Below are 207,691 nucleotides of genomic sequence, written 5' to 3'. Positions count from 1 at the left end.
GCAACAGCAGAGAGGCTGATACCCCCGCACTGCTAACATCCCCAGACAAGGGCAGGTGATGGAGGCTGGAGGTCTTGGCCACATTGGGGCCCAGTCCTGTTTGTATCAGTGTTTTTTGCTTGACAGGTTTACATCTTGTTAAATGGCTAAGAGATATTATAAGCATGTGACTGACCCATGTCATTGCAGATGGACACTTCTAAGCAACCCATTTGACAGTCTAGTTAGTCCATGAAATAATTGTTTGTTCTTTATAGAGATACTTTTGACATATGGTGGGACTACAAGAAGAAACAGAGATAAGAGCAGACCCTCAGTGGAACTTTTTAAGGCCTTGAAACTCTCCACAGGATGGGGTGGAGGGCAGCAGGTACGCGAGGAACAGCTCTGGGTCACCTGTGGGGAAGGGCATTGCCTGCACGGGGAGTCAGTTACGGAGGGGAACTGGTCTTGCCTGGGGAGAAGGGCACAAGTCCTGCTTGGGGCAGAGCTGTTGGGTGGACAAGCCCTGGTCTGCACTGTGGGGGAGAGGTGGCAGTAAATCTGCGTCTCCCTAAATATGTCCCTTGGTGCACTCCTGCATCACATGGTTTGTTCACACTTCCAGTCCTAAAAAATAGCTTTATGCGTTGAATTAAAATTTGGTAGGTAAGCAATGGAGCCTTTTGCTTTTTGGATGTGTTCTTTCTATAAGAGCTTTGAAATATGAGTAATTTGGGGGTTTTAACGCAGAAATTTTGTGTTTCTGCTTGGTGGTCATTGAAGTTTTGTTTGGTCAAGAATGCACAAAGATCCATAAAATTGGCAAAAGCCTACATGAGACGACAGATGAGTATACCAGTGGGACAAAGATTAACATAGCGACCTGGGCTCAAGAGATTTGGAGCTGAAGAACCCAATCCTGGCACCTCAGTACTGTGGCTGGAGCAGCCTGGACCTGGGTGCTCATGGTCCACCCACCTCTCCACCCTGCAGTTTGAGAGATGTTTTCTATTGAGTTGATAAAAGAAACACAAGCAGAATCCCCTGGCTGTGGAATAGATTCAATCAGTCTCAGTCCATTAGTTTAAATAATCAATAGCTGTAAGTGCCATAATGCTGTCTCCTACTTCATCACGAAAGCTGAGAAGTTACAGAAGGCCATGTGTAATTACGGGCACTCTCTCCATTAAGTTTAGGAAAATTAAACGGTCACCATTCGGCCATCTTGACAGGTTACTGCTCTCAGTAAACCTGGTGCATCCAGCTTAAATAGAGCTGATCAAAGGAAGAATAAAGCATATTTTTATCAAGGCTTTTTGTGCCATTAGCATGTTAATAGAGCACCCAGGAGCTTAGTATGTGCTTTGGATGGCACAGCTGCATCTCCCTGGCTGAAAGAGGGTCCTCTTCTCTTTGTGGTACTGACGTGAGCTGCACGGGCCTGAAACAGAGATATCTGTCTGTTTTTGAGGATTGCCAAACATCACCCTCCCTTGTTTGCCCTGGGTTGAAAAAATCCATGAGGCAAAGCGCACTAAATTACACCAGGGTCAAAGAATGAAAAAAACCTTATTCCCAGCTTTTCTGTCTTGTTCCCATGCGATGCAATCTCTCTCTGGAAACAGGTGACTGCAAAGCTTTATATCAAACTACTTGTAAAACTGCTGTGTAGGGTAGATAAAACTTTTAAGAGTGCTGGGGAAGTTTTAGATGTCTGAGTTTTGGAGGGTCCCAACTAAGGGCAAGTTGGCTCTTCACACTGTGCTGAGTCCCTCCCAAATCCTGACCATGATGTCAGAAGCAAGAGTGGGGACGGCAGTGCAACAACTCATTAAACACCTGTGATACCCGCAGCTGAGACCCTCTCCTTGCCTTGCCAGTGCAGCCACAGTCCCCTTGTCTTGCTTAAATCATGGCTAGGCCTGGCTTTTCCCCAGCTCAGCCCAGGTGTCCCAGCACTAGCAAAGCCATCCCCTGTTTTGTCCAAACCACAGGGTGCCTCCATCACCAACGTGGGACAACCCGGTATCAACACACTAGACCAGGACCACAGACCCCCGGGGTGTGATGGAAGGTTATAAACCACCTCGATCTGTAGGAGGATGAGCACAAAACCAAGAGCAAAGCACTGGCTACCTAAAACACTGTTTACAGGGTAACTGTGATGACTCACAAAATCATTTATAAATATTTCAAGCATGAAAATTTGCATTGCATCTCCGCATTCTGTAAATGTTCTAGGGTTTTTGAGCGAATTATTTTTCAACCTTAATTATAGCATCATTTATTTCTTTTCAGTGGCTACAAGCATCCTCCAAATTAACGGTACATTCCTATTAATGTTCCATTTCTGATGTGACAAAATGGTACATTCATCCCAAAATACAACTAGGCCAATGAACCAAAAAATAGGTGATTAACAGAAGCCCAATTCCTGGAATAAATCAAAGATTTGATGTAGAGGTTCTCGTCTCCCCAGCGAGTGTCTTAATCCCTGGTTTATACGCTTATCTGCAGTGCATTTCTTTCTGCCGAATGCTTTCATTTTTGCACAAAAGGAAAACAAAAGGCAATTAAGTCCATGTGGAACAAACCCAAAGGTTTTGCAAAATGAAGTTCTTGTTTTCTGGCCTTAAGGTCGTTTACTTTGGGAGGAGGCTGCCGTACTTTGGTCTGCGGTGAGACTGCACCCGAGGTGCTGCTGCACCACTGAGAGAAGGATGCTTGGTGGTCTCTGACTATCCCCATCCCCAAAAATCCTTCTTTTCTAAGCCATCAACAAAAACAGGGTGAAAGGATAACAACAATTGGACCATGTTACTGGCTCAGGCACAGACTGAGATCAAGTCAAAACTGGTGCTTTCATCTCATGTGTGACCGAACCCAGCAATTCCACCTTGTCTCTTGTTGCCTGACTGGATGGATTCCTTCCATCAGGAAAGATAAATACAAAATTTTCCTTAATTTTTTCCTTTATGCTGCAGCTGCGCATCATGTAGCACAGCCTGTGGGTGATGCAAAGCCATGGTGCAAACACCACAGGGCTCCATCCCCTGCCTAAACACCCCCAGCCTGTTCTCCTAATTACTAAGAAACAGCAACGAGAAGCCTTTGAGAAGCTCCTGCTAGCTGAAGTGTGTGAAAACAGGGCCAGTGCTTGGGGTTTATTTCCTATATCCACCCGGCTATTGGTCATTCAGGTGTTTCTCCAAGCCCCAGCTTGCACTGACAGGCATCAGTGGATTTCCAGCTCATTTTGCCTGGAGATGGCCATGGTAACTGGGACGATCAGTTAGAGACAATAAGAGTATTTTACACATATATGCTGAAGACAGAAGCTGAAGAAATATCACCTCTAGGAGTTTTAAGCTCTGCAGATATTTCAGTCTTAATCATAGCAACACCTGGAGCCCCACAAACCTGTGCAACAAGGTGGAGGGACTGAAGGTTGTCCCCACTGTACAGAAACACAGACGAAGGTGGTGGCCGTGTGTAGTGCTGAGGTGAGGCTGGATGTACCTTGGGTTTGTCTTAGTCCTTACCTGCTGTGTTACCCTTCCTGTGGTGTGTGCTTTCATTTTCACTTCTTCCCGGGAATTTTGAGTTTTGACTCATTGTTAGCCAGATTTGGTTGGCTTTTTTTCCTCAGGGGGATTTGGTTTGGTTTGGTTTGGTTTTTGTTAGCGTGTCACAGCTGGGAGGGGACAGTGGTGGCTGTTCTTATGCTTTTTATAAAACGTATCTCTGACTTGTCCCTGCTTCCCATCTACCACGCCAGACATGGCCACCCTCTGTCCTGCAGCGCTCAGTCTGCTGTGTGCATTCTTCAGGAAAAATTAGGTAAGGGAGGCATAAACTCTTGTACTCAGCTGGATCAGAGGGTTCCTGTGAAATCTGCTGCCCTACATCTAGTCAGAAGTGAAGAGACCCACAACAACTGCTCCTGCCCCATTTTCCTGAGGGTGGGTCATGCCTTGGGGAAAAAGCTGTAGAGTGTTGGAAAAAAAGCTGCGTTTTCTGTGCGTGCTGGGATGAGTCTGGACACATCACGGTCTGCTTGAATTTTTAATTGACAGACAGTGCTGGACTAGCAGGCACCCCCAAAATAGCAGTGCCCTTTGTGGAGGTCATGCCTGGGTGCTCGTGAAGCTCTAGTCAGGATGAGACATTGTGCGTAACAGAAGGTGACTGGAACAGGGCATAAGATCAGGGTGTGTTGTTTGCAGGCTGAAAGAGTGGGGAAAAAGCATAAAAAAAACCCATCCCCAGCTGCCCTGATGATTTTGGCGTGTTTCCATGTTTTATTCACTCTGGCTGTGCAGATGTTTGCCTCTGGAAAGCCAGAGCTGGACCACTTTTGCCTTTTCCTGCCTGGAGGTGGGATGCTGCAGCTTTAACCCCGTGTTACCAGGAACCGTCCCACAGCCTGGGGATACAACCACAGGTTTCCCTCCTCTGCACTCTGAACGGCACAGTGAGTAAAGTCCATCCACTACAGCAAGATGGTGCATTTTTTTCAACTCTGTCTTTGACGTAACTGCTGCGATTTGATGAATTTCAGTTTGCTTTGCATTTTTGTGTACCCTACCCATCCTTGCATATCCTAACCCAAAAGAAATTCCCCACTGCCCTCCCCTTTGCAATTCCCCCAGAATCTGGATGTGGCTGCAACAGGGAAACAAGCATCTGTACCAGGAGGTGAACGCCTGTCACTGAAATCAGGGCCAAATCCTGAAGTCCTTTACTTACTTGCCCTTTTGTCACCATTAACTTCACCAGGGGTTTGACAAAGCAGAGATAAATTGAAACCCAAGTAAAACACTGACTATAAGCCACAGAGCAGCCTCATTTCAGGACAGAGATTGCAAAGAGGATTCCTGCTCAATAAAAACATGAATACACACACATATATATAAGGAAACTCAGAGGCTTTTGTCTGTGAGAAGATGAGAGGTGAATAGGGATCAAAATAACAAGATGGCAATGTAGCTTTCTAATAAAACCCTGATACCTTTTAGAGTAACTGGTCCCAGGCTTATTTATTTAGGAAAATAGCTGGGAGTTTAAATAACTTGCAATATAAAGCCTGCACAAAGGAGAGAGTGGGCAGGCTGAGTCGGATGTGTCGGTATCTTGCAGGAGGATATGATGCTTGAAAGAAGCGGTGACACATGGAAACTGCCTACAATGGCACCAGCTGGATTGAGACGAGAGATAGAAATGGTATTAAAAAAAAACTTATTACAAGCAACAGTTGTAGGCCTGCAGGGCAGAAAGGGAAGGGAGAGCATTGCGATAGATAAGAGGGGTGAGTGAAAAGGCAAGGGCACCACTCTGGGAATGGCAATTACTTGGGCTGCGACAGCAGAAGGAGCTCAAAGGATGCGATCGGGAACCACGGGTGGCTGTGGCAGCACCGAGCCACCTCCTTCCAGGTCCAGTCCATACCAGGCTGCCTGCAGACACCCCTCGCAGCCCCTTCCCCCACTCCTCACATTCCAGAAACTTCCTTTTCAGACTGACTTCTTCACGTCTGGCTTCAGTGCAAATGAAGACATCTTCACTTTAAAGGTTGAGGAAACAACAAGCATTTCTTTGGGAATGACTTTTCGCTTTTAGGGAGGTTTCAGGATGGGCTTTTCGGCTTTTTCTGCAGGGAGGAGCTTACCAGTCAAGGCTCCCCTTGGCTCCAAGTTAAGTTGTAATTAAAAGAAGTATGACAGCACTATCCATTAAAATCTCTTGTAGATTTTCACTTGAGCGATGTTATAGTACTACATCGTGGGCTTTCGCATGATCCATGTACCTAGTGCTAGCAAGGAAGCAGTGGTTTTGTACTGATATTTCACCGTGAAATTCCACATTTGCAACTCTTTTTTGGCAGCAGGTGGTAAGCTCAGCTCTGAAACTAATATACTCGTTCAAAATGTAGTATAAATTAAAGCACGGCCGTGCTCACAGCCAAGCTACAGCGTGGCCATACGAGGCCCTGGCGGGTCACAGACCATCTCGCTTTTGAGCCTGAGTAGCAGCATCCAGGGGTCCAGTTGCATGTGACAGTGGTTGGCCATAACATCTGGAATTAAAAAAAATACTGAGATCAGTTTTGCAAAAGTTTCAGCCTGTTTCTGTGGTCCTTGATGCAGTTTGTGTTGTGGTTATGAGTTACACGGTACCATTAAAACTTACCCTGCTGTGTGTGCTTGCTCAAAGTCAAGGGCTCATGTAGCAAGCAGCCCTCCATGCCCATCCATCCAGCTTGCAGGAGTATTTGATCTTTATTTTCCTTATTCCTCCACCTTTGACCCATTGTTAGGCCTGGGAGAGAGCGACTGAAATAGAAACGGTGTGGCCAAGCGTCTCGTCCCATGTGTGTCCAAAGCTGGAGCAAGTCTGGGGCCGCGCGGTTTCCCTGAGAAAGTGGATTTTGCTGAGCCGGGTTCCCACGCGGGCGGTCTGGATGTTCGCTGGCCCTCTGTTACCAACGAATGTATTTTCATCAGTAACCTGTGAGAACATATCATCATAATGAAGTTGAAAGGACAAAGACTCGGGTGTTGGAATAAAAAAAGGCAAAGAAAAAAAGACAAAGGCAATTGGCTGGTATGGAGGGGTTGGGGTGCAAATCGTCATGTTCAGGACACCTTTCTCTGTCCCAGGAAGCAGAAACTCTCCAGAAAGACTTATGGATCATTTTAGATGCTCAGTATAGGTAGGTTACTACAGTGATTCAGTGCCCAAAATGGTGCGTAGGCTCAGGGCTGTACAGACATCAGGTACTGACAGCTGCCATCAGGCCCAGGATCCCAGAGACTTAAAGATAACGAAACGGATTTTGTCAAAAGGATATTCTTGGCAGGTCAGAATAATTTAAAAGCTGGGGTTTGGTATGAATGCCGGCTTACAAATATCTGAAGTGTTCCTAATACATGGTTTTACAGTGGTCTTAACGTGAGCATTTTGACTATGAGAGCCGTCCACGGCTGCTGCCATCAGAGGGGAGCAAGTGTGTCTAAGCCGTTTCCAAAGCTTATCATAAGTTCCCACAGGAAGAGATATGAATGGCACGAAAATATTACACTTGAAGCAGAGAGATTTAGGAGGCAGGCGAAGCACACCGAGGAGCTGCGAGCGGAATATGCAGTTGTCAGAGGACGCTGCGGCGGTGCCGTCAAAGCAAGGCGGCTGCCGCGCTCCCGCGTTGACGTGTCGGAGCCCGAGTGACAGACACATCAGTGCCATGTGCTCGGGGGGGTGACGGCTTCCCAAAGAAGAAAGCCCTTCTAATTTCGGTTGATTGCTTTTCAAATGCGGCTCGTTCAGATCCTCTTCGTAGCAGAAGCTCATTAGGGAACAGCTAGAGGGGGAGGTGAGGGGAAATTAATAACACGGAAGGTTGCAAGTGGATGTTCTGCAGATATCAGAAAGACAGTGATCTTCTGAGCCAGGAATATTTGTTTCGGAATAAATAACAGACTGTTGCTGTTACAAGTGAAAATGATTTAAAACACGAGCAGGAGCTAAGAGCTGCATGTCTTCTGTATTGCTTCGTGCCTTTATCATCAAGCTGCAGCCTAATAAGGTGGGTTTGAAGCTCCACTGAGTACCAGGGGTGGCCCCATGTGACACACGCTGAAAAAAAATGTTCAAAATGGTATTTTTCATTTATAGGTAGTTGAGTATTTTGTCAGTTCTGTCCTTGTATGACTGCAACTTGAAAAGAGAAAATAATTATTCCTATAAATGGGTAAAATGCCCTAAAATTGGGGTATTTTTAATAATGAGTGAATGGTTGTTGCTTGTTAAAACCCATACCTGCCTAGAAAACTTATCAGCAGCAAAAGTGGCAAAGAAGTGGCAACTTTTCTTCCCTGGCATAATTCTGCTTTCCCCTGACATCAATAACCCGAGCCAGGTCTTTGCTGAGCCCTTCACGCTTCTCCAGCACAGGAACTAGTTTCTTGGCAGAGATTGAAGTCCCAAGGGAAAAATGAGCTGGATGCTGCTCAGGGGCTCTCGTGTCTGCTCCGTCGCTGCCTCGTGGCTTTGCAGGACGAGAGCTGTTCACTCCGGGTCATTTCTGGCAGCATCACTTTCTACCAGCCCTTTCTGGTAAGGGGTGCCAGTTGGTGAAGTTGTTCACCATCCTTTACCATCTCCAAACCCAATAATGAAACCCCAAACACAATAATGAAATCCCTTGCCAACATTTTTAAAATTTCTTTCTGAGATAAACTGAATTAAGAATTTCATTTTCAAATTACTTACTGAAATACTCTAAGAATTTTTCTTTTTTCAGCACTGATTTGTGTCACTAATTACAAGCCAGAAGTTTGGAGTGGTGCATAATGAGATATTTCAAAAACAATCTTTGATTCATTTAACTTCGGGAGGAGGGAAATAGCAAAATTATTTTAACAAATGCAGACATTTGTAAAAATTATAGTCCGTTCCTCAGAAGTACTTGGGAAGATAAAGCAACATGCTTGTTGAATGAGTCCTCAGCAGCAGGTTCGGGTTCAGCCTGTTGCAGTCGCTCAGTGTATTACCATGACAAAAACGAAAGTACATTCAGGTGTTAGTTAATTTTTGCTGGTTTAAAGCAGGGAAGTGCCTGCAGGGATGAACCAGTTGTGGTGTTTTGAGGCTGGCCGTGCCGGAGAGGGGCTGGGGAGCTGCACCCCTGTTGCGAAGAGTGGTGGCAGCCCGGAATGTGAAAGGCTCAATTTTAAGGTGATGACACCTATGCTGGGTCTGAGGAGGAAGAGCAAAACCTCACCCAAATCGGATGGGGAGTTCTTGGGGTGCAGCCCTGGGGAGCGCATCCCACCCGGGGCTGCTGTACCTGCCAGCCCCCCAAAGGCTGTGTTGAGGTTGGGGGCTGTGCAGACATGGACCCCTCCAGGTGAGGCAGAGACACGCTGTGCTGCAGCCCCAGACACCCCGCTTTGTGAGGGCTGCAGCTCATGAGCTGCAGGAGGGAGGCGGCAGCCGTGGCCTTGTGTCCGTCCCCTCTCCCCCTCCAAGGGACGTCTGCACCCGGGGCTGTGTGTATGTGCATGCAAAGCTTTGGAAATTTCCATTTTAATAAAAGCAACCTTGGAGGAGCATGAGCAATAACCTGTCTGCTCTTTGGCACTGACAGTTCGGTTGTCCTGTAAAATGAGATTTTGCTACCCCAGCGCAGCAATCTTGTTATCAACTCCAGCTTACATTGGCGTGCTTTATTAGAAGACAGGAGAAATAATTCTTTAGACATTAAGCGACGTCTAGCTTCTGCTTTTATCGGGCTGGCTGAGTGTGATTAAATCAGATCCAGAGGTGAGCCAAGTAAACTCCTGGGTCTCTGGACTCAGATATTGGGTCCATCTACACATGCTTTGAATTCTGGTGGCAGGATAGAGATTGGGTCTTTCCTGGCCAGCCTTTCCAACTCCTGCTGCCTCTTGAAATTCCAGTTTACTATATCTGACCTATGTATTTTTGGCTCTCGGGTTTTATTAAGGCAGGGGGGACATTACACACGGATCCATCCTCTGCCTGTTCCCAAGCTCAGTTTGCTCAGCTGTGACTCCAGGCTTTGGTCCCTGCTCCAAAAGTGACAGATCTTCACCCAAGCGACAGGGGCTGCAGCCATGCACAAAAACGACGGGCTATTTCGCCGCTCCTGTCCCTTCCAAGGTAAAATCAGCATAACACAGCTTCATGCCTTGTGATCTTCTGTCTCCACATGTAACCACCACTGGTTTGTGCCCATCTGTTTCGTTAATTTAGGTAGCACTTTCCATCTCTGGAGGTATCAATTGATGAAGCAGTTATCACAGGTCCTCTGAATCTTCAGCTGATATTTCAGTGCTGCTGTTCCATTCCCACTTCGGCTGTGGGACCAATGAGGCTGTTGGAGCTTGTGGATCAGCACAACATATGGGAAATAGAATCATAGAATCATTTTGGTTGGAAGAGACCCTTAAGATCTTTGAGTCCAACCATAACCTAACTCTGGCACTAAACTATGTCCCTACTAAGAGCCTCATCTACATGTCTTTTAAACCCCTCCAGGGATAGTGACTCCACCACTGCCCTGGGCAGCCTGTTCCAGTGTTTTCACAACCCTTTCTGTGAAAATCCTGCTGCTTGGCCACCCCAGGAGCATGTGGCAGGACATGTCCCCTGCACCTCCTTTTCAGTGACGGCTGGCTCCCAGCATGGCTCCCAGCACTGCTGGGAGAAGAAATTATAGTGATTCCTTTGGACCTGGACTGTAACTTTTAACTTCTTTCTCCTCCCTCCCAGAGTACGAATTTTCAGCCCAAACGCACACACATGTATTCCAGAGAAGGAAATAATCTGCAGATGTGGACTGTTCCCAGCTTGTGCCTTGCTTAAGGGTCCAGTCACAACTAGTCAGATCTTTGCAAGGTTTCTGTGTGGACTTGTTTTACTCACAATTTGTATTTTAATATTATACCACATCACTGTTGACCAAGCAGCTACAGAATTGTGAATTGTCCCCTGAGTTGTCATGACAGGCATATAGATAAGGTTCTTCAGGACATGGTTTAGTGCCAGAGTTAGGTTATGGTTTGACTTGAGGATCTTAGCGGTCTCTTCCAACCAAAATGATTCTGTGATTCTATGGCAGAGATGTTCAGTGCACAATAGCTATTATTTCCCAAATATTGATGCTGTCAAGGCTCGTGGGATTTCCTTTCAACAACTCAGCCTCTTGCCACCCCGGACAGTCCTGTACGTAGGAGGTCGCATGGCAAAATGGCACAGCGAGGTGATTTTTGTTTTCTTAATATTGATGTTAAGCAGCGTAAAACCACACTAATGAACAAAACCATAGGTCTGCTGGAGGGCTCCGTGACCAGCTTCTCTGCAGGATTTCATTTTGCAGAGTGATGCCAGCCCCATCCTGGCTCCTGCCCTTCTCTGCCGGGCTCAGCACAGCCCTGCCCGGGGCACGGGGCTGCAGCACATCATGCAGACACCCTTGGGAAGGGAGGGTGCTGGGGCAGGGAAGGGAAGGTCTGGGCAATGGTGCAGCACCCTTCCTCCCAAATTACCCCGTGCCACATCAAACTGAAATGGCTGAAATTTGGCTTAAAGCTCACAGAATGTGTCACTGGGGGAAATTAAAGAAGGAAATTAACAGCAACATCTTTTATTTTCATAAAGCACTTAAAAGCACCAGATGCATGTAATTTTTGTTTTTGGCTCTCTAAACTTAGACTTCCCTATTAAATGGCAACTGGCACTTGGAAAACTCATTTTTAGTGGATTGCAGAGGGAGAAAAACCACGGGCCAGATGCGCCGAGTTTATTTTCTTTCAACCAACTTGCATAGCTCTAGTGCTGCCAATTAACGCAGATTTCCAGGACTGCAAAGAAGACCAGTAAAACGCCGCTGACCTTGCTGTTCAGCTGTGTTTGAACAGTGCTGCTTGTCACCGCTATGGAGCCAGCACAGGGCTTTGCGCGGCTGCTGCTGCAGCGGGGTTTGCGCCCGCAGCCAGTGCTGCCAAATGAGCATTAGCTGGGACTTGCAAGTGGAGAGAATGTGGCTCGGTTTGTGGCTGGCTGACAGAGTAGCTGCTGTTTCATTTTCCTTAAAATGCCACTTGCAAATAAAGTCATGATCGCCGATTTGAAACGGCAAAAACACTTGTGGGGCTGCTGGTCCCTCCTGCGTGGCCTTGGCACCTCTCTTTGCCGAGGGACCAGCCAAAGGTACTGAAACACCGTGGCCCCACAGCTCTTGGCTCAGTCCTTCGCTCCGAGAGGTTTGGAAATGGTGCTGTGTTTGGAGAGAAAAAAAATGCAGTGGGTGTTTCCCTTCCCACACAGTCATCGTTCTAGCTGAACTGTTTTAACTGTTGATAGGAAATCTTTATGTCAGTAAACTTTCAGCTACATGTTGAACAACAGTTGTTCTTCCTGTAACCGTGCCTCTGAAAGCATGATTATTAATATTACTAGTGTTATTTTGTATGAATTTTGCAATGTGAACTGTTAATTTCTCCATTAATTGTTCGTTTGTCCAACTAAGTCCAGAAGGAAAACTTCTCATTTAAATTAAAAATACTCCTTCTCACTTAACATAATGGAACAATAACTAATTTAAGGCACACAGAGGGCAAATATTTTACCAGTGCTCTGAACACCAAAACTCAGCGTGATAGCAGACATGGGTCAGTGCTTGTGTTCGCTGGGATAAAACTGCTTCTAGCAGGGCTGTGGAGGGTGCACACAACTTGGAAAATGCTTCTGATTGCTTAAGCCCTGGAAAGTAAGGGATAAGCAAAATCTCAGCTGCTGGTGAGAAAACAAAGTAAAAAGCAAAGTAATCTATACCACTATAGGGAAACTAAATGATACTGTACATCGCCATATGCCACACACTGAGATAATTATTTCCAATTTGTCAAGAGCTGCATTTATTACATACCAGTGGCAGCGCTTTGTTTTTCACCCGGCTCTAATTAACACCTGAGCAGAGCTCTGTGTGTAAACGCTCCCAGGGGTTTGGTGGCCGTGCCAGGTGTGTCCTTGGGGACAGCAGGTAGGACCACACAGAGGCTGGACACGGCGGGCAGGGTTTAAGCTGTCCCCTCAGCCTCTGCAGACAGCTGGTTGTGATCTCTTCTGCTCCGTTCCCAGGCAGCAAAACCTCCTCGGTGCTGCCACGTCGCAGCCCCGGGGGTGGGACGGCAGCAGAAGGTGTCTGGCCGGGATCGCATCCCGAGCATCGTCAGCCGTGGGAGCCCGGGAGGCACAGAGCGCTCGCACGTAAGTACGGCCGCCTGCGAGAGAAGCAGGGGAGACAAATTGCATTGAACTCCTCCAGGAGGGATCCCTGCTTTGCTGGCGTTCAGCGACAAGACGTAATCCTGTGCTAACAAGCTCCTGCCTCAAACAGCTTACAGCTGGGGGCACGCTCACTTTGTTTTCTGGCTTCACGGGGAAGGTTTAAAGGGTTTTATGGGGAGTTTAAAGCAGGTTTAAGTCTGCTGGCGCAGGCGCAAACCAGGGGTGGATCAAGCAACTGCAGAGTAAACACAGAGTACGTTTTCAAGACTCCTCAATCTTTTTAGACAGCTATGTATGAATTTGGATTATCACTGAAGGAAACATGCCCAAGTGAACATAATTATCCAAAAGTTTCTGTCAATCAGCCTGATTCAGAAAAAATCCTTCTCTTTACTCGTTTTTAAAATTAACTGGCTGCAATTCAAGCTGCAAAATACATAATGGAATAAATGGGGCAAATTCAAACAGCCAAAAGCGTAATGAAATAAATGAGACAAATTCCTTGAACTGCACCTAACACAAAAATGAATCTCAGCTGCTCATTAGAGACTGACGAGCAGAGGATGTCAGCAAATTAAATCACAGGAAGTAGAGGGAGGCATAGAAAAAAGGTCAGTTATTTGAATCTCTTCTTATTAACTGCAAAATAGTTTTTTCAAGATTGAAGGTAGCAAACTATGTTAGTGACAAATTGCTCTTTATGCACTTAAAGTAAGAAGGGAAGAGTAGGGTAGAGCACAGGAATGGGTAAACTATGTATCACTTTATTTTTGGGGTGGGTTAGCAGTAATTCTCACCTGATGCACATCCAGGTGTTTGCTTTCTTACATTCTCTGCAAAAATTTATACTTGTTTTCCCCAGGTTAATACGTATTTTTTTGGGGATGTGAGTGTCCCCATGCCACTCTGACCAGCTCTCATGGGCATCAAAGAACCCAGCAAAGTTTTTAAAGCTCTCCCATGTACTTGTTACCAGGCCCTTTTCATCATCATTGTTGTTTAACATACTTGGTTTAGGTGTTTTTTCCCCTGAAAGCATCCTTGCTGTCTGTGGCGCTAAGGAACAAACAGCGTACTGAAAGCCAGGTCTGCCTGACAGTGGTGTGGGTGGAAAATCACACCTTGGGTCCTGCTTCGGAGGTTGCTGCTGGACTTTGGGACTGCCTCAAGGACAGCAATTAACAGGTGTTGCTAATTGGCCTAACAACTCCAGTAGCAGCACAAGAAGTGCATCACCACCAACCTTCACCATCCATTCTCTTGTGGGAACCTTTGGGATGTGTGCAGGTGTGGCCCATGGGGTGCAAAACCAAAACATGTCACAACCTGGATATTTTATTTGGCATGAACAGCAAAGGAAGGTGGGCAAAGCCGAGTAGCTCACGTTATCATTGCAAAAAGGAGCAGGAGAAGAAGGAGGAGGAGCTGGGGAACTGCAGCTGCTCAGCATGATGCTGTCCCTAGAAATCATCCTTTGAAAAAGAGTGAGCACCAGAAAGAGAATTAGGGGATGGCAATGTGGAGATGTAAGGGAGAAATCGTGCCAAGCCCATCTTTGTACTGGTGCTGCAACTGCTCCAGCGTACAGGGGAGAAGGAGGCTTTAGGGTTGGCACCATCTTGTGTGACATAAGCAAATGAAGAAGATGTGGCTTTGATGAGACAGCTGTTGGGTGGCTGGAAAACTGTTTGCACAGTTAGAAAAGTTATCAGCAGTTCACTGCCAGAAAGGGAGGCCATGACAAGCAGGAACCTGAGGCTGATACTCTTTTGGGCTTCCAAAGGATTTGAGGAAGGGATGAGACTGTTGTTATTCCACGTGCAGCTGGGACGGACTGGGAGCACCACAGAGGACAGAATTAGAATTCAAAGAGACAAGAGAAGTGTGGAAAAAGCCCATGGTTCGTATTTCAGTGGTCACACTGGTGAGTGAAGGGAAAGTACGTGGGGCCTCAGTGGGGTGAGGGAAGCCGTCCCAGATGTGCTGGCAGCTGGGGGACATCAGCGGGTGGGAAGTTTCGTCCTCAGCTGCTGCACTTCAACAAAAGGTCTTGGCTGGAGACAGTCCAAAGGGAGCAATAAAAATAACGAGAGGTGGCTGGGACATAACGCCTGCGAGAAAGACTGAATGTAAGAAATGTCCCTTGAGCCCAGGGACCCACGAGAAGGAAGGGGAGCTCTTTCACCTTGTTAGAACAAGACAAGACAGACTTAAACTGCAGTTTAGGAGGGGGTGAAAGCATCTTTGTGCACTTCTCAAGGTACAGCACATTTCCCAGCAGCATGCTCTGCCACCCCACTCCCAACTGTGTAAGCTGGGTTTAGCACAACATCCATTCCAGTAACTCACGTGGCTTTTGTGAATTAACTACTTAGCCCACGGGAATCATACCATTATCTTCAGAGGAAGTAGGAAAATAAAGAGTGCATTTATACGGTTTTACTGTTTTCACCCCACCATCAGCATTCTCTTAAAGAACATCAAAAGCTTAAGAAAACAGAGACATCTGCCAGCATCTCTGGAGATGTGTGTTGTACTTTTTTCTAATCCAGACCAAGTCTTCAGAGCCTCTCCATGCCTTCAAGAAATAGGGAATTTTTCTTTTATTTAAGAACCATCTAAAGACCCTTTTACTGGGTTTTAACAGAGCCCTGTGTCAGCAGAGTTAAAAAATGCTCGCATTTTCTCTGCGCAAATTAAGGATGATATGTTACCCTTCACTGCTCAAACCTGATTTGCAGCTTCTATCGCCAAATTGCATAATATTTTTTCAAGTGCTCTAAGGTGCAGTAGCAGGGTCAAGGGCAAGGAGCAAAGTCCATGTACATGCTTGCTTTTCCCTCTCTGCTGTTTGTTACTCATTCTCTAGGTCTGAAATAAGAGCCTCGGGGAGCAACCCGTCCCCTCCTGCAGCCTTCTGACCGCCAGCATGGCCTCACCCATGAGGAGCTTGCTCACCAACCCCACCAGATACCTCCAGGCTTTCCGCCTCTTCCTCGCAAATTCGACGGAGCACCAGTGCATGCGGGAGTTCATGGAGCGGCAGCTGCCGGCGGTGATCGCCAGGTGACAGGGAGGTGGCCACATGGAGCTGAAGGACAGCCTGGTGGCACCATCCTGCGGTGGGGATGGGCTCGGGGGGCTGCCTGCCAGAGGCAGATTGCCGTTCCCTGCCGGCCGTCCTGTCTGTAGGTGTCCGATAGGGCTTGGCTGCAGATTTCATTTATATACGCTGCTGAACGGCTTTGGGACAGAGCCTGCCTCGCAAGGAGCAGATAAGGCTGAGTTGTTTCCTGGCGTGCTCGCCCCACATCAGCTCTAAAATGCAGTAACAGATAGTACATTTCAACATGCAGGTTGACTGAAAGCATCTTTTTAAATGCAATCTGTTCAGGTAATATTTAGGCTGTCTCTAGTTTGTGTAAATAATGCTCCTGCTTTGCCTGCCAGGGTGTGTTTTGTGCTGGACTCCTGGCTTTGCAGGCTGGCTCGGGCAGCTGGGGACAAATGCTGGTTCTAGGGAAACCCTTTTCCCAGCCCAGGGCTTTATGACTCTGCCAAAGCCTCGCTAAGGGATTTTAATCACATGACACTCTCTCTTTTTCCTCTCCATTTTGCAAAATGTAAAACTTCTGCAAATAATATTTAAGCTGCTGGTCTAGACTCAGAGAAGTCTCTAGTCCTTGAAGCACAGACATGGAGAAGGCGTGTACGTGCTGCTGCTTGTATGCACTTGTAATAAAAACAGAAGTCCTCTCCAAATTGCCAAAATGCCTGGAACAGGAGTCCCCAACAAGCAGAGTTCTGAATCTGGTCCCTCCTGCCAGCTTGCAGGCATGCCTGTACACGTACACATTGCATTTGATTTCGTCCTACAGATTTTAGTCCTCATGGGGTCTCAGGTGCCTAACAAAGTGGATGTAACCCTCTCTACTAGGCAGCTTTCCCAAAATGTATCAATAATGTTTTTCAGTATTGGAAACGAGAAGCCTACAATCAATATTCTAAGTGTTGGTGGTGGAGCAGGTATGCTATAGACTTCAGTACTGCTTTTACCTTTCTTTTTGATGAATAGATTACATTTACAAAAAGGGGCAGAGCAGGAAATAAGACTTTTCTTGAAAGCTCAGCTGCAGGGACAGATGGCATTAGGTGGTGTGTGGCCACACACCTAAAAACAACTCGTGCCTCCCCATCCCGATTCTTGCATGTCCTCCTTGAAAAACCTCCTTGTGCAACATTGCTCCTTAAGGCCAGAGAAAGGCTTGAACTGCCCCATAGTGTTTCTATGCAAAAAAGAAGTGCCACAGTGCCTGTATTCCTCAGAATATGTGATTTTTGCTTGCATTGCACTTATTTTACTCTGTAGCTATTTACTGGTGTGGTAACTTCCCGTCAGTGCTGCCTCCTGCCTGACGGCCTCGGCTGATCTCTGTCCTGTCTGTATGTCCTCACTGGCCATCCTCAATGCACAAGCGCCTCCTGGAGCTCCTGCCCCCCGAAACATTGGAGCTGAACTTAAGGTCCAGAGAAATCACAAGAAATAGGTCTCTTATCTGAAGTTCACTGGGTAGAAAAACAAGACCAGTAACAAGTGGCACCTCATTAAATCCTTGCTTAAGTTCTTGCTTAATTAAAGCCTACGTTTTCTAATTCTGCTCTGCCCATTAAGTCATCAAACTTGAATTTCATAAGAATGGTTAATTTAGTTCAAATGCTTTAGTCATACCATCTCCAAAGACTAATCTCAGCTTTGTCAATCTCTCTTAATAAGTAAAAATAATTGTATGTAAATGATGGCTGTTAGTTATGAAACAGTACGACAGAGTAGGAACATTGCTTCCCAAACAAGGGAAACCAGTCTTCTACCCCAAAAAATGTTTTTAACGGGAAGACTCTGCTTAGTGAGGTGCTTAGCTCCCTAACCAGGGACTTAGCATGATGGGTATTCAGTTTCATGATGTAAAAAAACCCCTACGCCACCAAAACCCTGCTCCTTGTGGGCCCTTAGGAGGTCAGGAGGCAGCAAATCCCCGCATCCCCCAGCCGACCCTGCTGATGTGGGAGGGCAGGGATGGAGCTGCTGCCCCAGCCCGTCTGCCCCCGGCCGCTCAGGGAAGGAAAACATTCCACTTTTCCACCTCGAGAGGCAAGCAAACCATTTAACGTAGCATCATTTCCCATTACACCCACCCATCGACAGCGCCTGCCTTTGCCCGCAGCCTCTGCCTTATTAAGTTCACACTCCAGCGCGCAGCACTCTGTACCTTTAAAAACCATAAAAGCCATCAACGCTGCTATAAAGTAGCAACTGTGCTATAAACTATCCCGTTACGTAAAATGTTTAATTAGAAACTTAATGGCGAACATAGTGGTAGCCTTTAAAAGGTAATTGTGTTGGAGAGTTTAAATAATTTGGATAGCCTAATTGCCAAATTGTTGATAATGCAAGCTGCTGCAGATCTGACTGTAAAATGCCTCAGGACACTTGTTTGCATATAAAAGAGCTAACCGAAGTCAATTAAGGCTGTGGATTAAATTATGAATCAAAAGGGTGGTTTTTTTAATGGTTAAAAACAATACAAGGGTGGTTTGGCCATAGTAGGGTGGAAGGGAATATATTAACTTATCTGCATATGGAAACACAAAATCTGATGGTTTTTTTAATCAGGACACGCACAGCCTTTTCAAAGGGCTAATCCGTTTTACAGAAAGTTGGTAACACAACCAAAAATCAAAAATATTGCAGTAGTTCATTCAAAATTCTGTGTTCACAGATTTTGCCACATCAGTGTACAGATGACTGACTTTGCTCTGATTTTTCACTGAAATGCAGTGTTTGCAGTGACAGCAAAGATACAGCTATTTCTGCTCCTTCAGAAATTCAGTCTTCCTCCCTCTAAGAATATGCTTGCACAGATGCCATGTAAATGTTGGTGTTATTAGTTGTCTTAAGAAAGACACGTAAGTCTGAAAACGTTGTACTCTGCCTCACTTAATTTACTCTTCTATTATTTTTTCTACCTAAAATTCATTCAAGCACAACAAGCAGAAGTGAGCCCTAAGAAACCTAAGCAAACCAGAGTGATGTTGTCCTTGTCCCCATGCCTCCATCAGGAGCATCTTCTCCCTGAGCTTTCTATACTGTGGATGAGGAAAGGTGGCCAAGAGCAATGGCAGCTCTTTCTAAATTTTAAAATGTTGGATCTATTGGTACTACCATTGATAGAATAATTGCATCTAGCCTGAACAGTATGCAGAGAGAGCTGTTTCTCACAAAGTACAGTCAGCTCTGGAGTGTTCTGTAAACAGATGAACATTAGTGGTACGTGCATTACTCATCCTGCTTGGGGAAAAAGTCACAGTAAAGACAAACAGACAGGAATGCTGTTTCTGATTCCAGCATAAACACACATTCTCTTCTCCCTCACCTGCGTGACCTGGTTACAAGTGAGACACTTGGCTGAAAATGCTCTTACTGACTCCAAAGAAATTCTGCCGGGTTGGCTGGTGGCTTGAGACCATCAGACCTGGTGCCATCGGGTTCGTTTAGGATCTTCCCTGGGAGGTTTGATCATGTTCAGAAAATACGAGGTCAAGCCACAGGCGTGACTGTGTCTGTTTTTCCCTTGGCACTGGTGGTGGCAGAGAGGAGGAATGAAGACAGTTGGGACTGATATTTAATGTTTTCTTGAATCCTAGAGCTAAACCCTCAGTGGCAATCTGCTGAGAATACAAAGAAGCGACGTGTACCTCCGTGGTACATTTTCTATATGTGAATGGCAGGCATCAGTCTTCAAAACTGGGGATATGATGGTGGTGGAGATAACTTTTACCTGAGCTTTGTTTCCATCTTGAGTTTTATGTTGTCTGCTTCCCTAGGTGAGATTGACCTGCTGATCCTCTCAAAAATACAAGCCAGCTATCCAGGGGTCACCATCAACAATGATGTGATAGAGCCAAGTGCTGACCAAATCTCCAAGTACAAAGGTATTTTTACATTAAATAAATTAAATTTACATTAAGTACGCTAAATGCATTAAAGAGTTGAATGCTGGATGACACCATATTCAAATGCTTTCTTGTCAAAATTGGTTCTTTAAAAAAGTAATGATTTTATGCTTTTTTGCCATCATTGCTTTTCAACAATGTTCCATCTTTCGTTGAAATCTTGGTTTCTCACACTGCAAAGAACTCTGTGTGGCAAACGCCTTGGACTAGACAGACTTTAAAAGCTAAGCAAGGTGGGAACTAGTGGGTGACTGTATGGGAATAGAGTAAAAGCTCCACATTTCAGAAAGCTTTTCTCCCTCAGCTTGCACTGAATCAGGATCCTTCCTCAACATCAAAGGGAAAATTTTAGTGTCTCATGGTAATTTTCGCATCTCTTAAAAATCGTTTCCAAATAACAAATGGCTAAACCTCACAGTATTGCTCTAAATTAGTTACCATACTTTGAATTGGAAAACATACAAAGGAAAACAAGATGGATAGGAAAGATTTTTGCTGTGTGCTCCACAGCTTAGAGCTTTGTTTCCTTCCACTAGCCCAAAGGTCTGGGCGATATTCATGAAAGCAAGCCAAGTATTGAGTGTTAGCAGGGGTGCTTTGGTCAAACTGCTCTATGAAGGGATATTAAATATCAGTCCACAGTTTGATTATCACTGGATTAACACCTACCAGGCTTTACCTTAGCAGGTAATTATGGTCTGGTATGGAGGTGACACCAGCCCCACCGTTCGGGCTGTGAGCTGAGTGGAGGTGGCAGTAATGAATGAACCTCGTCAGCAGTCTGCCTTGTTGGAAATGCTCCAAAGCGTAGTAAATACCAGGCTGCAAAACCACACTGTAAATCTCCAGCTTCTTCTCTTGCTCAAGTCCTTAAAAATGAAGCATTCCCAGGATGACGCAGCTTGTGTAAGTCGAAGGGAAAAAAGAAATAGTAACAATCCCTCTCTCCCTGCAGTGAGGGAGTTCAGAGTCACTGGGAACACCAAAGTCTCCCAGGAAATACATTATTTTTTTATATCTATCTCTGTATTACATGGACTTGATCTTTGAAAAGATGGTTAGTGCAGAATCGCAGAAGCTTTTACATTGTTCAAGGCTAAGTTGGTGAAGGATGGGCAAAAGAGCATCTGCTTTGTTTATAGCTGCTTTGTTTACAAGACAGTTTGGGCACTTGCACATTGCATTTCTGTCCTGTCTGGGCCATGGATCATGGGCAATGTGGGACTGGATTTTCTCTGAATCTTCCTAGTGGTCCCACAACCTACCACCAATTAACTGGCAGCCCTATTCTACTGCAGTGAGTTTCTTTCCAAGAAAAATTAAGGAAAATATAAGACATTGTCCTTATTTTAAGTTTCATGCTGAACTATAAATGAAATATTCATCTGAATTTCTTTCTTTAAACTTTCTTGTTTAGTAATTAATCATGTCCCCAGTAGGTATCATTAATTAGGTTTCTGAGCCTTAAGATTTTCCGAGGAGAACTGGGAACATTATCTGCGCCTCTGAGGATTCAGTCGTTATGTTTTCTGCTTAACCAGATAGATACTTTCTCCTTGGGAAGGAGAAGCCAAGAGAAACTTCATCCTGGGAAGTGCAGTGATGACAAACTGAGGTTTCTCTTAGGCTGCGTTGTACAACGGAAGCTCATCTCAAAGTCCCATGGCCAGGCTGGGGCTTTCCTTCATTCCTGGTCCATGTCCAGGTGGTCTCTTGGTGACCACATTTGGAGTGTTAGTGGCCCCACATCTGAGCTGCGTTGTCATTGCCTGCACGGCACAACTCCAGCTTTGGTGGCACCCACCAAGGGCACACAACCAGCTTCTGACCCAAACAACCATCGGGGTTGAAATCAGGAGAAAATGGAGGAAAACTTTTCAAGGTGGTTAAGGTTATGCATTTTGACTTCAGATGAATCTTTGGGCAGAAACTTCCCATAATCAGAATGAGTTTGCCTTGTCTGAAATTTTGACTTTAAAAGCCCACCCTGGCAAGCAATTCAGTTTTCTTCCCAATGCCACCTCACAGCTTGTCTAGCAATTGAATTGAACCAGACTTGCACAAGATTATTAGTGATGGTGGTATGAACTGCGGCTGAATAAAGCCTGAGTTTAAAACAGCAAATTAAATCTGAACTGTAAGTGCTGGGGCCAGTGGTTGATAAATGGAAGCAAACAGAGCAGCATCCAAAAGGGGTGGACCCATTTCCAGTCATAACAGAGAGCAGATAAGCATTGATGGAGCATTTCTCATCTGTCTGAGAGGGACATGTCCTGATCAGAGCCCAAAATGAGTAACATTGTGATGAGTGGTGTAAAGGCACTGGCCCTAGCAAATCATGTTGTTTTGAACATGTGTTCTGTAGCTAAGGCTCAGCCTGCCTTTGGGCCATTTAAGTTTTAAATTTATGTTAACTCCAGTGAAGCACAGGAATGGCATCGGGGTAGCTTTGCCCTGGAGCCATCCCAAGCACCAGGCAGGAGCACAGTGAGAAGAGCTCCATATGCCAGCAGATGGACATTAGTATTCCGGCGTCCCCTAAATGATGAAATTGTCTCTCAGTTTTGCTCCCATAAAAAAAGCAGAGAAATGCAGTGATGAGCCAGGCCCTCGGTATAACTTATTCCTTGAAACCACTTCTTCAGCTTTCTGCTTTCTTCAGTTGCTGAATGTGCATTGTATCAAGGTGAATACATGCCACACGTCACTCTTTGTACTAGTCTTTGCTTTAAAACACTATTATCCCTTTTACCTGAAGCAGTGGGCCGAAACTGTGGGCTCTTGAAAAAATCGTTTGAACATAACAGAAGCCAAATGTCAAGAGATGTGTCCTTGCTCACAGAGCAAAGCTCCTTCCCTCTCCCACCATCCCATGACACGGTCCCAGAGTGAGCCATTTGCTTTCCTCTGCCCTTGAGCTTTTAATTTTGCTTCTCTTCAAAATAAAACCCCCTTTGATCCATCCTTGAGTTCTGTGTGTATTTGTTCACTCTCTGTAAAACCCTTTACCATGGCCTGGCTTTGGCTCAGCCACATGGGTGTTGTGTGGAATCTGAGTGAATGGACCATCAGCTCTTCTCCCATTCAGCATGAATGTGCTGCTCGTAGCCTCGGGACTCTGTATCCCAGCCAACACAATCACAGAATAGTTTGGGTTGGAAGGGACCTTCGGAGGTCATCTAGTTCATCCCCCCTGCAATGAGCAGGGACATCTTCACCCAGATCAGGTTGCTTGTGTTTTAATTCAGTTTGAGCCAGTCATGTGGAAGAGTTCCTTTTTTGTTGTTGTTTTGTTGGGTTTTTTATTTGTTTGTTTTTTGTTGTTGTTTGTCTTAATCAGGTAAAGATTAGAGGAGCACAAATGAGGGTGCAAAGAGAAAAGCATCAGAACAGCTTAAGACTTCATCCTGCAAAGACCTTTACAGTCCCCTTTCCACATACAGGCTTGAGGTTTTAAATATTCCACTGCTGTGTTAAACTGGTACCAAAACCTCTATACCTAAACATGACTTTTGGATATATTAAAGCTCTGAATGGAAATCGGTCCTATATTTGTGATTGAGATAACTCTGTCCTACCTTTTGTATTCCAGAGCATGTGGCAGAGACATCAGGCCTCGAGAACGTAAAGTTTACCTGGCATGAGGAGACATCTCATGAATATGAAAGTCGAATGAATGCAGAAAAGAAGTCTAAAAAATGGGACTTCGTTCACATGATCCAGGTAAAAGTCTCTGCAAAGTAAGTGTTGTCAAAGACTTGGCTGTTAAAAGTATGCATGAAGTATGTGACCTCATTATCCACTCTAAGGGGAAGAAAGGCGAGTTTATTTCCCTGTAATTTAGAGTACTTAAGCATAAGTGAACTGCAAAAAAAGAAAGATGAGTTACAGCAAAGCAGCTTTGAGCACAGTAGTCCTATTAACCAGGCTGTGGGTGGCAGTCAACTAAAAATACATTTTAACTCGAGTTTTCAAAGCTGCTTGTCCTCTCTGTGAAATTTCCTTTGTATTTCCAAGTTTACTGAAGCCATTACAAGCCATCTTCACTGCTAAGAAAGGCAAATCTCTTCATCTCAGGTTAATGAATGAACATGAGCTTGGTCCTGGGAGAGCTGGAGAGCAGACCAGGCAGTGACAGCCCTGAGCTTGCCCAGCATTGCACTAACGTGTCTTGTCATCCTCTTGCTCTTCTCTCAAGCTTGGTTTCTTTTACCTAGTGGTAACAGTTACAATATGCACCAGGAGCGCACGGTATCTCTGTAAGCATCTCTGCTCTCTCCAGATGCTGTATTATGTGAAAGACGTCCCAGCAACTATCCGGTATTTCCACAGCCTCCTGGAAGCACAGGGGAAGCTCCTCATCATCCTGGTGTCAGGTGAGAGCTGCTCCTCCAGCACTGCTCCGTTGGGCAAGAGCCATGAGGATTCAGATTGGATATTAGGAAACATTTCTTCATGGAGAGGGTTGTGAAGCATTGGAACAGGCTGCCCAGGGAGGTGGTGGAGTCACCATCCCTGGAAGTGTTTAAAAGACATAGAGATGAGGTTCTTAAGGACATGGTTTAGTGCCAGGCTTAGGTTATGGTTTTACTCTAAGATCTTAAGGGTCTCTTCCAACCAAAATGATTTTATGATTCTATGACCTTCTGGGTTCCTGTGAGCTCAACACAAGCCAGCTAAAAACCAGTGCACATTTTTGTTTGCAACATCCTATATCATAAATAGAGGCAAACTGGAGGACTAATACATGGTGTCCACTCGTTCATGTCCATTGAAATCTGCGCATTTTCTACATCTGTGGAGCTCCGTGCTGCAGGCTATAAAACTGAAGGCTTTGTGAGCCAGCAAACCCATGCCATGGGCATAAAACATCCTTCTCTCACCCTCTGCCCTTGCCCATCCTTACAGCCTGGCCAGTGGTGGCCCAAAGCGGGCAAAAGCGTCTGGCCCATGGCTCTCACTCGCAAAAGCTCCTTCAGCCTCTGCTATTTCATGTAAAAGGCTTTTCAGGCTTGGCACTGCATTGTCTCCATCCTGGAGACCTCCAGCATTAAGCAAACAGCTACGACAGGGCCCAGCTGTGCTGTACAGCAGGTGTTAGAGCACATATGGTTTATTTTCTTCTCAAACTGCCCATTTCCTTAATATCATCATTTTGGGTGGAAAACAGCATTCTTTAGGTAGCTTCAGATCTCCAAGAGATTCTCTGTGGTCAGTCCAGCAGGAAAATGAGGGAGCAGAGTAAATGACAACCTTTTCATACCATGAGCAAGGTATTCTAGAGATACTGCAATCCTGGGGTCTGATTTGATTCTCAAAGCCTGTAATTTGCCTCACAAGCTATGGAAACATCTCATAGTTTCACCAGGGTTTTTAGATTTTTAGGTGTTCAGAAGTTTCAGCTTAATTTTATTGATTTTGGCCATGTCTGTTAACTGTATTATGTTTGATGTGTTTGTGTTCATGAAATGTCTGCAAAGTAGCACTGCTCTGACCCAAATTTATTCAAACTATTACTATCCAAAGTGGTTTTAGAGTGTTCCAGTTTACTACAAGAAAACCATATTTATAATAACCTGACTTCTGTTCTTCTTTGACTGAACAAGAATAGATGATAATATCAAACTATTGATGATTACCTGCACATAGTTAACTGGAACTCTTCTCAGATTTTGCTTAATATGCCCCTTTTGATAGTCAAGAAAAGTGAATACAGGGAGCAATGTGTGTCTATTCGAAATCAGTTTAGTTAAAAATCTGAATTCATGAGATGGCCTCTTTGGGCCAGGCTACTGTGTGTTTTCTGATGGAGCAGAATAGAGAAGAAATTGCTGGGGCCAGCAAGAAAATGGGAGAGAGGAATAGGGCTCAGATAAAAGGGGAGGGAAAACCTTGGGGGAAAGAAGATAGAGAGAGGGAAAGGAAGAAGTGCAATGAAAATGAACATTGAAGCAAAAAGAGGTACTGGAAGAGAAGCAGAACAAAGCTCATTTCAAGAACTGGAGGTAACGTCATCTCCAACACAAACACATTAGGATGTGTTTATTAAAAACCAGTGTGGGAATAGGATTGATAGGAGGGGGCTTGGTCAGTTGGTGAAGGCTGCAATCCCTCCTGCTCCATCCCTGCCGGGAGAGCAGGCGAGTTGCAAGAGCTATGCGGTGTTATTCTGAACACATTTTAAAAAATCTGTTTACATCGCCTTGAAAACAAAAGTAGTGCCATATGCTGAGCCTATTGAGAGCTATTATAATAATGCTGCGTTCAGGTAGTGTATAATTGCTCAGCTCAGAGATGGCACTGAGTCACACAACACTGACACCAGCAAATTTTCTGCAATTAGTGCTCCGCATTCAATTTCCACCAGGTGAAAGAAAATATTGTAGCCTCTCTTCTAAACACCAAACTGTTTGGCTATAAATAACTGTTTGCAGATAAAGCATTTGCAAAACCGCCGAGCAACTGGTTTTAGTAGTTATGGAGATTTATAGTTGTAACTCTCAAGAGCTGCTCATTAGGCTCCAAGTTATTTTCTTCCCATCCAGTCATTCTGGGTGATCCTTTTATAAATGATTTATAGAAGAAATGTGAAACCACAGATCCAGGGTGAGGAAAAATAAAGATGTGAAGACATATCTGGGGAGTTTTCAGCTTACCCAGCTAGTTTTCTTTGTAAAACATCCCTTGAGAAGAGCTGTGTGCAGAAGTCTGGGCTTGGCATGGGCTCAGTTCTGGAGGGGATGCAGTGCTACAGGAGCCTGTGCCTTCCTCATCCTTCATCTTTGCACACCCAAAAAACCCTTCTAGGTACCACTGGGGAAGTCTGCTTGGGGCAAGGGACAGCCCTCTTGTCACCCATGCCCAACAGCACATGAGCACGGTGGCAGCAAAGGCTGGAGTCCAGGAGGGTGGTGCAGCTACATCCTGGGCTCTCTCCATCCCACCCTCTTCTCCACCACACATCCAGCTACACAACAACATGACTGTGGTTTTGCATCCCACATATATCACACAGCAGAGAGATAGTTTCCTGGTAACAAGTGTTTCAATGAAACTTATATGTAGCTTGACCATGAAATATAATAATCAGGTGAAGCAGTACAAGGGGATTTGATCTTCCCTGAAAGATATTACCTATGTGCACAAAGGAAAGGGGTGCTGGAGCTCCAGTTTCAGTAACACGTCCATCCCCTCCTGCAGCCCCCAGCCCTGAGGCACAGAAGCAGGGAGGCAGCTGTCTACACCACATCCCAGGACATACATCCCAGATCTGGAAAAAACCCCACTCACAACAAGGACAACTGCTAAAAACTCCCCCAGAGAACCAATAATTTCTTCAAATAGTATTTTACCTTATTTCCAAGCATTTTTCTGGTGGTTTATCTCACAGAAACAAGTGCCTGGGACCCACTGTGGAAGAAGTATGGGAGTTCCCTCCCTTTAAATGATCTCTGCTCTTATGTTTCCTCTGCTGACATCAAAAGGATACTGGATTCAGCTGGGCTGAAGTACCAGGTGTACGAGCTCCCATCCCACATGGACATAACGAGCTGCTTTATTGAAGGGAACGAGGATGGGGAGCTGTTGCTGGATTTCCTGACAGAAACTTCTGAGTTTTCTAAAACTGCTCCTCCTGAATTAAAGCATCAAGTAATGGAGGAGTTAAAGAAGCCTGGATGCAGTGAAAAAAGAGATGGGAAGGTGCTTTTTAATAACAATCTGAGTGTAATAGTGATTGAGCCATGAGTTAACTGCTTCTTGATCCAAAGCAAATAGTCAGATACAAGTTAACAGCTGAAACATGTTTTTATACTTTATAAATGGCTTCGTTTACTTCTGTATTGATATATAATTTTTGGAGCCTGCTAAGAAATCAATATTAGTATCTTTTTATAAGTGAGCCTTAATACCCAATTAATTCTGCATTAATCTATGAATGTGTAACTCATTAAGCAGTTAACTGTGCTTTATCATATGGATATTGTATAATCAGATGTAACTTGGACTGTCAATGCAAACACTGCAAAAACCTGACCATTTCCTAAGAAATAATCAAGAACTATATGTGGTTTCATCGTCTTCGTTTAAAAACTCTCTACAGACCAAATAAGCAAATTACAGCTTCTCGGTGCAGCTGGCAAGAGTGGAGGCTCAGAATGACTGAGTGGCTGCTCAGTGGGATTTCCTGAGCTTGCTGTGACTTCAAGATTCCACACTTCCAGTTATTGTGAGAGTGGCCTCACACCTTCTGCATGTGCGATGGTCCTGCCTCTACAGCCATCTCCATTTAACCGCACTGCTCCCCTTTTCCTGTGTTTTTACTCGATTTTTATGATACTGCATCTGCAGAGCGATTTGTGGAGCAGGTCCATACTAGCATTGCAAGAGCAAAGTGATTGAAGATGGTTGAGGCACAGCAGTGGTAACAACCACCCTGCAGAGGTGGAATTCCCTAGTGAGCCCTGGCGCAAAGCCTGTGTGAGGAACCAGCTCCTGCTTTCTGATGTTGTTAGTTAATTTTTGATGTTGTTATTATTAGTTAACTGCACAAACCTCCTGGCTGCGGCGTTTCACTAGCCTGGCAGTAAGTGCTATGCATGGCTTGTGAGCTTTGTAATGGCAAAGATGGAAAAATAAACTCTGATGCCAAACTGACAGGTTTCAGTGGGATTTGTTTCATTTTCAACGGAGTCACGTCAGGTAAATCTGTCCAAAATACAGTATAGGATGTTCAGCAAGAAGGTGTGGGGCTGTCTCCACTCCGGTAGCTGATACATTTGTTTTGCTAAATGATTTTATGGGTTTAAGAAGTGCTATTCTCTCTACAAGTCACAATGCATGGTGGAATACAATATAGTCACTTGAATGAATTTAATAGTCTGGATACCCAGTTTACCCAGTGAGACAGGTGTGATTTCTGCCATTGAAATAATTTGATTCACTGTTGAAATCGTTTGCTTTAGGTAATGCTTTGGCTGCAAGAAATTATGTTCTATTTTTGCATATACATTTCTGATACAATATAGATACAATATAGAAGTGATTTACAGAAGACCATATTGGGCATTAATAGCTGTTTATATTAATTTTAGGGCGAATTATTTGAAACATACATTTCTCCTAATGTTAAAATATTAATTCCAGTGTATTTTAGAATATTTCCATGATATTTCTCAGTTGTTGAACAGACCAAAATCTATTACTGCTTTCACACAGTGCTACATGCAGATTCCTGCATTAGAAGATCTCAGTATATTTGTGAGCTGCTATGGTGACATGCCAAAGGAAAAGAAAATCTCTCATTAGGACAGACTGCTGCATGCATTTCTAATGGGAAATGAATTAAACTTACAATTATTTTTGTACCTCTTTGGTGCTGTCAGTGACCTCTTCTAAATGGTGCATGTGAAGGAGGTGACCACTGAATATTGTCGCATGAACCCTGTCAGAATTAACCTGTCTTCGGGAGCAACAGAAATGCCAGAACAAAAAACAAAACAAAACTAAACACCCCAAATCCAACAAAACCCAGCAGCAAGGTGCACACGCATCTCCTGTTATTTTCTGGTTTAGCAGAGGTAAGAAATAGAAGGAGAAAAAGCCTGTTAGAGTTTTGGAAGGAGGTTTGTTCTGAAAATAGGGGAGAGAGCAGGAAAGATGAGGAACAGCAGAGATGGTCTGGGGAGATGAAGGGGGGATCTGCCCACGCACCCCAAGGGGATTCAGGTTGAACGCAAGTGAGAGCTCCTTCCCTCTTTAAGCAGAAAGGGAGAGGCTGGGCAGAGGCAGCGCTTGCTGGGTGTGTGGAGTTGCACAGGGTCCTGTTTAAAAGCAGAATTCACCAGTGGAAAAGGCACTTTCACCCCAAGCTGGAGAAGAAAACTCTAAAAGAAGGCCCACCAGGGCAGTCCTCCGGCATTGCTTTTGCTTCTGAGGAGAGTTTCATTAAAAACTGGTGGAAAAAAAATGCAGTAAACTCCATTCTGTATATACAGCTGCTTCCATGAAGAGGCTTGAGGGAAACTGAGTCAAAAGAGCATCCTCAAGGGGTAAAGTATTTTTGATTTTGAATTTGTAATGCGCATTTCTAAGAAGAACTGAAAGTATTATTTAGTAGGAAATGAGTGTGGGGAAGCACATTTCATGCTCATTTGACCATAAAAACGGAAGGAGTTATTGTAAATCTCTCAAACAACTTCCTAATAGCCTGAAAAGCCACATTTTCATGTCAGAATTGTCCTTAATTGTATAGTGAGATACTGCTATACCACAGAGTGTTTGGGGAGTGCAGCCTGTCCACGGACTGTTCTTTATATGGTACTTTTGAGCCTATGTGTGTTCTTTCCACACTGAATTGATTGTTCTCCTCTCATAAAGTCTGCCTTACCTCAACCAGCAGAGTTCTAGCCCAAAAGCAGGTGTGGTGTCCAGACCAGCCTTGCTCTTTGCAAACCCCCAGGTTGATGTGTGAGCCAACAGGACGAGTCCCCCTGACTTGCACCCCTAGAAAGTGAGTTTATAGGCTTTATACAGAGATCTGCTGAGAGCAATGGTCTTAAACCAGTATGACTTTGATTGATTGAAACAAGATGGATGTCAGGCTACCTGTATTAAAAATATACCAGAAACAATTCTGCAGGCTCTTCGTGCATGGATGCCCCTTTCTGGCTAAGGATGTTACTGATACGTAGGGTAAGCATTTTACAGAAATGTGAGTGGGTGAATGCAGTCCTTAATATCGCATCTATACGTTCATCAGAGATGGTTCTGAAAAATATTTTAAATTGGGAAGTGTCCTTTTTTTCATTTCGTTGGCACATAAAGCCAGAATATACAGATTATATTACAGGTAGAGGAGAAAAAAGCTGGAGGGAGGCAGGGAGGAGGAGGAACAACTCTCCTTTGAAACAGCAGGCAAACACCCGGGCCTGTGTCCCTCTGATAAGTACGAATGAGCTTGTGATTCTGATGCTGCATCTAGTGATTATTTCCCTAAGTAATTCCCACGGGAAGTTGCAGTGCAGGGAATGGAACAGTCTGTGGATCAGGCGTGGCTTGGGAGCGATGCCACACGGGAAGGCTGGGGGACAGCAAAAATGGGGGAGGAAAAGGCTGACCCCCTCCAAATAAGCTTCGTCTTCACGTATATCCCCCCCTCCATGCATCAAACACATCTGCCTGAGAAGCTTCAGGGCTGCTACTTTAAATCATACGTATAAAAATATTCTCACTGCTCGGTTAATTACAACAGCAAATTGAACAAATGCACTTACGGCTCGGTTGCTGTCGCCATTTCTACATCGGTGTAATTCATGCTTGCAGCCCATGATAGGATTTTTTAATGTCATTACACAGTAGGGCAAAGTCTTCATTTTTAATAAAAATACAAATGTTAAAATGAAATGGATTAATATCTAATTTTACATCTTCATTTACATGATGTGCAAAATTATCTTAAATATTTGTTATGGATGGAGTGGCTTTCCACCAATTTAGGTTTTTTTTCATACGGGAGAACGTTAGCATAAATTGTAGCATAAATCATTGCCTTGTAGAGTACCAGAAGGCGCATATAAAAACCCATATCTTTACTGCACATATTTCCCATTAACCATAATCTATTAGTAATTGAAGTTCATTACTAATTCTTGTAGACTTTATTGCTATCATGCTGCATGACATAGTGAACCTGGCTTGCATAACAAGAAGTCCTTGCTGGGAAATATCCTATTAACAATGACAGTGCATTTGTCATTGTGATAATAAATCCAAAGCTGCCTGTAGATTATAAATTATTGCGGAGCCATTTCCACTGTTGTAGTTTAAAAGTTTTGTCAGCACTTCCATTTTAAACCCTGCTTTACAGGCAGTTATAACTTGACCATAAAAATCTGCAGGGAGCTGAATCTCGGCTGACAAGGTCTCAGTCCGAGAGTGCGTTTCTTGCCCCAGTAAGATTTGTATTTCATCCATATGAAAATCTTACAAGGAAAAGCTGTGTTTATGGCAGATTTTTTTCTGCTGCATTTGCATGGATTCTAATTGAAAAAATCAAGCCATTTGACAAGCAATTTGTCCATAATCTTTCTAAATATTATGGTAAAATTTAAAAATATATCAAGACTAAAAGATAGAAGCCAAGCTGAGCTGAGTGTTCACTGGTTTAGCAGCTGAAAAAGCCTCAGTCCTTATCTCCCGATGCCATGGACTTTGGGGAGGCATTGGTCAAATCCTGCTTCTCTTCAAAGGAGAAACTAAAGAGAGATGCTGCTACCCACATGCCTTGCAAAGGTGTTTTGAGGCTTAATTACTAACGCTGAAATTCTGGCATCCACTCAAGTCATCCTTCATCGTGTCTATGCAATTCTTTGAGCTCGATATAGGTTTTAAGTGTTATTAAAAGAAATTGCCATAGAGTTGAACTTTAAGTGTTAATTATGACTTGAGATATAAATGACATCAGGTCAAATCTTTCTCAATTTAACTCCGTAATTGACTTCAGCTCATTACACCAAGGGATATCTATCTAGCTGAATGCATCTGTCTATCATATTTCTCCAGTGCCTATAGCAATCCATCCAATTAGCTGGACGGAACCATTACGCCTCGACTGCTCCTAAATAGTGTAGGATGAAACCTTCACCCCCTGAAATCACCAGCAAAACTTTCCCTCCCACCAGCAAGGTCAAGTTTTCACAGCATCCTGCAGTACATGCTCTGTCTTGAAGTTCTGCTCATGTTTTCATGGGGTGGATTATGGATTTTGCAGTAAATATAATAATCATCTTTACACATCAGTAGTGTCTTCTATCTCAAAATGTCCCAAATCACTTTAAAATCTTGATATGCAAAATGACTTCACTTACTGCTGAGGTGTAGCGATCTCCTGGGTGAAATTCAGCAGCTGTTGGATGGTTCACAGCCCCATTTCATGGTGATTTACGGCAGGACAAGGAGGAGGAGGCGGCTGTCGGCAGTGTAAGTGGCGACGCTGAGGAGCAGAAAGCAATTACCCAGGCTGGCATTGAGCCCGGGGCATGGACGCCAAAATCGCCACCAGCTCACTGCCTCCCCTCTCCGTTGGCAGCAGAGTGGTGGGACATTGGGCTGGGACGTGGCGCTGGCTCAGGATGGAGCTCAGTGCCCACCACCACCCTGGCACATCCAGCAGCTCACACTGGTGCTGATACAAAGGGTGTTAACTATCAATCCATGGGCTTGACACCAGCTTTTGTGTCGCAGTGTTCCAGTGCTCCTTCCTGCTAGTGGCAATGGGGAGCTCTCCTACAACTCACAAACTCAGCCTTCTTAGCTTGTACCTCCCAACCCCCTGCATTCACATCTTCCCAATTTGTCTGCACATCAAGAGGCACTTCACTACCAGCCTTTGCTACCCAGCAGAGTTCATGGGGAAGGCAGAGATGGATCCGGTGTGTGTAAAGGGAAAGAAGATACCTTCCCCTTTTGCTGTAAAGGGGTATTTCTCTTTCCACTTGCAGGTGGATATGAATGGTACCTAAAAGAGACGCATGAAGGTGTGGGTCCAAGACGGTACTGGTGTGATTCAGGATGGTGCTTTTATTCAAGAGTAGTGATCTGTTCTAAATAAGCACTGGAAAAAGATATTACGGCATATTGCTGGTTTCTTACTCAGTTTTGTGTACACTATCTATATTATGAAGTCTCTAGCCAAAAAAACCAACACAAAAATAACAAAAGTAATGATTCTCTGAAATCCCTAAATCTAAGCCACATCATCCTTTCCCGCTTTGACATCCCTAAACATAAACCATGTGATAGTTTCCCACTCAACAGACTAGAAGGACCTAATATCTTTGAGACTCTTCATGCTATAAATACATTTTGATATTTTTATACCAGTGATTTTGCAGAGGTGTCGATGAGGTATTTATTTTGATGAAGGTAAACAGGATATTTGCCAGCAGATGTAATTTCTTTGTTTTCTTAAAGAAAATGAAATGACATTATTTGGATGCTGTTTCAAGGATCTGGTGTGTTACAATGGTTCCTGGCGGAGATGAATTAGTGGCCAGAGTATAGGTCATCTTGCCAAAAATGAATAGCAATGCAATTTATCATCTGCTTCTGTAATTTATCTCACGACCATGTATTAGATTAGATAAAGACAGAAAGACACGTGAATTGGATGGACTGGACTAATTCTGAAAACTTAGACCTGCTTTTATTGAGGCTGACAGGAGGATTTCTGTTGCCTGCATTGCAATCAGAATTTGGCTTCACATATTTAATTTGCTTTGAAGTATGATCTTGTCCAGCAATGAGAAAAAAGATAACTCAACATTAAAGAGTTTGTTGATCCTGCCTGCTATTTGGTATTCAATACAAATTTGTTCCAGCATATTTTTCATATTAAACCATTTAAAATTTTTAAGTGTAAAAAACACGTAGAAGCTTTAAAATAACGGTAATAAGCAGCTGTGAAACCACTGCAAACAGTCATTATGTGCTACACCGTTTTCAAAGCAACAATCCAATAGTTTATTTTGTCCCCTTTCAACAAAATCCATACTTCAAACCCCACTTTTCATACCAAATCGGTCTGTCTGTAAGACAAACAGTCTGCAGCTCAGAGCGTTTACCTACACACAGCAAAAAGATGTGCTACACTGCCTTCCAATTCGGTAATATCACCAGCTACCTTCTTTAGGCTTGTTGCGAACCAGTGATTGATATCTGCTCTTCTGCATTGCTTTCCTCTCATATCTCTTTGTCCTGCTGCTATAATCGATCACAGATTTTTCCATCAGGCTTCATGTCAGATTAGGATAGTGAATATGACTTGCTTAGAACAAACTGCTTCAGAGCTCACTGAGTCAAGTTCAGGAGTCAAACCACTCTAAAAATGAGTGTTTTGAGCTTGTCCATGAATGCGACACAATAGTAGGGATTCAGAAGATGCTTTTATGGTAAGGATTTGGGATTGCTCCTCTCTATGAAGCCTGTCGCAATCAAATCTACATCTGCGGGGTTGGTATTTTAAGTGAGGAGCAAAGCCCAAGTTGTCACTTTGCTGATTCAGGAAGAAATTTCTGCTCAGATGTCAATGGATGTGTCTGGTAGGATTTGCACACACATTCTGTCTGGGATTCAAGTTGCAGTCACACTTGGCTTTTGCGTTTGGTGCTTTATGTGTGCTGTCAGGAACGGGAAGGAATGAAAACCCAACAACCTTCTCTGCTCTGCATAGAAATACATTTTAAAGCTTCACAGTGACTAGTCTTCCTAGGAGAAATACTAGGAGAAATAAACTATCAATTTCTTACTTTAAAAGCTCTTTTGGGGATTACTGCTTGTTTTTATAGTGCCTGGCACAATGGAGTCTTCATCTTGGTTGGTGGTTTTTAGGTGCATCTATTGTATGAATAACAAATTATTTTTCTTTTTTCTTTTTTTTTTTTTTTCATGTGAGGGAAGGAGCATTATTTATGGCAGAGGACTGCAAGGATTTGATCAAAATTCAGATCAGTGATTGCAGATGAGTTTGCTGACAGCAATTGCCTCCCCCATGGCTGCTGTTGCTCAGGTCTGTAAAGCCCAAAGAGGGAGGTGGCTCTTCCCATGGCAGCTGGGTGACCTCTGGGACCTCTACTCAGCCTTTTCATGCGTTCAAGACAAGACAACAACGTCGTGGACAAGAAGAGTTTTGAAGGGGAACATCCAGTGTCCAGTGCAGGAGGTCCCTGAGCTGAAGTAGGTGGAAAAATATTGAAGAAAACTATTCTATGTGCTTGCCCTCTATATATAAGATGTATAGGATACTCTTCCCTAGGTCCCCACCTGCAACCACAACTAGAGAAACACAAACAATCATGCTAGTCCAACCATTTAGAGCTTGTTATAGCCCAAGCTGAAAGGACCATCACTGCAGAAACTATACAAGAAATCATGGCACAGAAGTATTTGTACCTTGCTTGCACAGCCCATGGGAGCATGAACCCTGACATTCTGCATTTAATCCCAGGGAAGACACAGGCGGTGGTGTGTTACTGTAATATTTCCAAGCAAATTCTGAGTAAAAGGCTTTTTGCTATACGTGTACATAAAACAGGTTCTCTCAGGTTTTGCAATGTGAGAGTAGATGCTAAAGCTTACTGAAATTACAGCTTTCTGGAAAACAAAACCCAAGAAAACTTGAGAGTTAGCAGTGACAGAATATTTCCATCAGAAGCTATTACTGGGAGTGGGATCTTATTTTGAGATAAGTGAGTTGAACTGCTGCTCAGCTGGACATACTGCAGGGACAGAAGGCAAATTATGAAACAAATAGTCAAGTACCTATGGGCTGCTGTAATACTGTAATGCTGTAATAGTATGGAGGATAAAAAAATACATTTGGAAAAAACCCAAAAAATCGCAAAAGCTTTTACTGTGCTGAAGGCAGGGTCTCTGCAGCACGAACTTCGCAGTATTTCTGGTTCCTCAGGTCTGGTCCTGGCTACTCCCCCTCTCGCTTTGCAGAGGCTTTGAGGCTGTGCCCTGAGGCAGAAAGCAGGGCCTGCTGGAAGGCAAAGGACCACAGCAGAGAAATTTGGGGTTTCTTACCTTGCAGGTGAACCTCAGGCCACCCAGCTGAACAGTTGATTTAAACCCACACGGCAGGAAATGTTAACCCAGATGACTAAGGGAAACCTCATTCTGGCATGATTTATAGAGAGGGTACAACTGCCCTGTAACCAAGCAAGGGACACAGATGCCGTGGTTTACTGTTCAAATGGCTTATCGATGTGTAAGGTCGTTCATCACACATTGCTTTAGACTCCCAGGCCAATACGTATAAAAGCCTGTCGCACAACAAGCGCAGCCTTTTTGGCTCCCATCTGCCCACAGCAGCCTTTCCAATGTTGCTAATTATGTCCCTGCACATTACTGTATTGGCTACAACTTGCCTCCAAACTACGGCTGTACTGATGTGCCCTGAGGGTGGATTGTGTTAACGAACAAAAAAGACACAAGGTCTCTGTTTAAGAGCCTGTTTCAAAGCCCAGAAGTTATAAGCTCGACCTCTGGACAACCACACTTCCATTTGGAAGGCAGAGCTGCTCCAAGACTGCCTTATTTGTTTCACTTTGTTTGCTATAATTCAGTTTCTCATGTCTTCCATGGCAGCATGCTCGCATTAGCAATGCATGGAAGGGCTCAATTTCTTTTACAATCAAAAAAGAAAGATAAAAAGTAGACACACTGAGAAGACGAGATAAGCTACAGAGGGACCCCAAGAGAAGCAGAGCTGCTCTGAGCCCGGGCTGCGCTGCAGGAGAGGCTGAGATCTCCAGCTCTTCCCAGAAAAGGTGTGAGCGGGGAAGTGGCACTTCCTGGAAAAGCTTCCTCTCAAATGTTATGAAAAGCATGGAAATCAATTAAAACAACTTTAAAATAGGAAGGTCTTTTCCTTCTTTTTTTTTTTTTTTCTTTTTCTTCCCAGAGCACACTTCTGCACTCCCAAGGCTCTCACTGACCTACATAGAGGAACATGTCTGGCCTAATGTGCAGACAAAAGCTATTCTGTTTATTAATCAAGGACATGTGCTATGGCAGCGCTGGGCAGCCCAAGCCCTTGGAGGAGCCCAGGGGCTCAGGCTGTAGCTCCCAGCACCAAGGTGCCCCGGGGCCATGCCAGGAGTCCTGAGGACAGCAGGCAGAGCCGCTGGCACCCGTTCAGGGCAAGGCTGAACAGAGGAGTTAAGCCCCCACCATTTTTAGGGTGTAGACTTTTATTCCAGTCGTTAGGCATCTTCGTACCTAGGAGTCAAACTGGAGGAAGATGATGCAGCCTCACCTTGAGTGTATCTACTTCACAGGGGAGAAACCCCTTCCTTGTGTTCTCCATGTGATTTGGAGGAGGTTGGTGAGTCAAATCCTCCCACAGCGATGTCCTCACCACTGACATGGATTATTTACATGCAATGCAGTAGTGCTCAGGGAACACATACTGGGGACACACAACACTGGTCTCACCAGCATCTACCATGCCAAACAGCCTGATTTTAAGATACTTTATTAGAAGAAACAGATCACTCCTGTTTAGATACAAGATCTCAATCACCTAATGCTTTTCGGTCGTGAACCTCATGCTGTGAGCTGCTGCTCTGAGGCTCTAGCAGTGCATGCTCACTTGCATGCAGAGAAAACAGATGCGGTGTCCTTGTGAGGATTTGAAGCTTGAGCTGGACCTTGTCACTGTTTTAACCTTCTAACAGGTAAATCAACAGGCAAGGAGGGTGCATAGATAGGAAGGGGGGAGAGGGCTGTGACACCCAGCCAGTGCCAGGTAGTGATGGACACCCAACCCCTTATCCCTCTTCCAAACAATGGGCAAGACTACCAAAAGCAATTCTAACCTCAGAGCAATCGGTAGCTGCAGGAGTACAATGAGATGGCTGCAATCCATGTAAAAAGAAGCAGCCTTTGCCCTCTGAGTGCCACACCACTGCTGAAGGTGTTGTAGGCTCACAGCCATGGCGAATTTTAAAGATGGGGTTGGAGAAGGACGCAGGTGCGGCAGACCTTCAAAAAACTGCTTAAGATACCTGGAAAGGAAATTTGGTAAGTGCTCTTCTTAAAAAATCCAATTGTACTGAGACTGTTAACATAAATGGAGTAGGGAATAGGATATTGTGTAATGGAGTTTTTAATTACAATTCCTTTTGCTTTTGTAAAAAACATTAAAAAGTCATGATGTGACCAACGACTCAAGACTACAAAGCAATTCCAATATTATTTTTATACTCACTTTTGCTCTTTGTTAATTTATAGCTAGTGAAAAAACATAAACAAAACCCATCTTTTCATTTACATCTGACGCTATAAAAGCGGTAATTTTTGAAAGGTTACCTAGAGTCAGAGCCAAGCTTTGATTTCTGTCATTAGCATATTTAAGTCTAGCTTAGGAAAGGTTTCTTCCCTGAAACACACATTTTGTTAAAAGCTGTTTAGTGCCCATAACCATTCTGCTGATCTTCTCAAAATATGTTCTCCTCGCAGGCCAGAGCTTACCTGCGCATATGAAATGAGCTCAGCTTAATGTTGTGTTAAAAGAGTTTGGTCTCTGGAGCAGTCACTCTTCTCAATAACATGTAATCATATGCCATCTATTTAGTTTTCCTTTAACTTGCCCCATACAAGCAATGAATCCAGTTTAATTAAATGCTCTTTTAAACAGCGAAATGATGCTGGTTTGTATTTTAAAAAGTCTATATGCCACAGGGCACCCTCAAGACACAGAATCCTAATAAAGAGGATGTAAGATGTACAGCTAATAATACAGAGCAAGTTTGACATTTGCAGGGTAATTTAGTGAACCAAGTGCTTCTTTGCAGGCTTCACGTGGGAGCGCAGTGGCTGCAGTACCATTTAATAGGAGATGAAGAGCCATGTTTGCAATAATGCTAATAAACAGCTAAGCTGAAAATTAGACTAGCATGTGGCAAAGGGATGATGTGCATGTACAACAAACGCTGCTCAGCGTCGGGATGAAGGTTGTCAGCTGGTGCTGGAAGCTGGCACAGCCTGGGGTGGCCAGGCAAGGCTTGGTCCCCTGTACCCCATGAGTCCCCGGCTGCAGGGCGAGGGGTGGAAAAACCCACATTAACACTAAGGGATGGTAATGGGGTTTAGGAAATGGGCACTGCAGGTACCCCTAACAGAGCTTACAATAGCCCCAAGGTCCTGGTGACCAGGGGAATGGCTTTAAGTTCCACAAGTGCTTACTTGACATGCCCATAAGGGGTGAGAACAGACATTGGCCAAGCATCCCCTTTTAGTTTTACTTTTGTCTGATAATCCAAATCTGGTCTAACCCTGGCCAGTAAGTAATTTAACTCTTCTATTTTCAAGGGCTTCATAAGGCAGGAGAGGAAAATGAGGCAGAAATCAGTGGCAAATGTGCATTTTTCTCCTTTAGAAGAATCAAGACCTTTAATAAAGTATTAGGGCAATGAAGAAATAAACACCGAAAGTGCCTCACATTACTAAAATGAAAGTGCTTGCTAATATATGCAGTGCACCTGGAAATGCCCATTCAAGTAATTACAAAAGGGAAAAACACCAGCGAAACAGGCAAGCATGAAGACAATAGCTATTAGAAACAATATTAAATTAAGCACACCTTTTGAGATGTACAAATTCACTGATTAAATTGTGCATTACAAACTCTGCCTTGACTTCACTTAGCTGGAGCCCTGGAGTGAACCTGCAAAATTTGAAAACAGCCTCTTGGTTTGTATTGAGCTGCAGCCAGGGCTGTTCCTAACTTTGCTCAGTCGTGGGATTTTTAAAAGATGCAAAAAATAACCTCTTTTTCTTTTTTATTCAGATTCCAGCTGGCAGAAGGCATCACACTCCCCCAGTCTGAGCAAAACAAGGGCAGAAAAAGGGCACTGCATGCAGCATTAAGCTTGGCAAATGACAATAAAGCCCATCAAACCAGCAGGCACCTTCTCATTGACCAAACAGTTCTTCAGTGTGGCCACCCACTAGCTTTTGGGTGAATTTGGCCACGCTACTCTCTCTTTGCACCAAGGATGAGGAGCCCTGTGCTCCCCTGGGGAGCTCCTTCCCACCTAGCTATAGGGCAGGACGGTTTCTTACTCTATATTTTGGTTAAGGTGCCTTTTGCCATGGGGCAGACCCCATAGGGATGAGCCCCCTGTGATTCCTGCCCCTCGGATTCTCCCAGCCCAGGGACAGCTTATGGTTCAGAGCTCGCTCTGTTAAGGTGCTCAAAACCATGTGGATGTTTGTGCGTCTCTAAAGAACGGGTGGATTTGAGACCAAGATACTACCTTACTGATGACAAATCTGTATCTTCTTACAGAGACATGAGAAATGAGTGAGGACAGGGTTACTAATACATTTATTGGAGTGGATGGTTGTTTATAACGACTTTCCAACCATTGATGAGATTTCCAGGGCTAATGGAAACTCTCCCACTTGCTCCTGTTCTCCGAGTGATGTTCTAAAATTGAGTGTGGAAGCCAGCACCCACTTCCAATTGATTTTGTGTCCTTAAACATTAAAAACTGTGTGCAGCTTCCATAGAGTTCTTTCTACTGGGAAGTGGGCTATTGCCCACCAGAGATCCTGGGTTGCTGCTAAAACTGTGGATTGGCTGGAAGAGGGGTAAAATTATTAGAAAACTGTTTTCTAGCTAAGACTTCCTCGTAACAACACATGCACATAACCTGTGTTCCTTCCTCTTCCAAAGCTTAGGAGATAGGCAGCTTTGTTTAATTTTTCAGCTTTCTGCTTTATTTAGTGGGAAGAGCTGAATGGAGATCACTCATTTCTGCTTCTATCCACTTGCTTCTCCCTGGGCAATGAGGTGCTTCTGCTTTATTTGCTCTTAGGGAATCTCCTAATATCCTTCCTTCCCTCGTTCCCTCAAGGATTTCAAGTGAGCTAGAAGAAAATAGGACCTTTGAGAAGTCTTTGCTTCCAGGAAAGCAGAAGGTGAGGGTTTCTTCCCTGTTTCTTAGTTCATTCCCTCCACACGAACAATCTGGAGGCAATCTGCATGGTGCAGATGGAAATTCCCGTTCTGGCTGTTGAAGGGCAGTGGGGAGGCAGCGGGCTCCTGCACAGTTGCAGACTGAAGGGCTCGTACCTGATGCTGATCACAGTGTGGGCTCTCCAGAGACATTTTTTGGGAATATGTATATGTAAATGAGGCTTTCCCAAACACCAAGGGAGGTCTGTGAGAAGTGAACTCACAATGGCTCCATCCCTGTCATACCTAATTAGCAGGTCTCTGTGGCCTGAAGCTGTCAGGAGACCAGGAGACAACTGGTGTCACACAGATCCTTTCCTCTCCATAAGCCCATTGAGGTCCCCTAGACCTCTCACACGCCTTTGCGAGTCACATTTCCATTAGCTGTACCAAAAAATGAGAGCACTGATGGGCTGCTGAGTAAATAACAGCTAGACAGCAAATGGTGGGACCAACCACCTTGAATGGTGAAGAGTGTCAGCTGCTTTGCTCAAATGTCCTGGATACAAACGGAAAAACTGTCTGACTGAGGGGCAAAGCCTCCTGTTCCTGCAGGGAGCACATTCAAGAGGACAGCTTTTGTGCAACAATTCAGACTTTGTAATTAAGGCTGGAATAACCCATAGAGAGACACATAACGTATTAAACACCTTCTGCATATCAGGAAGCACAAACTAGTTGTTGCAAATGGAGTCTCATGCCTCAGACCATGTGGTCACTCTGCTCCTTGCTGTGCCACCATACGTACGATGTGGTCACTCTGCTCCTCACTGTGCCACCATGCATTCGATGTGGTCACTCTGCTCCTCACTGTGCCACCATACGTACGATGTGGTCACTCTGCTCCTCGCTGTGCCACCGTGCATTCGTTGTGGTCACTCTGCTCCTCACTGTGCCACCATACGTACGATGTGGTCACTCTGCTCCTCGCTGTGCCACCGTGCATTCGATGTGGTCACTCTGCTCCTCACTGTGCCACCATACATTCAATGTGGTCACTCTGCTCCTCGCTGTGCCACCATGCATTCGGGAATGCAGCAGGACAGCGGTCGGGATGCTGGCGTGGGCAGGGAGCAGCAGTGAAAACGATGCTGGTCAGAGAGAGCCCTGCTCAACGTGCTTTCTCAGTCAGCATTTGTGGACTTGGTTCAGCTACTCAATTTGTGAGACACAGAGCAGCCAAAATAACCCTGTGAAAAATAAACAGCTGAGAACAGATGAAAATAGAGCTAATAATACAGTCATTAGGAAGAAAGCCAAAGCACAAATTGCAGTGTCTAGTATGAAAGGAGAAGCCAGAGAAGGGAAATGTCTGTACGTACCCTGTGCTGCATAGGGGACACAAATCTGGCCCCAAATAGCAGCTGTCTGTAGCAAAGGGACGGTTTGTCACTGGATGTCACCAGGGCAGGATGGTGCTTGAGTGCTGGGCAGATTGTTCATGGCCCTGCTGGGTGGGTAACAGCTCAGCAAGGTACAGTGGCAGGCATAGCAGGACCATGTCACACCATAGATTTGTGTCACATGGGAAGAAAGGAGCACCACCTCGCTTTTACAGATGTGCAAGACACACCTGCATGGAGGTCATTTGCTGGCACCAAGGTGGGTCATGATTAAGATAGCCACAACCTGACATTTCAAACCAGCAAACCGATAGTCCCGGATGGTCCAGCAATGGAAAACCATTTCCAGTCCTTGGATGGGCATCAATAACTGCAGCACAGGGTGTGTGGCTGCCTTGTCCTGTCCTGTGGAGGCCGCGCTCCCGCAAGCGGAGATTAACCTTAGTGCGTCTTACGAGGCAGGCAGGATACCAGAAGTGGTTAACATCAGCAGAGTAGTTTGAGATATTTTACTGCCATTTGCTTGATAGCCAGTGTTTCTGATCCATCTAAGGTCAGACAGTGTTATTTCGTTTTACCCTCAGGTGGAAGCTAATGAAAATGCGGCTTCTCGACTTGCCATTCACAGCACCTATCTGAAGTTGCTCAAAGAGGCAGTGCAACTGTATGTCCTTAGACAGAGAACTTCAAGGGCCTTTTTGTGCTGAGTGCTCTTGAGTTTAGACCCACCTCCACTTAGAAACGGGAGGAAAGTCCTTCCAGAGAGCAAAAAGATGGCAATTAAATATATACTTGTTTATATAATAGCCTTCTGCCCAAGATGATCTAGGCTATTTTTCTTCATATGAGTATTTTTGCTATGATAAAAATGCTGTAGAGCAAACGATGCAAGCCCACACTTTAGAAGTATTGGGATGATTTCTCCCCACTCTTCTTGCCGTCAGCTTTCTCAGGTGGTTCCTGACCAGCCTGTTACATTCTTAAAATGAGAAAAAAAGAGCATATCCTGATTTCTTCATCACATGCTACATAATGGTTGTTAATTCCATCAATATCTCTCTGTGCCTCTAGGGAAATATAGTCTAGGCCAATTTTTGGCATCTCTCTTTCCTCATCCCCCATGTACACCAAGGCAAAGGGTTTATTTAGTGGTGTGGGAATGTCCACTACTTCAGTGATTTTAGCCTGCTTTGTTCTCCTATTGCTGGAGGAAGAACGTTAAAGAATTTTTTGGTTTCTTTTTTCTTTTTTTTTAAGGAACATCATGAACCTCAAAAATTAAACTTTTCGCTGAATAATTTTTATTCCCAGCTAACACCTACAATTGCACAGGAAGAAACATAAGATATATTTACACTCACTTATTTTCTTTGTTCCCTTAACGTTGTCAGAATTTCAACATATATAATGAATTTTCCTCTTTAGCTGAGGCATTTATATGGCCTCTGCCAGAAATTTCTTAGCTTCTCACAAAAGTTCAGGCTAGAGAAATAATTTTCGCTGCATAATATAGGTGGGAGATCAAGATGCAGAGACTTGAACCAGACTTTAAAGTTCATTGTGGTGTCTAAAGCTGAGAGTTAAAACTAAACGGCGGGTTCAGCAGCTCTCATTTTGTGAAAACAAGAGGAGTCAGTAACTATTTTGTAATCTTTCAGTGCCTGAATGTCTTCAAACTCTGTCCCTCACTGGTGTGCCCACGTTCACCCATGAAGTCTGTGCAGGTTGAACCTGCACTCCCAGCTCTGGCCCAAAGAGCAACCCCTGCCCACATCCAATGGTGATGCAAACTTAGTTAAGCATCGAGAAATGTGTCCAGAAAAGCACAAAAGAGTGATGAGGGTAATTAAATAGATGTTGTGAGGATGGTGTCGTGTCACGGTGTTGCCCATGCAGGCATGGTCCATCTTTCCCAAGGTGGTACAAATGGCTCTTCCAAATAGATGCTCCAGATGAGGTGAATCAAGGAAGAAAGATTTCCCTCTTTCCTCTTCATTCCTTGCACAATGCAGAGCAGAAGATAAGTATGCCAAACCATTTCTTTTCTTACAGCTTTATTGCCAGCCTTCGGGGTGCCTCATTCTGGACCTGCTGCAATCCAATCTGCTCTTGCTAATACTTCTAATATAATATTTATAACCGCCCAGGTTGAACCAAAGGCTACTTGCACTGACAGATGCCACAAGCTGTATCTCTTCTTTCCATTTTATTGTTTGGTAGCTTCTGGCAAAGAGGGAGAGGATCTGGTAATGAGATGTTCCTTCTCTGCTGTACATGCACAGGAACACTTTGCTGTCATGCCCATTTTTCATGTGGGAGTAATCAAGTTGTGGCCAGTTGGTTATCAGTGGGTTATGGAAGGATATGTGATTGTGGTGGATATGTTTCTGATTTAATTACTGAGCTGTAAATGCATATCAGCTTCCACACTTGTAGTTTTGGGGATTTGCACATGGGCAAACTCAGCTGCAACTCTGCAGACAGAGGGATCTTATTCTGTAACCGGGGCGTAAAGTCTGTAACTAAAGATAATGAGTTCTGCAAGACTATAAAAAGGTGTGGAGCTATTCTGCAGATAAAGCATCTCTTTGCTACAGCAGAGGACTGAGGAAAATTCTGCAGGGAACAATCTTCTCCTGGCAGATGGTTGGACAAGGAGACCTGCTCAACATTTGCCATGTCTAGTTTTTATGATTTATACAGCATCACCCCTTGGAAAAGCAATTCTGAGAGACATTATCATTTTATGATAATCCACTGTGCTTGAAAGAGAAATATATATATATATATATATATATGTATGCTTATCACCTATGGTTGGAGATAATCAACTTCAACTCAAGTTTTGTTTCAGCTTTTCAACTTTGTTGGCTAGACCAACATGGAGGTTTTTGTTCGATGGCTGATTAAGCAAATTTCCATGGGAGTAATAGTGATTTTGGAGGAGAGGTGAGAATGGTTGGAGGGAAGAAAGGAGGGGAGATGAAGATGATCAGGCATCCTGGGCCCTGCACTGCACAAGAGCTAAGCTCAGTTTCTGGTGAGGACCAGACTGAAATGTGAATATGTGTTGACCAAAGAGCTCATGATGGAGACAGATGACTTTGAAATTAGCAATTAGTTTTAAATCAAACTAGCAATTCATTTGAAACCACAGTCTAAACAGAAGAAAGCAATTAAGTCAGTAAAGGCAAAAAAGCTGTGGAAAAAAATAATATACCAACTTCATTTATGTTTACAGCTGCACTCCGTCCCCTACCCTTGATCTCTCTGTATAAACAGAGTGTGGAAAAAAGGCTCAGAGATTTCCAAGTGCTGGGTACAAGCAGAGTGTAGAAACCTTTTTGTTGTTTTTAGTCTCTCTTGATAAATGTCCATGGCTGTGATATAGTGTACACTGATAACTCCTACTTCATACTATTGCTCTTTCCTGGAAAGGAGCTGTGCTCCTCTAAACACACTATTTTATTTAAGGCAAACAACATCCAGAGAGCTGGATGCCTGCATCTTGTGCAGATTTAATCTAAAACCACAGGGGAAAAAAAAAAAAGTATTCTGAATGCAAAGCAGACAGCAATTACCCTGACACTTCCTTCTTTCAGCAATGAACTGCAGCTGTATTTGCTCTTGGGCAGGGGAACTGTTTTCCCTTAAGCCATTGGGAGAGGAGGCTTCATATCCCAGAATTTCATTGCCTGGAGGAATCCCCATGGCACATAAATCTGGGTGTGAATTGCTTGAGTCCTCTGCTGGAAAAAAGCACTCAACTTATTCTTGCTGGTCTTGGCCACAGCTGTCCAGGATAATTTACATTGCCTGGAAACCACAAAAAAGAGCTTATGTCCAACTGATTTTGCTCAACTGTTATTTCCAAAGGCCCCAGCCTCAGCAGTCCTCAAGAGGTCTCTCCCACTCTAATTTCTTAATACATGTAAAACAAAACAGAAGAAAAACAGGGCAGAGGGTTCATGCAGTTAAGCTCTAGATTGACTTCATCCAACTTAATGCTTTTTAATCACTCCTTGAACAAAAGATTTAGTCTTCATAATCCTCCTTTTGCTCAATTTGCTGTTCCTTACTTTATGAAATCTACTATTTATTTGGTTTCCCTGATTCCCACCCCCTGGATGAGTTTTCAGGAGAAAATGGTTAATATCACAGGGAAAATTACTTTCAAGAATGAAATAAGCTACAAATTACAATGCCAGCTTTTCTTTTAAGGCTCTTCATTGGAAAGATGCACCCAAAACCACATGGAGCCCTTTCCACTGCGTAATCATCTGGGCTGCTAACGTACCAATCTGAGCTGCTCACAAAAACTTCCCACCCATCTCCAGGAGCAAGCACGCTGATCTCAAGGCTAATGGAAATCCTGGAAGACTGAGATTTGTCTGCAGTGATCAAGACGCTTGCAAATAAATTCCTATCAGAGACTCTGCTTCTAGCAACACTGCCATCCCTCTTTTTCCAAATATTTGTACCTATTTTTGTCTACATATACTTTAACTTGATGGAAACTGCGGAATGCAGTGGGCACAGCGGCCGTGCCTCTCCAGGGCACCGAGATCCGCTGCAGGAGCCCCTGGCTGCTGGGGACAATGGGTTTTCAGTGGCTTCTCCTCACGGCTCCATCAGACAGGGGAGAATTACTCTGCCCTGACAAACAAGTTTTTCTTTCCTTTCCAAACATTTATCTCTGATTCATTGGGCCTTCAGGTCTGTTTAGGAGGAAGTAATTCAACCTCAGTATCGCAGCAGCAAAGAAATACACTGATGTGGGCAGCAGTGCGTTAGGCAGGAAAGCCAGACCCGCAAATCACTGTTTCCCATCACCCAAATCGTGCTCTACCCTGGATTTCAACTGGTCTGTTTTGAACAAAACCCTCCAGACCTTTTTGCAAAGCCCAGAGGTATCTGCGCTCACACCTTTCCTCATTTCCACAATATCTATCTCAGATGTGCTGTAGAACTTGTTATGGCAGAACATTTGCAAAATAAAAAATTAAATGCACTTTATCCTTCTTACAGTCTATAAAGCTAAAAAAGTATCTCATCTTCCATCAGCTCCTCTTTAAAAATAAGTCAAATCAATTAAATATCACTTTTAAGACATTACAAACTATTATATACTTGAAAACATATTTATTCTCCAAGTTGATCATAAATAAATGTAAGTGCAAATTAATCTAAAGTACTCTGTGCAATTTTATCTTTCAATTAAACAAATTCTATGAAGCTCCTTAAGAAAACTTATGGCTGTGTTTCCTACTGTTCCATAAGGTCAGACAGATGTGATCAAAAATACATAATGTGTCAGATATATGCAAAATTCTCTTGCCATTGTTTTTCTTTATGAGAAACAAAGAATATTCCTTAAACAGTGTGAAGGAGAAGAGACCATACACCCAGATTCAAACTGTATCTGTATTATTTTGGAAAACGGGAACATGATTTCCTCTGAATAACAGACACAGAGCCCCAGGCACTTTATATGTTCAAAAATTAAACTTACAACTGGCATACATCTGGCAGTGATCCTGTACACTAAATCCATTTGGTTGGCCAGATGGCCTGAGACTTGCAGCTTTTTAATCTCACACACAAAGCACTTTAGGCTGGAAAAAACAATAAATACAACATAATACAGCATCATGACAAAAAGCCTCATCTATTGGTTTTGGAGCTATAGGTGTGGAAAAATATGGCTAAAGAAGTATTGTTTTCACGATTTACTTCCTAAAATGTGTCATATTCTGTGACTGCATCCTCTTTTCCTCCATTTCTTATACCTAACTGATCCTCAGCGAAGGGTGAGTGATTCCTTGGGTACAAGGTTGGATGCTGGAGGCAGAGGATGGCACGATCTGCCACAACTCCTGTCTGATGAGGAAGAGCAGGACTGCAAGATCTTAATATCTCTTTTATTCCTGCCCTCTTTGGGACAATCATCTTACGTGGTCTTTATGCATTAAGGGCAGAGGCAGTTTTAAAAAGTGAATTTTTCTACTGTCAGTATCTTCAAACAGCCAAGTCTTAGAACAAACGGTTCATTCGCTTTGCTCTGAATGCGCGTTTCTTTTTCTCAAATACTTTTCTGTATGTTATTAGTGAAATCTCTCCCTCCCATTGACCTCAGCAGGAGCTGCAGTCTTTTTCGTCTATGCTAGAGGTCAATTCCTGTGCAAATTCTTGTGAGCCTCACCCCATTAACACCAATATAAAAACTCCCGTGTGGCTACGTGAATAGTCGTCTACTAAGTCACCACAATAGCACTGTAACTTTCACCTGTCCTGCACCACCGTTCCATGAGTGCCTTCAGTCCTTTGGTGTTTTCTGCGGCGAAAGCAGAAATATTAAAGCAGAAGCATTGCACAGCTGTGTGAATGAAGCAGAAATTCACCCTTCCAGCTTTACGTCCCTGTTCTTGCACTAACAGAGGCTGCATGTTACTGTCAGCTCATCGCTTGCCACAGATATCTCTTTCTTAGCCTCTCTTTGAAAAAGCTAGTGGAGCATCTTTGGCTTAGACTTCTGTTACTCACCGTGCAACTAATTCACTCAGAATAGTGGGGTTTAGGACAAACAGATGACTTCACTCACTAGCTCGTTTCATCTTTACAGTGACGCCTCTTTTGCTGGCAGCTTCAAAGGCATCTTAGTGGATAAACTGTCTGACCTACTAAAAGAAGTACAAAGAGAATCCCCTTCTCAATTAATTCTTGTGCTCCAAATTCATACTCAGATTTGTTTCTGAGCAGCTTTCATTTCTGTTAATCAGCTACGACAGTTTTAGCTCCCTTGAGTTGTTGCTTGGCTGCAGATCTCCTCCTGTACAGTACTTTTCCCAGTCATTTTAGCAAACGTTGCTACTGAAAAGGCAGAGGCCCAGACCTCTGCTGAACTGAATCAATACCACTACCAAAGGAAAGTTTTAAAAATTCACTAAAGAAACCAGATTTATGTTACCCAACGATTCTGTCCCTAAATGTTACAGAGATAGCACGCATGTATCTGATTGCCTAAAGACCCAATCCAAATGCTGTTTCACACTCTTAATTTCCATAAGTACAACTAGCTTGGGGGAAGAAAATTCTTCTATATTTCCATTCCAGAGATCCTACAGGAAATTTTTGCTTTAGGGAAAGTATCTGAATATAATGAGAGATGTTCACAGCATACATGGAAAATAAGCATTATCTTTGCTGTCTTACGGACAAGTAAGCAGAGGATGGGAGAAGTCTCACTCAAGGCCATGAGGGGAGTTGAAAGGGTGTTTTTGAAAGATGAAAAAAAAGGCATGTTATTCATAGTCAAGATCTGTGGACTTGTTTTAAAAAATTATAAACGCACAAAACTATAGTGGTTACGTTACTACCTAGGGTTGTTACATACAGCATCTGAGGCTTGTAGATGAAGACTTGAGCTGAGAAGCAAATCCATTAAAAGAATTCTTCCCCTCATCCCCAGTATCCCCAGTGCCCCCATGTGTCCCTTGCTGCAATCTCTTCAGCTGGACCAACAGACACACAGCACATCTGGAAGCAGAAGACTTTAATTTGGGTGCCTGACTACTAATTTATGAGCCCAACTTTAGCCAAGCAACTTTGACAGCCCTGGCCTCTGTCTTTAATGCTATTAGTATTCTGGAGGGTCTATTGATGATTTCATGCCAAATCAATTTTGGCACATTAAAGTGATTTGTCTGAAATCCAGCAAAAGAGCTTTCCTAATAATTCAGCTCTCAGAGTCTGCAATGCTGGCGGGAAGGCAATATGTGCCTGTATAGGTGCCCTCAATTTGCTATAAAAATTTCAGAAAGTTTCAACTGGAATTTAAAGTCTTTTAACACATATACTTTATTTTAAACCTTTGCCATTCCTTTTAACACTGAATAATTTGTAGTTCACTTCAAGGTAATTTTAAAACAAAAAAATATCAAAATTGTCTTTAAGGAAAAGGTGTTTCATCTTGAACTTAAACTCTTCCAGGTTTGTATTTTAGATATACGTATATTTGCACCTACAAAAATGCACATTAGCCTGTCAAAATATACACTAGCGAAGTAGCCTCGAACTACTTTATGTTAGTCAGGCAACGCGTTTGTCTTTCTGCCAGTGCAATGATAGTGCACAAGCAAGCAAGAGTCAATGTAAAACTTATCAGTGTCCTTTGGGGAGTATGTATCAGGTCCTTCCAAATATTCTAACTTTTCAGCCTATATGTGGATTCATATAAATATGACAACCCATCGTTTTTACATTTGTAAATTATATGTGTCTAAGGTTAAGGATCATGTTAGCTGACTTTATGGCAAAAGTTACTTACACCATACTCAAAGCTGTGAAAAGAAGAAATATGAAATAAAACATTCCTCCTGACTTTGTGCACTGGGTGAGGCAGGTTCAGAGGTATAGTAAATATTGACAATCGGGAATGTTAAAGAACGTAAAAGTTTACTTGCTGTCTGGGTTTGATGTGTATATTTTTAGCAGTCACTGTTTTTTTGTCAAAGGATATAATATATTTCAGTTAGCAAAGAAACAGCCAATGATGCTAAATAGCTTGAAAGGGGAATCAGCCATCACCTGAACTGCCAGCTCATTTAAATGAGTGTTTGAGTGAACAGATTGAAACACAGAGACAGAGTTGCCCAGGGTCCATCCAAAACAGTGCCACCCAAATTCCTAATGGCTAACCGTAAAGGAAAATAAACATTTTTGCCTCGTTGCATTTTCCCTCCCTATTATAGAGTTTACTCTCTATTCCTCTTTATAGGTCTTGGATAGGGCCCTGGCAGCAGCTGATGGCTTTGGGTCCATCAGTGTGACAGCCAGCTGCCCACCATGGCCGGGGTTTGGCTCTGGCATCCCAGCCTGGTGCAGGAGGCACCATCTGGCACCGCTGCCTGGCCGGGTACGGGCCCTGCAGAACTCACCAGAAACCCTGTGGTGTGCTCTGGGCTGCCGGCACCTCCTCCCCAGGGAACTGCCTACCACAAACTGCCTTTGGGGTGGCTAAAACCTCATTAAGGAACATAAAAATGAACCCTCAGAGACTCTAATATGCTGCAAGAGTCTTCTGGTAACAGATCCTGAATGCAAATATGTACTATAGAAATATATGTCATATATGGGAAAACAAGAAGTATCTTTTTCCTGACTTTATGCTATTCAGGATGGTCAAGGAGACCTTTTCAAGGGGACTAAAGATAATGTCCCAGAAATAAAAAGCACATTTTTCTTGCTCTAGGTAAATATACTGATATGCATGGGCGACTTTTCCAGTTCTGGCACATTGCTTCAATCTTTTCTTTCCCACCATGTGAACAAATGTTTGTTTGCTTCAAGTTCAGGACAGGCTTTCCAAAGCAAAATCCATCCAGATGGTCACCAGACAAAGGGAGGAGTCTCAGATTTCTCTAAACAGTTTTTTAAACCAGAGAAATTGTTTTCTGCAGTGTTCTTCGCTGATGATGCCTTTTCTGCTATTGCTCATGACATTGATGAAATAAGCTGCTTTTGTTGATTAAAGCTCTTGAATCCCATAGGCAGTTTAAATCCTATCAAAAGGTTCATCTTCTCAGATGTTCTTTTTAAGTTCTTTAACTACGGTTTCTGAGTTCTCCCTCCTATTCCAATCCCCATAGCTAAGCCCTTCACGCTGTCTTCATGTACTTCCTGGAAATCACACAAGCCCTGTATTCAGAACACATTTACTTCAAATTAATATCTATGTTATTGTTATACACGTATCACACACAATGACCCAAAATTGCACGCTTCATGCACTGCACATGTAGCAAATGTGTAGACATGTTTGATGAATGTTCACATATTATTCCTGGTTTTCTTTCTTCAAAAACAAAACAATCACCCAAACCTTTAACCCCAAAATCTCATTTTATATCCTGTGTTGTTTAAAATACTGCATCTCTTTTCAGACCCAATGTTCTTGCTTCCTGTTTCACAAGAATCATTTTTGTGGATGCTGGTGACACCCCGTTTGCTGCAGGCTCGCTTGTCACATAAACTATTACACTGCTTTCATCCAGAACAAAACGTAACAGGTAAGATCTACCACTTAGTGCATGAATGAAGTACTGATCCTCCCTCTAGCAGAGTAAAACCTTCAGCTGTGATTGGCCCAAACCTGTTTTATAAAGCAGGAGGGTGTTCCTCACAATGCAGGCCTCCGTATCCCAAATTCTTGTGCACAATCCCCTATACAAGGGAACTTTATAACCAACACCAGGGTGTTGCAGAGCACTGTGTCAGATGGGGATGCTGGAGGAGTTTCGTGGCTGCTCGATGCTACAGGGATGCGGTGGTGCATGGGCCCAGGAGGGCAAGCCACGAGCATGGTGACCCACCAGTGTAGAACATCATGGATGGGACTGGTGGGATGAAGGCACCAGGACGTCAAGGCACAAGTGTGCCAAAAGATGCTGAATGGGAAACTCTGCCCCTGGGAATGTCCCGTGAGAAAGCAGGAGGGAGGTACAACTGCAATGTGGCAGGTGGATCAAGGGAGATAACAGATGTGGTAGGATCAGGTGCCCAGGGCAGTGAAACATGGGCAAGAAACATCAGTGAGATATTCTGACTGGTTTTGCTCCTGATTATCAGAAAGGTCATGTTATTTATGCTTAGCAGGACTCCTTTGTCAGTGATTTTCTGTTCACACCCTGTTCAGTTAATAACATGCATATCACCTGAGAGGGACAAGACCATTTTAGCAAACAGTAGAAAAATCACATGGATTTTGGTATGATTCATAATGCCTTTATAAATTCTTGAGATTCACTTCACTAGAACTAGCTTTTGATGTACTTAGGCATGTGAGATGGTTAAACAGCTGTTATAGTCCACTTGGTCATCACACTTGGTACTGTAGTCCACATATGGCTTGAAGTGCTTGGGATTAAAGACGACAAATGCCTGTCAGGCTGAGCTGGACCCAGAACCCACCCTGAACGCAGGCCACGCGGTTACACCGAAACATCCAACTTCAAATTCCTGCTCCATCAGTGTCTATGACATTGGGAAGCACAAGTCTTTCTCTGCTTCAATGAAATGAGGAAAAATATGCTCCCCCACCTCAAGTAGTCCTGAGAATAAATTTCTGAAAGCTGCTGAGATGCTCAGATCATACAGTAACGAAAGCAATATAAGTACAATAGATTGATAGTCTTTGCATTAACTTTGGATGAGACCTTATAGTCATTGTGCATTTCCTGCAATGTTCAAAGTAAGCAATTATTATTATTTCCATCTGTTCTTTCTCTGTCTGTGTCATTTAAAATTTATAGCAAAGGCTGATGAAGTAGAAAGACTGTATGCCTCAGAAATTAGTAAAGTGAAACAAAGACCCTCACCAAAGTGTATCTCGAAAAACATAACACTTTATCAGAACTGTGTTACCCATTGAGCCAAAAAAATATACACAGTATCAAGTCTAAATTTTCGCAAATTATTTGTGAACCATCATGAAGAATGTTTTTGAGGTTTGGGTGAATGGTAGCTCCCCACCAGCATGTGCAGGCCAATGACACAGCTGGGGTTTAAAGTTACTAATTTCTGAGTATTGGCATGTTTTAGTTTTCAAAACACTTTAATTTTACAATCTTTGTAAAACTGGCTCAGAAATGGAAAGTGTCATTGATTTTTTCAAGACGAATAAGACCAAAAACTTGCTACAGGTAAAGAAAGCCAATCCCACAGAGTGATCACTTCTTCTTAACAAAGTAATGCTCACCCACAGCAACTGCATCTTTTGTCAGATGTGTTAAAAGACCTATAAAGTCCCATGAAAGTGGACAGCTAACTGTTGGCTTCATCTAAACCTAGCTGAGGCAAAAACTGGAGTAGGCTCTCTCTGAGAAGGGGAAAGGCAGATTTGTGGTGAGGTACCGGCATGACATTTGAAGAGATAAAAGAGAATTGTGATATGTCTAAAATTGCTGTCTTCTTAAAACTCATATATACATTGGCCCTCTCTTAAATTTCATTTAGCTGGTGCCAAGTATCCTGCTAAACCTTCTCCCTGAATTTGAATTCCCAGCTCCTGAGGAAAATACAGGTTGTTACCTATATTACAGTTTCTCAGTTCTTCTGCCTGTATGAAGGTTTATGAACTGATGTTGCAGCTCCTTTTAAACACTGCTCTATTGATATCACCATAGTCAGAGACTCAAAAATAGGATCAATGCTTAGGAATAAATTCACATTTATTGCATTTGAGCCTAGATGATGTGTTAGATTATTTTTTATATTGCCTTCTCAGCAAGCTTTAGCATCTTTCATGTATCAGAGAAACACACCAGCTCCAGCAAGTGCTCTGGCAAAGCCCTTCAGAGCAGCGCTCGCCTCAGCCCACCCGCAGCAAGTCCAAAGGACGTGGTGAAAAGATGACCAGGGAACTGCTTGTTCTTTCTCGCAGGTGCCATGGCGCCTTTTGGGAAGCAGAGAACTGCTTTTCCAGCTCTGTGTAGCAGAAAATCGGCGTTGGCATAAAGCCAGACAGGAGCAAGGGGACTCCGGAAAGCTTTGAGAAATTTCTGGAAGCAACACTGGCTGGGCACTTGAGTAATTTTAAAACTGAACAAAGTAGGTGAGAGAAGGGGGAATAGTTCATTTTGCTTCCAGGATGATTTTCATGTGAATTCAGCAGGATGATGAGATGGTCCTTCCTGTTCCTAAGTGGGATGGTGTGAGGGGCAAAGCTCAGACACTGAACATTTCCAAAGGACCAGGTTCCAGCATGATTTGGCTGTGAAAACATTTTTTCAGTTGCTCAGACCCTGCTTAGAAAAGGACAGCATCACTGACTTCCTTAATAAACATCAAAGAGGAATAAACAGAAATTGGCAGCTGACACTGTAAGGTTGCCCTCAAGTTCACACTGCTCTCCTTATTCAATCAGCCTCTGCAAAACACATGGGTGCTCATGAAGTGTGGACTTCTGCCAAAGGCTCTTGTGGGCGACTTCTGCTTCTGTTAGAGAGGTTCAGCTTTGGTTTCCTAAATGAAACAGTTGGCAACCAAAGTGTTAAATTTCTGTATTCATTGCTAGAAAACACGGGTAGAAGTTAAATGCCCATTTGAAAATGTATTTCCATCTATGTGTGGATAGGCCTGTGTGTCTATGTTACCAAGGTTAATTAGAAAAATTATCTCATCAGAACAAAAAACAATCAGGTGAGTGGAATCTCTCTGCCTGAAATGCGATAATCTTTCCTAGCTCGGTTTCAAGTGCAACTGCGATCCATCAAAGTCATTCCCCCGTGCAGTCCCCCGAGGACATTAAAAGTTTAGACGAGTGTGGCAATACTTGCACCACACCTGCAGTATTAATGACAACGGGTGTTGCAGCTGCTTCCTGCAGCAGTGGGCAATAAAAATGTTTAAAACAAGCAAGGCTGACGTATCCATGCCATTAAATACTGTTGTCCCTTTCTGAAAAGATATTTCCATGTTATTTCCCTTTCTGGTTTACAAACACCTTCCCTGAGTTACAAAGAAGCCATGACCATTCTCTGTCTCTTTTGTCATTTGATTGTTCTTGTTTAATAATTACTTATATGCATTTAAAAGATTATTTTTTCTCCTAAAAAAATAAGATGCATGGCTTGGCAGTAGAATCAATAAGAGGGGCATTTCTGTAAGAGTGGCTTTCAAAAGAAAAGCTAACGATAGAATGGATTCTGTACTTGCTAGAGTTGCCCTCACTAGGATTTTTTGCTTTTTTGGTTGTGTGGTCATCACCACTGATGCCTTGTTCAGGCCATTGATTTTGAAACATTCATTGTCTCCTTCAGTAAGGCTTTTTTGGATCAAAAACTCTCACACAGCATGATCCACTGCTCACCTGTCATGCAAATAGGGTACTGTTTGGAAAAGCCTGTAACAGAAGCCAGATGTTTCTGTTTTCAGCTATAATGATATTTCTCATATCCCCCTTTGGGAGGATTTTGCTGTGTCTCTAGTTCCCAGTCTTCTCTCTCATCATTCACAAGACTCATCCCTTTGACTTGAGTTTCAGGAGAGCAAGATTCAGCCCGAGTCTCCTCCAAGAAAAACAAACTGTAAATTGTTTCCTGTTTTGTTTTCACCTTTGATTTCTTGAGAGTCGCCTCATTCATCAGGTTCAAGTCTTCACCCGATCCCTTTGCGCGGGCACTGCTCCTCACAGGTGGTGGAGGTGGGAGCTCCAAAGTGCCAGCCTGAGATCAAGAAGCAACGAAACTGTCAGCACTGAGATCTATTTTTACATTTTGCTACACAGTGTCGCCATAAATAAAATGGAAAATCACTGCCGCAGCTCTCTTGCTTTCTCCCTTTATCAGTTGTTGTCCTTTCTGCTGCTGCAATAAAAAACAAGCCAGAGAGGAAAAAAAAAAAATTAAATTACTCTCTGGTGCATGGAAAAAAAATGCCATTTAGCCCAGAATTCCCACTGGAACTGCCAGGTTGCAACAGGGAGATAAATCTCATAACAGCACTGCTGTGATGTGCAAGAGCATTAAGTAGTTGTTAACTCCTGGCCAAGCACCATGCACGGGAAGGCACCACCTTTGCCCGCTCCTCCTGGCATCACTCCCTGTGCAAAGGGCGCAGGGAGCCACGGGACCATGGTGGAAACTCCCTGGGGAGTCAGGAACGTCCCACAAGAAGAAGAGCAGCCATTGACTTCTTCATCACAGTTGTCCTCACAACACCACCCCTACAAGTTCAAAGCATTGCATGGGGCTGATGCTAACACTTTTGATGTTCTTACTCTGATCACAAAGGGGATATCATTTTAGGCCTATTGTATGAACAGAAGTTGGTAGCTGCATCTCTTCCTTACTTATTATTATTTACTATTAGTCTATTATATTACATAGCACCCAAGAGCTGCAGTAGTGTAATAAAGAGAAGTAATCTTGGCCTGTTGCCGGTTCCTTCCATCTGAGTATCTCAAACTGGTTTGCGTGTAACCACTGGTTTCCAAATCTCCAATATCAATGTAATAGCCTGTGTGGTGACCATGGTCCAGCAAAAGCACTTGCTCGGGCACTGTCCCCAGGACACATGTGGTCCTGTTGAAGTGATGGACACCTGCCTGCAGACACGGAGGCAAGGGACCAGGGGGCCTTTCAGAGGGGTTTAAGCATTACATTTCTGCATTCTGGACCGCTGCTGGTTTCTGCCCTCAGCACTACAACCTCTACAGTGCACTGTAAAGCAGGTACTTTATAAATTACATATTGTAAATTAGATATTCCTGCTCTATATGCAGCATTTATATTTACAGACAACAACTCTGCAGCAGAGCCTTCATCACCAGGACAGCATATTTCTTGATTTGAATTCTTATTCACATGTAAACTTGAGCATTCAGACATGTGTATAAATTAACCAAGAAATACATTCCACTGGACTACTCTGTCAATAAGTTTGAATACCTTTTTAAGAAATGTTTTTTTGTGATTCCATCTTGCTATTCAGATCAGTGGCTGGAGACAATATACAGTCTGGAATTCATCAAAGTCAGAGCAGCATCACGAGTCCATCGCAGGCTGCCACATGTGCTCTCCACCAGCCATTCAGAACGTCTTTAATCTCCAGTTTACCTTGCCTGTAACACAGGCTGACTCCTTACATGTATTTTTAAATCCCCCCTTTTTTCCCATTGTAATTCAGAATTAGAGACTCTCTTCTCTGTTGCACAGTGTTTATTTTGTTCCATGCTGATTTGTAGTGTCCCTTATGAGCAGTTAACAAGATGCCAATTAATCATGCAAATGAGAAGAAATAGATATGCAGATGATTGCACTACACAGAGCTAAGATTTAGGACTTCATATAGTTAACTGTCTCTTATTTGATTCCTTTATTTTTTTGTTAATGATTTCCATGAATTTCTGATTATGCTGTTAAAGATAAACAGATGCTCAAGACCTCAATTTCATCATAGCTTTACTGGTACTGTAAAGACACATATCTGGCAGGACATACTTCACATTAGATGCAAAGAAATATGCTTGTGTGTAATTGCCTCTTGTCTCGGCGCACATCGGCAAATCCAACATTCCTCTGGAACATGGTGCTTTTGGAAATACACAAAGTAACTTTGCAGTTCTAAAGGGATAAATATCATTTTGTGGCCACTCCGGACATTGTACCAACAGATAACGTGGTATTTGCACCCTCAGTCAGAGTCCTCCTTAGTCATGGATGAAGTTTGGGAACATATTTAAGATTTCAGAACAAAACTCCCAAATTGTCGATACACACGTTGGCAACGTTGCTTGGCAGAAAATGAGGCTTGGCTCAGAAAAGCTTACACACACACAGCAGCATTAGGACTTCAACTCAGGTCATCATCAGAAAAACCACAAAGAATATCAAGCCTGCTAAACCCCAGTATTTTTTTCATCATCAGGCAAAGAGACTCAGGGCTTCCATATTAAAGTCTCCTAGAGAACTGATCAAGGACAACCACATAATTTCCCTTGCACGATTGTTTAGAAGGATAAATCTGAGTAATCGCATAGATTTAGGACTGGGAGAGAGAAGAGTATTGCTTATGATGACCGAAACGTGAACTCACAAGCAGAGAGCCAGACAAGGGGCGGCAGTGCTGTCACATCTCTGCTGAGGACATTTCCTTGGCTGCCAGGCTGCCCGGATCAGCCGGTTCGGGCTCTGTGGGTGCGGGTATTTCAGGATGCTCTGGCTACCCAGCTGTGTTTTGAGGTGAGGGGACCAGATCAAAGGGGTGTAAGCCTGGGGAGAGGCTGCAGGCACCAGCAGGCTCTTGGAGGATCTTCCTTGAGGAGATACCTCCAGTCCCCCAAATCACCCACTGAAGGTGAATCTCCTCCATCCTGGACACAATTACAGAAATCCCACAGCAAGAATGAGGAGGTCCCTGGGAGGGTACAACATGGCAGCAGCAGGGCTCGGGGACAGGGCTGGTGGCCACACGGCTCCTCCTGCAAAGCCGCATCCTGTAGCACTGCCCCGGGGGACTGTGCAGTCCTCGCATGTCCTTCCCTCTCACATCCATTGGGAATTTCCCCTCGTTAATTTGATTCTGCAGTTCTGTGTTTTCCTGAGTATACCCATTGATTTTGCTTTCTTCTTTTTTTTCCCTCTCTCTGTTTTTTTTTTTCTGGCAAAACTTATCCAGTGATTATTTGAAACACTGCAGAAGCATCTGGGGAGTTTCTCTTGCACTGTTATGATTTAGGCTTGGAATTGCTTAATTGCTGTTTCCTGTACTTCTCATTTTCAGTTCCCTAATGACTGTATCAATTTGTTGCCTGTTATTCCCAATGACAGGGCAGTGTTTTGTGTGCATGCTTCAACAAGACATTTTTAAATCTTTTTTCTGCAAGCTGCAGAAGGATCTAGCCTTTCGTCCTGATTTGCTCCTTGTTCCTGTTGGCCGTGAGCAATTCTCACGTACAACAGCGATGGATGCAGGCAAGATTACATTTGGCCAATATCCGAATACCACTAAGCATGCTCAAAGTTTTGCTAGGTTTTCCTATCACATTTTGCTTTTAATTTAAGTGATGAATTACTGATGGAATTCTATAGGTTTGTTTTTTTTTTTTTTTGGTGAGGAATTTCAGTAATTATAATGTTATAAAGATTTTGAGTTAAAACATACATAGATAGCAAAACAGTAAGGACGACAGGAAGGCAGAATATCAGTGACGTGAACAAGTGAGAGAAGAGAAAAACAAAACAGGCATAAATTAACTCACACTTTTACTAGGTTAAATTAGACATCAGTCCCCAAAACTCAATGCTACAATGTTGGTGAGATGAATGATCAAATCCAGGATGTGTATTTACTATTTAAGTAGTTCTTAACCTTAGGACAAATACCCTGCCGTTTGATGCAGTTCCCCAGGATAAAGCACGGACTTCCTTCAAGTTAAATTTGTGCTACAGTTTTGCGGCTATTTAGTAGTGCAATACAAAGGTAACTCATAGTTCACTTTACATATCACTAAGTAATTTTCCTACTGGAAACAGCTCACTTGTTTTCTCTGTTCATTTTCTGTTGTCCTTTGCTTTCAATGCCCAGTTCTGCATTTTAGCACTGAAAGGTGAGGAATAAAGACCTGTTTCAGACCACTCTTTACCATCTTGTGTTCCTAGGTGTTAATGTGCTACATACAAGCTGATTTTGGTTTAGGAGGGATTCAGAGTTGTCTCTGCTGTCAGTACAACCTGAGGAGTTGGTTGAAAAATCCTCATTTTTATTTGCTCTTTTATGTTGATGGGCACTTTAACGTAACATCAGTCAAACACAAGCTAAACTTTACCGCTAAAGTCTGTTAGGTGAATGTATTTGAAAATAGGAATAGTGCTAATAACTTATTTTAAAATTGATTTATCATACTGATTATTGGGAGTAGTAACATTTAAAAATGGGTTATGACTAGAAGAAGTCAAGCTTATGAATTGAATGATGTCCGACGTAGCGTTATCTACCTGAAACTATATGGCAGGTTTTTTAGAAGATGACAGGCAGTAACCAGTGTTGAGAAGGAGACTCCTCTTGGCTCCGAGTGCTAATGGAGGACTCTCAGCATATGTTCCTCCAAGAAATTTGCATGAAGTTGGAAAAGCAAATGCTAACGATGCCTTCATAAATTCTCTTCTTTCCTGGCTCTAATGGAGTCATTTCAGGCTTCTGACACCTTGGATTATTACTTGATCACAGTATCGAACAGAAGCTGCTGATACTAATGGTCACTGATATTTCTTAACCTTACAAAGCAGGATTTGATATGTGTAGTGTGCTACAAGCACAGCTTCAGCAGGGATGTAAGGCTTCCTCCAGAAGTATGACCTCTTGTTGATTTTCAATAGACAACAAACATTCTGTTTTCATTACATAATTTACTACCTTTATCAATTTTGCTTTATTTCATTTAAACTCACTTTCAACAATCATCTGCATTATTATATTTTTCAGGAAATAATGTCTGGGTCCACTGGTCAAAGTCCCAAGCGAGTTAGACCCAGAGGGCTTTGAGCTCCTCCATTTTACATGCATCATCTCAAAGGTGTCGTCCCATACATGAAATTTTGATAACCTGCAGGTTATTTGAAAAGGTCAAGTCACAGTTCCAGGACTCAGACCCGAGAGCAGACTGTCCATTGTGTATTTTATCTCTTAGCACAGCTATCAGTTGAGCACCTGAATAACTTACAGGTTGCACTGTAATTTGATATATATTCACATAAAGGGAAAGCTTAAAACTCAAATAATTGCCAGTCAGAAAAATAGCTGGACAAATACCAATTTTTGCCTAATTTTATTCAAAGCATTTACAGCTTACTTGGTTACTTTGATCTGCTGCATTGGGTCAAAATACCCACCAAGCACTTTTTGTTGTGTTTGAGGCATGTATTTAAAATTAGCTTAGACAAGGTGCATTACCCTTGAATTATCTGTGTGAGCTAAAGCAAAGCAGATGCAGAAAGAATGTGATTATCCTGGTAATGTTTGTGAAACAGATGCGAGCACTAGCAGTAGAATAAAGCACCCTTCTATGTTATTAATGTTGTTGCCACCAGGTTAATAATACACTGCACATCCACCAGCTCCTTACTCAGTCTACTGGGTAGATATGTGAAAAAATATTGCTAGGAAAAGGTCATATCAGAAATATCTTTCTAAAATAAGGTTTACCCATTGAAACACTGAACAGACTTTGGCTTCTGACTCCTACAGCATCACAACCCACAGGTCAGAAAAAATCAAGAATCACATTTCTGTTCACTTGCTTTTTCAATCTGTTTTCCCTCAATACAACACATTCTAAAAGGACAAAACCCAAGCACAAACTACATGATGAGACCAGACATGATCCAGGCTCCCCTCTCTGTGAGAATTTAGCCATTTGTCTCAAGTTTACCATAGGTTTGGCAATTGTTGAAGCCACATGAAGGGAGAGAAGGTGCACAGATACACATCCCCCCTGGCAGCAGCCCTGTGCCCAGCTTGCACCAGTTGTGTGGGTGCCAGAGAGAGGTGGGAGCAGCCAAATCATCTCTAGGGTTGGCAGCCAAGGTCCTTGTGGGGCAATTTGTTCTGCCTAAGGGTGGTGAGGTGACAGACAGTTGCTTACGTTTTGTTGCAAAGTGCCTGGAAGTGGCCGGTAGATGCTCTAGTCTGGTTAATTAGCACATTCGTCTTGCCTTCCCCATCAAGGATCACTTTGTCCAGCTCAGGAGCCATGTCCTGAACTGTGTAGCCCACTTCAGAAAATCCCCAGACATCCTGGTTCGGTACAGTCCTACCTGCTTCAGGGTCTGGTTTCACTCCTGTGCAAACTGGGTTGGAGCTGTGGCCTCCCTTAGCAGCCCTTCTTTCCACCCTGCCCGAAGGTGCTGTACTACAGAGCACCTGCCAGCTTGCTTGGTCCATTCATAGGTAACGCAAACGATAAAGGTTCTTCATCCTTCTCTGTCACTGGCAATAAAAAAACCACATGTGAATCTAGTGCTGTGCAAGGCACCAAGTCATTCCTGATGCAGAGCTATGATATGAGATGAAGCGAGAATGTAAGGATTTGTGTACCTTAACACTTAGCCCACAGTAGGCTGGCATCTGTGGGCATTTTTCTAGGCATGTTTCCTTCACTGATTTCAATCCCAGGTTAAAAAATAAATAAATAAATAAATCTGTAAAGACATCACGCATTCGCCTACTAAAGAAAATTGCAAAGGAAAGATAAAAAACATATATATTTCTGTCACCAGGCTTCTAGGGAATAAGTACAGAGCTCTATCTTACTCTTCAACACTGCATAAGAAATAGAATGCAAAATTTCCTCCTTGAAATACTTTGGCACAAACAACTATTCTGCACTATTTGTTTAGAAATCCAGTGGGGCTTCACTGAATAAAAGCCAGTATCTTCATACTGGTAGTTGAAATAAGAACTAATTTCATGCACAATTGGCAGCACAGAAGGAACTTCCTTGATATCCAAAGAGCAAAAGATTTTATGAGGCTGCATATGTATTTATGATTATTTAAGGTTCTTGTTATAATGAGTATCCTTTAAGGAGAGGAATTTTGTATTTTAATTTGCATAAAGACAATAAAAACTCTTTGAGAAGCAATTTCTCTCTATATAAAAAGTGAGAACATAGCACCTTAGTGGCACAGACATCTGTTACTTAAGCAGATGCCACCATGTAAACTCCATCAAGCAACACTATCCACCAATCAGAAACCACCCAAACTACCTCTGCAGCCAATATCCAGTGGGTGGCTGGGAGCCTCCAAAACAGGTTGAGAAATGATGGGCTTTTCTTCAATATCCTCATTAAGCATGCAGTGGTATTTATTTGTTCATCGTTAATGAACGCTACTGTATCGTATGGCTCCGCAGCAGCACTTTGGTATAAAGTTAATCCCCATGATCTACAATCTGCAATTCTTGCTCCTGAGATTCATATCAAAGGAGCGCCAGCCCTTCAATACATGAGATAAATAACCACTGCTTTGTTTCTCATTATGACTGTGGTGTAACGTCCTCATTCGGGAGCTGATGTATCAATATCTCCGAAAGAGATTAAATATTGCCTGCTTAAGAGCTACACGCAGTGATACAAACTCAGGGGACTGTATTCAACAGCTGAGCAGCACCGACGAAGTTGGGGGATGATAAGCCCTTTCTGAAGTTAGCTTACACTTTAAATCAGGAGTTCATGAAAGGCATTAAGAAAAACTATTATATTACTAGAATGGATGGCAGTACAGTTTATGTTACACCTTGAAGTAAGCAGTAGGATTTTCAATCACTTGATAACCTTGAAACTGCTAAGGTATCAAATTGCTATCATGAATATTGTGTAGGAACAGAAATAACTCAGAAAGCTGCCTTTGTGAATAATAATGTGGGAGAGAGCAATGTTCTTCTGGGCTGGACTCACAATAGCACCAACAAGCAAATATACATGAAGGCAAAGTATGTACTTAAACAAGTGTATTTGCATTTGACTATATATCGATCAGTTATCAGCACAGCTGCATCTTACCTGACCCACAGAGAAAATAAAGAGCTGGCTAGATAACTTTGCCATGCAGGAAAAAGAAACTGCAACTGAACTGAACTATGTGCAAGTGAAACTATTAGGATAAAATCCCCTATACTTTGATAGGCATTGCATCTTGAACAGAGTATTTTTAAAAATATGCACAGTACAAATCCTACCATGCACAAATTTGATTTAGAAACCCAAACAACGTATCTTCCTGGTTTGCATGCAAGACATTTTAATAAATCCTGTTCTGATTTCATTCACACTGGATAAAAATGCAGAGATTTCCTGGGTAACAGAAACCTGAGGCAGCCTTCCAGACTCCCATGTTTATGTCCTGAATCAGTGGAGTTTATACCAAACTCCTTTTTGTGTTCTGAAGTACAACATGGTTTTAGTCTTGTGGCATTTCAGGTGACACAGCCTACTGAGATCATCTGACAGCCATGTGAAAACTCAATGTCTGGAGTGATTCATCATTGTGTCAGATTGTCCTGCACTTTGTCACAATGACTGACAATAGGGGAAACTTGGAAATAATACAAAGATTCAACGCTCGCTGATAATGCCTGCATTGTGATTAGAGCAGGCGGCGAGTGTGTGAGGAGAATGTTAATTCTGTCCCCCACCCCCATTTCATACTGCTTTTGCTTTCAACAGCTGGGCGTCTGTGCTTGCTTTCTTAATCTTCGCTCCTGTGGCATTTTTAAGCGGAGAACCGTTTTTTCCAGTGTGTGAAAGAGCCTTTTATGACATATGCAAAAAGAGGCAATATCGTGCCGAAGGGTTAATTCTGCCAGCAATGGTAGGCACTGCTTGCCCAGAAGCATCTCTGGGTGGATGTGCCCTTCCCTCCTGAATCATAACCTTATCAGGGTTTCTTACCAGCACCTGAAATAACATTTTCAGCAGTAATTCCAGGAATGCTATAAAACCCAGCAAGCACACGTGAATTTGCATGTGGAGCATGATCTTCCAGAAAAGTCTTATAAAAATGATTATGGAGACATTTTTCCTGTCTTTTGCATTGACTTGAAATAAAGGTTTAAGGTAATTGCTGACTCGACAGGGTATTGACACACAAACAGCCAGGAAAAACTGGTTGCCGCAACTTTCACGCTTTAAAGCTCCTCAACTTTTATCAGTGTTCACAGCAACAACATCAAAGACCATGGACTCAGCTGCGTAATTAATTGGGAGGAAAAGAGAGGCCCTTTCCGAGTGCTCCAGCTGTCCAAGTTATTTTGCTGGGTAAAGAACTGAGGGGGGGAAGGAAACAAAAAAAAACCCCAAAACAAACAAACAAAAGCAACAGCAGGAAGAACCAGCAAGTGAAACATTGCTGCCTCTACCAAAGTAACAAAAGCAGCAAAATTTCTCAGATTTCTGAATATATAAGAGGGGCAAGTGGCTCTGGTTTGTGGCCCCTGCCCAGTGGCAACCAACCACTCGGTCCCTCCTTCAACTCTGCCTTTGCTGCTGCTTCTGCCAGGAAGAGGCTCAGGAGGGAGGCTGGTCCAGAAACTGAGCAAAAAGCACATTTAGAAAGGACAAGACAGCAGTAGCACTGAGCTTGGCAGATAATGGAAATTCTATTTTGTCCCCATTTTAAAAATTGAGGAGTGCAAATTTCCCTGAACAATATGACTTGCTTACAAGCTCAGAGGGTATTTATAATTTCAGAACTGAATCTCACAAACAACTCACTTAATTCAATGTGCACCAAGATGCTTTAGAAGCTGGGCCCCTCAGAAATGAAAATAAAAGAAAAATGAATTTCTGATGGAAGAAAAAAAATGATCCAGTTATCTAATTGGCACTAGCAATGTATTTTTCTTTAAGCAAGTACCAAGCTTAAATATATTCAGAAAAAATACGCGCAAACCTCCTGCAGCCTGATACTCTGCTGTAAGCCACTGGGTCTTTGTATGAAGAGCTGAACGATGCCAAAACTGGTCCAACGCATTGGAGAAAAACCAGGATTTGATTCTGGTCTTGCTTATGCTGATATAAAACTGAAAAATGACACAGACCGAGGTGGAGTCACTGTCAACTTGCACTGGTGCACCTGAAAGAAAATGAGACCAGATCAGAAAACAAATGATGGAAAGTTACGTCATTTCCAGCGAGCACAGCTCAGTGTGGGTCAGGTTTGTGTGAGCTGAAAGCTGAGGGGACTTAGGTTGCTTATATTGGAACATAAAAGCTTTTTTATTGCAATCCACTAGCATTTTGTCCCTAACAAATACGGGCACACAGCTTAAAAACGTTTAATGAATTGGTACATTAATTTAAGCTCAATAACACATTTCCATCTCTAACTGTAATACTGCTCGGTGAACACAAGTATGTGGTTTATTTGCTGAATATGGTTAATTTCAGGATGGTGAGTGAGGACGCAAGAACAGGGTAGATGTTAAAATGGGTCTACACAGTAAATGATCCATAGATTAGAAAGATGTCAGAAGTTATCCATTAAATAAAGCTCCACAAACATGGCGAGTCGAGGGAAAGAATGACTTTATTGACGCTGAAAAATCTCATTGCTCACTTCATTTTCTTTGAAAAGAAGGGTAAGAAAAACAGATACATTTTTTTCACTCTGTTGCTTTAGCAAGATGACTTTGAACCATCAGCTTAAGGTCTCTGGACCTTTAACTTGTGACAACGGTGATGGAAGACGCAAGTTTCCTAAAATGTCTTAACAACCACAGCAGCATCTGTCCATGTAGATATTAAAGATATAGCCAGTGAAAGCAATACAAATCCACAATGAGATTACATTTTAAACAGCTCAGAAACAACTGCTGGGTTCAGTCATTCAGGTGAAAACATTGCTGACCTTTGAACTACCCATTACATTTTTTCCCCAGTTGTTTCTTTCTTATAATTAACATGTAGTACCAAGGCTTTTATATTTATTTATTTATTTTTACAAAAAGCACTCCACCTTACAGATTGCAATTATATCTGAAATATTTTAATATTAGGAAAACAGCAAAAAATAAAGAGCAGTTTCATTTTTAATGTTCCAGTTTAATTAAGAAAGTGTTCAAGTAATTTAAAAATGTAGGCATTAAAATACCAATTAAGCTTTAGGCAAGTTTTCCTATTAATTTTGATGACATCAATACAGGGTTGTCACACAGAGGTGACCCCTTAGAAATAGGTTATTTTGAGCATTACATTTGGCTATACTAGTGTTGAGAGAAAATGAATTAATTTATGAAGAAACTACACCTATTTGCTAATCCCAACAAGCTGAGCATTGAGAACCTCGCTGCAGTTCTCACAACAAGTAACTTAGCAAATGTGACCTCCTTTTGAGGTTTTAATTACCATTTTCATTTCTCAGATGTCCACTCTGAGTGGCCATCTTGTTGAAAAGTGAAAATATTTAAACATAGTTTTAACTGTGCGTGATGAACGCAACCAAAATCTATTCTAAAGTGTAGTAACTATCCTAAATCATTTATTGTTCTAATTCTTTGTTGACAGCTAAATAATAAATGTATCATTTTAACACATTAAAATTCATTTATGGCTCGAAACTCTAATGCAGGAACACTCAGGTTTTCACGGGTGGCAGTAACATTAAGAAAGCAGAACTCCATGCATCTCACCTGAGTACTTACAATTAAAATTTTGTGGGTAGCCGGGCCCATTAAAAGGCTCAGGATAGATTACATTGCAGGAACAGTTACTGGAAGTATTCTTATGGACCCAGAGAAACTAAGTCTTAAAGTCAGCCTGGTTATGATGGATTTAAGTTTAAATTAATCTCATTTCATTTTAGATCTTAAATTGCTTAATGAGGCTGAAATATGCTTTATTTCAGGGAAGTTGTACTGATCTGGATGAGGAACAGAATTTATGCTGACTTTCGAGTCAAGTGCAAATACCACCATCACTTCTTCATTACCACGTTAACTGGTGTGATCTATTCTGCTCAGCAGAACTTGAACAAAATGTCAGGTTCCTAAATGAAGAAGCTCCTGGCTCTCTGCGAGAAACAGGCTGATTGGTTAAAAGTACTTCAACCTTTATTTAATTCATGCCTTATAAGTGCTCTTTGGCAGGAGCTCTTGGGATCTGATCTTATGTCGCACTTACTGAAACTCATTTAATTATTTGCAGCTGAGGAGGGCAGGGAGATGGTTATCACACAGGGAGAATCTAATCCTCTTCTTTATCAGCTTAAACTCCAAAACAGGGAAGTTGGTTAGGATTCCTCTACTTACCTCAGTCCCATCGCCTGTTAACTTCTATGTCAGTACATGACCCTTTCCTTTTGGTGGATGCTTTGTAGGGGGGTGATTTTTTCCAGAGATTAAGAGGGGTTTTGCAAGCACATGGCCACAGTCTCCCTGAACACAGTCCCTGTCCTGGAAATCTCTAACCTGCTGCTCCTTCCTATGCTTCAGTCGGCAACAAAGTCCTTAACGTTGGGATTGCCAATATCCCCAGTGGTGGTTTAAGCTGCTGGATGAAATGAGTGGAGCAATTTGGATACCCTGCAAACTCAAGCAGCCATTGCCAAAGCAGGGACCTTGTGTTCTTGCTGCCACGACGATGCAAGGGGCTGTGGCCTCAGTGCCTCTGGAGCACAGATTAACATCAAGTTTTAATAAAGACCAAAGTCCCGTCAGAGATTTCTAAGTGTTTTTCACAGATCCTTGGTGGAAAAAAAAGAAATCGTATACTTTGTACTGAAGAGTGGGAAAAGGCAAACCCACACATATTCTGCCATTACGAGCAGAAGATAAAATGCGTTTGATGGAAAGCACACGCAGAATATGGGATTCAGCCTGAGGTTAAAGACAGAATCAGTGACTTTTATAGCTTTAAAAATTGGCTTTATGACTATCATTAAATTAAAGCATCTCTCCTCATGGGGGACTTCTGTTTCATCAGGGGTTGCATATCTCTTAGCACAATTAGTCACCTCCGAAGTGCTGTCATCATAAAACCTATTCTTTTAAATTGTAACTTAAAAATATCAGAGAGAAAAAAAAATGCAACACATTTTGGAAGATGTTCAGTAGCACTGAGTCGTAGACCAGGATGGTTAGATTTATGATAAATTCTTATCTGCGTGATTCTCTTTTTATAAATTCCACCCTGAACAACATATAATATACATGGTATAAATGTTTCCTTTGAAAACTTTTGTACGCTTCACGATTACATAGCTTAAGAAATTTAGAAGCCTTGGGCAAGCAAGCTAACGCATAAGACTAACGCTTAGGAATTGTTTGTATGCTTGGTTTGTTTTACAGTGCATTTGGTCTTTAGTTTTGATTGGATTGTCTTACTGAAACATGAAGGGCATTTAGAAAGTATGGAAGTGAATAGGATACATTTGCAACTATATGCCCAAAAGCAAGATCTTAATGTCAGAAGTAAATTATAACAACTTACATTGCTGATGACATACATTATAATTCAAAGCTTGGCAAACCACATCAAGGTTGTTCTTACCATGATCTGACAAAAATGTCTTTAAAGCCTTGTGTTTTTCAGGTTTACAGTAACCAGACTTTATTTATGCCAGGAATTTCATAAATTAAAAGCAAGCATTAGCAAAGATAAACCTATTTTTATAAAGTTTGGTGAACCTCTGCAAAAATTAAAACATTTATGCCAGTAATCCTAAGAGCAGGATGGTCCCAGTTGTAAGAGAATTTTCCTCCATTACCTTTTACTATGGCATCTTTGGGTAACCTTGAAGTGTTTTCTAGAGATGGATTTAGGGAGTTGAGTCTAAACTTGCTGCCTATAGCTGAAGGTATCTCAGGTCTGGAAGCAGTTCCGCTAGTGACACGGGATGTACAAATGTGTGAAGTTCTGCTTGTGAACAGCAAAGAAGCACATGGGAGTTCACACTCCCCCAGCACACAGCAGCTCTCTCCTGTGTGCATCCCAAAGGACCTTCTGGCTCAGCACCACCCCACAGGGACACAGTCTTGCAGAAGGACTTGGCTTAAGCTCAGGATTCGTGGTGGAATGGGCAGGAGACGAACCCTTACCGATCCTTTATCCATGCCAAACCAGCCGTAGTGCTCAGGCAAAGGGTGTGTTACATAGAGCTCACTGCTCTGTCTCTGGCAGTAGCCCTGGGAAGTGGCAGGGCCAGAGCAGTTCTTGCCGTGTGGCTCGTTAAGCTGACAGGAGTATCCATATGCACCCCTTGAATGTGACTGCAGCCTCCAACAACCTGCAGTTTCCAGACTTTCTTTGCAAAGGGTGATTTCTCCATATTCCTTAATCCTTAGAAAATTTGTCTTCCATGGATTTGTCTGGCCTTCCCCAAACCCACCTAAACCTTCAGCATCCACAGCCTTTTCTGGCAAGGAGCTCCAAAGTTAAATCACAGGTTTGGTGGGGAAAAAAAACCAAAACAAACACCCTCCACCCCCCCACACCTAACAAAACCCCACAACTTTTGTTTGTTTTAAACCTGCTCTTGTTTTGGTAGAGGGACTGGAAAGCCCCTGCTCACCCTCTCCCTGCCATTTTCCATTTTATACATTTTTGTCATATTCCCCATCATGCTTTTTCCGAGCTGAAGTGTTCCAGTTTGCCTCCTTTGTAAAGAAAAGCCTTTCCAGCAGCATAACTCATTCATCTCACAGATATCTGATTCAATGCCTGATGTCTCCAGTGGGATTAAACCCCAAATCTCCCATTATGGTGATTTGACACCAAGTTTCTCTCCTGAGTAAAGTGAAACTCTCCCTCTGCTTCAGTTTTTATATAAACAGGAGAGAGAAGGCAGGATGTGACAGCAGCCACTTCCTGCAGGCTCCTGTTGGGGCACTTAGAGGAATAATGGACTTGTGTTTCAGTCCCTGCTCTGCTAAATACTCCCGTGTCACACTGATTATTCAAGGCTCAGGGACCTTTCACTCCGATGAATGAGAGTCTGGTTTAACCGCCGGGTGAATGACGATGAGGAGCAAGGTGATTGCTCCCAATTTACTCTGGTGGAAATGGCTACCACTTTAGAATCAGGCCCACCAAAAAACCAAACATAAAAATATTCACAACCCTTAAACATAATAAGCCTGATTTGTCTTCATTTCAGCTGCAATCAGCGAGAAACAGCCGTGCTGAAGTAAGCCTGAATGAAACATGAGATGGCATATTTAGGTTAACAATGGCTGAATTACTCTAGGTTTAGATTCTAGCGCAGGATTTTAGTAAAAAAGGATCCATGCCGTCACTGTGTCCAGATGCTGGAACTGCAAGCTCCTGGCATGAGTGCCACAACATTGTCACACCAGCCCCCAGCAGCCAGGGTTTGGGCTGGGGGAGGCTGGGGGACAGTCCCTCAGGTGGGCTGGGGACACCCTGCTTTGAGCACCGGTGCTCAGAGCTGCAGCTGGTTTGAATCTCCTGCTCCTGAGCATCTCCAACTCCTGAACTTCCCATCAAGCCCAAATTTATACCTAGTCTATCACTAAACTCCATGGGGGTTTTATTTATTCTGGAAGTGTACACATACCAAACTAGGTCTATTCTCTCAGCAGAGCACAAGAGATTTTTGTTTTAAAATGCACACAATATTATCATTAGTTTTCTAAAAAACCTAAATATCCCTGAGGAAAGTCTACTATAAGTAAAGAAAGTTTAGCAAACTAAAATCCCTTAAAAACCACGCTATCTACCTTTAAAAAGAGTAGTAGTTTTTATATACCATTGTTTGCCAATGATGTTGACTGTGAAGTAGCATTCTGCTTTCATTCTGGTTCATAGACAGAACTTTGTGTGTGTGTGTAGCTTGTTGACAGCACATGCACAGCAACTCTGCTCTGGGCTCTGCTGGTCCAAACAAGAAATTAAAAGGGAGTTGTGATATGGAAAATTAAAAAGTGTCAACAGTTACAAAAAAATCTATTCAATTCATGGTGCTGGTACCTCCCTGAAAATAAACTAATAAAAATGCCTCTGAAATCTCATGACAACTCTGAACACTCATCAGTGCTATCATGATTTGCTGTACTATTTAAATGTGCTTAAAGTGGAAGCAAAGCCCAGGCACAATATTTCAAGGCAGTGAGCTCTTAGTGACCAATGCAAAGCATTGTTATCACTCACTAAGCGCTTCTTTCTCTGGGTTGGGGGCCTGGGGAGGGTTTGGTTTGGTTGGGTTTTTGTTAGCTTGTTTTTGTTGGGGTGTTTTGGGGGTTTGGGATTTGTTGTTGGGGGGGTTGTTGGTTGGTTTTGGGGACTTTGTTTTGTGTTGTGTTTGTTGTTGTTGTTGTTTGGGGTTTTGTTTGTTTGGTTTTGTTCATTTGTTGTTAATTGCTTTCTTTACTAAGACAGTGGCAACCCATCAGTCCTGTGCTCCATGGACCAGGATCTACTAAATCTAGACCCTTGGGGTGCAGTCTTGAATCTGAGGATACCAAAATCAAGCTTTGTATCACTAGAACTGTGTCTGTCTCCTAGATCCACTAAGGCATCCACAAAGTAATGGGATGGGCTGCAAGTGTGTGGTTTGAAATTCCTGTCTGAGTTCTCCTTTTTCATTCTTACATCTGGCTATACCAAATGCATGTTTCTTAATTCAGACATTGTTCTCACATGTCCTGTGAGTCTGTGCTTGACCTTTTACCAGCAAAAAGTCTTAACTTAATGGAAAAGACACACTTGTTTCAGGAAAATATATTTAAAATCACCTTGCACTTCCCAAGAAACAGACTATCATCCTAGTTTTACACCCTAACATCACATTTACTCTAACAATCAAATCATTCCTCCGTACATGAGAGAATTTTTTCCTCTTGAGTCAGTCTCAGAGAAACGGTCACTGGGTTCAAACTCTGGGCAGAGGAAACATCTCCCGGTTCTGCAAACACCAGGAAATGGCACTGTGGAGTGGAAGAGCACACACCCAACATCAATACTATCACCTGCTGTCCTAGAAGGTGGGAATAAGGTGATTTGGCTTCAGCTTGTCTTGCTCAAGACTTAGGACAGCAGTTGCTAATAGGAAGGAAATAATGCCTGGCGATTTACGACTATATGACAGTTTAGGTAAGTAGATATTAGCTAGACATTGACATTAATGCCATTGATTACCATCACCATAATTAGACCAAGAATCAAGATTTTCTGGTAGAATTTTCTCAGCTAATCTCTAGTCTGGCAGGTAAATGCAAACAGACAAGTATTTCTTCAATATGGTATTTAAGCACCTAAAAAACTCCCAAACCACAGTTATCCCAATGACGTGACAAGCATCGACTATCCTCTCAAGCAGGCTCCCATAAATCTAAGAATTAACCTGTGTGGCATGTGACAAAGTTTTGATTAGAAGAAAATTAACATATTCAAACTCTGTTACACAGACATGATCTGGATCCAAAATGTTTAGTCCTTCCTTTTTAATAATGAAGCAAATTTGGATACGAGTGCTTCCTTAGCTTAAGGAGTCCCAAATTCAGACAAATTTATACCAATGACAGAGGCTGAAAACTACCAACCTTGAGAGCTGAAGCCCAGCAGTTCTGCACACTAAGGCTTTTACCTCTGGAGACTCTGGGTCTCAATCCGTATGTAAGTCCATTTGGAAATCAGTCTTGCCACTTGTGAATGTTCACCCAAATTCCCCGTTAGCTTGCAACTCATGAAGCAGGCAGCCCCTCCAGGAGATGCCCAGAAACACAGCAAGAGCAGGACATCTGCAGGTCAAGGACAGCTCTGCAGGCATCTTAGATCCCACCCACTAGCACTTTTCCTGCCGGCTGGTTGGTCACTTTTATCTTGGGGAAAAAAGCACCAAATTCCTACAATAACAAATTTAAAGAGGACTAAGCAGGCTTGGAAGTAGATTTGCAACAAGCCAAGGACTTGTATGCAGACAGGATGTTGCAAAGAGCATGTCACAGTTTTTACTCCCCAATGGTAATAGTAAAGAGTGAATATATTTAATGATCCTTCATCCCTTTGTGTCCTAGGCTGGGGGTTTGGGTGACTGGCACCCATAGCTGGTATTCATTCAGTCAGTCTGGAAGGACCACCTCAGTAGGAACAATCAACAGGTTTTTCCCTTTCACCACTTCTCATTCCTTCAAAGGCAAATGCTGATTTTAAGAGACTAGGTTAGCAGCACGCAGTACCTGCAAATAACAGGAACCTACCTTGATTGCAGTTTAGAGAAAAAAGTATCCAGCCCATGGAGATTACATTTACTTTACTATAGTAGGAAGGAGTTCAACAATAAACATAAGCATCTGCACAGATCTAGTAACGACAAGAAGGTTCATTTATAAGAGACAATGCCTATGTCCATTCTGTTCAATACCAGCATTTTCCTCAGAATTCTGAACATTTCTGCCACCATCACATGAGGAAGCAACTTGCAAAACATTCCGTTCCATATTGCCTTACACAAACATTTAATTCTCAGGATGAAAATGTCTAAGCAATGCCAAATTAAAATGGAGAAACCACAGAAGCCAATGGGTTTGAAAGCGAATGAAACTGGTATGAGATCAGAGCTTGGCCAATGGGGATCTGTCAGCATTTATGTGGTAACACCTGACTGTTCAAGAGACAATTGTAGTTCAGCCTGAACTGGAGACTGAGAACCTATTGGAGCCTTGTCACTGAGATTTCTGTAAAAGTTTTCCATCAATACATCACTAGTACAGATATGTTTAATAGCATTTATGATCATCACCTAATTGGGAAAAAGTAAAAAGCAGTTTTGTGGCTCCTCTAAAGCGCCAGTGTTTTTCTTTGATTTTTTTTAAAAAGAAATGAAACCTATTTCCCCATTACGTTAAATCTAAAGTAAATTTCTACTTGTTCTGTGCAAATTGAAAGCCAAATGAAAGAGAACTAATCTGGGTGTCTTACTGCGGGAGAACCTGCAGCGTGAACTTAACCAAGCTATTAGACACCAGAGAAACCGCGTGGGAGGGAGCTGCAGGAAACGAAGCTTCATAAGTTCCACTGGTCACAGAATGACTCTTTTCTTTCTTTGGTAGGATTAGCCCTTATAGGAGCAAATGGAAAAGCTGTGAGAAACTCCAGCAGGTAACTAATTACACGATGCAAAATTAAACACAGCCCATCAGATATGTTCTTTACCCCTATTTGAGTATGAAATTGTACTCTAGCACCAAAAAAAAGGGGACAAAAAAAATTCAAGGGATCTCCATGTTTCCATTTATTTGCTGATATTATTCTTTTTAAAATAACATGGCAAGAACTGACATTTTTGTGAATATATTAATTTCTATTACTGAACTGCAAACTCGGCTTGCACAGGGAGGAAAGGAAGCACGAGCCAGATGTAGAAAATTGCTCCATTTGCTTGTAGTGTAGCTATTTATATGTTGACAAACAGTTGTGCCAAGAGCAGATGGATATTTTCTAGTATTGAAGAACTGCTAATTGTTTGCTGCTGTTCCTTTCAAGTTCATGGGGGAAAGCCGTTGGTGTTCTGCAGAGCAAGGCGTGAAGAAACCAGTTCCAGCCATGCGTTTGGCAAAGTGGCCTGACACCTCCTACCATGGTGGGGAGGATGCCCCGGAGCAAGAAGATGCTCAGCCAGATGTCAGCTTAACAACTCTCAGTAAAGCATGACCAGGAGGAGCAGCGCTCTCCAGATCTTTTGTAAGTCCTTCACTAAGCCATACAATTAATGCAGAAGTATTCAGCACAGAGTCTGATAAACATCATAAGCCTGTGAAGATTTTACAAAGCCTTTTTGGCTTTGTCTCACCCACATTTTAATTATGTGGAAATAGAAATGTACTTATCCTAAACTGTTGGGATCATATCTATTTAATCTGACATGGAAAAGGCATTTTTTCTGAAAATCTATATATGAATAACCTCACCTCTGCTTGTTTATATAGGAGACTGAGGCATGCACTGTCCACTTACTGAAATATCGAATCGCATTAGAGTGAAGTGTAAAATAGTGAAAACAGATAAAGAATGGGAAATGTTTTGAGGTTTTTGGTTGTTTGTTTGTTGTCTTGTGGTTTGTTTATTTGTTTTAAACCCACGTGCTCTTATCTCACTTAAAAAAATATCAGTATCATGTGTCTTGATATTCTTATATATATCAAGACTAAAGTACAATCTAGTTAGCTTAAGAACGTCTCAAATCTGATTTATCTAGGAGACACACTTCACAACACAAACCAATTTTGCTGTAGTAATACCATGTCAATATTTTGTGACAGAAGACAAATGTTGTTATTATTTTGCCATTTCTTACCTTTGTAAAAGTTTAGAATTTTACAAAATGACTCTTCTTTACATGTCAAAATGGTAAGTTGTTGGAAAGAAAAAAAATTGAAGCCATTTTTATATCTATTGACAGTGATGGATTCTATAGTTAGGTTAAAAATGGTTCTGGCACAATATCAATGTTTAAAAAAAATAAAAAGTAAACCATATTTTTTTAATGGATATGTACATTTTTCCTATATAAACTGAGGAAGATAAAGCAGGAAAACAACTACCAGAACTATTTTTTTGTGTGTCTTGTGGTGTTAAAAATTATTTCTCTGTATGTTGTTTGCTGGAGCTACTTGTGCAAATCTGTGCAGATACATATTAATCTCCATAGTGGTGATATTCAGAAAAAGTAGCCTTTCTTACCCGTATATTCATTCTCTCCTCATCCCTCTACTATACTATGAAGGACAAATAGAAAATAGAATCTCTGCATTACATTTAATTTAAGAGATGAGTCTTAACACTGGCTAAAACTCTTGAAAGTAAATTTTTTCAGGACTTTCGCTGTCATATTTTTTAAACTTCTATGATGTCTAATAAATATCATTTAGAGGAACCATATCTTGCTCTTTCATATGGATCTCCCTCTTGTGCTAACGTATTCCTGTTTCTGTCTATGGCCACATCTTGTGCTAACATTAAAGCACAAAAAGTCATGAAACAACCTCTTACCTCTGCTTTAAGCTGAGAAAGAGAAAGAGGTCATCTCCGCTATTGGGGTACGGAATTACCTGGGTGTAGTTTGCACAGAAGGGAGCAGAGTGTCCCAGCTGATGTCCAGATGTGCAGGATGAACAGCACCTCACCCCACAAAGAGCAGGGGAGCTCGTACAGCAGGGGAAATGCTTGTTTTGATATAAACTGGTGTTAGGGCCCTGAAGTTGGCCCAGTGAGCCAGACCATATAGATGAGGGGCTCTGATTTTGTTCCACAGTACCTTTGCATGCTACTGCTCACCATAAAATATCGTAAGAAACACCATTTACTGTTTCATCCAGAGGTAAGCCAGGATTAAAGGCTGGGGTAAAGTAACTTTATAGTAGTTGTAGAGTACTTGCAGAGAGAAAACCAAATTACTTCATTCACCAAGTTAGCCACTAGTCAATCAGTGTGTTACTCTGTAATACAATGTGGTCAGTTTTGACCTTTGCAGAACAGGTATGAATCAATCCAAACAGTTGTTAATCTAGCCAGCTTTCAAAAATATTCCTCTCAATATCAAGAATGAGCAAGTGGCAGTTTATAGATTACTTACAAAAAAACTACACTGGGGTTCGATATTTAAGCATCTAGAGTGCTAAGCCAAGTTATTAGTGAGCTGAATGCAAAGCTATGACTTCAGATATGGATACTGAATACCAAATATAAATATGCAGCTATATGATATCTACATTTGACTGAATTATGCACGCCAGCTTCAAAAGGATTTGAGTTTGTGGAACAGAAAGTCCTCAAAGGCCATTATGATCAAATTTAAGCAAAGTTATGGTACTTATATAAATATTCACACACTTCTTTCTTTAGGATTGTATTGATTCAGTTTTAATTATAAAAAATCAAAGATGAGAAAAATATTGTATATTTTCTTTCAAACTAAAGACCGCAGAATTTAAGTCTAAACCTTTTCACTTCTCCAAGGACCAGCTGCACTGAAATCAGTGAAATTATTTTTGTGTTTTTATTTATACTGCAATAGCTGTACTGGCCTAAAACTGACACAAAGGAAGAACTAGGCCATATATGTAAGTTCAACACATTCCATGATTCACTTTCATGCTGATTATTTTGCTATGTGTCCCAGCTCCATGCTGTGTAAGTAATTGTGGATTATTATTATACATTGCAGCAGCTATATGAATGGTCTATCAATTCTTGTACAGAAGTAATGTCACTTGTACTCTGAACTCTAAGAGCAGTCTTCATTTTACCTTAATCCTATGCATCAAATAAGCAGAACACAAAAATATTACCTTAAAAATCAATTACCTGAAGCTTAATCTGAAAATTGTACAGTAACAAAATTACAGTAATTCAAGAAATTTAGGATTATTATTTTTTTGTTTCCCATCTTTTTTTTCCTCCCTAGCATTGGTAGAATGTCCCACAGAGTACTCTGCACACATTCCCAGGTATGAGCTGGGGATACAGCAGGGTCAGGGGGAAGAAGGGCATATTTCAGTGCATCTTCCTGTAAAATTACCATGCTTCTTTCCTTCTTTATCTTCCACCAGAGACACTAAGCAGATGATTTTGCAAAGACTTATGGATCCATTTAGTTTGAACCAAGCCACATGTTCCTCCAGCTTCAACAGAATCGCTCGCATACTGAATTAAAGCACAGACATAACTTTTCTGTATTAACTCGCTGAATTCTGTACTGAATTCATTGGCAATTTTCCATGCATTCATGTAGGTTTTTAAAATAACCAGAGAACTGAAACACTAATATTTCAATAAAATAAAATACTAAAATCTGTCAAGGTGGCTCATGTGCTGCTGTAATACACAAGATATTTAACTTGATTAGACTTGTGGGGGGGAGGCCATGGCATCAGCACATATTGAACCCCAAGCTTTCTCTGTATCTCTACAACTATTTTCCCATAGTATTTTGAAGCACACAGAGACAGGCTAGAAGAGAGTTTTCTCAGTATCTTGAGACTTTTAAAGAATGCCTACTGTTTATTTTACAAAAAATGTTTATGCATCTAAATATGAAAATGATGCATTTTCTGTGCACACAGCATGTTACCTGGGTTCAATGCTATGTGTCTGATTCCCTTCTTAAACCTGTAAAAATTGTATAGGGAAATTAATTTGTACTGCAACCTGTTTGACTGAAAGTAAAGATTTGTACACAGCAAACTGCATAGAAATTAACCACATGCATTTGTATGATCACTAATGATTTCAGGTCATTTTTGAGCTAAGTGTACGCCATGTGTGATCATTTCCTACTCTTACCATTCCTACCAATTCCTCATAAAATGTAACTGTGATTTTATATTATCCTCTCCTATTTATTTGCAAAATGTGTTTTGAAAAGCTAAGAAAAAAAAAAGGTAATTAAATATGCATCTTCAGAGCAGAAATATGGTTGTGCACCCCATTTGTTTTCCTAGCAATGTCAAATCCACAGAATCAAATCATTAGAAAATTTCCGGAATTGTATCTCTACATGTGCAAAATATCATTTCTATCCTCACCATAAAAATTACGTACAATACAAACCTTCTTATAAACTTCTAATTTTAGTAAACGGATGTGTATTTCTCAAGCCCCCAAGTTATTGCTCTTCACTCCCACCAAGCTTAGCCTATTGCTATATAGAAGCCAGTTCTGCCTGACACAGGGAACAATTAATTCACACTGCCAAACACAAGAGGAATGTAATGCTTTTTCAAATATCAAATCAGTCCAATTTCATTTAGACTTAAATGATTTTTCTGGTCCCTCTTCATGTAGATACCTCTGCAGTCAATTAGCATTGTCACTTTTAATCTGTAATAGTCAGATACTGGTCATTTCCCATTAGAGTCTTATTAAACAGATTCTCGTGGTCAGATAGAACCCTCTGCAATGTAATATCTGAGGAGAGAAAACTGACAGTCATTATGCAGCTGGCATTTACTAAAAGGTTAGATATTGCAGATAACCTTAATCACAAATTACACCACGTGTCAGTGAATTAGCGCACAACTTTACAATTCCGCCTAAACAGCCAAGTTTCCCACCCAAACACTCTTAGACTATTACTCAGTTAAACTTAACCATCGATACGTTTCCTAATTAAAATGTTTTTAAGCTTTAGAGCATCAGATTTTACATCAGATTTTCACATTAGACGGAGAAGCCTGTTTCAAGAGCTTTGGATTCTGCCCCCTGTAAAACCATATTCCCTTTGAGCTGTGGACACATGTCCAGTGCTGGATCCAACTGTGCTGCCCCAACTGCTTGATTAGGACCTGTCATTATTGAAGCTGCCCACGCTAAAGGATTCATTTGGAGAAATCCCACAAGCAGCTCAGCCAGCAGGCTGAAGGGGAGGTAACTTCTGGCAACAAGCAGCTGGACAGTGACTTTTCCAGATGTGCCACTCTTCTGTGGTACAAAGCTCAAAAGCAATCACTGTTTCTCAGAGTGATCTTTGCTGTACGCAATGATGACAGGGCATGGGAGTCCAGATTCACAGGGGTTTGCCAGAAAGGAATCCTCGCTGTCTTGTTCAAAAGACACTCAATATACTCTAAACCAAGTAGAGGACAAGGATAATTTTTTAATGAAATTTTGATATTGGGTGAGATTTTTCTGTGACAGATCAGTTTAAGAAGAGGATTCTGTAAAGCACCTGAGAACTCCTTTGAGAGGAAATGATGTGTTGGGTAGGATGTAGGTAAATGTAGAAATCAATATATCCATCACTTGGCCTTAAATAGTGACAGTAAAACGACGATACGGCAAAACCAGGAGATAAAACACCTGATTTGATTATTCGGTGCCCTTCAAACTCAATAGAAACCCATTGACTTAATGAAAAACAGGGCAGGTTTGCATGACCAAAGTGCTTGAATCACTACTGCCTTAATGGTATGAGATCATCAGAAATATTATTAAACAGCAATCCAGATATCACTGGGAATACTGGAACCATTTCCTAGGGGTATGAGTAAGGATCTACTAACTGTTTTGTGGTGATGCTCACAAGTATGATGGCAAGTATAGGTAGGATGGCTTAGCGGCAGGGGAAGCGAGGATATAGTTGGGTTTGTGATGTGTCTTCCTTTAAGACTGCTTACTACCTGGACACCATTTTCCCCTAAAAATGTTATATGCTATGTAATCAGTTAATGAGTGTCACATAACGGCAATGACCTGTCTGCTGACTCTTGCTTACATGTGCACCTGGCTGCACCCGCAGCTGTCCAGCATGAAGAGCACGGCCAGCACCACAGCTGCCTGCCCTGTGTTTCTCACAGAAGTACATAACTCACTCCCTGCCTTTTCCCTTTGAGAAGAAGGGCCACCCTTGCCCCACGCAGGTGTACCTTGCACTGTTGTGTCTGTTTCTATGATGAAGGAGTGGAGCTGCTACACAGAGGAGAAACTAAATGACTCAGGGCTAAATCCATGGCAAAACGGGGAAACTGACCACAGATTTCCCTGTTCTATCCCTGAGTCTTCCTCCCATTGCAAGTCTAGAAAAAGAATCATTTATGCAAAACCTAACTCTCCATTAATTAATCACTGCCAGTCACTGTATTCACATATCACATATTTTCATTATGCAACTTTATCAAAATATCTATTTCATCCTGAGCAGTGTATGTGCAAAATTATTTTCTACTCAGATTTGTTTAACTGATTGCCTGCCTGATCAGTCCTACTGATTGTTTATCTCTGGTGGCATAACGGCATGCACGGAGCTATGCTGCAAACTGACAGGCATCTCACTGTATGGAATAATTCAATGCCTCATTAAAAAAGAGAATTAGACGTGGCTTCAGAGATTAGTGCCAAGAGAGGTTTGCCATTTTACATTCTTGATGCAAACTGTAGAGACATGTAGCATTGATCAGCAGGATATGATTCAAAAGACAGTGCAGAGGTCGATGTAAGCCAGCCTGAGTTGGTTTTCTCAGGGGGTTTTCTCAGACACGTGGGGGTTTGTTTATGGCTGAAATCCCTTCCAAAATATGCCTGTTTACACAGTATTAATGCAACCCCAGTAGAGGAAAAATGAGATAAAAGTTGAAAGCTCAGCATTAATGACGCTTCTTATGCTTACACATCAGAATAATTTCTGTCAAACTTTAAGACATTACATCATCTCTAACACAATGCAGTTTGGTATAGCCTTACTTCTGTATGCTCTGCAGTGAAGTGTAATATACTTGAAATCTGGTTTGATTTTACATTCCAGTGGGATCTACAAAATAAATCAAGGGGAAAAACATTAAATAACCTCCAGTTACCATCTCTGTCATGTGGTTTCCCTATAGCTTCCTAGCAGGCATGAATAAGAGTTAGTTCATTTGCGCACTGCAAAGTCATTGTATTAGCACGTCCACACTTGGAGGCTATCAGGGCAAGTGTTATAATAAAATATTTCCCCTGCATCCTTTTAAAGTCTTTGCTTGGACCTGGAAAGGAAAGCTGGCAAACTGCCTTATATCCTGCCAGCTTTCCTTTCTGGACACACATGGGGTCTGGGAAGGGATATACTAAGGCAGCCTAACTTTTCTAGCTGTGGAGACTGACTCAGGTCTCCGCAGGGATCCCCTATTAGCCTGTCTACAAACGCAGGACTTGAGGACGGAGATGCACTAGCAGCTCCAGCTACGTCCTTGTAGATCTTGTGGACAGCAGCCAGTCACACAGTGTACAGCCCCACTCATTAGTAAAGCTCATCCTGGCAGAGAAAGGCCACTTGCATTTCCCCATACAACAAACCAGGCATTCTGCCCTATTTTTGTACAGAAGAAAGAGAACCTCTGCCTGACTCCCTCCAGCCCACATGCTCATGACAACCAGAAGGTATCTCTTTGTGTACAAATAATAAAAATATTACTCTGCTCACTACAGGGAATGAGAATAAGAGGCTAAGCTGTAATACCCATTAACAAATAACCACTGTTTCATTATGTTGTGCAGCAAGGACTCTGCAGAACAGAAAACCACAGTGATTTAATATAGATTTCTAGTTGGAATGTTACGATACCTGTAGAATACTTCGGTAAATTACTGATGTCAGTTGTATTTCTCTTTGAGACTAGGGAAACAGGTTATTGGCACAATAAAACATCTAGAGGCATTTAAAATGTCAGTCTAATAGCAAGAACCAGTAAGGCTTTTAATTACCTTCTGTGCAATTTTTTTAATTGCTTCAGTGGCTGCAGTGCTTAGTGAATTCCTGACAGAGCAGCTGCAACTGACTTCATTTAAAATGTTTTGGAAGATCTTAGAGGAAGTATTAAGAAATACAACAGAAATCCAGGGAACTATGTGGGATATTTTGTGTGGTGTGTGAGGAAATCTTGGGCTCGGTTTGCAACATGGGTAAGAATGTTTTGAACAGCTTGAATGGAGCATTCCTCTGGTCTGGGTAGAAGATAGTATTGGCTTCCTTTTGTGGGAGCCATGCGACAAGACTTCACGTTAAAGAAAGCAAAACCTATCCCTCATGGCCTTGGCAGCTGGGGGGAAATAGTTCAAGGAAAAGACTGACAGCCAGAAACTGCCCCAGGACCCTGGCATATCAAACAGAATTTACCTTTATCTTGCAGATGCACTTGCAGCTCTTGAGATCAAACTCTTTTTTTTCTTCAAGAGAGAAAGCTATTCTATGGACAGGGAAGAAAGTGCATGAAAATTTTCCCCTAATAAAATTTAATTTGCAAATAACTGGCCCACTCCAGCCGAGGGTGGTCACAAAGGTGGACTTGACGAAGACCATGTAACCAAGTGACCTGTTTTTTTTCCAGCAGAAATGGCTACTCAAGCTGGAAATGCTGCCTAAAGCCCAGCCACCTTAGCTGTGGCTGTATGCTGCCTATGATGTGGAACTGGCACAAGGGAAGCATCTTTTCTCTTTGCCCACAGACATGTAAGGCTATGCCAGGCCAACCCTTTGGCAGCAGACGTAGGATGAGATTGTCCTTGCTGGGAAGCCCAGTGAAGCAGCAGCACGGCACGGTGCCCATGCACAGCCTGGGATGGGCTCTTGCCATGCAGACCATACACAGAATTGTAGAACCATTTTGGTTGGAAAAGACCTTTAAGACCATCAAGTCCATCCATTAGCTTAACACTGCCAAGTCCACCTCTAAAACCATGTCCCTAGGAACCTCATCTACACAGCTTTTAAACACCCCTCAGGATGGTGACTCCACCACTTCCCTGGGCAGCCTGTTCCAATACCTGACAACCCTTTCTATGAATAAATTTTTCCTAATATTCAATCTAAACCTTCTTTGGTGCAACTTGAGGCCATCTCCTCTCGTCCTATAGTTTGTCACTTAGGAGAAGAGACCAACACCCTCCATGCTACAACCTCCTTTCAGGTAGCACCACTTTGTATCCTGCTCTCTCACAGCATAAGCTGGGAAACATTCCCCTGCCAGTCTGCAAAGACTCAGGCCCACCCAAAGCCATGTGCCACCTCCAGTGAAGCACTCCCACCTTCACCCTCTCCAGCCTTGGATAATCAAATTGGAACAGTCACTATGGTACCGCTGTCCCGTCCAACTCGATGACACCGCTGTGGCCTCAAAACATGAGCAGTGATGTCCAGCTGTTGGCCCAGTGCTGGTGAAGCTTCCTGGCAAATGGAGGCTGGGACTGGGAAAACCACAGCAGAACTTCAACCCATGGCTCTCTGGTAGGGCAAACCCATATGCTTTCAGGTTTATTTCATACTACACTGCACTCTGTTAATAAAATGGACTTTTAATCCATTTGAAAAACCACACGGGGCACAGATCCATCTCAGAAACCTCTCTCTCCCTCCTGGGGTTTATCTTGATTAGGCTGTAAAAATGCATCATTGAAAAGGACTAGCTAACACGTTCTAGTATTTTTTCAAAGGGTGTTTCTACCCTACAAAAGCACAGTAGTATCACATCCTTCTAGAATAGGATTAAAGGAAATTTATTTCATAATAAAATTGCAGAGAAGATATTCTACTCTAGCACACACAAGAAGGTGTGGACCTCAATCACACAATTAGTACACAAACTGACAGTGTCTAATATACTTCAATAAATGTAGTCAGGACAAATTCTCAAAGATATGATGATTACAAGGACACATCATGGAAACAGGAAAGAATTAAATAGTGCCTAAGCCAGTACATTGATTCTGCTGGACCTTTAGAGTCTTAAGACCATTCCTCAAAAATTATTGGATTTCTTGCTGTCAGTTCTAAGTGGAAAAGATACGTATTTTCTAGCTATTAATTTTTGTCTTCCATTGAAACTGGGAGGAAAACACAGACACGAAGTAGAAATGTACTGAAACCCTTTCTAAACTGAAGTTTTAGTTAAATATACAGAGCAGTCCTTAGAGTGAATATTTAATAGCAATTGTGAAGGTCAGCTATAGTCAGTAAACAGTTCTATAAACTATGTTGAAAAATTCTTTTGATGAGTCCTTGCAATAAATCCTTTTTGTGTAAACTACAACATATTCTACTGGGTCCTCTCTGATTTCATTCATACTCACATAAATCAACAGAAAACCCATGGAAGTCAGTGGAGTTCCACTGAAAAGAGAAACTTTCCATTTGATTTTTCTAGGAAGCGCAATTTCATTGCATCAGCTTTTCAGGATTAGCACAGTTTTAGGTGAACATCTGTGGGTGACAAAATCAACCAAAAGATCTAACACTCCCGTAATCTAAAAACTCATCTTTACCAAATACTTGCCATAATTTAAAATAATCTCTTTGAAGGGAGGAGGTGTCAGAGTTTATAGAGAAAAAGGATCAGTTTCTCTAGTTTAAAGTGAACATGATTTGATTTTTAAAAAGGCTTTTTTGTTATTTTAACTCAGAACATGGAAAACAAATTTTAGTATGCGATTCCGTCTCATGGGACAGATTTTATCCTGCCTAGCACACCACGATGTCTTTTCTGTTTGTTTGAATATAAATATTGCATATTGTTCGATGTGCATAGAGATAATTGCAATGAAAAGGCAATATAATACTTTATGTACACAAAATGCATTGTCACCATCAGATCTAAGAAAGCCTGGCCATGTGTGCATTTTTATTTGGGATTTTCTCAGAAACTCTTTTGTAAAGGGACAGCTATATGATGCTGTGTAAGCATCTCAGTGCCCTATAACCAAATGCCTTCCAGAATTCTTTGGTTTCTCTTCTTTATCTAACCGCCTATTTTCACAAAACATCTACAAGTAACCCCTGATTTCTTGGTCAGCATCTGTTGGACACGTTCAGAACTTGTTTGCAGGTGTGCACTGAAACTGTATGACTGCATCAGCTTGTTTGTTTGTTTTTCAGAGGATCAGACTAAATATTATTGTTTAATAGCAAACAAGTGGGCACATGGCAAACCGCCTAGGTACTCGTCTAAGGAAACACACACTTCTAGCACAGGAGCATGTGAGCCTGGTGCACAGCTTGAGAGCATGCAGTTAGCATTGATATTTTTCTAAAAAATAGATGCAAATCAGATCCTAGCTTTATTTGATTTAAATTGGAAATGTCCTGGTTTCTTGTTGCGATTCCGTTGTCAGTAAGACTGGAAGCAGTTAAGGCAAACAAGACAGCTTGGCAAATCACCCCTCAACATTAAAAACTCCTGCTAACAACTTCTGAGTTTAAGTGGAATGAAAATACATAAGGAGAAGAGGCATAAAAATCAAGTGAGCAACGGGCATGAGATGAAGCAGGACAGGACAGTATCACCTCTACAATGAGAAATAACATTTAATATGATAATCTAGATTATGTTGTGCTGCAAAAGATCCCTAAAATCTTTAACAAAGGTGGGGAAAAATTCACATACTTCTGCGAGATGTATGGTGTGTTCTTTCAATTAGGGGTTCCCCTCATGTCAGGAAAAAAATATAGAATCCTTCAATATTTAAGTAATATGCTATAAATTTATATGGTAAGAGCTCAGAGGACCCTTAAAATAGGATGTGTTAGAATAATTTTTCATACTTAAATTCTGAAACTCATTCAAACACCATAAGCAGTGTGTTGGAAGGCTACGTTTTTTATCTGAAATCACTGTTCTCATTCATCTATCTTTTTTTTTTCATTACTAGCTTCATATTATAAAATTTTATTGGATCATTGAATAATGCTTTCTATTTTCCTCCTTCTGATTAATGTGTTTATTGATGCAAAACCAACAGATACTAGTTTGGGGAACAGAAAGGAATACCCTGAATTGAGCTTTAATGGTGGTTTCTTTACCAAAGTGTCTAAAAATAAGGAATTAAAATCTGTTTCCATTTATCATTTCACCTACACAAGTTCCATTATCCTATTATATGCAAAAGGTTTTGCACTTGAGACAAAGGTTTAATTATCAAGTTGCTGCTAGAATTGGGATAAATTCTCAGGTAGCTCTATTACCTGTAATCTCCTAGCAGCATTTCAATGTTTTAATTTTAATCAATGAGATACTTCATTTTACATCTCTAGAACATTGTTAAATACACTGAACAACAACAACAAATTTTTTAATCTATCTTAACGGAGGCATTCAACGTTAACTTGGTTTCACTCTGACATCCATTTGAATTCCCTTTATTCTTTGCAGTCCTTAGTCTGGCATAGGACAATACAATTCATTGTGGCGCTAATATGTTTAATTATGCTCAGTGGAAACACATTTAAATTCATTCTAGTTCTAACAGACATGTATAAGCCAAATGCCTCTATTAAAAAGAAAACTCAGCAAATGGAGATGCCACAAATTCCAATTCTTTCTGTGTAGTGGAAAGGGAGGGTAATCTCTTTCCCATCTGCATATTTTGATGAGCTATTTTAGTCCACAAGTTCCTAAATCTGAGGTTATAACTTCAAAAAGGCGAAGTCAGCAGCCCTGAAGCAAGTTACAATCAACAAACTATATCAGTTAGGCCTCCCTCGGGCACAAAGCTAAAACAGAAGAAGTCAAAACAGTGGATGCCTGAAGACTTAAGGAAGAGGCTACTTGCCATTTTAAAAGGAGAAAGGTCAATGGTCCTTGAAGTATTCTGCACTGGTTCCAAGGCAGCCAGGGGCCCCAGCACAAAGACAACACTGTGGTTGTGAGGCAGGCTTACCAAGGCACACTGTGCACCAACACAGCACAAGACCCTTCAATCCGTCTGTCGCCTTCCCCTCATTCCTGCCCAGCTTCACCCTTTCTCGCAGGCTGCGCGAGCACCTGTCTCTCAGGATCGCTCTGGGATAACAAGGCTTCATGGTGGCACTGGTGGGGTCTCTGTGTACCTAATGAACCTTGCCATAGAGCACCAGCTCATTTTAAGGCACTCTTCTGTTCACATTCTAAGATCTCTAACCAGTTTGACAGCAGCAATTAACCTCTCCATCGGCTACCCAGGTTAGTCCCCACCAGATGATATTTTAGGAGGGTGACTTACTATGCCCTTAACCCTTTCTGTGTTGGCCTTTTCAGCTATTTACTGAGCTATCTTCTTCTTTATTAGCAGCCCAGTGACATTCTGTATTATAATCAAGGAAAGTCACAGCAGGGAGCAGATCCAGCTCAATACCCATCGCTATTCTTGGTAAAACCAAGTTCAACCACCTCTAGTTTCTAGGACTGTGCAAATATATGGTCTAAAGTTGGGTCATGCTATGAAGAAATCTAAGAGGCACAAGTAGAATTTTATATTAAAGACATAATCAGCATTCACTTCACAGATTGCCCTGTCCTAATTCCACCCATGAATTCTTAACTCCTGCAGTATCACTGTTGGTGTTTGAGATCTGAAGAGTAGCAGTGACACTCCAGTTGGAGCCAACACTATGCTTACAAACTGCCGCCTGGCATCCCACTCACAACCTCATCCAGCAAGTATCCCCATCTTTGATACATTTGGGGCATGCATGTGAACTCCAGGTAATACCACTTGCATTAGCTTACCATAAACTGGAATAACAAATATCATTAAATGTGTTCTTTTTTGAATGTGGAATTTTGCCAAAATATCCTCCTCACTTTCCATCTCCCTCATCTATTTTCAGTCTCAAATTTCCTTCACTAACCAGAAGATCTTAGAATTAATTTAGTTCTTCTTTGCTGTTTTCTCTTTTGCTGTTGTTAACTTGAATGTTCATTCTATTTTTTTCTCTGTTAATAATTTGATTAACACTTTTCCTGTTCTGGTTTGTTTTGTGATCCACCTTCTCTAGCAATTATAACTTTCCTGCTTTGATGTGAGTAGTATTATTAACAGTACTCTAGACAATGGCCAACTCTACCATATGGAGCAATAAAAATGCTTGGATCTCCTTTTGATTTATACTATGTAGGACTAGTAATTCAATTCACTCCCCTACTTGATAAGTTTTTCATTGCCAGTACACATTGGGGTGAATACTTCAGGGATTTTTTTAATGCAGAAATACCCAGATTGCTTTATTTGTCTAGATATCAGCACATTTTCCAATTTATGAATAGCTTTTGTTTTTATTGTTTATTCATTTGCCTGGACTGAATTTCATTTGTCATTGGTACATCCCATAATCTAGATGTCTTCCCAAATGAGCTACACTGTACACATGGGATGTTTCTTTTCTTTATGCACTCAGTTGATGTCAGCATCACTATCTGGAGAGTCAGTGTATAATTACAGGGCATATTTTGCTGACGCCAACTGTGGCCTTCCTCTGCACAGGTCTGTTATTTCAATCTGTCACAATCTGACACTAATGTAATATGAGTGTTTCAGCACAAGCCTCGCCACAACATTCCTTATGAAGTCTCAGTTTGTGACACACAAGCACTAGAACTACTTCACCTTCGACTTCAAAATCCCATTGAACTATTATGAAGTCTTCTAAGAATCTAAATACAACTACCTCTCTGTCTTCCTTAATGACTGTCCTAGTTTTGTTAAAAACAAGTTTCTCTTTCAGTGAATTTTGCCTGTCAGCTAAAGCCTTCATATTAACTGCATTTTCCTGGAGAACCAGACACATGTTTTGGTAAACCTAGCGATGGAATGCAAACTTATTGATAAGCATGGATGGACATCTCGTGAGAGGGGCGACGAGAAACAAGTGACCAAGAAACTGACCAACTGTGTATAACATTCCATTCACGTGAATACTTCATATAAAAGTGGGAGATCATGAGGATCTCGTCCCTTTTGTCCTTTTGCCCTTTTTCCCTTCTGCTTATGGCCAGCATTAGGAGAGGACCTTGCTAGTCATCCCTGCGAACTGAGGCCTAGTGACAGACTGAATCCAGCTCCGATTGGCTGCAGAGTCTAATCCAGGACTTTGGTTGCCGGCTCTGCAGTTGCTGAGACTTTCAAGATTGGTTTTGTATATTTTGTATTATTTTCTTTATTCTTATTAGTAGCATTAGTAAAACATTGTTAATTTTTCCAACTCTCTTCTCTCTGTCCTTCTTTCCCTCCCGATCGCCTGTCCTGAGTGGGAAGGGGGGGAGAGGGAGGGGCAAAAAGGGGGAAGTCGGGGGGAGAGGGGGTTAACAATACATCTGCCAGGGTTTTATTGTCACCCCGCAATCTTAACCCTCGACAATGACCAGGAAAACAACAGTTTATTTTTCTTACTGAACTGCTAGACCTGCAGTTAGTCATCCACAGGTACTTTTCCCCAAGACATTAATGGGTATTTCACAGACTTGTGCATCTTTAAAATCACATCTAACTATACTTTGGTTCTTGGCAGTGCACTACAGTAAAAACAAGTCTATAACATTCATTCAAACATTTGCAGAATGGCACATTTAAAATGGAATATTTTTTATAATACTTTTTCCTACCAAAACTCAGTATCTATAATACAAATTTATTTAGCATGATCTAGAATGCTTATCACTCATGCAGGAAATGTGGATTTCTCAGACAAAAGATACAGTCTTTCCAGCTTACCACCCTTTTATTTTAGCTCTGTCTTGAATCACTGGAATGAGAACTTTCCCTGATGGAGGTGCATCGTGGCTTAAGTCACTCTTGTCTTCCAAAAGGGCTTAAGAGAAGAGTCATGCCATCAAATCAAGCCCAGCAAATCTATAATATAATTCCATATTCTAAATCTATACTTTAAATCTATAATATAAATCTATAATTCTGTACCCATCTAAACTGAGACTAAAATAAAACAAGGAAATTACTAAAAACAAGTAAAAAGGCGAGAGTATAAAAAGGGGGAAAAGAAATAATGTCACGTGAATATTAAAATCTAGTAACACATTATTCAAAGTTGGGAATTCCCTTCAGCAGAAGCAATTGGCTGCTCTGTTCTTACTATAAACATTTCCATTTGCCTTCATACTCTACAGAAGATAAATTCAGGTACAAGCCAGTTTTTAACAGGCTACTGAACAAACTTTTTAAGAAATCATTTTGTTCAACAAAGGTTTCATACTTCTTCCTCAATTCTATGCTGAGCATTTAAACATATTAATTAACTGTAAGGAAGTACAGGAGCAAATAAGCTCAAAATTTCAGGGGTGATGCTCTACTATTCATGCATTTCTCTACTGTTGGAAGGCGACAATAGCTTTCACTGCTTGGGTTGTGTCCTTTAATGGCTTTGTCTGGGAATGGCTACTATGTGAATCGTAGTTGTATTCATTTAGCAATGCATCTGGTAGTGTTGTGAGCAGCAATATTTGCTAAGGCAACTGCGTCCACACAGGAAAAAAAAGTGATTTCCACATCCCTTGAAATGTTAGAGTGAGTAAATGATATTTTTCTGATGGACTAATGTTATGCAGGGTAGGATTCTTGAAGGAGAATATATGGCTGTATTAAATGAAAATATTAAATGATAAATTGAAGCCAATTCGTGCAGGTAATTCCATAGATCTGAAGCAAGACATTTCTACCTAAATCAGACTTAGCTTTCAGTTTCACAAGCTTCATAACACAAGGAGAATCAAAGCACAAGGTACAACAAAGCAGAGTTTTTGCCATCAGTTTCTGAACAGAAGATGCATCACGAAAATGGCCGGGATCTAATTTCCAAAATATCCAATGAAACACAGGTGGAAAATAGGAAACAGATTAAAATAAACTGTGTTGATTTGGGGGGATTTTTTTTTAAGTAGTCACTCTCCCTTACCTATTCTCTACCTTCTGTGCCTTTTTTATACTTATTATTTCCAGCATGACTTGCAGCTTCCAGGAGCTGAGCTTGGAATAGTCACTGAGGTTTTTTTGCTGCAAAACAAACTACACGAAGAATCAGCACTGTATTATCTCTACAAACATGTACTCTTCCTTACTCATTTTCCAGTTCTCAATCTAGTAGATGTCAGAGTATTTAATATGGCCCATTCTTCATGGAGAATAGTCATCCCATTTGCTGCTGTGAGATTGATAGTGCTGCGTGCTATCAATCCCAAAAGCTCTGATGCAGGCCATGGACCTCAACCAAAAGATTCCTTTTTGTGCTATCAATCTCACAGCTCTGTACTCTCTCCAAGTCTTAAATCAGCCTGGTTGATATCTTTCCAGTTTCTGTATTCCTGCATCAGCAGTCTGGCTAAACACGGTCATCACTCACTACTTCTGTTTCAGCAGTGGTTACAAACACAATATCACTTTCTGCAACATTACTCTATTATTATTGTCATTACTATTTATTTATATTACAATAGCACCCACGATGTGATCAGTGCTTTCCAACCCTAGAGCAAACCAGACATTCCATTCCCCAACATGGAATAGCCATACAGGAATTTTTTGCCATAGTAGGACTTCCAATCTTAGCACAGATAAACACAAACCACAAGAGTTTTGTGTTGAATAACAGGCAGCCGCAACGTTTGCTCCTTCATGGATACTGCCATCTTCAATATGATGAGCTCCAAGGCACCACAAAGATCTGCTGCATGTCGGAGTGGTGTCATGGAGTCAAAACCACCACAGCCGCTTGCTCACTTCCCTTTTGCCTCCCAGGAGTGAATCAAAGGGAAAGGGAGAAACTCATGGACTGAGATAAAAACAGTTTCACGAATAACAAAATTATACTGAATATAATAACTATCTATATAAAATAAAAATATAAAATAAGTGATACTCAGTGCAATTCCTCATGAACTCCATCAGTCTTGGGAAGAGAGCACCCTGGTCCCGAACAGGTGATCCCAGGAAAAGAACAAAAAGGCCAAAGAAGCAGAAGGTCCCAGAGGCCACAGCAAAATGGCAAAACAGAGAGAGACAGATCTAAACAAACTCCCAAATGGAACTCGGCGAGAATGAAGCAAAACCAGAATGTGTCTAACAAGCAGGAAAAACCAAGTCCAGTTGAATACCAGGCATAACACTGATGGTAATGGAATATGTGTTGATTAGGCTGGATGTCAGTCAGGGTCCATCCCACACGTCCCCCCTCCTTGCTGCCTCACACCTACAGTCAGAAAGCCTAGAAAGACCTTGGCTCCCGGACAAAGGCTGAGGTATCAGTAAGGTCCAACTCAAAAACACTCAGAAGTTAACTGAAGAAAACATAAACTCTGTCCCAGAGTGCTACCGTGTTATTCTCAAACAAAATCCAAACAACAAGTGGGCTGGTTGAAAATAAGAAGAGTTTCTAAGTGCATGAGGGAAATGAACTTATCTTCAACACGAGCGGAAAGGCACAGGCTCCCCTGCTCTGACAGGAGCTCTACTGGTTACTTTGCCTAATGACGGTTAAGTGGCTGCCTTCAGTACTCTGAAAAGGTTTTGTATGCAATGTACTCCTGGAAAATATTTTGTGTAAATGCAAACATTAAATAAATAAATAAATAAATTGGGTTTCTCATCTTCTTTTTTACATGGCTTGGTTCTGATATTTTTAGGCAAAGTGCATCCGTAAGGTATAATTTTTACAAACAGGCACCCAATAAAAATAACTTTAGAATTTGTGTCTTGGGAGTTAAGAAAAATCTTCAGCTCAAAGGCCTATGGCTCACACAGAGAAGAGTTGAAATGTCCCTCATATTCAAGTCTTAATATAAGCCAATAATTAAACTCTCCACCATTATTGTTGAAAATGGATTTTAAATGTTTAAAATATGGGAATGTCAAGTCACCTTTCCCACTGAGACAATTTAACAATTGAAATTTATGAACCGTACCCTTCATTATGACTTTCATTATGTAAGGGGATCTTAATTTTAAGCCCATTCCATTTTTCAGTAGAAGCCTGATGAAAAAGTAGGAACCATAGCTTTTACAGACCTTCTTCTGTACAAAAATGATTAGATGATATCCTACATGAGTATCTGGGTCTGCACAGTGTTGCTTCTGTGAACCAATGCGTTAAATCAAAACTAGGTACCTACCAACTCACTACTTACTCTGCTCTCCACCTTGGTAATACAGGAAATCAAAGAGTACAGGGACTCGGCATGAAGCCAAGGGAGCTGCCACAGGTGCACAAGCAGCAGCAAGAACAGATAAAGTACCGCTGTTTCTCCCTCTGCGGCTCTGCCGGCTGAAGTGTGGAGCCAGATGTGCGCACCCCTGTTTAGAGGTCAGAATACAGAAATGAGGGAGCTGTCAGTTTATCCAGCTGAACCAAGCCAGATAAAAGGTAAGATAGAAAGAAGTACTGAAGTGATGGATCTTTTATTTTTCACTTTTGTTCATCCTTACTAATTAATATGCACAATAAATATTTCTGGACAAGCACCCTGCTTGGAGTGCCAAGAAGAGAATCTGTAATGAGAATCAATAATTTAGTGGAGACTCTATTTGCTATTCTATTTTTGTTGCCCATATAGGCTGTCACAAAGACTGAGGCACCACCGTGCTACACGCTGGGCAAAACAACTCCATCTGAAATGTACAGTGTCTGCCAACACAGCAGACCGTGAACAGACAAGGAAAGGGAAAATAATGCAGATGCCCAACTCAGTGAAGAATTGGAAATTATGTTCATGACTCCTAAAAGGTGATCCATTGCTCTGCTTGGGACGCATGCTCTGCAGTCTTATGCTTACAGGTATTTCCAAAGGTGTATGATTTTACTCTACAGACTCTACAGACTCTATAGCAGGCAGCCTGATAACATATAATAAAAGCGGAAAGGATGTGAGGTAGACAAAACTGGTACCTGCTGGAGGGTACTGGACTGACAGCCTCAACTCCACAGCTAGGTAGGGTGACCCGTAGAGAAAGATGAAATTAAGGATAGAAAACGCCTGCAAAATGCAAGGCTCAAATGGCAAATTTAGGTAAACAAAACGCTCCCCCAGAAAAATATTGATCAGTGAAAACCAAGAGAAATCTTCTTTTTATGTCAGTAAGTTTTGAAAAGATTTCATCAAAACTGATAATTTCAAGTAAAAACAAACAGATGAAATTAATATGCATATTTCAGTTGGCCCAAGGAGGTGGGTTAAGTTGACAAAGAGGTGTTTTTAATTACCAACAAAAGGTCCTTTATTAGTCTGTGACCTATATATTGATTTTCTCTGATTAATTTATATACGTGAGGGCCATAGACTACTTATTATGCAAATTTCTGTAGGCATTATTTGCTGTAAATAATTTCTCTCTCATCTTTCAAGAACAGATTTCTTTATTTTAAACTAAATTTCTATTCATTCTAGACAAGATCTCATCTAGTCACAACTTCAGTCTGCAATGAATGTATTTAGTGAACTAATTTATTCCTTTTTCAGAATTATAATTACTCGCATTTTACAGAAACTATGTCTTGTGCAAGAACTGATTTAACTTCACTGCTTATAGTGTGAGACTATAAAGATGCTTGTATGAACCTTACAGTAATATCTTTACAGAAGACAGAAATGAGGATATAAAAACCCGAAATACAGTTCACTTAGACTGCAGTTTAGTAGAAGTGCATGACACTTTATCAGTTGTATAAGTCCTTCTAACTAAATTATGTTACAATGATGATGCTATTAATCATGCCTACAGTATTCTCCTCATCATAAGAGATATATCAAATATACTCAGGCTCTACTAAAGAAAAATACCACTTGCTCATTTATCCTCTATTAAAGAATAATAATGGAAGCAAGGTAATTACTAGTAACAGTGATGTAAAAGCCGAAACATGAACATATGCCGAAAACAATTGGGAAAAAATGAACAGTAAATTCTATCAGTAAATCTGTTCTGGTTTTCTGCAATGAAGCAAATTGCAACGCGGCTCCATAAAGCTGTTAATGTAATGTAATTCCAGGCCTTCACAACCAAGGTCATGCAAAAAACTGAACTTTCTTAAGCCAGGAAAGTAAAATGAGGAAAAAAATCATGCTATAGGATATATACTGTCCTATCTATTAAATAATGGTGGCCAAGATGAAGTAAGAAAGGATATGAAGCAGCACATTGAACATGAATGGGACAGAGCATTCATCAATATTAAAAAAAAAAAAAAAAGAAAGAAAAAAAAAAAGCCTGTTTAAGGGAAGGATAATTTAAAGGTTATTTCAACAAAAGCAAATTAACCACCCAGACTTCAATATCAGCTCTTCAGCATTACAATTCACCCTAAATATTCATTCAGAGAGCCAATGGCTAGTATTTCTTCCCCCTCTGCAGCATATGATGCTGGATCACAGGAAGTTTAGATGAATCATTTAAAATGAGTTACTAAGACCACACTGAAAGAAAAAATATTCATTGTTGCTTATTGGCTTTCTTTTGGAGCAAAGATAGTTCTGCTGCATTGCAAAGAGCAATCTTTAACGTGAATTTTGCATTTGAGTCCCTATAGCTATCAATAAACTTTCATTTACCATAAAACTCTGACTTTGACTGCAGCGATTCAAACACCTCTACACAAAAATGGAACTTGCCACAGCAGTGCTCCTGGAAGGCAGGACACATGCTCTGGATAGATGGGTATGCACAGCACTGAGGGTCCGAGGGAACACCGTCAGCCCCTACACAGTATGGGCATCCCTGCAAAATGCCAGTGTCCTACATGGGCTGCACAAGGACCAGGGGGATGCACCAGCTCTGATGGCCAGGGATTGAACGTGGAGGTGTGGAAGTGATCCCCCCATACGCTGGGAGGGTTGAGGTCGCTCGTGTGGATCCACACCCACACGTGAGCTGTGGGGACAGCTGTCTCCACGACGCAGCAATAACTCCAAAGACCTTCCTGTGGCCCTTGTTCTGCCTTGTGACCCAGAGGCTCCACGTCTGACGCACTGTCGGTGCGAGCCGGGGTGGGAGGCTGTGCGACTGCTTCCCCAGCTTTGCTGTGCGCTCCCTACCCATCTGGCACCACTCCTTATGCTGCTTCACACTCTGTTAGAGCCCGAAAGAGCCATCTCAGAGAGTCTCTTACTAACTTATGCCACTGCAGAACTTGTTCATATTTGACATATTTATTATACCTTAACATAATATGTGGCCAACATACTTACAGAAGCTGGCACTGTTGTAACAGGGAGCTAAGTAGAAGCCAAATGAATGCATATGCCACACCAGTTTATAACCAATTTACATTCCTTCAGCATTTTCTTAAAATCACCTTTGAATTGAACCCCTTTTTCATTGATTTAAACTGTTCAAGCGGAAGTGTTCATCATGTTTCTTCTATAGTTTCTGTCAATGCACAGCAGTGTTTTTATACGTTGCTCCACAGAGCAGCTAAAATTATTTCAGTAAACAAAATTATTTAATTTTCCCATATATCATCATTATATTAGGCTGAAAGCTCAACATGTTTTTCAAAGCAAAAGAAATGCCAAAAATGACACACAGAGGCTTCATCTTCCAAACCTGCAATTGTCAAAGGAAACATAATTTTTTGGCTCTCACACAATTTATCCTGCTGCACACACTTAAACTTCAAAGCCTGATAACTGCTTCTGTGTATGTGCTGAAATATTTGCATGCAGAAGCTAAATATGTGCAGGAAGAAATGCATCATTAGCTTCTGCATTGATGTGACTGAAAATTGGAAGAAAGCACCCCAAGGAAAGGCTCTCGTGAATTCACAGTTTAAATGGTCAAAGACCAATGGCTAAAGAGCACTATTCAGCCATTCAACAATATATTGTGCTTGTTGTTTGCTTTAGGCTTTTTTATATGGACTCCGACATATGTTTGGGTGTATGCATCTTCTGGGCAGAATGTGAATTAGATCACATAAAATACATATCAGGTCAACGGGGTGCCCCAAAACACTCACCAACCAACCCATCCATTCCTGCATTTGCCATCTTAAGCAAATTCAATTTCTTTCTTTGTGATAAAATAAGCCAGTTCAAAGTAGATAACATCTCACAATAATGAGTCCCAAAGCTGTAATTTAACACAAACCTAGCAATTCTATTATACAACACATCCAGTTCATTAAAAACAACAAGCCAGCTTGTATATGATCTCTATCACCACAAATCAAATATCAGCAAACTAAGCTGCTGGGAAATGTCTGGTCCAGTTGAAAGCAAAAAAACATTAAGCAATGTAATCACCTCCAAAGACAGCTAATTTAGATCGCACGTTCAGATGAAATTATGTTGAAGAGCCATTAATACTGAGATAAAAGTAGTTCTCATCCAGTAAACTCAAAAAGATCTTAACTGTAACCTATATAAATTATACCATATTCATAGTAAATATACTGATATTTATTGTATTATTCAATATATCTTTGAGTTTATTCAGCCAAGTGGCTCATAGTATCAGAGGTCTAGTTAACAAGTATTAGTTTATTTACTGGATATCTGTGTAAAAAACAACAGAAATCCATTTACAAGATATAACTGAAATAGTGTGGACTCTCCTTAATTTCATGAGCTGCTGGACACCTGGCAGCTCTCATTATCTTTAATGAGAAGTTTCAAAACCTTTTCAAAATATGAATACTGGGCACAATGGGACCCCAGCTGAAGCACCTTGTGCACTTTCGCATTCACACCACTACAGTGCTACTAGCTGTGTTGCATTATACTTGCTTCACTTTGTTTAATGGAAAGAATCTATCAGGTTAAATGCTAATGAAATATTTTCTAAATTCCTCTAGGCTCAATAAAAGGCAAGAGATGTGGCCAATACATACTGTTCAAGTGGTCAATTCCAGCTTTAAAGCAACAATGTGTAACTCTCTCAGGTTTACCATTTTAATTGCTCTCTCTAATCTAATTTTACATCTAATAGACCATTCAGAATGCCTTGGAAATAGTATGCATATTACACAGTAATTTGGTTACTGCCTTACCATCCATATACTGAAGTACTCGCAATGTGTTTGCTGCCGCAGCATCTGACCAACTCACAGGACAAGACCTGGGGAACAGGGTGGTGTTGTGTGGTCAGGGGCTGAGTTGAGATCCCATTTGGGGATTCACATGAACCATACTGACCACAGCAGAAACACACCTGGAATGGCAAAACAAGGCTGGGAATGCTCCTTCACCCTCAGCCAGGCTCTGTGCTTCTGCAATGACCACATGCAAAAAGGAGACTTCTGGCTACTAAGATGTGAGTTTATATGGCTATTGCCCCACCTCCTGCAAAGGAAAAGCAGTAGCTGGGTTATTTTGTTTTTCATATGTAGGAAACACAGGTTCCAGTTTGGTTCTCTAAATGCCACAGGCTGTATCTTTTCATTGGATTAGGACATCCCAAAGAGTAGCAAGCATGACTCGTACAAAACACAATCACTGACAGAAAAGGGCAAACCTACCTAGAAATGAATCTTGGTCTTAATTGCATCACCAAGCAAAAGGACATTTTGTGCAATAATCAAGGTTACATCACACCAGCTCAACAGAGATGTGAAGGGGGCAATATTATAATAACCACAACAAACTGCAGACACATCAAATGGAGCAAAGCTGTGCTTAATACAAGTTTAGTTCATCCCTACAAGAAAATCTACTTTAAATTGCCATATCATGCTTCTGTAATGGCTGAAGAGGGACCAGTGCTCCCACTGGGCAGACGTGGGTATCAGGATGTCTTTAGCAATCCGGCTGCACAGGGTGACTTCTGTGGTTGTGTCTCTCCCAGTGTTTTGAGATCAAACCTCCTGGGAGATTGAGTCAAATTACTTCCAAGTAGCTAAAGATTATCCACCCTGCCACAGGGTGCCATCTGACAATTTCTACAGTGAGATCCATGGTATTCCTGAAAGTGAGATCATTATGCAGAGGTGACTTGAAAGATTTGTTGTCTTTTCATGAAAAATCCTGAAGATTAGTTTCAAAGACATCTGCATACAATAACTGACCCAGAAGAGTGGTAGCATTAAGAGAAAAAATGTTTGATGAAGGTGAGACTTAAGACACACTTTTTTAAGATAATCTCTCTCAGTTTTGGGGAGCCTTAATACTCTGCCAGGTTATTGTCCTGTTTCAGAAGTGACTAGTTCAAAGAAAGGCAGATTTCTTTTTATATGTACAACTCCTCATGTCTTGCCATGAACAACTGCTTCTAGGTGTTAAAGGCATAATGACAGAATTTTACCTCGTCTAGATAAGACACATAGAGGAACAATTATGGAGAATGGAAATGTTGAATATTTCTTCCTATATAATTTTGGAAAAAAAAATGCAAGAAATGAAAATTCCAAAATTTCATTTTGCAGCCATCAAAACCTCACTCTGTTTCATTGTTTCTAAATGTTTTCAAGAGCCTTCAAATTCTCAGAATCCCCACCAGTGAACCAGAAACGCGAAGCTTCCCAAAATACTCCAGGGTCGGGGAACGTGTTCGTCCTGGGTCAGTCCCCAGTGCCCCAGTAACAGAAATTTGTCTGACAGGCTCCAGCAATGTCAAGAATTCAGGAAGCCTGTGTGTGCTGGCAGAGGATGGACTGTGAGCAATCTCTGTTACATTTTCAGCTGGGATGTTCTAATTTTATGGCAAGTGAATTTTCTCCTAGCAAATGACTGTGATGGCAAGTTCCCAGACCTCAGCTCTGCTCTTATCTAAAATGCTTCCTTGAACAGGATGGACAAAATCCTGGAGGCTTGGATCACTAAGGCTGGCAAGGACGCATTCTGCAGCAAGGGTTGTTTTCCATGGACTGGGAAATATCAGAAAATACACTGCAACACTTCAGTTACTAGGCACCAAAGAAACATGGACACCTTCCCCTTTAGGGGTGTGTGGGGTGCCAGCATAGCTACTAAATCAGGTTTTAAAGATGTGAACAGTGTTTAACAGCCACCACCTACTGCCTTGTGTATTGTATGCATAAGGTTTCACATAACATCACACCTTGCAGCACTGCTGACTGGATTCTGAGATGATCGGTTTGCAGCAAGGGAGCTTGTAGATAAATATGTTATTCTCATGTCCATTGTTGTGTCCAAAGAAGAGCGATGAAAATGGTGAAGGGTCTAGAGAACAAGTCTTATGAGAAGCAGCTGAGGGACCTGAAGGGGTTCAGCCTGGAGAAAAGGAGGCTGAGGGGGGACCTTATCGCTCTCTACAACTGCGTGAAAGGAGGTTGTTAGCAAGGTGGGAGTCTGAGGAAATGGCCTCAAGTTGCATCAGGGAAGGTTTAGACTGGATATTAGGAAAAACTTCTTCATGGGAAGGGTTGTCAGGCATTGGAACAGGCTGCCCAGGGCAGTCGTTGAGTCACCATCCCTGGAGGTTTTTAAAAATGTGTAGATATGGTACTTATGGACATGGCTTAGTGGTGGACTTGGCAGTATCAGGTTTATGCTTGGACTCAATGATCTTAAAGGTCTTTTACAACCTAAATTATTCTATGATTCTATCACAAATACATACATAATTCAGCAGCTTCCTTGGTTTTGACCAGGGACCCAAGCCTGGCACATTACACAAAACTGGCTTAGGCCAAAACAATTACGAATTTCCAAGTAAGCTTCCAGTTGCTGGAGGGGAGGAGAGAAGGGCAACGAAAACCTGTTCTAGATAAAATGGACTTACATTGCTAATGGATATGGCTTGTCTCTAAACAGTGGTTAAGAGGAAATAAACAGAGGTGCTGCTCAACACTTCATGCACAGCGTACATGCAAACACTTTTCCATATATTGTTTAATTAGAAAAGCTTTGCTGAGTGTCATTTCTGATTCACAAAGGACTTCTGTTTAGCAGATCTTGAGGTCAGCAAGTGGTAAGTGTGCAAGATTTCAGCATCACTGCATCTATCAGCTGTTGTAAAAAACCTGGAGCAATAGGAACTCAGTTAATCTTTTTAACCATTTATTTCACAAGTTTAACTGCAAGTTTTACTCCTTCTCTTTAACTGTAAAGATTTTCCTATCAACTATGAAGCATTGCAGCTTAACACAGTCCATATTTTGAATGACAGCACTTTACCTTACTTTGACATAGACATGTATTATATAGCATCAATACCATGTATCATACCAGTTACTATTATCTACAGCAATCAGTAGTTTTAACTTTGCTGCCAAAGGAACAGAGTGAGAAAATTTTGTGCAGACATTTATTTTAGGTGTTATGTTTCACTGACTTACAAAAACTATAACTGTGGATTTGCACAGGTACCGATTATGCTGCTCTGTGCTTACATTTTTTTTCTGGAAAACCGTAAGTCATTGCTCCTTTGGCAAAGCGACAAAATGAGGTGACCAAGAACTACATAGTTGTTTTGGAAATGTAATATGTTTTTGCCTTACCTGAGAGAGGACAAAAGAACAAGGCAAGCCCTTAGATACAAAATATACCACATACCACTTTCAACAGAAGTCAACAGCACTATTCCTTCAGCATGGTAAATTATGCTGGAAATGAAATGAGAAATTGCTAGTTTGCCAGATTCTATACATTGAGAAGTGATATACAGTATGAAATATTGCTTCTCAGGTAAAGCAGCAGCCCTCACCTCCAACTCTATACTGCAACAGTCACCAATGAAATATAATTGCTGGCAAGAGGGAAGTAAAAAATAGAGCAGTGGATTAAGCATGAAACTGCCAGTAGGCAGGCAGGGAAGCAAAGGGAAGCAGTCTTCACATGGATTAGCTTCTTTCTCTCTGCTAACTTACCATAGTTAATAGCATATACATCAACAACTAGAAATCTAAAATAAAGAGAAGGCAAATCATTTCGGTAGGCTACTGACTTTAATGGGAGCAAGGTATATAATATTGATACGAGGGTCAGTAATTGGAGTAAATGTTAAGTTCCTCATATTCATTATGCTTTTAATCCATTTTTTCATAACTTCTATTTCTGAATGAAGTTGCAGTATTAGAACACAACACTCAGTTATTTTACAGCATCACTGTGAATTCCCAGTGCATGTTTAGTTATGTTTCCTGAGGAACTTCTTTGTGTTTTCTCATTTGTAAGACACCAACAACTTAGAAATCCTGGCAGGTCTCTGTAGGTGAAGGCAGGGGATGTTGCTGTGACCCAGTGTGGAGAGGAAGGTGTGCAAGGTGCCAGCAGAGCGTCTGCGCCAGCTTTTACCCTTCTCACTCACGCAGGGCTGCAATTCCCACTTGCAGTATGCATCGCATGAGGCTGATAGGACAATTCCAGGAGCGGTTTAATAAGGTATAAAGCAAATGATACACCTGTCTGTACATCCTTTGAAAAAGGTAGTAGGTAGGCTCTGGATAGAGACTCGAACTCTTGTGGGTTACTCTGAGCAGTATTTATTGTAGAAGATTTGCAGGAACAGCAGCGTTGGGTCACCTCCTCAGAGAGTGACAATCATACAGCAGTATAACTCGTTATTATATAGGGTTCTAACAGGTATTATGCAACTAAACAAAATTTATCACTGTCTATCACTGTCGATATCTATCACTGTCGATATCCTCAGGTTCCTTCCGTTCCAGTGGTCTGTGGGTTCCACTTCTTCTTTCTTGGCAAGTACCGAACGAAAGGTCATCAGGTCGCAGGGCTAGCTTCTTTTGAAGTTCCACCTGTCTCATTTGTTATCCATAGTTCATCAGTCTAGCATAGAAATCAGCAGCCCTAAGAATAGCATTTATCAATGTCTTAACTAAGGGTACAAAGCAAGCATAAGGTAACCATGCTCGTGGTTCTGGGTAAGGACTATACAGGGGACAAGCTGAGACTTGCAGCCTTAGCAGCACAGCTTATAACACTGATATAGGCCTAAAATCCTAATTTCCTATTTTCCTACAACATCCTTCCTCCACCAATGGACTCACTGAATCTTGGGTGTTTAAATTCTGATCTCAACTGTACCACTGAGGATTTCCCAGGCTGTACACCTCAGCTACAAAATGCTCTCAGAGTATCTGGAAAAGCACTTTTCACATACAGAAGCACTTTATTTTTTCTTTTCATTGTATCTGCATGTTTTGCTTTCAGAGCTGGCTCTCCAGCTTCTACTTGCTCTTTGCTTCTACTGGATTCACTACCGTACTGGCTAGAGCTACATTTGTGTCTGGGCTTGCCCCTAGATTCTAGCTTTTGCGAGTCTCTGGAACCCCAGGCAAGAACTGACACTGCTCAGACCAAACCTGTAGATTCTGAACTCACAGAGATTAAAAATCCTGCTCTTGAAAGCAATTTTTAGATCCCATCTCTGAAAGCTAAACCCCAGCCGAAAGCACAGTCAGGATACAAAGACTAGACAGCACTGTCCATGTCAGGCCACTTCCGTCAGAGTCTCAGACTGCCCTGTACAATTAGCAAGTCAGTTAATCTGCACCTTGTAGATGGTGTGTGTATGGCTTGGGATAGGCCTGACTGGAAGACAGTGATTTGCAATTAATTTTTTTTTTATTCAGCGTTATATTTAGCCCATCTTTACCTGAAAGTTTACACATTAAACCCAATTAAAGATGCGTATTGTCCTTTAAAAATGAAACTCAATTATCAGTCACTCTCCCTTTTTATCTCTTCAGTGCAGTGGTACTGCTAGAGAGAGAAGTAATTAATGAAGAAAATCAAAAGTTTCCAAAGTATTTCCTCTTCACAATATAATCATGATTATATTAATGCAGTGGTTTTATTAAATGAAAATCAAGGCAACCTAGGCCTGTAAACATTACTTCACAGGCAAAGAAACACTTATTAGCATTCCCTAGCTGCTGCTGCAATTCTTTTGGAGAAGTTTTATTGCTGCAATATATATTCTCTGCCTGCTACTAGATTTCTGGCTTGTTTATGGAATTTAAATGGTGTATTAGACTAAATTCTTCACTCTGCCTCTTTCTGGAAATAGAGATCCTAGACAGATGAGTTGATGAAAAGAAAACCAAATAGAAATAAAAACTCTAACACATTTAAATTGGAATTCGGTAAGCAGCCACGTTCATATCGGATATCAAATTCTCTGCTGACCTCTGCTGAAGCTGTCGTGGGAGGAAGCGCAAGGAAAATGTGTTCAGGCAAGAGCCACGTGTTACCCTGAGTCCCAAACTCAGAGACTTTACGCTGTGAGGACGAAATACAAGAAAAGGAGCTCTGCAAACTTCAGAGTATCTTCACTCTTCCTCAACCCTCCTGAAGGATGATCTCTGAATCTCAGTTATACCCAGGGATGATGGCTGTGGCGTGCATCCCCCCAGCAACTGGTCCCTGGTGCTGGGACACCCAGGGATGATGGCTGCGTTGTGCATCCCCCCAAGCGACTGGACCCTGGTGCTGGGGGAAAGGCACAACTACCGCCTGCTGCGAGGAGAAGGAAGGGGCAAGGTGGCTGAACTTGCTGCCTCGGGAGCTGGAGGCAGAGAGAGGGTGACAGCTCTTCCAGCACCTGCTTGTTATCTGCAGGATTGTGCAGGATCCTTGCTGAAGTCACCATCTGAAGGGTAGGAAATCCCTGCCCTTCACTTTATCCCAAGGAGGCAATAAGGACTCTCAAGAGGCAATGCTATGATATTGGCCTCGTTCTCGGGAAGGCAAGATCCAGTTTTGCTTCCACAGCTGAGTAGCCTTGAGTCCACACAGCCTTTTATAGTCCCTGGTGCAAACTTTGGCTTTTCCTCCCAGCAAACCTCCCTGATTTCTGCAGCAGTGACTGAGCCCTCTCAGCAGAGCGCATTCACTTTCCACCTTCTTCGTAGTTTCAGGAATCCTTTAACAGGTGTGTTATGGCAACAAGAGACAGCACAAACATATCATGTCTTCAAGCTGACAAATGCAACAGGTTCAAACCATCTCTCCATACCAGGATCACTGATTACCTGTCCTTAGTGTTCTCCAAAGGCAGTATAACCTCACACAAACTACAAGACCCCATATGAAACAGGAGGAATAATATTTAGAAGATGAGCAAAAATCAGCTCTGGCACACACAGTAAGACTACATCTATATGAATAAAAATCAGCACTGTAAGGAGCATGTTAACTCCATACCAACCTCTAAACCTGACAACATCCAACAGGTGATAACCCCTCCTCTTCCCTTGGCTGCTGACTCCCAGTGCAGGGACAGGTGCACCCCCAGTGAACCTCTCCCTTTCCAGGTACCAGCTCTTGTACTCTGCACCCTAAAGAAGCTGAGATCTCAAATGGCTTCAATGTACAGAGTAGCTAAAGGGCAGGACCTAACTCTGCTGTTCCTTTCACAATCAGAAGTCCTTCTCATGAAAAAGGGACCTCAGCACAGACCCAGCAGTGTATGGACTTTGAGTAAAATCCATGTCAAGGGAACTCAGTCTGTCTGGTCCAAAATGTTGGTCCCCTCTCAAACCATTTATTTGCACTAAGTAAACAATTCTGAAATGTATACAGTGACTCCCAGGGTGTCACAGGAAGAAATCAGGTAGATGCTTCTATCAAATGGAGCCTTCTCCCAAATCCTGCATTTCAGGAGGGGTGGGGGCAGGGAGTGCCTTTCTTTCCCCAGGGTTTCTCTCCATCTGGTAGGCAGTTTATGTAAATAGGGTCATGCTGTGGCCTTCCCCTTGCTCAAATGGGAGCAGACAGCTTATTTCCCCGCAGTGTTTTGCGCCCCAGGGCTTACATTTAAAGCCAGAATAACTCTATTGAGTTCAGTGGAGTTACACTAACATTAAAATGGAGGAGTCAGAATCTTTGAATCCCTAGCACTCCAGCCTTGCTAGTGTTATTTTATTTATTCAGCTCATCTTTCCAGAAAACATCCAATTTAGATATTAGCTAGTGGGAGAAGCAATCCTCTTAGGGATCAGCAGTGGTTGTTACATGATTTCTTAACAACTATTTTCTCAGCAGCAAACAAGTCTGCTACTGAAATAGTACTTTTGTAGCATGTGAGAGTACAGCTTCCAGAACTACTTAGGCCTATTAAAGCTGAGGAAAAAAAAAATCATAAAGCAAGATTAAATCATTCGTACCAAATACGTAGTCTATTTGGCCTCTTTTTTCTCTTGGTTAGATGGTGATTTTTTAAGCACAAAAGGCCAGGAGACATAGTGCATCGACCCATCCCCCAGTCCAAAAGGGGAGCTAAGAGAAGCTTTTCTTGTAATACTTTACTGCTGGTTATGTCGGACTGCTTGGCGTGATGAGGCTGTTGGTGGGTAACACGGCTGTTGGCATTGTCCTAGCAATCCTTACCCTTCTGCCTACCCATGGCACTGCCTTGCCTGACACAACTTACTGTTTGGATGCCAACATATGATTTTACAATTAGAACAATTTTACAATTTCTTCTTTCTCTGAGATTTGTTTCGACTGTATTATTTTCATGGAAAACCTCAATTAACATAACATCACTACATTCCTCAAAATACCTAGAGAAGGAACACAGATTTTCAAATTAAAACCAAAATAAATATTTCAATGTTATTTTCCAGGACTTATTTTTAAATGTAGAAAGCATCTCTAGGTCCTTATATGACAGCTGAATACATACATAAACATCCTTGAATTTCAAGCAAATTTGTCTTGCAATTCAAATAGTGAGGATAAAAGTCCAAATATTTTAGGGCCACTGGAAAGTGCTAAAAAATCAATCAGTGCAATTAAATCTGATTGGATTCTTCAGCCTGCTGATGTTACATGTCTACCCATGGATGAGAAAGTCAGGAAGTCAGAGTGGGATCTTCTGGTTTTCATCACTTAGTGGTGACAAACTGCCCTGCCTATAGCACTACTGTGGTGGCGATTGTATGGCATGATTGAGGGTTATATATCTACACACACGGTTAATGATTCAGTAGGTGGTTTTCTATTAAGAGTGCCCCTGATGATACACAAAAAGCCAGGCGAATTTAACCAGTCTTCTTTAATTATAGGAATTTTCCAATAAAAATCAGAAAAGGAATCAAACTAATCTCTCCGAACAACATTTATTAGAAACTCTGGCACTTCTCATTAGCTACTTTGTCATTAATACACTTCTCTATTTTGGTGGGCCTAAATTAAAGCTTGCTTTTTGACAGCAGGCAGGAAAGCTTAGAAATGTGCAAGGAACACACTTGTAGACCAAGCTATCCAGCCATGAGAGGTCAGTTTGCAGGGTCTGCCTGGGTTGGCTCCTTGTATAGATCCAACACTTCTCCCGAATTTCCTCTGAAGACCCATTCTGGCTGCTGCCCACACTTCGGGCTACAACAGAAACATCTCAGACAAAGAAATTATGCTTCCTGGTTTTGACTCAGCACTTCAACAAGAACCTTCAGTTTGGAGGCTTCCAAGTGCAGTTAATAAATCTGTTTCCCCCATTTGTTAGTTCTGTTTGTTGTAGACAGTATTGATACCCTTACTTTTTTAGAATTCTGTTTTAAATCCCTGTCAAATACTTCTTAAGAGTCTTCACTGTATTTTAGCTTCTGACGCAGCTATACCTGCACTACTCTAACTTAGTTCCTGTAGATTTTCCTGATGTGCACTGTTAAATAGCGGCTGTAACTCCTAAATCAACTCTGTCACGTCCCACCCTGCAGCAGGCTTCATAGAGCTGCCAGTTTGTACCAGACTTAATCCAGTATCAAACAGGCTAAGGTAAGAATGGGTATACACCAGTGGCCTGGGCTTTTGTCTGGGGCTTCAGACCCCTCAAGCCTCGAATGATTTTAGTTTACCCATCTGTAAAATAAAAATAATAGCACCTTCCTGTTTCATTTACATGCTACTGAGACATTGCGGAAATAGGAGACCATCAACTACTCTTGTAATAGGAAGGACACATAACTATCTTGGCCAAGAAGAAGGTATTTTACTCCCAGGATATTTATGCCTACTTAAGCACAAGCCACAGACTGGAAGAAATGCCCTGAGTTTGCAAAATGTTAATTAGATAGCAGGAGAGAAGGGTGAAAAACAACACCACTGTAAGTACCCTACTCCTGCAATTAACTCCTCTCTTCAAAAGGCAGGAAAGCATGGGCAGTGCTTAGCAGTAATCCAGATTTACAGCTCATAGACACTAAGTTTCTAAAATGCTCTAAAAGAAAATCCTGAGCAGACTGGTCTGACCCCAGAGCTGATCCCACCTTGCGCAGCAGTTTGGACTGGAGAGCTCCTGAGACCCCTTCCAACCTGAGTTACTCTGAATTAGCTCTATGAAACACCCAAACAAAGAAAATCTAGCCAGCAAGGTGATATCTATTTATTCAGACTCCCTGGCCTGGCACAACACCATCCTACCAAGAAACACTGGAAGATACTATCTTGGGGAATGCTACAGAGCCTGCTGGCAATTCAAACTGTCACATTAGCTATACACTTAGGGTATCTTACACCTTCAAGTACACATTAATTCATGCATATCACATCCACATCTACAGTATCATGATAGTAATGATGATTTTACAAAGACCATTGGACTCACAGGGATACTATTAACAATCTTATCAAAATCCTTGGCACTAATGCAGCCCAACCTTACATCTTACCTTGCCTCCTAGTACAAAAGCTCCTAGAGTTTGCATTAGTCTTTGTGCCGCCTTTGAAAAACTTTAAAAAGAACTACAAGAAATTTGTGCAGATTTGGAAGTTTTCAAATTACTGAAACCATAGCAGCAGAGAGCTGGTTTTGAGCAATCGCAAATGCAGGGGGTCATACTTATTCTCAGGGACTTTGGGATAAAACTGACTTCAGGAAACAATTGATAATTTCTATTGACTAGTTCCACTGTCTTGCATTTCTGGGGCTTGTACAGCCTCATAGAAAATTTATACAGACATAGAGCAAAAACGTCTGTGCTGCTATTCCGTCTGCAGAGGAAGTAGTTATTGGTTTAGTACTTTTCGTAGTGGGAAAGGTTGAGCTAATTTAAAGAAAGGGCAGGTTTGTTGTTATTCAACAATCTATTTTTCCCTTGAATTTGTGCAATACTTGTTACAATCACACTTTCAATAGGAAAGGCCTATACCATCACAGGAGTCACATTAAACACAGAGCAACTACACCTTCTTCAATTGTATCATCCGATACACACAAGTATCAAATGCTGTTTGCATGATATCCTTCATTAGCAAAGGTTAGTTAGACCTCTTGCACTTCTAAGGTTCTTGGCTCTTATCTCTAATTATGTGCTAGCTTGCCCAGCTGCACAGGGAAATTGCACTGATAAAATCTTCAGAACTCACTTAGACCTTCGAGAGCAAGTTTGATTTAAATTACACAGATACCACTGACTCTACCTCAGGAATGCTGAGATCAGAATTTGCTGTGTATTATTAATAATAAAATGATTTGTCGTGGAATGTGAAGCAGGGCAAACTATGCCTCTTGGGATGCGATCTCTGAATAACAGATTTGCTCCAACATATTATCTGAATAAAGGCCTCATATGGAACCCACTGAAGTCAATGAAAGGATGCTCAGGGGACCAGACTCGTAGATCCAGAATAAGAGCACTACATACTGTATGAGCTCTACAGCTGCACCTTTCCTGGAGCACAGCTACCAAGCAAGAGGCTCTCAGAGCTTAGGCAAATGGCTGAGTTGAGGGAGATCCTGAGGCTTTGAGGCTGGACTGGGGAAATGGAAGAAGCCCCAGGAGTAGAGAGACTGATTTCTCACTCATCAGCCTGAGGGCTCGTATAGTAGGCAGCCGTGAAGCTCATAGTCATAGCCAGTGATCTGTACAACAACTACTAGTAGCTACTAGTACATAAAGCCAGTCATAGCTAGTTGTAGTAATGAAGCTGATGGGTTGAGTGAGTTGAATGTTGTTGCAGTTGGAGCAGGCAGGAGCCAGGTGAACCACCATGATTGGGACATCACTTGCTTCCCGTGAGGGAGCATCCCCCTGGAGCTGGGATTGCTTGGAGGGCAGGGATCAAGCTCTCCTTCACCTTTACTGGACAAGGCTCTGGTGAAGGAACTGGGGCACCTGGGAAGAATATAGAAACACTTCTCCAACTTCTCTGACCACCACCTGCCATGCCATCTGCTGCTGCTGCCAGCGCCACCTGGGCAAATCACCGCTTGGATGGAGCACCAGGGACAATGACCATAGGAAGGACAGAGGTGACATCTCATCAGCCTGAAGCCACAGTGGCCTCTCAAAAGAGCAGACTGAATTGTTCCTGCTCTGACCAGGTGTACTGTGGCCATCAAACACTGCAGTCACCAGATATGAGTGACATTTGACAGCCCCAACATAGGTAATATCTGTGCATAACTGTATTTTTCGTATGCCAGGTGAGATGGCATGGGTTCAGATATTGACTTTGATTCTCTGGCTATAAAAAAAAAATACATTTTCATGTATTTTATATAACTGTCTGCATTTTGAGACTACTTTTAATTCAATAAGAAATACTACAGATGAAAGTTCTCCGAACTGGTTTGCTTATCTACATTCCTTGTTCACTTACGTCAAAGATTTCACCAATTTCAACACTAACTCTATGATAAAGATATATTTTAACCACAAAAAACTGTCAAACACCTGTATTTTCAAATAAACTTAACTACATTTCAAAATTACTATAATGAATATGCTGGAAAATATAAGCTGCTGCAAAATATAAAATACAAATGGTCTAGATATTGTAAGCAGTGCTGGAGAAAGGTCAGATTTTTGGATTAATTAAAATTTTGGACACTAACCTCAGTAAGCATCAGAGTCCTCTTGACAATATCAAAATATTACTGATAAAAAGGAGAAACTTACAGTTACACAAGAGTTGCTGTGGCTCTTTGAACAGAACTGTGTTATAATCCCTCCCTGAAAAACAGCCAGAGCCAGTTTCCTACAGGCCCAACACTTGTCAACTTGCCAGGTTACCACATGGAAACCAGTTCATGAAACCTAAAACTGAAAAGGAACCAAGCCAAATGCCATATGGACAAACTTCCAGTTCAAATGCTTTTACAAGTCTTGATGTCCCTTTGGAAGTCTGGATTGAGTGAATTCTTCCTCTTGATCAAATACTGTGTCAGACATCTACAAGGTCAAGCCTTGAGAGCACTTCTCAAGTTAGAGAGGATGTCTTTGACCTAGATTCATTCATTTTTTAGCACAACAAGTTCAGTGATTACCAGAACTACATCAGACGTACTCAGTTACTAAATGTTTGTAATACAGTAGCCTCAAGGGAAGCTAGGAAAAGGTAAATAACACAAATATGTGATGCAATGAAACGCAGTTGTCTACAGAGCAGAAGCATGGCGACTCACACAGCTTGATACCAAGAGGTGCTTCCAGGCCCTCTTCCAAAAGACAATATTAATTAGCAAGCATATCTAGGCCCCAATTTCACAGTCCTCCAGTAATCTTCAAGCTCACAAGAGATGGCAGCAACCTTGGCAGCTATTACCTAAGTTTCACATTTCACAAAGCATGCTGTCCGTCACACCTCCCAGCTGTAAGGAAAAGCAAACTACAAGAACTTTCTTTTCCTGTCTCATTTCATTAGTTTTGACTTCCAGTGATCACCCCCATAAGACATCAACATGCACCGAACAATGGCTGCATGGACTCTCCAATCAGTTCTGAGTGATACATATCTGGCAGAGAGATTAGAAGGCATCACATGTATCAAGGCTTCTTTATTAATAGTAATTCAATAATAAGCTATTAGTAATTTAATCTAATTGCCCATTTTCTCTCTTTTTTGTCTTAATAAACAGATCAAGTAATGTATATATTGAAAATGCTCTGTTCCATTATGGTTTCTTTATAAATATGTTTCTATTTCAGTGAGGTTACAGAGCACATAAAATTTTCATATAACTGAAATGAGCTGTGTAGGGTAAAAGTAAATGCCAGCAGGCATCTAAATATTGTAGCATCTGTTACATTTTACACTCTGTGATCACAAATCTTATAAAGCTCCACTGCATTTTAGTGGTATTCTTCACAAACTATTGAAGATTGATGGCTAGTGTAATTGCCATAGCTGATATGCTATCATTTTTAATATACTGAACTGCTGCAAATGCCCCTTTCTTTGTACTATCAGCCTATGTCTATTTTATGTTTCCATAAAGCATACTGTACCATTAGCCAGTTATATTACTACCAACTAATATTTTCACACATTGTAGTGCTATCTTAATTTTCACTGCAATACATTGTTATATATAAGTACAGACAATACATGATAGTATGTAGCAAGATAAAACATGACCTTTCCTTTTATTAAAAGCTAATTCTACATATTTCAAAGGCATTCTATTTTTTTTCTCTTTCTTGTTGGTTATTACCTGTACTTTTAGGATAAGACTGGGTCAAAATGCATAAGGCTAATGAGAATGGACTTCTGAATTTCATATACATTTGCACATTAGATTATCCAGAAAGAACAGCAGTACCTATGCATTGGCAAATTCCTAACCAAAGTGGAAATTGCTAAAGTAAAAAAACACAGCCTGGAATTAGGAGGAGATCAAGAATCCTAACAAAATACAGTTCCATGCATAATGAATATCTATTTAGAAGCACAAACAACTACCTCACCACCTTTCCATCCATCCTGTTGACTAATGATGTGCACGATTTGAAGAAGAAATTAGTCTTAAGGAGTAGTACCAGCACCTTGTTGATCAATTCAACAGAAAGCTCACCAAAGAGAAGCAGACAAAGTACGTTTCTCCAGCTAATCAATTAGAGCTCTCATTTTTCATCTCCAGCCAGGTTCATTACTCCATAATGCATTTGAAGTATGTACAACTGTCTTTGTTTTAATTTCTAAATAAATACAGCATTTCTGCTAGTGATGAGAGCACAGTGTTAGTCAGAACTATCTCTTGACTTCGCCCTAAGAGAAAGCTTTTCATTTACACCAGCGTCCAGTCTGCCGCTCAGGAGTTATGACTCAAAGATATCAGAGGTTTAAACCAAGAAACATAACCTGCCCTTTCACTAGTTGTCTGCAGTAAAGGGTATGTTAGCTTGGGTAAACACCTATAGAAATTTAAGCCAAAAGCTGGCAGCGGGAACTCGGATATTAACCCTTCTTCACACAAAAAGCGCAGCTGGCTACAGCTGAATTCCCTGTGGGAATAATGATTTCTTGGTTTGCAAGAAAATGCTCACAGGGCTCTCTGGAGAGCAAAAATTTCTATAGATCATTTAAACTCACTCATCTTACTCTTAGAGGGCTTGTAAATGTGCATTAGCACTTATGGGTATAATAAATTCAGAGGAAAGGTGTCAGTCTTTGAGTAACAAGCCTACTACCTCTTTTGCATCTTTAATAAATGATTCCGTGAACAGTATACAAAGTCACACATTTCTCATTAGCTGAAAAAATGAGAATGTTTCAGAACAGCTGAAGAAATATTAAAACACTGAACATCTGCAGAGATATGGTTTAATGAACAAAGACTATTGAAGGCACTCACTGTCCTAATTTCCACTAAGTTGACAGACAGTGCCCCAAAACTGCCTTTCAGATCCAACATTAACTAATAAGCTAATCAGAGCAGAACAAGCCATTTGTGTATGACTTTAAAATAAAGAATGGTAAGTGTAGTTCTGCAACATATGTAGTGTTTCGGGTTTGTTTTTAAACAAGAGAATGATTTGTTTTGCTAAAAATGCACAGGCTTATGCTGAATAGTCTGTTCGGTATAAAAATGCCCAGATTTGTCTAAAAGTACTGTACATTTTGTATGAGTTGCAATAAACTCCGCAGTTGTAAACTCTGGCCAAAATTCCTTTCAAAGCTCATAAGATGTAGCTTGCCAGAACTCTACCATTTGGCCACTGAATTTATTTTTTATGGTGAACCTCAGTGTATCCATCAGTCTAGCATCAATGCAAAAATGTCCATTTAAAATGCTCCACAGCACCATTCAGTACATTTTCTGCAGTGGCTAAGCTTTACACAATAGAAAAATTCTGTATCTGGTTAAAATGCCTATTGCATGACTCAGTAGAAATATTTTATTAGAAACAGATGACCATAATAGAGGTGTAAAAGAAAGGATGTTTACTTTGAACTTATTTTTACCCAGAACTGAATTTGCAGCCATGACATTTCATGCCCTCTATGGCTTATAACTTGGAAAGTAATCAGAAAATATGTTTGAGGAGTTATTTTGAAGTCTACCTTCTGCAGTCATTCGCTTGAATCCTCTACCGTTCCCATCTCTTTTAAAATGACAGTTCCTTGATGTAAAGGCTGCTGCCTTCTCAGTGCTGCATGGATCCCTAGACTAGTGCTGGAACTAGACATAGTGTGATTTGGGACTTCAGTGATAGCATCATTTAGTACAAGTCACGCATCAACAATTTAAACAGAAACAATTTTAAATTATAATGATTATTGCAGTATGTTTTTTTTACTAGGAGCCATCCATCAAAATATATGCACAAGCATGCATTTAACGTTTAGTAGATTCACCATTATTTTACCTAGGTAATGAAATTATAGAAGACTAAAGATAATGAACTCAAAATTAGATTGATGGCCACTGAAACATATTTAAATACGCTAAGATAGAGTCTGTTAAAAAAAAAAAAAAAGGGAAAAATAAAAAATGATGGCACTGTTTTTTAACCAGAGAGCTCAGTCGTGTACTTCGCTTTGTTTGTGAACTATTCCAAGGTAAGCTGTGTATAGGACTTTTAAACCAGAGACACCACATACCCACTCTCCTCAATGATCCTGGCTGCCCAGACAGATAACATTCTGAGAACATGAACCACAATCATTTACCTCACACAAAAACCATTTTTTATCATAAGAAACACAGTTCAAGCAGAGAGCTCTACTCACAGAGGATAAAAACACCATTAACAACTGAATTAAATTACAATGGATCTCTGGAAAGTGGCTGAGAGTATGAATTGGATGTGCAGAAATCTTGGTGTGCTTTTTTTGTTTATGTTTTATTTTGAGTTCTTTGGCGTTTTGGTTTGGTTGTTGCTTGGTTTGGTTTTTGGTTTGGTTTTGACTGTTGTTTATTTCTTTTTTAATAACTGTTCCCCAATCCAGTTCACTGTGGAGCTGCAAAACCAGCCACACTGAACCAGGGGCTGTATTTTTTGGCAGCAGTATTGGTTTACAACAGATTAAGGTCCTTTGTGAGGCTACTGCTCTGGACTAAAAAGCCAAGTTTGCACCAGAAGGAAAGACACTAAAGTGAATGACTTCACCTCTGAAATGAATTTAAACAGTGGTGCCCACCTGCTAACAGGTGGTTGAGAGGCCCAGAGGCACAAACACCATGGCTTATCTTATCAAACTGAGGTATTTATGGAGAAATTGAATATTCATATTTGCATTGCTGACTCAGTTACAAGATATTGAGAAATGCTGCTCTTTGGTACTGTTTGTTTTATGCAGAGGGTATAGAAACACACTAGTTTCAATGAAAAATGAAACAATTGTGCAGATAAAAATTTTATACTGTACAACTTACAACCTGACATTTGTTGTTTGAACAGGCCAAACTATGTCTGCTGATCATTGAGAAGAGAGATGAAAAATGTCCCTGTGGCCACTGAAGGATAAGTCCTTATCCTGGAGGAAGGGAAAACTAGAAACTGAACATTAACCTTGTGTTCCTGAGCTGTTCCTGAGTCAATATGAGTACAAATACCACTAAAACATGAGGGTAGCCTCTCAGTATGCCAGAGGACTGAGCCTGAGACAAGCACCTAGGAAAACTTACGGTCTCAGGTCGAAGATTTAAAATCTCTTTGGTCTCTTTCCCCCTGCATCATGAAATGCAGAAGTTTATTAAGCTCCTTCAGAGAGGAATGCTGAGAATTAACGGAACTATTGTTTGCACTGTGTTTGAACAACAGGAAGCAATGTGGGCGTGCTAAGTGCTCTTGCAGTTATTGATAAGCCTCGAAATCTCCACAGATGGTGCACTTTTGTCTCAAGAGCTAGGACTGTTTTTAAAAAGACATAGATCTTGTTAGAAAATATTGTGGAGAAAAAGCAGAGTGTGTAAAAGTCTTATCCGTGCTGCCATGTCAAGACGACACTATTTACACAATTCCATCATTCTGCTAACAGTTTCAGCAGCTGCAGTATCTAATGCAAGACTAATAGGATTCTTCATTTATCCATCAGCAATGATACTTCATGACCTTAGTGGAAAACGAAGTATGAAGAGCACTGAGAAATCATGGTAACAGATGAAAAAACATAGAGAGAAAAAGTGGAGGGGGAGGTTCTTCTCACAGGACACCAGGAGCAGCACTATAATAGTCCCATTGGGAACAGAGTGTGTCTGACCACTTGATGTCAGACTTGACCCACATTTCAGTCAGCTTCCAGGGCAACAAAAGCTTCAGAAGAATTTGATATAAACATTACTACACCTGAAAGATGTATTTTGAAAGGCATTTATTTGGAACACAGGTTGTGGAAGGTCAAATATATGAGATAACATGAAAAGCTGTATTTAAATCTTGACCTAATCAAAGCTGAATAAACCTCCTCAACAGCCAGAAAGTCATGTGGTACTCAAATCTTAATTATATCGAAATTGCTAAATCCAAACATGTCTTCAGCTTGCAAGGAAGCTTGCAAAGGCCACATCTTGGGCCTGCACATAGCACAGCCCCCAGAAATCAACCAGTCAGAAATCTGGCAACGAGCAGGACCTCAGCCTCCTGAAAATATGAAATACAGATCCACCCTCAGCTCCAAAAACATCAACTGTCTTGACTAGTCAATATTAAAGTATTTGATTACTCTTTGCAAGGTAGAACGCTCTGAAGACATGAGCTTGCATTGCCTTCCACACGCAGCTGTGCAGGCTGTACTGATCTCAGCCTCACCAACACTGCTCACCATCACAATCACCTTCTGAGCTTCTTGCTTGAACATGCACTATGTGTTCAAGTGATGAGCATTCTTTCTGTTGCAGAAATACAATTTAACGAAATGGAAGAAAACTACTCATCAGCTTCTAATTTGGGCAAGAAAAACCAATTTCTAATTACAAATAGGTATGTTTAAACACTTTTCAAAGCTGTACTGCCTTAATTTCAATCCTATGCTTCTATGAATTAGGCAGCATTTAAACTGATTAACAAAGTCAAGTGCCTTGGACTTCAACTAGATGAAGAAAATGCACAGGAACCTGCTGGGTGTCGGTGAGCAGCAGCAGCAGAGGCAGTGGTTTGCCACCAGGCACCAGAAATGGGGAATAACAAAAGTTTGTCCCAGAAGACATGTACCCACGACCTAAATTCCCAGCTCAAGAAAACGTTAACCAATACTGCTTAATTGTGTGCTTTAACTGAGTCTGACGAGATGGAAGCATTTGTTAAAAATTACACTGAGGCTTAAATGACTGTTGAAAGCATGAACTTTAAAATGTGCTGAAATACCTCCCTGAAAGATGTCCAGGTCTTCACAGAGGCTTGGATACCAAGAAAATTAGAGTGGGTTGTAGGAAGAACTAAAATAATAGCACAGAAACTGCAAGGCAGCAAGAAGAAAAGGGACAATTGAGTGTAAATTTAAGCATTTCCAATTGGCTTCAAAAATCTTTTCTTCACAAAGCCACCAGTCCAAGAGAACATTTTTGCACTCGGGTTATGCATGAGCTTAGATTCCAGTGGCTTTCATGGGGTTTAATCACTTAATTTTGCTGGTGTCATGGCTTAGGTGATCTAAACCAATATGGCCCTTAAGATCAGGATTCTTCTCACTTTTCTCAAACAAACAAAGAAGAAGAGGAAAACAGCGGCTGCTTTCATCCTGCCACTACATGGTAACACGTGATGATTTGTGTTTCCTGCAGCAGTGCTGTAGTATTTATCAGAGCATAAAAAGCACCAATATTCATTACCGTAACATAAGTGACTGAAATTACTGTTTTGAAATATGCAGTGCCATTTTCTGCTCTGTATACCGATGTTCAGCAATCACAAAAGATAGACCTTTCTAGGATACAATGAAGCAACACAACAATCTATATTTCCTTTGCAGAAGTAGAAAAAACCACAATTGAAGCAATATAGTATCAGCAGAGCATAACACGACAAGTATTAAAAATAAAATAGGGTGTAAATGATTGTTAGATAACCAATAATAATCATGGGATTACTACCATCTAAACAATTAGATTTCAAACTAAAATGTATTAAAAACAGCCATAGGAACAGGTGGCTGAGCAGTTAAAAATCAAAGTGATGTGATTCTTTTTTTGTTATTAATTGCTACCTGTAATTTATTTTTTTTCTCTTCTTTTTCAAAGTAATCTTTTCTCTTACTAGAAATAACATGAGAAGGTAAATATATAGTTTATCAGTTTCCTCACAAAATTGAGAAAGGCAGAAAGCAAAATTATTTCATATTTCCTAAAAAGGAGCCAACACATCTCTTTGTATTTATATGACCATAGTAGAGAAATGTCCCACACTGCAGGAACAGAGCTTTTATTCCTGTATCTCTCAGTCCTGCTTCTGACTAGAATTCTTCTACATTTTACAGGGAGCTGTAAAACTATCATACACCTTTAATGTCTTATTAAAACAATGAGTAGAAGCAAAAGAAGGGTTTTTTTCCTACTCCTCTGATGATCCAGGTTTTACTCTGAAGCCTGAAGATGAAAAGGATCCTCACTAGAATTGCATTCCTCCTGAGGTGCTTAGCCTGGTAAGTACCAGCCTTTGGAAATTTCTGATAGAAACCAACTGGTGGCTACAGAACACATGCAAATTTTTCTCATTCACAAGCTGTGTAGTTTATCTGTTGCTGTATTAAAGTTCAGTACAACTACTGATTCCAGCACTGTATATGTGTATTTTTTTATAATTTTGTATTTATATATTTCAAATTCAGCACACCTGTAGTTGTCTAACAAGAACTGTCACATATGCATAGGCCTTTGTAAGGGAACAAACTCGCCATGCCATTGAAAAACTACAAGTTTCGTTCATGATAGACTCTCAGGAAAGTGTCATAAAACCTAACAAAACAAAAGGACAACTCTACCTTATATCCAGTCACCTAAAACTTGGGAAATTTGCTCAGATTTTTCATGGATTGGCCACAGGTAGATCTCTTTAAAAACTTCACCCTCTGAAATGTTGGTGCCCGTGCTGTTCCAGTGCTCTGGGGCCAGAGCTTTTGATCTCTCAAGCTCCACCTGAGGTTAGAGCTAAAGTTTTCATCACAAATTTATATCTTCCCTTACTCTGCTGTGGTAAAACACAGAAAAGATTCCATAAGTAGATAAGACTTGTCTCTACTTCTAAACTAAAAGAGAAAGCATGAAAGAGAGTCCACTGTAAGTGATGTGACTGCTCCTCGCTGGTGCAAGGCTCCTCTAAAAGCTGTTGGACAGCAGGTTGACCTGGTTTGACTGCAGATGTTTGACTGCAGGTATAGATGATTTAACGTCTGCTGCTCTTGCATGATTCAGAGCGATCATGTAGCTATCAGTACAGTACAAGAACTAATTAGCGATGGTTGGTTAGTTTTGGAGAGAGAGATTTGCTGTTGGAAGGCTGAAGGTATTCCCCTCCACTGTGTGGGATGCTGAGCTATTATTTTCTATCACAACTGATACCTCATGTCAGTATTTTCATGCTGGATAGTACAAGCTTCTCTTGAATGCCCAATGTGTAGATGTCAGATGGTACATTTTGGCTATGAAAAGAAAAATTATACTTGATCTGAGCTACTGCCAGCCAGGCTTGGAAGAATTTTCCATAATAGAGAGTGTCTAAAGCCAACGAGCCAAAGTGCATGTAGCATCTGGATAAGTGCATTTATTTCCTTATCAAGGCTGAAGTATTTTCCTCCTTTGATCAGTTTATGACTTTTTGGTGCATTTCATGATTCCCTCTCGTTTTCAAATTCATGCTTGTGCCCAAGTGGAAGAAGTATTGAAGAGACCAGTGAGAGAGCAGCTCATAACTTGTTTTGTTTCGTTTTGTTTCAATTTGTTCCTCAGAATTTCTGACAATGAATGAAGTGCAGGCTTGCATGAAGGTGGCCTGGGGTCAGTGGGATGGGAAGGGAGGAGATTCTTTCAAGAATACTAATAAATGTTACTGACTGGGACAATGAATCATTTGAAGGTCGTGTGAGCTATATGAGGTTGAATTCGTAGCTCTCTTATTCAGGTGGCAGAATAGATTAGAAGCAAGCTAACTCACACCTTGAAAAGGTCAGAATGATCACAAAACTCAACTCCTTCACAGCAAAACATTAAAACACTTTTCTAGCCAAGTCTTGCCATACTAAAATGAGGGAAAGTAGTTATATACAGAGGATTGATTCAATTTTGAGAATTCTCAAATTTGGGGGAGTTCCTAACATTTTTAGAGTTTTGCTTATGCCTATTTTTTTTTTTGTTTTTGTGGATTAAAATCGAAATCTGAAGCACCTTTGCAGTCAGTATCGTTAAGCAGTATAAATCCAGTGTGCAAGAAAAGACTCAGACCTACTAGGTTCTGCTCCAGAAGAGTGATGAGACAAATGGAGCAGTTTGCGGTGAGAAGAGAATGGTTGTCCTCCAGTGTGAGATCTAGGGAACAAGAGATGAAAGCAGCAGGTGTCAGTATAAAGTAACAAAAGATACTACCTACCACAATAAAATAAAGCTGTGGACCTCCATATTAAAAAAATGGATTAGATAGATTCCTGGAGTGGGAGAAATGGACAAAATTCGCATCTGCTGACAGAGGAAGTTATCACTGATCACAAACCTACAGAACGTGGTGTCACCTTACTGTCACCTAGTTGCTATATTCTTTCATTAGCATCAACTACCAGTGATAGCTAACAAGGCACAGTGCTGGCTGAACCCTTCCTGCTGTTACAGATTGCTGGTCTCATAGTCATACACGGTTCAGTTATGAGTGACCTGCTTCTTGCTACAACTGTCCTACAGTGACAGAGACCTACAGGGTCTGACCATGGTGTCAGAGCCAGAAACCAGTAATAGGGTCTATCAAAAACCCCAGACAAGGCAAGTGATGAACCAGGCCCAGGGTCCACCCAGGGAGCCCGGTCAGGGGTGAAAGGAGATAGGGACAGGACTGGAAACAAGGCTACAGCTTGGCTCCAAAGTCCAAAGGGCCAAAGACAAAACAAGTTATCATATCCATCTGAGGCATCCATCCATGAGACATGCTGACTACAATGTGGGCCCAAGGCCCATCCAGAAGGCAGGACTGGAAATGGACACACTTGAACCATAGCTCAGGCAAGAGCTGAGCTTAAATGGAGCCACTGGGTCCATGGCCAGGGCCAGGGCCAGGGTTGAGACCCCAGGAAAAACAGACCGGGAAGGCCAACGAGTGCCCTCAGGGCCCTGAACTGCCCACACACAATGAGTGTCTGTTGAAGGTTCCTTTCATATTGCTGTGCTCTTCGAGGAGTCCTGGCCAGCTGAGAACAGCAAGCCTGCGCAAGCTGACCAATGTATAACTGTTGGGAACTACTAACACTTCACGTGTGCTTTCCACATAGGCCACCAGCCAGAGGAGTGAAGCACCCTCACACAGTTCTATTTACACAGCTTATTCCAAAACATATGAATGCATTGCAGTAAGAAAATACACAAAACCAAGAAGAAATAGCACCACTGATTATTTTCCTTAAATAGATCTGTTGCTTTTATGAACACATCAAAGAGTTTGCAGGAATAATTGTTGGACCATGGCTCATTTGCTAGTCACCAGTCACTTTAGCATTGGTGTCAATTTATTTGTCTAACTGATTTCTTTTGTTGGGAAAATAATTGACAAAGTGCAAGCAGATAGAAGACTTTGAATACATAAATTTTGAAGCACAAGGGTCAGTGCTGAAAATCAGAGATCTTGAAAATGAAGTAACAACTTTTGAGTCTAGAAATAAACTGTTCTAATATTCTCCTGCACGATGTTCATGGGTAACAATTCACAGTGTATATAAAAGACGTACAGACCGGTTCTTCTTCCCAAATAAAGTAAGTTAAAACAACTGTATTTTAGTAAGCAAAATCTTTTCTGTAAAAGATCATTTAGATCTAGAACACAAGTGGAATATTAGCTATTTTAGTGGCATTAAATTTTTACGACCTTTGACTCAGAACATCCTACTAAAAGCCTCCTTTCAAATGCATGAAATGCCTGAAGATCTGTCTATATTATTGAAACCAGCAATTAGTACCAGATGTTACTCCACTTTATATTTAGACACCAAATTTCAATATCTTAAAGAGAAAGAACACTCTTGAAGGACAGGAGGAATAATTTCCAAATGTAATTACAGCATATTGTTTTGATTCTCTCTCATTAATTTACCTGATTGCAAAGTAAAATTAAATGAAGTTATATTTAAATTTAAAATTGGACCTATGAGTAATGTAACATCTTATTATCTTACTGCATGGGAAAAAATAGTTCTAGTGTACATTTCACATTTCATTAAGCAGCCCATATCCTACATAAAGCTGCTAAAGGACATGGAGAATGTAAAAATGTCATAATGTTAAGAGTGCACAGCATATCATGGTTAGTTTGTAACAAAACATCGAAGATTTTTATTTTATAAATCTGTGAACAAAAAAAATGTTCTTAAGAAAAAGCATGTGATGTAAGTAGTTGTCACTGAATGTGTTTGATTGATAGTCGCTCGACTTGCCCAGTGTCACAAATACTTAGTACCAGTTCTGAGAACTGAGAGTCCATGTCAAGATCCCAAACCCAAGGTGAAAGCAAAGACCAGCAGCCAAGTCAGTGTGAGCCTCAAGCAGAACAGGCGGCGCATGATTCACTGGGGGATCTCGGGGATCACACACGGGGAGAAGGTGTGACTTGCTGGTTGGGGTGAGCTCCAGACAAAACACCTGCCAAGGAGCTAAGGGAGCTTCACAAAGTGGCAGGAGCAGAACTTCTCTTCTTGTTCACAGCGCTTGGCTGGGAAATACAACCACCTCAGGTAAACAAAAGCATCAGCATAAATGGTCCAGTTCTTGGCAGTAGAGGAGATAGCAAGGCAGCCCTTCAGGGCTGGGTGGAAGCCAAGTGCTGAAATACTGCATTTCACCTGCAAGCAGGCATCTGTAAAAGAGGTTTTTCCCCATAGCTACCAACCGTAGTAAAGGGGGATTATGGTTTTTACTAAACTAAATATTTATGGTGCTGCTTCCATGCACTAGAATAAATAATACAAAAATGTTTAGACATCTTTGTTTCATTTAAAGTTACACCTTTGTGGATATAGATTGGAGAATTCCTGATAGTCATCTATCTGTTCCTGTTCTGCAGACATTACTGTCCAAATCCAGACAATCAGACAAAAAAAAATAGACATAAAGCTGCAAACACCTACCCAACATTTTTCTTCCATAAAAAAAATCCACTTTTTCATATTTAACAAACATCCCTGTTTTTTAAAAAAAATGTCTACGTCTTTACCAATAAAATAAATGGCAACAGGTTCCAACATTACGAAACTGCTGTGAAGACTCCTATGCAAGCATTCCAAGCGCTTCCATGCAAATTCACCATCACCACAACTATCTGTGCAAATTGGTGAGTGCATACAGCACAGTCCAGGGTGTTAATGTCCAGGGGCTGAATAGTAACTTTGCATTTCACCATAATTCCAAGTGCCAAAGTCTGTTTCTTTAGCTGCATCTAGACTCAAGCTAAAAAATGCAGTCAGTAATGCAAACAAAACTTACACCAGGTTGAAAGCATTTAGGGATGTCTGTTGGGCTAATTCCTGCAGATGTTTATTCATTAGGCTTATCTGTCCCATTGAAGTGAATGAGATATATCACATCAGCAAGAGTTAAAAGAAATAGTGTTGGCTCCTCTCAGTGAATTCACTACAGAGTGAATACTTTTGATTTTCTTACTTTCACCCTAAATTTACTTGAATGGATGCAAACCAACAGTGCGCAGACCTTTGATACCGGCTTGTTAAATTAAGATCTAGAATATCTGCCCAAAACTGTCCCTTAAAAAATAATGAATGCTTGTTACACATGTTACTCAGAACATTCTACTATTTTTCTTAACATTTATTAAAACTACTGGCTTTTCTGTCATCACTCATGGTGGGATCTATATGTCACCAGTGTGTTACTGTATTTATCTAGCAGTATTGGACCAGAAAGAAAGAGATTCAACCATCCCATTTGCTGAAGGAATATAGGGAAGTCTGACTGTGCTGGTTCCATCAGAAACCCTGAGGGGGTACACATCACTTACCTCTACCACTCTCCTACACCTTTGCAGACCACCTTTGTCTGCCCACCACCAATTTCACTAAATTAAGTGAAATTATAAATTAGAATTAGAAAACAAAAATAGATTTTTTTTCTAAATTAGAAAAACTAGTTAGAAAAAGAGCTCAAAGCTGGACCAGGGGAAGAGGTAGAGCAGCAGTATGGATGGGGCTGCATCTTTCTTCTCTATGGAAAAGGTGTCCATGCACACAGGCTCCCTCCCCTTCTCGTTGTGGGAGGATGGTCAGGCTCACTGTAAATTGATAGAGAAGGTAATCTGAGCAAAGTGTAGGCTTGGGAACAAACAAAATCTAATACCTCTAGTTAGCTGAAGGTATTCGTACAAACCTACTAGTGCAGTATCATCTGAGGGACTAAACCGAAGAAATTACATCTAGGTGGTCAGAAATGCCATGCCTATTTAAATTTATTCTGGTCTTCAGGTTCAGTATGCTGGACAATTTTACCTATTAGATATCAAAAGAAAAGCTCTAACCTGATTTATTTTTAAAAGAGGAATTCGTACAGGGAAACCCAGGTGCCCATACTGTCAGCACTTAAAGCTGTAATGAATTTAGAACCTGACATTTTGTTGTTGAGAGATAGGCCAACTTTTGTTTTTCAGGTAACTATGAGCAAAACTCTGCCTCTATGAAACTGCAGTCTTAAGTATTCAGCTGACAAAGATCTGTTTGTATCTGCCTGTTGTATGGGGGTTTCTTCATCAGTATGTTGCCAATTTAAAAACTAATACTTGATTCATAATTTATTCTTTTAAAAACTAAGATGAAGAATTTTAATAATCCCTTCACACAGATAGAATCAGTGCCTCAAGTATTCCTCAGGTGAGCTGATACACCGTTATTTCCATTTCCATCATTTGCATAAAGCTCCATTTCCTCCAGTTTGAAAATCTGCTTTTATTTTCTTTCCTAACATTAATCCAAGATCTCTTTTTTTAAAATTTCTGTATGATCATAACAACTGTATTTTAGCACTGAACCATTCCCATGTGTACAGGATGCTGCATACTTGCATAAGAATCTTCCCTTAATTTCCCCTTCCTTAGCTACAGAGAAGAAATACGTCCAGACGTTCTTCATAAATCATGTCTTGCTTACTAAGTCATCTCGGATTGCCTCCTGCCGCACCTTTTCAGTGTCTTCTTGTAACGAAGTGGCTAAAACCGTGCACTCTTTTCTAACAAGACTAGTAGCATGCCAGAAGAATTTCTGCAACTTTATACACCACATTGCCAGAGCTACATACATGTTTGCTCTTTTTCATTTTTGTTATTGTTACCAGGAAATAGTGCTAATGGTTTACTCTATTATCTGCAGTCCCTCCTAGGTTCTTTTCCTAATACGAATTCCATGTTGTGTTCCTATTTAGACTGCAATCTCCATGCTTATTCTTTTAGTAATTGGCTACATTACTTCACATTATGCTGCACTGAATTTTCTGAAGCACTTATCCACCCAAAGGCCAATATGCTCGTGTTATAAATATTACATTTCTGCTCATTCCAAGCAACACTGCTATCACCTGTGTTTAAATCCTTAATCTATTCTGCTCTCAAAACACCTCTGAGAAGGGTGAGCAGCTGCAGCTAAATGGACTAACTGCTATGCAGTCTCTCATTAAATAAAAAAGAAAAATACCATGGATAAAATAATGATAATAATAATAATAATAATAATAATAATGAACCCCCCCCAAAACAACCAACCAACCAACAAAAAAAACCCCACACACCACCACCAAAAACACCACTTCATCTGTGTAAGGCCAACTTCTCCCATTGGAGTAATTTAATCATCAAGGGAGTTTCCTGACTTCTTAGCCAAATACCATGTAAGTTACCATATTTCATGAGATCTTGCCCTCCACCAACATCTATCACCGCCTTCTGTTCACACAGCGTGTCCTTTAAAGGGTCATTCTTGGGACTTCAGCTTCTTCAAAGGGTTTCCCCAACACCCAACCTTGGTCCCTTTTTGCTTCTCTCTGGGTAATTAGATCTGTGAGCAAAATTCGAATGATCTCTTTATACGGACTGCCACCTGCACAGCACAGGCATCCACCTCTCCACTTTGTACCATAACAGTACCTTGGTATTCCTCCCTGACGTCTCCTTACAAATGTTTAGCTATTATGTTACTTACACTAAGGGTGACTAAAATGTTGTTGTTGGTCTCCTTACACCACTAGATGCGACCCTGCTACTCCTTTTCTTGACCCTTGTGATGTTTTTGGCCTGTCACTCAAACATTGAAAAGGGGATTTTAAGATGTGTCAAAGCCTTGCTGATCCTTTCTATACAAGAACTGTGAAGCTTTTTTTCTAATAACACACTAAAAATCAGGCAGACTTGCAGCTTTCAGAAAGAATTTCAACTATTTTTTTTATATTCTTGCAAGTCTTAAGTCTTACCTCGTTTGTATCTACATAATGTCTTCATGCTTCTTGCTCTGACCCTGCTACCTCTCTCATTTTCATGCCTTCATAGGTCCCACTTCTTGCTCACCTTAAAAGTGAGCATACAACAAAACACTCGTCCTCATTTCCATGCCCTGCACAACCTGCCTCTCACTGGAAATGACAACCCCAGCTTCCACTGTTTGTTAGCAGGGTTTCCAGATAAACTATTCCTTGCTGCCATCCCCAGCTGGGATGCTTTTACCCCAACCATCCACAGAGCTATCCCATTATCCTTCAAAACCATTCCTACACCATTCCTTGGCTTGACATCTCTAATGGACAAATGTTAGGCAGCTGGTATGCTGATATCATTTGCCTTCATGCTTATCAACTCTTTAGTAGTTTCTTCGCACTTCACCATCTGTCCATCTCCATCTGTTGTCTCGTGTCTTATACTTTGGATGTAAGCCCTGGTAGTGGTGACCATCTTCTAAATTGTTTTTCTTTTGTTAACAGAGCAGCTAGCACAGGGGGTCCTGGTCCATGACTGCCATTTGCTGTGTAAAACAAATTATTCAGTCAGCATGCCAGTGGACTATTTTCTCTGCACGGAGCAAGGATGCAACTGAGGGTGCTCAAGGACATCATATCCTTTTCAATCTGCAACTAGCACTCATTCCCTTCTCCTGTTGCTTCCTGTTTATCTGTTAATGTGCAAGAACATGAAGGGGAGAGAGGCAAACAAGGTCAACCAATATTTATCAGTTACCTTAATCCTTTTCGTCCTCTACTTTTCTCAAGAATCTCCAGGAAAACAAGCTCAGAAATTATTTCTTCAGTTCCTCATGAAAGAAATGGAGGAGATTAATTGAAACAGAGTGAGAGCAATGACCTGAAAAATCAAGCCTGAGAAAATATTCCTGTTTTTGATGAAGGCTGAGGGAGTTTTGGAAGAAGTTAAATGATTAATGCCAGCACAATGGCCAGAGCATCATGACAAGAGACATCCAGAGATGAAAGGACAGGGAGAAGAGCAGTGAAGAAGTGTGGCGTTCAGGATGCACGGCCCTGAGAACAGTGATCTGCACAGCACAGAACACAGTGCCTCAGGCACACAGCTGTGAAAAGACGCAAAAGACCACACCAAAGGAATAAGTAGACCAGGAATATGGAGGGAAAACTATGAGTTATGACAGCATGAAAAGAAAAACATCTTCCTTCCTAGATCTCTGAAACTCCTCCAGAACATCATTACTGTTTTAACAGTAAAAATCTACCATATTTTCCTAACCTCTAACTCAGATCACTAATTTTAAAAAATGATTTATGATTGTGAAGACAATTTTTGTTCTACTCATACACTGTAGAGATCCTGAGAAACACCAAGCAGGAAATCTCTAATGCCTCTGAAAGGGATCAAACATTTACTTAGCACCTCTGAAAAAGTGTTCGGTTCTCTGCAGGATGGGCTCTTTGTTCCTTTCTTTTAACCCCAGAGGCAGAAAAAAAATCCTAAATACAACAGAAGGTGTGGTTCTAACAACTTATTTTTTACCCTCAAATAACTTTAGACCCTTCAGATGAAGTGGTTTGGGTGTGTGTTTGGTTGGTTTGTTTTGTTTGTTTGAGGTTTTAAAAATTATTTTAAGACACAGATTCTATATGAGCAACACCATACTTTTAAAATGAAGTATTTATCTATGTTTGCCTTTTCAAAGACTTTATTTTCCTACAGCCAATGAGCTTGTATGAAAAGTTAAAGATGCAAGATGAATATATTTTAAGCCAATAAGGGAAATTCAGCTGAGTGGTGTTTAGGCAAGATTTATGATATATCTCATACATTGATCTGCACTGATAATTTAAATGCAATCTGTCTGGTGGCTCAATATTTCAAAAGACAGATCAAACCAAACCATTCAAAACAGCTGCTGCTGGAAGTCTTGGGGACAGTCCTCGGCCTGTATAAATCAGCACAGTTCTGGCAATTTCAACAGATCTACCCTGATTTACACAGCGGAGAATTTAGTGCTCTACTTTTGCAAAAGCTATTAAAATGCATGCAGTAGATTGACCGTGGCTTAATACTGCTAATCCAACTGCCCTTGGTCTCTATTTTCTCTGCTTAGACTTCGGAGACACTCGCTGTGTAGGTAAGCAGCATTAAACTAAGAGTTCTTTAAAGAACTGGACAGTATTGATCAGCAGATGTTTTAAAGCCATTCCTGTAAGTACTGTTCTCTGTTAGCAATAGTTCCAGCCTAATGCACACTAGTCCAAACTCAGCGTAGCTCTCCTGACATTGGTGCAATTGTGAGGCTGTTCAGCAGCAGAAGGTCACCTTCCTGTGAGGGTAGGGCCTACTTTTCAGGAATTAGGGCCCAGCTTTTATTTTAGTTTGTTTCTCATGAGATACTTTACTAGAGGCAGCGTAGCAAATATAAACTTCAAGAACTGCTTTGTGTTGTAGGATTCCTTGTGAAAGTAGTGTCAGATCTTTTTCATAACTTAGTACCAAAACTCTTATCTTCATACAACAAAGAACTGTCAGTTCCACATTATATTAAAAGCAGAACCTAATGGTCTGCATCCCACTTTTCTCCTCCAATATTTTCCCTTTGTTACCTTTTTATATGAAAAGAAAACATACACGGTTTTACATAGGAGGCTCTCTGAGGCAGGGACTGCCACATTCTGTGCTATCACATAGCACAATGGGATTGTCTCCAAGCACTGCAATGGTTCCCAAGGAATTTTATTATATTATGTCTCAAGTCAGAGATCTTAGTGGAGGGCATTCACAAGGATGTTGTGCATATGATAACTTTATATCTGAGACCAAAACTCCGGAGACACCAGGAGTACCAAAAGAATGTGCATTTGTGTACACACACTACAAACTTTTTCTGCTTGTCTGCAGGGACCTTTCTCACCCCTGCTAATATCTACTGAGCAATGAGTAGCGAAAGAGACCTGAGGGGTGGGAGAAAGGACATATTGTCTCATTTTATTAAGAATGTCCTGAGAAGGTCTCTTTTCACCATGTAATACAGAAGGTTTCCTGAGAAACAACATATACGTGTAAAAAAAGTGTACTGTGAGATGTGGGGGAATGGTCTCAGCTTCCCCTTCCCACTGCTGACTTATCTCCAAGCTCTGCAAAACTTCTAGTGTTCTTCTAGAGAAAAACGACCTATTGCACTAAGAATATTAGAGCTTGCTACTTGTCTCAACTCTTGATTAGGAAATTAGTGCTGCCCCCTCCCTTCTTCTTTCTAAATTACAGCAATTGTACCTGTGAACAGGTGCTATAAGAAACCAGCATCCATTAGTGTATTTTCTCGTTTCATGATTAGCTGATACAAAACTGAAATGTAATCAAGTAAGGATTCATTCGTTTGATTAGCCATTGAAATTATTCTGTGCCTAATCAGATGCCTGGCTAGTTTGTCAGCCTCCTTTATGGAGTCTTTATCTCTAATGGATGGTCCAAATGCATTCACAACAGTGGATCTGATTTAAGTATATGTGTGGGTGTCCTCTGACTCATCTTTGAGAGTCAAAATAGACAGATGAAAGAACAGCTTTGACGTGAGCTTATTTCGTTCCTCACCTACAAAAATCCACAATTTTGAATTGCAAAGACTTGTACAACAGGGCAAGACTAGAGACATTAACAGATCTATTGGAACAAGTTCTGTGTGGAAGCTTAGCTATGAAAATGGAGATCTGCAACAAAACAGATTTAAACAGGTTTAAAATCCCTGTCCTGAGTCATTGTGGATAGGCTTCTCACTCATTGATACCAAGCCTTTTGTATTCCCAAATCTTACCTTTGCTAAGTTTTCTGTATAGTATCAAGGAAGGATTTCCTTAAGACTGAACAATTGTAAAGAATGGGCATTTCTTTCAGGTCCTTACTAGAACCCATTATTTGACTATAAAAAGAGAGAGACAAGGCAAGAGGTAGCATGTGAAGCATATTTTTCTCTGGAATACTTGTAAGAGCAGAAGCAAATGAGTGAATATTCCTGCTCCAGGGCTCCTTGCCTCCCCAGCCTCCCTCCAGGAGCGGAGACTACTGCAGGGGGATGCAGATTTTGGCCGTGGCAGCACAGGGACTGCCTGATCTTGGGACCCATAAGGTCATCCATTTTTAGTATCCAGAGCTAGTCAGGGAGGAGTGTGTCCAGAGGGCCTCTCCTTCTACCACTGTTGAGGCAAATCAAGTCAGGCCTACAGCAAAATCCATTTTCCCAGCTTAAAACTGAGATTTTCTGCCCCAGGCAGCTGTCTACTTTAAGCATATCCAAAGTTGGACCTGCTCAAATCAATAGTAAATTTTCTATCTAGCTAATTATTCAGGTTATTCTATGACTACTCCATGAAATAAATTTCCTGCTCGTCTTGCTCGCTGCTCACCTACTCTGAAGTTTAAAAGAAAACTGTTTCAGATGCAAGGTTACAGAAAAGATTCACATCTGATTAAAACACTGAAGTAAAAAATTTGCCAAGCAGAAACATGAAATTGGCTGTATTTTTAACATTACTGCAAGACTATGAATTCTTTTAAATGCCAAATATCCTGAAGCAGTTTTACCTCTCTTCCACATAAATTATTTGAGCACAGAGGTAATCCTGTTTGCTTCAATATATTTTTCCAAATATTCATTAAAAACTATCAGTGGGTAAAATTACCATATCTCTTAGTTTATCTTCTTATTTCTATTAAAACAACCTCCATCAATCACAAGTCATAGTGAAGGTACATCATAAGCCACAGACATCACCTTAAATTGAAACATTGCTGATAGGTGACAAAAGCATCTTTGCTCTTCTGATTTTCAATATTTTCTCACCAATAGCTGCTATTTAGAGCTAAGAAAAAGGCAAAATGCCACAACAGTATCTCAAATAATTTCTGACTTTACAAGGAATAGAACTATTTCAGAGAAATAGGTAAATATTATAAATATAGCAAATATGATGTTTAGATATCAGAAAACAGTTTACTGGAGAATGTAATAATTCAATCAGGATTTTCAGCCTTTTAAAGACAAACTCAATTTAAAACCAACGACTGAATTTTGTTTACAATATAGTCCAAGACCTGACTGCATCAAACACCAGAATGAACTTCAGAGTCAAAGTCTGCTGTCATTGACGACCACACACATTCAAGTTCAGACGCTAGAGGAAAAAAGAGTCTATCAACTATTTCAGCAGTCACTCTACTTATAAAGAGAAGTGTTTTTCCAGCCTCTGGTAATTACCAACTGAGTTCTATACCAGGTGTAGAGCTGTTATTATGATTTCAGGATGGAAGGAAAGAATACAAGTGTACTCTCAGGCTAAGGAAGCAGTCTACCGGAAATTGGTAACTAGACTTGACTTTGAAGTGGGAACTATTCAGCTCCATTTGCTTCACTCAAACAGCAGTCTGCACTATGAATGTGTCTTTATATGAGGTAACTCCCTCTCCCCCCGCCTCCCCAACAAAATCTGTCTGTCTTGAGTGGTATTTTAGAAAGGATTAATATGGCTCACATTTAAATTAAGCAGGATTCAACGTTAAGATATTTCTCTAAAAGGATCCAATATCCAGGACGGAAAGGATAAAAGTCAGCGTTAGAACAGGCCCATGCAAACTGCAGGGTACAGGACCTTCTAAAACGGATCTGAAAGAACAGAAACCTGGCAGATGCAAATCAGCTCTCGGCGTTGCCCACCTTTATCACTTACTCCTCTTCCCTTCCTCTCCCAGTGTGTCAAAACATACGGCCATCTCTAATTGAGAAGAATTTGGATGGCAATCAAGAATGATTCAATTTTTCCCTGTTATAAATTACTAACACAAGATAAAACAAAGGATCCTAATTAGAATCTCAGTTAACACTCTGTAGTTACATATTTGAAGGCTGATCTAGCTTTTTCACCTCTGCAAGCTAAATACCAGCAAAATTGATTTAGTACTTCTGAAATGATTGAATGATCTCCTATTGACATCTGTAGTCTCATTCATGACTTTAGAAACTGATTAAATAAGTGACTGGTTTAGCAATAACCATCCTCAGACACTACTTAAAGAGTTCTGGGATTGTGTCTGACACCCAGTGTAGGTGCAGGACTACTGAAGAAGAAGAAGAAGGCAGAAGAAGGCCTGTGTTTCTCTGAAGGGAGCTGGGACTCCCTCTGCTGCTCTCTGCTATTGTACTTGCAGGTTGCCTCTGATCTATTGCTGTCCCAGTGAAGCACAGGATGAAGATTTTTGGTATAAATATGAACATAAGGTGATGAAAAGAATTATACAATCCCTGAATTGGGGTAGAATAAGCTAATGGGTTAACAAAAGTCATATCCAGCCCAGAAGAACAGCCTCTGGAAATCAAATGGATATCTCAACCTGAGAAGACCATAGAGGACAAAGAGCACTTACAAGACCATGATATGCATCTGAAGAGAAAGGTGAGAAAGCTGAATGCAGTATCTGCTTTGGGAACTATTTGGCGTGACTCGACTAAACTGGGCTGCAGAAATTCCAGAGACTTACTGCTGATGGTTCCCATTAGGGAACCCTCTGTCCTCCTAAAGGCGTGTTGGTTCTCCTGGATTGGAAGGCTCATGTGCCATCAGACAGAGCAGAATCTTCCTCACCTCAAGGTCTTCTAGCTGTCATTTGGGTTCTGAGGACTATGAGGACTATCTGACTGCCCACCTTGTACTGGATGATTGCCATGGTGGTCCTGTCTCACCCTGAAGGAGTGCAGAGACTTCACCCTGCTCCTTTATGCAGACTCTGACCCGGTGTCCATCAAGCCAGTGGGAGTCGAAGCAATGATCAGATGTAATAATTTTATGAGTTACTCATAAACCACTGATCACATGCAAACCCGTCCAGCCCCTTCAGTCATTAATTTCAACAGCCTACTTTCTAATATCCCAAATCACATTACAGGATTTCTCTGTCTGGAAGGAGTGAGAAGAGTATAGCCCTTCAATTGCTATGTGGAAAACTATAAGCTATACTGAAATATTAAATGAATGAAGAGACACTAAGAGAAAAGTAGCTGTCAAGATACTAGGAAAAACAAAAACAAAACCACAAAACTGAAATTAAGTCAGTGACATTTAAAAGAAAACTAGAGATTCTACTCAGCCTGGCTTTGCAGTCCAGCAGCTTGGAAATGACAGCTCATGAGACGTTCTGTAACACAAACAAATGTACCCTCCGGGCACAATATGTATTATTGATCCTCAAATAAAACAAGAGGAGACTGAAAAACAGAGATCAGAAAAAATCCACTAAGTAAACCTCAATTTCAAGTTTTATTTCAAGTTTTAAAATAAATGCAATTGCAGATATATCCTTGGGAAAAGTGCTTCATGTTTTCTGACACAGCACCTTCATAACTGCTGCAGTTCAACACGACACTGTAATTCACAGGGAATTCTCATAGGCTTCCGCTGATGTGGACACTAATTGGAAAATTCAGCGAACAATGAAAAATATAAAAAAGTTACATTTGAACACAAAAAATAGTGTACTCAGAAAAAAATGAAAAGAAAGATAAAAGAGTCCTATAGAACAATAGTATGATGTAAGCTCTTTGAAAAGCGCTGTATCCTGCAAGGAAACTCAGGGGAATTCATGTACAATGTTAAGCAGACATTAACAGTCTGAGCTCTGAAACAAAATGAATCGAACAGAATTGTCACCAACCCTCCTGGTGGCCCCTCAGTAATAAGAGTTAGAGTCAAAAGACAGCAAAAGTTTATGGAAACAAATTCTCAAATTATTATTACTAGATTTGGCCCATTTAATTGTAGCTGCTGGTGGGGTAGTGTGAAAATATGTTTATGTGTACCTTGTTGTTTTTAAAAAAACAAAAGCAAGACTCTTCACAAATGAACTCACACCTTAGGATCATTTGTTTCTATAACGGCTTAGTACCACCCTCAGAAAATGCACTTCTTAAATGCTGGGTGAGAAAAGGTGAAAAAGTTTAGTGCAGGCATGTAAACTTCTGTTTTACGCAATACTGCATTGTTTAACTCTTCTGTCAACTGCATCCTATGTAACTGAGAAAATGTAGATACTAAAAAGCAGAATTTGCTTTATTTTTATCAGGTGATGAAAGTTTTCTATTAAATTCTTGTCTTAACTGGATACGCACTGCCCCTTTAAAAATGTCTCTGCCTGTAGAAATATGCACCATGGATCTAAGACTCATACTCAGGAACTTCTTTTTAAATGCAAGTCTTCTGTGATAGTGGGGAACGGAAACTAAAAATAGTCTCCTACTCAACATTAATAGCATTCATGACTCTTCACTGCCTTTCCATTAATGATTTCGGAGGTACTCCAACTGGAGTTACATTTAAATTTTAATAAATGTATTTATTACACATTATGTAAATTTTTTATGATTGCTTAGGTACAGAATTGTTTATTTGAGAACTTTTTAAACAATATTGTTAAAATAGGCTATCAAATTGCAAATGCTAAAGCTACAATAATTACTGTCAAACTGCACAGTGAATTACCAGTCTTACACCACAGAGATATTGTGCAGTTTATATTTGGCTCTGGAAACACTGCCAGAATTGATGCTAGCCAGAAAATGGATAGATTTCAGACAACAGAGTAATATAAAAGATAAAAAACCAGTCATTTTAAGTAATTGTATGGATAAAGTCCCACTTTTCAAACACAAATATGTTTAAAAGTAGCATTTTATATTTACATTTTGGAACCTAATTAGAAATCAGCTGACCTGAATAGGTATGAAAAATGTACTGGTCTAGTGGGAGCAGATTTTCCGCTATCATCAAAACCCCAGTCTGCTCTATTTAGGATCTTACTGTTAGCATTTTACATCGGCAAAATCTGAAAACCTGCCTATATGTTCTTATTCAGCACCTCTTGCTCAACTTCACTGCCTTTTTATGGGACCTGATCATGTTTGCTCTTTTGTTTTTCAAAGCTTCTTTCCTTTATGGATTCTCAGATTGAAGGCATTTCCTGCTCCAAGAAATTTTCTTTCTGTATTTTCTACACTGAGAGCACACTGTTAAGGCTCCCGAAATCAGCTGTGTTATTAAATGATTATTTGTGTATGAGGTCTTGGTAATTACCATTCCTAATGCCTTGCATAGCCTAATACCTTCAGGCTGGTAATCTTTAGCATGTCTTCTTCCAGCAAGTGTTAAGAAGCTTATGCTTGAGAACTTCAAACAACTTGGAGAAAAAGATGCAATCCTGTTGCATTTCCAGCCTCACTTTTAACTGGCGTGCCTTTTCAACTTCAGTCCTCACATGCGTTATCATTCTTTCATATATATCCAGTCTTTATAGTAAGTCCGCAGGGTTCCATCAATTCTCAGACAGTCTTTCCATATGGAGTAATACACTTGTTTAAATTCCAAAAAGATGCTACCAACCTATCATTTCCATACTCCCAGCCCTATTTGTTTATTCGTCTCAGCGAGATCATCTGAAAAGCACAAGCATCCTCTTCTGAAGCCAGATACACTTTCCTGCAGCTTGTAGGGGCTGTAAGTGTACCCAAGAGGCTTACTAAATGGATTAACACTCTTTGAATCCCATTTTTGAGCAACAAGAGAATTACTGCTACTTCATGCATCTTCCCTCATTATATGTACATTTGATTTGTCTACACTAACTTATTGGCATTATGTTAAGTAATGCTATTTCATATACCTCCATACATACAATTTCAACTCACATTTATCATATTTACCACTTGTTCTCTTTTCTTTAATTCCACATCTTTTTACTGGTCTCTTACTGTCCTAGAATAGTTCTTTTTAGCTTATTATAAATACCTACTGGTTCTAGTCTACCTGCTTCAGCCCAAAACCAAACCTGGACTCTTCTGCAGGTTCCCAAGTCATTTCAGTAACCGGCCATTCCAAACCAGGTATTTTCAGCATCCACTAACCTTTCTCAACTCTGAAAATCACACCAAGAGATGCAAGCAGGTCACTCAGAGAAGCATTGCTCCTAGTCCAACATCAAAGAAAAGAGAGCAAGGTTCAAGGAAACCTTTTCACTCTGAAATTCTATCAAGTTGGAAGGCACCTAAGCATCAAGGTAGGGATATAAGTATCAGGAAGATTTGTACATGCTTCCTGCCAATGTTAAAGAACAAGTATGAACCCTCCAACACACTCTCCCCTCCGCAACATGGCTCTGTGGGCAGTGTGAATACAGGAAAGTTGAGAGCAGGCATCTAAAATCAGTTTGAGCCATTCAGACAGCACTTTTAAAGCAGAGAGGTTGTAGCCCTTGATTGCAAACTCTGTTTTTGCAGCGATTGTCTAGCCATGAGCTTGTGCTGCATTTGTACCTGACTAGAGCAGCCAGTTTTGCCTCCAAATAAAGCATTTTCCCTAAGTAGGTGTTTAAAACCCTTTTAAAATGCAAAGAAATAATTTTGCTAATAAATACAAGACTTTGATAACTACATGACTCACCTCTAATACTAACTTCCAACCTAAACTTGTAAAAATTAGCATGACTGTGAAATATCTTCACTGCTCAAAATTCATGTTCATTGAGTGTTGTGCTCGAGTATTTTCTTTATTGCCCTGATGACTAGTTTTCCTATTAGCACCTCCTATACTGCTCAACATCTCACATTCTCCCTCAGTAGAAAGACTGGCCTCATCCAACTATCTTTTCAATCATTGTTAGCATTTTATTCTTACTTTGGATTTCTCTAGAAGCCTGATTCTACTCCCATTAAACCTCAGTATTAAAAACTCATTTATTTCAGTGGGATTAAGCACAACTGTAATCCTTTTATATTTGCAGCATCGTAAGAAAAGAAGGTTGTGTGATCAAACGTATCTAGACACCTTCCAAATCAAAGCAGCTTGTATCCCAGCACTTCAGAGGGCTTGCAGAGCTCATCTGTGTCTGCCTGCTCTTGACCACAGCATCCTCAGGCACACATCCAGTGTGTGGAAGCACAGACTAACAGCCCCAGCCCCCAAAGCATACTGTTTGCTCTGTACTGGTTTTTTTCCCCACAGAAGCAGAATTCTTTTGATTCATTTTGCCCTGCTCAAAACAGAGGGTGTACTCCTAGGAGGTCCAATGTCTTCTTCCCAAGGTAATGAGAACGGTAAGAGTTTCTCTCCTCAAAGTCCAAAGTGCCAATGCAAACTGATCACTTAACAGATAAAATAATCAGCTGTCGGAAAAGCTTAAGATGGCTCTGAGAACTCCGGACAATTCCTCTCTCTAGATCTGGGTTACAATCTACTTGCTGGAGGTGACAGTGGGGTCCTGTTGCAGAACCAGTAGTCTGAATAAGCTAGTTCGACAACTCACCCACAGGAGGGTGGTACCCTCCCCTCCTTCCTCCTTCTTCCTCTGCACTGTGCTCTCCAGGCACTGAACCCAGGATGCTTTGGCAAAAACACTGGTAATTTTTTTATGGTTAATATTAGAGTTGTTCCTAAAGGCTGGCGGAAGGAAAAGGATGAAACGTAGAGGCAGGGGCAGTAGCAGGGCTTCCTCTTTGAGATCAGCAAGCTCTCAGAACTATGGTTATCATTCAATGGATCATGTTCATGCTCCTGAGCTGCTTCAGTGCCAAGTCTAGATAAAAATTAAAACTGACAGCAAAAACCTACTCAGAAAAAAATGTTTTACCCTCTGGGCACTGAGGCTGATTTTCTGTTGCCAGCAAGAAACGTAGCATCCAGCAGATGGACAGAATTAACAACTGGAGGAAAATGTGGCAACATATTTTGAAATATCATGAGTAGATGAGATAGAGCTCAACTTATAATGCTGGCATGGCACTTGAAGCATTCTTCTGTTCTTACTTCATGAAGAGCTGAATAAATAGCACAACCGAATCTGTCAGCTGAAACCTACCACGTCAATGAAGACTGCACAAAACCACCTAAGAAATCAAAACAACACATTTCTATGAGGACAGCACCCAAAGGATCAGTCAGTCTCATTTCACTATGTCAGCACTGAACTACGCTGACTGCACTATGAACACACAGGGCTCTGGGTGCACGAGCAGGAAGGGCTGATCTCATGACTGCCGGCCCCAGTAGACAACGGTGCTCTGTTCTGAAAGGTTTCTGTCCCCACTGCAGATATGTGTGCCGTTTACAGCCTCTTCACTTATGGTAGCCCAGAACTGGTGGCAAGCTTATTTTAAAACACTTAAGCTGCAACCTCCTCATGAGGTGTCCCTGCCAAGATCCAACTGCATGGGGCAGGAACTCAGTTGTCCCAATGTGATGCTGTAATTCCAAGTATAATACAGGGCAGTATAGGCTGATACTGTCTCCATATCCTCCACATTTTCAGCCTCTCTTTCCTGGTTTGTACATCTCTCTTGTATGGCACAAGCACTTGTCACAAAGTGAAGCAGATGAGGGACTGAAACAAACCTTTTAAGTTTTGCTCCACCAAAACTGTTCTCTTTTTTTGACACACATCTGCACAAACGCTTGTGCTGTCACTTGGTCTTTTCTGGAAGCAGCTCATGTAACTCCTCAGTAAATATCCCTGGTGTATTCACAGCCTGCATGTTACTTGCAACCTGGGATTTAGTTCCTGTGTTATATAGTTAATATCTGAGAAATTTTACTTGGTTGCTTCAGAAATTTATCTACGAAATTAAAAACAAGGAGCTTAGTTTAAGTTTGAAAGAAATTAAGCAAATCTTATCTGGCAATCCTTTTTGAAGGTTTCCCCATGTCTCTCCAGCTCTGAAAAGTAGCTCAAAATTGAAAATAAGGAAAGATGTGAAGATCTCCAGTTCAGAGTCATATTCTAAGTTATTTTTAGACTAAACATTCACACTTCTAAATAGTGAGATGACAAACTATTTCAACATTCAAATGGCTAAATATTAATTCATATCAAATAAAAGGGCATCATAGGTATTTCTAATTCCTATAGGTATTTATAATCCTTGCCATTAACATGTAACCCTACACAATATGTAATTTTGTAATTCTGTGACTATACTTTCATATTTATGCAAATGAGCTTTTCAATGTACTGCAGCTGTTTCCTCAACCACATAAAGTGTTTGCTTGTTGCAGGAAAACATACGTAATTACATTAGGTTGGCTGCCAAGAAATAATAGTCCTAGAAGTAAAACCTATTGATCAGACAACTGGTACATCAGTCTGTATGTCGCAGCACAGCTGCTGTTGCTACAAGCTGTGGGATCATTCCTTTGTAAACTTTCCAGCTTTTCACAGATTGATGCCATGTTTCTTTCACTCCATACAGCAAAATAATGTTGTAAAATCAGCACCCTGCATTTCTCCTGCTAATGGCAAGTGCTTTAAAAAAGGCAAATCTTATAAGTATCTCTCTTATAGACATGTCTTTCAGGTGTATAGCACACGTGCACATGCACACACACTTTGCAGTATCTACTGGATTTTCAGTGGAGGCAGTCGTGCAGTGGAGACTCCGAGTGTTCAATTTTGGATTCTGGAAATCACTATAGAAATTTATTGGTGGGGATGGAGCGGTTTTGGACATAAAAAGTTTGGCTGCTCCTCTGGGCACAGAAGCTGTTCGTTCCATCTTCTCTGGGTCTATCTGCCTCCAAAAATTTCAGAGACCAGCTGCCCAGTAGAATATGCAGCCATGCTAATGGTTCTACTTACTTGTTGCTGAAAACCATATAACATGGCAATATCTTCTTAATAACTTAAATGTGATTTCTTAAACTATGAGTGGTGGTCTGCTGGAAACGGCACTGGATTATTTGATTCTCCTCTAATGTCAACAGGCTAAAACAAAGCACACCCAGATGACAACTTGCACCGACCACCTTGCCTCACTGCAACTGTTCTGGGGTGGAGTAATAAACAAAACATTACTAACTTTGCAAGCAAACTGAGACTGTGAGGTTGACGTTTTTAGCAGGGACAGGCAGAGGCTGCAAGTCAAAGACAAGGGAGAGGAGAACACAACAACTTACAGCGCTAGGTGATCTTGAAAGCTCTGAAACATGCTTCTAGCAGATCCACATCCCACAAGGTATCTAGGCAAGCTTGTTAGGATCACCAGAATCAGAGAGAAAAAAGTGATTACTGCCACCACCAACCATGTCTTTTATGTGCATGTTTCAGACTCACATCACAGCCTCTAACTTAATATTTTATACACGTCAAAGGTTTTATCTGCTGTACCATATTATAATCTCTGAATTAAGGAAAATAAAATGTTCACTGCAACAAACAACTCTCAGCTCTAAACTATTTGTGTTCACTTGCAACATCGTAAGCTCTCTAACCTCCTGCTGGTTTCTGAAGGTGTAAACCCCTTTACCCAGTAACCCAAAACAAATGTCAAATTCTAACAAAACACTTTTAAGAGTCAATACATAAAGACATATATGTTTCTCTAACTAATTATGGAACACCTAACTGCCACCATGAGATTTAAACTTTAACAATTACTTTAGAGAAATGCTTGATATTCTTATTATCCTGTCAATTTTCAAGATAAAACACATCATATGTATTTTTTAAAAACACTAACTCTTGACTCTGTGGAAATGTTTGGTGAAGTTTTAGCAGTTGCTCTCATGCTGAATTTGGTTTGTTACAGGTTGACATTTGTTTACTTTTATCAGATGAAGTACTTGGCACTGGTGAGGCCACACCTTGAATGTTGTGTTCAGTTCTGGGTCCCTCACTACAGGAGAGACATTGAGGTGCTGGAGAGAGTTCAGAGAAGGGCAACAGAGCTGGTGAGGAGCTGGAGCACAAGTGTGATGAGGAGCGGCTGAGGGAACTGGGGGGTTCGGCCTGGAGAACAGGAGCTGAGGGGAGACCTGATCACTGTCTACAAGCACCTGAAAGGAGGTTGGACCATGGAGGGTGCTGCTCTCTTCTCCCAAGTAACAAGTGATAGGACAAGAGGAAATGGCCTCAAGTTGCACCAGAGGAGGTTTCGATTGGATATTAGAAAATATTTTTTCACAGAAAGGGTTGTGAAGCATTGGAACAGGCTGCCCAGGGAACTGGTGGAATCACCATCCCTGGAGGTGTTTAAAAGATGTATAGATGAGGTTCTTAGGGACATCAGTTAGTGCTAGACTTAGGTTAATGCTTAGACTCAAAGATCTTGAGAGTTTCTTCCAAGAAAAATGATTCTATGAAATAAAAAGCTTTGTCACCAACAGCATATATTTAGTAAAAATAAAACCTCTGCCTAAGCCCCTTTGCAAATCCAACCTCCCAATTTCCTCTCAAATGAAAGCTCACAAATGAAAAGCAATGAAGAGCAACATTTTGTCCCAGGAAAGTATGTTTTTCCTTCTATTTTCTATTACCACATCTCAAAATCTGTCCTACGTGCTCCTCTTCAAAGATGAAGATTCCTCCTTTTTTTTCTGCCAGCATTGGACTTCCCCTTTCATCATAACCCACAAAACTCTCATACTGAATCATCACTCCAGTCATGGGAAGTTGGATGTACCTCACAATGGAGAGAAGCTGAGACCCAATGAACTGGGGCACATTTGCACCAGCTGAGTATCTTGCTTTATCAGCACTCATAGCCCCTGCCAGCTTGAAAATGAAGGACTGAACTTGAATTGGTGATTCATTTTAGCACAGCTGAGCCACCAGCTCTGTTCCCACATTCTATTAGTATTTTCTCTTTGGCCTATGTTGACAAAGCTTTGCCACCCACTCATAAGAATGGGCGGCTGGTGTCTGGCTCAAATGTGTACAGCAGTGTGCAACCCACAGAACAAATGCAGCCAGCTCAGATCTGTGAGTAGTCTGTGCTGCTTGACAACGGAGGGATAACTCCAACAATTCACAAGTTTAAACCTGCAAACCTCTGCTGAGATACTCACAGGAATACCAAGATGAAACGCATCAAGCTGAAACCTGTCATTGGTGCCATGATCTGGTCAAAAAGGGTGCTCTGACCTGCAGTCCAGCCTGTTTCAGACCAGTCAGGTACGGAGCTGTGGCAACGTGTCTGCAGCCAGTGATACTGCCAAAGCCTGCATGTCGCATCACCAGAACACGCTTACCTTTAATTAAATTCAATTGTCTGCTTCTAGAGCTAAGTAGGTAGAAACACAGGAATTGCCATTTCTGCTCAAAAAAATAAGTCAGAAATCACAAGGAAGTGTAGTTTGGAGTACTAGGGGAAAAAAAGGCAAGTGTACAGGCACCACTTTCTTCTTTTAAAGAGAAGCCAATACATAAGTTTAAAACAAACTCCAAGTTTGTGAAAGCAAGTTTGCTGGGGTTCAGAGGACCAAGTGAATCAGTGCTAAAGATTTCACAATCCCAGAGAGGTATCCCACAGTGAGCTGTAAATGAACTCCCACTCAGTCATTGTAGAGAAGACAACGAAACACTCATTTACAACACTGCCTAACATCTGCAGGTAAAACCAGTCTCTGTGAGGACTCTCTGAACCCAGAGCAGATGAGTTACAGAAGCTCTTGCAGAAGAGTGAGAGTGTTACCAGTTGAAGCCATGCAGTGCAGGTGAGGCCTAGGGCAATGGCAGTAACATAGGAAACACTGGTAATACAAACCAGTTCATGAGAAATTGGTCATTATCAGTAGTTAGTGTCTATTTCAGAGTAAACAGACTGAGGAGAAATCGATAACTAACATTCTCAAACTAACTATGACAAATCATGACTACAGTAATTGCTGCCATATGAGTAAAGCTATAGATCTACCAATTTGCCACTTAAACAACAATTCATTCCCTTGTTAAAGTCTGGACTGGATGTGTACCATCAGGTTTAGTAAAAGGTTGCATCACTGCTGGAAATTGGAGATCCATTTCCTTTAGAGTAATCAAAATAAGAAAACAGTTACTGTATGTGAGAACTGATTTCTCACATGTGTGCAATGGGAAACAAGGAGCTTTCAGCTGCTTCTAGAATTAGCGCTAAAACAGAGGAAAGCACAGAATCTACACCTGAAGCAAAAGGTCAAACAGGGCAAAAGAACCAGAGCAAAGGGAAGTATGTCATAATCATCAGCTTTACCCCAGAGACCCTCTTGTTTTTTCTTTAGGCCTATTCCAGTTCCTAACGTGGGAATTTCATTTGACTTCACTTGGGCCTTGTGTCAATTTTCACTTTTACTGCATGACCCACATTTGAGATACCATGCTCTTAAATCTATTGCAAATTAAAGTTAAGCACATGACAAATTATTTCCTCGTGAGTATTCTGTCACAAAATCAGATCCAAAACAGCTTATCAATTTGCACTGTTACTTTCAATTTTTCACTTCAGACACCTTTTGCTAATAATAAAGTTGTCCCTTCAAAAAATAAATATACTTATTTAACTGGAAGAGAGAAGATCACTAATAGAGAAAGAAGTTTTAATCCTACACATGTCCACATAACTAAGAAAGAGGAAGTAAGAGCCCAGATATATCAATTTTACTTTGAAGGACTTACTAAAAACGAAAGACTAAAGAAGCTTATTTTCTTGGAAATGATTTCTTGGTACAACAATATCTGACATCAATGTAAGGGCAACAAAACTTGCTTAGTATGCAATAAAGTGCGTAGAGTACTGTACTAATTAGACAACTGTCAGGATGTAAACTCCTCTGCATTTGTGAGCAGTCTGTTAGTCAGTGTGCAAAATGTAAGGAGCATAGATAAACAAGTAAACTCAAATACCACATGAAAAAAAAAGGAACCTATATGACAGTAACATCAGTGGCCGAGTGATCTGATCCCTCTGCATGTGGTAGAATAAAATCTGCAGAAGCCAAATCCCTTCCCTTAACTCTCATTTTTCTTAAGCCATGAATACTAACCAATGCTAATGTATAAGTTGTCAGGCACTCAACCATTATTTAAAAAAGAAATATTTATCTAAGAAGTACCTTCTCCAGGTCTCCCAGCATGGTTTGCACTGTCTGTCTGTTGTTAGACTGCACACTCCTTAGGCCAGGAGGAGTCAATTTTTACTGCCTCTTACAGCGCTAAGCACATTATCAAAGCTTAGAATCCATAACTATGAAAAGCAAAGCAAAGCAAAATCCTACAAGTTAACTTTGATGTGGGTTGCGGATCCCAGTCCTGTTCTGACGTCAGGAAACTCATGGACTCATTAGGACTCATGCAGGATTTGTGAAGGCTGTTAGAAAAAATAGTAAAGATACTTAGGGCTCACCTACAGATGTACAAATGGGATAGTTAATGTGATTTATTCTGGTTTATTTAACTGCATGAAACCTCTCTATGGACACTTATAATTATAGTGGCTTTAATTTGGATAGGGTCTCTCTCTAAATAGGGAAGTTAGCATACAGTAAGCTGGGCTACAAATTTCTGGATCTCTGGCTGCTCTACACTCACCGTGCAGTGATGACAGTTGAGCCCACTGATATATATATACAAATCATGCTTACACAGGGAGTTAAGCATGAGGAGGAGTAAACAGCATGTCATCGATTTACACTCTGCTGAACAGCCCTCTGAAGTGTCAGATGACAGTGATACAAGTTAGACCTCCAGGGTATGTGTACCTTTGTCATCAAACTTTAATCCAGGCATTCTCTGTTTGTTCTGCACCCTCAGTTACTTTCCATAGCTTTTCCTCCATGTAGCATGGGGAATGTGCAGGCTGGCATAGACTTTTTAATCTCTAGTTTCTTCAGGGTGACAGTACTGTACCATCTAAGAACAGAATTAAAATGCCATCATGCTGGGTGCATATATAATGGCATAGTGAGACAGTCTGTCTTATCTCCTGCTGTTGAATATTTATACTGAAGTAGTGACCAGATTCCGCAATGAAGTTTGGGGTTCCATAGTGTTTGCAATTTTGTGCATGTCTGGAACAAGGCCTAGAATATTTATCTCATCTGGAGATGACAAAACCCCAGGGAACATCTACTTCTCATTATCCAAAACTCACATGACAGCAGACTTTAAAAAGACTGGATACTTCTCTTAAAAATAGGTTTTAAGAGAAGGTAAGGAATTTAATTTCAACTCTTCCTAGAATACCTATATCACACTCCTTCCTGTCTGTGCCCATTTTCAGTGCAGCTGCAAATGTTTTTACTATTGTAAAAGCTAGGACTTGAAAGACAGCGAAACATCATCTAGAAGATATTGATACCAATGTCTAAGTGGTCACATGGACTCTGGCACTGATCAGGACTTAATCTTGACCTTCCTGAATCAGACATGATAAACTAGGTCCACCCAGACTTTGTCAGCATTATTTTAAAACACGAACCACAAAACCACCCACTATCTAATGCATGATTAGATACTTCATATCTTTGACAACAGGAAATACGAATGTTCATTTCCTTGGGAGCTATGTTCACAGTAGTCCTATTAAAAAGCAGAAAGACCAGACACTTTTATCACATTACATATTCAACCATTCTATTAGAAGGAGACTGATTGGATGTACTCTGCCAATTCAATCCAATTCTCAAGCAACGCTCTCCTTCCTTTCTATTAAGCATCTCAGCCTCCCAATCTATAATAACTAGAATTGGAATCCTCTGTCTTTTACCACAGCATTTCCCATTGATTTAATCATTCTATTCATATTTCTTGCTGACCTGATTTTTCTCCCTTTTCACTTTAAAATCCCCTATTGACTTGAACTAATCTTGCAGAGGGCTTGTACAACTGGGAACTCACTGAGTTTTGAAAGCAAGCTCTGCTAGCTCATGAAAGGCCTTCTCACACATCTATTTTCAAAAACGAAGGTTAAATGCCTAGTGACAGAGGGAGCCAAGTGTCACCGAAAAAAACTGCAGCCCACCACATACACAAGAAGAGAATGAAAGTGATGGTTAAAGCAAATCTGTACCTGCGAAGCTGTTTCAATTCAAGTTAAAACTCGTTTGGGGCAAACTGTACAATTTTGCATAGGAAAAGTAATGACATAATTGCTACTAAAATAAAGGACCTGCCAATTTCATGTGTACGATACTTAGGTCCTGCAATAAGCTCTCTTACTTCATGCTGCATCATAGGCAAAATACAAATCATGCACTGCATCCATCAAAAACTGTGACTAGCTACAATCCTCATGCCTTAAACAACTACATGAAGCCACTTAACAGGATTTGATCCTGGGTTTATACTTTTCTCCCTGTCTTAAAACTGAAGAATATTTACACAACAGCTACCTCTACCAACAAGGAGTCTTCAGTATGATATAGACATGCTGTGCATCTAATAGAACCTCACTGAATAAAAACTTATTTCAGTTATGAGATTGTGAACAGAAGGCTGATGCAGTTTCTTGTGAAATACACATTTATATTCTCCGCTTAATTCCCCCTTCCACTAAGGTGAGGAGAGAAAGATGCTGTGATTTCATAACATATATTGAACCTTGGTTATATAATAATTAACATGCTAGGAATATAAATTAAAAAAAGTATTTTGTTATAATCAGATACGAGCTCATATATAGTAGGAAAGAACCATTTCCCTGCAGTGAAAAGTGTGGAAACAAACATCCTCTGGTGACTAGAAAAATATGAAATAGCTCTTTACTTTTTTTCTCAGTGTAACAGTCATACTGTGGAGTAAAATACTTCTTCCAAGTACAGTGGTTGTACTTATCATTTCTGCTACTATTTTAAAGAGATAAGAAAATTCGCTTAAATTGGGATCAAGAAACAGCATAATACCACGATACTGAACAACACAATACAGCTGTAATAGAAATCCTTACTAAGGTTTGCATCTCATATATTTTTATGGTTTTGGGTGATGGTTCACAAGGTATGATCTATGGATCACTGCTAGTCAGCTAAGTCATGTCAAGGGATCTATAGAGCTACTGAACATAGTATTTTCAGTAAATAATTTGATAGAAGTGAATGTATTCCTGAGAAATTTAGAAGTCTGATATTGATCCATAAGTACACACTCAACAACCAACCCCTCCTCTCAGTTACAGGGGAATATTAACAGAAAGTAGCATTCTCCATGTGAAGAACAAGGATTCAGGTTTCAGTTGAAAATAGAAAGGTTATAAATGGCCACAAGCTAAACTTTCAAAAAGGGGAAGATACTCTTATCCAATTACAAGAAAACTCTTTGTCCCTTCCTGTGATTAAAGCATTTGGCTGCACTATTAATACCAGCACAGCAGTATTTTCTATCTAAAGAGGCAAAAGCCAGCACTTGGAAACAGAGGAGTCATTTGGCAAGCGAAACAGTGGGAGTCTGAAAGCATAGAGGGCATCACTTCATAGCAGAAACATTATTAACAGGTCTTTGTCCCATGTTCTTTACTAAACTTTCCTTTGTACCATGTTCCTGGTTTTTTAATTTAATAAATTACTAAGAGCTTCAGGAGTTTCTGGAATGAAAAATATTGTGCAACTATTGTCCTAAGACAGAAACAAATGAAAACACATTTGTCCTTAGGTGCTTAGACATATGGGATAAAGGAGAAAACCATTTCAGCTGGACTGACTATTTCATTGAACAAATATGCGTGTAAAAATATTTATGAAGGTAAATTTGAGATTACAATAAAAGGTACAGAATCTTTTTGCCTATTTTGACAATTCTCATTACAATATCAGAGCTGCTGCTAGCAGTCTTACGAAAGCAGGTATTACAGAAACCAACTACATTACATCTAATTTTCCTTCTTTATTCTAGTACTTTGACCTTTGAAAATTAGTGTAGATTCTTGAAGTGATTCTGTAGCTGTCTGTAAGTTTATGCACAGTATCCACTGAAAATATTTGCAGATTTAAAATAAATCATTTTAACTTTTAATTGCAGTAGCAATTACTGTTCTTACCATGAAACTGCCAAGCTTTTGTGGGCAAATTATCCCACTTGCTGCCAGATAAAAAATTGAACATGAAGCTGCTGAAATAATCTTGCAGTATGGGCATTTAAAAAAGGAGTAAAAATGTTATTCACGGGTTCAGAGGAGGAGTAATAATGAACACTTATTTGTTTTAAAGGTATTTGGTGATTTAACACATGCAATTTCTTTTAGAAAACTATCTCATTGTTTTAAATGGCCTCAAGAGTTCCATGCCATTAGCTGGGAATCTGAGAAAATAAAATGCTGTTTTCTATCAATGTGTACATTAAATCCACATCAGATTTTCCTTTAAGAATTTTATGTCAGTCAATATGGGTTCTGTATATCACCCACTGTTTTCCATATTGTACCAAATTAAAATGAAACATCTCATAACAAGAAAAAGATGTGTATGTATTGTTTTCAAGGACTTGATAAAGAACCATTAGCTGCGTATTGTCACTGCGTCTTCACAAACGCAGGGATAAGGGAGTAAGTGGAAAAAGAAGCAGGGGACAACAGAAATAATGAGGAAAAACACATGTTAAAGAAAGATTCACCGAGGCATAAGAGCTCAAAGACACCAATGACATAGCTTCCAAATCACTGGCAAACTATCCCTCAGAAGTATGCACAGGTACTCCAGAGGAGGCTGGGAATTTATTCTCTTGATAACTGCTACTTTTGGTCAGGCAGCTTGATATCAATCTTACTTGAGAGATGGCCTTCACAAAGATCATAACCTTTCTCTGGAGAACCATCCACAATTTAAATAAGCATTCTCAATGTCCAAGGGTTGCTGACCTCGTGCGTGAAGAGGCCAAGCTATTTCCATGAGTCTGAGCAAGCCACAGGTCCTCTGAAAATGCTCCTTGCCAGGAGGATCTCTGTTTGGCCATCACTTCCTTAAGTTTTATAGTATTGCACTTACTGCTGATTGTCCAACATGACAGTTCCAGTTTCTGGTATAGCCACAGTTGACTCACCTAGCTTCCATGTTATGCCTTGCCCTTGAGACAGGGAAATACAGGAAGGTCAGGACCATTAGTTACCCTGTTGACCAGAGGAAAAGTCTGGCTGAATGAACACAGTGTTAGGACCTAGTCCTATGAGAAAATGGAGTATAGAGTAATTTCTGGTCAAGTAGATTTGCCACATGGCATGTCTATGATTAGTTTCAATTTAGCCTCATGGAATCTGAACAACAGTGACAGGTAGAAAAAGCTTGAAGAGTGATCTTTCCACTGTATTAAAGTGATTAATTTAATATTTGCACTGAATTACAGCAATTACAGTTAACTGAAGGGCAGCATTCTGAGTTTCCTTCATTCTCCCATGCATTCATTATCAGCCAAGAACTCTTGGATCAACAAAAGAAGTACAACTCCTCCAATTCCTGTTTTCATTTGAAATGTCTAATCTATTTGGTCCATAGTCCATGACACACCCAATCAAAAAAGATTAAAAATAATTAGAGATAATAAACTTAAGCTAAGTCCTCAGATGTTACAATTCTTCTTAATCAGCTTGGCCTGCATGAAAAAGGCCTGTATTAAGCCTGAGACTGTGAAGATCTCAGGTCTCTCTGATTTTTAATCACAATCACAATTAAGTGCAGATTAGAGACATGACACCAGGAAAAATAAAATAGTCTACTTAAAAGTAATACAGAAAAATATACTCAAGGACATAGTTTAAGTTAGTATAGCTAAACTATAACTTATTTGCAATTCCAAACCATTAAAATCACTTAGGAGCCGTTTGGTAGAATATTCTCAGTCCTTACAAGGGTCCTGATCACTGCAGTGATGATACAAGAAAGGAATACTTGCTGTTGTAATAATCATCTCTGGAGGACATGCCTTTCTAAAACGTACAGATCACATCATGAGAATTTTGCCACTTGTGTTTCAAAGTGAAAACTGAGCTACTGGAACACTGAAAAAAGTCAGAAAAGAACCCTGGCTCTTTTTCAGTTTTAGATCCCCATAAGCATTCAGATATAATTCACTTTCATATGTTAAATTGGAAAGGAGAAGATTTGAAGTTTCAAAGCCCTATTTATCTTCCTCCTAATCTAGCATGCTTGTTCCCTTTGCAATGAAACTTTTACTGTTATCTGCTCCTGTCTATTATCACATCATCCAACTTCTCTTGAATGTTTCTGACCTTCACCTGCACTTGCTGCTTCTCTCATTCCAAGCTCCTCCAGGGGATGCCAGCTCTGGACTGAAACATATAGTGATTTTTTTGCTAACTCTTTTTTAAAAATCCACATCTACTGTGACACACGCAAGCTATGAGGTGATTAACAGCAAGTCTACCAAAGGGAATCTGGGATATATTTGATAATAAAAATAGCAATAGCAAAATTTATTCTTCTTTTCTAGTCTTCATTGATGAGTTTCTTAGGGCATGTCTGCACTGTGCAATGCTACAGGACACAGAGATAGCAGAGCTGCTACTGAACAAGGCAGCTCTGCAGGACAGAGCTAATTAGCCAAGCACAGTGCCACGCCAGCAGCGTTACATTGCTTTAAAGAAGGAAGTTAGTATGTCTTCACAATACCGCACTCTGCCCTAGCTTGCTCAGTGGGAGCCTGATGATTTCTGGATCCATCAGAGTGTAGAACTTCATTAGTAACTGTGCAAACTAAAGTTAGCAAAACTCATGTGATTACTTATTTGTAGGTAGGATTTTTCTTAATGTCTTAGGTGGTTGCAAACAAAGACTTTTTCTAGTAAAAAAACACCCATTTTAAACTTCTGTCCATCAAACACATATACAGATATAAAAAATAAATGGTTTGTGTGTGAAGAAAAAACATATTGAATGCTGAAGGAAATAAAGGGCATTGATCAGCCAGAAACGGGTGACTTCAAGTGGAAAGCAATTTCTTAACATTTCTTGAAACAACTTCTACAATGCATGAGCTGTTCCCTTTTTATGCTATTTCAACATTACAGAAATTTGAATAACTAGAAATTGAATTGCCATCTACATTTAAAAAATAGCAAAAAAGTATTTCTATACATTGCAAGATTACACTGCCCTGTGACAATTTTGCTATATGCTAGTAAGTCCAACAAACAGACAGAGCCAAGGAAACTGTTGCAGGATCACAGGCCTCAGTCAGTAAGTCTTACTAACCATGATCTATAACTAAGATGATGATCCTCAAAACTAGTAAAATAGAAGGAATAGACTTAGAAGATGAAGGTAGCCATTAAAAGTTTCCAAAAGGCAAAAGTATTTGAATTAAAGTGTTTAGACCCAGCTTGGAGACTACTTAAGCATACTATAATTGACTAATTAGAAGCACCTGTAATCCAAGATGGAAACAAATGGAGTAGACTAAAACAGTATGACTGACCAGTAAGATCTGTATAAAAAGTTATCCTAGAATATGAGTTATTTAAAACATAGAAATCTCCATCATGATCAAGTCATGCATACAGGACAAACTACAGATAGTGTAATGTAAAGTGGGAGCACAGGAATAAGAATCTGAAGTCAAAATGGCAAGATTTGTAACCTAATAGATTTTGAAAGTAAATCTTTCCTTCTTTCAAAGAAAGAAATGAAAACATGCTGATCTAACAGTGTAGCTAATAAAGGTATAGTCATTGGAGGTAATAAGGAATTGTTCACATATCAAATATATTTGTGATTAGGACACTTCATCACACAACTGCACTCTCTCACAGCAAAACCTCTGACTTCACCCATAGCCTGAAGAGTGGATCTAGGCACTGAAATCAAGGCAGTGAGGGCTGGTCTGACACAGGCTGCGTTCCCTCAGCCCTGTCAGGGTGGCCAGCAAGCTCCTGCAGAGCACATGGCAGCCAGGATATGCCCTTGTGTCCCTTCATTCAACAAGGGCACCCTGCTAGGTAGTGAGGAGTGTTCTTGTTGATAATCTGCAATTGGCTGGGTCACATAGAGATAGCTGGACCCATTATCTGATGTAACAATAATCAGTGGGAGAGATTTCTGTTTTCCACCCATGGGTATCCCAGGGTAGTGCGGCTGGGGGTCTTTTCCAGCCATTCAGGCAGAGGTCTCCCATCAGCAGAACAGAATCAACCAGAATCACAGAATGGTTGGGGTTGGAAGGAACCTCTGGAGATCATCCAGTCCAACCCACCTGCTAAAGCAGGTTCACCAGAGCAGATCACACAGGAAGGTGTCCAGGCGGGTTTTGAACGTCTTCAGAGAAGGAGACTCCACAACCCCTCTGGCAGCCTGTTCTAGGCTCTGGCACCTCAAAATAAAGAAGTTTCTCCTCATATTCACATGGAAACTCCCAGAAAACCTCCCCAGCTCAGCTACTACGTTTGCTCAGGGTTAATCCACCAAGCTTTGAAACACCACTTCACACCTTGTGAGGCAGAACAGAGATCTCACTGAGCACTTCAAGGCACTAACTTGCTCCATGGGAAGCTGCTGGTGCTTGTGAGCAGGCACAGCACCAACCTGCCGCTTTAGGAATAACCATTTGATTGCAACCGACTTCCAGCCCTGCTCCATGGTCACTGCCACAGGCTCCTTTCTATGTCCAGCTCTGCAGTATCACTAGTTTTGAAAATGTAAACCTCCTGAAGTAATGCGTTTATCTGTAATGCAGTGTAGTGAAAAGCAAAAAATTAATTTTGACTAACTGTGTTGAATTTTCTCAGGCTAGCCAATTTCAGAAACTACGTTTTTATGGTGTGTTCATCCTTGACATTTTGGCTTCTATTTTTCCCAGGTGGGATGCTTAATGACCAATTTCCAACATGCTCCAAAGTGACTCAGGCATCATTTCTGCACTTGTCTGATCACCCTGTCACAAGTTCTTGCTCACACAGATCTCTACACCCACCTTCCAGCTCAGACTGGGGGCCATATCTTACTACTTGAACAGCAAGAAAGCATTAACAGTAATTACAGAAATGTTTTTCCTCTGCTCTAATTACAGTGACATCTGCATTCTATTAACCTTTAAATTACTGGTGTGTTTCCAGGAGAGAACTGTAGTGAATAGCGGTTAAAAAAAAAAAAAAAAGCTCTATGATTTCAATGCAGAGAAAATGAGCAAGAAACAAAGCAGAGGGAGCATATTCGGGGCCAGTTTAAATTCCTCCTAGCAGTGCACTTGGACTATGGACACCACTGCCTCCGACAGGTCAGATCCTCAGCTTGTATACATTGGAATAGCTTCACTGAGTCTGGTAGCTCGGTAGCTATAAAGCACAGTTTTTATTTTCAGTCTTTGGATATCTAGAGAAAAGCCACCCAGAACTCAAATGTGGTGTGGTAGGCACCCAGTAGCTGGAAATACTGAGAAATTACTGACTTGCATGTGCTCCTTGACAGACAGAACTAAGCATTGTTCTGGATTCACCTTAATAACAATATACAATGAAACACTGATAAACACAAACCAGAAATTATTTTATTCCTTTTGCAATAGTCTAATTTTCTCTGTTATTAAGCTGACTTTTTTTTATATTCCATTGTTGGGATTCCTTAATCTTTTTTCAACTGGCCTCAGACTGGAAATACTTTTTTCAAAAAGCAAAGGAAATAACAGGTTGGCAGAAAAACAATGTTTTGTGGAAGAAGTCAAGTAAAGTAGGCGATATTTTTTTGTATTCTGAAAATGATGGGATGCTTAGGGATGCTTAGTCAGAGGAAATGGTTTCTGTCCCTCTAGGCTTTCCAAGCACTTCATTCCTTTAAAGGAAGTCTGTGGAAATACTTCCCACAAGAACATGAATATTCAGGAAAAATAGGGAACCATTTATGCTGACTAATATTTTTTCATTCTGTTGTTTCTGGCAAGGGTGCCTGTTCCCCAAATACACTTAAGCAGACATACAATGGCAAGCACTTCTACAGTGATGCAACAAAAATTTCTGTTTACAATAGCATATGCAGAGGCTTGGCATAGTAAGAACACAGGAGGACCAGTAATGGAATAAAACAATCTTCTTATCTTATATACAACTAGAAAGAACCCAATGCAGATAATTCTTCATGGAAACAAAATTGTTCTTTTCTTCCAATGACAAGAATCACTTTCATAGACACAGTTCTTGATGCAGTTTAGAATTCTGTTGTGTGTCCTTTGTTATTCTGTTCAAGACTATCACATTAGGTTAAATCTTCTCTTATTTTGGCCTGGAATTCTGGCTAACATATTTATGCATATCAACACTGAGTATTGTGACCATCACTCCACCTTTTCCTGCAGAATGAGGTCTGGGTAGAATATTTCCCACTCAAAGAATTTTTTAAAATGAAAAGTCACTCCTTATCTCCTTTTTTTCAGTATCTTTTCTAGGAGCTGTTCTAGTTCACAGAAATAAAAAAAAATGGACCAGGTAAAGTGAGTGCTGTGGCAAAAGAGTCTCAACTGAAACTCAAATCCTTGATCTAAACCAGGTAGAGAAGGGATGTAAGCCCAGTTTCTTCTCTCGCTGTGTGACAGAGCCACCATGCCATCAGTAATACTGGACTGATTCTCTCTCTCTCTGTTTAAAATTTCGGGCAGGATTTCAGGGAAACCTTTGTTGAACAAGAACAACCAAAACTGCCCTTCTCAAGGGAGAAGTTTCAGCACTTCCTCAAAACCATTTTGCCAACTGAACAAAATATCATCACCATCTGACTTGCACCATTTTCTAAAACAGCCAAGAAGCTTCAAGACCATGAGATTCATCTTCAAAAGTTTATATCCTTAGAAGCCTTAATCTCACTTCATTTCCTTGAGGGTGAGAACAGTCAGCATGGATTTATCACAGGCTGGATGAAGATTATAGAAACCCCAAGGCATAGCGGAGCATGTAACAGCAGTATAACCCTGGTGGCATTAGGAACACAGTGCTTGCTGAGCCTTGGCAGAGGTGACTGACTCCAATACAGCAGCTCTTAAATCAGCACACACCTTTATTGAAAATGCACCTACAAAGAATTCAGTTCTAATGAAGCAAGTAAAAGCAACTGAAATTGCTTAGCATATACATTTAGAACATCTTATTCATGTTAACATACTGGCACTGCTACAATTAATAGGCTGTTCAAATTTCCCTTACAGTTTCTATTACAGGAGGTTTATAATTCAGGCATAAAAATCTTACTCTGGGCTGAAGCTTGCTATTTAATGTCTTGGCTCATTTCATGCAGCTTTTCTGCACAATGCAGCTCACCTCCTACCCCCAACCAGTAACAGAAGCTGCTACGTGGGGTTCCTCAAGCTAACATGCTGGTAAGGGGTCAGCAAGCTCTGCTTGCCATCTGATGTAAAGTTTGTAAAAGTGTGTTTTCAAAAGAACACTTAGGTATGTCCAAGAGCAGATGAGGTATTAGTAAGAGCTTGGGAAGTAGCTCTTCCAACACTTTAAACACAATCAGAAATGTCCATAGCAATTTACTGACTTCTTATTTGCTTGTCACAAATATAAGGAATTTGGATCTTCCTGTCACCTCAAATATAGATCATATTGGCATATGGCTTTTGAGAGGGAATTGTCTCGTATTTGAGACCAAGATAACAAGCACAGAAAGTCCATTGAGAATGAGACTGAAAACACAGGAGCAAAAACAGACCAATAACTGGGAACAGACAGGGTGTCAGCTACCTAGATGTCCTGAAAGATAACCAAGGGCCATATTAAAAAACTATCCAAGAACAGGTCAAATAAATGAGCCAGAAAGGGAATGGAAGCAGAACCGAGTCTGGATGAGACTTCTGCTATGGTAAAAGAGGTGACAACATTGGGATTCTTTCCAGATTGGCCATAACTGTTAGTTCTGTCTCAAGCCATAACTCCACAACCACTAACACTAGATCTGTACAGTATCAAATCACTTTGCCATGTAAATTTCATCCACATAAACTATGGATGCAAACTGCATTTCTGTTGAAATATCCACACCAATTATAATGTTAATGATGGTTTTCTACCATGACGTGAAGACAGACAGCATCTTAACTAGCAAATGCCACTTATGTAAGATGATGGTTGCAGATGGAACACAAGAGGCTTTTTTCTGATCTGGCATTAGGAGTTCAAAATCCTAATTTACTACACCATCAAGTCACCATCCCAAAGGAAAGGTGTTGTATTACATATCATCACAACAACTCCACTACAAATTTCCTTTCCCTTAAGGCATTACAGGTTTTTACCCTCTCACTTTAGTAGCAATTTATTTGAAATTTTTTGATAATTTGCTTAATTCTGTATGTGTCCATTTCTTGAAGGCTCAAATTTGGGGAAATTCAAAAGAAACAGAATTAACATCTATTTTTTTTTAATTTTCCCCTAAACACTGCCAAAGCATCACCTTCTACTATTTTGCATTAAAATTGCATGAAACTGCTAAATGTGACTTAATGCATCTCTTATCATGTTTTTTGTGCAAAACTACAAGGACAGTGACTTTAAAAATAAAAGTAAGCTACTGAAAAATAAGGAATACTAAGCAAGGGTTATGATGGGACCCTGCACCAGCCAATGCTTTTAAACAAATCTATTTAGGCGTTCTTCTTACAGCTGGTCTGAATGGGCTGTAGTCCTCTGGGATAGGATAGGCTTGTGCAGCTGAACTGGAATAAGGCAATGATATAGTACATGGTATCTGTGGAAAAGAAGATGCTCAGTATTGACTGAAGTAGGGGAAAAAAGGTAGGAAAGATACAGACTAGAACAGGTGCCTATAGACTGGAACTGGAAGTTACGTAAGAGTCCTTAGTTTGTCATTTCGTATCTTGTGAATGCTTGATTTTGCTCTGCTGAAGTAGTTTTTACGTAGCTCTGTGTGGAGATGTGGGGATGTCATCCGTGGAACAGCGGTCTTCACCGATTAGTGTGGAACTGGCAGTAAAGACATGTGGTTTCTATTCCCAGCCTTGCCACTGACAGTACCACTCACTATGAAAGTCACTTCTCTGTTCTTCAGCTTCCCCATTTATAAAACATGAATATCGCTATTTACTTCACAGAAAGTCTTAGTGATTCAGTTAATCAAAATGCTTAGCTGAAAAATAATATACATGTACCTTCCTCAAGGAAAAGAAAATAAAACCTGCAGTTAGCACAGTTCCTGACAAAAGGAATCATAACAAGAAGAAAATGAGTCATAAAATGGTCATTTTTGAGAACTTTACCAAACTGCAAAGACTATCACCCATGACAGCATGTTAGAACAGAGTTCATGTGAAAGTACAACCCCACAGATGATCACAGACGGGTATTGAACAGGCAGCCACCAAGGAAGTTGTGTTTGTACTGAATCATTCAACCAGAAGACACTGTGTTCTTCTTCAGTTTTATGCACGTCATGTCAGAGCATGATGAGATTCTATCAGTTCTTGTGCGCTGATGTAGATTTCTCATAAACAAGGAAAACTTTCAAGTTAAATCAACGTATTTTAAGTCAGAGGTTGGTAGAGTTTTTCAATAGCCTTAAAACTAACTTGTTGTGTACGGTCTTATACATATTCTCCTCGCAAGAGAGACAATAACCTCTCAGCTATACTGTATTTTTTTTCTAATGAGATCCAGTGGGCCTGGATTCCACCATCATACAGTATGGGCTATCATCTGCAGCCTGGAGTTCCCATTAAAGCATGGATGCTTCCTCACTTCACTCTACATGACGTTTTAATTTTGAAAAGAGAAATAGTATAAAATAGAAAATTGAACTAATGAGGTATTCCAACGCTTGGTTTGGATGTATATGGTTGTTTTTTGGTAGTATGTAGAGGACTAGAGTTGGATGATGTATTTCTGATATTTGAAGAGAGAGGAAAAAACCAACTGAACTAAAAAGGTTTATAAATTCTTAGATAAAATGATATATGATTCATTTGAAGGCATCTCTCTACAGTTCAGAAGCTGTCCTATACTGTGACAGATTGAAAAACTCCAGTACAATTTGTCTTTTCAAGCTGTCCCTGAAAGAACATTCTGGGGGAAGTTTTCAAAGTGCAGAAACATGTGCTGCCTTCTTAGTTTTTAGTTTATATCCAAGCTACTGAACTGAGAACATTTTCTATCCTGTCAGTTTTAATGTTTGTCAGTCTACTTCTATAATTGTGTCACTTGTGAGATTTTTTTAGAACACAGACTGGTGTTTGTAAAGCTGTGAGGTGTGAAAGTACCACAGTAATTCACAGAGAGCTTTGTTTTCATAAACATTTAAAAACAGAGGACTTGCAAACTCTGGTTCTCCTACACAGCTTTGCTAACGCAGGCTTTGTCCTGTCTCTCATGTGGAAAGCAGAATCAGTTCTTTATTCCACAGCAGTGATTTCTGCCCACCACTCACTTTCAAGGCACATTTTTTCATTATTGTGGTACGTGTTCCTTGATTCACTTGGCCAAACACTTACGTATTTGACAAAATACTGAACGGAACTGAAGTTATTTGTGATTTCAAGTCAAATTTTGTTTGGGTATGTCTAAATAAAATGGCAGATAATGAGAGAAGTCAACATGGTTTGGAACAGTAGAAACATTCTGTGACTATGATACACAATTGCTTAGTTTTGGCTTTTCATTAGGAAAAATATTTAGAAATCATTTTAAAATAAAATTAAAAGTAGGGGAAAAAAGATTAAAACATGTAACTTGATTTTAGGAAAAAAAGTGAAACATTTCTATGGTGGGAGATCTACTCAGCCATTTTGGGAGGCAGTTTTCTTGGAAGGCAGGACACTTCTGTGCCAGTTGTTAGAAAAATTCAGGCAACACAACATCTTGTGAGGAATTTTTTTGATAGCCAGTCCATGGGTCTTGCAATGCTCAACTTCTCTTCTCATGTTGCTTATTCGTGTTACCGGAATAAGATTGCAGCTCTGCCCAACAGCCAGAAACAAAGTTTTTACTGGTCTTATAGAAGAGTGGCAAAAATAGCAGCCAGCTTTTTCTGGATAATAAGTGTGCATATGGAGAATCTTGGAGGCAATCTTGTCACAAAACCTGTGTTTTTTCTTGGTAATCTCTGTATGTGTTTGCATGTGCTTCAGCTGTCATTTGTTCCTTTGGGGAACAAACACTGGGATACTTCCTTTGCCCACACAACTCTCGATAATCTTTTGAGGCAAAGCATTTTACTTCCTGCCTTTTGTCTGTTTTCTCTACACTGAACCGCAGTGTCTGCTTTCTCAGATATTGTCTGCCTATTCTGCTTCCCAGGCCCTTTACCTTGAACTTTGTATTTTTTTCTGCACCAATGGCTATTAACGTTTGAACCTTTATACTCTACAGCCTCATTCTGTCTCAGGTCACAGTTCTCATCGGACACTTATTACTCATTCCAGTATTTCCGGAGTTATTCCTATGAGGAACACCGATTTTTCTCTTTCAGCATTGTCCCTAACTGCTCCCAGGAACCATTCTGGCAATTCTGTACTCTGAAGTCCTGAGGTCAAGTGCTCGGAGGCATCACTTATCTGTACAGATGTGTTTGCACAAACCTCCACTCTTCTTTTATTTTTTTTTTTTTTCACTTTTTCTGAAAGTCCTGTTGTATATCTGTCCTCTATTATTCTGTGTACAGAGAGAAGAACAAGTAATATTGATCATTCAATAACTGAAACACCTGATAAAGAGGTTAATGGAATGTAAAAATGCTTTCTATCTCTTTCAAAGAAAACTATTGATAGACTGACCTTTTAAAATAAGCCAACAGAAACATGATGTTACCATCTACATAAGTAAATAAGCAAATATATTTGCCACTGATGAGGAACTCTCATGAACTATTTTTTTTTTAAGATCCTTCTGTGTTTGTTTATTGAGGTAGAAAGAGACAAATTTCCAAGACCTTGTAAAAGCATTTGAGACAAGGTACACATGGTTGTGAGTTAAGACCTATCCACCTCTACACACATAGGTAGTCAAGGAACTAGAAGCAAGTAAAAGGCAATATTAACCGACATAAACAGTTGGCAAGTACAGGGCAATTCTTTCTCTTCACTGGAAAAATAGATCATATTGTTAATAGCTGGGACTCACTAATGAAAACAAATCTGAGAAATTATTTATCTTCATTACATCTTGGCTGACTGTTTAAAGTCTGCCTAGAATGAGCTTTCATGTTATACATTTTAAAAGTCAATCTACCTGTTGAAACCATCTTCTTTAGGTTTTCTTTAGGCTTTCTGTTTTCTCAGACACTTCTATGGAAGTTATTTCTATAGACAAAGATTAATTTTCCCTCACTTTCTATGCTGCTGTTCTGACAAAGGTATCATACCAACACAGAGTTTCCCCCACTGTTCTAGGCTTTGGGTTAGCCTGTAACTCCAAGGTATCAATGTAAGTGAAACATCTTGTGCTTGCATAAAATCTTTGAAATAAAACCTGATTTATTTATTAGCAATACATTATTTTGGTCAAGTGTTACTATGCTTGACATGAGCATTATCAAATGAAATTCTGTGGCCTGCATTTTGCAGGTTAATCCCATTTATTTCTTCCTAACTTGAAAAGACAAGTTATTTTCTCAGGACCAGGAATCACACTTTGGAAAGCATCTGCTTTTATAAGTTTCTTCATATTAATCAAAATATGACACCATAAATTGTTTTCGGCATAGGTGACAGACGTTTTAATTGTAGATGGGAGTTTTTTCTCCAGTGTGTTTTGAGCTTTTTGTTTTGTTTTGTTTTGTTTTCCCTGTTGAAGCAAACTAACCACTTGCATACAGTTGCTCAAAGAGGCTTCAGAGAAACTACCCTGATGATAGTATGTAGAAAAATATAATCTATGTAAAGGCTGATGAAGCTTTGTCAGCAAAGACTGATCAAAGCACTAAAACTAACTCATTCTCTATCCAGATGTTATGGAAAACTAACTTGTTCTCTATCCAGACGTTATGGAATTCATAGACTTCTTCACAGAGTACTGGATGAAAAATTAGAACAGTCTTCTAGAACAACAGAAAACCAAAGTTACAAATGTAAAGTATTCCAAAAGACACTTTGGTTAACTGGAGCTATGTGTTGTGCCAATTGATCTCTGTTTCTTTCTTGCCAGGTATTGTTTCTTGCCTCTCAAAATAAACGGACCATATTCAGCAGTGACCTTAAAATTATCATTAGGGAGATATGAGTCAGAGAACCTTAGACTGCCTCAAGCTATTCTATGTTTATGAGATCACGGTTTCCTTTGAACTGCTTCATTTTGAGGAGATGCTGCTGCTGTCTTCTGTTATCTTAAAACTTGCAGGACCAAACAGACATTTTAGATGACAAATCTGATCTTTAACTGTGTTCTTAGAAGACATTTTTTACAGTTTCAGCCATGATTACCCATGACTTTGAGATAACGCACTTCAAGTTTTTATTGGTACTTGAATGCAATTCAAGGCAGTTATCCAGGATGAATATATTTAACTTTTTTTTCTTTTTAATTGACTACCTTATAAGCTTGTTACAAACACCTTGAAATCCTAAAATTCACAGGACATATAACATTGCAGTTCTCAATTATGGATGTCGCGGTTGAGACAACTGAAGTACAAGATACGTGTCTGGTCTGGTAGCTATCAGGTCTTTATCACAAGGACTCACTAGGGAACTATAATTTACTTTTCTGAATTTAAATACAATATGTTGTAATTGTTTCACAGTGAATGTCTGCTTTTTGCACAAGACCACTACTGAACCAGCTTCTGTACCACTATGGATAATTCTGCTGCAATCAATAGAAATACTGAGGCACAAAACAGCCACATGAAAAGATCAGACTCTAAATTAAAATATCCAATGTAGTCAAAGTATAAACCAAGAAAGAGTCAAGATAAATTAAGCAAGAAAATTGGGCTTTTAATATATGTATGGGAAAACTATGGAAAATTCTTTTTTAATTAATAGATACAAAAAGAAACCCACATGCAAATATCATGGTGTGTAATTACTGAAAATCTCACATCTTTCCAAATCAATAGTGTCAATAGGCTGTTTTTTTAAAAAAGAAGCAACTTTCACCTTTTGATAGAAGTGAGATTTTGAGCTTGTCTGAGCGTAGCGTGCAGGAGAGTTTACTATATAATTTTCTTCACCAATTAGCATTTGTGTTATGTAAATTTGGTAAAGCAGTTGAAAGCTAACATCTCGAATGAAGTTTGCATCCAATTACAGTATTGTAAAATGCTTCTATCACTGTTTTCTATATTTCTTATGCCAGAGAAAATCTGACTCAGAAGACCAGTACTTGCCTTAATCTACCTTTTCCCGACCAGCAATTTTAAGCTATCTACACAGACAGAATATCTCCATCCTGGAGTGGTACACTCCAGTCATATTACATTATTCATCTGAGCTTTTGCTCTAGGAATAGGATACATCCACGCTGGTCTCTTGAATCCCAGAGCAAAAGGAAGCTACTCAGCTTATGAATCATAATATGTCTTGAGAAACAAAATGCTTGCCAGAAAGGAGAAACAAACTAAATTAAAGCATCAACAGTGCAAAATCTGTGCTAATGAGAACTACAGTATTTAAAGCACACACTGATATGTAAAAAGGTGTTACATCTAAATACATGCCAAAATAAATAAAAACAGGTCAGTATTGTCCTAAAATGAAAAAGTTGGTTATGTCAAAATTTCAAATACTCTATCAGAAATCATCATGGGGCTGTTCTGTGGTCTCAGTTTGGTATTTAGCATTTGTATTGGTATCCTTACAATAATCCTGAAATGTGTTTGATTTCTTCTTGCTTCTGGTATTCAGGATACACTATATATCCTTACTTTTATTCATAACAGTGAATCACTTATTATGCAAATCTCCAATATTTCTTGGAGATGAAATTCAGTGAGCCCGTAACATTTCAGCAACTCAGAAACCAAGAGAATTTGGGGAGTATCCATGTTGAAAACCGCTCTTGTGAATAGTATAATTCAGGATTTTGTTTATCAGCTAGGAAGCAGGAGGCCATTTCAAGAGGCAACACCACAGAAATCTCAAAACCAAAAAGGGTGATATAGTTCAAAACAACTTGTCCTCCTTACAGTCTGAATTGAGGTGTGTTTTTTTTTCCTCTAGATGTGCCTTAGTAAGATGATCTTCATTCATTGAAGAATCTGTGATTGTTCCGTGAATCTGTTTGTATTCTCTCTGAGCCAACTGAATTATGTTCAGATGCTGGTTTTATCTGAATTTGTAAATGATGATGTTTAGAGCCCACATAATATTCAGAACTTCATGCTTGTTCTTCCCTCTATGAAAGTGACTTTTAAAGGCATTTTAAAAGTTACTTGTATTGAAATGAGAAAAAAAGACTGTGTATTTGGTCTCATTATCAAATTTATGTGTATAAGCTGCAAAGTAAAATTTGCTTTTTATTGTTGCTTTCTGGTATAAAAAGAAACTTCCACACTCTCTGAAACAAAAAGTCTGCAGAAGGGTATGACCCTTTGTGTTTCATTGCTTTTTGGAGAGCAGAAGGGAGCAGAGGAGGAAAGATTCAGTATTCCATTTAGAAATACAGGATTTGATTTTACTTTTCTTTGGGAGAGGAGAGGAATGCTGATTTGTAAAGAACTTAAAAGAAGCTTTCTCATACTTTAGGAAACAATCTGCTAAATTCATACACACACAAAAAAAATCAGCTTTCCCACTAGAGACTATTATAAAAATTTTACCACATCCAGGAATATATTTGGTTTCCAAGTTACAGCCTGCGAAACCATATTTCTAAAGAAATCTGAACAAAGCACAATGGCTGTTGTAGTTCTTCTTTTAAATTGTATACAGAGCCAACAGTACTGACTTGTCTGTTTAGACTGCCTATCACTTCTCATTATGAAAAAAATCTCATTGTACAGATGAGTCGGAGGGAAAGGGTTGTTTAATTTTAAAGACCTATAAACATGTCATGATGTCAGCAGGGAACATGAAGTTGGAAACAGCAGTAGCTGCCAGGTATGTGTCTCATTAAGGATATCAAATAATACCACTGGTTTGCAATCTTATTTGTGATCCACAATGACACTGCAATAGTGATGAAGAGAAAGTAAAGCAGGAAGAACCTGCAACACAGCACACAGCTACACAGTCATAGCTCTGGAGTTCTAGTAAATACGAATTCAACAACTTATATGTGCATGAAGGAAAAATAAGGAAAAAAGTGGAAGATTTGTAGAGGTGGATGACTGGAAGAAATCTGGGAATTCTTTTTTGCAAGAAACTGGTAATAAGGTATTAGAGAACACTGAGGCTGAACTAACCAAAGATGGTCAGCAATTTGCAGCAGGCTATTCTGCAGAAAAAATAAAGTCATGGAGTGCTGCAACCAGTCTCCAGTGAGCTTTCTGCCATTATGCATTAACAAAATATCCATAGGAAGGTATGATAACCTGCTTTGAAGTCCTTATGATCTATTTTAAGATGTAACAGTGCATAGAGCAAACACAGGAAGAGAAACTGAGGTAAAGGTACATGACAATACAAAGCAAATTCTATTTAATAATTCTTTTGTAAATGTTATTAACATGTACTATTCCCTTGAACTAAAATGTGTTGCAAAGCTGATTAAAACTGTGTGGGAAATGTTTGCTTGTCTTGTGAAAGTTAGAAAATAGCTATGTTTCCACATTTCACCTTTTGCATGAAAATCTTTTAAGTGTTTGTTTATTTGTTTTTAACGAAAGAAGAAAAGGAAGCTCACACAGAATAGGTGCTGAGCTCAGGCAAAGACTGGAAGTCCCAAGTTCAAGTCTCTGTTAAAATTAATGTTTGTTTATACAAAGTATAAACAGGGAAGAAGAGGGAATATTCCTATAGCATAGCACTCAGTGGCTTGCTGGCTAAGGTTTTATCTGTGATACGAAAGACAGGAGATCAAAATCCTCACTGAATCAGGAAAAACAGACTTGAATCTGACTCACCCAGCACTGGCAGGCTCTTTGCTGTAGCCACTGAAACACTGTTTATTCAGACAATCTCACCTCCTCCCTCAGAAAAAAACTGTATTTTTGTTAAAACCTTTCTGACAAAACTAGTATATATTTTACAGTGAAGAGTGCTGGTTTCAAAACATTAACCTTTTCAAGTGAAGACTCATTCTGTTGACATATTACTGAGTAATTTCAGAGCTGTATCACTAACCTGTAAGAAATGAGCTGTTTGTTGCAGCTTCACGGGTTTTGTTATTTTCCTTTTCAGGAGGAAAACCTAGAAGGAAAATATAAAAAGAGTTAAGGTGGGAAAATCAGTCTAAATAGTGTAATGCCTTAACACCACGGAATTTCAAATTCCAAAAAGCAGTTCAAACTCTGAAGCCACTATATTATAAAAAGACTAAAACCTTCCCTGTTGAAATTCTATACACTTTTAAAACTGTCCATAAATGAACTGACTCAAACCAGCTAGATCAGGATTTGCATTTATTTAATGAAAAATCACCCGTGTATGTTGGCAGTACATTTGCAATGCTGTCTGTTTGCTCTTTTAAAAGTAAGTAGGGTAGGATAAAATATTATATTAGGGTTTTATCATGATTCCTCCAGAAAGTGCTCTTACTTGGACAACAAACAGCAAAGGAAATGAGAAAGCATGTGACATGAACAGTATCTTGGGTAGTTTGCCATTGATTTTTCTAGCATAAGGTAATAAAAATAGTAACCTGATCTAAAAAAATAGATGAAATTAACATTCTTGTCTTTCAGTTTTTTCAAAAAGTTTATTTTTGTGATGTAATCCTGTTGTGAATCTTTAAAAAATGTTGTAGCAATGTGCTTACACTTGTGTGTGTGTGTATAATGGTTTCTTTCACCAAAAATGTCTCAAAAAGGTTTACAATGAATCTGTAATTAGGATACATAACTTCACTATTGAAATGTGGCTACCTATTGGGTAGAGAATAACTTCCACCTTTAATTTAATTTTGCAAATCATTTAAATAGATGTTTACATATACAACTACTTCCCTTAAATCTGTGGGACTGCTCATATGCCTAACACGGAAAACAATCTATTTTACGTGCTCTGAGAGTTAACATCATGATGTACAGCAGCTGAGTTCAGACAGTTCGCCTCATATCACAAAATAGGGGTGAAGAAATCTGGTCAAGAACCTAGAATAAATAATCACTTTCAAACAGAAGCACAGGAAATCTGATATTTAATATATATCAGACAGCATTTTTATTTTGAAGGGTTTATCTAAGGTGAAAGTCTCAACTGTCAGAAACTTGATCAGCCTGGAAGGAGGAAAGACTGTTGCCTGCCCAGACTAGAGAACTTAAAATTTCCAAACATGAATCCTTTTATAACTCTATGTTAGTATGCTTCTTTATTCTTTCCAGGAGCATTCTTAAGTATAATTATTTTATAAAGAAACCCCTAATAATCATTAGACATGGTGTTTGAAAAAGACAGCCCTCACGAAGGGGTCCAGATTGACTGTAGTAGAGGAACAGAATCAGTTGTACTAGATGATTGTGCCAAGTTCCTTCCAACTGAAATATTCTATTATTCTATTCTATGCCATTCCATTCTTACATGAGGACTTCCCAGTGAAGGGTAGCAACAGTGCTCCGTCCCAGTGGAATCAGGGCAGAAAGAACATCTACAATGGTGCTTTTCTTCTTTTTCCTTTAATCTCTTTTTTAAATGATAAAGTAACATAGGACCTTCTCCTGAAAAACCTTGAAAAGCATAAATACCCCCAAATTTCTGCCAGAAAGTAGCATATATTGTAAGTGTGTATTTCTGTGTGGCCTCCTGCCTGGTTTGAGAAAGCAAAATCCAGAGCATTCACTCTGGACGAAGGGAAGTTTGGTTCCCCCTCTGGTCTCTGCCAGAATCTTTGTTCTGTAAGTGTGCTTAATCATTTAACCCTGTTCTGTTTTTCTCTACCATTTTCTGTCTGGTCTAATTAGATTATAAACTTTGTGTTTGTCTCATATGTTTTGTAAAATGTCTGGCATAAAGGGCCACTTATCTCAATTGACCCACTAAGTGCTGCCATCATGCAAATTATATGGGTGCATCCTGATGTGACAGTATTTCACCTTAATGTGGCATGGGAGGCTGGTTCTATGTGGTGCACTTTAATTTAGCACTGAGAGGAGAAACAAACTGCTGGTATGAGAATGGGAATGTAAGAGGGAATAGTAGGGAATGGGATTGAGCAGTGGATGAAAAGTACAGGAAAATAAATTAAACTTTTGTTAAAACCAACTAGAGACTCCAGATCTGGAAAGTGCTAGTCACTTAACCTGGCAACCATTTGCATGTCCTACTGTAGCATTTGCCCACACGCACAGAATATTATAGATCTGAGGGCGAGCAAAACAACTTTTTAGCCCAAGGGATGCATGAGCTGTAATCGTCCTTTTTGTCTGCTGACAAATATGCATGTGTTTTTCACAGCTTCTGCTAATGAACCATCTTTGCAGACTTTCTCTAGAGCGGGATTTAAGGGAGATGGCAGTTAGTTACGATATATGAAAATTCACTTGGCTCATTGATTTCCCTACGTGCTAAGTTACTCTCTGTGAATCATTAAGATTCCCGTTACAGACTCTTCAGTAACAACTAGGAATGCACCCCTCACTTCCAGTAGAGACTGAATTCTGTCTTGTGAAAGAATGGACATTTTTCACTTCCCATTTGCAACAGCATCTCCAAGCACTGAACTACTCAGCTTGCAATACCAAGAATTCTGACAGTCTGTGTTCTACTTGGGTCTCATAAAACCACAAAGTTGCACTGCGTTTTCTTCTAAGTGGTGGGCCATATAGAGCGTAACAGCCTGGTCCTACTCCAAGAATGTTGTTCAGCTAAATGAGGTAAGTCCTGGCTGTGGCTGTAACGCTATTTCCTACAAGGAATTGGTATGAAAAAGGCTCAGACCAAACAAAAAACGCTGAGCCATCTGAAAATACAGCACAATGTTGGACTGGTTCCTGAAACAGTTCTGAGTGAACCAGTAATACCATAAGCAGTATGGCCCCGTCAGTGCAGTTTTTCTCTGCAGGAAGAATTATCCAGCACACTGGGCCTCACTAATGCAGTTGTATTGATTTTGAGACCTTGCTAGGTTGGGTATCGTTACCGAGCATAATGATGTGTGTGTGTATTCTTAGCGCCCATTCTCAAGGCATGCAATTAATGTGTCACTGAATCTTAGTTGTCTCCAAAGATGATTATTTTCCTTAAAGCTCTGCCTTTAGAAAACAAAAACAAACAAAAAAAACCCAACCAACCACAAACCCAAAACATACTGCTTAAGTTTTATTTCCAACCCTCCACAGAGAAGTTTGCAGTACTGTATGTGAAATTTACAATTATAACATCATTTATTGTTAGAAGCTACAAGGAAGATAAGTCAATGATTTAGAGAAATTCATTCTATCTGGGCTAAGGGAAACAGATCCGAACAACAGCTCTCCAAACTGTTGGGTGGGGAACACATGTGAGAGGGAAAGGAAATGCCCCGATCAGGGAGTTCCTCAGGGAAGGACTCAGCCCACATCTGGGCCAGCGAGGAGCATGGGGCAGATCTGTGCATCAGGTGAAGGGCTGAAAACCCAACATCACCACTGGATGTGGGGGAGCAGTTACAGAAGGGCTGTTCTTTTCAGGTCCTAACACCTGGAGCAGATCACAGAATCACAAACTGGCTGGGGTTGAAGGGACCTCTGGAGACCATCCAGTCCAACCCACCTGCTAAAGCAGGTTCACCAGAGCACATCACACAGGAAGGTGTCCAGTCGGGTCTGAATGTCTCCAGAGAAGGAGACTCCACAGCCTCTCTGGGCAGCCTGTTCCAGGCTCTGGCACCTCACAGGAAGGAAGTTTCTCCTCATATTCAGATGGAACCTCCTGTGCTTCAGTCTGTGCCTATTGCCCCTCATCCTGTCATTGGGCACCACTGACAGGAGTCTGGTCCATCCTCTTGACACCCACCCTGGAGATATTTATAAACATTGGTGAGATCCCTTCTCAGCCTCTCTCCTCCAGGCTGAATAGACCCAGCGCTCTCAGTGTCTCTTCATAAGAAAGGTGCTCTAGGCCCCTCATAATCAGATGGAGCTCACGAGTGTCATTTTCATGATAACTTAATCCGAAAAAAAAGAAAAAATAAAGAAAAAAAAAAAAGAAAAAAGTGTCCTCGGAAGACCACCATCGGCCCCGCAGCGTGAACCAGTCGGTAACCAGGGATACTGACCAGGCACTTGCTCCACGGGAGCACTCCTCACTGAAAACTCACACGACAAACCCCTGGGCTCCCCCACCCCGGCACTCGGAGCCTTCCCAGAAGCGCTCCGCCGCCTCCTCACGGACCCTGCCTGCCGCCTGCCGCCCCCCGCTCAACAGCGACGGCGGGACTGGCGGTCTCTCCGACCACCTCCTCAGCCGCACCTGCCCCCGCGCGCCCCAGCCCGCCCAACGGCCGGCCTCGCGCCTTGCCCAACGGCCGGTCTCGCGCCCCGCCCGCGCCCAACGGCCGGTCTCGCGCCCCGCCCCGGGCGCCGCGGAGGAGGAGGCGGGGCTGCGCGCGAGGGCCCGGATGGAAGCGGCGGGGCGCGAGGCGGCGTGACCCCTCCCCGCCCGGAAGTGCAGCGGCGGCGGCGGCCGGAGCGGCGGCAGCGGGGCCGTACGGGAGCCGCGAGGTGCCGAGCGCGGGGGAGGGACGGAGGAGCGGGCGGCAGCGGGTCTCGGCGCGGTGCAGCGATGCGGCTCCGCCACCGCCCGGCCTCGCCGCTTCCGCCTCCCGCTGGCCACCGGTGACCGCCACACCTTCCCCCACCCCGGCAGTATGAGACCCGCCGCGCCGCCCAGCCAGCGCCGCGCTCCGGTACGTACTGCCCCGGGCCGGGGGGGGGAAGGGCAGCGAGGGAGGCGGCGGGGGCGCTGCCGGGTGGCGGGCGGGCCTTTGTTGTGCTCTGCCCTGCCCTGCCCGGCGGGGCGGGCCCGGGTCCCCTTGCCCAGGGCAGCGGCCCTTCCCCCGCCTTGGCTCTGGCGAAGCCTCCCGACCCCGGAGCCGGTGCCGGCCCGGAGGGGCTTGTGAGCGGTGTTGTGCCCACGTATGTAATCCATACCTTGGGCAGGACGCGCTTCGTAATGGGCTCTGCAGGCCCTGGCATGAGCGCTCTCAGCGTTCCCACAAAACAACCCCTAACGCTTTATTTTCCGCGTGCGTTCTTAGTATCTCAAACTGCGATGTGACAGTTTGTTTGGGGAAGTTCTCGTCTTGTCATGACAAAAAAAAAGGGGGCGGGGGGTTGGTCTCCTTTCTTTGGGCTGTGGCAAACTTTGGAGGACGCTGTGGCAGCGGGTGAATAATGTTGCGAAGCTCCCGGTTGATTCACGGGTTCTGCGCGCTCCATTTCCTACGTGGTCAGGAAGTGGAGTTGACTAACGCGGGTTTGCACCTGGTGATGTCATCTGAAATTCGCTGGGGTCCGGGGAAATTTGCGTCATTTTAAAGCACTTTGAGGACAGCAATAGCTGAGAAGGAGCATAAAGAATGGCAAAAAGCAAAACAAAGAAAACAATGTGAGTGCTGTTAATGAGTTCACAATATTTTTTTGACTGCAGTGTACTAGAAATCAACAGTTTACTTTGAAATATACCTTTGCTCTGTGAAGATATTCTTACCTTGTTTTCTAAAATGGTGTTAAGGGCTATAAAAATAGCATTTGAACAAAAAGGATTGTTTCTAACCTCCTGCCAGGAAGAACAATCTATGAGAGTCAAGCTGGGTCATTCCTTATTCTTATCAGTTCTGCAGGATGCATTATTCTGATAACTATCCCATATGGTTGGAAGGATTTGTACCACAGTGGTGCTGGAGCTGAGCCATTTGTATGACTGCCAAAGCATTTTGTTTAACTTTTTTTTTTAGAAAAGGTTTTGTTCTTTTTTTCCATTTTTACTAAAAACTATATATATATATATATATATATATGTATTATTTCTGGAAATAAAAATCCTTTCTTAGAGGGACACTTATCAGTCACTGTCACTTCTGAAGGTATTTTACCTGACTTCTCTGGGCCTTCTGGGATGTGTGAGTAGGACAAACATAAATGTTTGTGGAGGATTTCCAGTGTGTGTATGGGATTTTTTACCCCACTCTATAAGGGGATGTTTGCTTGGGAAAGGGAAAATAATTTTTAAACAGTATGTGTTTCATATATAAAGCTGCAAGCATGGCAGGGTTTGGTGTATCACCAGAAACTACTTTTAACTCTCTTCTGGAAACCTGAGATTTTAAGTGTCCAGAAATATCCTGGGTGTTATATTGCCTTGAAACAGCTTTCTGCCAAACTTTTAACTTCAGTACTCTGCAGTCTGCTTTTAAACTGTCAGTGAAAATAAAGAATTACATTCTGAGCTTGCATAGGCGTTGTGAGCTACTTGTTGCTATTAAAAACTTATATATGCTATAGAGAAATGTGAAATGAACTTGAAAAGCCACCAGTTTTTTTCTGGCCTAATCACTGATTTCAGCTGTCAATGCATACTGCTTATAGTTCTTGGATGTTCAGTTGAAATCACATATTACAAAACTACTTTATTGTACCTTTTTCTGTATGTGGTGTTTATCTCTTAGTTTTTGTGCCTTTGAGAGCACCTAAATGTAAACACACGGGAGAGAGAATTAAACCAGTTGTCATTAACAGCAGAAGTTCAAGTGGAAAAGAAATAGCTGAGGGCAGTAGTAGATAGTGGAGACTGACACATAGATCTCATTGACTTATTTTTTTATTCATTTTTCCTTAGTTTTGTCTGCATTTGTTTTTTCCCCCACTCTTTCATATACAGTTTCTTCACATCTGCCTTATCTGTGCACTTTTTTCTTTCTGCATGTTATGCCCTTGTAGAAATGACTGCAGTTAGAAATTCGTCCTTTTGATTTTGTTTCCAGGTTCTGGTGTGTGCTCAGAGCCATTTTGGTCTGGGTTGTTGTTGTTGTTGTGGGTTTGTTATTGTTTTCATGTTGATGACAAGTAGATGTTTGTGGGTTTTTTTCCATCATTTTTTTGTGACAGGCTTATATGGGCATTTCTGACTCTGTGAAGGGCAGTCTATGGCATGCTGCTTCCCGTGTATTTGGCAAAATGTGGTTAAGAGTAAGGAAATCTAATTGAGATTGTTATACTCAATAAAAGCAGTAACCTGATACTTGTAATCATAAGATCCTGTGAACTTCAAAATACTGTGGTGTGAATCAAAACAAGAAGACTTTGAAAAGTGTCACTGTCATTCCCCTCAGTCTTTTTTGTTTGTTTTTTTTTTAGATCTTCCCTCACTAGATATGTTAAAACACTTTGCCTTCTTAAGAGCCACAGTTCATGTTTCCATAACAATCTCCATCAAATCAGCTGATTTGCCACACAGTCATTTAATGACATGGCAGCAAAATGATATATGAACCTGTGGGAATGGTGTAGTTCCAGAAGGCCATAAGCACGGTGAAGCTGGGGGCACAGGCAGCCCTCTCCTGACTCTGTGGTGATCATCAGACTGGGGGGGGAAGAGCAGCTGGGCAGCTAAACAGGCTCTGTGTTTTGTCACATGTGCCCTGGGCCCTTCATTTTTAGGACAAAATAAAGGCCCTTGCCTCAGCGCTTGCCGGATGCCTGCTCCATCCCGACAGAGATGTCCTCTGCAAGAGGCTTTCATACCTTGGCTCTTGGTTTGCTTTCTTCCCTTTGCAAAATGCATGCGTATTCACAGGAGGTTTCTTCCTTGCTTTGATTTCTGGAGAAACTTTCTTGTTTATGTCCTTATGGCACTTTGCTTCTACTGCTTCTTGTCCCACCAATATCAGAAGGACTTGTATTGAAACTGTCCTTTCAAATGGAAGTAGGAAATCTCACCTTCAGTTTGTGCTTAGTACTTGGGGGGAGAGTTGTTGCAGCTGTGTGAGGGTTGGAGGTATTTTCATCGTGGCAATTTAGATGCTGTAGTAGTTGCTTCTGAGAGGAGACCCTCACTTGCCCTAGTTCAGTGAGTTTCTTAAGTAGTGTGTGTACTATATTATAGAGGTGTATGGTGTTGCATAAATGTTTCATTTTTGGGTTAATGTTTTAGCTGTTCAACTTGTGTGGTGGGGCTGAATTTTGGCAGAAGTGTATGTTCAATGTTGGAGTAAGCTTAAGCAGAAAATTCCTCAACTTTCATGGTCACGTTTTACCTGAGTTTAATAGCATTCCAATGTGTTTTTTGGTAACCCGATTTAAAAATATTCTTTGTCAGCTATAAAGGTGTTTTAATGTTCTTTACAAGGAATTGCTTTGCAACCGTACGTGTATCTAAGTTGTTGTGATCAGTGTTTGCATATAGCATTTAGGAAATGCAGTGGAAAGTCAGATACGCTTTCAGCTGATTCAGAAACTCATTGGCATGGAATAATCTAGAGAGCTCACACATACAAATTCCCTGAATTACATTACTTATCCTTGATACTGCCTTGTATCTCCCAAAAGCTATTATTTGATTTTTGTGAAAAATACTGCATTTGCCAGTTTTCATTGGTTACTTGTCTTTTTCTTTCTATGGAAATAATCAAAATAGGTGACATAAACCAAGTGTAAAATGTTATTTCCAGAATTTGACAGTTGCTTTAATGAAAAAGATAGTTTCTTTTCCATGGTGCTTGTTCAGAGATGAAAGATGGACTAAGTGATTTCAGTATGGGCTTCACATAAAGTCGAATGCTAGGGGAATGGGGAAAATTCCTGTGTTGAGTTCTGAACTCTCTAAAAACTACTGCTGTAAGTACTTATAACCTTATTTATTTATTTATTTATTTTAATTTTAAGCATTGGAAATGTCTAGTGTGCTCTCCCTTGCTTTCATTGTTAAATATATAGAGTGAAGTTGGTGGGTCTTACGAGCACTTGGAAGATGTTAATTTACTTCTTGCGTGTCTGTGAATGTTTAATTAAAAACAAAAGCCTCAAAACCCCCAACTTTAGATCTCAGCTCACTTAGCTGTTAAGCATTATCTGAAGCTCTAGTTTGATGTTCTCTTGCTGCAGGATTGCTTTTGAACAGACAGCTGCTTAGCCTTTAAGTGGTGGTACTTTATCAATGGAGCAGTGAGCAGTTGGTGTCAGATCCATCCACCTCACTTGATGTGACATTTGCTCTTTGCACTATATTGTGACTTCTTAAGTAGTTCAAAGGTGAACTTGTCATTTGATGTGTAATTTAACTGGCAGCTCTATGGAAAGAAAAAGCAATTGTGTGTGAGGGAGGATGCAATGGAGTAGCTCTTGGTGTAGTCAGTGTTGCTGCTCCTGGAGTAAACATCTCCAGCAGTTGGGAAACTTCTGAAGTTCATGGGGTGGGAACCTTGTATTGTGGTACCTGCCTCTCTTGTGTGGTGGAGAGGATCGCTGGGTGACACCTGAGCGCCCAGCTTTCTCTTGACCTCCTTCCTGCTTCTTCCTTTAATGTTCGTCCCCTCCCAAGAGCTCACTTACCAGTTGGTCAAGTCACTTGCAAAATCAGTTCATAAGTAGTGTTATGAATGGAGATGAAGGGAATGGGGGGGGAAAGCGATGACTTGTACTTGATTTCCTTCAGATGACTTGTTTTGTTGTGTATTAGATTTTTGGAAAATTAATTAGACTTGGGTGTCTTTAAAAGGGTTTGGGGTTAGTTGAGTCAGCTGGCGCTTCCTGAACAACTGAAATTACTTGTAGGTGCAGAACTCTTTCTGGCCTGAGGAACAGCTGCTATAACTTTCTCCTCTGGTGTCATACTTTCTGGTTCTCTGTTCCATATTGACTTTTTCTTTGGAAAACTACTTCTCCTAAACGTTGTAATTTTCCTGGCTTTCTTTGTTCATATTCAGTTTCTAATTGATGGATCAATCTGTTTCCACCATCAGCATGGCCCATAGCCTGTGAAGGACAGCCAACTTCAATATACAGAGTTTAAGTAAAAAATCACTGGTTTAAGGTGAAATAAAATCTAAAGTCATTAAACATTTGTTGCTTTGAGTGCCTAATGTATTGGTGTAATGATTCAGATTAGTTAGCTAGTAATTTCTTAAAATTCTTCAGAGAAGACACTTGTTTACTGTCTGCAGCATTTAACACAATAGGGCTCTGAATTACTTGATCTGTAGACATTACCTCAGCAACAAAACAGCACTCCTTGGTGGCAGTTTTTCTTGAATTTAGAAACAGATGGATTCCTTGTTAACTGAGTTTAATTTCAGAGTCACTTATTCATCATCAAAAACTCTCAAAGATAAAATCAGAACTGTTTTGTAACGAATTTAGATAACAAGTTCTTAATATAGTTTGCTTCAGCTTCTGGGATGAAGCAATATATAATGATAAAGTTAAACTTTAATGCCTTTTTATTAACATAGTAGGTACCAGTGGTCCCACTGATATTTACATATGAAATTGAATAACTGTTTTTGTAACAGAGGACAAAATACAGTCATTTCAGTGTCTGTGATGTGTGCGTGGTTAATTGCAGCAACTATTTGCATATATCTGGATTTGTACCTCTTTTTAGGTATGTTTTCATGCTTTTGGAAAGTTCTTACAGTCTGGATGAACTAATTTAAAGACTTGAGTCATATTATTTCAGTTCTGGAAATGTCATTCTAGAAACTAAATTTTCTGAAATCTCTAGCTGCCTTGGGTGATTTTTGGGTTAATCCAACACGTTGCTGTACTGATTGTCGGAGTTGGTGTGATCTTAGTGTTAGGTCTGGTACTGTGTTTGGCATGTGGTGGTTTCAGAGGAACAGAATATATGAAATCTAGTTTCAATGGTTTTTTTTAATCTCCCTGCAGAATATGTCGAGGTAGATTTTGCTCATTACATGCATATAGCAAACAAACTTCTAAAATTTAAAAACTGCAGCAGAAGAATATTTGTGTTGTAAAAGGTGATATAGTTAATAAGAAACTGAAACTTCTTATACTGAAAAAGTTTGCGTAATTACATTTTTGCAAGTTTTGCACTGGGCAAGTGGCTGATTTGAGGGGAAGAAAAATTACAGTGAATACATCTGGAAGATTTGAATTAATACTGTTACATCCCATGAGTGGAATTCCTGTCTTGCTTATGGCAAAAGGCACATTATCAATAATGTTTTCCTTAAGTGTGTTTGTTCTCTTAAAAAAAAAAAAAAACAGTGGGGGGAAGCATGGCATAAGTAGAGTTGTAAGAAAAGCTTATGTAGGCAGTAGTGTGCTCCAAATTTATATATGGTAGACTTTGTGTCCAGAGTTAGATACTGTAATTATTTATATTAATAAGATTTTCAAGCAAAATCAACCTTTATCCTGTAGTCAGTAGTTCTGAATATTGTTCTATAGGCCAGACATCATTTTTAATAATTTAAATCCCAGTTGTGTGTGGGAATGTTCTGTCCCCTCCAACAGCTGTGAGACGCTGCTCACTGAGTGCTGAGAGGAAAAATACATGGCAGTAGCATCACTAAATATATTTTGTCTGGGTTACTAATAAATTACAGTGTCTGAGCCTTCACAGAGGTTTTCAGTCGCTTGTAAAGATGGGCGCATCACTTGGTGTTAGCTGACTTCTTGATTTCCTGCTATTAAGTTGCATTTTTTTCTTCTGTTTGTTTTTCTCTTTTGTGAAAGCAATTTTCTGTGGCTGCACCGCAGGCATCGCACTGCACAACGTTTGAGGCGGCCTTGTCAGGATGATCACAGCAAGGTTCCATCTCCTGGGGATGGAGGCAAAAAACCAGCGGACTTGCAGCTGCTTTTGGTCTGCATTGTTTGGCAGTACCGACAATAAAACCACATCTATTTATTTGCCATAGCTAGTGGAGGATTTTGCAAGCCGGATCGTGCTAGGATATCAGCAAAGCAAGGAGGGATATTTGGCTTATTCAGGCATAGATGTTGGTGGGTGATTGCCTGGGGGGTCTGCAGCCCGGGCAACCCATTTTCTGGAGGTGGAACTTCTGTGAACAAGGCAGCCGATTGCAGTAATGGTTCATGGCGTGGTGGTTTGTGGAGCATGTTGCTGGCAAGAGCTTCTCAAAGGCAATGGAAGCACCTTTTATAAAGAGAGTTTGGTCTGATAGAAGTTACTGCCTTTTATCAGCCACGTTGGTTTTGTGAAACTGAAATCTGGTTGGCCATGCCCGGATTAGCCAGGCCACCCTGACAGCCCCTACACCAAGGTGTTTGTGTTGTGTTTGTCCTGCTCTTGTTTTTAAACTTCAGTAAAACAATCGGCCTGTAGAGGAGCAAACTGATGGCATAAGGGCTGGGGGGAGTGAACAAATATCCTGTTCAGCCAGGTGTGAGTAAGATTTTACACACTCGCACCTCGGTAACTAGGGCTTTTTGCAAGATAGCATTTTCCCTGTAGTTTTGATTACAGTATTAGGCCTCAGTTCTAACCCTCAAAGAGTTTGCACAGGTTTTGTCAAGCGAGCAGGTAACATGTTAGCATTTGGAGACAGGCATCTGGCAGGGGAGCGGGCTGTGGGGTGTGAGCTGCGCCATCTGCTGCTCCCGTTCCCTCTCACCCCAGGTAAGCAGCCTGAGGTTGCAAATCGGAGCAGGGAGCTGTGTAGATGCAACTGCTGGAAAAGATGCAGAACAAGAAGTGGTTATTGCTGAGTAGTCATTTCTTGTGAGGCAGTAAACGGTTCCATGGAAATGGAAAGCTACAGAAGTCTTTTAATGCTCAAACTTAAAGAATTAACCTTTGTGAGAGAAAAATGTGAATACTGTTTTTTGGTCTCAGGATTTACTCTTTTTAATCCATGATTGTAAAAGCTTATGGCTGCTGAATTTGCTCAACTTTTCTGTCTAGAGAAGAAAGAGATACTTTTAAAGTTTCCTTTTGTCTTGATCAAGCAAGACTGTGCCATAAGTGGGAAAAGTCTTAGGAAACTGCAAAGGTTTGCATCACTTTTGTTATAGAAAAATGGATCTTAAGCAGATTGTTTTGGAATTGTTCTTAAATGCAAAAGTATAAGCAAAACAATTAATATCTGGATGTGTTTGAAACAGTGGAGTAGGAGAAATTGGGTACTTGTCTTCGAACTTCAGGAAACAGTCTCTGTTGTACTGATGCTGGGAGTTAAATGGTCCCTTTCAACTCAAGACATTCTATGAACTTCTAGAGTTTTCTTTTACCTCTGTGGGTGTGAACCGGTTTAGCTGCAGTCTAAGACTGAGATGTCAAGTTTTGCTTGCCTTTATGGCTTTCATCAGCTCTTATATAGCTATAATTTCAGAGATTCCTGTTTCGTATTCATTGAAGCCAGTGAGTATGCAGCTCTACGCCTTGACCTACCTCTCTCCCCTAGGATGTTGTCTTATCAGCTGTTGTGGATTAAATTTAATACCCAGTCTACTGAAATCAGTTCAGTTGCAAGACTGGGTAACCTACCATCAGCTGCAGTTTGGTCCATTGACAGAATTGAGTTTTGGGGTTTGAAAATCATGTGTAGGTTTTTCTTCTCCATTTCCTAGCTTATAAGTATAGTTGTTCTTTGCACAAAAGTGTAGTAGTCTTTGACTGGTCTGGTAAGAGGCATAAACCAGACCAGAAATGAGCTGTACCTCTCACAGAATTTCCATGAAGGTACAGCTGTGCACACAAATTTGTCCACTGTTTGCCATGACAGGTAACAAAGTGGCAAATGAATTATCAAAAAACTCCTCCTGATAACATCTGTGAGTATGAATTTTTGGCTGCTGAAAGCAGTCGTGCCATTTCAGTGCGAATTTTCCAGGTGCTGACAGTCTGCAGAGGTTGATGAGGAGAGCATTATGCTGCTGTTGCTCTGTACAACTGCTCTGTAGCACCTGAAAGCACCTGTCTCCAGAGAATATGGCCCAGTGCTTTTCACAAATCTTATGGATTTCAGAAAAAAGAGAAACATAACACCCCAAGCTAACTGTGAATCTGCTGGAAAAAGATATTTTTTTGCTATGATTGGAGTCAACTTTCTTTTGGCTAATACAGATATTTCTGTTTCATGTGCAAGAATGGAAATTGAGATTAGCGTTTTCAATTTGGTGAACTCTTGTGTGTAGCTGAAGTGTTTAGGGAAAAATGTCTTCATTTAATATGCTTTCACATGCCAATGATTTGTTTGAGTAAGAGTAATGGAGTGAAACTAAGGAGAGGAAAAGATCACTTTGGCTGTATACCAGGAAAAAAAGCCCAACAGCAATAGGTTATTTGAATAGAATAGCTTCCCAAGAGGAATCGTGGTGGAAATATCCATCTTTCAGGTCCCATAAAACTAGATCGGGCAATGAAATTGAAATATGCTGTAAGAAATAATCTTGCATTTCTTCTCTAGGGAAATGCATGGATGACTCCTGTAGGCAGTGGTCTAGGTTATCTAATAAGAAGCATGATGGGTTTTCTATATTACAGAACAGTAGCGCAAGGCTAATGCTGAGGGATTTTTATTAATAAGCTTGGCTGATGTAAACTAGACAGTTACAATTCAAGCTCTGCTGGGCACTAGGTTTTCTCTCCGCTGAGCTAAAATTCAGCTTTGTTTTTCAGAGGCTTAAGATGGGAAAGAAAATTCAGAAAAGCCTGAGAACTACATGTACTCAGCTTTATCATTTTTACAACTGATAATCTTTCTAATTTTGCGCTTCTGACTTCAATGTTATCAGTCACAGCTACAATACCATGCCCATGGTGAGAAGCTGGGCGTTTCAGACCTGCTGGACTTTGCCTTGCTGGAGCTTTTCTGCTGGAACCACCTCGAGGATGTGTGCTTTTAAATTCTGGAGTCTTAGTTGCAGCTATTTTAAGATGTCTGTGACCCTGGCTGCCTGTCCGGTCTCTGCTGGAGTTTGCTGGCCCTGGAGCAGGGGTGCCAGGGGATGTATACGTAGTTTGTCAGCTGTCGTGGTCCAGTCCAAGGTAGTATTTTTCTCTCACTGGAGAGCTGTGCAGAGGGTGATGATTTGACTTGTGGTGTGGGTGTTTCTCCTGGCTGGGTGGGACGTTCCAGCAGAGCTCAGGGATGGCACGGATGAGAGCAGCCTCGGCTTGTGATTTAAGCCCCAAAGCCAGTTTAGGTTTGTGTAGGCTTGGTTGCTATTGTGTGGTTCCAGAGCAAACATATACTTAAATAAGCATTTTTAATATTATGTTCTTAAAACAAATAAACAAGAAAAACCCCAACACAAACAACAAAAACCTTCCTTTTAGCTGTTATAGACCTCTAATTTCTTCAGTAAGTGTCATAGGATTTTCTTGTGGGTTGCCCAGCTGCTATTTACTTCTACTTGCCCTGAAAACAAAATATTTTGTGTGTTGGAAGTACTACCAATCATGTAAAAATTGGTATATCTTTAACCTGTAGTTTTTCTAGCTTATTGGGGGTGAATACGTATGACTGCAATTGTTTAAGTGTTAGTAATACTGCTCACTCAAATGTTTCAGTGATAGGGATGAAATTTTGTAAATACTAAACACTGTATTTAAATTTTCTAGGTATATCATAAGTCTGTTTTCAGAGAAGCAAATGATGATACTGAACAAATTGGAAAACTGCCTAAGCTTAATAGACCTTTCAAGGGTCTGTTATTGTGTTGTGTATCATCCAGAAGAAAATTTAGTTTAATACTTAGCTATATAGGAAATGCACAGCAGTTCTTTCAAAAAGATCAATTGTGGAGCTATCTAAATCCTGCTAATTAAGAAACAATCCTATCTTCTACGAAGTTAAATTTTTTTTTCTGTAGGTAACGTCTTATGAGTTTTTGTGAGCATGATCATATTACAAGGCAAACTCTTAAACAGAAAGAAATGGTAAATTTCTCTCCTCAACTGGGTATTTTTTTAAGTCTTTGAGGTCTTGTGTGGATTTGAGGAGGATTCAAAGCAGTTCGATCAGCCACAGGAGTTTCATGCAGCTGGGTAAGCGTGGCCCAGGTGATGGGTACATGTTACACAAGTCCTCTGGGACCCAAGAGAAAGGGATTTGGTTTTCTTGGCTCTTCAACAGTTTGGCTTTCAGAAGCTGATGCTGCCTACAACTGCAGAAGTCAGCTGGAGCGTTGCTTTGGATGGCAGTGGTACAAAAGTAACTTATTCTTGAGCCTTAAAATGTTTTTCACTTCAGACTTAACCATTTTGATCTGGTTTGTTTCCTTCATCTTTGGCTTCATATATGTGTTCTCTCTCACCCAAGAATTGATAACATAGTGAACCATAAAGCAATTCCATATTTTTCCCAATAATTTGCCGCCTCAGTATTTTAAAAACCAAAACTGATTGATTTCTTGAATAACAAATAGTGATAGATGGCATTATATATAATATTTATATATTATATAATACAATGTAATATTTATTCAGTGGTAATGGGTTAATGAGAGGAAATAAAACTACTATCTCTGTAGCTAGAGCACGTTTATTTTGAATAGGTTTTTGGAAAGTGATTTTATTGAATGGAAGTCTTACTCACTTCAGATTTTTTTTTAAACACCAGAATTTTGGCTGTACTATTAGACAAACTGTATTTGGTTTCTGAATTACGGATTTACTAGGAATAAAAAGTTGGAGGAAGCATGGTGTTGTTTGCCAGTTAACCTTCAGAAGGTGATCTTTTATTTCAGCCAGTGATGAAATATCAATATTTCCAAATGGGGGGGAAGTTAATTCATAACAGCTTTGCAGTTCTTGAAATGTTCAGTCCTGTTCAGGAAACTATTGTCATCGTTCAAATGGACTGGACTGTGCAATACATACGTGTGGGATTTATTGGCACGGTCATTTATTTGATTTTCCTCAGAAACTCCTAAATGTTATTAATATTGGTCACTCTTAGGCAGCAAGCTACTCTTACATTAGCTCTCAAACACTTGGAGTAGTTGTTGGTTAGAGATGTTTGTTTCAGGCGGGACAGGCTCTGTCACCTCCTCTTGGGCATCGTGGAGACCCCGTGCCGTCATGGTTGGGAAGTGCACCATGACATGACTGTACAATCTTGCTTTGTCACTCACTTTCTGGATAGGACTTGAGAATAAGCCTGCGCTGTGCCCAGCTCACTCATGCTCAGTTGTATCGTGATGAGGTGTTGAAGTCCTATGGTGTGCCAAGATACGGGCAGCCCGGGAGGGAAACGCTTCCATGTTGGAGGCTCAAGCCTTGGAAAGGAGAGCAAAGAGAGTCAGCAGGAACTCATCAAGCACTTATTCTTCTTGCTTTGGAGGGAGCGGGACAAGGGCACTGATTACTTGGCCAACTGATCTGCAGGTTAGGTTCTGGCAGGCTGGATTTGACTTTCGGGGTGTGTTGGATACCCTGCAAAAGGCAGTTTATCTAGCCATTCCTGGTAGGAGTTTGTTGACTGTAATATCTTATTGAAATATAAAGATAAAACATTGCTATAGTGACTGGTTAACATGCACACCTGGTTGTATGCACCTGTTACACTATTACTACTCTGAAATAACCATTAGGATATGGTGGTTGTACTGAGCTTCTCCTCGTAGACATGACAGCTGGCAAAAGATCATGTTTACACTTTGGGCAATTCTTCAAATAGGTTTATGAAGTGTTGTACAGGTTTATTATTGAGAGAGTGGAAAATTCCTCTTTGTGTGTTCATGTGCATGTGGTGCTTTCTTAATGAGCTAGTAATTTTTTTAGTGAGAAAGTTGTGGAGATGATTCCAACACAAGATGTAAGAGACTGGGAATGTGTTCTTGTCTAGCTCTTAGAGGCTGAAAAGTAACTTTGTTTAGAATAATGTTGACAAATACTCAATTTGTGGGAAGGGAAACAGGGTATGTGTGATGAAATTCATATTGTGTTGATATATGAAGTATCTTTGAATCTTAAGATCTCTTAAATGTTAGGAAAATAGAGACCCGATACAGCTTTTAATGAAATTTGGTGTAAGTATGTTTTATGGAGAGTAGCTCATGCTTTCTTTATGTGCAGGTAATTAGAGATAATCAATTTCAGATGGCTTGAAGTTTAACACAAGTATTTGTTTGAATAGGAAAGCAGTCAATTCCTAAATATAGTGTGCTTTGAGAAATATATTTTTTCCATATTATCTCTACCTACTTGCCCACTAGTGCTCTGCAAGTAGCACTCAGCTCTGTGAAGATCCTGATTTAAGATAAATTGGTCTCTTTGGCAGAGTGATTAGCAGGTGAAACCAATACTGGCCTTAAGAGACCAGTAGAAGAAGTGATAAGACCATCATGCTTGGAGCCTGCGAGTACAGGTTAAATAAAATGAAATATCTTTGAAATTTTCTTTCCTCTGCTGAAGTAATGCAAACTCTTGGCCCAGAATCATCACCAACTGCTGCACCGCATTCAGTATGGGTTTATAATTTCATTTAAAAACCCAAACAAACAACAAAGGTACTTGACAGACACTTTAAAATACATCTGTAATTTCCATTTTGGAAGCCAGAAATTTATTTTTCCCTCATGCATTTAAACTTGGTTTGGTGTTCCCAGCACATGTTTCCTCTGGTCAGAGACTTCTGCCTGGCGAAATGGCCACATGGACTGGTTTGTTAAGCCGTGTCTGGACAGGCATAGCATTGCCTGAAAACTCTTGGAGGTATTACCTGATAATGTCCTGTCACCTCTGATGCTTTGTTCGTAATAGCCTGCAGAGGAAGAAATGCAGGTTCTAGCATGAAAACTGTCCATCTAAGTTGTTTTGTCCTGCAGATAACAGAACGGTCTTCCTGCACCTCATAGATCTAATTCCACCCAGTTATTCTCCAACTGGTTTTGTGAACTGCAGCTCTTTCCCCAGCCATTTGATGTGATGAGGTTTGGTAGCTGAAAAACCTTTTTGTTGGAGCTGATGACAGTTGTTAATCAATGATTCATAAACACTTTCTTGAAAGTACTATTTAGTCTTCTCCCTAAGCAGAGTACATACAGCAGGTAGAACAAAGGGTGGGTGTGTAGGTGCATCTATCTTCTCACCTTCATTCTGCCCACGCAAGGTCCACTTGGTCTGGGTGTCAGCTTGGGGACTGAAAAAATCCTTCCTTCCCCAAACACCTCTGCATTTCACCATAACAGCTTTGAAGCTCATGTTCTTTTTCACCTTGTAGTTTTGGTAAATACCCCCAAGTTCTCACCCAAATCCTGATTAATGGATTAAGTAAAGTGAAGGACAGATCAGAAGACCTGCTAAACTGTTTCCCTGCTGGCAGTCTTTCAAGCATGTCTTACAGAGCTTCTGATGCTCTGTTTATTTGTTCTCTGTTGTTCGGTTTGCTCTAGGTTGATTTTTGCCTTTTTTTTTGTTTTTAATTATGCATCCAGGTATATTAAAAAATGCCTTAACACAGGCTCCCAGTATGACGTCAAACTATTTAAATTTCTTGCTTTGTCCTGATTTTCTCAATCTAAAAATTGGATTGGCTTAGTAAATTGATCCTCTAAAAAGCGAGTTACAAATCTGTTCCTCAAAGACATTAGGAACTTGGGAAGATTAATTGTCTGGCCCTAATGCTGGAATGAGAAACTTCACAAAAAGCTGAAGCTATTCAGAAGGATCTGAAAAGTGTACTTACGTAAAATCATTACTTCTGTCAGCACCTGAAATATAAACGCCATGCAGCAGGTGGAAGCAGCCTCTGGAAGTACAAATGCCCTGGTAGAACAGGTACAGAGACAAGGCAGCAGACCAACTTAAAAATAATTGAGAATAACCACCTTCACTTAGAGGTAAATTCTCAGTGAATCAAGCTGATTTAGCTGTGAGATGGGAAGGGCCAGATAACTGCTTGTAGCTGGAATAAGGTCACTGAAGAGGATACTATACAGCAGTTATTTTCAGCCTTTGTCAATTTATAGACCCCTTCAGTGCAAACTTGGCTGAGATCTGCTGTTCCTTGGTGGTTCCTAGGAGCTGACTGGGCTAATGGACTGAAATAATCGAGGAACAGATCAGAGATGAGACAGTCCTGTGCATCTCATGCAAATGACAAAACAAGGAATGGTCTGTATTTCTTTTTGGTTTTAGCTTTGGAGAATTGAAGAAGAGCAAACAGGTTTGGTAAGGCTGAGGTTCAAACACTTTCAGGATATGGTTTTGTATGAAATTTATCATGTATTTGGTAGCTGCTTCAGTTGTCACCATTGAATAGGATGCGCTTTCAGAAATTATAGTAGTATAAGTACTAATATTTGTTTTACAAAAGAGGGATGTTCACATGTATCCTTCCAAGGAATTTTACTCTACATTGTTCTGTACAGAGAATTGAAACAATTTGTAAGCCTGTAAACAAAATCTATGTAAACACACCTTGTACAATACATGTGACTCCTGCTTTAAAAATATGGGCCAAACAAGTTTCATTATCTTAAATTTAGGGTGGCTGTTTATTGCTAGTTTTCATTTATGGTACATACTAATTAAGTACTGAATATTGCCATAAATAAATACAAGTTTTATTTGGAAAGAAAAGTCACTTATGAGAGGCACCCGAGTTATATTTGTGATTACACTTGAATGTCTCAGTGATCCATATCTTGCAGGAGAGCTATTAATTTTATTTTTTTGATCTTGACATAGTAGATCTGTTAGTAGAGATCTATTAAGAGATCTGATTATGTAGCATCTGCTTCCTCATCTGATAAAAACTGAGAAGTAGTTTTGTTTTCATGGCTTTACACATTTGTGAGTCAGAGCAATTCCTGTGTCAGCAGGCTTTAGTGTGGAAGGGCTCATTGATATTGCGAGTGAGAAGGGGCACCAGAAAAGAGGAAAAGAATCCGCTGAGGATCATAGCGATTTGCAGAGAATTCTTTTTCCCATAGGAATAATAAATGCTTTCACATTGTGACTCAATTTTGTACATGGTCTTCCTATGGGTTTGCGTATAACTTGTTTCCAAGTGTGTTGCCTGTCCCCAGAGGAACAGTTCCAATGTGACTAGTGGTGTGCAATCAGTGAGACAATTAACGCTGTTCTGTCACAAATAAAATTACCTACATGGTGAAGTACTCAGACCTTACAGGAAGATTCCAGACTTCTGATGTTGCTTTAGCCATAGCAGGACATGTTTAAAGAAGCTTTCTGCGCTAGGAAAGAAAATGTTGTGTGGCAGAAGCAATTGCGACTTTCATCTGGTTTCATCAGGGCTCATTTAACTTCTTTTTAGCAACTTAATGGAGCCGCTTAAGTGCGAAGCTGTGCTTCTGGCAGGGACCTGTTCAAAGATGACAGCAAACCTTAACCTACAAGAGCCAGCCCAGTAACCCAGAGCTCCCCTCTGCCAAGGCCGCCTTCTTTCATTAGCTGCGCACAAAGGCTCGTGCGAGCAGGCTAATTACGTGTTTGTAGCTCCATGTGATGAATCTGGGCCTGTGACTCAATTTCTGAGGGACAGGAGAACTTGCAGTGCTCAGCTGGGTGACAATCCATAAGCAAATTACTCTACGTACTCTTAGAAAGTTCTTCAGAGTTGGTGAGTTTACTCAAACTGCTTTTTGGCTTTGTGCTTTGGTAGGGAATGAGCATATGATTGTGGTGATTATAGTTCTTCAGTTGGATCTGTTAGTATTAGAGATACAAGGCAACCGCAAAAGATATGTGAAGAAAATACTACTTGAAATGAAAGTTTAGTTTCTTGCCCTCCCTTGAGAAATCCCAGGGGTTTTTGAACCTGTTCTACTCCCGGGGGCTTGGTGCTCTTTCAGGACAGAATTATGTGTGTGTGGACAAACTAACACATTGGTACTAATAACTGAGTGCTCACAGGGCCCAACTTACTCTCCAAATCAAAGGAGAAGAAAGTTATAACATGACTGGAGTGGTCGGGGTGGTAATTTGCAAAGGTGATGTTGAAACAATGTCATTAGGGTTATTGTCTGATGCATAGACACTTGCCTATGAAGTATTGCATGAGGATTCAGCCTGCAGATTTTGTGTACAAGTGGTCATTAGTGTGTGACACCGAGCTTGTCTAAATGCCAAAGTCATTGTCCTCTTTTCAAGTTTAGTTTTCACATACATTGTTTAGTAAACACACTAAATATGGATGTCAAAGTATGGAATTATTTTTCACGCTTAAAAAGGGTGAACAAAATATATGAATTACTTTTTTTAGGAGAAATACTGAAGTTTGGATTGCTATCTTGATACTATAAACCTGCAATAAGTGGCAATGTCAAGGGTTCCCACCCCACCTCCTCCTGGGGAGATGTCCAGTGGACCTGTGGCTGAAAGCTGGTGTTACACACAGGTAATCTATGTCAATTCCAATGGCTTTATTTTCTAGTCATAATAATTTAAAAAGAAAAGAGTTGTGCTGATAGTTGAACTGATTCTCATAGTTAATGCTTGGATATGTAAGTTAAATTTTATTGACATTTTTTACATCTTTTGTTCAGGTTAAAGTAGTAAAATTTTCCTACATGTGGACCATTAATAACTTCAGTTTTTGCCGAGAAGAAATGGGTGAAGTTTTAAAGAGCTCTACTTTTTCATCAGGGCCAAATGACAAAATGAAGTGGTAAGGTCTTTATTCTAGCAACTGCTTTGGGGTTTCTTTGTGGGGTTTTTTTGTTTGTTGGTTTTCCACTTGCAGAAGTTCCTAAGTTAAATTGCAAATAAATATTAGAACTCAGACATCTGAAGCTTTACTATAGGTATGGATTGGTTCTCATTTCCAAGTTTCAACAGTCCTAAGGGAACCTTTTGTTTTAGTAGCACATATCACTGTATCTTATAAAAATATTTCTGAATTTATTCTGGGTATGATTTAAAAATGTACAATTTCTGCATTTCTTTCAGGTGCCTGAGAGTGAATCCAAAGGGATTAGATGATGAAAGCAAAGACTACCTGTCATTATATTTGCTTTTAGTCAGTTGTCCAAAAAGTGAAGTCAGAGCAAAATTCAAATTTTCCCTACTGAATGCTAAAAGAGAAGAAACAAAAGCAATGGGTAAGAGAGCCTTAATGTACTGCACGTGGGTTTGTGAGAACATCCCAAAGAAAATCAGCTTTGTATTTATTTTTCAGTTGAGAACAGAATTTAATATTTAGATAAACTTTAAAATATCTTTTTAATATCCCTTTAGAATCTTAATTAAAAACCTTGCTCATGTTTCGCACACTTCTGATCACTGAGCTATGTTAATTGTCTCCTGAGCAGTATAAATTACAGCGCACTACTAACTGCTGTCACTCCAGATTCTTGTCACTTGGCTTTTCTAGCAGATTATTCTTGCTTCCTGTTGGTAGGGGTATATTTTCTTGTTTCTGGCTACAGTGAAAGTAAGTGATTTCCATGTTAATTAGGATAAACATGCATGGATTTTTTTTTTTAGACACTCCTTTACAATGTTTTGGTCTATTTCATCTGATTTACACTGTAATTAGTTTAAAAACCATAAGCTGTGTACCGAAGGAATTAGAAGAATTTGGAATAATAAGTGATTTGATTGAATTGCCTGCTTGATACAAAAAATATATAGGTCTTAGTTTCAAACTTACAGGAACAACCTTCACTGGAAACACTTTGAGAAAGCTGGAATTTTCATGAAAATGTGTAATTTAGTGCTGGTCTGCACTGAGTTTGTGCAGTTGCTTGTCCTGTGTATGACAGATCTGTCTACTTTTCTTCCTGCCTCCTACTCCAGGACTTAAGAGCTCTGGCAGGGTCTGTTCCATTGCAAGTTCTGCATTTCTTGGAAAAATCTATAGTTCTCCAGTACTTGAACCCAGAGTTCATGCTACTTCCTCCTTGTGTAACTAGCCCACTTGGAATCTGTAAAGTAAATGCAGAAAACTCTGTTCAAATCTAAAAATTAAATGTTTTGGACTTCTTGGAAGGAAAATAAGTGTATATATTTTCCTCTGTTTATCTTCTTCCACTGATGGAGTTGGTTGCTTCATTCTCTGGAAGCCTCTGGTTCTGGAGCGTATATGAACAAAGCTCCAATTCTATACGTTTGGTGGATCATGGCTTTTGGCTTGAGACAATCTTCCAGTCCAGTAGTGGACTGGTGCATATAATGAAGCTGCAGTGTGTGCATGAGCAAGTATTTTGAGATAACCACAGAATGGTTGAGGTTGCACGGGACTTCTGGAGGTTGCCTAATCCAAACCCTCTGCTGAAAGCAGGGTCAGTTAGAGAAGTTTGCTTGGGACTTGTGCTTCGAAGATCTCCAAGGATGGAGACTTCACAGCTTATCTGAGCAACCCATTTTAGTGTTTAGCTAGGTGTTGCTGGACCTTTTTTGCCTTAGGGGTTCGTTGCTGGTGGTTGTTAATTTGTTGTCCACCAGGACCCCTGTCACCAGTCGTCTCTTTCTTCCTGGTCAGTAGGTTTGCAGCAAGGTCGCTCCCATTGCCTGCCCTCTCATTCCTCCTCTTTCTTCCCTGTGCTGTGTATGTGAGCTTGTGGCCACTGCAGAGCAGCACTCAGTTGTGCTGATTTCTCAGAAAATGTATGAGAGCTTTCTTCATAACCATCTCCTAAATAAAGGACATGCACTATGGGACAAAAGGATTTTAAGAGACTGGAGACCATGTACCGAATGCTAAAAATCACAAGGTGCTAAAGCCCCAAAATCCTATGAGTACGTGTGTTCTATTTCTGCAATAGTAGCTGTCCTGTATTTGGCACTACAGGAATTATAAACATCTTTTAATTTGGGAAAATTACCAAGAGAAATCTTATTTCTTGGACTTTCCAGCCGTTTACCATCTGCTTCTGGAGATGCTCTGTTTTTATTTATAGAGTAGAATGATGCCCAACTGTAGATGTGCTTTGTAAATTGATAATTCATGCATAGACTGCTGCTTCAAGTCATGAAGCTGTCTATAAAGTAGGTAACGAACTCATGTTTTAACTTCATTAGAAAGAAGAAAAAATACATTTACACTTTTATGCTGCTTTATTTTTGTAGTTTTGTATACTTAAATTGTTACAGGTCATTTGGTTTCAGAGAGTTAACACTGGTTCTAGCTAACTTGTAGTTTTTACTATTACCAGCAATAGTGTAGAGAAGACACTTTGCTGATGTCTTTACTTTGGACAGAATGCTATCTATATATAGCAAATCTTTATCTATAGTCTCCAGATATAGATATAGATAAAAAAATAGCAAATCTGATGGGTTAAAGAAATAGCTCTCATAGCTATGGCTAAAAGGAAAATACAAATATTAGTGATATATTTTTATGACCAAAGAAATAGTTTGTTACTTGGAAGCTTTTATTTCTGTTTTGCTTTTTTTTAATACTTTCAAAACAGTTTCAACCTGTGAAACGAGAATTTTCATTTTAGGAAGAAAAGAAGTCAAAACAGATTGTTATGACAAGTGCAGAAGTGTTGTCAGAATGTGTTTGTGATGACAAATTCATTGTAATCAGGCTTCTCTGGGAACGAATGCTGTTTTGACACATTGGGGTTCTTAAACATCAACTGAAAAACTTGCCTTTTTCTGGATTATGCCTTAGATAACATCTAAGAAGCTGATAGGATTGAATTGCAAGTTGTGCTGTACTAAGTTCTATCAAGTATTTTATAAAATAGCACTTATCCTTAATATAGATTTTTTTTAGGTGTTATTATTCGTTAATATTTTTACTTAACTTGCTTTGTTTGTACGTAACTGTTTCTATCAGAAAGCCAAAGAGCATATCGATTTGTGCAAGGCAAGGACTGGGGTTTTAAGAAATTTATCCGAAGAGATTTTTTACTAGATGAAGCTAATGGTCTTTTACCAGATGACAAGCTTACACTATTTTGTGAGGTGAGTATAGTTTTTTAAGTGGTAAACTTTTAAATGAAGTCTTTTATGTGCTAATAAATAGAGGTTTATGCTGATTTAAACAGTAACACGCTATGAGTTACTTTCTGTAAACTATAAATCTGGCAAGATACACCTTTGCTCACTTTATCTGCATTGAATTTTGTTTTTTGATACACGTACAATGAAGTGTAGAATAAGTTTGAATTGATCACTTGTAAACCATTGGGATTCTTCATAAGTCTGCCAGGATTACATTAGAATTGACTGTAGAATTATTATGCAAAAGGTGACTGATATGTGCTATCTGTAGGAGCCATATTTTATATATGTATTTATATATATATATATATATAGTTATATATATTTATATATTATATATATAAATATATGTATATATTTATATATTATATATATAAATATATGTATATATTTTATTATTTGACATTATAAGATTGTTTTTCACTGGATAAACAAAAGGAAATGTCTGCATGCTGGTTCGCATTATTAAAAAAAAACAACTAGTTGTCAGAATCTGTATTCCTATAATATTGTAATTGATGGCTTTAAACCAATGAACACGTCTTTCAAGTAAATTAACCACTTTATTTTTATAGTAATTATTAAATTTTGTTTTCTGAACAAGTGCAGCTCTCTTGTAGGAGGACTGCTTTAATATTGAGAGCTGTGATAGACATTTAACTTCATGGTGTATTATGGGTCACTTTTACAATATCAGTTATGTTGGTAACCTAAAGTGTCCTGTTAAAATTCAGTAAAATGCTTAGTGTTAAAAACTGAAACTGGAGAAAGTTGCAGTGTAATACAACATATGTTAAATATACATTGGCCGGTTATCTTTCCTGCCATAAAGTGATTAGTGGCTTAGGGGGATGATAGATGCTCTAAGTGCTAATAAGTTTGCTTTGATCTGTGTATTTACAGGAAATGTGTAAAATTGTCTTGGCAAGATTACTATTTAATTATATGTCATTATGCTGTGTAGGAAGAATAATTGAAATGTGGCCCCTGAGACTAGATACTGCAAATATAGTGCATCTTATTTTCACTTAGACAAGTTAAATTAGCTGCATGATAAATTTGTTATGAATACAATTATTTGGGTGATAAAAGCAGATGCAACAAGTGGTTTATGGTTCTGTAAAGATACTTCTGAGTATTTTCTCATTTTAAGTCTCGTGGTAATGAATACTTTGATGTGAATGAACGGCTCTCAGAAATAGCATTTGGTTTTGGAAATAGGTCACTATGTAATTCTAGAAAAAAAGTTTGGTTTAAAAAAATAAACTAAACAAATACTGAATTTTCCAGAGAGAAATATTGTTATTTAAATTTTGATGCGGTAAATGTAACTGTGTTTCCCTACGAAAATTCTTGATGTTTTAATGTGAGTGGCTGTGCGAAGTGTTTGACCTACTCTGATTACAAATGCTGAGGAAAGTACATTAGTTGTGTGCAGTGAGCATGTTAAAGCAGCTCCTGGCTTGTTTCAGGCAAAAGAAAAAAGGAAAACCAAATATCTTTAAAATCTGTGTGTTTTTCTAGCTCTTCAGCTGTCATTAGAATTGACAGGTGGTGTTTGAAGAACTTGTTTCCATAGACAATCTTAAGTTTTTGTCCTTTTAATACTTAACTGTAATTTCCAATTTCTGTATTCGTATTCTACTTGTATCCTAGTTGGAACACTGACTGCTTAAAGCTAAACTGCACTTGATTTGGTCAAACTTAGAGACATAGCAGGTGTTCAGTAAAGGTCGTTGAGTACCAACGGTGCTGGTTGGCTCTTTTCTGCCTGTTGGGTTGCAGGGTCATTATTTCGCTTTCCTTGGCAACAAAGATGTTCCTCTTTTGTGGCCGAATGTTTTTAAGGTCAGTTGGGGATATGTCTTTGGGTTGGAAACAGAAGGGTTGTTAGGATAAATACTTTGCAAAGTCTGTTGTTGCCACTAGCGAGTGACGTATTGATTAAATACAACTTCTTATTTTATTTTTTTAAGCAAACTCATCTGTTTCACCCAGTTCTCACTTTCTATATATTCTGAAATTACTGAAGCCTTGTATTTTAATTTGCTAATAGAACAGTAAATCCTCTGTGGTGGTGTTTTTCCTAGTGAGGGCTTTCACAGATCTCTTACCCTGGCCTGCTCTGTCAACCTAAGCTAGGTATTACTTATGTCATCTTTAGTATTAGATCACCATGGATTCAAACCCAAGAAAATTATACACATTATCAGTGTTAACTGTCATCACACACACAACCTGTTCGTGTCCCAGTTTATACTTTTTTGATCTAAAGAAATCTAAAAATCATTTTTTTTTTAAAAAAAAAAAAAAAGCACTTTATTTTAAGCATACCATCTGGACAAACAAGATGAAGTATTCAACCTTTGTAAATGTTTGTATTCAGGTTCTTTAAAAGTCATTATAACCTACAGATAATACCAGGCCATTCAGAAGATGTATGAGACTTGAATTAAGATTTTGCTTGGGTTATATCTTTAAAAGGATGGCTCATAACAAATTATGTTGCACAGCTATCATTATTAGAAACCATTCTAAAATAGAAGCTTGGAACATCAGAGGTCAGTTTAAGGACACATAAAGAACGTGTAGGTGACTTTCCTAGTCACTGTCTGCAGCAAATGGGAGGATGCGGTACGGACAACTCGAATCATGAACTTTGAGTTAAGCTCTGGAGAAGCAGAACTCTCCTTTGGCAACAGAAGACTAGCTTTGTTAAGCTAAAACTCCATTTGTGTGTATCTCCTGAAATCACTCTGTGTGTATGAAAACTGTGAAATAGAGTATACAATAGCTCTATACGTCTTTCTGTGTTATAAATGTGAAGTCTTACTGTGCAAGTGGAATTTCACAGTGGTTTGGAGTATTTTTTTTCCATTTAAAAGGTGGAAGAACATAGAGGAATTTCTTATAATCACAAGGGGGTATGGGATGAAACAGGGAATTAGGCAATGATTGAAATCCCCAAGCTGCTGGCTTAATTGGATCATCCTCCTCTTCTGCTCTGGAGTTTGGTTTGCAGTACTCTTGACTTTCTGTGAAGCTTAGCTGTGCTATTTTTGCTTTATGCCAGGTTTATTCCAGATGCTGAGCCTCTAGAAATCAAACAGAGCACTGATCTTAACAGTATCAACATTTTTTCTTAATATATAATCCTAATTTTCTGTACTTGAGAGATTCAGCAATCAAGATCTTGTAGTATGGCTTCTGTTTGCCCAACATAACAATTAAAAGGACTCGGTGTGTACAGATACCTGAAAAAAGCAAGTAAGAATGCTATTGTCCTGTTTACTACTTATGTGAAAGACTTAAACATGGGGAATAATGGCAATATAATCACTTCAGATGCACATATTTCACAGTTTTCTTAACTAGTTCTGTACAGAAATTGCCCCTATAAGTGTGCATTTCATTGTTGAACGAACTTACTACATCTTATGTTTCAGTGACTTACATTTATAAAATAATGTCTTTTAATATTGTTTGGAAGACAATTGCTTGTGATTCCTGCATCAGCCGGACACATTAAAATGAAACAACGAAGGGGCTGTGTTACTTGCACTTAGTTTGCATTATCACATTTCAGGTTAAGTATGAAATACTGTAATTAGGAATATCATACTATTCAGAATGTCTATGCATTATTCTTATGAAACTTTTCTATGACCTTGTGATGCTGATGATCTGTTTAGAATTTTATTGTATATATTTTATTTAAATGTGTGAAGAGTGTTGAACTGTTAATTTATCTCTGACATACCATTCATATTTTTTATCTCCCTGATATCCCAAGAACCTTATCTGTCCTTGACTTCTGTGGTATTTCTACCAGGTGGCATGTGGTATTGTGTTCTTTCTTTTTGTTTTGGTTGGCTAAATACACAACGTTAGAACCTTTTAAGTAAAACCCAATTTATTTTATGTGACTTAAAAGTAAGCTGTAAAGCATTAGTTTATGGTTCCAGCCTAATGCCAGAAGCACCACTGGTTTTGCTTTTTAACTGCTGAACTTCTAGCAATAGGAACCAGAATTTAGTTATATTTAGCATTCAGTAATGAAGGAGTTGTCTTGCTGTGATTTTTTTTCTGTTAGGTAAGCGTGGTCCAAGACTCTGTAAATATATCAGGACAGTCTAATACAAACACTTTGAAGGTACCCGAATGTCGACTAGCAGAAGATTTAGGGAATCTCTGGGAAACAACAAGATTTACAGATTGCAGTTTTTATGTAGGAGGACAAGAATTCAAAGCTCATAAATCTGTCCTTGCAGGTACTTTCTACTTTTGTATTGCTATTATTCTGTAATTAAAACTGCTAAAAGTTTAAAATCAGGTTATATTTAATATTTACTTTTCTTGCTGTAGCACGATCTCCAGTTTTTAATGCAATGTTTGAACATGAAATGGAGGAAAGCAAAAAGGTAAGCCTTACTGAAAACTTCACATGTATATATTTGTGCAAAAAGGGAAAAGTCACAGAAAACTTGGAGTATTGCAGATTGAGGACAAGTGCTGTGTGCTGCTGTGTGAGTCTCCCGAACGCCTCCCCAGTGAATGCTGCAGGAGTTTCTTGGTGTAGAAAGAGCGGATAGGGCTGACTGTGGAGAGGTGTTGGAAGATTTGTTCTTTCTTTTTGGTTTTGTTTTTTAACATTAGCTACTGATGTGACCTGTTAACGCTGCCCCTTTTTGCTTTAATTTATACCTTCGCATAAGCCTATTGACTTGACTAAGGTTTTGCTGTAGTGTGTTAAAATGTTTTATATGGTAGCTAGGACACAAAGAAACAACAGCTGAATTATGACTCCAACGAAGGCCTGAGGCAGTGAGGCACCCTTTTCAGTCACAGTTTCTGCAGGCACTTGACCTGTGTAAGTGTTTTGGATGGATAGTTAGTTAATCAGCACAGAGAGCTGCTTCTGCTTTTGTACACTTGCTGTCACCCACAGCAAGGAGTTGTTTGTGTCTTTCATGAAGAAGAATTATCTAAAACGGGTTGGCTATAGGCAGAATCCATGAAAAGGCAAGGTCAGCTCACTAAAGGGTTGTAATAAATGATCATCACCTGGTCTTGGAGGCTGCAATGATGCTGCTTGTGTGAATAAATAGATGAATTCAGATGAATGTGGTGCTGTAGTACCACTGAGTTTCAGAAACGTGGCATTTTTCTTCCTTCACTTCTGCAATCTAGAACATTTCACAGGTAGAATTGGAATATTGGAAGCATTTTATTGGGATTTTTGGACTTGAACCCAGACATGTCCAAATTTCAGTAATTTGCCATGTCGGATGCCTTCGCCTTCATGTTCGCAATAAATCTCCAGTGCTCCCCTACTCCTAAATTCTGTATCTGCTTCAGTGGATAGGAAACTAGAACATGTACACCTTGTGCTGATAGCCTGTGATTTTTGTACCCCATTCAAAAGTTAGGTGCTTTCGTCTGCATCTTTGCCGTAATTTCCTACTTCATTATTTGTTTCTAGGGAATACTATTAGGGGATGGGGTCAAGCATGCAATACCACAGTTTTGTTGGGACAGTCTTCAGCTGTGTCATGTCAGTTAAATGTGCTGCTTTGTTTGCTTTTTGGGTTATGAGATCCAGATGTAGGCCGTGTTGACTTGGTTTAAGTTGCTCAATAAATGGCTTTATTCTATCTGTTGCTCTGGCTTCTGGTATTCCAAGCACATCACTGTGGGGCTGGAAACTCAGCAGCACTTTTACATATTCCCGAAACTGTGCCTTGATTTGTGTGTGTTCAGCTTGTGCAGTGGAGTCCAGAGTTAAACATTTCTAGAAAAAAGTTGCAATTACTTTTTATTCCTTAAGCTTTTCCAGCTGTTTTTACCTGACTTCAAGAGCTACTGATTTTTGATTACTTTCTGCTTAATTTTGTTGATTGCTAACTTAACTTTGTAAGGATTCTGTATGATGGATGGCAAATGAAAACTTGGAGCGTGCATGCATGCAGATGATATTTGATATGTGCACTTTAAAGTTGTACCTGAATTCCAGAGGCTTTTATTGATTCTTCTTCTTTACCAGAATCGTGTAGAAATAAATGATGTAGACCCTGAAGTTTTTAAAGAAATGATGAGATTCATTTACACAGGAAAAGCACCAAACCTTGAAAAAATGGCTGACAATTTGTTGGCAGCTGCAGACAAAGTAAGTAATTGACTCCTGAGATTTAAAACCTGGTATTTGCTTGTGGAATGTTATTCTAAATACCTACATATATATTTTCAGATTGATAGCTATGTATTTTTTTTTTAATGTGAGAAACAGATTTCATCAGAAATTATGGAAAATGAGAGGGAATAGGCTTTTTTTTTTAGCAGTAGAAGGTTGATAAATCTTTCTTGACCAGAAGTGTTTCAGATATTAATTGTATTTACTATCCACACTTTTTAGAAATTGGGGGCCATTAATGTGATTTGGAAAATTGGCCTTGAATAAAATGTATCCTAGATTTTTGTATTCTTGACAAGGGTTTATACAAGTGTTTGAATTAACCGTTCTCCCTAAAGTACTGCTGCTTCAGAACTTTCATCTTTTTCCCTCAAACTTAATAGTGCTAATCATTCATCTCTTCTGTATTGGGAATCTTGTGTTCTCTTTAATTTGCACTCTGCAATACTTTTTCTACTATGATTTTTGAGATGAGGGGACTTAGCGCAGCAATTAAGGTGAGATTATTCCCTTTGTTATAATACAGTTTTCTATCTTTTTAAAAACCTGACCCAATACCTTGTTTTCTTGTCACTGCTTTACGGCTTGAGTTGAAATTTCAGTTTGCTGTCCTCAGAGGACACACAGTTGTCTTTCCCTGAGGAAAGACGTGAGTAGAAATGAGTAGATTAGAATCCAGAAAATACTCACTTTAATGTGTGTACTTTGAAACTTTTTCACTCTCAGCTGAGAACGTGGCAATTTCTTAAACTACCTTTGCAGTTTTTTTGTTGTTCTAATAAACGTTCTCTCAGTAAAGCATTTGATCAGTTTGTGTCAACCCTAATGTACGTCTCACCATTTGAGGAGTCTTTAGTGCAGCGTATTGAATTTCGAATTACCTGTTTGGAAGCGGTTTGATCTTAAGTTTAAGAGGCACCAAACGTTTTCATGACTGGAACTGTCTTAAAAGCTGTAGAGATAATGGTAGAAAGAATGAGTTTGAAGAATGATTAGTGTAGTTTTTTCTTTTATCAGTATGCACTGGAACGGCTGAAGGTCATGTGTGAGGAAGCACTCTGTAGTAACCTCTCGGTAGAAAATGTTGCTGACATTCTTATCCTCGCAGATTTGCACAGCGCTGAACAGTTAAAAGCACAAGCAATAGACTTTATTAACAGGCAAGTAATATTTATGAGATTCTAAATATCCGTATTTCTGCTTTGTGTACTTTTTCAATATTAGCACGCTTCTCTCTTGCAGGTGCAGTGTTCTTAGACAACTTGGGTGTAAAGATGGGAAAAACTGGAATAGCAAGTAAGTTTCCCTGCCTCACACTGTTCTGTACAAACAACTGCTAAATAGACTGCAGATCATTGCCAGTCACTCACTGTAAGTAAAGCAGGATTCGGGAGATGCTACCCCAGTTATGGCTGTGACTTTCCCTTTAGATGAGTTAACTTTAACTGGAGGCCACAGTGCCAGATCCTAACAAAAACTGGTTTTTCTTCCTCTCCCAGGGACATATCAGTGCTGTGAGATGGTGGCAGCAGCCACCACAAGAGAAAGGAAACCGTTCTCTTGACTAACCAGGTTTGTCTTGGAGGAGTGGCAACCCCACTGTGTTTTCAAGACTTGCTTAGGTCAATCTGAGCCTGCGGTATTTCCAAAGAAATGAGGGCAGTTGTTGCTCTTGCCTTCGGCAAAATGTTTGTGCACCTTCCCACATGCCGGCACTTGAGGCCACGCAGCTGGTCAGTCAGGTCCCTCCGATCCGGCTGGCTCTGGCTCTGGGAGCGTTTGTGCCGACGGTGGAAATAGGTGGCTCAGGCTGTAGGACTGATTGCAGCATACGCTCACAACAGCTCAAGCGAATCATGGAATAGAAGACAGCTTCAGAATAACCAGTTGTAGGTGGAAATGGTAAAAGGATGGCAAAGCACTTATTTTTTACCACCAGAATCTCCAGAGAAGTCAAAAGCTGTGTTGTACCAGTTACTTTAAAACTAGTGTGTCTCCTTTTTTAAAAGTCTTTAAAAGTCTTCACAGGCCTAATGGTTGAGCATGATGTGGAAAAGGATGGTAGGAGGGAAATAGTAAAATACTAGTAGAAAAACTAATAAAGATAAGTCAGAATACATAACAATATAAACTAGTTGATGTGTTCCTTCTCAAGTGATTTGGAACTTACTGAACTGACTTCTGTCTTGGATAATTGCTAGTGAAGATGCTGGTCATCTTTGCTACAGCTAAAGTATCTACAATAAATCAGAGAAATAATATGAGAGAGCCAGGCTTAACTTACTGCCGCTGGGCACCAGGGAGTCTGACCTTTGATATTGTTTCTCACGGCACTTACCTTTACTGATTTGCAGCAGAAGATTAAAGGCTTGCATTAGAAATCTGCAAAAGGTTTTTTAGAGATTGTGTAGTGTAGAGGTCAGGTACTAACTTCATGCTTGACAATGTTCTTGAAACAGTAGGAGAGTGCTCATGAAAGGCTTTTGAAAATGCAGGGCAATGGAAAATTGGGATTGATGCATTAAGCTGTTGGTTCCAAATTACAGGTTTATCCTGTATCAATGTGGCATGCATCCCCTACCAGTGTAATATTCTTCATATGCAGAGTGAATTTTATGCTTTATTCCCTATTTTTTCACAAAAAAAAAGTAAATGTATACTTTGAGTAGATGCATTGTTTTTAATCTCTTGGCTGTCAATGCGATACTTGCTGAAATCTGTTATTGCTGAATTTGGTCTTGTACTGAAGAAAGTGGATATTCTTCAGTATGCTCCACTGGTATTCAGACTGCAAGCTCCCAATGAAGGGCTCTGCAGTCAGCCAGCTAATCTGTCTTCATGGCTTGTTCTAGTGGAGGAACTCCCATCATTTTTGCTGCAGTTTCATCTGATTCATCGTGTCATCCTTCTCTCTCCCCAAACTGGGCATGCCCTTCCATGTAATGAGATTATCATGTCTTCCCTTGCTTTTCTTCTCTATACGAGACCTCATTTTCTTGCTAGTACTGGGTAGAGCAGAATAAGTACCTGATGTCCCATGTGATTATATTAGTATACTCACATTGCAATCTGCTACTTCTTTCCAATGGCATCCTTACTGGCATTCGTAGTCAGATAATGCTCAGCTGCTCTTCTGCAGTAGTTCTGCCTTGCCTGCTCTTCTCTGCTGTGCATTTGTGCATTTGGTTTGTAAAACAATTGTGTGTGACTGTTGTTAATGCTTCTGTTTTCAGCCAAGCGGCAGACATAATGGAGACGGCAGGCTGGAAGTCCATGATCCACTCCCACCCTCACTTAGTAGCAGAGGCCTTTCGCGCACTAGCGTCTGCACAGTGTCCACAGTTTGGCATTCCACGCAAACGGCTAAAACAGTCATGAAATCTTCCATGAACTTTAGAGAAATTGAATTGACTCTACTCCTCCATGTCCAGAGGTGTTTTCACAAACCATAACGAGAGTTTTTGTTACCCTTGTCCGCAGAACAGAAGCTGAAAAGGCTATTGTTTGCTTTTCAGATGGATAATTTATGGTTTAATCCTCAGCTTTAAATTAGACTGATTACTCTAATTCACTGAAAGGCCTTAAATTATCTTCAATGACTCTCTAGTCCATATAGTCTAATGTATCTTGATTTTTTTAATTATTATTTTTTAATGTGCCTTGTCTTTTTGACTAGGCTCTGCAGGATTGCACTAGCTCCATAATGCAGTAAAGCTGATAACTGAAGATTAATTTTTGAAAGGGATCTTCCATTATTTTCAGAAGAGAAGAAAATGTTTATAGTTCGGTCCTGTGCTAACTGGAAGGTTTTAACTAGCCTCTCATTTAAAGCGCTTGAACCAGAGGCACATAATGTACCCCAGACAAGCGCTACATATAGGGAGAGCCTGTTTACCTTCAGCGAATGCCTGCAGGCTATTTATGGCAATATACTGCTTTGAACATAATTTATTTTTCATTGTGGGGGCAAATATGCAATGGTTTGGCCCAAAAATGTATTTTCATTACAGTTTGTAATGCTTATTGTGTGTGTGTCAAAGCTGTCCAAATGGTGAAAAGAAACACAGAATAAACCTCTTGCTTGTGTTTCTTTACGGTCCATCATTAGTTTACATTTAATGCAGAACTGAACGAGAAGTGATGAGTTCAATGTGAAAACAGAATAGTATTGTGTATGAAAAAATAGATCCCACATGTATGGTTACATAGAAAAGTAAAGGATGCATAGAATGACCAAATGTAAATTGAAGAAATGGGCCAAATGGATTCTGAATATGCACTTTTAATGTGTAACTTTTGTATGTTGTGTGGTACATATATATTTTGCTTTTGATGAATTAATGAGGTACAGGTAATTGTGGCTTAACTTTTTAGATACGTTTTAAGATGCCCACAGCCACATGGGATTTAGTTTTGTTAGAAAAGAAAGGCATGTCTTTTTAAGACTCAATCGAAGGTGGCGATTGCAGCTTTCATATTTAAGTAACAGAATATTTTCGCGTATTTGAAAGAGGCATGTGAATGGTAAAACTTTGAAGGGGTTTTTTCCATCTTGACGTTATGTGCACAGCTTCCATTAGCACCTAAGGAGGTTATGTTCACATGAGGAGGAGTATTTCCCTGAAATGTCAGATGGTATTTGCAAGCAGAGACTTGCTCAGTCTTGCATTTCAGTTATTGTGCTAGCATTGTGGATGGGATTGAAATTCTGCATAATGTGAAAAGGATGAAACATTTGTCAACTGCTTGTCATGGGCCAGTTCTTTATTCTGTGAACTTTAGCTTTAATACCAACATCCTCAGTGTTCGATAGCTGTGTTTACAATGGGGAGGAAAAGTCCGCCATAGTGCACACTCTAAATGTTTCCTGGGTTATTGCATTGAGTTTACTGTAATAGTGAGAATATGCTATATTTCTTTTTGGGGAAGACTTGGGTTTAGCAGTGGGAATGGGAGGAGATCTCACCTAACTTATAAAAGTATTTGCATAAGGATTTTAGTTTGCCCATTACAGAGGAAGAATTTCAGATTGTTTACTATCCTAAAACTTATCTCCATCCTCATTTCATCAAGATTCGTCTGAATTGCTCCGAATGAAATTTTTAGAGGAAAGAGTATATAGTTTTATATTTGACAACTAGTAAACCATTAGCAAAGGTAAATTGGGAAGAATGCCTGGTCCAGTTTTGAAGAATACAATAACCTCTAAACATGCATTTTCTTCTTCTAACTAAATCTTTATGATGGATAAAGTGTAAAATCAGAAAATTTAGTAGTACGTAAGGCATCAAATTATATATTTACAGAGATTTATCCTTTTATCAGTTTTTAAATATTTATCTAAAATAAGGTCTCGTAAGCATTCTTCACGATAAGATGTAAAGGTAATTGTTCCCTCCAAAATAGTGATGTTTTTGCTGCACTGTGTAATGCATTAGGACTATATATCCTCATATTCATCACTGGTAAAACTTGCAGCTCTAACATACAAAGTGACTTGAATATTTAATGCTGTAATGATTGTCCAGTTCAGCTTGTTCTAAAGTAACATACAGTAATCTAATGGAACACTTAAGGACTTTTATGAAGACTTTTTTTTACAAGCTTAATAGCACACTTTGTACCAAAAAATGTCAGACACTGTGCTGTAATATTATCTACATCATAAAGTGTCCACTTTTCAAGCCAGACAGTGTATACCATACATTACACTAACAGGAAGGAAAAAAAAAATAAGGAACACGATAATTGATCTGTTTAGATTTGATTTTATTTATTATGTATGTTTCCAGGTTTTGTCAGCTCTTAAGAAAAAGGTAAAACAGTTGCTGTATTCTTGAGTGCACTAATTATTCACCTCTTCTATTCTTTAATTGCCCACACGCAGTGTTCTCAGTGGTAATTACAGCCTTCTCCTTGGGATTCAGTAGCTTGTTTTTCCTCCCCACATCTCAAGAGCTTGCCCTTTGAAACCTCAGTTGTCAGTTCTAAGTGCAGCAGATATGAAGCTATCTGATACAACGGACAGTTTTTTCAGGCTGAAGTCGTAGGGGTTTGTTTTTCTTAGTTTTATATACAGATTAAGAGTATAATGTATGAAGGTGCCACGTTTTGGCTTGCCAACACTACTCCCGCAGATCCGTGTGAACCATCGCTTCCATACTCTTCTGGGGAGAACCTGCATGTGTCCTGTGTGTGCGTGTGTGTATGACTGTGCGGTGTTTTTTGTCAAGAATGACTTTCTAAATATAAGGACTCAATTTGCTGTTAAAATGCTATTATGTATTTTTTTGTTTTCCATTTGAACCTCTCCTAAGGAGATGCTTTAGGTGGAAGATGCTTCAATAAATAATCCTTATTTCTTAGTCCATTTACTGCATGCAGAAGTATGAACACATTGTGCCTTTTTTTAGGAAACTGTTGTGATGAAGGAGAGATTTAACGGCATAAAAGGTCTTTTTGCAAGGTGTTTTTAAAGGTGAAGGAGAACGGTATTTGATACGCGGTTAAGGTGGAGAAGTTACAAATTACTCATTTGAGCTCTGTTGCATGTTGATTCTTGCTTCCTAAATTCAGTTTCACCGAGGTAGAAACAACACACAAAAAGTGCAGTATTACAGATACAAGTTAAGTAACGGTATATTTTTGTGAAAATGTGAAAATATTTGCTGTTACAAGGTAAGTGTATGTCAAAATGTGATAACCGTGGACACAAAGTTAGTTTTACAAGTTATTCTAGTTCTGATGTTTTTCTAAACATGGAGTATTTAGAACGAAATTCACCTTTGCACAGAAGGTCAGTAGGAGACCTACATGGACATGATGATCCTTCTAAACCCTCATGGAAAGGTTTCTCCCTTGGGAGAATAAACCGACGTGCAGTGTTTGAAACTGTGTTTCATAAAAGACGGTGAATTGCAATGGTGAAGTATTGCTACCTGCAATATCATTGAATTTTACAGTTGGTTAAAATTCCTAAGCTTAACTGATTTATTTTTTTGTAATTGACAAATGGAATGTTAACTGTCCTCTGTGTGTGGTGTTGATGCATATTTAGTGCAGAGCTTAGCTAGCAAGACACTGACTTAGTCTCATGACTTGGCTTCTGCTTACAGTAAATGGACTATGTTTGTAAAGGGAATTCACTATTTCAAGTGTTTTGCAAGGAACTTCACTGTATTTGTAACCTGGTTTTTGAAGGCTTAAGATCAATGAGTCCTATTTTAGAAATTAAACCAGTGAAATGACTTAGACCTGTTTTGGGGTGGAAATGATTAAGAGAATTCAGATATGTAAACAGTTGTATCAAACCATCCAGCCTTTTTTTATCAGCTGATGTTAATGGTGAAATACTTTTTGTACCTTGTTGCTGAAAATATTTTTTGCGTTTCAGCACATCAAGTTACAATAAAGTTGTTACTTATACAGAATGTGTGACTGGTATTTGTCTTTATTCCCTTATACGTTCACAGCGGCTCCCTTTGCCTTTGCTTCTCTCCTTTGGGAATGGTGTTTTACCAGCACTGCCAGTCAGTCCAGTGTAACATGTACTGCTGTCCACTAAAACCTTTTTGGGGAGGATCACATTGCAGTCTTGCTCTGATCTCCATTTAGTCATTTTTCCATTTTGACACTTGCTCAGAGCTCTGAACGGCTTATAATTGCTGGAGAAAAACTGCGTTTACACAGGTTCCAGCAGAACCGAGATTCGGTGGGAAGAAGGGTTTGTCCTGGGGTTATGAAGGTGGGTTTCTTGGCTTCCAAAAGATTGCGTTTATTTTTCCACCTACCATCAAAAACTGTCATTTGTCCTGCCAAGGAGTGTAAGCTTATAATGACCATATGCAACAGGAATTGCTTGTGTTTGTTACAGAAGTGCTATGCAGGAATAATCTCTATGGGGAGTTCATGGGGTTTAATATGTTTATAGGCATTTTGTTGGTATGCTGCTCTGTGAGCGGACTTTGGACGGACCGAACTGCGGACAAGGATGTCAAGGTAAGTTACTTTATAATAAGTGACACAGGTCATTTGAATAAACACAATTATAATATCTGTCTTGTGTTATCTAGGATACGGCGCGAATGTGTCAGAGTTGTCCATTGCAGTTCTTGGGTGACAAATAAGGATACAGATGTGTCATCACAGGGCTGCCCTGCTGTCTCAGCGTAGCACATCGCTGGTTTGGCTGTAGGTACATGCCAAGTTCTCTGTGTTTTCTTTAAAAAATACATCCCTTAAGTTACCCTGCAGCGATTCAGCTTAAAGTTCTTTGTGAGGCTTATATCAGCAATGGCAGAACTTACACCTTGACAGATGGTTTCAGTAACCT

At 40.5% G+C, this 207,691-nt stretch overlaps 2 protein-coding genes and 1 long non-coding RNA gene across 12 annotated transcripts; 2 read left to right on the top strand and 1 right to left on the bottom strand.

Moving 5' to 3' along the window:
- The first annotated feature begins 12,403 nt into the window (after positions 1–12,403).
- On the top strand, positions 12,404–38,534 carry LOC102087354 (histamine N-methyltransferase). Of its 7 annotated transcripts, none has more exons than XM_065070328.1 (9): positions 12,407–12,547; positions 12,646–12,774; positions 14,620–14,695; positions 15,665–15,861; positions 16,769–16,821; positions 19,678–19,785; positions 23,399–23,529; positions 24,089–24,182; positions 27,197–28,461. In XM_065070328.1, exons 4-9 carry the CDS (start codon positions 15,725–15,727, stop codon positions 27,550–27,552), a joined length of 879 nt encoding a protein of 292 aa, XP_064926400.1. In that variant the 5' UTR covers positions 12,407–12,547; positions 12,646–12,774; positions 14,620–14,695; positions 15,665–15,724; the 3' UTR covers positions 27,553–28,461. The 7 variants fall into 7 exon arrangements, with proteins under 7 accessions (XP_064926401.1, XP_064926402.1, XP_064926400.1 ...); XM_065070327.1 differs by having other exon boundaries at positions 14,620–14,719; XM_065070329.1 differs by lacking the exons at positions 14,620–14,695; positions 27,197–28,461 and adding an exon at positions 27,007–27,161 and having other exon boundaries at positions 12,404–12,547.
- Positions 38,535–46,899: 8,365 nt separating this feature from the next.
- On the bottom strand, positions 46,900–172,652 carry LOC135580003 (uncharacterized). Of its 3 annotated transcripts, none has more exons than XR_010473969.1 (6): positions 172,463–172,652; positions 167,520–167,585; positions 122,363–122,446; positions 66,624–66,806; positions 62,988–63,159; positions 46,900–57,038 (listed from the first exon to the last, which is right to left on the bottom strand). It is a non-coding gene; the product is annotated as an uncharacterized LOC135580003 (long non-coding RNA). The 3 variants fall into 3 exon arrangements; XR_010473970.1 differs by having other exon boundaries at positions 122,367–122,446; XR_010473968.1 differs by lacking the exon at positions 122,363–122,446.
- Positions 171,944–206,789, top strand: SPOPL (speckle type BTB/POZ protein like). 2 transcript variants are annotated; one of them, XR_010473967.1, is made up of 12 exons: positions 171,944–172,218; positions 189,475–189,609; positions 189,758–189,879; positions 190,161–190,312; positions 193,003–193,130; positions 197,263–197,440; positions 197,535–197,590; positions 199,213–199,335; positions 200,377–200,519; positions 200,602–200,655; positions 200,859–200,931; positions 202,593–202,731. XR_010473967.1 is itself a non-coding variant. In XM_065070326.1 (11 exons), exons 2-11 carry the CDS (start codon positions 189,532–189,534, stop codon positions 202,735–202,737), a joined length of 1,179 nt encoding a protein of 392 aa, XP_064926398.1. In that variant the 5' UTR covers positions 171,946–172,218; positions 189,475–189,531; the 3' UTR covers positions 202,738–206,789. The 2 variants fall into 2 exon arrangements, 1 of the variants encoding a protein (XP_064926398.1); XM_065070326.1 differs by lacking the exon at positions 200,859–200,931 and having other exon boundaries at positions 171,946–172,218; positions 202,593–206,789.
- Positions 206,790–207,691: the final 902 nt, after the last annotated feature.

This window comes from Columba livia, chromosome 7, assembly GCF_036013475.1.
Source record: "Columba livia isolate bColLiv1 breed racing homer chromosome 7, bColLiv1.pat.W.v2, whole genome shotgun sequence".
NCBI classification, from domain to species: Eukaryota; Metazoa; Chordata; class Aves; order Columbiformes; family Columbidae; genus Columba; species Columba livia.
The sequence above is the reverse complement of the archived record's forward strand: the minus strand, read 5'-3'. Positions and strand labels throughout refer to the sequence as shown.

What these genes read in the sequence shown, in the direction of transcription:
- SPOPL (XM_065070326.1), top strand. Translation starts at nt 189,532, where the DNA reads ATGTCAAGGGTTCCCACCCCACCTCCTCCTGGGGAGATGTCCAGTGGA. An exon ending in CCAAATGACAAAATGAAGTG is followed by an intron (nt 189,880 to 190,160) that starts GTAAGGTCTTTA and finishes CATTTCTTTCAG; the next exon opens with GTGCCTGAGAGTGAATCCAA. An exon ending in AAATGGAGGAAAGCAAAAAG is followed by an intron (nt 197,591 to 199,212) that starts GTAAGCCTTACT and finishes CTTCTTTACCAG; the next exon opens with AATCGTGTAGAAATAAATGA.
- LOC102087354 (XM_065070328.1), top strand. Translation starts at nt 15,725, where the DNA reads ATGGCCTCACCCATGAGGAGCTTGCTCACCAACCCCACCAGATACCTC. An exon ending in CTGCCGGCGGTGATCGCCAG is followed by an intron (nt 15,862 to 16,768) that starts GTGACAGGGAGG and finishes AATGTTTTTCAG; the next exon opens with TATTGGAAACGAGAAGCCTA. An exon ending in ACTTCGTTCACATGATCCAG is followed by an intron (nt 23,530 to 24,088) that starts GTAAAAGTCTCT and finishes TGCTCTCTCCAG; the next exon opens with ATGCTGTATTATGTGAAAGA.